Consider the following 233,475-nt stretch of genomic DNA (forward strand, 5'->3'; position numbering starts at 1 on the left):
TGACCACCATTTGCCTCATGCAGTTCAACACCTCCTTCACAGAGTTGATCATCAGGCTGTTGATTGTGGCCTGTGGAATGTTGTCCCACTCATGTAGCTTAAAGTTGATGTGGTTGTTACTGACAAGAAGCACATGGCTGAGCTCTTCAATCACCACTTCATTAAGTCAGGATTCCTATTTGACTCAGCCATGCCTCCCTGCCCGTCCAACATTTCCTCATCTCCCAACCCTTCTAATGCGACTATCCCTGATGCTTCTCCCTCTTTTTCCACTGCCACACTACAAAGTTTCTCCCTGCAGGAAGTCACTGAGTCTGAGGTGCTAGAAGAGCTCCTGAAACTTGACCCCCCAAAAACATCTGGGTCAGATGTCTTTAAGGTTGCTGCCCCTATCATTGCCAAGCCTATCTCCAACCTTTTTAACCTGTCTCTCCTTTCTGGGGAGGTTCCCATTGCTTGGAAGGAAGCCACGGTTCATCCTTTATTTAAAGGGGGAGATCAAGCTGATCCTAACTGTTACAGGCCTATTTCTATTTTGCCCTGTTTATCAAAAGGGGTTAAATTCAGATGGATGTTATCAAATGCAATTCAGTTCAAGTCCTTTTCTAAAAATAATTGACCGTGACCCTATCTCTGCAGTTGTTTTTATCATCTGACATACTTGTGGTAATAGGCTGTAGATTTTAATGTACACATTGACACCTCTTCTCTCATCACAGATACAGCAGCTATCCTGTATGATGAACGGACTAAGAAATCATGCAGGAGGTTTCTAAAGACTACAATTAAAGATACAAGGAACATGTGTGAATTAAAGACCCTTACGATTTATCTGTGTAATGCTTATATTTTTGTCCTTTGACAACAGGCCAGTGTGTGATTGGCAACAACTGCAGATTCTCTCACATGTCAGAGGGAGATAGAGATCAAGCTGATCCTAGCCGTTATAGGCCTATTTCTATTTTGCCCTGTTTATCAAAAGTGTTGGAAAAACAGGTCAATAATCAACGGACTAGCTTTCTTGATGTCTATAGTATTCTCTCGGGAATGCAATCTGGTTTCCGCTCAGGTTATGGATGTGTCACTGCAACCTCAAGGGTCCTCAATAATGTCACCATTGCCCTTGATTCTAAGCAATATTGTGTTGCTATTTTTATTGACTTGGCCAAAACTTTTGATACGGTAGACCATTCCATTCTTGTGTATTGATGTCTCTGAGGGATCTTTGGCCTGGTTTTCTAACTACCTCTCAAAGTGTGCAGTGTATAAAGTCAGAAAATCTGCTGTCTCAGCCACTGCCTGTCACCAAGGGAGTACCCCAAGGCTCAATCCTAGGCCCCACGCTCTTCTCAATTTACATCAACAACATAGCTCAGGCAGTAGGAAGGGCTCTCATCCATTTATAAGCAGATGATACAGTTTATACTCAGCTGGCCCCTCCCTGGATTTTGTGGTAAATGCTCTACAACAAAGCTTTCTTAGTGTCCAACAAGCTTTCTCTACCCTTAACCTTGTTCTGAACACCTCCAAAACAAAGGTCATGTGGTTTGGTAAGAATAATGCCCTTCTTCCCACAAGTGTTATTACTACCTCTGAGGGTTTACAACTTGAGGTAGTCACCTCATACAAGTACTTGGGAGTATGGCTAGATGGTGCACTGTCCTTCTCTCAGCACATATCAAAGCTGCAGGCTAAAGTTAAATCTAGACTTGGTTTCCTCTATCGTAATCGCTCCTCTTTCACCCCAGCTGCCAAACTAACCCTGATTCAGATGACCATCCTACCCATGCTAGATTACGGAGACATCATTTATAGATCGGCAGGTAAGGGAGCTCTCATGCGGTTAGATGTTCTTTACCATTCAGCCATCAGATTTGCCACTAATGCTTCTTATAGGACACATTCCTGCACTCTATACTCCTCTGTGATGAGATTTGAACACGCAACCTTCGGGTTGCTAGACGTTCCCAACCAACCACCCTATAAGTATCCTTCTGTCTTATGTAATCATACCAATTGTAACGTATTGTAGCGATCCGCACAGACAGCTGTGTGCTATGCTATTAGTTGGTTGTGTTGTACTTACCAGTACCCAGTGTTCGTGGGGTACGGCATGCCAATCAACCTGCTATCTGCCAATCACGGGAATTCCTGGAATGTTCTGATGCTGGGCATCTTGGTGGTTGGTGGAGTGGCATGGGGGATGGAGCATTGCAAAATGGCGCCAGAGGAGATGGCTGCCGTTTTACGGTCTCCTAACCAATTGTGCTATTATGTGTTTTTTTTTGCGATATTTGTCAATTATTTTGTACATAATGTTTCTGCAACCGTATCTTATGGAAGAAAAGAGCTTCTGGATATCAGGACAGCGATCACTCACCTCAGATTAGACAAAGATTTCTTCAACAACAACAGCAGCAAGCAGGACTCACACGATATTCTCCAAACACCCCACAGGGTAGACATCCCAATTATTCACAAAAGGAAGCGACGCAGAGGACAAAGTGCCGGATGCCTCGCCCGGACCCGCAGAAGACAACTAGGAAAGCTGCCGTTACCGTCAATATTACTCACCAATATGCAATCATTGGACAATAAACTAGACGTGGTAAGATCGCGAATATCCTACCAACGGAACATCAAAAACTGTAATATCCTATGCTTCACGGAATCGTGGCTGAATGACGACATGGATATTCAGCTAGCGGGATACACGCTGCACCGGCAGGATAGAACAGCACAGCTTTTGGTCACCTGAAGTAGAGAATATTGTGATAAACTGCAGGCCACACTACTTGCCTAGAGAGTTCTCAGCTATACTTTTCGTGGCTGTTTATTTACCACCACAGACAGATGCTGGCACTAAGACCACACTCAGTCAGCTGTATAAGGAAATAAGCAAACAGGAAACCACTCACCCAATACCAACATGCTTCAAGCAGACCACCATAGTTCCTGTGCCCAAGAACACAAAGGCAACCTGCCTAAATGACTACAGACCCGTAGCATTCACGTCCGTAGCCATGAAGTGCTTTGAAAGGCTGGTATTGGCTCGCATCAACACCATTAACCCAGAAACCCTAGACCCACTCCAATTTGCATACCGCCCAAACAGATCCACAGATGATGCAATCTCTATTGCACTCCACACTGCCCTTTCCCACCTGGACAAAAGGAACACCTTTTGTGAAAGCAGCTCAGCGTTCAACGGCTCAACGTTTCACAGCATAGTACCCTCAAAGCTCATCACCAAGCTAAGGATCCTGGGACTAAACACCTCTTCCCACCAACTGGATCCTGGACTTCCTGACAGGCCGCCCCCAGGTGGTGAGGGTAGGTAGCAACACATCTGTCACGCTGATCCTCAACACTGGAGCTCCCCAGGGGTGCGTGCTCAGTCCCCTCCTGTACTCCCTGTTCACCCACGACTGCATGGCCAGGCACGACTCCAACATGATCATTAAGTTTGCTGACGACACAACAGTGGTAGGCCTGATCACCGACAACGATGAGACATCCTATAGGGAGGAGGTCAGAGACCTGGCCGGGTGGTCCCAGAATAACAACCTATCCCTCAACGTAACCAAGACTAAGGAGATGATTGTTGACTACAGGAAAAGGAGGACCGAGCACATCCCCATTCTCATCGACGGGGCTGTAGTGGAGCAGGTTGAGAGCTTCAAATTCCGTGTTGTCAACATCAACAACAAACTAGATTGGTCCAAACACACCAAGACAGTCGTGAAGAGGGCACGACAAAGCCTATTCCCCCTCAGGAAACTAAAAAGATTTGGCATGGGTTCTGAGATCCTCAAGGTTCTACAGCTGCAACATCGAGAGCATCCTGACCGGTTGCATCATTGCCTGGTACGGCAATTGCTCGGCCTCCGACCGCAAGGCACTTCAGAGAGTAGTGCATTCGGCCCAGTACATCACTGGGGCAAAGCTGCCTGCCATCCAGGACCTCTACACCAGGCGGTGTCAGAGGAAGGCCCTAAAAATTGTCAAAGACCCCATTCACCCCAGTCATAGACTGTTCTCTCTACTACCACTTGGAAAGCGGTACCGGAGTGCCAAGTCTAGGACAAAAAGGCTTCTCTACAGTTTTTACCCCCAAGCCATAATACTCCTGAACAGGTAACCAAATGGTTACCCGGACTAGTTGCATTGTGTACCCCCAACCCCCCTTTTACGCTGCTGCTACTCTCTGTATGCATAGTCACTTTAACTATACATTATTTTACATACTACCTCATTTGGGCCGACCAACCAGTGCTCCCGCACATTGGCTAACCGGGCTATCTGCATTGTGTCCCACCACCCTCCAACCCCTCTTTTTACGTTTCTGCTACTCTCTGTTCATCATATATGCATAGTCACTTTAACGATACTTACATACTACCTCAATAAGCCTGACTAACAGGTGTCTGTATATAGCCTTGCTACTCTTTTTTCAAATGTATTTTTACTGTTTAATTTCTTTGGTTAGAGCCTGGAGGTAAGCATTTCACGGTTAGGTTTACACCTGTTGTATTCGGCGCGCGTGACAAATAAACTTTGATTTGATTGCAAGTTAAGACCATGATTAGCCATTGTTCTCTCTCTTATGTCTGGTCTTCACAAGAGAATGTCACGGTTGTTTTATAGGGTATCTCATTTATTTGGAGTGGGCTACGGCCAAACAGTAGCCTTTGTGGAGTTGGGTTAATAAACCATACATTCGTAAACTCAACCCTGTCTGGACAATTGTTTCTTTATGACCTAGCCAGGTCCTTACATTGGTGTCAGAAGTAAAAACGTAGGTAAAAGTTAGCCCACTCCGACGGAGTGGCTAGCTAATGTACGGGGGTTGAAAAGGCTTCGAGGGAATCCGAAAGTGAAGGTGGAGGTAGGGGACGATTATGGCCAAGAAGGAGCGTGTGCATGGACGTCGGAGGATCTGGCTGAGGCGATCGCCAGGGCATCGGAGCACAGATGCCGCTTGAGGGAGACCGCAAGAATGATGGCGGCTGAAGCGGACATGAGTGCTTCGTTGACTGTGCTTCGCACGGATAATTGTGGGCAAACCGAAGGGGTCACATCAACGCTGCGGGACATGGAATCTGGGGCTCAGGATGTAAACAAACACGGCGGCGCCCAGTTCCCGATTGTGTCCGTATCTGTTAAGACCCCCGAAGTACTCCGGTAAGGCGTATTGGGAAGTTTTTCATGCTCAGTTTGAACTGTTAGCTCATTTTGGGGGGTGGTTGAATGAAGATAGGGCACTACAGTTGGCAAATTATGCTCTGTCCTGTTTGATATTTATTAGCCCCGAGGACCGACGGGATTATGGGACTTTAGTGGGAGCACTGAGGAGGTGCTTTGGACCGTGTGTACAGCCCGGGCTGGTGCGCTCCGAACTGAGTAATAGACGCAGGATGCCTGGAGAGCCACTACGGGTGCAAACTAATGACATTAAGAGCCTCTCGGCGGGCATATGCTCACATGCCCCCTCCGTGCAGAGCGAACTAGTACGGGACCAGTTCATACAGGCGCTCTCTCCTACGGAGCTGCGCATACAGACCCAGCTGGCTCATCCTGAGTCATTACAGATAGCCTTGGAGATGGCTTTGGATGTGTGCATGGGTGGCTGAAATGACTGAACTCATTCGTGCTGTGTCCTACAGGCAGCACGAAACACACACCCTGGTCCCAAGGTCTGCTGGAGGTGTGGCCAGCCAGGCCATCTGCACCGGGATTCCACCATGTCCACCAGAGCTCAGGGAAATGGCTTGGGGTCCGCATAGACGGGGCAGTGCAGACCCCTGGCTCTCTTTCCCAACCACCACCACCTTCAGGAGGAGCCCACTGACACGGACAGGGGAGCAAGGCTTCAGGTCCCCCAGAAGTAGACGAGGTGGGTCGTTGTTGTGGTGGGTCAGACCTGTGTTGGGGACTTTTGTCATGTCCCTGTCACTGTGAAGGGGGTGCCCTGCTCTGCCCTGGTGGACACTGGGTCCACAGTAACCCTGGTGAGGCTGGATATTGTGCCAGGTTGGACTCAGTTTGAGCCCACAACTGTGCAGCTCCGCACAGTCATAGGTGAGCTGGCACCCATGAAAGGGAAGGGAATAATGACTCTGACAGTAGGGGGCAGGAATGTGCGTCATTCTGTGTGGGTGGCGGCTGTGCAGGACCCTTGTATCCTGGGGTTGGACTTTCTTAGGAGCACAGGCTGCCAGTTAGACCTAAATGGGGGCACACTGAGCTTCCAGGGAGGGCTGGCAGTCACTATGCCCCCCCCCCCCCCTAATATCACATTCACACAACCCAACAACCCCTTTACTCTAACAGTTAAAGCAGCAGAGACTCATGGCTGCCCTCCCCCCACATCTGTGTGTGACTTTTCCACAGCCCCTTTGTCACCTACGGCTGTGTGTTACATTCCCCCAGCTACCTCCATGACACATCCCTCTGTGAGCCTGGGCTGCGCCCCCCCCAGCCCAGCTACCCTAGATAGGAGAAGAGGACACTGTCTGCAGTGAGGAAGATATGGGGGAGGAACTGTGTTGGTCTTGACCCCGAGCAGCAGGAACAGTTGTGGCAGTTGCTGTTTGAATTCAGAGACAGCTTTGCACTGAGTGAGGAAGAGGTGGGTCAGATTCATCTGGTGCAGCATGAGATCGACACACGTGATGCTCGACCCATCAAGACACGCTGGCACGCCAGGAGGCAGCAGACAAGGCTGTTTAGGAGATGCAGCGGGCAGACTTTGTCGAGCCCTCAGACAGCCCCTGGGCGGTGCCAGTCGTCATGGTTCCTAAGAAGGGGGGCAAGCTGAGGTTCTGTATGGACTACAGGTGGCTGAATGAGGTAACCAGGAAAGACTCACACCCCATACCACGTATCGATGAGTCGCTGGACCTCTGCAGTAGCTACTGGCTGGCAGGTGCCCCTCTCTCCAGAGGCCAGAGACAAAACTGTGTTCTCCACTAACAGAGGACCCTGGCAGTTCAAGGTCCTGTGCTTCGGCCTGTGCAATGCTCCAGCTACTTTTGAGCGTTTGATGGACAGGGTGCTGGATAGCATCACCCGACAGCAGTGTCTGGTATACCTCAACGACATCCTGGCCTATGGCAGCTCCTTCCAATTAGCACTGGGGGCGCTACAGCATGTGCTGGAGAGGGTGGCTGCCGCAGACCTGAAGCTCCACCCCGAGAAGTGCCACTTCATGAGGAGAGAGGTGTCTTTTTTGGGTCACCGTGTGGGGAAGGAGGGTATCAGCACCATGGAGGACAAGGTGGGGGCTGTCCGAGGCTGGCCCACCCCCACCAACCAGCATCAGCTGAAGAGCTTCCTGGGCCTGGCCATCTACTACAGGAGGTTTGTGCGGGGCTTCTCAAGCCCCTGAACCGCCTGCTGCTGAAGGACAAGGCCTTCACTTTGACAGTGGAATGCGAGAAGGCCTTCAACACCCTCAAACGTGCACTGATCGAGGCCCACGTGCTCGCCCCCCCTGACCTCACCTTGCTCTTTATCCTGGACACAGATGCAAGCAATGTAGGCATGGGTGGGGTGCTGGCCCAGGTGGGGACTGGACACTTTGGGATCACAAAATCACTCAGCCGCCTCCATCAGTGCTTTTACTGGGGGCAACACAGAGGGATGTGGAGGACTTTTGGTGCCACTGTGACAACTGTACAGCGAGAAAGGGCCCTCCAGGCTGCTCTCATGCTCAGCTCCAACAGTTCCCAGTTGGGGCTCCCATGGAGGGGGTGGGAGTACTTGGGCCGTTCTCCACCACAGACAGTGGAAACCGCTGGGTGCTCACGGCCATGGACTATTTCCCAAAATGCTCTGCCTGACCAGGAGGCAGAGACCATCGATGACACCCTGACAGCGGGGATGTTCAGCAGGTTTGGCGCTGCGGAGTCCACCCACAGCGACCAAGGCAGAAACTTTGAGTCCCGTGTGTTCGACACCATGTGTGAGAGGCTGGGTATGCACAAGACCCGCACTACTCCTCTCCATCCTTAAAGTGATGGCCTTATGGAGTGCTTCAACAAAACACTTGGACAGCAGCTGGCCATTGTCTCTGCCAAACACCAGCGTGACTGGGGAAAGCACCTGCCTATGGTCCTCATGGCATGCTGTTCCGCTGTCCAAGACTCCACCTCCTGCACCATTGCCCCATACAGAGGGTACTCTGGGGAATGGAGCATTGCTAGTTAAGACCATGTTTAGCCATTGTTCTCTCTCTTGTGTCTGGTCTTCACAAGATAATGTCACGGTTATTTTATAGGGAAATTTTCATTTATTTGTCGTGGGCTACGGCCAAACAGTAGCCTGTGTGGAGTTGGCTTAATAAACCGTAAATTCGTAAACTCAATCGTCTGTCTGGACAATTGTTCCTTTATGATCTAGCCAGGCCATTACAATTTTATACAAATTTGAGTGGCACGTATTTACGTTTACTATGTTACGTCTAGTCTATGAGACCAGGCTACATGTATATGGTTCTCAGTATTTTGTATCATCAACAACAGTCTGTGTTATGTCCTATTAGTTTTGTATGAAAATGAGTTGCGGGCAAGTGTACTGTTCAATTTGACCGACAGGTGGTGCGCCATCGACGACACGAATCCATCGACAACAAACTGAGCCATGCTAGTTAGCTAGCTAGCAGAGAAAAATAATAGCCATAGCTCAGGAATCAGATTAACCAAATCTACATTTAAGAGAGTGGTAAATAGCCAATTATATATTTACAAATTAATAAACGTTCCAGCGAGACAATTTCAGAAACATCTGGATTATTTTGATGGTTGATTACAGTATTTCAGTCAAACAACGAGGTAAGCTGTAAAATGGCGGATAACATTCTGGGAGCTAGCTGTGTTGCTAGTCTTGTTGAATAAACTAGCAAGTTATTAGCAGGATGTAGCTAGGACAATTAATGTTAGCTAGATACAATAAGGAACTGGAATTTGAAATTGCGGTTTTGTCGCAAATTAACTAGCTTGCAGTTAACTTAATCATCAAACCATATTGACGTGTCCCTTGACTGTAACGTTATATATTAGCCCGCTAGTACATGGTAGCTAAGTTATTTAGCTAGTTAGCTCTTTCACCATGATGTGTGCAGGGACTTTGCCTGATTTAAGTCGGAATCGTTACCTAAATCGTCTTGCGATCATCATAACACATCATGCGAGTGTATGTTTATAGTTAACCCGTCTCTTAGTTAACCATAAGATAGCCAACTAGCGTTAGTTAACTACAGCAATGGTAGCCAGCTAGCTGGCAAAGATGGACGTCAAACATTGTTTACACGGAAGAGGATTGTACCCTATCAATAATAGCTTGTTTTTGGAGTAACGTTAGCTATGGTGAAAATGTATGTAGCTAACTGAATGACAGTTATTGCATACTTCTTGGTTTTGTTTTAACTGTTTTACAGTTACATTTACTACATTGTCTGACAGCCGCAGAATGCATAGCTACGTTACTAGCCAACCTTTCATTCGCCGACAACTAATGAGCAAAGATGGAGTAGTTTAAGAACGTCTGTTGCAGCCCTGGAGTAACGTTAGTCCTCATAATGTAGGGATTTTTGTTTGTTTGTTTGAAGCCGACGAGGTGTTATTTAGTTCGAGATTCTCATTCGTAAAGAAGTTTGCTGACGCAGCTTTCCGAATGGCCTAACGTTAGCTATCTCGTTTAGCTAGCTTTCTCGTGAATAATTGTTGCTGGCTTCATAACTGATTTTCTCCCCCTATTTCCATTTGTAAAGTCTGCTGTTGTCTTCTGGTTCTACGTCTAGTGTCATGTTATTTTATTTCCCCAGGTAACAGTAGCAAGCTACATCTGGAAGGTGTATTCATTTGTCTGTTGCAAAACGTTTTCCAACGTAAACCGTTTTACTAAAGGAACCTAACGAACACAAACGAAAATGAAAGGGACCTACCTACCTGCAGTTTTCCAATAAAAAACTATCGTTTTCGTTGCAAATAATTGTCTGTTTTGCGTGAACGGTTTCCGTTGCAAAACGGTTAGCAACAGACTAAACGTTTTGCAACGGAATCAGACTAATGAATACATCTCTGTCTTCAGCAGTCAATTGTGAACTGCCGAGTGTGCAAACGGAATTGGTTATCCTCACTTCTTATTTATACTGTTAATCCATTATACTTGTTACACATTAACCTACACACACGTTAAGTTATACATAGGCATAATACCATCTTTGGACTGCCTTTGTCCTTTTGAATGTTTGACCCTTCTTTTCATATGTTCTAGGTTGTATTAGTCTACATTTTGGTGGATCCTGAGAAGTCCATACTTACTAGAGTGTGTCCAGAAAATGTTAAAGAAATGATAGCAGCACAAGAGTTGCACACAGAGTTTCAGTTTCCTCAGTAAGTATAACTTAGATGTGTAAAGTAACATGCAAATTGTATTACCTTATTTTTTTGCAAACCGTGAAGATACAGAGGACATACGCTTTGTAATGCATAGATAGACCTTCAAACTAGTTCTGTGTGTATTGTTACAATAACTTATTTTTGTTTTCTGAACAGAGAGACCGATACACAGTTATCCTCTGACACAGACCTTGAGGACCCTGATGTCAAGAATGCAAAGCTTGGGAAAGGAAAGGTGAGACTTGCTTGTAAAATCCTCTATCAACACAAGACATCCATAATTAAATGGATATGGTCACCTCCTACTTTACATTTGTGCACACACAATATACACTAACACGGTATTCCTGTCTGTTGTAGGGTGGAAGGAAGGGGAAGAAAGCCCCTGGAGAGAAGGGGAAGGGTGGTGGAGCGAAGGGTACTGGCCTTGGCGGGGTGAATGGCCATCACCAGGAGAATGGGATGGAGAGCATGACCCTGTTCGAGGTGGTGAAGATGGGGAAGAGTGCCACACAGGTTGGTTCAAACTATTTTAATTAGAAGGATAGGGTAATAAAGTAGTAATTTTCAATGCATGTTGTTGATAGTAGTATTTTCATAATTAAGTGATGCCTAATTGGTGTTTTTTTTATTTTAGTCCATCGTTGATGACTGGATTGAGTCTTACAAGAGTGATCGAGACATTGCACTCCTGGACTTGATCAACTTTTTCATCCAGTGCTCCGGTTGTAAAGGTAGGCTCCCAGAGTGTATTGAATAGAATTGTTGAATAGAATACGATCTGCTGTGAAGGACTTTTCTAAATCATTTTGCATCCGTTACTTGTGATGATTAAACAAGGTAAGATTTTTTTGTTCTTGTTTTTTGTTTTGCTACAGGTGCTGTCAGTGCAGAGATGTTCAGACACATGCAAAACTCTGAGATCATCAGGAAGATGACAGAGGAATTTGACGAGGTACTTTTTGATTGTACACTTACTGTACATTGTTATTTATGCCTCTCTGTCTATAGCGTATATTTAAACATTATTCCCGCTTTCGCTCTGTTATCAAATAGGACAGCGGGGACTACCCGTTAACCATGGCAGGGCCACTGTGGAAGAAGTTCAAGTCGAGCTTCTGTGAGTTTATCGGGGTGCTGGTGCGGCAGTGTCAGTACAGCATCATCTATGACGAGTACATGATGGACACAGTCATCTCGCTGCTCACTGGCCTGTCTGACTCGCAGGTCCGAGCCTTCAGACACACCAGCACACTGGCAGGTCAGTACTAACACAATAGAGACTCTGGGCAGTTGAGGGAAGACTGTAGTTCAACCACTGTTAAACTATTAGCTTGATGTATTTTAGTGCTATCTTTTATGAGGGCTACACTGTGTCTATATGTAGGCCTATTGAATATACCTTGATTTGATGGCAGGTCTGCATAAATAGTGCCTTATTAATTAGTAGATGTCACTCAAGTGAGTCGTTGTCTCTACCAGCCATGAAATTGATGACAGCCTTGGTGAACGTGGCTCTGAACCTGAGCATCAACATGGACAACACTCAGAGGCAGTATGAGGCAGAGAGGAACAAGGTCATGGCCAAGAGGGCCAATGATAGGCTAGAGCTCCTGTTACAGAAGCGTAAAGAGGTGAGTGGGTTCTTCTGGTGTCTCTCAACCGTTTCTTCCCTACGGCTGTTGTAGGGAGGGGGAACCTTACCTGGTCCTAACAATTCAAAACGGACCATTTAGAAGTTACATTTTTGAAAAGGCACAGCGCTCGCTCACCATTTTAAATATTATTTTATTTAAACAACTAAAAGCTTGACAACCAATTTCTGAAGGCCATCAATGAAGTCCGAAACGTCAAACTTTTAATAGTTGTTTAAGTAAAATATGTTTTTAATGGTGAGTGAGCGTTGCGCCTTTTATAATTTAGTTTTTTGGTTGCACCTCGACTCACGTTGGTTGTGCGCCCTCCACTTCTTTCCATTAGATATGTAAAAAGCATTTTCAATTTGAAACGTCTCCTCTTTTCAGCTTCAAGAAAATCAAGACGAAATTGAAAACATGATGAATGCGATTTTTAAAGGAGTGTTTGTTCACAGATATCGGTATGTATTGCAATTTGTCATCTTTCTACATACAGAACAATGAATTAAATTACAACTGTAATGGATTATGTGTTATATTTTTTATTCTGGATTGTTTTAGGGTGGGTATTATGAATGGTGTTTTTGTAGTAGATTTTTAAAGAGGAGTCTATAAAGAGAACTGTGGGTGCATTCACTTGATGTCAGAGAGTTTGATCACTGTGTGAAAACCAACTTCAGGTACTGACATTGAGAGAGACTTCAGATGCATGGAAGGCTTACAGCAGTTCTGAGATGTGCAGGCTAGTCTTTCACTGAGCTGTTCCAAGGCTTTGGGGTGCCCTCTTGTGCTAAACAACAGGTAGCAACGGTTGCTAAGGCAGAACAGCTCATCATGGCACACCATGGTGCACTGATCTCTGATCTAAGTAGAACTGCCTCTGGCTTTACCACTTAAGCCTTTCTAATGAAATCAATGTTTACTGCCCTACTGTAAGATATCAAATAATTGATTTGATCATTGAGTGTAATGGGGGCTGTGAATAAGTCTGGACATTTCTCTGTTTATCAGCGATGCTATAGCTGAGGTCCGGGCAATCTGCATTGAGGAGATTGGGGTATGGATGAAGATGTACAGCGATGCTTTTCTCAATGACAGTTATCTGAAGTATGTTGGATGGACCATGCATGACAAGGTGAGCCATGCAATATGTCAAATCACATTTGTGGGAGTTGTATAGCATGTTGCGGGTAGTCATTTACTGTGTGTTTCAACAGTAGGTATATTATCAGAGTTGAAAAGCTACAGCATTGAGGTTTGAACATTGTGGTTTGGACATTGTCCTCCCTGTGATCACAGCAAGGAGAAGTGCGCCTCAGGTGTCTGACTGCGCTCCAGGGCCTGTACTATAACCGGGAGCTCAACACTCGACTGGAGCTTTTCACCAGCCGCTTCAAGGTAGGTCAGACGCCCATCACACCACTGACTGGGAAATCCTGTACATAACATACACACATCATGGTTGGCCAGATGTTGACTTTACTGTCATTGACAGGATCGCATTGTGTCGATGGCACTGGATAAGGAGTATGATGTTGCAGTGCAAGCCATAAAACTTCTGACTCTTGTCTTGCAGTGAGTAACCTTGTCTACAAATCATGTCTATAATTGCTCATCCTTCACAACGTTAGCCCACGTATTAGTGTCCAGCCCTCCATGCACTCCTGACCCTTCGCTGATGACGATGAGACCTTACAGACCTGTGTGTTGTTTTCTCCTTACAGTAGCAGTGATGAGGTCCTGACAGCAGAGGACTGTGAGAGTGTCTACCATCTGGTCTACTCTGCCCATCGACCTGTGGCTGTGGCTGCAGGAGAGTTCCTCTATAAGAAGTAGGTCTCACATTGGCTCTCTAAAGCTGTGGTGGAAGCTGAAAAATACTCTTATGAAATTGTGATTAAAGCCCCATTTGGGTTGGTAATGCCTTAAGGCTGAGAAACAGATCTATATTTTTGAGATTATCCAGCTGCATTTAACCTTACCTCAATGTTGCCATGTCCATAGGCTCTTCAGCCATCGAGGTCCAGAGGAGGAAGGGATGCCCAGGAGGGGCAGGCAGAGCCTCAACGGGAACCTCATCAAGACCACCGTCTTCTTCTTCCTGGAGAGTGAGGTGTGGTCAGGCTCAATGAAGAGTCTGTCTCTGTTTGAAGTGACCTACTTGGGGCACAAATCAAAATCACATTTTAAATTGCTATGTTTTGTAAACAACATGTGTAGACTAACTGTGAAATTATTACTTACGGGCCCTTTCCCAACAATGAAGAGTTAATGATAACAAAAATAGAGATACAGTAGTGACTCGACAAATAAATACACAGTGAATAACGTGGCTATATACAGGGAGCACCAGTATCATGTCAATGTGCAGGGGTACGAGGTAGTTGAAGTAGCTATGTACATATAGGTAGGGGTAAAGTGACTAGTGACGTGTTTCAGTTGTGATAACCTCTGAATGTTTGCAGCTCCATGAGCACGGGGCCTACCTGGTGGACAGCCTGTGGGAGTGTGCAGGGGAGCTGCTCAAAGACTGGGAGAGCATGATCAGCCTGCTGCTGGATGAGCCCATGCCAGGGGAGGAAGGTAAGGAGGAGCAACACACACACACACACACACACACACACACACACACACACACACACAGAGTCATGTCTCAACATGTTTTGTCCTGTCCAGCCCTGACTGACCACCAGGAGACTGCCCTGATCGAGATCATGCTGTGTGCCATCCGCCAGGCCTGTGAGTGCCACCCTCCAGTGGGCAGAGGCACTGGGAAGAGGGTGAGTGCTGCTTGGCATTTTCCAATGTAAGCCCCTCAACGGTCAACTCTAGTACTAGTGAGCTCTCAAGGCTTTATTCTCAGAAGGCATGTTTGAACATTCACTCAGATATGAGGTTTTATAAAAATCTTTCATATAACATTATTGTAATGTGAGTTCAGATGGGCCGTTGCGCTTTAGCAAAGGGAAGGAGGGGTGTTCAATGACAAAAATCACCAGAATGGCTTACCAAGAAAAACTTCCAAAAGTACTAATTTGAGGTAAAAAGGAGATGGAGCACTCAACAAAAAAAGCCAGCGAATGATTACTTTTTGCTCACTTTAATCCATTGTACAGGGAGCTAACAGGTGACTGACGGTTCTGCCTTTTTTTGTTGAGTGCTCTAACTCATTTTTTACCTTAAAATAGTCCTTTTGTAAGTTTTTCTGGGTAAGCCATTCTTATGATTGTGATGTGATTGTGCTCTTCTGAAAATTCTCCTAGGTCCTGACAGCGAAAGAAAAGAAAACCCAGCTGGATGACCGGACGAGAATCACTGAGATCTTTGCTGTGGCGTTGCCTCTGTTGTTGGCCAAGGTCAGTTATCAAGTTGTGTACATGACTGTCACTTTTTATAGTCTATACACGGCTTCTATATATAACTCAACCCCTGGGACTGCCAGGATGATGCAGTATTACTCAACGCTAGGTCTCTGGTTGTAGCTCCCCTCACCCTCTCCATCTTACCCTCACAGTACTCCGTTGATGCTGAGAAGGTGACCAACTTACTGCAGCTACCGCAGTTCTTTGACCTGGAAATCTACACCACTGGTCGATTGGAAAAGGTTTGTGAATCATCTGATATTCCTGGAGCATAACTAATCCTACCGCACCTTAGATTGTTAACAGGCAATTATTCACATGGCCATTGTGGCAGAATATAGTTTGAGACCTCGCCACAAACGGAGACTGTTGTCCTCTGTTTGTGTGCAGCACTTGGAGTCGTTGCTGCGTCAGATCAGGGAGGTGGTGGAGAAGCACACAGAGACCGACGTGCTGGAGGCGTGCTCCATGACCTACCACGCTCTCTGCAACGAGGAGTTCACCATCTTCAACAGGGTGGACATCGCCAGGTCCCAGCTACTGGACGAGTTGGTAGACAAGTTCAACAGACTCCTGGAGGACTTCCTGCTGGAGGTGGGCTCAGATGCATAGAGATACATAAAATGTCTATTTTATTCTATGTTTAGCTGGCTGAGTGGCTTAGAGACTGAGCTGTCTGTCAGATTGAAAACCTCTATGGCAGATTTGGCAATGCATAAGGACATTGCCTGTCTTTAATCTTTGTAGACTATTTGTCAAAGAAAAAAGAGTGTTCCAGGGTAGTACTCAGATTGGTGTTGATTGAAACTGGGACTGTAAATTGAGTGATACGTGGCTGTGTAGGATTTCACAACCTAGTTATCTGTTGTTTCAGGGTGAGGAACCAGATGAGGATGATGCCTACCAGGTCCTGTCCACACTAAAGAGGATCACTGCTTTCCACAAGTAAGGCCTTGAGCAAGATTAAACAAGAAATGTGTAATCCAAACATTTGCCAATGAATGGTAGATAAATCATAACTCCTTATCTGAAAAGATTCTGTGTTTCTCTCTCCTCTTCAGTGCACATGACCTCTCTAAATGGGACCTGTTCACCAGCAACTATAAGCTATTAAACACAGGACTTCAGAATGGAGATATGCCTGAGCAGGTACCTAAACCATAACCCTTTTATCCCCTCAAACCCACCTACCCCTGAAATGTTTGACATTCATCTCCACTGTTTACTATCACTTACCTTGTAATACTTTTTCCCAGATTGTCATTCATGCGATGCAGTGCACACACTACATCATTCTGTGGCACCTAGCCAAGGTCTCAGAGGGCAGCTCCACAAAGGTACACACACTGTTGTTATCAGTGACTAATAACTATCCAGTGTCTGCCAATGGTTGTGACTATACACCCCTGTGTGGCGGAGTTACAAGTTGTGTCTGTAAAATGGTTTCCAGGGGAACATGGTCACCCTGAGGAAGCAGATGAGGGCCTTCTGTCTGATGTGTCAACGCTACCTCACCAGTGTCAACACCACTGTCAAAGAGCAGGTGGGTTGTCCTACGTCATGTCAGTCTGTTGCCTGACTGTATAGCTGTGTGTTCACTGTTAAGTGAGGGCTGAGGAATTGCTGCTCTGTTGTATTTTCCTGGATTACTGCAAAGCACTGTGTGACAGCTGTTGACATGGACGGGTGTCGTGTGATTGATTGACTGTGTTCCAGGCCTTCACCATCCTGTGTGACGCCCTGATGATCTTCAGCCACCAGATTGTGTCGTCGGGCCGGGAGCAGCTGGAGGCTCTGATCTACACTCCAGACTCCCCCCTACAGGCAGAGCTGCTCAACTTCATCCTGGACCACGTCTTTATCGACCAGGACGATGACAACAACAGCACAGGTCAGACACAGCCCAATGCCCCCCCCCCCACACACACACACACACACACAGCACAGGCTGAACATCCACACAGCCCACCTGGCAGCTAGTCACAACACAAGGAGACGGCTGAGAATGGCTTTTAATGTGAATAGTGCACACACAAGTTAAAACACCAGAGCTGTTTCTGAGTTAAAGCGAACACATTATATGGAGACAGGAATGTTAAAGTTTTGCAAGGGGTTACCTCCGTGTTCTTCATTTTATCAGATGGGCAGCAAGATGATGAAGCCAGTAAAATTGAGGCTTTACACAAGAGACGTAACCTGCTGGCAGCGTACTGCAAACTGATAATTTACAATGTAGTGGAGATGAACACTGGAGCTGATATCTTCAAGCAGTACATGAGGGTATGTCTGGCCTCCAACCATATTTAGACCTTTTAAAATAAAAATGTAATGTTGTGCTATTCCTAGTCAATGAAATAATTAAATGTGTTTTTCTCTCTAGTACTACAATGACTATGGAGATATCATCAAGGAAACAATGAGTAAAACAAGACAAATTGACAAGATCCAGTGTGCCAAGACCCTCATTCTGAGTTTGCAGCAGGTAAGAGCTATGGTGAAATTAACATTCAGTTAAAGTATTGTCTTCATTTTGTGACAATGTGAGTGGTTTTGATCATTGTTTTTTTTAAAGTTGCAACACTTTTCTCTTTTTAGCTTTTCAATGAGATGTTATCTGACCTCGGCTGCAACTTTGACCGCTCGTCGTCGTCCTTCTGCGGCATTAAAGAACTGGCCCGACGTTTCTCGTTGACCTTTGGCCTGGATCAGCTGAAGACCAGAGAGGCTATCGCCATGTTACACAAGTAAGCCTGCTGCAAATGTGAAACTCATCCTCTGTGTAGGAATCAATACATAAAGGTTTAACAGCTCTGCAGGCATGCTTCTATTTGAGGCTTCTCAACCTCCCAGAACTGTTAAAGTATTTACAGCTCAATACTTCAATCCATTCCTTCCTAAACATGTTGTCTTGTGCTGCACTTGCTGCAGGGATGGAATCGAGTTTGCCTTCAAGGAGCCCAGTCCCCAGGGAGAGGGAAACCCTCCTCTCAACCTTGCCTTCCTGGACATTCTCAGCGAGTTTTCCTCCAAACTTCTCCGTCAGGACAAGAAGACTGTGTAAGTCAGAGGAAACTGTTATACTTAGTGCTATGTGCAGTCAAATCATTAGTGACTGTATTATCCTTAGCCAGACAGACCACAGCTACACTAGATCATGGATGTTGATTTGTGGTCCTCTGTCCTCTGCAGTCACCTCTACCTGGAGCGGTTCATGACCTTCCAGATGGCCCTGCAACGAGAGGACTGCTGGCTGCCCCTCATCTCCTACAGGAACTCCCTGCAGGCCGGAGGGGACGACGACACCATGTCTGTCATCAGCGGCTACAGCAGCCGAAGTTCCAGCATCAGGACCAAGAAGGCCAAGCCAGCCAGCACCGGAAAGAGGAAACTGCCTGAAGGTGAGGGGCCGACACCGAGCCACAGAATAGCATGGGCAACATACGCTGGTGTTAAACCTGAAAGCTCAATGTTTAGTGTTATGATATACACTGAGTATACAAAACATTACGAACACCTTCCTAATATTGAGTTGCATTCCCTTTTGCCCCCAGAACAGTCTCAATTTGTCTGAGCATGGACTACAAGGTGTTGAACGCATTCCACAGGGCTGCTGACCCATGTTAACTCCAATGCTTCCAACAGTTGTGACAAGGTGGCTGGATGTCCTTTGGGGGGGTGGACCATTCTTGATACACACAGGAAACTGTTGAGCGTGATAAACCTAGCAGAGTTGCAGTTCTTGACCCCGACCGGTGCGCCTGGCACCAACTACCATAACCCCGTTCAAGGGCACTTAAATATTTTGTCTTGCCCATTCACCCTCTGAATGGCACACACACAATCCATATCTAAATTGTCTCAAGTCTTAAAAATCCTTATTTTACCTGTCTCTTCTCCTTCATCTACATTGATTTGAAGTGGATTTAACAGGTGATATCAATAAGGGATCATAGCTTTCACCTGATCAGTCTATGACATGTAAAAAGCAGGTGTTCCTAATGTTTTGTACACTGTGTACACAACAAATTGTGTTCCAGAATATGCCACCTGCTTTGTGCGATTAGATTTTCACTTGGGGAAATAACTTGCCGAATGAAGTTTAGACATTAATGAATTGAGTGTTTGCTAGATGTTATCTAACGTTGGCTTTATAAAAAGCCAATACGCTAAGATGTCTCTACCTGAGCAGTGAGTGGTCTGCTCACTATATAACAACCCTATGAAACCCTTGCTATTGCAGCAGAGGAGAGTAGCAGCTGCAGCACAGACGCAGTGTGGATGAACCAGGAGCAGAACGTGCAGACGCCAGTGATGATGCCCTCGCCACATCTAACCTCCACTGTGCTGAGGGACCCCAAGAAAATGAGGCCAGAGGAGAGCTACATGGGTGTCTATGCTATGACATCAGAGCAGCAGCACCAACAGCTGCCCCCCCAACAGCACCACCATCAGACCCCCATGGACTACAAGTACGGAACACCTTTCTATGGCTCAACACCTTTTGATTTTCATGAGTATCTTTGGCCATCCATTGTAGGGCGGCAGGTAGCCTAGTGGTTAAGAGCGTTGGCCCAGTAAATGAAAACTTGCTGGTTCGAATCCCCGAGCCCACTAGGTGAAAAATCTGTCAATGCGTCCTTGAGCAAGGCACTCAACCCTAATTGCTCCTGTAAGGCACTCTGGAAAAGAGCGTCTGCTAAAGAACTAAAATGTAAAAATCTGTAATGTAATGTTACTTAGCTATGTATGCAATGTTATCAAAATGAATGATATCTTCAATGAAATGGCTGTAGTTCGCCTCTTGTTTGAATAAGTATGACTGTCTGTATTAATGTGTCTGACTCTGTTTTCAGTACCCAGGTGACCTGGATGCTAGCCCAGAGACAGCAGGCAGAGGCCCGGCAGCAGCAGCAGGAGCGAGCCAGCATGCAGTATGCCAAGATGAGGAGCCACATGCAGAATGCAATGTAAGACTGCATTTCTCTTCCAGACCACAGTGGTGTTTCAACCCCAGTGTAGTACTTACTTGTGTAATGTATATAGTAATTTGTGGCCATGTCTTTGACCATCTAGCCGCCGCGGTTCAGGACTCATGGAGGATGATGAGGAGCCAATAGTAGAGGATGTAATGATGTCATCAGAGGACCGTTTGGAAGATCTCAACGAGGGCATGGATTTTGACACTATGGATATTGATCTGGTAAAATACACTCATAAAGATGTTAATTTTCTCACAAGTTGTGCATTTATGAATATTACTGCCTTGGTGTCTCTTCTTTCTTACTTTGCTGTTTATTGTTTAGCCACCATCTAAAAATCGCCGAGAGAGATCAGAGCTGAAGCCAGACTACTTTGATCCTTCTTCCATCATGGATGATTCGGTGGGTATTGGTTTGTTATTGAGAGTACAGTGATATCTTCATTGTTAAAGATCACGTACAACAAACAATATGATCAACAATAACAGTGGCAGTACCGACGTGAAATCCAGATACTTAGTTAATGTCTTTGGTATGGAAAGGCTATACTCATTCTCTAATTCTTTTCCATATTATACAGCAAGTAACTAAACATTTAAATGCAGTATTTTCTTTCTTTTTAGGTCCTCAATGTTTCAATGTTCTAAGCTGATTATGGTAGATCTGCGTGAAGAGGACACTGTGTTGTTACCGAAAATGTTTTGATGACAAGAAGTATTCTCTGTAGAGAATTGTTTTAAAATAAGCTCATGGGACTATTTGCTTATGAGACATCAATGGTTGCACATTCGTCATGTTTGAATTTCACTTTTATTTTGTCGATCAATGGGCATGTTTTTGTCTCCTGTAAATACATAGTTGCTGACATACTTTTAAAATATAAAATCTGGCATGACATGTAGCCATATATTAAAACATATACAGTAGGAGAAAATGTGAAATGTCTTCATATTGTTGGAAGGCCTTACCGCAAATATGAAATACAGGGTTCTCAGAATTCTCTCTGTCATTATTTTTAGAGGTTTGTCTGTCCTGCTTTTATAACTTATAGAATACTTTGATTTATAGGTATTTTATAATGACAATCAGATGTAAATCAGTACTTTATAATCATGTTAATACTCGTATAGAGTACAGAAATGAACCTTTGTAATGGAATTTCTGGTGTGTAATAATGGATGTGGCCTGCAGTTTTTCTTTTTTCCAATGTTATAGGTGAGACCTCTTGGTGAACTGATAATGCCCAAATGCCATTTGACCCATTGACAAGCTTAGTTTAAATTCTGAATCACTTTTAAAAGTTTGATGATTTTGAATGCTTTTGAAGAGTGGTACAAAAGTATAGTGTGCAGAGGGTTTGTATAAAAGAGTGGTCAAAATATTCTCTGTTGTACCACTGTGTTGTGTCTGTAAGAGAGCTTGTTATAGAATGTTTCTAAAATACCACATTTAAGAGTTTGGGTTAGCTATTATGGTATCATAATATATAATTATATATTATACAATTATAAAAATGTGTAATATATTGTGAATCGGTGCTCATTTTATATTTGCTCAGTTTTAGTTCATTTGAAGTCTAATTTAGGAAAAGGTTCAATAGAATGTAAACTGGTTTAAATTAACCTAATTAATGTGCAGTTATGCATAAGAATTTACCTTTGAATTTGTATTTATATTTAAATGGTAAATGTTTTGTTTGTCTTTTCTAAGGATTTTTGTTTTAATAACTTTTCTTTACTTCTATGTACTTTGGTTTGCAGATTCCCAACAAGCTTTTCTGGAGGAATAAAATTGTAATCATGAATATTGTAAATTATAGTTTTATACAGCCACAACAGCTTAAAACACAGCCTCTCCATTTTCAAAAGTTAAAATGTTATATCTAAATACAAACTGGAGAATTGTATATTTTTCATTATTTACATTGTAGCAATGTTAGACAAATTAAAAAAATAATTTGAATGCATAGTTGTTTTGCTTAAATCTTATGTAGGCTTCATACTGTCGTTTTGATATTTACCTTTCTGTTGTCCTTGCATTGAACTGCTGAAAGTGTGTGCATATGTCTAAATATGTATACACATACATATATTATATATATTCAAATGTATATGAAACGTTTTTTTATTCTATTTACAAAGTCCACTGTTCCATTTATGGTTTGTATTTATGTCTCGAGACCAGTAACTTTTTGAACAAAATAAACCCCTGCAATTGTGTGATGATTTGAATGAAGTGTTACCAGTATTTAGTAGGCCTATTACACGGAAATGAAATGTCTACTGGACAGAGTGCAGTATAGTCACTGGTTGTGTGACTAGTTTGAATCACCTGTGTCAGGGGTTGTTACAATGGTGTCATTAATGGGATGGTGATCATGTAGGTCACTAAGGGGTGAATGTGGGTCTTTTTAAAGAATAAGGAAGCCACTGTTACAGTAATGGGGTTGTGGATAATGTGAGAATTCAATGTATGCACAAACGCCCACACACAAATCATCCCAAGACATGACAGGCAATGGGATAAATCGACAAGTGGGTAAACTGGAGTTTACCTTTAAATGCTTTGTGCTCACCTCTGCCATGAATTTGTCTGAATACTGTTCATAAACTGAAATTGAGAGGCTCCTAGCATCACATGACCATCATGAACTGAACACATGCTCTGACGACTTGAAGTGATAGAGACGCTTAAGCAAGCCACAAACCCAGTGGATCTGTTCAACATAATTTATTATCTTTACACTAATCTACATAAAATCTTACACGTTAATTATTGTAGCGTTGCAATTTTAGGCTTCCAACGTTTGTTTGTGGTAAACTGACTGGAAGACCTCAAATTGACTCGTCGTCCCACGATGCACTAGTCTTCATTATTGTGCATTCAGCTAAACATCCGGGCTATGTGTGGTATTGTGGGGGAAGATGGCGACACGTATCATCCCTGCTGATTGGATCAAAAACTGGGAAAAATCTGGAAAACACGAGTTGTAAGTTGTATTATATTGTTAAATTGTGAAGACGAATGTCTTGGTATTTCGTTTTCCATTAGGGTTGTTGAGCCATGCAACCGGTTCCCATAGTTATCCTGTACAAGACCGTGCTAACTCGCGACGTGAATTAGCCAACCTAGCGTGCTAACTATTTCATAATAACAAGATAAAGTTGGCTACAGTTCAATAATGTTGTTTGAAGTAATAATTTGGTAAAGCATTTGTGCAATCCATGTACTGCAACACTGGCCCGGGCCATTAGATGCTAACTAGCAAGCTAACTAACTTTTGAGTTCGTCTGTCCTCCGAGACAGCTAACTAGTTAGCTTAGCCCTGAAAGCCAGTGCAGTGGACGAACTAACTAGTCAGCTATTATTGATGCAGGCTAGCCTGACCCTGTGCGTTCTAACTAACCTACCTACTATAGTTCGCTAGCTACCTATATACCTATTCGGCAAGTTGACTTAGTGACCAGTGAGTTAGCTAACTAATACTAGTATTGCATGCATGTGCATCACAACATGCGGGTTTCGCTCACATGCACTACATGGCCAACATAATGTGGACAACGCTCCAAACTTGTCGATTCGGCTGTTTCAGCCACGCCCGTTGCTGACAGGTGTATAAAATCGAGCACACCGCCATGCAATCTCCATAGACGAACATTGTCATTAGAATTGCCTTACTGAAGAGCACATTGACTTTCAAAAGTCAGTTCCTCAAATGTCTGCCCTGCTAGAGCTGCCCTGGTCAACTGGAAGTGCTGATGTTGTGAAGTGGAAACGTCTAGGAGCAACAACGGCTCAGCCGCGAAGTGGTAGGCCACAACAGTGCAGAATGGGACCGCCGAGCGCTGAAGCTTGTAAAAAATTGTCTGTCCTCAGTTGCAACACTCACTACAGAGTTCCAAACAGCCTCTGGAAGCAATGTCAGCACAATAACTGTTCGTCGGGAGCTTCATGAAATGGGTTTTCATGGCCGTGTAGCCACACACAAGCCTAAGATCACCATGCGCAATGCCAAGGGTAGTGTGATGCTCGCCCGTCATAAGGATTCTGGAGCAATGGAAATGCTTTCTCTGGAGTGATGAATCACGCTTCACTATCTGGCAGTCCGATAGACGAATCTGGGTTTGGCGGAGGCCAGGAGAACTCTAGCTGAATGTCCGAATGTGTAGTGCCAACTGTAAAGTTTGGTGGAGGAGGAATAATGGTCTGGGGCTGTTTTCCATGGTTTGGGCTAGGCCCCTTAGTTCCAGTGAAGGGAAATCTTAATACTACAGCATACAATGACATTCTAGATGATTCTGTGCTTCCAACTTTCTGGCAACAGTTTGGGAAGGCCCTTTCCTTTTTCAGCATGATACTGCCCCCGTGCACAATTCGAGGTCCATAGAGAAATGGATTGTTGAGATCGGTGTTGAATAACTTGTCAGGAATCTGTCCAGGCCAGTCCTCGACTCCATCAAACCCTGTTAAGATAAAATGGAACGCAGACTGCAAGCGAGGCCTAATCGCCTAACATCAGTGCCTGACCTCACGTATGCTTTTGTGGCTGAATGGAAGGAAGTCCCTGCAGCAATTTCCAACATCTAGTGGAAAGCCTTCCCAGAAGAGTGGAGGCTGTTTATAGCAGCAAAGGGGGGACCAACTCTATATTAATGGCCATGATTTTAGAATGATATGTTCGACGAGCAGGTGTTCCCAGCAAGCTAATGGTACCACCACCTGACTCTTGCTACACGAAAACATTAGCTAGGTAGTTTACGTTAGCCACTTTGTCTAGAATAGCCATGCATGTATTGTCTTATGTTTTATTTTTACTTAATGCATGGTTCCCAGGCAGCTATCACAGTCTAGACATTTTCTATCAGGGACTAGTTAGCTACCCTAATAATTACCATAACTAGGCAGCTAGTGTTAACATTAGCTAGCTAGAATTGAAAACATGTCGTCATCTGAATTTGGTAGTATGGGTGTGATTTCTGCTGATTAAATAATTGGCAACAGTTGGCATTGATAATAATTTAGTCATCAAGCTCTAGTAACTGGATGTTACAGTTTTGGACTATGTTTTAAAGTGTCATAGCAAAAATGCTCAGAATGGTGTATTTAAACAGTTGCAGTGTAATATGCAAGCGTTAATATTGGGGGTTGACATAAGGCGGATTTTGCATGTCTGCAACACGTACTGTACAAATGATGTACACATACTACAGCACACTACTAACTGTTCTATGGTCATTTGGAAAACTATTTACAAGTCACTGAAAATAAACTAGATAATATATAGTAAATAATCACCTTTCCCCCTCCTTTTCAGTGTACAACTATGTAAGAATCTTGCATACAAAACAAATCATGACGGCACAATAAAAGGTAAGCTCAAAAATGAAAGTACCCATCTGTGCTCTTTGAAAGAACAGTATACATGTTAGTTTTGCAACAATTGAGTCTTTGCAAATTAAGTTAAGATATTATTCAAGGTAATTTAAGGTAATATTCATTCAATGATGGGGTCTCGCTATGTCGGGTGTCATTTATTGTTCATATAGCATCATAGTGAGCTTGTGCCTCAACAGCTCTTCGGTTGGCCGTTTGTGAAAAGGGGGTTATACTGATACATTGTATTGAGTCATTCTCTGCCTGTTTGCCTCTTCTCTTTATTCTCTAGATATACAGGCAGCTTTGTATGAACTCTGCTGGCATGTCATACAGGGGAACTTCAAGCTGGACCTTTCTGCTAGCGTCCTCTGTGACATGATGGTATGTATAGTCCTTTTGATTCCTCATTCTCTGCAATGTCTTTCATCACAGAAAATCTTCCATGCGTTAGTGCAATAATGAAATGAGGCTTTTGTGTCATAGGAGAGTCCTTTTTAGTGAAAACATTGACTAGTATCTGCCATTGAGGAGTGATGTGCATTTAGTTCTTGATTTCTGGTTATTTTTAAGAAGGAGAAAAATATACAATCCTAATCGGAGGTTCCTTTAGCAGCTGTTCAAATTGATAGAGTAATGTTACAACTCAATGAGTCTACAAGTTTTTCCTCTGTTCCCTGGAATGTGGGATTTCTGTAATGTTACGAATAGAGGCACAGACGCTATCATAAGGAACATGCAGAGAAGGTACACTTGCAGCTGCGCCATAATAAAACAGTCCTCTTCTGCCTATTCATTAATTTCAGACTGAAACAGTGTGCTTTGCTTGTGAAGAAAGCTAAACACCACTTCTGGAACATCTGTATCAGCAAACAAAAGTCAATTAGAATTTACCTTTTTTATGCCCGTTTTGAATGCGTCTGATTTCTTGTTTATTTCTAGGATCTGCGGGATGACATGCCATCCATTTTAGCAGATGTTTTCAGTATACTAGGTGGGTTTGACTTCAGTTTGGGCATATTGTGATAGTCATTTACAATTTAATGCCTAAATGTGTTGCCTAATTACAGTCATGATATTGTAATGTTTCAATTGTTATTTTGACAGACATAGAGACCAGCTCTTTAGAGGAAAAAAACAAACGTGACCATTACACCCAGCTAGTGGGAGCGTGTCTGGTAAGTGTGTTTCAAGTTACTGCGATGAGCAAAAATACATTCTCATGAGATGTCAGCTTTCACTAGGTGGCAGTATTGATCATAGAAAATTCAGCCATTGTCTGTATTTCCTACTGTAAGGCAAAAACAGTATTTGAGTGTCAAGCTTGAATTACAAACTTTTTTTTAATGCTATTGGCTCTTAATTTAGAATATTATAGTAACATTTGATTCTCTTCACAAATTATACATTTTCTGTCATTCATAACCAGGGGTGAAAGTAGGCTGGTCCGGTACGGCGTTCCGGCCAAATAAATAGTGGGGCTACACCGTACTGGTAAAACGTGAGCCTATCACAATTAACACAAAATGCCAAAAAACAATAGGCATTTACACGCATTCTGGGATATGTTTCGGGTAGCCTCTGAGAATAACATTGACTAATACACGGATACAGTGACTGAGTTCATCTGGAAGATTATAGGAGATGTTGTACCCATTGTGACTATTGAAATCTACCCAAACCAGAAACCATGGATAAATGGCAGACTGAAAGCGCGAACCACCGCATTTACCAATGGCAAGGTGACTGGGAATACACAAACGGTGTACTTCTTCCCTCCGTAAGGCAATCAAAGAGGCAAAACATCAGTACAGAGACAGTGGAGTCACAATTCAACAGCTCAGACACGAGACGTATGTGGCAGGGTCTACAGACGATCACGGACTACAAAGGGAAAACCAGCCACATTGACGACACCGTCTTGCTTCTGGACAAGCTAAACGCTCTTCGCACGCTTTGAGGATAATACAGTGCCACCGACGCGGCCCGCTACCAAGGACTGTGGACTCTCCTTCTACGTGGCCGACTTGAGTAAGACATTTAAACGTGTTAACCCTCACAAGGCTGCCGGCCCAGACTGCATCCATAGCCGCTTCCTCAGAGCATGCGCAGACCAGCTAGCTGGAGTGAATACCGACATATTCGATCTCTCCCTATCCCAGTCTGCTGTCCCCAGTTGCTTGAAGATGTCCAGCATTGTTCCTGTACCCAAGAAAGCAAAGGTAACGGAACTAAATTACTATTGCCCTGTAGCACTCACTTCTGTCATCATAAAGTGCTTTGAGAGGCTAGTTAAGGATCATATCACCTTCACCTTACCCGACACCCTAAACCCACTTCAATTTGCTTACCGCCCCAATAGATCCACAGATGATGCAATTGCCATCACACTGCACAATCCCATCTGGACAAGAGGAATACGTATGTAAGAATGATGTTCATTGACTATAGCTCAGCATTCAACACCATAGCTCGGGGCCCTGGGTCTGAACCCCGCCCTGTGCAACTTTTTGTAAAATGTATTTATCCAGGCAAGTCAGTTAAGAACAAATTCTTATTTACAATGATGGCCTAGGGACAGTGGGTTAACTACCTTGTTCTGGGGCAGAACGACAGATTTTTACCATGTCAGCTCGGGGATTCGATCCACCAACCTCTCGGTTACTGGCCCAATGCTCTTAACCACGAGGCTACCTGCCGCCCCATGTGGACTGGGTCCTGGACTTCCTGGCGGCCCGCACCCAGGTGGTGAAGGTAGGAAACAACACCTCCACTGATCCTCAACACAGGGCCCCACAAAGGTGTGTGCTTAGCCCCCTCCTGTACTCCCTGTTCACCCATGACTGCATGGCCACGCACGCCTCTCACTCAATCCTTAAGTTTACAGGTGACACAACAGTAGGAGGCCTGCTTTACCAACAATGATGAGACAGCCTACAGGGGAGGTGGTGAGGGCCCTGGGAGAGTGAGTGAGGTTATTTACCTGGCACCAATGTCAACAAAACAAAAGAGCTGATCATGGACTTCAGGAAACAGCAGAGTGAGCACCCCCCTATCCACATCGATGGGACCGCAGTGGAGAAGGTGGAAAGCTTCCAAGTTCTTCTGTGTACACATCACTGACAATCTGAAATGGTCCACCCACACAGACGGTGTGGTGAAGAAGGCTCAACAGTGCCTCTTCAACCTCAGGAAGCTAAAGAAATTTGTCTTGGCACACTGCCTGCCCTCCAGGACACCTACAGCACCCGATGTCACAGGAAGGCCAAAAAGATCATGAAGAACATCAACCACCTTAGCCACGGCCTGTTCACCCCGCTATCATCCAGAAGGCGACATCAGTACAGGTGCATCAAAGCTGGGACCGAGAGACTATCATAAAGCCACCAGACTGTTACATAGCCATCACTAGCCGGCTTCCACCCGGTTATGCATCTTGTCAATTCAGGCTACACGTGTAGGCCTTCACAGAATGTAATTACAGTACACGTAGGTGTTTTGTAACGGATGGCTCTTTCCATTCATTTGTGAGTGGATGAATGTGCGCGGGTAGCCTCCTGCGGCCCTTTGTTAAGTGATTGTCAAACAATCGGATGAAAACATCATTGACTGGTTGTTTACGCCGCATTAAAAGGCATAGACGACACGTCCATAAAGCTATGGGAAGCTTTCCCTAATGTAACTTGAATTCAATTGCCAAAATTATATAGGCTTATTAGCTTACTCCTGTCTATACAGAAATAAATAAAATCATTCAAAATGGGCAACTACACCAGAAAGTATGATTTGGCCACAGATTCGTTAGCATTGTTTATTTTTTAATTGCATAACGCACAGCAAGTACCAAATAGATGATTCAGTTGTGACTGTCAGTGAAAAGTGGAGACCCAGCCAGGCAAATTGCAATATTTAAATACAATTACAGAAAACAGTTTGGAAAGCAAATGGATGTTTCTGTAAAGAGATGGCAATGAAAAGACTCCAGTCTGTCTTTTAGATATCAAAATTCTTAACTTAAGTGAGCGAACAGTAAGTAGCCTATTTTATTGGCACCAGTGGAGAACATCAGCCATATTCCTGGGGAGTGAACATAGTGGATATCTTTATCATTGGGTCAGTAACACTTTTTTGGTTGTTTTTGGACAATAATTTCCTCCTCCAGGTTAGATAGATGTCATATTGTATTTGTGTCTCATCTTTTTTGTAGGCCTTTTTATATGGATCAGACAACATTGTTTTTATTGATCTGTCAGGTGTCAGCATTTGTCGTAATAAGATTCTGCTAATATAGTGAATTCAGAAAGTATTCCTATCCCTTGACTTTTTCCAAATGTTGTTACGTTACAGCCTTACTCTGAAATGTATTATAGTTTTTTTTTCTTTTTTCTCATCAATCTACACACTACCCCATAATAATTGCAAATTTATTTTTAAAAAATTATATATTTACTTAAGTATTGAGACCCTTTACTCAGTACTTTGTTGAAGCCCCTTTTGGCAGTGATTACAGCCTCCAGTCTTGGTTATGACACTACAAGCTTGGCACAACTTTGTGGAGTTTCTCCCATTCTTCTCTGCAGATCCTCAAGCTGTGTCAGGTTGGATGGGGAGTGTCGCTGCACAGCTATTTTCAAGTCTCTCCAAAGATGTTCGATTAGGTTAAAGTCGGGGCTCTGCCTGAACCGATGAAGGTCATTCAGAGACATGTCCCGAAGCCACTCCTGCGTTGTTTTGGCTGTGTGCTTAGGGACATTGTCCAGTTGGAAGGTGAACCTTCGCCCTAGTCTGAGGTCCTGAGCACTCTGGAGCAGGTCTCTATCAAGGATCTCTACTTTTATCCGTTCATCTTTCCCTCTGTCCTGACTGGTCTCCCAGTCCTTGCAACTGAAAAACATCCCCACAGCATGATACTGCCACCACCATGCTTCACCATGGGGATAGTGCCAGGTTTCTTCCAGACGTGACGCTTTGCATTCAGGCCAAAGTGTTCTTTCTTGGCTTCATTACGCCAGAGAATATTGTTTCTCATGGTCTGAGAGTCCTTTAGGTGACAAACGGGCTGCCTTTTACTGAGGAGTGGCTTCCATCTGGCCACTGCCATAAAGGCCTGATTGGCGGAGTGCTGCAGAGATGGTTGTCCTTCTGGACGTTTCTTCAATCTCCACAGAGGAACTCTGGAGCTCTGTCAGAGTGACCACCGGGTTCTTGGTCACCTCCCTGACCAAGGCCCTTCTCCCCCGATTGCTCAGTTTGGCCGAGGGGCCAGCTCTAGGAAGAGTCTTGGTGGTTCCAAAAGTCTTCCATTTAAGAATGAGGGGGTCCACTGTGTTTTTGGGGACTTTCAATGTTGCAGACAATTTTTGGTACCCTTCCCCAAATCTGTGCCTTGACACAATCCTGTCTACGGACAATTCCTTCGACCTCATGACTTGGTTTTTGCTCTGACATGCACTGTCAACTTTTGGACCTTTTTATATAGACAGGTGAGTGCCTTTCCAAATCATGCCCAATCAATTGAATTTACCACAGGTGGACTCCAAGTTGTAAAAACGTCTCAAGGATGATCAATGGAAACAGGATGTACCTGAGCTCTGTTTCGAGTCTCATAGCAAAGGGTCTGAATATTTATGCAAGTATGGTATTTCTGTTATTTTTAACACATTTACAAAAATGTGTAAACCTGTTTTCGCATTGTCATTATGGGGTATCGTGTGTAGATTGGATTTTTATTTAATCCATTTTAGAATAAGGCTGTAATGTTAACAAAATGTGGATAAGGGCAGGGGTCTGAATAATTTCCGGATGAATATAAAGTGTAGTAAAATTGAATGACCTGTGTTAATAAAAGGCCAACAAGACATGTATCTGATAGGCCTACTCTACACCCATTCGTGCTACATTGAAGTATATATTTTTTGACAACAGTGATGGAGTTAGTGTTAGCTTAAATAATGATTCCATTCTAATTCTCACATTCGGAATAGTAGACTAACTTACATAAGTCTGCAAATGCGAGGATGCATGGAATGCTTTATTATAAATGTGCATGTTTATGGTGAAGATGATCTTCCCCAAAGTTGAAACCCACGTGCCGTCTATGTTAAAAGGAACTGCATGTTAAGTGTTATGGCATATCTTTACTAGTCCGTGGCCCACTGAGATCATGTGAAATGAATAGGGATTCTATATGTAATTCTATGATTACACCTAGGCTATACAAAAATTAATGTGTGTGCACTTTGGTGTCCCGTACCGGTAAGAAATGTAATCTACTTTCACCCCTGTTCATAACCATATAAGATCTATTTACCTATCTTTATACAGTCTCTCCAGGAAAAATGCTTGATTTTGCTGTGGCAGTTCTGGCATTTTGCATGTCAATGTGCAGTGATTTTTGTCCAATTGTTGCAAAAATGCGCTGAGGAAAAAGGTTTGAGGCGTTGCTTGATTGAACCATATTTTCGATAAATGTGCGCTTATTGGTTTAAATTGAGCCCTGTTTTTGTACTGTGTTATGGGTCAGTTTGAGATAATGTTGCGTTAGACTTTTATGCGGGAATAGTGCAGTGATTGGTCATATTTGCAAGCCCTCCCACAATATGCTGGGAATTTTTGTGACCGTGGAATCCTGGAGGGACTGTTTATATAACACTTGTTTGTTTCATTCTGCCCTATCTTCAGTTCTTTGTGCCAGATGCCATCCTGAAGGAGAGGCTGGACCCAGAGACCCTGGAGTCCCTGGGACTCATAAAGCAAGCTCATCAGTTCAACCAGAAAATCGTTAAAATCAAGACCAAACTATTGTAAGTGGAGCGGTGACTCATTTTCATCTGTAAAAAAACAAAAATCCTGTAATGGTCAGTGTCAAAAGTCAACAATGTAATAAATTGAATGGTCTGACCAAGTAGCCAGAACTAGAGTAAGCTACTGTTATTCCCCGGTCAGGGCTGAATGTGCTGTTAACCCAAAGTTACATCTCCAACACTGGGCTATCCACCTCGCAGCCTGTGGCTGTAACATTTAATATGTGACCATTTACCCTATAGGATGTGAGCTTTGCCACGAATGCCAAATGTAATGTCAGCACAGAATGTAGAGAAATTACATCACTTTAGTTGTGTTTATATTCTGACTGTTCATGCACTACCTTGCTGCAAAACATGGTTATTCAGGCTGTATAGGGTTCTATTACCCTATAATACACCAGAAACACAATAAATGATCATTTCACTTGCATTCACGCTTGGGCCTAAAGTTTGAAGTTGTTTATCTAATGGTGAGTGGTTGGCCTCCTATGTATTGTTTTCCACTCTGCCCCCTTACAGTTACAAGCAGCAGAAATTCAACTTGCTCAGGGAAGAGAATGAGGGCTATGCCAAGCTGATCACTGAGCTGGGCCAAGACCTTTCAGGCAACATCACTAGCCACATCGTCCTAGAGAGCATCAAGTCCCTAATAGGTATGAAACCCCTAGTCTTTTTCGTCACGTTCTCCACCGCCAAGAAGCAGCGGATCCTTGTTGCACTCTTAGTCTCGCTGCATTTTCTGTGACGGGTATGTATAATTTCTGTGACCAACCAAGAAAGTAATGGAGATTCTAAGTTTGGCAGAAGTGCATTTTACAGTTTTTAAATTGAGGATTGAATTGTTGCATGGGACCTTAATATTTATATATTTTTTACTTTTAAAGACAACTCTCCATTTAGACTCCCAAATGGGGGTTACATTACATATGGCCTTATTTTGTACCCAAGTTACTCAATGTCATCTGTACACCCTTACCCCCTCTCCACCCTGCAGGATGCTTCAACCTGGACCCCAACCGCGTTCTGGACATCATCCTGGAGGTGTACGAGTGTCGCTCTGACCAAGACGAGTTCTTCCTGCCCCTCATTAAGTCCTACATGTGTGAACCCCTCACCCTCTGCCACATCCTGGGCTTCAAGTTCAAGTTCAACCAGGTGAGAGAGAGCAGACTCCCCACTGTGACTGTCTGCACTCTACAGCCTGTCTGAAACTGGCCGGATATAAACTGTACAAATTGGTGTTTGTGAGGAGCTGCCTGTCCAAGAAGCGGACAAATCCTTAACCAAATTAATAAAAAATACTTCAAGGTCTTATTGATGAACATAAGTCTTGCGCACATTCTCCCTTGACCTGCAAGAATGAGGGGAAATGGTGCAGTCAGACCTGATGTGAATATTAGTGCTGCCAGTAGGGATGTTAACGTTTAACCACAAAAAAAACGGTCATAATTTAGTGGAAATAAATTGGCTTATGTATTTCCGTTACTTGTCATGTATCTTATCACATGTGCACAGAATACAGAGCCTAGTTTGAAGACTGGAATGGTCTATCACCTGTCAGACAGCGCAAGAACAGCTCCTCAAAAAGTTGGTACTGGAGTGAATCATGCTTTTATAAGCCCAGTCAGTAAGCAACAAATAACAATTCTAAATGCAATCAGGTGCTAACTCTTTTAAAAATAGCTCTTTTTATTTTCTTAACTCGTAATTAAAGCGTGCCTCCGATTCGATGTGCGTAGAATTTAGTCAACGGTAGGTAGGGTATCAGCATGTCACCCACCACTTTACAATGTAAGCTTGTGGCAGTGTAGTTGTTATACCTTGCTTCAAAGTAGCCTAGCCAAAATCCAACCATAGAAATGGGGAGACAATTGTTCCATAAAGACTCATGCCATTAACCAGCAAGGACCCTTGTTCTATTGGTTTTCATATCCAGAGACAGAATCCTAGTCATATTAGCAACCTGTCTTAGTTGTTGCTATTAGATTCCCCTCTAAATTACTAGCTGAGATTTTCATCTCTGTCACATGTGACAGACCGCCTTGTTAGGTAGTGTCCCGCGACATACGCCTAGTTTCCTGCTCTGTTAAGAATGGTGTTTTCCCGTGAATTGCATTTTTGGAAATGTTTGAAAACAACTTTTTTTATTAGCTGCTTCATTACAGCAGTTGCATCTTCAGTAATGTGTATAGCCTTTTGACTATAAGACGATAGGCTTGCTATTCTTGCATGTTTTCATGAAGCTCTTAGGAAACATGTCCATTCCTTGTTTGTATACATAGTATTTTCTGTTGGTCGTGTCATTTTACTGTTTTGGGATTTTTTTAAAACCAAAACCGTTTAATGAGGGTTGGTCAGCCAGAAGCAAAATTGACTGAAATGTGCATCCCTAGCTGCCAGTCACTGAACTATACACTTTAGCTTCAAGTAGGGGATCAAAAGACAGCAGAGTGAATTCCCCCCCCCCCCCATATCCATTAGCTATTCCTCAGTATGTATTGAGTGTTCCTTGACTGTCCTCCTCCTCCCAGGAGCCAAATGAGGAGACCCCCACGTCACTCTACCACATCGCTGCCGCCCTCTTGCATCACAACCTTATAGAGCTGGAGGACATCTATGTGCACGTAAGCATCTCAACTCACACCTACAGAGCATTGTCTCACATAATACAGTTCCTTCTCAACTTCTTCCACATTTTGTTGTTAGAGCTGAAATTTAAAAAATAAATCACTGGCCTACACAGTACTCCATAATGTCAAAGTGGAATTGTTTTTTGAAATCTTTACAAATTAATTAAACATGAAAATCTGAAATGTCTTGAGTCAAATTACAAGTATCTGTGAGGTCCCTCATTCGAGCAGTGGATTTCAAACACCAATTCAACCACAAAGACCAGGGAGGTTTTTCAATGCCTTGCAAAGAAGGGCACCTATTAGTAGATGGTTAATAAAAAGAAGACAGTGAATTTCCCTTTGAGCATGGTGAAGTTATTAGTCTTTGGATGGTGTATCAATGCACTTGAGTAAAACAAGATACAGTCGTCCTTCCTAACTCAGTTGCCGGAGAAGAGGTAAACCGGTCAGGGATTCCACCATAAGGCTAATGGTGACTTTAAAACCGTTAGTTTAATGGCTGTGATATGAGAGAACTAAGGATGGATCAACAACATTGTAGTTAATCCACTATACTAAATATTCCAAAACATGCATCCTGTTTGCAACAAGGCATTAAAGTAAAACTGCAACAAGGCATTAAAGTAAAACTGCAAAGAAATGAACTTATGTCCTGAATACAAAGTGTTATGTTTGGTGCAACACATCACTGAGTACCAGTCTTCATCTTTTCAAGCATGGTGGTGGCTACATCATGTTATGGGTATGCTTGTCATTGACAAGAACTAGGGAGTTTTTTTATGATTAAAAATAAACAAAATAGAGCTAAGCGCTGGCAAAATCCTAGATGAAAACCTGGTTGTCTGCTTTCCAACAGCCACTGGGAGACATTAACCTTTAAGCAGAACAATAACTTAAAACACAAGGACAAATATACACTGGAGTTGCATACCAAGAAGACGGTGAATGTTCCGGAGTGGCCTATTTACTGTTTTGGCCTAGATCGGCTTGGAAATCTATGGCAAGACTTGAAAATGGCTGTCTAGCAATGATCAACAACCAATTTGACAGAGTTTGATGAATTAAAAAATAATGTGCATATATATTGTCCAGGCACGCAAAGCTCTTACACTTACCCATAAAGACTCACAGCTGTAATCACTGCCATTGACTCAGGGTATTGAATACTTATCTAATGAATGTATATTAGTTTTCTATAAATGTTTTGTTAGAATTCTTTAGCACATATTTTGTGTAGATCGTTGACAAAAAAATTACAATTAAACCCATTTTAATCCCACTTTGTAACACAACAAAATGTGGAAAAAGTAAAGGTGTGAATACTTTCTAAAGGCATATAACGCGTATGTGTATGTATGTATATAATTTTATATCAAAGATTTGACTAACATTGGTTGTCCTCAGTGCATGCCAGATTGTGCAACATGTGATCCAACAGAGAAATCTAAATGCCTGGTGCTATAAATTGTGACCTGATGTGTGACTGAGCCTGCGTTGCCCTCCCAGCTGATGCCACTGGATGCCAGCATTGTAGAGGAGCACAAGAGAGAAATCACAGAGGCCAAGCAGATCGCCCGCAAGCTCACCATGGTGGTGGTGCCCTCTGAGAAGACTGAGGACAAGGAGAGAGAGAAGGAGGAAGAGAAGAACGACAAGGTAAAGTAATCTCATGTTACACTCGCACACATTTCTACTATTTGAAATACGTCTCCACATTTGGGTAACTGTTCCACACTAAAGCACAGGTCTACTTCCACTAAGTGTCCTTCTTTAATCGCCTTGATGAAGCCCAGTCTTCCTCTGTGTGCTGTTGAAGGAAAGGGAATGTGTTAATGAGGTGTCAGTCAGTGTCTTGTCTGAGGCAGGGCTGTGCATACCACCACCGACAGACAGACAGACAGTGATTGATGGGCCAGAGGAGGTCTGTTAGAGTTAAAGCTGCAGCAGCAGCCCCCCCTCCCCCCCACACGTTAAAAGTAACGAAGAGCAACACTGAAGGCTTTTGTGAGCCATGTTTCTAAAATAAATTCCGCCTCCAGCCCAAGATCCAGATTGTCAGATTGCATCTGTCATCTGAGTGCCCGCGTCATGCTAATGCTAAATTTAGCAAATAACTGTTTCAATAATAGTTTTTCCAGTGGCTTGAACAAAAAAAAAAAATATTTCAATATTCCAGAACATGCAGCCTGTTTGCAATAAAGAACTAAAGTAAAACTGCAAAGAAATGAACTCTGTCCTCAATACATCATTGAGTACCACTCTTCATCTTTTGATGGTGGCTGCATCATCTTATGGGTATGCTTATGACTAGGGATTTTTTTAATGATAAAAATCAAACAGAGCTAAGTACAGGCAAATCCTAGAGGAGAACCTTTTTCCGTCTGTTTTCCAACACACTGGGAGACAAATTCACAAACATCTTTCAACATTAAGCTCATAGTTTGACGTAAGTGCTTTTAGTTTTTTATAAAATAGCGTGAAAAATGAGTGACATTGGATGAGCAGAATATCAGTTTGTCCTCTAGCTAGTTAACTCATCCCACACGCCGCCTCTCCCTGACAACAGTGCCTTGTTACTATGCTGTGTCAGTTGGTTGTGTCAGTCACACACATGAATTAAGTGCAGCGTCAGGTACGATGACAGATTTCTACAGTTCCTTGTTCCCATCCAGTGCTGCTGGAGAAAATTACGACTCATAGGGCCTCCCGGGTGGTGCAGTGGTCTAAGGCAGCTTTGCCACCAGAGATTCTGGGTTTGAGCCGGGCGGCGCACAATTGGCCCAGCGTCGTCCGGGTTAGGGAGAGTTTGGCCGGCAGGGATATCCTTGTCTCATCGCGCACTAGCGACTCCTGTGGCGGGCTGGGCACAGTGCACGCTGACCTGGCCTCTAGGTGTACGGTGTTTCCTCCGACACATTGGTGCTGCTGGCTTTTGGGTTGGATGTGCATTGTGTCAAGAAGCAGTGCGGCTTGGTTGTGTTGTGTTTCGGAGGACTCATGGCTCTCGACCTTCGCCTCTGCCGAGTCCGTACGGGAGTTGCAGCGATGAGACAAGACAGTAACTACTACCAATTGGATACCATGAAATTGGGAAGGAAAAGGGGGTAAAAATAATAATTTAAAAAACTATATATATATTTACAACTCATGATTTACTCACTAGTCTTTGTGTTTGCAAATCCTCCTTAACCTCTTTTTAATGGGCCTACTTTGTACTTTGTGAGATTCCTCCGTCATAAACCTAAGGACATAGCTGCTCTCAGACTAACTTCTGCTGCTGCTCCAAGCTCACCCACACACTCCGCATCTCCCCCTCTACCCTCAGGCTCCTGATAACCAGAAGCTGGGTCTGTTGGAAGCGCTGCTGAGGATCGGAGACTGGCACCATGCCCAAAGCATTATGGACCAGATGCCCTCCTTCTACGCCACCTCTCACAAGGCCATTGCTCTGGCGCTGTGCCAGCTGCTGCATCTGACTGTAGAGCCACTGTACCGCAGGTGCCCGCCTGCTCCCCTGGATTCACTTTGTGCTCTTTGCATATTAGCTGAAGAAATGTACACATTTACCTAAATACAACACGACATACACAGCCAGCCAGCCAAAATACTACAAACTCTGATGCCAGCTTTTCATTTAATTGTAGGCACACACACACAACAACAGTCACATGCAGAACCACCTAGTGTTAACACTAGAGCAGTGGAGGCTTTATGTTGCTGTTTGTAGTATGCCCTGTCTCACCTGTGTTTCCCTTTGCAGAGCCGGGGTCCCCAAAGGGGCCAAGGGATGTTTGTTGAGGCCCCTGAAGAACAAGCGGGCCCCCAGGCCTGCAGAGAGCTTTGAGGACCTGCGCAGGGATGTGTTCAGCATGCTCTGCTACCTGGGGCCCCACCTCTCCCATGACCCCATCCTCTTTGCCAAGATAGTACGCCTGGGCAAGGGCTTTATGAAAGAGGTACATGCCCTAAAGTCAATTGATGCTTTTTTGATCCCTGGCTTCATCTCACTAATTGTCCTCGTGTTTTCTTTTGTTCCTCCAGTACCAAAGTGAGGGTAGAAATGACAACATCAAGGACAAAATGGTGAGTTGTCAAAGTAAATGGGACCAAGAAGTGTCTTGAACAGTTTTGTTGTATTAATCAGCAAGAGGAATTCACAGAGAATAAATTCAGGTGTACAAGTGTAGACTTTACCGTGAAATGCTTGCTTTCAAGCCCTTCCCAAAGATGCAGAGTTAAAAAATATATTAAACAAATAAATAGTAACAAGGAATAAAATACACAACAATGGAGCTATATGCAGTGATTACCAGATCATTGTGTAGGATTACGAGGTATTTAAGGTGTTAAGTTCTGAACAAACTGAAACGGACGACTGGAAAAGCTAAAAGTATATTTACCCACTGGGTCATACCCCTGCAAAGACAAGATATGATTACACAAGCACATATATTTATAACCTCTTCATAGGCGGGGTCAACTCTTTACACATCTAGACAGCCAATACATCTCTGTTGCTAGGCAGGAACTTATTTGTTTCCTCTCACTGGCGTAGTCATGACCCTGCCTGATGCTAGAACCTATGTGGAAGTTTGCGTGCGATATGATTTTTGTGGTGGGCCCCTCTGGCCCCACCACCCAGAGGTTTCATCTCACTTCATCTGTTGACTTGACCTCAAGCCGAATTCCTCGATCCTCCCTAGTTACGCAGCTGGCCTGCCTTATCAGAGATTAACTATTGCTCTTCGCCTAACTCTTTAGAAACATGGAACAGAATATGAACTTTCTGAACTTCCCATTATCTCACTCAGTAACTTCCCATACAGCAAGTCCCTATCTACCCTTCATTGACCCCAACAAACACATTCCTTATATATCAACAGTAAGACTGTAGTTATATATATTTGTGTGTGCGTACACACACAGTTGAAGTCGGAAGTTTACATACACCTTAGCCAAATGCATTTAAACACAGTTTTTCACAATTCCTGACATTTAATCCTAGTAAAAATTCCCTGTTTTAGGTCAGTTAGGAATAATAGTAGAGAGAATGATTTATTTAAACTTTTATTTCTTTCATCACATTCCCAGTGGGTCAGAAGTTTAAATACACTCAATTAGTATTTGGTAGCATTGCCTTTAAATTGTTTAACTTCAGGCCAAACGTTTCGGGTAGCCTTCCACAAGCTTCCCACAATAAGTTGGGTGAATTATGGCCCATTCCTCCTGACAAAGCTGGTGTAACTGAGTCAGGTTTGTCGGCCTCCTTTGGTCGCACACACTTTTTCAGTTCTGCCCACAAATTTTCTATAGGATTGAGGTCAGAGCTTTGTGATGGCCACTCCAATACCTTGACTTTGTTGTCCTTAAGCCATTTTGCCACAACTTTGGAAGTATGCTTGGGGTCATTGTCCATTTGGAAGACCCATTTGCAACCAAGCTTTAACTTCCTGACTGATGTCTTGAGATGTTGCTTCAAAATATCCACAAAATTCTTTCTTCATGATGCCATCTATTTTGTGAAGTGCACCAGTCCCTCCTGCAGCAAAGCACCCCCACAACATGATGCTGCCACCCCTGTCCTTCACCGTTGGAATGGTGTTCTTCAGCTCGCAAGCCTCCCCCCTTTTCCTTCAAACATGATGATGGTCATTATGGCCAAACAGTTCTATTTTTGTTTTATCAGACCAGAGGACATTTCTCCAAAAAAGTAAAATCTTTGTCCCCATTTGCAGTTGCAAACCGTATGGCTTTTTTATGGTGGTTTTAGAGCACTGGCTTCTTCCTTGTTGAGCTGTCTTTCAGATTATGTTGATTATAGGACTCTTTTTACTGTGGATATAGATACTTTTTTACCTGTTTCCTCCAGCATCTTCACAAGATCCTTTGCTGTTCTGGGATTGATTTGCACTTTTCACACCAAAGCACGTTCATCTCTAGGAGACAGAAGGCATCTCCTTCCTGAGCGGTAATGACAGCTGAGTGGTCCCATGGTGTTTATACTTGCATACTATTGTTTGTACAGGTGAACGTGGTACCTTCAGGCGTTTGTAAATTGCTCCCAAGGATGAACCAGACTTGTGGAGGTCTACATTTTTTTTTGCTGAGGTCTTGGCTGATTTCTTTTGATTTTCCCATGATGTCAATCAGAGAGGCACTGAGTTTGAAGGTAGGCCTTGAAATACATCTACAGGTACACCTCCAATTGAATGAAATGATGTCAATTAGCCTATCAGAAGCTTCTAAATCCATGACATCCTTTTCTGTAATTTTCCAAGCTGTTTAAAGGCACAGTCAACTTAGTGTATGTAAACTTCTGACCCACTGGAATAGTGATACAGTGAAATAATATGTCTGTAAACAATTGTTGGAAAAATTACTTGCACAAAGTAGATTTCCTTACCGACTTGCCAAAACAATAGTTTAGCAAGAAATGTGTGGAGTGGTTGAAAAACGAGTTTTAATGACTCCGATGTAAGTGTATGTAATCTTCCGACTTCAACTGTATATATATTTTAATAAATACTGGAAGAGAAATTACCGTAAAAAAACAAGCATTGTAGATGAGAAATTATGGGAATTAACGGTAGGCCGCAGGGGTGGTGTGCAATCCCTGCGACCTCCAATGGATTAGTCCACTCAGATTGGCGTGAATCAGACACGTGTCTCGTGTGCCATACTTTTAAAAAAATATATATATATTTGCCACTGCTCGACTAAAGAAAATCCGTCGACCAACAGCCTATTAACGAAACAATCGACCAGTTGACTAAATGTGGTCAGCCCGAGAATGAAGGCAGGATAAAGTGACTAGGGATTAGGGATACAATTAGGATTAGGGATACAAATTTCGTCTGGGCTACTTTGAAGCAAGGTAAGACAATCTTCCTTATTTGGGGTGAAGTAAAACATTCAGGTATTCAGCGATTATACTACCTCAATCTCACTTTGTGAAGTGGTCAAGCACTTTGTCAAGCGTTGATGGCCTCCCTACCATTGATTATAGTTTATGCACTCGATTGTTGAATGGGAGGCATGCTTTAATTACGAGATGAGATTGAGTAATAAAAATAGTAGCTCTTTTAATCATGGCCATGAAAACAGTTAACACACGATTGCATTTAGAATTGTAATTTGTTGCTTACTGACTCGGCTTATAAAAGCACGTTTCACTGCAGTAACAGATTTTTGAGGAACTGTTCTCGCACTATCTGACAGGTGATAGGCCACTCGCACCTCAAACTAGGTTCTGTATTTTATGTGCGTGTGATAAATAAGATGCACGACGAGTAACAAATACACACGACAATTTAATTCCCCAAAATTATGCAAATGAATCTATAGATTGATAATCATGACCAGTCAAATGTATTTTCAGCAGCTAACCGATTTTAACGCTTAACCGTTAATATCCCTAATCAGGATGGATAGATGATGATGAGTAAAATAAAGAACAGATTAGCAGCTGTGTGTGAGCGCGTGGATGTGTGTGGGTTTTGTGTGAGTGTGCATAGAGCAGTGCAAGATAGTCCAGGTATCCATTTAATAAAACATTAATCAGTCTTATGGCTTGAGGGTACAAGCTGTCTCGGAGCCTGTTAATCCAACCGTTTGCTGGACGTGGCTTGGGTGGCTGGAGTCTTGGGCAATTCTTTGGGGCATCTTCTGACACCACCTGATATAGAGGTCCTGGGTGGCACTGAGCTCGGCCCCCTTGATATACTGAGCTGTCTGCACAACTCTCTGTAGAGCTGTGCGGTGCATTTTACATACCAAGCTGTGTCAAGATTCTTTGGTGCAGCTGTAGAACTTTTTGAGGATCCGAGGGCCTTTAAAAAAAAATGTAGTTTTTTTTATTTTTTATGCCTCCCGAGGGGGAGAGGCGATCTTTGTCCATATAATTTTGTAAGTATCCACTCACTGTGGTCTGTACTTCGGTGGTTGATGTGCTCCTGTTCCCTCCTAGGACACATTGCTGAGTTGTTTCCTGAGCATTGCAGACCAGGTGCTGCTGCCCTCGCTCTCTCTCATGGAGTGTAACGCCTGCATGTCAGAGGAGCTGTGGGGCCTCTTCAAACTCTTCCCCTACCAGCACAGGTGAGACACACACACACACACACACGATCATAGTGGTGTCCTTTTAGACTCGAACTGACATGTTTGGCCATCCATTTTGAATCCATCCAATGGAGATAGCAAAGCCCACACAGAGACTGGAGTATGTGGGTTTATGCAACTTGTTCTATTCTCCGACCCTGTTGTGTTCTGTTGGTATTTCTAGGTCCTAATTCCAGGCTGGTCCTGGTGTATGTATTATTAAATATGTCACTGTTAACCCGCTCACCTGTGTTGCTACCTGTGGTCGTCAGGTACCGGCTATACGGGCAGTGGAAGAATGAGACCTACACAAGCCACCCACTTCTGGTCAAGGTCAAAGCTCAGACTGTGGACAGAGCCAAATACATAATGAAGTAAGTCACGTTGCTACGCAAGCCTGGAATTTCTTGATTTTAGGGACAAGGCCATTTGCCTGTCAAGAGGTGCTCAATCTACCAGGGCACCAAGGCCATCAACCAAAATAGTCAATTTAAATTGATTTGAAAACCAAAAAACAGTAGCTCTTCTGTTAAGAAAACAACACGATTAGCCTACATGTCAAAGTGTAGGTTATAGACTGTGGATTTGCTACAGGCTCTAGTGTCCACACCGATGCTGACATGAGGTTGGCACCAGAAAATGTCAACTTTCTTTAATGAGACTTTTAATTATACAGTGCATTTGGAAAGTATCAAGACCCCTTCATTTTTTCCGCATTTTGTTATGTTAGTCTTATTCTAAAATTGATTAAACCTACACACAATTCCCCATAATGACAAAGCAAAAAAAAAATGTAAACATTTTTTGCTAATTTATAAAAAAAACTGATCACATTTGTCTCACCACCTGTATTCGGTCTTATGTAGCAAAATGTGAAATGGTGTTTGTTTTAACGTTGGATAAGTAGACTCTGAGCTATAAAATGGTATATCATACACTGCATTTCAAATCCAAATGTATTTATATAGCCCTTCGTACATCAGCTGATATCTCAAAGTGCTGTACAGAAACCCAGCCTAAAACCCCAAACAGCAAGCAATGCAGGTGTAGAAGCACGGTGGCTAGGAAAAACTCCCTAGAAAGGCCAAAACCTAGGAAGAAACCCAGAGCGGAACCAGGCTATGTGGGGTGGCCAGTCCTCTTCTGGCTGTGCCGGGTGTCGTTTATAACAGAACATGGCCAAGATGTATAAATGTTCATAAATGACCAGCATGGTCAAATAATAATAATCACAGGCAGAACAGTTGAAACTGGAGCAGCAGCACGGCCAGGTGGACTGGGGACTGAGTCATCATGTCAGGTAGTCCTGAGGCAAGGCCCCCCCGACACAAACTACTGCAGCATAAATACTGGAGGCTGAGACTGGAGGGGTCGGGAGACACTGTGGCCCCATCCGAAGATACCCCCGGACAGGGCCAAACAGCAAGGATATAACCCCACCCACTTTGCCAAAGCACAGCCCCCACACCACTAGAGGGATATCTTCAACCACCAACTTACCATCCTGAGACAAGGCCGAGTATAGCCCACAAAGATCTCCGCAACGGCACAACCCAAGGGGGGGCGCCAATCCAGACAGGAAGATAACATTAGTGACTCAACCCACTCAAGTGACGCACCCCTCCTAGGGACGGCATGAAAGAGCCCCAGTAAGCCAGTGACTCAGCCCCTGTGATAGGGTTAGGCAGAGAATCCCAGTGGAAAGAGGGGAACCAGCCAGGCAGAGACAGCAAGGGCGGTTCGTTGCTCCAGAGCCTCTGTTCACCTTCACACTCCTGGGCCAGACTACACTCAATCATATGACCCACTGAAGAGATGAGTCTTCAGTAAAGACTTAAAGGTTGAGACAGAGTTTGCGTCTCTTACATGGGTAGGCAGACCATTCCATAAAAATGGAGCTCTATAGGAGAAAGCCCTGCCTCCAGCTGTTTGCTTAGAAATTCTAGGGACAATTAGGAGGCCTGCGTCTTGTGACCGTAGCGTACGTGTAGGTATGTATGGCAGGACCAAATCAGAGAGATAGGTAGGAGCAAGCTCATGTAATGCTTTGTAGGTTAGCAGTAAAACCTTGAAATCAGCCCTTGCTTTGACAGGAAGCCAGTGTATAGAGGCTAGCACTGGAGTAATATGATCACATTTTTTGGTTCTAGTCAGGATTCTAGATAAAAGGATTCTAGATAAAAGCACATCCCTCTCAAGAAAAACACTCAATTTTCATATTACATGCACAACCCATAGTGTGGAAACTTCAGCTATGTAGTGTGTATGTACTTTCCAAGTTGAAGTATTTTCTTTTACAAAATGTTTAATGACATTAGTGTTCTATAGATCGCCTCCACCATACCGCACGTTCTACGCTCAGAATATTGTTCCTGTATTCGCTTTTGAATGTGTTAGTTTCAGCGGGAAAAGATCTGAGACAAAGTACATACTTTTAGTGAATTTGGAGAGTGCAAGCCTGGATCTTCTCCCTTGATTTACCACAGGACGTGTGTCAATCCCCACTAGTTATTTCCTCCCCCCTCTGGGTGAAAGGGGGTCTGATTGAAGTTATTTGTTGCAAATTTGATCTGACCTATTTGGATTCTCGCAGTCAGTCATGACACTGCATAATGAAACAATCCCTGTAAAGCTAGTGTTTTGAGGGTGGACTGACTTATTTAGTACACACACTGGTTTTACTCAAAACAACTTTCTATCAAAGCTGGGAGAGAGCACAGGCATGGCTCATGTCATGCAGGTTCAGATAACGGACAGTTTTATATTCCAAAAATCTGTAGCTGATTAGTATGTAAAATACATTTTTGTTGCAACAGCAATCTGCAATGTTTGAATTTCAAACTATTTTTAATGCACCCCCCAAAGCCAGTCAGTGGTTTACATACATTTCTCTAGGAGATTATGAGGAAAAGATTATGATTATTAGAAAGCAAATTACGGACTCCTCTTTAAATCTGCGTATTCCTTCAAAGCTCAGTTGTCCTGAGTCTGCACAACTCTGCCAGGACCTAGGATCAAGAGACGCTCAAGTGTTTTAGTACTATATCTCTTGACACAATGATGAAAATAATCATGGCCTCTAAACCTTCAAGCTGCATACTGGACCCTATTCCAACTAAACTACTGAAAGAGCTGCTTCCTGTGCTTGGCCCTCCTATGTTGAACATAATCAACGGCTCTCTATCCACCGGATGTGTACCAAACTCAGTCCCCAGTCCACCTGGCCGTGCTGCTGCTCCAGTTTCAACTGACCTGAGCCCTAGGACCATGCCCCAGGACTACCGGACATGACTCCTTGCTGTCCCCAGTCCACCTGACCGTGCTGCTGCTCCAGTTTCAACTGTTCTGCCTTATTATTATTCGACCATGCTGGTCATTTATGAACATTTTAACATCTTGGCCATGTTCTGTTATAATCTCCACCCGGCACAGCCAGAAGAGGACTGGCCACCCCACAGCCTGGTTCCTCTCTAGGTTTCTTCCTAGGTTTTGGCCTTTCTAGGGAGTTTTTCCTAGCCACCGTGCTTCTACACCTGCATTGCTTGCTGTTTGGGGTTTTAGGCTGGGTTTCTGTACAGCACTTTGAGATATCAGCTGATGTACGAAGGGCTATATAAATACATTTGTTTTGATTTAGGAGATAAACTCATGGTTACTGTTCTGCAACAAGTAATTATGTTATTACCACCAACCTGCAGTCTAAAAGTGGGAGCATTGAGACACCGTATATAGCTTTTGTGCAATGTTAGGCATAACATGAGAAAATTATGACCAAATGGACCTACCAATAAACATTTATCGATTTGTTAATGCGTAGTTAACATGCCTTGGCACCACAGAATTCCTATAATCGATTTGCTAGGCATGCAGCCGCATAGACATGCTGCAATTTCAGCAACATTGACCGTGATCGTTAGTCTATATTTTGAGTGGCTGTCTGGCTGACTCATTCAATTTTATTTTAGGGAGGGGTGCCCGAACACTGTCCTTGCGGGGGGGCTCCAGATAAACTGCGTTACGCCAGTGATGATGTGCAATGGCTAATAAGAATTGAGAGAGCCATGTGAGAGGTGCTTTGTAGCATGGTGATTGGCAGCCGAGCGAAGGGAATTATAATTATTATATTCAGCTCAGGGGCATTGCAACCACACACATTGGAGGCCTGTTGCTACGACTCCCCAACGTATCGCCTTAACAGTTAGATATAGTGCCCGTTGTTTTATCCATCGTGTGGTTGTGGCACTTAGAAGTCACATTTTATACACCCACTATTCGTATTTTCCTTTTTCTAGACTTTTCAGGCATCTAACGGAATTCGATCATCCAACTCATGCCCCTTGGGTACACTGTAGCAGCATCTCTATAGAAATGCACCCCCAAAGCCAGTCAGTGGTTTACATACATTTCTCTAGGAGATAAACTCAAGGTTACTGTGTCCATTGAATTCTTTATGGATATCAGTGGTTGGTATGGAAACATGTATTTTAAATAAATAAATAAGGAAGTGGGTGCTGAGAAGCACTAACATGTAGCCCTGGTTACCATAGTAATTATTTTGGTTGGCACAGATCTAGGACTGTTCTGCAACTTTCATGGCTTTATTTGATACAAGTGCTAACATCTACTAATGGCTTGCGTACCAAATGGGCCAGGAATATTTCATTTATCCAGCTCTCAACAAAATGCTCACTCGCACTGCCATAGAGAGAGAGAGAGACACACACACACACACACACACACACACACACACACACACACACACACACACACACACACACACACAGAGAGAGACAATAGCAGACGTGGGCTGGTGTGGGTGCCTACTTTGGAAAAGGCCTCAGGCTTGTTTTATTTCTGAACCACTGGGCTTTGTGGGGTCAGTGCTTAAGTACAGCCTCACTACTGCACATGATACACAAGGACTGGACTGCATGTTTTCTAGATTCCCCAAATGTCTTACTTCTATAATAGTTGGCGCAAAAAAATATATATTTTAGCACAGTGAAAATGTTTCACACAATTATCTCCTAAGAGGAACTGTCTTCATTCTATGTAGAATGATCAGCACTGGCTGTATAACGTTTACAGTGTATTTTAATTGGGCTTGATGGCCCCATTATGTTAATAATGGGGCCATCCAGGATTTGAAACAGTCACAACAAGGTCACCCAGTCACATGTTTTGATAAACAGCTGAGATATGCCAATTCCGGATTGCCCCTTTAAAGAGCAATTCAACAAAACAAAAAAAGTATCTAGTTGAGAAATACCTATGTGGCATTGATATTAGTCAAACATTTTTTCCAATGGTAACATTGTCTAAAAAGTGTAAGTAGGATAATTTTGGTCCTAAATTCAGTATATTCCAAAACAGTTTTGTGAGATTTGTATAACTGAGGTCTTCACAATTTACATACGGGATGAATTTGGATTCCATTCATGCCCACTTGCCAATTGTAATGCCTCAGGGTGTAACAGTTCACCAAACCCACGGTTCGGTACATATTGCGGTTTTGCGGTCACAGTTCAGGTACAGCGAGAAAATGAAATGCCAGTTATTTTTTGTTTAAGAAAATACAAAGTGTTGGTATTCCTGGTTCTCTATCATGAGTCATATAATGACTGATGGGATCGCAATCAGGAATAACAAAACTTTGTATTTTCTTAAATGAAAACACATGATTGCTCAATACTAAAATAAAGTGCAATATGAGTGTAAAATATGTAAACATGGCTCAGACATTGTTTAGGTCTATGCTACGTTTTCTTACAAAGAGAAACATGTTAAGTAGCCTTGGAGGTTCATCCATCTGTAGTAAGCACAACTCATGGTGCACTGGCCAATTCATTGTGAGAGGGCGAAGTTTGTAACGTTGCTCGAGCACTTTCACGTGGTGCTTATAAACTCCCCATTCTGAACCACTGAGAATGGGCGCATATCCACAGCTATAAACATACCTATCGCTCTTTTAATTTCTTTGGCTCGGTCAGAATCAGCTGCGAAGGGGTGCTTGAATACAGAGGGGGACAAATTATTATTATTTTTTTTTTTGCGTTTTCGTCTTGATCTGGTGGTAGGAATACTGGGGTTACGTCGGCGTACATGTGTTAACCTTTCTGATCTCCCCATCCCGGATCCGGGATCGTGAATACAGACTCAAGCTCATTACCATAACGCAACGTTAACTATTCATGAAAATCGCAAATGAAATGAAATAAATATGCTAGCTCTCAAGCTTAGCCTTTTGTTAACAACACTGTCATCTCAGATTTTCAAAATATGCTTCTCAACCATTGCAAAACAAGCATTTGTGTAACAGTATTGATGGCTAATGTAGCATTTAGCATTAGCATTCAGCTGGCAACATTTACACAAAAAAACAGAAAAGCATTCAAATAAAATCATTTACCTTTGAAGAACTTCAGATGTTTTCAATGAGGAGACTCTCAGATAGCAAATGTTCAGTTTTTCCTGAAAGATTATTTGTTTAGGACAAATCGCTCCGTTTTCTGCGTCACGTTTAGCTATGAAAAAACCCCTGTATCCAGGATTGTGTAAATCTATCAGCAAGCTCATTAGCATAACACAACGTTAACTATTTATGAAAATCGCAAATGAAATGAAATAAATATGCCATCTCTCAAGCTTAGCCTTTTGTAAACAACACTGTCATCTCAGATTTTCAAAATATGCTTCTCAACCATAGGAAAACAATAATTTGTGTAAAAGTAGCTAGCTAGAGTTAGCATTTCGCGTTAGCATTAGCGTTAGCATCCAGCATGCAACATTAACAAAAACATAAAAGCCTTCAAATAAAATCATTTACCTTTGAAGAACTTCTGATGTTTTCAATGAGGATACTCTCAGTTAGATAGCAGATGCTCAGTTTTTCCAAAAAGATTCCTTGTGTATTAGAAATAGCTCCGTTTTATACATCACATTTGGCTACCAAAAAAAATCCGAAAATTCAGTCCTCAAAACGCGAACTTTTTTCCAAATTAACTCCATAATATCGACTGAAAACATGGCAAACGTTGTTTACAATCAATCATCAAGGTGTTTTTCACATCTCTTCATTGATACATCGTTCTTGGACACATGCTTTCTCCCCTGAATCAAATGGTAAAGTAGAAGCAGCTGGCAATTGCGCACCGAATTCGACGCAGGACACCAGGCGGACACTTGGAAAATGTAGTCTCTTATGGTCAATCTTCCAATGATATGCCTACAAATACGTCACAATGCTGCTAAGACCTTGGGCGAACGACAGAAAGTGTAGGCTCATTCGTTGCGCAATCACAGCCATATAAGGAGAGAATGGAAAACAGAGCTTCAGAAATTCTGCTAATTCCTGGGTGATGCATCATCTTGGTTTCGCCTGTAGAATGAGTTCTGGGGCACTTACAGACAAAATCTTTGCAGATTCTGAAACTTCAGAGTGTTTTCTTTCCAAAACTGTCAATATGTCAATATGCAATATGCATAGTCGAGCATCTTTGTGACAAAATATCGCGCTTAAAACGGGAACGTTTTTTATCCAAAAATGAAATAGCACCCCTAGAGCTCTAACTGGTTAACTGGTTAACATGTTTGAGGTTTTGGCAGCTGCATACTGTAGGCTATTCTCTTGAGCAGTGGAGACGTACTCTCTGTCCATCGCTGTTGTAATCTACTGGGAAGCCAAAATGTTTCCAAACTGGAGATTTAAACGACAATGGTGAATCCTCCAGGTTTACCGACCCCCGTCACTGGCCATCGTACAGAATTAGTTCCCGGCTGCTTGTTTACATAAGACATTCAACTTATACAACTGGTGGGTCTAATTCTGAATGCTGATTGGTTAAAAAAATTTGACGTTAAAATGCCTGTTTACTCTGTTCCATCTGATTGCGCAATCCACGGTCTCATAAGCCCAGCCAGGCAATTTATAAACTTGATCTCCACTTTAAAAAGCATCGACATTATCTCACAATATCTTTTCAGATAAGATTGTTTTCTCAAGTGGAGATTTTAATAAACCTTACGGTCGGTCTCGCCGACCATTTGCAACGTTGTTTCAATATTTAAATTTGAGCTCCAACTGTCCCATAGTGATGGACAGGCGGGCAGTGTTTCTCAACCAGTCAATCATGAATCGGCTGGCATTTTTATGGCTATACACAGAAATGTCCTTTTGAAAAAAGTTACGAAACAAAGTGTAGCTATTTTGCATTCTTTCCAGCTTCAGTTTGAAGTGATTGTGTTAGCTGTGTTGTTGTGCTTACTCCTCCTCAGAGGAGCTCGACATTTTCTATGCCAGGTGAAATCATGCCTCATTTAAATCATTGTTATGGATGCATCCAAATGATTGTCACTAGAAAACAGCCTAACAAATGCAGCTACTGTTGTTATTCTGGCTGCACTGTTTGACGTGACTGTAAGATATCCGTAGTTGGCTGGCTAGCAAGCAAGGGAACTGAACGACTTAGTCGCGTCTCTGGCAACTGAACCGAACCGTTAGAATGGCTTGGGTAGCAACCCTAGATTTGTGTCCGGACGATGTCTTGTGGAAGGATGAAATAAATTAATCAAAAATAATGTTTTTAATGAAAACATGTCAATCTTTATTTGAATATGTTGGTACCACTCCTTTATTGGGGGTGTCTTGCTAATTGCCTATAATTTCCACCTGTGAAATGTATTGTCAATCAGTGTTGCTTCCTAAGTGGACAGTTTGATTTCACAGAAGTGTGATTGACTTGGAGTTACATTGTGTTGTTTAAGTGTTCCCTTTATTTTTTTGAGCAGTGTATAAAAGTGATAATTCCCTTGACCAGTGTTTGGAGGATATATTGGCACAGTTTGCCGGCTCTCGACTTTTGTCTCGGGCCTAACAACCATGCCAATATATCCTCCAAACACCAACTTCTCTGGCAATTTTCATTTAAATAACAACCACATCAAACCACACCCACAAGCATTCAAATCTTGTTTTTCTTAATGAGCAGCAGAAAAAAACATGCGTATCGGTGCATTCAGCCGCACCTTTTAAAACAATGGCACTTCTTGCTAGCCAGTAAATCATACGGCAGTAGTGTGAAAAGCAGTAAATGGTATATACAGTAGCATATATTACAGTACCAGTCAAAAGTTTGGACACACCTATTCATTCAAGGGTTTTTCTTTATTTTTACTATTTTCTACATTGTATAATAATAGTGATGACATTAAAACTATGAATTAACACACATGGAATTGTGTAGTAACTAAAGTGTTACTACACAAATCTAAATATATTTGAGATTTTTCAAAGTAGACAGCCTTTGCCTTGATGACAGTTTTGCACACTTTTGGTATTATCTTAACCAGCTTCATGAAGTAGTCACCTGGAATGCATTTCAATTAACAGGTGTGCCTTGTTAAAAGTACATTTTTGGAATTTCTTTCCATAATGTGTTTGAGCCAGTCATTGTTGTGTTGTGACAAGTTAGGGCTATCTTCTGTATACCACCCCTATTTGGTAAAATACCAAGTCCATATTATGTGAAGAACTGCTCAAATAAGCAAAGAGAGATGACAGTCCATTACTTTAAGACACGAAGGTCAGTCAATACAAAAACATTTCAAGGACTTTGAAAGTTTCTTCAAGGGCAGTCCCGAAACCCCATCAAGCTCTATGATGAAACTGGCTCTCATGAGGACCACCACAGGAAAGGAAGACCCAGAGTTACCTCTGCTGCAAAGAATAAGTTCATTAGCGTTACCTGCACATCAGATGCAGCCCAAATAAATGCTTCACATAGTTCAAGTAACCTACACATCTCAACTGTTCAGAGGAGACTGCGTGAATCAGGCATTCATGGGTGAATTGCTGCAAAGAAACAATGGGTGGGTGGGACGCCAATAAGAAGAGACTTGCTTTGGGCCTAGAAACACAAACAATGTACATTAGACCGGTGGAAATCTGTCCTTTTGGTGTGATGATGAATCCAAGTTTGAGATTTTTGGTTCCAACAGCCGTATCTTTGTGAAATGCAGAGTAGGTGAGCGGATGATCTCCACATGTGTGGTTCCCAACGTGATGCATGGAGGAGGAGGTGTGATGGTGTGGGGGTGCCCTGATGGTGACACAGTCAGTAATTTATTTGGAATTCAAGGCACACTTAACCAGCACGGCTACCACAGCATTCTGCAGCAATACGCCATCTCATCTGGTTTGCGCTTAGTCCCACTATCATTTGTTTTTCAACAGGACAATGACCCAACACACCTCCAGGCTGTGTAAGGGCTATTTGACCAAGAAGGAGAGGGATGGAGTGCTGCGTCAGCTGACCTGACCTCCACAATCCCCCGACCTCAACCCAATAGAGATGGTTTGGGATGAGTTGGACTGCAGAGTGAAGGAAAAGCAGCCAACAAGTGCTCAGCATATGTGGGAACTCCTTCAAGACTGTTGGAAAGCATTCACCATGAAGCTGGTTGAGAGAATGCCAAGAGTGTGCAGAGCTGTCAAGGCAATGGGTGGCTGGCTACTTTGAAAAATCTAAAATAATATATATTTTGATTTGCTTTACTTTTTTTGTTACTACATGATTCCATATGTGTTATTTCATAGTTTTGATGTCTTAGCTATTATTCTACAATGTAGAAAGAAAAACCCTTGAATGAGTAGTTACTGTAGTATATGCTATTGTATATCTCATTTACTGCTTTTCACACTAGTGCAGTATGATGCATACTTATTTTCAATGTGTGGAAGTACATGTAAGTGCCTGAGGCCATTCCCTGCTCCCTGTAGTGTACCAGTGGACATTGGCGTATTCCCATCATTGCTACCATACACAGAGCGAGCACCCCAGGGCTGCGTGATAATGTATTACAGAGCAGACACTCAGGGAAGCCATGGTTTTGTTTTGTACCCTAAGCCCAACCCCGCCATCCCGGAAGAAAATATGTTTTTTAATGGAAGCAGGCAGCTGGGAATGGAGCAGGCCTCTTACCGCGTTATCAATATTCTGCTGGATCCCACCCGGCAGGAACACTGCACGGCCAGCCATGGTGTGCTCTCCCCCCACACATGTTTTGTTAACACTCTGGCAACTGTGACGGTGTTTCCACTGATTTCTTGTGTTTGCGTGTGTAAGCGCCTTGACAAAAGGATACCCTGAGGATGTGTGGTGCTGGTGGTGTCTTTGGAGGGTGCGATGTAACCACACCAGCATGCATCGCTCTGAAGGCGGAAGGGACAGTTTAGTATGTGTGAAGGCTCCCCAACTCGGTGGGTGGGGAGACTAATGGATAAACTGGTGCTGCGGGGCTGAGATCCTGCAGCTCTGGTGCAGTGGAAGGCAGGGAGGGGTGGAGTGGAATTGAACGGCTACTATTCCCTCCACCGGGGGCATTATAGAAGATGGCTCCACAGTTGTACTCGAGTGGACTACTCCCATCCCATGTCAGATTTGAGGCTAGCATTGCAGCACGCCAACCCTGCTGCAAAGGCCTGCTCTCATAGCACCGTGACCCTATCACCAGCCCCTAGACTCATGTAATATAAACCATTTGTTAAGTTGCTGCTACTGAATGATTCAAATGGCCATTAGACATTTTGATTATTCATTCAATCCATCCCTTTCCCATCCCTGTATGCATCTTAGTCTCTTGTAGTTAGCTGAAGGATGTCAGTGCCTTCGGTCCAGTGTTTATTAATAATGTAAATGGGACATTGCCTGGACATTACCCGTGCCTCTTGATATGGATACAGCTCTGCTGAGTGACATGTCACAACTGCTCTGCGTCACTACAAGGTGGCTAATGCAGACGATAGGAAGTTAATTAATGTGTTGTGCCTGGCACCTGGCCTGCATCATTATGCGTGTGCAGTGTACTGTGCAGAACCACAGTAGGACATGAATCCCTGGTGGTGGTGGTGCTTTTAAACTACTTCTAAATCACCACCCCTCTTCCTCTCTCACGATTATGTATGTATTGCGATTGGATACTGTGTTCCGATGGCAATATTGGCAATGTTATTGTTTCGATGTTCCAAACATATTGCCAACCAAATGTCTCCTGCAGAGGGATGAGAGAGCAATGAGAAAAGCCACGAGTTTGATCAGTCAAAGAAACAAAAGTGCTGGAAACAACAGCCTTCTAGCGCAAAAATAATATTGCGATATTGTCAAAACGACACAATATATTGTCAAATAATATCCAGATTATGCAACTGTATTTCCCCCCACCCCCCCCCCACCCCATGAGTGGAAGACAACATTGCTGTGACAGAAGTAGAACATTTATTATAATGTATTCTGTCGCTATTGACCTTTAGACACGACTCACGGTAAGGGTAATTCCACCGAAATGTAGATTTTGCCTGAACTATCCCTTTACCAGCTTGGATTACTGCACACACACACATACTTTTTAGTTTTGTCAACATGAAATATATAATGTTGTCAATAATACTATGTATGAGTTAACAAGATAAAGGGAAAAGCATAATTTCGATAAATGGATATCAGCATTGTTGTTATTTTTCAGAGTAAATAACTCATGGAGCTTTAACCAAGTTTAATTCTTCCCAAAGGGTTGTTTAGTTTTAATTCAGACAAAAAAAATCACGTATGTGTGTGTGTGTATGTATGTATGTATGTATGTATGTATGTATGTATATGTGTGTGTGTGTGTGTGTATGTATATGTATATGTATGTATGTATGTATGTATGTGTATGTATGTGTATGTATATGTATGTATGTATGTATGTATGTATATGTATATGTATGTGTATATGTGTGTATATGTGTGTATATGTATGTGTATATATACACATACATATGTATATATATGTGTATGTATGTATGTATGCATGCATGCATGCATACAGTGCCTTGCGAAAGTATCAATCATGAAGTGGAACAACATTTATTGGATATTTCAAACTTTTTTAACAAATCAAAAACTGAAAAATTGGGCGTGCAAAATTATTCAGCCCCTTTACTTTCAGTGCAGCAAACTCTCTCCAGAAGTTCAGTGAGGATCTCTGAATGATCCAATGTTGACCTAAATGACTAATGATGATAAATACAATCCACCTGTGTGTAATCAAGTCTCCGTATAAATGCACCTGCACTGTGATAGTCTCAGAGGTCCGTTAAAAGCGCAGAGAGCATCATGAAGAACAAGGAACACACCAGGCAGGTCCGAGATACTGTTGTGAAGAAGTTTAAAGCCGGATTTGGATACAAAAAGATTTCCCAAGCTTTAAACATCCCAAGGAGCACTGTGCAAGCGATAATATTGAAATGGAAGGAGTATCAGACAACTGGAAATCTACCAAGACCTGGCCATCCCTCTAAACTCAGCTCATACAAGGAGAAGACTGATCAGAGATGCAGCCAAGAGGCCCATGATCACTCTGGATGAACTGCAGAGATCTACAGCTGAGGTGGGAGACTCTGTCCATAGGACAACAATCAGTCGTATATTGCACAAATCTGGCCTTTATGGAAGAGTGGCAAGAAGAAAGCCATTTCTTAAAGATATCCATAAAAAGTGTTGTTTAAAGTTTGCCACAAGCCACCTGGGAGACACACCAAACATGTGGAAGAAGGTGCTCTGGTCAGATGAAACCAAAATTGAACTTTTTGGCAACAATGCAAAACGTTATGTTTGGCGTAAAAGCAACACAGCTCATCACCCTGAACACACCATCCCCACTGTCAAACATGGTGGTTGGCAGCATCATGGTTTGGGCCTGCTTTTCTTCAGCAGGGACAGGGAAGATGGTTAAAATTGATGGGAAGATGGATGGAGCCAAATACAGGACCATTCTGGAAGAACCTGATGGAGTCTGCAAAAGACCTGAGACTGGGACGGCGATTTGTCTTCCAACAAGACAATGATCCAAAACATAAAGCAAAATCTACAATGGAATGGTTCAAAAATAAGCATATCCAGGTGTTAGAATGGCCAAGTCAAAGTCCAGACCTGAATCCAATCGAGAATCTGTGGAAAGAACTGAAAACTGCTGTTCACAAATGCTCTCCATCCAACCTCACTGAGCTCGAGCTGTTTTGCAAGGAGGAATGGGAAAAAATGTCAGTCTCTCGATGTGCAAAACTGATAGAGACATACCCCAAGCGACTTACAGCTGTAATCGCAGCAAAAGGTGGTGCTACAAAGTATTAACTTAAGGGGGCTGATTAATTTTGCACGCCCAATTTTTCAGTTTTTGATTTGTTAAAAAAGTTTGAAATATCCAATAAATGTCGTTCCACTTCATGATTGTGTCCCACTTGTTGTTGATTCTTCACAAAAAAATACAGTTTTATATCTATGTTTGAAGCCTGAAATGTGTCAAAAGGTTGCAAAGTTCAAGGGGGCCGAATACTTTCGCAAGGCACTATATATATATATATATGGGAACACTAAAATAAAATTAGATCTGAATGAATGAAATATTCTTATTAAATACTTTTTTCTTTACGTAGTTGAATGTGCTGACAACAAAATCACACAAATTATCAATGGAAATCAAATTTATCAGCCCATGGAGGTCTGGATTTGGAGTCGCACTCAAAATTAAAGTGGAAAACCACACTACAGGCTGATCCAACTTTTGATGTAATGTCATTAAAACAAGTCAAAATGAGGCTCAGTAGTGTGTGTGTCTTCCACGTGCCTGTATGACCTCCCTACAACACCTGGGCATGCTCCTGATGAGGTGGAGGATGGTCTGCTGAGGGATCTCCTCCCAGACTTGGACTAAAGCATCCGCCAACTCCTGGACAGTCTGTGGTGCAACGTGGCGTTGGTGGATAGAGCGAGACATGATGTCCCAGATGTGCTCAATTGGATTCAGGTCTGGGGAACGGGCCGGCCAGTCCATAGCATCAATGCCTTCCTCTTGCAGGAACTGCTGACACACTCCAGCCACATGAGGTCTAGCATTGTCTTGCATTAGGAGGAACCCAGGGCCAACCGCACCAGCATATGGTCTCACAAGGGGTCTGAGGATCTCATCTCGGTACCTAATGGCAGTCAGGCTACCTCTGGCGAGCACATGGAGGGCTGTGCGGCCCCCCAAAGAAATGCTGCCCCACACCATGACTGACCCACCTCCAAACCGGTCATGCTGGAGGATGTTGCAGGCAGCAGAACGTTCTCCACGGCGTCTCCAGACTGTCACATGTGCTCAGTGTGAACCTGCTTTCATCTGTGAAGAACACAGGGCGCCAGCGGCGAATTTGCCAATTTTGGTGTTCTCTGGCAAATGCCAAACGTCCTGCACAGTGTTGGACTGTAAGCACAACCCCCACCTGTGGACGTCGGGCCCTCATACCACCCTCATGGAGTCTGTTTCTGACCGTTTGAGCAGACACATGCACATTTGTGGCCTGCTGGAGGTCATTTTGCAGGGCTCTGGCAGTGCTCCTCCTGCTCCACCTTGCACAAAGGTGGAGGTAGCGGTCCTGCTGCTGGGTTGTTGCCCTCCTACGGCCTCCTCCGTCTCCTGATGTACTGGCCTGTCTCCTGGTAGCGCCTACATGCTCTGGACACTACGCTGACAGACACAGCAAACCTTCTTGCCACAGTCCGCATTGATGTGCCATCCTGGATGAGCTGCACTACCTGAGCCACTTGTGTGGGTTGTAGACTCCGTCACATGATACCACTAGAGTGAAAGCACCGCCAGCATTCAAAAGTGACCAAAACATCAGCCAGGAAGCATAGGAACTGAGAAGTGGTCTGTTGTCACCACCTGCAGAACCACTCCTTTATTGGGGGTGTCTTGCTAATTGCCTATAATTTCCACCTGTTGTCTATTCCATTTGCACAACAGCATGTGACATTTATTGTCAATCAGTGTTGCTTCCTAAGTGGATAGTTTGATTTCACAGAAGTGTGATTGACTTGGAGTTACATTGTGTTTAAGTGTTCCCTTAATTTTTTTGAGCAGTATATATGTGTGTGTGTCTAACGGTTTTGACTTGAGGTTATTATTTATAGGGGTGCCAGGTAGGTTGTGCCTACCAGAGAAAACATTGGTTTCTCCTTTTGGTTTGGGAGGGGATGAGTCCCATCTGGTCCGTCAAGTCTACACCAATACAAAGGACTTATGTAAAAGTCAGGATGGAAATAAACTTTTCATAAACCCTTAAAACATTGGAAAGAACTTCAAAAACAACTATATTATTTTGCGTGGGTTGTATTAGCAACATCAATGATTACACACACATATAATAATATCACAATGCGTTCTGGTTCTTCTAGCAATGTCCTGTACCCCGGGCCTAAAAAGAGTCCAGCCCGGTAAAGGAGTTCAGGGAACTCAAGTGACCTTTGTCACGCAATGTTTGTCCATTCATTCAAGTGTAGCGTAAACCCAGTATTAATCATACAATCAATATAACAATTATTTTACCACAGAACTTTAAAGCGTATCAACTCTTACTAAGTCCTCAACTACATCTAACTACATAAATCATCACCGTATACATCATATCAAAACAAATGAAATACCGTATACAAAAAGGTGGTAGTCAGTCGGTCAGTCAGACAATCCAATCCGCCAATAGATCTCCAGCGGAGAAAGGCCATGAAGAATGGAGAGGTGTAGTCCACGGACGCAAAGAGTGGATCCGATCCTGGGTAAATCTCTATTAGGCTACAAAACACACGTTTAACGGCAACAAAACAAACGGAATAGAGAAGCTTGGGAACTGAGGGTTGGACACATCCTCATTCACGTCTCCATCACAACCCCACTTTTGCGCAGCTGATGCTGGCTATTTAATTGGGAATTAAAGGGAAAGCGTCCTATTGGAAGGAGAAGCACTGAGACGGTTCAGAAAAAAATCAGGGCCGTCACAGTATGTGTATATACATATATATACATACACACACACACTTGTAATTCAGACAACAACAAAAAAATCACAACTAACATATCACTCCTCCTTCTCTCCAATCCTTACATCTTATGGTTTGACAGGAAGAGGGTAATAGGATAATATAACCATTATTTCTCCCTTCATGGGATCTGACTTGACCTCCTGACCTCAAACCCTCCTTCGCCTAATCCACAGATGTCCTCTCGTATCACCTATCGCACTCATGTGATTCTCTCCCGTCCACCCATCACATTCCTCAGCCACTCTGTCTTTCTATAGATCTCTCCTTTATATACTATGCGTCTGCTCTATCATGTCTTTAATATCTCAATGTTCAAAGTCTAGCCCCAATCCAACAGCATGAAGCAACCAAACATTGAGCACAAGTTCATTATTAGTTGCAAATTCTTCTACTAAATTATCTTCTTCAATCTAGGCCTAACCATCAAATCAGTCCCACAGCATTGACAGGGGTACATGTATTGGCTGCAAGATGCTTCAATAGATTGAATAAATTGCTCTCTTTTCTCTTTCTTTGCTTTTTTTCCAGGCGATTAACCAAAGAGAATGTGAAACCATCTGGGCGCCAGATAGGCAAGCTGAGCCATAGCAACCCCACCATCCTCTTTGACTATGTATGTATTCTCAAGGATTTTATGATATTTTATTCACATACTGTACAGTTGAAAGTAGTGTTTTGAGACTTACACTAATATTAGCCTTATTTTGAGTGATCTCCCTCCTACTTTAACTGAGTATTTAATCTTGACAGTGAAAGGGCTCTGTGTCCTCTACTATCTTCATGGGGCAGAGAGATCTTATTTTAAGGCCACTATCTTTATAATCTGCCTTTGTAACGACAGACTACTGCTGAAAAATGGGGGCTGAATGTAAATTGGATTCACTGCGACTGCTTACATTCTCTTTACCCTCACACCCCAATGAACATTTTATCATTGTCACAGATGTATGTATTTGTATCATTGTTTCTTTCACCTGTACTGTCGGAGCCTAAGAATTTCACATTACCCAGCAATTACATCTGTGTCCCTGTGCATGTGACTAATGAACTCACCTACTCCACATCACAGCCTGTCTTGTCTTGCTAGAACACCCCCATCCACTCCCCCTCCTGTCCATCTCCACAGCATAAGCCCTATCCCCTACCCCTCCCCTAAATATCTCACGTCTCAAAAAATGACCAGCAGAATGTCGGCCAAACGGAAAGAGGAGTGGGGAGGTAGTGGGGTTGTGTTTTGTGGTGCCTCAGCAGCAGGACATTAATGGATTGAAAAAGCTGTGCTGCTCCTCTCCCTTTTTAAAGCCTCCATCTCTTAATCTCTCAGCCTGCAGTCTGACTGAATGGCCTCTTCTCTGAGTGAATGAGGAGAGTCGGACCTCCCTTGAGACTCAACTCATCCTCCACCTTACTCGGCCTCAGCCCCCCCTCTCTTACCTTCCTCCCCCACCTCAACCCCTGTCCATCTGTCTTCACAAATAATATCAAGGTCATGGGAAGAGACCACTCCATTATTTATTCTAACACTGGGTCTTTTAAAGCCTCTGTGCACTCAGGTACGCTACAGTATGAGGACACCCCTTCAAACTTGTGGATTTGACTATTTCAGCCACACCCATTGCTGACAGGTGTATAAAATTGAGCACACAGCCATGTATTCTCCATAGACAAACATTAGCAGTAGAGTGGCCTTACTGAAGAGCTCAGTGACTTTCAATGTAGCACCGTCATAGTCAGTTCATCAAATTTCTGCCCTGTTCGAGCTGCCCCTGTCAACTGTAAGTGCTGTTATTGTGAATTGGAAACGTCTAGGAGCAACAACGGCACAGCCGAGAAGTGGTAGGCCACACAAGCTAAGAACGGGACCGCCGAGTGCTGAAGTGTATAGCGCATAAAAATTCTGACCTCTGTTGCAACACTCACTACCAAGTTCCAAACTGCCTCTGGAAGCAACGTCAGCACAAGAACTGTTCGTCGGGAGATAAATTAAATGGGTTTCCATGGCTGAGCAGCCGCACACAAGCCTAAGGTCACCATGCGCAATGCCAAGTGTCGGCTGGAGTGGTTTAAAGCTGGCCGCCATTCGACTCTGGAGCAGTGGAAACGTTCTCTGGAGTGACGATTCACGCTCCACCATCTGGCTGTCTGACGGACTAATCTGGGTTTGGCGGATGCAAGGAGAACGCTACCTGTCCGAATGAATTGTGCCAGCTGTAAAGTTTGGAAGAGGAATAATGGTCTGGGGCTGTTTTTCATGGTTCGGCCTCTGCCACTTAGTTCCGGAAAGGAATCTTAATGCTACAGCGTACAATGACACTCTAGACAATTCTGTACTTCCAGCTTTCTGGTAACAATTTGGGAAGGCCCTTTCCTGTTTCAGCACGATAATGCCCTTGTGCACAAAGCGAAGTCCATAGAGAAATGGTTTGTCGAGATCGGTGTAGAAGAACTTTGACTGGCCTGGACAGAGCCTTGACCTCAACCCCATTGAACACCTTTGGGATGAATTGGAACGCTGACTGTGAGCCAGGCCTAATCGCTCAACATCAGTGCCTGACCTCACTAATGCTCTTATGGCTGAATGGAAGCAGGTCCCCGCAGCAATGTTCCAACTGTTATAGCGGCAAAGGGACGACCAACTCCATATGAATGATTTTGAAAATAAATGTTTGACGAGCAGGTGTCCACATACCTTTGTGGAGGAACAGGAGAGTGATGGCATCCTGTCACAGTGGGAGTGTAGGGATGTAGTGTAACCGGTAATAAGGTGGCTTTACCAGGAGAGAGGATAATAAAGTTTAAGTGACCCTCAAAGGACACTGCAGAGCAATAGCCTTGTTTTCTCAGACCATTTAGAATGTTATTCTAGAATCTGACTCTAATGATCCATCTACACAGTCTACAAAACATTAGGAACACCTGCTCTTTCAATGACAGACTGACCAGGTGAACGCTATGAGCAGTGTAGATGAAGTGAAGGAGACAGGTTAAATAAAGATTTTTAAGTATTGAGACATGGATTGTGTGTGTGTGCCTTTCAGAGGGTGAATGGGCAAGACAAAATATTTAAGTGCCTTTTAAACTGGGTATAGTATTAGGTGCCAGGCGCACCGGTTTGAGTGTCAAGAACTGCTTAACAGTTTCCCTTGTGTGTAAACAATGGTGCGCCACCCAAAAGACATCCAGACAACTTGACACAACTGTGGGAAGTATTAGAGTCCACATGGGCCAGCATCCCTGTGAAACACTTTTGACAGCTTGTAGTTTCCATGCCTTTGTGAATTGAGGCTGTTCTGAGGGCAGAAGGGGGTGCAACTCAATATTAGGAAGTTGTTCTAAATGTTTTACACACTCCGTATGTATATAACAGCTGGGTGGATGTTTTTTTTAGATATCCTCTTTAATCATCATCGTGTGGCCTGTTGTCCCTGTATTGTATTAACCAGGTATTTTTGTCCCTCTCTCAGATCCTGTCTCAGATCCAGTGGTATGACAACCTCATCGGTCCAGTGGTAGACTCCCTTAAATACCTCACCTCACTAAACTATGACGTCATGGCTTGTATCCTTAATCTGACATTTTGTGACTTGCCGTTTTTGCCCATTTTATTTATACACTTTCAGAACTATGTTTAATCATGTATTTGAAACGCTACAGTCCAGCTGGCAGAATGTATTAAGCCGTGTTGTACCTCTTAACTCGTTGCCTGTAGATTGCATAATTGAAGCGTTGGCAAATCCAGAGAAAGAGAAGATGAAGCATGACGACACTACGATCTCCTCCTGGCTTCAGAGTGAGTTCCCTAACTGAATCCTACAGACAAAGAACCATATTTGTGCGTTTAATTATTATTGATTTTTTTATATAGACTTCATGAATCATTGTAAAAGAGGTATAATACAAAAAAATGCTAAATAATTGAGAGAAGTGTGATGTCTTTATCTTTAAAGATCTTTATCTTTTACTCTTAATGACGTATACACATTCCCCCAAAAATTATATATTTGACTCTCAGAATTTTTCTAAATGCACATAGTGCCTTTGGAAAGTATTCAGACCCCTACTATTTCCACATTTTGTTACGTTACAGCCTTATTCTAAAATGGATAAAATCAAATGCATTCTCAGCAATCTACACACAATACCCCATAATGATAAATCAAAAATAGGTTTTTAGACATTTTTGCACATTTGTTAAAAACAAAAAACAGACCTTATTGACCTAAGTTTTCAGGCGCTTTGCTATGAGACTTGAAATTGAGCTCAGGTGCATCCTGTTTCCATTGATCATCCTTGAGATGTTTCTACAACTTGATTGGAGTCCACCTGTGGTAAATTCACTTGATTGGACATGATTTGGAAATGCACACACCTGTCTATGTAAGGTGTGGGACCTTACATAGACAGTTGACAGTGCATGTCAGAGCAAAAACCAAGCCATGAGGTCGAAGGAATTGTCCGTAGAGCTCCGAGACAGATCTGAGGAATTGTACCAAAACATTTCTGCAGCGTTGAAGGTCCCCAAGAACAAAGTGACCTCCATCATTCTTAAATGGAAGAAGTTGTTTGGAACCACCAAGACTTCCTAGGGCTGGCTGGCCGCCCGTCCAAACTGCAATCGGGGGAGAAGGGCCTTGGTCAGGGTGACCACTCTGACTGACAGAGCTCCAGAGTTCCTTTGTGGCGATGAGAGAACCTTCCAGAAGGACAACCATCTCTGCAGCACTCCACTCAGCAGTAAAAGGCATATGACAGCCAGCTTGGAGTTTGCCAAAAGGTACCTTAAGGACTCTCAAGCCATGGGAAACAAGATTCTCTGGTCTGATGAAACCAACTCTGACCTGAATGCCAAGCGTCACGCCTGGAGGAAACCTGGCACCATCTCTACGGTGAAGCATGGTGGTAGCAGCATCATGCTGTAGGGATGTTTTTCAGTGGCTGGGACTGGGAGATTAGTCAGGATCAAGGCAAAGATGAACGGAGCAAAATACAGAGAGATCCTTGATGAAGAAAACCTGCTCAGGACCTCAGACTGGGGTGAAGGTTCACCTTCCAACAGGACAACGACCTTAAGCATACAGCCAAGACAACGCAGGAGTGACTACGGGACAAGTCTCTGAATGTCCTTGAGTGGCCCAGCCAGAGCCCGGACTTGAACCCAATCGAACATCTCTGGAGAGACCTGAAAATAGCTGTGCAGCAACACTCCCCATCCAACCTGGCAGATCTTTGGAGGATCTGCTGAAGAATGTTTGATCTGGGTTGTATTCAGTTTGGAGAAAATATTTCTAAATGTAGTGAAATGTGTGAGGGTACTACCTGAACTTGTCCAATTAGAACACAGATTTTTGTTTTCTGTTACAATGTACTTTGCTACAGTGTACCATACTAAACACAACCCTGATGTCACAAATCTGCTTTATTATCGAAGGGGCATTTGGGTGTACTTTTGTTCCATGTAGTTACAGCCCAGTGCAACTCTACTTTAGTTTACTGTATTTTATGCAACATATGTATGTCTGCTTGACAACTGATTGACTGCTGACCTTTTTCTCCTATCTCCAGGCCTGGCCAGTCTGTGTGGAGCGGTATTCAGGAAATACCCAATTGAGTTAGCTGGCCTCCTCCAGTATGTGACCAATACGCTGAAAGCAGGGAAGAGGTAACTATAACTTCTGAGCTGGCAGACGGGCGCCTCATTGACTTGCTGGCTCTGATGTGATTCATAGTGATGGAGTCTGTCGCTCATAGTCAATCAACTGGGTCCCCTGTCTCTGTCTGGCCTCTCCTGAATCAGAACAGGGACTGACGTACAGTCTCTTCCGCCTGTAGCAATACAAGGCGGGGAGGGGGAGAGGGGTCTTGGCCGTTGTTGTGCCACCCTTCAGGGCCCTGGTCTGGGCAAAGCTGCTGAGTAATGTTGTGTTGATGAGGAGGCTGCAGACTGTGTGGGGGTTTGGGCTTCCATAGAGGAGGAGGGAAGGATAATTATATCAGCGCTGGTCTCCCTGTGATGCCTGAAGTCAGCAGGTAGTAAATCACACTGGGCTCCATGGCCACTCTCTCATCTCTCTTTCTCTCTCTCCCATCAGTTCAAATCAGTCATTTCCAGGGCCAGGGATGCAGGGGAAGTAAATAGAGGTGGCACTCTGCCACAACGCCCTATGAAACGGCATGCTGAATTATGTTATTATTAGTGCCCTGTCCTTAGCTACTCCCACGGTTGTTTTTGCCCTCAACCTTGTTTTCTTTTTTTTACCCATGTTTATTTTTGTGTATGCGCACATATTATTTATGTCTGCATTCACAAATATGTATAGACTGATTGTTGTGTTCCCCCCACTGCAGTTTTGACCTGTTGATTCTGAAAGAGGTGGTGCAGAAGATGGCCGGGATCGAGATCACTGACGAGATGACATCAGAGCAGATGGAAGCTATGACTGGAGGGGAGCAGCTCAAAGCAGAGGTACAGGACCCTGTTTGGTCTGACTTGAAACTGTACACCATGACCAGGTCAAAGCAGAGGCACATTGCATTAGTCAGCTATTCCTCAGCATGACTTGAAACAATGCAGTTATATTTTCTGTCCCCAGGGTGGTTACTTTGGTCAGATCCGTAACACTAAGAAGTCGTCCCAGCGTCTAAAGGATGCCCTGTTGGACCATGATCTGGCCCTGCCCCTCTGTCTCCTCATGGCCCAGCAACGCAACGGGGTGGTCTTTCTGGAGGGGGGTGAGAAACACCTCAAACTGGTGGGCAAGCTGTACGACCAGGTACTTACTGACCCCCTTTACAGATTTACTTACACTAGTTTTACACCTTGGATAGTTCTCCTGTTTAGAGTTCATTAAATAGTCAATCTGTCATTGCTTTTCCTCTGCTTAAAATAGCATATTGATAAGCACAGAGGGTAACTAGAAGTCATGTCGATAAGCTACATCAGGGGAATGCAGATGAAGGGAGTTCTCCCCTTTTTCATTTCTTAAATATTACTCAGCTGACAATTATGTTTGGTTCAATTCCCCCATGTTGCCTGTAAGCTGTGAGCCTTCCTCAGCGATAATCCCCCCCAAAATTGCCTCTGTTTGCAGTATTGGGCCACATTGATGGATAGTTTGAATAAACCAGGTTGTGTCTTTTAAACAAATGACAAACTGTGGGACTAATAGCACACAAACATGGCTGTGCAATAAGGGAGAATGAACTGGCTGTGTCCAAAATAGATTGCTATATTGAGCAGATAGGAGACCGCTCCAGCCATTACCACGAGCCCGTTCTCAACAAATTAAGCTGCCACCAACCTTCTGTGATAGAAAACTACTTTTGACCAGGGGTTTGAACCGGTTCAGGGAACAGAGCATAAAACAACGTTTATCGAGGAACGTAAGTGATCAATAATGTTCCGGAACAGAACCGTTGTTTTCAAAGCATATGCAAAGCCCTCACTCAGTAACTCAAAATTATTCCGGTGTCTGTCTGCCAGTTGAAAGTCTTTGCCAGTGTGCGTGTCTGCAACCTGCCCCTCCCCTCTGAACCTTAGGCTACTGTAGGCTACTGTAGCCTACTGACGTTACAAGCATGATTCAGAAATAAGGGAGAGATTTTTCATTAGAGAAGAATCTCTTAACTTTTTCAATGCTAGTTACAGGTACTATAGTTATCACGTTTCACGTTGGCTTTATTAACTACAAAATGGCAAGACGTGTGTGCAGAGCGGCACCAGAATTAAACACAAGATTGTCAGCTAGCTCTGGTCCAACTTTAAGCCAACTCTCGGAAGTTCAAAGACATTCAATGTTCCTCCATAGAACTTGTTCCTCCGTAGGTATAATTCTGTGGGCCTAATTCATATAATGCATGTCCTAACAATGCCAGGCACTTCAAACCAAGCCTCCTCCACCCACTCCCCCGACCCGGGAATTGTCAGTTGCATCTCGCGCCCATCGCACATGTAAACAACTATAGCTTAGGCAGCCAATAGCGCCCATGCACGGATGCCTAGGCTAAAACGACTACAGCTTGCCCGCTCCATAGCAAGGTGCTCTATCCGCACTGATTGGTGAAGTAATTTAATGTCAAGCTAAGGTAACAAAACTTCTGATTTCAGAGGATTAAAAAGGAACGAAAAGGAATGATATAAACCAGTACTTTTTTTTGGTACGAACGGTTCAGAACATAATTTAGCAAGTCGGAACAGTGGAATAGAATGAAAAACACTATGATTCTGTTCAGAATGATACTATTGGAAAAGTATTTCGATTACATCCCCTGCTTTTGTCCAGAGGCCATAAGTAGTGCACTAAATAAGGATTAGGGTGCCATTCTCTGACTCCCTGTCCCTTGGCCATAGTGTCACGACACCCTGGTGCAGTTTGGTGGCTTCCTGGCCTCCAACCTGAGTACTGAGGACTACATCAAGCGTGTTCCCTCCATTGACATCCTCTGTAACCAGTTCCACACCCCCCACGATGCTGCCTTCTTCCTCTCACGCCCCATGTATGGACATCAGATCCTGGTGAGTAGTCTCTCCCTCCCTCTGGCACTTCACCTTTAGTCTGTACAGTATGACAATTGGATACAGTGAGTATAAATGATCTACAAATAAATTCAATACAAATAAGACTAACTTTGAATTGATGTGCACAGTAATGCTTTGAGAACACTGGCCATGTAGAATCCTGAAAGAATTGTTTCAGTTTGAGAGAGTGCTGTGTAACCTCATTTACGGTCCCCCTGGCCGGACTTGAAACATCCCGAGTTCCCCCTCTGCTGCCGTCCATCATGAGGAAATGGACTCGGTCAGGTTGTGTGTCTGGAACATACTGTATATCAATCCGTTTGTGAATCTTACCATGTAAAGGAGACAGTAACTGAGTGTCCCCTCCTCTCCCCAGTCTAAGTATGATGAGCTGAAGAAAGCTGAGAAGAGCAACCGGCAGCAGCAGAAGGTCCATAAGTACGTGGCTGCGTGCGAGCTGGTGATGTCGCCGGTGCACGAGGCCGTGGTGTCCCTGCACCCACCCCGTGTCTGGGACGACCTCCGACCCCAGTTCTACGCCACCTTCTGGTCGCTGACCATGTACGACCTGGCTGTGCCACACAACGCCTACGACCGCGAGGTGAAGAAGCTCCAGCTCCAGGTGCAGGTCATCGAGGAGAACCCTGATGTGGTGAGTCACATCGTCATGGTTGTGTCCATTAGAGCGCACAACAGACACCGCATTCAAACCAAAACAAGCTTTTATTATTAGTCCAGACCCAGTTCCCCTGTGTCCGTCTGTTTTCTTTCTTATGTTGCCGAATACTCTAAACACGACTCGGGCATCTAGCAGACCCCTTGATGACAACACTTGTATTATTTCTTCTTTTTTAATTTTTTTTTTTAAGCAGTGGTTGAAAAAGTACCCGATTTGTCATACTTGAGTAAGAGTAAAGATGCTTAAGTCATTTTCTATTAAGGTAAAAGTGAGTCACCCAGTAAAATACTACTTGTCTAAAAGTATTTGTTTTTAAATGTCTTAAGTAAAAGTATAAATGATTTCAAATGGCTTATTAAGTAAACCACACAGCGCAATTAGTTTTATTTAATTTACGGATAGCCAAGGGCACACTCCAACACTCAGGCATCATTTACAAATGAAGCATTTGTGTTTAATGGGTCCGCCAGATCAGAGGCAGTGGGGAGGGGTCATGAATTGGGTCATATTTCCTGTACTGCTAAGCATTCAAAAAGTAATGTAACTAGTACTTTTGGGTATCAGGGGAAAATGTACAGAATAAAAAGTACATTTTCTTTAGGAATGTAGTGAAGTAAAAGTTGTCAAATATAAGTAGTGAAGTACAGATAACGGAAAAAATGACATAAGTAGTACTTTACTCCACTGCATTTTAGTCATTTAGCAGACTCTTATCCAGAGAGACAATTAGTGCATTCATCTGAAGATGGGTGAGGCAAGTATTTTCCATCAAGTAGTTATCAGTGAAGTCAGTGCTAGTAGGAAAAGACAACACTGCAGCAGGAAGAGACTATTCTCATCTTCCAGTTCATCTAAATGCCTCCAAACACAGTTGTACACTTCATTGTGGCGCAATGTTCTCCAATTATCACTTGACTTGCAGTGTAATGGTAAAAGAGTACTGTAATTGTATTGTGCTTGAGCTCGAAGTTGTTATTAGTGTTTTCTCTCTGCATGTGTTCACCCTGTCTAAACAGCAGCCTGCTTGTCTGTCTATGGTGTCCGTCTGTAGCCAATGAACAAGAAGAAGAAGGAGAAGGAGCGCTGCACGGCCCTACAGGAGAAGCTGCAGGAGGAGGAGAAGAAGCAGCTGGAGCACGTCCAGAGGGTCCTGCACCGCCTCAAACTGGAGAAAGACAACTGGCTCCTCGCTAGTAAGATAACATTGCGCTCACACTCTTTTTCTCCTTCCCCCCCCCCCCCCCCCCCTCTCTCTGTCTCTCTCTCTGTCGCGCTCTCTCTCGGTCTCTCTCTCGGTCTCTCTCTCGGTCTCTCTCTCTCTCTGTCGCTCTCTCTGTCGCTCTGAAAAAGACACACACACACACACACTGCTGACTGCCCCCCACAACACTAATCCCAGCAGACCCTCCTGTACCCAGCTGCCTGTTCCCATTGGGGGACAATACTCTATTGGGACAGTAACACCACAGTCAAGCCCCCTCAGGTCCCATGAGGCTACTGAAAACCAGCCTCACCTTGTTTGTTTTAGCCCAGTTAACAGGCATGACAAGTTGTTTGATGTAATGGCGCCATAGTCTGTTTTAGAGGATCTGGGCTAACGGTAGATGTCAACTCTCCCATTTCATTAAAGCACACATCAGTCATATGAACAATTTCACTGTACAGCTCTATACAACCTACGCTACTGACATTTTAAGAGTGGGTTTAACCTCAAATCTTGTTTGAAGAATTACCTCTGAGTCACTCTAAAGATGAGTCATGCAAGTTAGTTGACGGTAAGTCTTAATTCACTGTTCTCACATCCTTTTTTTTTTAATCAATCCCTTCTCCCTCACACCTTTTTTTCCCCTCTCAGAATCCACCAAGAATGAGACCATCACTAAGTTCCTGCAGCTGTGTCTGTTTCCTCGCTGTATCTTCTCTGCCATCGACGCAGTGTACTGCGCCCGCTTTGTGGAGCTGGTGCACCAGCAGAAGACCCCCAACTTCTGCACCCTGCTCTGCTATGACCGGGTGAGACTTCTCCCTTTCTCTCTGTCTTTCTTGCTTTCTCCTTTCTGCCCTGTACTATCTCTGGTTGTCACAAGTCATTATACCATGGGATTTTCATCACTTAGTGACTCCGCCCTGACCTAACTGTGTTGCAGGTGTTCTCTGACATCATCTACACGGTGGCCAGCTGCACGGAGAACGAGTCGCGACGCTACGGCCGCTTCTTGTGCTGCATGTTGGAGACGGTGACCCGTTGGCACAGTGACCGAGCTGTCTACGAGAAGGTAAGGATTCCACCTCTAACTCACACACTACATCCTCTCAGATCAACAAATGTGTCGGGGCAAGGGGTTGATTTGAGGTTGGCCAACATTATCTACTGACATTACTAATATTCACTGAAGTGTGGAAGATGTAGAATGCACGTGTTAACACTTCATCTTGTCTATTTGTTGTTCCGTCTTTAAGGAGTGTGGTAACTACCCAGGCTTCCTGACCATTTTCAGAGCCACAGGCTTCGACGGAGGGAACAAAGCAGACCAGCTGGACTATGAGAACTTCAGACATGTAGTGCACAAATGGCACTACAAGCTGACTAAAGTGAGTTCTTCCCTTCGTTTCATTGCCTTCTGAAGAAGTCAATCTGGTATTTTTGTCTCATTAACACCCATTCATTTACTACCATTATTCAGAATGCAATAGTTTAAATGAAGAGAAACGTGACAGACAACTCTAACAGGAAATAGCAACCGCTCAAGCAGTTACAATACACTCCTCACTCTCCCCTCTGTACCCTCTAGGCATCAGTCCACTGCTTGGAGACGGGGGAATACACCCACATCCGGAACATCCTGATCGTGCTGACCAAAATCCTGCCCTGCTACCCCAAAGTGCTGAACCTGGGCCAGGCACTCGAGTGCCGTGTCCACAAGATCTGTCTGGAGGAGAAGGAGAAGAGGCCAGACCTCTATGCCTTGGCCATGGGGTAACACAGAGTCCACCAGCTGCATTGTGTGCAGCCCAGGCACAGTTCACTAGCATTGTGGGGGTTGTAGTTAAGTGGCAAGTGGTTACCTAACATATTGCTGTTAGGTTTGTCAGTTTGTTGCTAGTACCAACAACGGGTGGCGTTAAATGGAGTTGTGTACTTTCAATGCAAAAAGAACTGCAGAGGTATAGATGAAGTGGTATTGGATGAATTATCATTAGGGAAGGTTGAGTTGTATTTTTATCCAGATGTTATTTACATTGGGAAGCACTTGTTGGGGATTATCTAAACAGAGTTGTGAGAACAGATAAATGATCTTGGTACTTTGTCTGTCTTGTAGTGACTAGTAGAGGATGGGTCTTAAGGAGCTGGTGTGGTAATGAGGACTGATTTAATTAAGGTGTAGGCCTAGTCTAGCTGTTGACCTGTCTGCCTGGGATTCAGTCAGTCACCTGGTGCTGCTGCAAAGCACTTCAGACAGCTAAACAAACATAATCCTCTACAGAGCTTTACAGGATGTACCTGGCAAATCCTCACTTAGAGGCACTGATCCCGCGTGTGTGTTTGTGATGTAACGATTCACCGATACGCATCGGCCCCCAGTTCAAATGTTTAGGATGCGAGTGCATCGGTCCGCAGGCGTCCAAACTGATCCAAATGAAGCCTGCATTGGTAAGAGAAACTATTGAAACGTTGCCAAATCGCCGGTCCACTAACTTTTTTACTCGTAATATTTTATTCTGCCTTATTCCGAAAAATACTTCTATTCTGTTGGCTGAATTGATGTGTCCTTTCCTTCAGCCTATCAAACTTTTATGCATGTAACTGTGTATGACTACAAGTCAGATCACAACTGTCAAATCAAATTGTATTGGTCACATGCGCCGAATACAACAGGTAGACCTTACAGTGAACTGTTAACTTACAAGACCTTAACCAACAAAGGAGTTTTAAGAACCCCCCCCCAATGTAAGAGATAAGAATAACAAATAATTAAAGAGCAGCAGTAAATAACAATAGCAGGGCTATATACAGGGGGTACCGGTTAGTTGAGGTAATTATGTACGTGTAGGTAGAGTTATTAAAGTGTCTATGCATAGATAATAACAGAGTATCAGCAGCGTAGGGGGGCAGTGCGGGAGACACTACCAATGAGAGGTAGGTCTACCCTATCCTTGTTCTAATATTTGTAGGCTACGTCTGTGCGGCACCTTCAGCATTCAATGTTTGTAAAATGGCTTTCGCATGATTAAATCATAAGCTTTATTGCGAGACAACCAATGTAATTGGCTGGGTCATTGTTACTAAATTGTGTTTCACTGGTGGAGCTGTATAGGCTACCGAAGTGGTCACAAGTAACGTCGTGCTGGTTGCACATCCAGCTGCTGATTGGGGCTTTTCAATTACAATGTTCACCGTAATAAGTATTTTTGGTAGTTCTGCTTTAAACAGTCTGCAGTTGGTCCTTTTTACATGCACATGGTGAAGGTGTAATTTCATAACAAGGACAGCCATTTTTACTGGCTTCACTGGTCAGAACAGGAGAAGAGTATTTCTCCTCTGTAAAGTTCTATCTAAATCATTCTCTTTTGAGACGGTGGTGACATCCAAAGTTGTGTTATGTGAATTGGCTATGTATTTCATAGCTCATTTTTGAAGATGAATATTGACATATTACTAGCACAACACATTTCTATCTTCTATATGACAAGTTCATCAGTGGGTGATCAGGATTTCAGATAAAAAGTAAGGGGGGGAAACAAATTGCCAGCTCACACACTACATCATACCAACACACACACACACACACACACAGGGCTGCTCAGACCAATCCAGCTGAGCTCCATCCGTAACATATATTAATTTAGAATGGAAAATGAATTTGTTCATGCAACAGTTGTTTGTGCATTGAATTGAACCGAATCACATCGATTTGTTACACTAATGAAATCGAATCGCACCGAGCCATGAAAGTATCGTATCAGAGCCCAGTCAAAAGTTTAGACACACCTACTCATTCCAGGGTTGTTCTTTATTTTTTACTATTTTCTACATTGTAGAATAGTGAAGACATTAAAACTATCACATAACACATAGGGAGTCATGTAGTAACCAAAAAAGTGTTAAACAAATCTAAATATATTTCATAATGGACATTCTTCAAAGTAACCATCCTTTGCCTTGACAGCTTTGCACACTCTTGGCATTCTCTCAACCAGCTTCATGAGGTAGTCACCTGGAATGCATTTCATTAACAGGTGTGCCTTGTTAAAAGTTCATTTGTGGAATTTCTTTCCTTAATGCGTTTGAGCGAATCAGTTATGTTGTGACAACGTAGGGGTGTTATACAGAAGGGTGCCCTATTTGGTAAAAGACCAAGTCCACATTAACACCTCAAATAAGCAAAGAGAAATGACAGTCCAACATTACTTTAAGACATGAAGGTCAGTCAATGCGGAAAAACCATCAAGCGCTATGATGAAACCGGCTCTCATGAGGACTGCCACTGGAAAGGAAGACCCAGAGTTACCTCTGCTGCAGAGGATAAGTTCATTAGAGTTACCAGCCTCAGAATTTGCAGCCCAAATAAATGCTTCATAGAATTCAAGTAACAGACACATCTCAACATCAACTGTTCAGAGGACACTGTGATTCAGGCCTTCGTGGTCAAATTGCTGCAAAGAAACCACTACTAAAGGAAACCAATAATAAGAAATAACTTGCTTGGGCCAAGAAACGCGAGCAATGGACATTAGACCGGTGGAAATCTGTCCTTTGGTGTGATGAGTCAAAATTTGAGATTTTTTACACTTAACCAGCACGGCTACCACAGCATTCTGCAGCATTACGCCATCCCATCTGGTTTGCGCTTAGTGGGACTATCATTTGTTTTTCAACAGGACAAATGACCCAACACACCTCCAGGCTGAGAAAGGGCTATTTGACCAGTAAGGAAAGTGATGGAGTGCTGCATCAGTTGACCTGGCCTCCACAATTACCCGACCTCAACCAAATTGAGATGGTTTGGGTTGAGTTGGCCCGTAGAATGAAGGAAAAACAGCCAACAAGTGCTCAGCGTATGTGGGAACTCCTTCAAGACTGTTGGAAAAGCATTCAAGGTGAAGCTGGTTGATAGAATGCCAAGAGTGTGTAAAGCTGTTATCAAGGCAAAGGGTGGCTACTTTTAAACTAATCAAAATATATTTTTGATTCTTCACTCTTTTTTTGGGGTTAAAACATCATTCCATATGTGTCATTTTGATATTTTCGATATCTTCACTATTCTGCCCTACCAAACAAAAATGAGTTGCTGTTAGGTTTGTCAGTTTGTTGCTAGTACCAACAACGGGTGGCGTTAAATGGAGTTGTGTACTTTCAATGCAAAAAGAACTGCAGAGGTATAGATGAAGTGGTATTGGATGAATTATCATTAGGGAAGGTTGAGTTGTATTTTTATCCAGATGTTATTTACATTGGGAAGCACTTGTTGGGGATTATCTAAACAGAGTTGTGAGAACAGATAAATGATCTTGGTACTTTGTCTGTCTTGTAGTGACTAGTAGAGGATGAGTCTTAATACATGCTTAATCAGGTGGACAAGTATTCTGCCTTGTCCACAACATGGGGGTCATGTTACTGTGAAAGTAAGGTAAAAAAAAAAAGAGCAATTTTTCTCAGTTCTACGCTACAAGCAGTTACTACCTTTTTGCTTAGTAGGGCAGTATAATATTTACTACAATGTAGTAAATAGTACAAATAAAGAGAAACTCTTGAATGAGTAGCCGTGTCCAAACTTTTGACAGGTACTGCAGATGTGTATCGAATCGTGCTTGTAAGGATAGATGCACATCCTGTGTGTGTGAGTGGAAAGATATCATTATGTTATTGCGTCCCTATGTGGGAGTTCTGTTTCTGTGGTATGGGTATGTGTGTAAGCATGTGTATGGGGTGTAATGCTGTATGATTGCCCTGCTTGTACCTTGTACTCTCCATGTCTCTTGCAGCTATTCTGGCCAGTTGAAAGGCAGGAAGGCGCACATGGTTCCTGAGAATGAGTTCCACCACAAGGAGCAGCCGGTGAGGAGCGCCACCCCTGTCAGCCAGCAAAACGGCCCTGGCACCACGGCCAAGCCTGCCACCAACGCCAGCAAGACGGAGGAGGGCGTCGGTGAGGACGCCGGTGAGTGGGGAGATCCAACAAGTTTCCACTGAGATCTGACCTTCTATCATAACCACAAGTCTAACAGATCATTTTATGTGTCACACACAATATGACAGGTGTTCTTGTTTTAATTAGTATGGGGACAGTTGTTTTATTGAAAGGGCCATTGTGTTCATTCTGTTGCTGCTTCATGTTTTGATAGATCGAGCCAAGGATAAATCTCAGGGTGCAGCGAAGCCAGTGAACAAAGCCAACAGCACAGCGGCCAAAGTGACCACCAGCAACGGGAATGGGGCTCCTAACAGGTAGCCATGGAGGCCAGCCAATAGCAGCCCACAGCACTGGGGCTGGGAAACAACCAGATTTACTTATTTACTGTTCTCAACTATAGCTCATTAATACGTTAAAAAAAGGCTGAATAAAACAGGAAAGAGCTCGATCAGTTGTTTGAATATGTCAGTCAGTGAATGACCAGATTGGAATCTAACACTGTACTTTGAACTGGTGGATATTAAGACTAGGCATCTGAAGTTTGAATGTTTAAATACATTAATTAAAGATTGACTCTGTATGATTTCTATGAGCATGTTGAATCAGTCTTGCTTATCTGTGCATCTGTAGCATGTTGTCCATGTTGAACTCTGAACCATGTCCATTCTGTTTCTCTCGCAGCACCAAAACCATCAAAGAGAGGGATGACAAAGAAAAGAGCGGGAAGGAGAAAAAAGAGAAAAAGGAGAAGACTCCAGGCAGCACTCTAGAGACGAAGGGGGAGAGCCGGCGGGAGAAGCAGAGAGACGAGAGAGGAGCAGGCGGCAAGGAGGAGCGGGCGCCACGCGAGGGTAAGGAGAAGACGCCCAAGGCAGACCGGGACAAGCAGAAGGCGGAAGAGAAGAGCAACAAAGAGGACAACAAGGCCAAGACCGGCAACGGAGAGCCCAAGGAGCCATCCAGGGAACGCGACACCGGAGCCAAGGAGTCTAAGAGCAAAGAGAAGGGAGGAGACAGGAGTGCCATGTCCGGATCCCTCAAGTCTCCAGTTCCCCGATTGGAGTCTGCTGAATCTGAGAGGGGTAAGCAGCCTAACCTTCAACACGGGCTCTGCTCATATACTGTTTCTGATTTTCTCATTGTTGTCAACGGGTAATTGGAGCTATTAGTTTGAATGTGCCTGTTGAAATGAGAACTAACTGAATTTAATCCTCTTGTTTATTCCAGATCACAAAAGGCGAAAACTGGAGACCCACTCTTCACCATCCCATTCCTCCTCTGTTAAGGTTAGTATGGCCTGAGGAAGGCTATGCGCGTGTTTCTTCCCTTTCTGCCGGAGCGTTCCCAACTGTTGCGTGTTCCATCGTCCCTCAAGATCACCGAGGAGAGTTCTCACACACGGGAGCCCCGTCTGGAATCCCCTTCCTAAACCATGACCGTTTGGAAATAATTCCATGGACTTTTCCTTAATATTTTCCTGAGTGGGGAAAACCATCAAGGACTTAGCCAAGAGAAAAATGTATATATTGAAATATAAATTTATTTTCGTGTGAATGAAAGCAGTAAAAGTGCGAGAGGAGTTTTTATGCATTTCTATAGTCCCCACCCTTTTTTTCTCTTTTTGAGTGCACTATTTTTCCTCAAGTAAAATGCCTTCCAAGTCAGGAGCTTGCTCGTTTTTCGCTGAAAAGATGACCCCCCCCCCGCCTCTAAGACCGGTATTTTTCCGTTCTAAATAGAACCCAAGATGAAGAGCTTTTCTCCTGTTTTCCGGCAAGCTGAAAATATTTATTGTTTGAAGTGGCGTGAAGTGTTTTTCTTTTCCTCTGAATCTACGGGAATCCAGTGGGGGTTGAGCGGAGTCCACAGTGGCACAGTGTCTTCAGAGGAAGTCTATCTGCTACCGGAGGAGAGGCAGAGAGCCGTCCTGCTGCCGCCACGTCATCTGTCCCCACTGTTAGTTCTGTTCAATCAGCCTTCATGCAGCCTCAGTCTGTACCTTCGCTTCCACTCAAGATGTGTACGCAGTCAGTTGTTCCTTTGGCCTCCTCCCCACAACCCTTCCCCACCAACAACCAGCAACCCCCCCCCCCCCCCCCCCACCCCTCTCAACACCCCTACCACCCTGTCACACGCGCAGTGGGAACCCCAAGCACCACCAGCACCCAGGAGAGACGAGCGGGAGCTTCAGTTTTACACCAGCCAAAAGTACAGAAGGAAAATAAAGCCTGCCTTCTACTACAGAGAGCGCGAGAGGGAGAGAGAAAGTGTTGGCGAAGCCTTCTGGATCTGCTGGAGCGTTGCCTAAACCGCTGGAAGCTTGTGATAGGTCTTAATGTTTACTACCACCAGAGAGATAGGCTCCTCCCTGTGTCTTATCCATTCTCAACTGTAAGTGACAACAACAGTGTTAAAACGTAGGAGAGCAGAGCACATACGAAATGTAATTAATTTAGTCAGACACATACATACACAGTTCAGTTGTTTTGTTAGTTTACACCACATGCACTACAAACAAAGTAAAATACCAGCTGTTCTTCAAGCCTCAGAGGCTTCATTTAATTCCAGACAATTTTTTTTATACAAAGTAATCAGACACTATTTTTATCTCACAAGTCAGTGTTTTTCTGATTTAATGTAAAGTCTATGAGATGACCCTTGTTAAGGCTATTATGAACTCCCTTCTCTGTTAATAACCTTGTGAAAGCCTTAGTCCTTGAAGGTCAAAGGGAAAGAAGTGTGACGTCGCTCTGTCCAGCCCCCCCTCCACACACTTCTCCTCCTGTCCTGCTGTCTGACAACTCCCCAGCTCATCTGTCTCCATTCATTCCTACAGGACAATAGCAACGAACCCAAGGACTCTGCATCCAAGGTTTGGACTCCTAAACACTTCTCTATTATCATTCACCTTGACTGTTATCATCTTCACTCTCCTTTTACAAGTGCCATGAGGAGGGGTCAGTTAGAAGGACTTTAGTAGTTCACACGTATTGAATGGGCAAATTGACCATTTTGCAGACTGTCCGAATAAATCTGACTTAAATAAAAAGTCATTGCTGAATAGTATAACTTGAGATGTCACCTTAGGTCCAGTTTTTCTGTTTAAGTCCACTCTGTGCCAGGCAGCCAGACCCACACACTATGTTTTAATGAGCTCGGAGTCATGGGAAAGATTAAAGTCCTTGTCCAGTACAGCAGACTGTTGTGAAAAAGTGCTGATTGTGCCACCGGGGGGAAGAGAAGGCGAAAGGGCAGAATTTTAAGCAGGCGGCATTTCTTCCTCTTGTCTGTGATCACTTTCTGAGGCCGTCCCTGATGCCTGCCCGGCTGGAGACTCATTAGCTATGCATGTGATGTGCTGAGAAGAAGAGGGGTAATCCTCTATTGAGCCCACACTACAGACCTCTGTCTCGCAGTCAGACACACCTGTTCACCCACCCGCCTCTATTCCATATTGATTTCTGATATTAGTTTAAAGCAAAACACTTGAAGTCTTTATTAAGCTCTAGGTTTTTTAGGCTCGTTTTAAGACTGTAGCCTGCCATTCCTTTTCACCACCAAAACCCTTATAAGCCCTAGTCCATATTCATTGGGTTCCTCTCAAATCAGTAGCCAATGCCATAGTTCAGTTATTCCTCTGTCTAGATGCTCTCCTTGCAGACTGAGCTAGAGATGCTGTAGATGGCTACGCCAGGTGAATAATTCATACAGCAGGTACAAGGTTGGCTTGTTAAACTTTTATTGAGTTAGACAGCAGCACAGGTAGCATTGCCCTGCTGTCTGTGATATTTTGATCTCCCGCCTGCGGTCCCCATGGTCCAGTCTCATATCACCTACACTATACATGGTTCGCTGTGCAGTTATTGGGATGATATCTATGCTCTCTGGACTGAGCTACAGTCATTGGTGACTCAGTTGTTGTCGGGGAGGGAAATGTTTGGGGTCTGAATACTGAGGATGTTGGACCTTACTACACCTCTGACCACGTGGTTAGGGATAGTGTTCAACTTTGATACTACAATATTGAAAATGTTCCTGATGTTCTATTTTACTAGATAACTTCTGCAGTGGTAAGATGCACTGTGGATCTGCTCTTGAATCTCCTTTTCTTCCTATTTGTTTTTAGTCCCGTTTTATTTAGCCACTCTATATTCCTGTGTCTTTCTATGTTTTCAATGATTTTATCTTTGACTGTTTCCTAGTGATTTTCCTCCAGGAACTAACTGTCAGAGCCACTTAGTGGGCTCATTCATATGATCAGCAGCACGTAGTACAGTTTACAGGGTGTTCCTGGGAATATGGGCTTATATTATCAGGTTAATGGCTTGGTAATAGGCACACTGAGAGAACGGGCTGATTTCAGCACACACATGTCAAGGTATCCTCCTGTAAGTGGACAGAATGCCATGAAACGTAACAATAATCATCTATTTTGGTCTGTCTGTTGTATGCTAATTCCTTACAGCACCACATCAACTACAATTCGGTCGCGCGGTCCAAGAGCAGAGAGAGGGAGACGGACAAGAAAGAGTCAGAGAATACCCGGGGCCGTTCCAAAGAGAAGAAGACCGAAGACAAAGACCGAAAGGACAGGAAAAGAGTGAGTATTTTACAGGCCATGTTGCATTGAGAGATGTTAAAGCCCCACACTGGGCTCCATGTGGAACTGAATGTTCTGAACTGATTTTATACAGGTCCCATATCTATCTTGATTTGATAGCTATAGAACTTAACAGCCAAATACTTCAGAGGAATTCTGACATTAGTTTTGCATAGATTGTCAAGACTGGTGAGATTGATTCATTGTCCTTATTTATTTCCCATCTTTTTTTAGGATCATATGACCACTGACCGTGAGATGAGCCTAGAATCCAAACGCAGAAAAGATGAAAATGGAACCAGTAAGTTATCTCCATGTACATAATAAGCAAACCTCTGCCTAAGAATACAGAATAAAACATTATTTTCAACATGGATATGATCAATATTATTGGTTGGTTATTCTTCTGCTTCTCTCCCAGATTCCTCCAACAAACACAGCAAGAGCGCCAGTCCCTCCTCAGGCTCCCCAGTCTCGGCTGACAAAGAGAAGACCAAGAGGTCAAAGTCCTCTAGCAAGGAGAAGGGAGAGTCTGCTAAACCCGAGAGAAACTCCTCCGGGGGCAAGAAGGTAGGTAGAACACAACACAGTGAGACTCAGTCAGTTCACTCCCTGGGAGGGGCCATCGTCTCTCATCATAGTTTTGACCCCTTATGGGTTGTTGTTGGCCCAGCCATGACATGAATGGTGTTTTTCCATACAGCTTGTCTGGCCCTTTATAAATAAGTAAAGGGACTGGCATGCTGCTGCAGATAAATATTGGAATCAGCATATATCAGACCTGTCAACCTGCACACATTTTATTTGAGGTCAAATTACGCTGGTATGAAAAATGAAACGTTTAATTGGCACTTTGTGGTTTTTAACTCAACCATCTGAAGTTGGAGCTGAGCCAATCAGAGGACTTGGGCAAGGAGGAAAAATCTTTAGCTCTCCGCTTCGGCCCGCCCCCGTAGTCATAGTACTATATTCCTCCCTCGAGCTGGATGGCAGTGTGCCACTTCGGCCATTGATACCACTGATGTGAGAGAAAAAACACTTTCTTGCCTGCACATGCTGTGATATCCGCAATGGTAGTAGGCACAAGCGCATCGACAATTAAGGAAACATGTTGCGGTAGTTCAGTGCCGTCACTGTGTGGATGGAAACAGACATGGCAGAGCGCTATTCCGCTAATACCTTCCTTCACAAAGTTCTGTTGGGCCATTACAGACTAGTAGGCCTATGTTACTGAATCAGTTTCTGTCCTCTTCATATATGTCAACACTAGGCTCCTAATGGTAAGTCCGTTCACCAATGACAACAAGACATGTTGAATGAATGGTAGCTTAGTAGTCAGACCTAACTTGATGGATGAGGTCAGGGATAGAGATCTGAAACGAGCTCATATAGGCCTAGTTCAGTTGTAAATTTATTCCAAATAGCCTACAATAAGCTACACTACTACATTGCATCCAGTAATTGAACGAATAAGGCGGTTTACATTTTCATTAGACTAGTATCCACATCAAACATTGTTTGATATCAGTTAAGACTATTGGTTTCAGGAAATGGCAAAGGTTTTCAAAACTTCAAAATGCTTCAACTTCCGGAGGGGGAAGTTGTCTGACGCCCTCTGGACCTCCCCCTACCCAACTTTAGGCCTACATCAGCACCACTACCATCAGCACTACATCAGAAAATTCTAGGTAGAGCCCTAATTGTAAACTTAAACATATAATACATCTTCTTAGGGATAGCCCCCCAACCCCCCCCCCCTTTTTTTTCAATTTTCACCTAAAATGACATACCCAAATCTAACTGCCTGTAGCTCAGGCCCTGAAGCAAGGATATGCATATTATTGGTAACATTTGAAAGGAAACACTTTGAAGTTTGTGGAAATGCGAATTGAATGTAGGAGAATATAACACAATAGATCTGGTAGAAGAAAATGCAAAGAAAAAAAGCATTTTTTTTCCTAACACCATCTTTGAAATGCAACAGAAAGGTCCCAATTATAGCCATCACTCTGGTTGTAATTCCGACGGTGTCCACAAGTTTGCAGTAGTGTATGTGCAAAGTTTCAGACAGATAACTTGTAGTATGAGCGAACTACATGACATTTAGTGTGAAGTCACCCAGATACATTTGGGAAAATCGTGAAGGAGACATTTGCATTCATATGACATTTTTCTGCAACAATATTGTCACATCTGTATACTTGGACTTTGATTTAGCTTTTCCAGTATTAGTAGCCATATTATAAGTTTGCAAAACAAACAGTTTTCGTAACTCTAGATATACTATATATTTTTGTCCAAAATGATATGGCATGCTGTCGCGCAAGGTTCGTAGCTACATTTTACGACAGATACAGGGTTTCCGGATACTCTCGTAAAGCCCAGCTCACTGGCTATCTAGCTAGCGTTGTTTGACCCCCATTGGTGCTTATTTGACAAAGTTAGTCGTTCAAATGAAAGACCGCCCGCGACATCGGTGTGCCATGAAGGCGTCGCTCTCTGACCAAATATGCTGTCCTATAGGATATACTACACCCCTAATGATATAGTGAAGTCTGGTTACATTCTAGGATCTCTGAGGAATACATACGAATGCGATTTGACTGGTTGAAACAACATTTAGAGTTAGATTTTCACAGATTCCTTTCTTTGCAAATTGAAGGAGTGGAAATACAAAATCGATCGTGCATGCTATATGGACCTTTTTAGAATATGAAAAGGGATTTTATTTAACAAAATTACACTTCATGTTATCTCTGGGACCCTTTGGATGATACATTCTGAAATCTCGCTCTGATTTAAGTACACATTTCACCTTCAGAGATTAATTTATCAAACCTATCGCGGTGAAAGTGTTTTGTTAGGAGCTCTCCTCAAACAATAGCATGGCATTTTTCTTTTGCAGTAATAGCTACTGTAAATTGGACAGTACAGTTATATTAACAATTTAAGCTTTCAGCCAATATAAGACACTTATATATGTACCGACATTTGTTTCTCTAAAAATCTGTCATTGTGACAAGGCGCTGCATGACTCACAACTGTTGACGGGACACCTATCCCTAAAAAGGATTAAATACATTTTAAAAATCCTCATCAATCTACACACAATACCCCATGATGACAAGGCGAAAACAGGTTTTTAGAAATGTTTGAAAATGTGCTAAATATAAAAAGCATACCTTATTTACATACGTTTTCAGACTCTGTGCGATGAGACTTGAAATTGAGCTCAGGTGCTTCCGGTTTCGATTGATCATCCTTGAGATGTTTCTACAACTTGATTGGAGTCCACCTGTGGTAAATTCAATTGATTGGACATGATTTGGAAAGGCACACACCTTTCTATATAAGGTTCCACAGTTGATACTGCATGTCAGAGCAAAAACCAAGCCATGAGGTCGAAGGAATTGTCCGTAGAGCTCTGAGGCAGGATTGTGTCAAAGCACGGATCTGGGGAAGGGTACCAAAATATCTGCAGCATTGAAGGTCCCCAAGAACACAGTGGCCCCCATCATTCTTAAATGGAAGAAGTTTGGAACCACCAAGACTCTTCCAAGAGCTGCCCCCCTGGCCAAACTGTGCAATCGGAGGAGAAGGGCCTTGGTCAGGGAGGTGAACAAGAACCCAATGGTCACTCTGACAGTTCTCCTGAGTTCCTCTGTGGAAATGGGAGAACCTTCCAGAAGACAACCATCTCTGCAGCACTCCACCAATCAGGCCTTAATGGTAGAGTTCCCGACGGAAGCCACTCAGTAAAAGGCACACGACAGCCCGCTTGGAGTTTGCCAAAAGGCATCTAAAGGACACTCCGACCATGAGAAACCAGATTTTCTGGTCTGATGAAACCAAGATTACTCTTTGGCCTTAAATGTCATGTCTGGAGGAAATCTGGCAGCATCCTTACGGATGGCACGGTGGTGGCAGAATCATGCTGTGGGGATGTTTTTCAGCTGCAGGGACTGGGAGATGAGTCTGGACCGAGGGTAAGATGAACGGCGCAAAGTACAGAGATCCTTGATGGAGCAGTTTTTCAGAGCCCTCAGGACCTCAGACGGGGGGGAGGTTTACCTTCCCTAAGCACACAGCCAAGACAACGCAGGAGTGACTTTGGAATGAGTTTCTGAATGTCCTTCCTTGGCCTAGCCAGAGCCCGACTTGAACCCAATCGAATCTCTGAAAATAGCTGTGCAGCATTACTTCCCATCCAACCTAACAGAGCTTGAGAGGATCTGCAGAGAAGAATGGGATAAATTCCCCAAATACAGGTGTGCAAGCTTGTAGCGTCATACCCAAGAAGACTTCAGGCTGTAATCGCTGCCAAAGGTGCTTCAATAAAGTACTAAGTAAAGGGTCTGAATACTTGTGTACATTTATTTTTATTTATTTTTTGTAAATTTGCAAGTATTTCTACACTTTTTTCTTTGTCATTATGGGGTGTTGTGTGTGGATTGAGAAGAAAAAACAAACCATATTAATCCATTTTACAATAAGGCTGTAGCGTAACGAATTGTGGAAAAAGGTCTGAATACCATTCGAAGGCAATGTAAATTGGATGTTTCTGTATTTAATTTTCATTAAATTTGCCAACATTTCTAAAAACATGTTTTAATTTTGTCATTATAGGGTATTGTGTGTAGATGGGTAAGAATTTAGTTTTTAATCCATTTTGAATTCAGGCTGTAACACAAAATTTGGACTAAGGCAAGTATGAATACTTTCTCAAGGCCCACACATTGGTGGTCCAGGTGTACAGTTGTGGCCAAAAGTTTTGAGAATGACACAAATATTAATTTCCACAAAGTCTGCTGCCTCAGTGTCTAGATATTTTTGTCAGATGTTACTATGGAATAGTGAAGAATGATTACAAGCATTTCATAAGTGTCACAGGCTTTTATTGACAATTACATGAAGTTGATGCGAAGAGTCAGTATTTGCATTGCTGACCCTTTTTTTTCAAGACCTCTGCAATCTGCCCTGGCATGCTGTCAATTAACTTCTGGGCTACATTCTGACTGATGGCAGTCCATTCTTGCATAATCAATGCTTGGAGTTTGTCAGAATTTGTGGGGTTTTGTTTGTCCACCCGCCTCTTGAGGAATGACCACAAGTTCTCAATGGGATTAAGGTCTGGGGAGTTTCCTGGCCATGGACCCAAAATATCGATGTTTTGTTCCCCAAGCCACTTAGTTATCACTTTTGCCTTATGGCAAGGTGCTCGATCGTGCTGGAAAAGGCATTGTTCGTCACCAAACTGTTCCTGGATGGTTGGGAGAAGTTGCTGTCGGAGGATGTGTTGGTACCATTCTTTATTCATGGCTGTGTTCTTAGGCAAAATTGTGAGTGAGCCCACTCCCTTGACTGAGAAGCAACCCACACATGAATGGTCTCGGGATGCTTTACTGTTGGCATGACACAGGACTGATGGTAGCGCTCACCATGTCTTCTCCGGACAAGCTTTTTTCCGGATGCCCCAAACAATCGGAAAGAGGATTCATCAGAGAAATTGACTTTACCACAATCCTCAGCACTCCAACCCCTGTACCTTTTGCAGAATATCAGTCTGTCCCTGATGTTTTTCCTGGAGAGAAGTGGCTTCTTTGCTGCCCTTCTTGACACCAGGCCATCCTCCAAAAGTCTTCGCCTCACTGTGCGTGCAGATGCACTCTTCTACCTGCTGCCATTCCTGAGCAAGCTCTGTACTGGTGGTGCCCCAATCCCGCAGCTGAATCAACTTTGGGAGACAGTCCTGGTGCTTACTGGACTTTCTTGGGTGCCCTGAAGCCTTCTTCACAACAATTGAACCCCTCACCTTGAAGTTCTTGATGATCCGATAAATGGTTGATGTGGGTGCAATCTTACTGGCAGCAATATCCTTGCCTGTGAATCCCTTTTTGTGCAAAGCAATGATGATGGTGCGTGTTTCCTTGCAGGCAACCATGGTTGACAGAGGAAGAACAATGATTCCAAGCACCACCCTCCTTTTGAAGCTTCCAGTCTGTTATTCGAACTCAATCTGCATGACAGAGTGATCTCCAGCCTTGTCCTCGTCAACACTCACACCTGTGTTAACGAGAGAATCACTGACATGATGTCAGCTAGTCCTTTTGTGGCAGGGCTGAAATGCAGTGGAAATGTTTTGGGGGTATTCAGTTCATTTGCATGACAGAGGGACTTTGCAATTCATCTGATCACACTTCATAACATTCTGGAGTAGATGCAAATTGCCATCATACGAACTGAGGCAGCAGACTTTGAAAATTAATATTTGTGTCGTTCTCAATTTTTGGCCACGACTACTATGTACCACTGGTGGGCAGTAGTGATGTTTTGATTGACGTGTGTGTTTCCTGTCTGTTTGTTGAAGGAGTCTAGGCACGACAAAGAAAAATCTGACAAGAAGGAGAAGAGGGACAGCAGTGGTGGAAAGGATGAGAAAAAACAATATCCTTGAAAGTTCTGGGTAACACTTCAGAACTGAAATTATGGAATTAACTAACTTCTGGAGACCTAGTATTTGGTGTAATTATAATTGTATTACCTTGAGTACTGTATATATTTTAATTGTATTATTCAAGGCAACAACCAAATCAAAATATTGGGTCTAAATAAACATGACCCTGTGAGATGTTTCTAATCTCGCTACCTTGTGGTAGATTTTCTATTGATCTTTGTCATGTGTATCTAACGAATTGCAATGTTTTTACTGTTTGAAGTTTTTCCTTAATGGTGGTACTCATAAATCTTCTGACAAGCACAGATAATGTGTTACAGTTCAGTCAGTGAAGGTAAGTAGTAATGGAATAGTATATGAGAAGTTAATTTAATATTACGCTTGACTTTCAAGTGTTTGTATGATTTGGTCTTTGTCTAAAGCATGTCTTCATTCTTATTCTCCTTCCTCACCCTCCCCATCTGTGGGCTGCAGCAGACCTGGAGAAGCCGTGCTTTCCCCTAGACAGACAGACAGACGGAGAGACAGACAGTTACCCTCCCTCCTGTACCATGCTGTTAGCTAGTGCTCCGTTTTCTCTGCCTTGTGCAGTCTGAGATGAGGCATCTGAAATTTTACTCATTTCTGCCTGTTTCAGTTGTAACTGTCTGCAAGTGATGTTAGTTTTAGTGTTTGAAACTTGCAGATCTCCTTTGTTTTTTATTTCAATTTATTTCAGTAACCAACTGAAAGTGAGTTTCTTTTGTTTTGTTTTTTTACTTTTGAATATTGGCACAATGTGCTATTCAAATCACGAAATGTTATTCTATTCAGAAATTAAACTGGTAACTGTATGAAATGCTCTCAAGCATCAGGTCATACAGTCGATAATCACAAATGCCTGATGAAAAAAATGTACCTGTTTCTTGTTGTCAGGCTCCTCCCCTCTTTCTTGTTTTATTGGCATTAATAGACACGCTCCATATTTGCATTTACCTCATTTAGTTACATGTCTATTTTATTTATCCTCCTTTTAATCCAGGCAAGTCTTTAGGCATGTATTGAGTGAAATGATACAAATGACCAGTTTGTATATTATGTGTACAATAATAAAGGTAACATGTAAGTCATATCTGTTATGTTTATTTTTCGATGTCCCCTTGCTATGTCCATTATGCGATTGTGTGTTATCAGGTTTTTAAATCATTTGTAAAATGACAGTTCCTCCTTGAAGCCAATAAAAAAAAAATGTACAAATTTAGAAAGCTTTGTACTCCAAATACAAATGTTTCAGAAACAACCTTTTTTGGAGTTTTTATCTGCTGTACTCGACAAGTGTATGCTTTTTTTAAACTAATAAATGATAGTTTTCCTAGTGAGCCATTCGTATTCGGTGTCCACTTATTTGAACTTTTAGGGTTATTTGCCATCCCACTTCACTTCGTTGTTACAGTTAAGCTGAAGTAACACAGACCTTTCAGTTGGTCAGGCAAGTTATTAGAAAGTTCAAGTTCCCACACACAGGGTACACAGAGAATGCTCTAAACCGTGCCTTTCCTGATGTGAAACCTTGCACAGAGACATCCCCAGTGTTGGGCAATGCTATGCCTTATAGGACAAACTTTTGCAGTTTATTTTCTGATCTGTACAGAAACCTTTAAGAAAAAAGATTTCAGTCAGAGTGCAGTATAACTTCAGTACACTGCAGTTATTCTGCAATTACTGTGTCCAAAATACCACAGTTGACTGCAGTTACTGCACTTTTCCTGCCGTTTCAAAACTGCAATCTTTTTTTGTAAGTAAAGCTCTTAAATACCTTTAGACATGTATAGTCTAGTATTCGCCTATCAGATTTCCCACCAATGCTCCTTATCGGATATATCACTTCACTCTGTAAACTGTCCATATCTGGATACCTGTTGCAAGACCCATTTATTGATGCTTATTTATTAAAACCCTCTTAGGGGGAGTGAGGCCCTATCTTAGTGACCTACTGCAACCCTCATCCTCCATATACTGTACAACACCCGTTCTACCTTATTGCCCTTAGTGCTGTTACCTGTGGCTAAATGTTTCTACCATGTTTGTGCTGCGACTGTGTTGTTTCATGTTGTGTTGCTACCATTCTGTGTTTTAGGTCTCTATGTAGTGTTGTCTTTCTCGTGTGTTTTGTCCCAGCAGAATGCCTCTTGGTAGGCCGTCATTGTTTGTAAATTAGAATTTGTTCTTAATTTACTTGCCAAGTTAAAGGTTAAACAAATAGTGTTCAGACTAGACTCCTAGTCTTGTTATTTTACAGTTGAGAGCATTCTCCTGTTCCTCTCTGCCTCTGTTTTAGCTTGGTCGTAAATCACAAGTTCCCTGGCTTTACATCATTTATCACACGAAATCCCCAGACCAAGTCCTGTCCAGTCTGGCAATCCTGCTAGTTTATACATGTACATTGGAAATAACCCTCTCTCATTCCTTCTTTGAAATATAGTGCATTGTCATGAAAAAATTGCTTGCATATACCATTCAACCGTAATGGCATTCTACTCCAGGGCAAGCCTTATGGATTGTCCATATTGTGTCATTCTCTGACCAGTTCAAGATCATGCTTGCAGGATGAATAGTCGTCTGGATAAATGTTAATATTTCCTGGTTTCTTCCTGTCTATTATATGGTGCAGTATGATCACTGGAGATATTTGGATGATAAAATGTATTGTCCCTGTATGACAGAATAACATTCAATAGCTTAACCAATAATATTAGAAAATAACTGAATTTTAAATCCACTTTTATTTACAAAATGTAATAAAATTCTTTGTACAGGACCTCACAAGGTTCAGTATGTCCACACATGCAGTTCTTGTTATCACTACGCGGCTTGGCAATTTTCTCATTGCTGAGGTGCAATTACAAATTAAATAACTAAAAGGATCCGATTCGTTATAAAGTTGAGATTGTTTGCTAACTTCCTAGGGTCTGCTTTAGGTTGCAGTTTGGTAAAGTGATCACCAATTTCACATGCATTTTATTAGTTGAAAATTTCTTAAAAAAAAGGATATGAGAAGCCTTCATTAATAAAATCAATGTTTCTTAACATTTATGCTTCTCCATGGTTAAAGAATTATCTTATTCATCATCATCCGTTTTCTGCTTGGCATGTCTTCAAAGTGTAAGCTAGTGGATCACAGTTTTTGTAGAAACATAAAAACACAGAAATACTCTTGTATTCTTCTGATAGTTATTTTTTCTCAGAAACATAAAACAGAAGTACTCTAGTTGTATTCTTCTGATCTCTCCACTCTCATTGGGTTAATTACTGAATAATGATCAATCTAAACAGAAAACACAGGTACAAAGAAATGAATGTAAATTACAACTAGATATAGTGTGCTATTATTTACCAAACATGTTAAGATAGAGATTTAACTCCATTAGTATATATTATCATTGGATTGCATTGCAATTAGACTTACAATTTAATAACCTTTTTGTGAAAGATATGTAGCCGATTTTGATTAATATGAGTACTCAAACCTTTATGTTGTAAATTGGGGTGTACTGTTTAACAAAAAATCTATTATGCTCAGTAGGCCTATACTGTAAATATGCAAGTGTTCTCTACAACTTTAAATACTCTGTTCAATCAAAAACCTCAATCACAACATGGCCCCATATGGCTTTTAAAAACTGATCATGTCTTCATAAAATGTCATATTTAATATTAATATTTTTGTTTGGCAGTAGTGACAAGTGTGGGCCATTGCCCAAATTAAATATTGTATTTATTTTTAACCAGTCATGTTATGCTGCTACCATGGTGATAAAATGTCAGCTTGTCCATCAGGCTCTAAGATAACGGACTGCACTTGACATTTTAAATAACCAATGATTTCAAATTATTCATATTTTTTTTTAAATAAAAGATTAGGGTACAACATTGTCCTTTTCTTTTGATCCTACCCTATTGATTGAAGTTTGTCTTAGATTATTATATGACATTGAAAATAATTGTATAGTAAAATAGGCAGATGACTCTAGTACGTTCAATAAAACACAAAATTTTTTCAATAAACATTTTACCACTAAAATACACCTGTAAAGGCTTGAAATTCCTTAAAATGTTCTCTGGGATGAGTTTCTTAATGGTAAATAATGGCTTTTTTTTTGAAAATAATTGAACTAAAACTTTCCCCACTTATAGATTACAACCGTATAAATGTTTTCTTTCTTTCCTACCCTATATTCTTTTGCAATTCTTTGTATTTTCAAGTGAACCAAAATGGAGTTGCATTGCTGTGATGCTGAATGCTCCGTAAGGCACTAAGAGAGGCAAGTCCCATATTTGAAGAAGCACAAGTCCTATTGCGTCACCGTCGTCAATAATCGTGCCAGGCTTGGCAACACAGGATGGGCATTTGTTGACTGTGGGTTTGGGTCCAAGCTGATGACCAAGTCTGCCGCCTCGCCTCCAGGGTGCCAGCCAGTGGGTTGTGTTCCTACAGAGTGACTGTCCCTTCCTCCAGACACACCAGCGGAAGGGACAGACTTCAGATCTGTAAAACCGGAGTCGGATTTCAACAGAATTTTTGGTTGATACCATAAAATGTTATTTTTCAGTAATAGGCAAACTTACATAAAACATATAGACCATTCAGGACCCTTGAAGACTAGATTTCAACAGCATTCAAAATCAGTGTTTGTGGCCTATTCTTTAAAAATATTCTAGAACATACAATACATGCATTGCTTATGTTGAAAACATTATCAGCTTATAAAATTGTGTTGCAATGGCATTCAGTAACAGGGTGACATCAATTCTGAGAGACACTTAGTGCCCAAGACAGGACTCTCCAACCATGTTCCTGGTGAGCTACCCTCCTATAGGTTTTCACTCCAACCCCAGTTGTAAGCAACCTGATTCAGTGTATCCACCAGCTAATTATTAGAATCAGGTGCACTAGATTAGGGTTGGAGCAAAAACCTCCAAGTATCTCTCCAGGAACAGGGTTGAAGAGCCCTGGCCCAGACAACTGGGACAAAATGTGGGAGAGACATACCCCCTAGATTTTAACACTCTCTGTTCCATACACATTATAGCCTTCTCGGTACGTAGCAAAATTCTGGGTGTTTGCCGGAGGAGCTGGTTTAAAGTTTTGGGCATTCTTAGCCAGATTCAGTCGTTTGGTTTCAGCCCGTGACTTATAACAGAACTCTATCAAAGCCACGGTCATAGCCAGCCCTAGCCCTCCAACCAGAATATAGAAGACTCCCGCCACATTGCTCAAGCTTAGAGCACTTGTCTTGTCCTGGGGAAGGTAAAGAACAATGTTAAGAATTTTTTTTACAGACATTTTGGTTGTGACCTGATCAAACAAGACAAAGGCAAAATCTCCCCAAGTCAAATCCAGCTCTAATGAAGATGACACCCCCACTATTAGTGATCTAATGGATTACCCCAACAACTCTGTATGGTTCTATCAACTGTATAGGCAGTGAATCCCATGGAGACATATGCCTACTGTGGGGTAGTATTGAAGTAAACTACAGAGGTTGACCTGCTGAATGACTTCCCTACAACAGTGGGAAGCTGGGAGCAGCTTGGGACTGTCTTTAGGTCAGTCAATCCTCAACAATAGCAGGAGAGGTGGGTCAACTCTGCAGGTAGTTAATAACATAGATTGGTGAATGTCGAGAAAAAGGTTCCTTATACCCTACTCTGTGGCTCGTTTACGAGGCCACCCTAAAGGAAGGTGGTCAATGTCGTACAGGTCAAAAAACTCTTAATTGGCCCTGACTTCACTGTGATATTGTAGTTCTTCAAATGTACCATTAATAATCTGACTGAATCTCACAATTTCAATCAAAGTGGCAAGATGTTAGAACTGTGAATTGAACCATTTTGCTGCTACTAAGATCCAAACTTAGATATTGAAATTAATTTATAAGAGTTTTACCATTTGCATTTTAACCCTATAAGTGTGTCCTTTTAAATTGTGCTTCATATAGACTGTCATAGGAGAGCCCTGACATTGGCTACAGGGCCAGTACGTCCTGTCCTCTGAATTTCTCAGAGGGTTAAATAACTGGTTTATATTAAATCCTTTAACTTCATGAAGTGTGCAAACAAAATCTCCTTATTGTGACATTCCACAGTTCAAACATGACCGTCAGATTCCACATGATCACTGTATGACCAGGTGGAGTTTGAAAGTTATTTTGGAGTTTGTCAGAGTAAAGAAGCTTGTTCAGTAAGTCACACTGTATAATGTTAATAGATTCAATATACTCAATTAGCACGCAAATAAGTAAGGACACTAATAAACAATGTTTCAATAAAAGTTTGGTCAACAAAACAGTAGCATAATGGTTACAATTCAAGGGTTGTCATTTGTCTATGGTAAATATGAATACAAATGTCATTTTACATTTTCCAGGGCATGCTGCACCTTTTCAACTATCATTACATATGTCTAAGCTGTGTAATGAGATTTTAGGAATAATAATAATTCATAATTGAACAGTAATGTAAACATTCATAATGTGGATGCGGATGTGTAAGACAAACTATGCCATGAATATTGTTTAGAATGTTTTCACTGTGTTGCAGATATGTCATTCTTGGAACACAAAAACAAAAAGAACAAAAATGAAAGAAAAAATAGTCTATACATATATATGTTTTAAATGTATGGTATTTAGGTATTTGCATATGAACAGTTAAGTCAAAATGCAATTTGCAATCAGTACAAAAAGACCTGCAGCGACTGACCTTACTTCCAGAGTCCTTGGTTCCACATTCACCCTTATCGTACCACCATTTGTTTTTCAGCTTGTCTAAGATGCCTTGTTCACTGAGTTTCAATACGGCAAGGTTTACAGGAGTTCTTCACGTGGGAAATAACATAAATAACATTATATTATGTTATTTTATGTTATTCAAGCTTTAAACTACTTCATACTTTACAAAGCGATAGAGCAGGGTCCTGGCCAAGACAACACAGAGAGCAGGCAAAACTAACTGTCACCTTTCATACACCAGGACTAACCCCTACCGTACCAGACCCTACCTGTATCGCTTTGAGTAATCGGCACACACTGTTCAAAAAAGCACTTACGATTGGGACTAGCAGAATAGCTACTGTAATATAGCTCTGTATGTACATAAAATAGGTACAATTGTTATGGGCACATGTAGCTTTTTGACCAAGGGTTTAGCAAGGTGGATCTAACAGGAACCCTTTCCTGACTAACAGACAAACAAAAACTAGCAGCCCATTTTGGTTCTAGCTGAGGGTAGCCAACGCCTCACAAAATACAGCCCTTCACTGCACATGCATCCACAGAGCCACCTATAAATCTGACTTGCGTAGGCCTATACTGTGCAATTAACATCAATCAAATGTAACATTAGGAACTACAAGAGAGCGGTAGATCTAAATTGGAGTAATATGGAATTGTAGCCAATCTGGTTTTCTATCATATATCATATACACTGTATATATATATATATATATATACTGTATGTGTGTGTGTGTGTATATATATATATATATATATATATATATATATATATATATATATATATATATATACCAACATGTTGATTCTATTAAGATCTGTGGCTGCATGTTTAGTGTATATAGCTACTTTTTTAACTTCTAATTGCAATGAGATCAATAAAGTATACAGGTAGATTTGACTGAATAAGACTAAGGAATGTAAAAGCTAAACAGTTTCTATTGAGTCCTGAAGTAGGGCGTTTTGTTTGTAAGACATTATGCTATCTACATGACTGCTCGATTTCTGTATTTATTTTCTTCCTGAAAAATGATCAGGGTTTGTAATTTAACTTCATTAAATATATTGTATTCACCACTGTAGTCTGCTTCATACATAATAGCATAATATTTACATAAAAGAGGAGAGAATGGGAGGTTATTTGATCTTATCTGGCTAGACGGCTTATTTTCACAGCAATTTAGACAACATACTTCGACAACATTTATGGTTCACAGTAAGTCTCAGAAAAGAACTATGTGAATAGGAATGAGTTTAGTAACAGCAGCTTTGCACAATTAGTACTGTCTCCTGCTCATACTGAGCTGTTGCTATGGACATGGTAAGTCACATCGGGCAAGGTTCCAGTACTGGTATCAGTGGGAGAGAAGCAGCTAAACATTGGGCAGAATGGGCACAACATCAGGACAAACTGGGTGTACTGACATCTGTTTCCCTACTAAGTCCCCAAGCAAGAAGAATCTCTGGCAATGGCATGGCTATCTGGTTTGGAAGAGTTTTTAGACTATAGTAATGACAGACTAAATAAATAAAGCGCTATAACAGTGCCATAACATAACAGTGTTATAATGCATGATGTAGTCACGGGGACAAAGCAACAACAACAACAAAAAAACAGGTGATCATTTAGTTCCCTCTTGCGTGACCCGTATCCAGAGCTTGCAGGGTGTCCTATGAGGGCATGCAAACACATGAAGTGACTCACAATAGCCATGACCCAGCAACCTAGAGGTCAGTGGACTGAGAGCGCTGACAGGCTAACAGCGAGATAGAGGACAGTACTCTCCTAGCTAATGTGTCACAGAAGGTCTGTCTGTCTGTCCAGTAGCGGCTGACATGATAATGACACATGCTGATGTACGCGCTGTACTGAGCATGCCTGTCAGATGGCTATCCCCTTGTGCCTGTCACGTTCTGACCATCGTTCGTGTGTGTTTTCCTTGTTTTAGTGTTGGTCAGGACGTGAACTGGGTGGGCATTCTATGTTGGATGTCTTGTTTGTCTATTTCTATGTCCGGCCTGATATGGTTCTCAATCAGAGGCAGGTGTTAGTCATTGTCTCTGATTGGGAACCATATTTAGGTAGCCTGGGTTTCACTGTGTGTTTGTGGGTGATTGTCCTTAGTGTTACTTTGCACCAGTTTAGGCTGTTTCGGTTTTCATTACGTTTATTATTTTGCACTGTTTGTATTTGGATTCATGTTGCTATAGTCACAATAAACATGGATCGCAATCTACACGCCGCATTTTGGTCCGACTCTCCTTCACACCTAGAAGACCGTTACAGAATCACCCACCACCAACGGACCAAGCAGCGTGTCAACAGGCAGGAGCAGCGCGAGGAGACGCGCAATAAGGATTTCTGGACATGGGAGGAAATCCTCGACGGGAGAGGACCCTGGGCTAAACCAGGGGAGTGTAGCCGCCCAAAGGAGCAGCCCAAAGAGGAGGTATGGACATGGGAGGACGAATTAGAAGGAAGAGGACCCTGGGCTCAGCCAGGAGAATATCGCCGCCCCAAAGAAGAACTGGAGGCGGCGAAAGCGGAGAGGCGCAGATATGAGGAGGCAGCACGACGTAGCGGATGGAAGCCTGAGAAGCAGCCCCAAAAATTTCTTGGGGGGGGGCTAACGGGGAGTATGGCTACGCCAGGTAGGAGACCTGGGCAGACTCCCTGTGCTTACCGGGGGGCTAGAGAGACCGGACAGGCACCGTGTTATGCAGTGGTGCGCACGGTGTCTCCAGTGCGGGTGCATAGCCCGGTGCGGTATATTCCAGCTCCACGTGTTGGCCGGGCTAGATTGAGCGTCGAGCCTAATGCCATGAAGCCGGCTCTACGCAGCTGGTCCCCAGTGCGTCTCCTTGGGCCGGCTTACATGGCACCAGCCTTGCGCTCGGTGTCTCCGGTTCGCCTGCATAGCCCAGTGCGGGCTATTCCACCTCGCCGCACTGGCAGGGCGACCGTGAGCATTCAACCAGGTAAGGTTGGGCAGGCTCGGTGCTCAAGAGCTCCAGTGCGCCTGCACGGTCCGGTTTTTCCAGTACCACCTCCACACCCCAGCCCTCCGGTAGCAGCTCCCCGCACCAGGCTTCCTGTGCGTGTCCTCGGCCCAGTACCACCAGTGCCAGCACCACGCATCAGGCCTACAGTGCGCCTCGCCTGTCCAGCGCTGTCGGAGCCCTCCTCCTCTCCAGCGCTGTTGGAGTCTCCCGCCTGTCTAGCGCTGTTAGAGCCTTCCTCCTCTACAGCGCTGCCGGAGTCTCCCGCCTGTTCAGAACTGCCAGTCTGCAAGGAGCTGCCAGTCTGCAAGGAGCTGCCAGTCTGCAAGGAGCTGCCAGTCTGCAAGGAGCTGCCAGTCTGCATAGAGCTGCCAGTCTGCAAGGAGCTGCCAGTCTGCAAGGAGCCGCCAGAGCTGCCTGTCTGCAGGATGCCGCCAAAGCTGCCAGTCTGCAAGGAGCCGCCAGAGCTGCTAGTCTGCAAGGAGCTGCCAGTTAGCATGGAGCAGCCAGGGCCGCCAGTCAGCATGGAGCAGCCAGGGCCGCCAGTCAGCATGGAGCAGCCAGGGCCGCCAGTCAGCATGGAGCAGCCAGTCAGCATGGAGCAGCCAGAGCTGCCAGTCAGCATGGAGCAGCCTGTCAGCATGGAGCAGCCAGAGCTGCCAGTCAGCATGGAGCAGCCAGTCAGCATGGAGCAGCCAGAGCTGCCAGTCATCATGGAGCAGCCAGTCAGCATGGAGCAGCCAGATCTGCCAGTCGACCAGACTCTTCCAGATCTGCCAGTCGACCAGACTCTTCCAGATCTGCCAGTCGACCAGACTCTTCCAGATCTGCCAGTCGACCAGACTCTTCCAGATCTGCCAGTCGACCAGACTCTTCCAGATCTGCCAGTCGACCAGACTCTTCCAGATCTGCCAGTCGACCAGACTCTTCCAGATCTGCCAGTCGACCAGACTCTTCCAGATCTGCCAGTCGACCAGACTCTTCCAGATCTGCCAGTCGACCAGACTCTTCCAGATCTGCCAGTCGACCAGACTCTTCCAGATCTGCCAGTCGACCAGACTCTTCCAGATCTGCCAGTCGACCAGACTCTTCCAGATCTGCCAGTCAGCCAGACTCTTCCAGATCTGCCAGTCAGCCAGGATCTGCCAGAACCGCCAGCCAGCCAGGATCTGCCGGATCTAACTACCTGCCTGAGCTTCCTCTCAGTGCTGTGCTACCCATCAGTCCCGAGCTACTTCTGTCCCGAGCTGCCCCTCTGTCTCGAGCTGACCCTCTGTCCCGAGCTGTCATTAAGAAGGGTCACCTATCTAGGGACGCTAAGGAGGTGGACTAAAACTGTTATGGAGTGGGGTCCACGTCCAGCGCCAGAGCCGCCACCGCGGACAGATGCCCACCCACACCCTCCCCCATAGGTTTAAGTTGTGCGTCCGGAGTCCGCACCTTGGAGGGGGGGTACTGTCACGTTCTGACCATCGTTCGTGTGTGTTTTCCTTGTTTTAGTGTTGGTCAGGACGTGAACTGGGTGGGCATTCTATGTTGGATGTCTTGTTTGTCTATTTCTATGTCCGGCCTGATATGGTTCTCAATCAGAGGCAGGTGTTAGTCATTGTCTCTGATTGGGAACCATATTTAGGTAGCCTGGGTTTCACTGTGTGTTTGTGGGTGATTGTCCTTAGTGTTACTTTGCACCAGTTTAGGCTGTTTCGGTTTTCATTACGTTTATTATTTTGCACTGTTTGTATTTGGATTCATGTTGCTATAGTCACAATAAACATGGATCGCAATCTACACGCCGCATTTTGGTCCGACTCTCCTTCACACCTAGAAGACCGTTACAGTGCCTGTGATTGCTGCTAGGTAAACATGCGTTGCTTCGTCCCGTCTTGATCCAGTCCAACAACGAGGAGGAGCAATGTAAAAAAGCAACATTCAGTTATTTTTTGAGAGTATAAAATCAGTGTCTGTGGTGGGGGATGTCGAATGACTCTTTCACTGTTACCATCAAGTATGATTCAGGTGTCAAATGAATACATATGTTGAGGTGACAAAACAAAAACTGGAAAACAATACACACAGAACACTCCCAAAACAATACAAACAGAACACTCCCAAATCAACACACACAGAACACTCCCAAAACAATACAAACAGAACACTCCCAAAACAATACACACAGAACACTCCCAAAACAATACAAACAGAACACTCCCAAAACAATACAAACAGAACACTCCCAAAACAACACACACAGAACACTCCCAAAACAACACACACAGAACACTCCCAAAACAATACACACAGAACACTCCCAAAACAATACACACAGAACACTCCCAAAACAATACACACAGAACACTCCCAAAACAATACAAACAGAACACTCCCAAAACAATACAAACAGAACATTCCCAAAACAATACAAACAGAACACTCCCAAAACAATACAAACAGAACACTCCCAAAACAATACACACAGAACACTCCCAAAACAACACACACAGAACACTCCCAAAACAATACACACAGAACACTCCCAAAACAATACACACAGAACACTCCCAAAACAATACACACAGAACACTCCCAAAACAACACACACAGAACACTCCCAAAACAATACAAACAGAACACTCCCAAAACAATACACACAGAACACTCCCAAAACAACACACACAGAACACTCCCAAAACAATACAAACAGAACACTCCCAAAACAATACAAACAGAACACTCCCAAAACAATACACACAGAACACTCCCAAAACAATACACACAGAACATTCCCAAAACAATACACACAGAACACTCCTAAAACAATACAAACAGAACACTCCCAAAACAATACAAACAGAACACTCCCAAAACAATACACACAGAACACTCCCAAAACAATACACACAGAACACTCCCAAAACAATACACACAGAACACTCCCAAAACAATACACACAGAACACTCCCAAAACAATACAAACAGAACACTCCCAAAACAATACACACAGAACACTCCCAAAACAATACATACAGAACACTCCCAAAACAATACACACAGAACACTCCCAAAACAATACACACAGAACACTCCCAAAACAATACAAACAGAACACTCCCAAAACAATACAAACAGAACACTCCCAAAACAATACAAACAGAACACTCCCAAAACAATACACACAGAACACTCCCAAAACAATACAAACAGAACACTCCCAAAACAATACAAACAGAACACTCCCAAAACAATACAAACAGAACATTCCCAAAACAATACAAACAGAACACTCCCAAAACAATACACACAGAACACTCCCAAAACAATACAAACAGAACACTCCCAAAACAACACAAACAGAACACTCCCAAAACAATACAAACAGAACACTCCCAAAACAATACACACAGAACACTCCCAAAACAATACACACAGAACACTCCCAAAACAATACACACAGAACACTCCCAAAACAATACAAACAGAACACTCCCAAAACAATACACACAGAACACTCCCAAAACAATACAAACAGAACACTCCCAAAACAATACACACAGAACACTCCCAAAACAATACACACAGAACACTCCCAAAACAATACACACAGAACACTCCCAAAACAATACAAACAGAACACTCCCAAAACAATACACACAGAACACTCCCAAAACAATACAAACAGAACACTCCCAAAACAATACAAACAGAACACTCCCAAAACAATACAAACAGAACCCTCCCAAAACAATACAAACAGAACACTCCCAAAACAATACAAACAGAACACTCCCAAAACAATACAAACAGAACACTCCCAAAACAATACACACAGAACACTCCCAAAACAATACAAACAGAACACTCCTAAAACAATACAAACAGAACACTCCCAAAACAACACACACAGAACACTCCCAAAACAACACACACAGAACACTCCCAAAACAATACAAACAGAACATTCCCAAAACAATACACACAGAACACTCCCAAAACAACACACACAGAACACTCCCAAAACAACACACACAGAACACTCCCAAAACAATACAAACAGAACATTCCCAAAACAATACACACAGAACACTCCCAAAACAACACACACAGAACACTCCCAAAACAACACACACAGAACACTCCCAAAACAATACACACAGAACACTCCCAAAACAATACAAACAGAACACTCCCAAAACAATACAAACAGAACACTCCCAAAACAATACAAACAGAACACTCCCAAAACAATACACACAGAACACTCCCAAAACAATACAAACAGAACACTCCCAAAACAATACACACAGAACACTCCCAAAACAATACACACAGAACACTCCCAAAACAATACACACAGAACACTCCCAAAACAATACACACAGAACACTCCTAAAACAATACACACAGAACACTCCCAAAACATACAAAAGGACAAAACTATCAAATCAACCCACACAGTATTTGACAGTTCATTCAAGATATCAAGATACAATTTTAAAACAAAAGATGAACAACTGAGAAAACATGACACACAGAAGAAACACGATTTACTCACGTCTTTACACCATCCGATTCTCATACATCCAAATATCTATCAGAAATAGTTACTCATTCCAGTTCTTAACCTGCTGTGTGAACTTTCCTTATTGACTATATGTCTGTGATAAGCATGTCGTCCACTTTCATATTTGAGACAATTTCCCTGGGTATTTATGGTATATTTACAGTGTAATTTGCCAATGTCAGATCTAGTTTGTGTCTATAATATATTGGGTTTTGCTCTGTCAGTGGTTATTACATACAATATATTTGAAGCACATTGTTAAAGTACCAACACATGCATTTTTAAGAATAAAAGAATAAACAAGAAATGTGGCAGTCTGGTGCAATATCATAATATGGCTACCCTCTCTCTACCAAGGATTCAAGGCAGATTGCTTGCAGGACGAGGCAGCTGCTTTGTGTTGCTCTGCTATAGTTTTCATGTCCCGCTTACACTCAGGAATGAATGACTAGAGTCAACAACATCAAAGTCAGTCTGCCTGTTCTTCTACAATGTGCCAAGTGTACTGTGGTCAAGATGCAAGCAGAAGATTAAAGACAGGATCTTTAGACGGATCCACAGTCAGGCTGTCACTGTGCCCTCGTGTTCTGAAACACAAGATCAGGTCATATTTTCCACCCTCTTGCAGCGTTTCATTAGTCGGGATGGGGCCGGCCATGGGTAGACTGACTGGTCTTGGAGACTAAGACCAACCAAAGGAATCTGTCAGGGTCACAAGCTAAGACTGGTTTTCAGCGATGTTGTTGGTATCAGACAGAAGTTTGGATCATTTGGTGTCACTGTCATTAGAATTCTCACGTTTGCCTGCAATGCTTAGTCCCCTCAAGACTACGCTGTTCGCCTCGCCTGCCCTAGCACCCAAGGTTGAGGCAGTTTGGAGAGTGCTACAGTACACCTCAGTGCTAGGGTACATGGCCACTGCCATGTTATTCTCTTAATCAATACTTAATTCAGAATCAATTGCATTCACTGTCAGTTAAATAAGTGATGAAATGTGTTGTTCTCTTCAAATAGAAGCCCCCTGAAGTACATTTTAGTGAAACAGCATTATAATTCCACCATGTTTGTCCTGTGGATATAAAAAGCAGAGGAAATGTACATTCTGCCATTCTGTATGTTTTGCCTTTGACAACCACAGGGCAAAGCACTAAGCTAAAAAGCCTCTGGAGAAACGTAGGAAATATCTCACAGAGCAGCCCTGCTGCAGAGCAAAACACTAACTCCCCAAAGGAGGTCACACAATATGGCTTCTTACCAGAGTGGTGCTACTCTTCAACCATTGGGAATAATAATTCGTTTCAACACTTCTTTACCTGCAGTTAAAAAATAGCCATTTTTTTATCAGAAATATCTAAATTGTTACTGGTCTTTTTCCTCCATTAGCCAAGTAAAGGGTTCTCAGTTTGATCTCAGTTGCACAATAAAATAGAAAAAGCCACACGGTTTTCTGTTTCAGGGCCATTGTGGATGTGGTTGGGGCCTATAGGTTACAGTAGTGATATAACAGGCTTGCCGATTACTCTACTCTACGATACCCGATATTGGTGACATTGAGGCTGACCTTGGAGTCACCTCCCCCGCTGCCGCACTCTCCCTTGTCGTACCACCATTTGTTTTTCAATTTGTCCAAGAGGCCTTGCTCATTCAGTTTTAACACTGCCAGGTTAACAGCATTTCTTGAAACGATAAAACATGACTTGTAAGAAAACGAACAGGTCCGTGAGAAATCTAATATTAGAATATTGGTTAATAGTAATAATAATAATAATAATATCAAATGATTCATAAGGGGGATCACGAAAATGACAAATTGGTAAAGAATTTCAACGGTGTGTAGAGGTAAGAAGCGTTTTACAGCAAAGAAAGTGTTAAATATTAAAGAGGTGGTATGGAGGGTTACATTGCTCAGAACTGAAGTGTGCGGGATAGGGACACTTTGTCATAGAGAATAGAAGAATAACGACAACATACAGCATGCACGTTAACATTCATCATAAGTGACAGTGCAGCTTTTAGCAAGTTAAGTGAAAGAAACACATTGAACTGTTAAATTAGAAGCAATGCTGAACTGCCAGAGAGGGACACCACAGAGGACAGAGAGAGGAAAGGTTGAGGGAAGAGAAAAACAAACGAGGGGTGGGTGTGGGGGCACATCAACATTCAAATGGATTTAGTAAATATGACTAATATACCAATAAGTACTTTCCCTTTGAAGAGAAAGAAAAAGACAGAAACACAGAGAGAAAGAAACCATAGAGAGAACATGATAGAAATGGCTTCACGTCTACACGAGAGTTAAACACATAATACCGTTTACTTCCTGATGAACCTCAAAAAATGAAATATTGAGGAGTGAGGAAGAAGAGGAATGGGACAACAGGAGACATCAGGGTAGGTGGAATACTATAACAACATGGAGAATATTGTTATATTATCCCACCCACCTTAATGCTGAGCCTTTAGGTGTGGCCACACCGTATCCTTTAGAGTCGAGGTTGCCGCCCACTTTCATGGTGTCACAAGGTTTCCGCTGCTCGATGTACTCGTTCATTGTGGATTCGAGAAGAAAGGCAAATTTGCCTTTCGACTTTCGCACTCGGGCAACCCCTTCTGGAGTGGTCTTTGCGAACACTGACGGTTCAGCTGATTTCATGTAAGACCACATTTTTTCATAAACTGCTATTTTGGAGCGCTGCATTTGGGGAGAGAGGGAGAAAGAGAAGACAAAAATAGGTTAGTGGTGCATTAAAAAAAATGGAGACCTTAGCTCTCAGTGCTTAAATAACACATTTTACACACATACAGTGGGGCAAAAAAGTATTTAGTCAGCCATCAATTGTGCAAGTTCTCCCACTTAAAAAAGATGAGAGAGGCCTGTAATTTTCATCATAGGTACACTTCAACTATGACAGACAAAATGAGCAAAATAAATCCAGAAAATCACATTGTAGGATTTTTAATGAATTTATTTGTAAATGATGGTGGAAAATAAGTATTTGGTCACCGACAAACAAGCAAGATTTCTGGCTCTCACAGACCTGTAACTTCTTCTTTAAGAGGCTCCTCTGTCCTCCACTCGTTACCTGTATTAATGGCACCTGTTTGAACTTGTTATCGGTATAAAAGACACCTGTCCACAACCTCAAACAGTCACACACCAAACTCCACTATGGCCAAGACCAAAAGCTGTCAAAGGACACCAGAAACAAAATTGTAGACCTGCACCAGGCTGGGAAGACTGAATCTGCAATATGTAAGCAGCTTGGTTTGAAGAAATCAACTGTGGGAGCAATTATTAGGAAATGGAAGACATACAAGACCACTGATAATCTCCCTCGATCTGGGGCTCCACGCAAGGTATCACCCCGTGGGGTCAAAATGATCACAAGAACGGTGAGCAAAAATCCCAGAACCACACGGGGGGACCTAGTGAATGACCTGCAGAGAGCTGGGACCAAAGTAACAAAGCCTACCATCAGTAACACACTACGCCGCCAGGGACTCAAATCCTGCAGTGCCAGACGTGTCCCCCTACTTAAGCCAGTACATGTCCAGGCCCGTCTGAAGTTTGCTAGAGAGCATTTGGATGATCCAGAAGAAGATTGGGAGAATGTCATATGGTCAGATGAAACCAAAATAGACATTTTGGTAAAAACTCTACTCGTCGTGTTTGGAGGACAAAGAATGCTGATTTGCATCCAAAGAACACCATACCTACTGGGAAGCATGGGGGTGGAAACATCATGCTTTGGGGCTGTTTTTCTGCAAAGGGACCAGGACGACTGATCTGTGTAAAGGAAAGAATGAATGGGGCCATGTATCGTGAGATTTTGAGTGAAAACCTCCTTCCATCAGCAAGGGCATTGAAGATGAAACGTGGCTGGGTCTTTCAGCATGACAATGATCCCAAACACACCGCCCGGCAATGAAGGAGTGGCTTCGTAAGAAGCATTTCAAGGTCCTGGAGTGGCCTAGCCAGTCTCCAGATCTCAACCTCATAGAAAATCTTTGGAGGGAGTTGAAAGTCTGTGTTGCCCAGCAACAGCCCCAAAACATCACTGCTCTAGAGGAGATCTGCATGGAGGAATGGGCCAAAATACCAGCAACAGTGTGTGAAAACCTTGTGAAGACTTACAGAAAACATTTGACCTCTGTCATTGCCAACAAAGGGTATATGACAAAGTATTGAGATAAACTTTTGTTATTGACCAAATACTTATTTTCCACCATAGTTTGCAAATAAATTCATTAAAAATCCTACAATGTGATTTTCTGGATTTTTTTCTTCTAATTTTGTCTGTCATAGTTGAAGTGTACCTATAATGAAAATTATACTTTTTTGCCCCACTGTACATCTTCATATACAGTGTAGTCCTTTGCCATGAGTCAATAGAGTGCTCTCTGTGCTCCCAGAGAGCTGAGTAAAGGAGTAGTTGTAGTGGGCCTGTTGCCAACAGCAGATAGGGCCTAAGGTCCGACAAGCTGGCAGCACACTAAAAACAAAACTGCAGGGCCACGTTTCTCCTCGGCATCCATTGACAGGACGACCACCTGACTGACCACCTGCTCCCTTTCACCATCCCCCCTTAGTTCACAAGACAGGAAGTGAGTCAGCATGCCCTTTGACATTGGGGTTCTGGAGGTGTCACCTGGATTGGTCAGTGGGGCTGCTGCCACCTGGAGCAGCAATATGACGTGCTGAGAGGAGAACACAACCCTGCCATGCCCTGGCCTGCCTCCTGCCTCCTGTCTCCTGCACTTCCCTTACTGACACACACCCAGGGAGCTGCTGCTAAAAGTGGCCTTTGAGTGGCTGGCGTCGGGTCTCCATGGAGCTGGGGTATGCACACAGCAGTCGACAACAGAAGGACAAATAAGGAAGCTGCATTAAACTTGGTTTATGTGACCTTCCGCCGAGTGACCGAACAAGTGGGGAAAACTTTAGGATGGATGTTCTCACGACCAAAAAAGGCATGTGTATAAATAGCCTATAGATTGATTTAATTAGCAAGTGAATGCTTAATGTGGCAAAAACAGAGTCAACTTGGTGATTATATCTATGGCTATATTGCTCAGGGCCCCAAATAACATCATATATTGTTGATGAATAGATATTACAATTTAATCTGAGAGGGCCATTGGAAGTTCGTTTCTAGGAAAGCTTTGTTTTGTCATATCTTTTTCACATGGGCAATAGGCCCACCATAATAGCTGAATCAAGCTAAATCTAACATTACATATTAAACTGCAGATGGCTTGGCTACTGTGGACCATCGTGAAATTTAGTGTGAAATATATGACTGTACTAACCAGATAAACAGATTGATCTACGTTTTACGAGTGTGAGCACACGCATACAGTTGCAGACGCACACACACACACACACACACACACACACACACACACACACACACACACACACACACACACACACACACACACACACACACACACACACACACACACTATACGTTTTAGTATCCTTGTGGGGACCTAAAATGTATTTCCATTCAAAATCCTATTTTCCCTAACCCTAACTCTAACCCTAATTGTAACCCTAACCATAAACCTAACCCTAAGTCTAACCCTAACCCTAACCCTAACCCTAATTGTAACCCTAACCATAAACCTAACCCATAAGCCTAAAATAGCCTTTGTCTTCGTGGGAATTTTTCTTGTTTTACTATCCTTGTGGGGTCTTTTGGGGATTTCTGGTACCCACTAGAATAGTAATACACACACTGAGTAAAAAACAACTCATGAAATGGCAGGGACTGTGAGGGGACACACAGATGCACTCTAACACACATCATTTTGTTGTTGTATTGTTTGTATTATTCTTTTGTTGTTTTGTTTGTATATCATTGTATTTGAAATGTGTGTGACTGTCTATCAGTGTAACAGTGTTTTGTTACTTGTCATGTAATGGGGATCCAAATAAACATAAAAGGGTTCTACCTAGAACCAAATATGGTTCTTCAAAGGGTTCTCCTATGGGGACAGCCAAAGAATCCTTTAAGGTGTAAAAACACACACACACAAACACGTCCTTACAGACGAAGAAGGCCCACATTTACGTAGAGAAAAATTCCTCTCTGATTAATATTGTTTGTACATTAAGCACCAGTTCTGATGTGTTCTCTAAAATCAGTCTACAGGCTGTCTTATTGACTGACTTACTAAGTTTTGGGGATCAAATTTGCTGGACATTCAGCTGTTTCTTCTATCAGATGTTTGCACACCAGAGCAAAAAGGTGTATTGTCATCTTTATCTGGATTAAGTAAATCCTCATAGGAAGTGTCAATCTGTTTAACAGAGGTGGCTGTATACAGAAACTACAATGTCACTTCATTTCAGTTAGCTGATTATTAATATATTACATGACTCTGAATGTTATAATTTTGAAACAAGTGCGGCAGGGTAGCCTAGTGGTTAGAGCGTTGGACTAGTAACCGAAAGGTAACGGAGCTGACAAGGTACTAATCTGTCGTTCTGCCCCTGAACAGGCAGTTAACCCACTGTTCCTAGGCTGTCATTGTAAATAAGAATTTGTTCTTAACTGATCTTGCCTAGTTAAATAAAGGTAAAATAAATAAAAAAAGGTAGCCTAGTGATTAGACCATTGGGCCAGTAACCGAAAGGTTGCTAGATTGAATCCTTGAGCTGACAAGGTAAAAATCTGTTGTTTTGCCCCTGAAAAAGGCAGATAACCCACTCTCCCTGGGCTGTCATTGTAAATAAGAAGACAGAGTGCTGTGGTTCTGGGGAGGTGATTTGGGATGTCAATAGTTTACAGAACCTCTAACGGCCTCAGCTCCTCTGCTCTTTAATGGGAGTGATGAGCTTGACTCCTTATGAGCTTGATGATAACATCATTGGTCTGTAATGTAAACTGTAAATAGGGTTGTTGAACATAATGAACACATTGGTGTCACTCTAGTAGATTCTGTAGAGATGCCTGGTGTTCTCAGGACAACTGATATGACAGGGGGTAGGATCAGATCAGCGGGGATTCAATAAATGAGCTAAATATGAGTCAACATGTTAATTATTAAACTATAGAGAAACAACCAATGCTGCAGTCAAAATATTAGTCTCTGATCTGCACATACACCATCTGCTGCTATGTTGGCATCAGCATCACTGCTCAAATATTCACAAACGCCAATACTGTCATACAGTTCTCATCAGTGATGGTTGCGTTTACACTCACAGCACACCAAGGAATTGAATGAAATTGAGCTGACTAGTATGTAATCTTGAACAATGGGGAGTCAGGTTCCCCTACAAATGATTCCTCACATCACCCCCCACCCCCACCCCAGAGAGGTGGATTTTACCCCCTGCATCACACACTCATTTAAAGAGTACAGGGAGAGACCATATGGGAGGTGATTGAGGGGGTGGGGTTGCTCAGCGGGACATTCCTTGGAAGCGGTTGCTTCTTATGCACCAACAGATGTTAAAGCCTTATGGGTGTATCAATCAAGGGCAAATATGTTTCACTAACAAAATATTTTCAAATCTGCAGTACATTCAGTTCCTATTGCTGCTAGTTACACCTCCATGATCTTCAGGCAAAAGGAATATGGAAATCAGTGTGTCTTTTGGAAAAAGGGCCTTTTGTGCAGCAGGGCCTTCAGCCCAGGTTTTCAGAGAGAGAAGCTAGAATAGACTGGGCGGAGGGGGTGGGACCTGAGCTGTCGCCAGAGTGGAAAGGGCATTTACACAATACAGGTGACAAGAATGACTGTGGCCAGAAAATCCAGTAAATGTCACAGAAAGTGCTTTAAATGTCAATACTGAAACCCCTGTGAGAGCACTTTTGTTATCACTTGAAACATAACAAGACAAATGATTTTCGGTATCGATAGCGAAGTCAGCATTATATCAGATGAAGTACAAGAGCCAAGCTTAAGCACCTGGCTTGATCAGACTGATGTCATGGATGCTCTATATCAGGGATGGGCAACTTTGATGGGGGTGGGGGGTGGGGGGGGGTCACAAAAAATCTGAACGAATCATGATGGGCTGCAGTTGCTTATGTCTCCAGCTTCTTATGTTTTTACAGTAGTTGCATGATAATATCTGCTCAATGCGTTCTGCAAGATGGATGCATTTAACAGAATATCAGTATCAATGCATTGCTGAATAAAAAAATTAAGCTGTCTCCCCGCATTGTATCATGCAAATTTCAGCAGTAGTTGGATATGTAATGAATTCAGGGCCATGATTGAATCATGCTTGACATCTGCACAATTTCAATGGGAGGGACCGTTCATGTAAATTACAGTAATATTTTATGACAGGCTTGGCCATGCTGTGTAAACAGAGGGTCATTTCTGGGTCATGTAAAGATGCGTGCAGCTCTTCTGCTTGTGTTATTTGAATCAGCAATCATATGTGGGCTAAAGGTCTCCAGTGTTCAAACGCAAATCTATTTTCATCTAACATAGATAAGCACGTTGTAAGTTAGTTTTCGGCCTCAGTATCCATTTGCTAAATAAATAAATATTAATGAGAAGATGAGCTGACTCCCATAGTGCAACACAAACACCTCCAGCTGTCAGTCCATCTATCAACTCTCCATTTATGCACTCTGAATGCTTCATGGCTGTTTGCTCAGATCCACCCCACTGGCAATACAAAGTAGGGATGAGTCAGAAAATAAATCATTAGCATTCTGTCTGTATGCAGAGTGCTTGTCCACATGTCATTTTTGGATTCTCTTCTGGCCAGTTACACAAGTGCCAAAAGTATTCAAATGTACTCTGGAGACAACATAAGTAGCTCCAAAAAAAATCTGCAATTTCATTTCCTCAGGCGTTATAACATCAACCTGGACACATACACATAACATAGCAAATGTAAATCCAGGACACTCCAATTAGTATGATATGTTACATTTCGTATGGTATGTATTCATTTGTGGATTTCCATCATCCATTTTGTATGAGATGTTACGAATTACAATTTGTAGATGTTACCAACTGCAATTCATATAATATCTTACGAATTTGCGAAATTCTAGGTGGCTAATGCAAAAATTTGCTAGGTGTGTAGAGTTAGCCAGGCTAGATGTTAGGGTTATGGGTTAAGGTTAGGTTAAGGTTAGGGAAGGAAGTAGCTAACGTGGTAAGTATTTGCAAAGTAGCTAAAAAGTAGTAAGTAGTTGCAAAGTTGCTTATTAGCAAAACTACTAAAGTTGTCCGTGATGAGATTTGAACAAGCAACCTTTGAGTTGCAAGACGCTCGCATTTTACACCGAACCATCCACCCTGACCAACCACCCTACTTTAGTTTTTGCTTTATGTAAACTTTTGTCTTATGTAACCATACCAAATGTTACATATCATACTAATTTGAGTGTCCCGTATTTACATTTACTATGTTACGTTTAGTCTATGAGACCAGGCTGATAACATACACATGGCTGGTTTTGAAAATGAGATGCCTGAGCTAAGTTAATTTCTCTCCATGTATCACATACATGCTGCTGTGCCTAAGATACGTGAGGTGGAAATGGAGCTAAAAATGCAAGCACTTAAAATCTATTTGACGTGTCTGAATATTCTTCTTCTGACTCTTTGACAACAAAGGGGCTGTGTCATAAGTGAGGGAGGAGTTGGGGAAGCATGTGATGTACTAGGGTGCCGGTACGGTAAATCCTGAGAGAAGTGAGGGAATGCATGGAAAGTAAAGGTGAGCCATTTGAGGGATGACCTGCCAATGTGTCATCAGAGCAGATTTCTGTTTGCCTGGTGGCTATATGACTCTAATTAAGCAGCACATCTTTCCTGAAGAACATATTTAAAAATGTATCTGGAGCCTCTATTTTAATTAAAAGTCCCCCGGAATGGCTCCTCGGTCGTGACATTTGAAGTTTGAAGGCGAAGGGACAGGAAGTGGGTCACTCATTATGAAGTCCCTGAACACCTATCAATTATCTTCCCAGAAAGACCTGGGACGAATCACCAGGCCGTCAGCCAACCTGCCAAACAAATCATGAAAGAGAAGTACACTTGCATTACATCCAGTGGCTTGCACAGGTGGTTGTGTTTCACTGCACTGATTCACTAACTCTAAACACCAGGCTATAAATATACTTTTTTAAATATTCAGTGTGTTCAATTTTTAATGCTTTGTTTTATAAACACCACAAATTGAGAGAGAAACCACGCAAAATTGTCTTCTGTCACCACACAGTAGCATAGACTCTGATAGCCACTTGTTTCGTGTATAGTAGCTTGACTTTCTTCAATATTTATTATCATAGTTAACTACTTCCATATTTTCTGTCGGGTATCAAGCAAAACTAAATATCTATACCATTCCCCTGTGCTCCTTGCTTTGATGTCTTGTCTGCTTTTTTGTTGTTTTCTAACTGTCTGTAAAGAGACTAAAGTTGTGTCTGGTGAATAAACCCCCAGTTAGTTTAGTCACTCACCCTAAAAAACTCCTTGGTGGAGCCTGAGTCTAGGGTCCCGTAGGCAATCTCTGTCTGCTTGGCCAGGTCCTCAGCACTCTCTATGGGAGACACCATCCTCTCCACTGTGAGGAAGGCAGCCAGGTTGGCTGTGTAGGAGGAGATGATGATGAGGGTGAAGAACCACCACACCCCCCCCACGATTCTGCCCGACAGAGACCTGAGAGAAAGGGGAGGAGGAGGAGGACAGAGGGACATGAGAGCAGGGTGCTCATCCTACACACTGACAGCGGGATGGAGATCGCCATGCTTTTGGAGTCCACTGCTTCCTGTGTAGAGTCTGGGTATCACACACCATGTATTGACATAAATGCACAGCCTCAGAGCATTGATCTTGGATTTATGTCAAATCTCACCCACATACCTCAATGTTAATGCTCTTTACACAGAGAAAAACATGGTGTCCCAGCCTTGTTGCGCTATGATGCTTGCGTGGAGGGTTGTGTTGTGGCTGAATGATAGCACACACAAACACAGCAAGCAGAGATTAGTGTGCATCAGCTTCAATGAGGCTGACGATCCCCACTGGTACGGTAACTACTAACCTTAGGCTTACTGTAGTATATCACGAAAACGGATCCTCCAGGAGGGAGAGGGACATTTACTAAATCGTTTTCATCAAATTCATCAAATCAGTAGCATTGACTCTTTGGCATTCTATGGGCTTTTCAAATAGTACCTGACATCCTAAATTGCCATAGAATGTTTTGTGTTCTTTTCTGGTATTATGTTACAATGATTAAATGGCTTGTCTTTTATTTAGAGTTGACTTTCTTCACTGCACATGAGAAGCCATCACTCAGTTTTCAGCACGCAAACCCCTTCTTTTTCATGAGCAATGCTCAAAAAATAAATAATCTTATCATAGAGACAGTAAGGGAACAATTACTGAGGAATGAATCCGAACGATGCATGTTTAAATGTTGATCTCAGTGGACCATTACCCTATAGCGCTGTAGCCATCACTATTCAGGTGAGACTGATGCTCAGCTCTGATAGACATGTCCTGGAACACTCTCTCATTGATCTTCATTCAGATGCACTACAATGGCCCAACATCCCAGACAAGATGAGGAGGGATGGCTTGAACAATGACAGTCCCCCGAGAAGGAATGAGGGACACACCGGCACAACAGTGATGATGAGTGAAGAGATGGACTGAATTAATGAAAAGAGGGGGAAGAGGGCGTAACTTTTTGTCTATATGAAAATGCATGATATTAGTCATGAGGTAGAGGCCGAATTTAATGCCATTAAGGTGCTTCATTAGAGTGAAAATTGATAAAAATACATTATATGCACCAGGCTGATGACCGTAAAATGGGACACGCAGCAAAAACACGGTAGCCCTCCAAGAGTCATGGGGAATAGGGTAAACTACGGATGTAATGACCCTGTGCATTTTACAGTCCCCGGGATGCTGGACATAAGTTATTTTGTGGATGCAATGCATAACTGTTAGCATGCAGCCAGGAGAGAAAGAGTGGGAGAGTGAGGAATGGTGGTGGTGTGTTTAAAGAGCATGAGGGAAAGATGAAGTGGAGGTGAATGGGGTGGAGAGGAAAACAACCAAGACACAACCAAAAAATAACATATATGCACCATGACATGATGGGAGTTGTAGTGATTATGACCATAAAATGCAGAGAGATGGTACAGTATGTAGATGATAGGATGGCTGAGTTTGAGGTGATGGAACATGGAGTACAGTAACCAACCTTGGCGAGATATCGCATCCTTGCTGCATGAAGGCGCCCAGGGAGAACCACAGGCTATTAAAAATCCCAAAGTCGTTAGGTGGGTCTGGAGGGCTCTGGGGGTCTTTGGCCTCGTCGTTCTCATCCAGATGCCACTCATATGGGCTGAAGCGGCTGACCAGGAAGAGCACCACGCTCACGCCGATATAGGCAAACACTATGCACATCCAGATCTCATAGGCCAGCGGGTCCAGGAAGGAGAACACGCCCGGCTTTGACTTTTGAGGCTTCTTTATCATAATGGAGATCCCCAGGCTCATAAAAGGCTTAGAGAAGTCTATCACTTCCTCTCGTACCAATGTTATAGTTAGAGGAGCCACTGCTATATCAGCTCTCTGGAAACATAGGAACAGGAACAGGAGGAGTTAGAGGTTCAAAACAGAGCACAGACACATCACATCAAACTGCCTTGTGATCAAAGCCCGACTTATAACAATTTAAAATAGAATGCCCATCTAAAGAAATTATGAGATTTTACTGTTTCTTGATCAAATAAACTGGTCATCAGGCAATTTTCAATATCTCATTATGACTATAGTATATCTATAATGTATTGCTGAAACCAATGAGTAGAGATGGAGCACGGAAAAATGAAATGGATTAGAAAAATGAATGCATTAAATGTCAGATACGTTTAAGAAGAAAGTGAGACCTGCCAGCTTAAAATGGACCAATCTCAGTTAGCATTAGTAGTGGCTAATGTCTCTGCCTTAATCCAAAAGAGTGCATTACTCCGTCAGATCCATCTATGAAGTAGAAGGTATGGAAACAGGAGGTTGAAGAGCTTATGCAAACAGCCCATGATATTTGAATCAGCCTAGGAAATTCAACTCCTTTATCAGATTGTCTTTAAAGCCTCCTAGCCTTATTAGCGAATAGCTCAGATAGGTAATAAATGTTCCCATCGATAGCTTTTCAGGTCCCAGAGTTACAACCGGACCCGGCCTTGACTTATAAATATGTAAATGCCATGCGAGGGCTGGGATCATCTTAGTGAGGTTTAGGCAGGGACCCTGTGAAAAACACAGCTCCAAGCCACTCCTTGTCTCAATATATCACTGGCTCATTTGCATGTGAATGGCTAATTAATGGTTCGGCGGATTTACTGTTGATGCAGAGAGGTGTCTCAGGGCATGTACAAAGCCTGTCAATTATAGCAGGAGATCATCTCTCTCTCTTGCAGCTCTCTGAAGAGTTTGGGGTGTAATTTTACAGAATGGTTGGTAAAATGTTCATTACAAAAGGAATATGCTATTTCGTGTTAAATTCAAATGCATTCAGAGTATCACTGCTTGCATTCAAACTGACAAACAGATGTTTTTCATTTTCACTTTATAGTCTGGCTGTCATCTGTCCCTTAATGAAACATGAACCAGTTCACAGTTGGTGTTTTATGAAAGAAGAAAATGAGCTCATACTTACACATGTAGTGAGTGGTTCATAACATAAAGTAATCAATCTTTCAATTAAGATCTGATTTATGGAGATACATATGGAGAAAATCACACACCCAGTCAGTAGAGGATTGCGGGCCAGATCTGGTTGCTGGGTGGCACATATGGATCAGTGCTGCCACCGCAACAGTAAAAGGCCAGATCTGGTCCGAATGTGGGAGATGCGACCAGGGCGAGGGCAGGCACACTTTGCTTATGAGCCAGTTCTGGCTTGTGATATGTGACCGTAACAAATACCCATAGTTGCTGGGCCACTTTTGAATGAATGTGGACCACATTCACCCTGCTGGGCAAGGTCTGGCCTTTTCATGCCGAAGATCTGGTTTAGGTGTGTTAACCAGATCTGGGCCACATACCTCAAGCCAGAGCTGGCCAAGCCCCCGTCCCTGTGTTGGTGACAGTGCTTCAGTACGTCGAGACTGTCACTTACCCCATATACCAGCTCACCCACCATCCCGTTCCACGTCTTGGTCTCTGGATCCCTTGCACCATACTTCCCGTCCGCAACTACTGACAGTTTGTATCTTATCCCCACATGTTTTGCAATTTCAGCCGCTAAATCGACACAGTAGCCTTCATATCTGTCATTCCCATCCAGTGACAAGTAGTTTCGCTTGTACATCACATAAGGAGATTCCTGTTAATTAAACATAATGTTGAGTTTATAGTTGAACATGCACACATTCCATTCACAGAGGCCTTTCCTCTTGAGGCCAGTCCTCTTAAACCCACACCGTGATTGTTGCATGCACACATGCTTGGATTACACACACAGACATACACAGACACAGAGCACACAAACAGGAAATAATAACAGAACAGCATGGACAAGAAGCGACACACAGAGTTGGTCACATGGGGATGTTGGGGTGCTGACCCGATCCACAGCCAAATGCAGCCAGCCTCCATAGCAGCGGGCTAGATGCAGGGCCCGGCCCGGGTAACCAGTAGGGACAGTAAGGCCTCTGACAGACAGGCATGAAGGGGAAAGGGGGTGGGTCACTCAGCCAGATTCCTTCATGTTAAACCCAGACACAACTCTAAGGAGGTGGGGGCCGGGTGGAGGGTGCATTAGCTTTGCATCGGTTTGGTAGGACAGGGGCAGGTTGAACAGGGGTTTGTGATACTTTTCAGTTCATCATGTAAATGGTAGTGATTGGCAAGGGATTACAGTAATGCTCGTTTTTATTGCAACACCATCAAACACATCGATGAATGTGCAGGGAGGCTGCATCATTCAAGTCATCAAACCAACTCTGAGCTTATCTTTCATACAGAATACACTGGGTGGTGTTCATACAAATACTTGGCTCTTTAAACTCTGAGATGTGGTTGGTTTTCTTTTTGGCTCGGCTCAAAAATCACACAGAGTGATTGATCTTAAATCACATCCCAATCCGTGTCAGGTGTAGAAGAGATGCCAATGGGTAAAACAATGGTCAATTTCTTTCTTTCTGTGCTGAAGGTATCTTTTCACCTCTATGCTAGAAGAAATGGGTTCCTGAAACAATAAAGTCAAATATAGCTAATTCTGATGCATAATGAGATTTGGTCAATTTACAATGTGAATAGACAAATACATGATCACTAGATGAGTAGTGTAACACTATTGCTATCATAACATTACAATGGTCCTACCATTTCCCTGTGTCTATCAGAAGTATCCTAACTAATTATGACTATGAGCATGACATGCTTACATCTAGATGAGAATGTCTGACTTTCGTATTCTGAATTTGCCTAAGATGAACACATAATAGGCAGAGTCAGAAAGAAGGCCATCGTTTTAAATGTAAGATAAGGCTTACCTTATTTTACATTTAAAAATGACCAAGATCTTCTAACTAACCATATATACATCCAGCTGATTTATTTTTATCTCTCTGCTTGAGCTGGGGAATGCTTCATCTCTTGCTATCCCTGACCTTTGACCCCTAATATCGCTGGATAGTGGAAGAAGCCACAGAGGTTATACTTCAGTACAGAACTTGTAGTGGACGATCCAAAATAGATTTGAACAAGGGGATAAACAAACCAAAGCTTTAAAGCCTTGAGGTTTTTTATGTCCTCCTCAAATGGCAGTTATTTTGTGTCCCCAGTGAGAAACAATTGACATTAAAGGTTGTTTTGTTGTCTCTGTCCCTGTCATCATTGACCATTTACTTAATGAAAGAAACAGGTTTTTACTTACGTATGCACTGAATGTGTATTAGATTACGTCTATAGGCTCTAGCTAGTTATCATTACCAAAGCCGTTATTGTGATGTCACTGCTACAACAGGCCACCGTAATATGGAAAATCAAAATGCTTTAACACCCACACGGATACAGTTGAAACACTCTTTGTGAATCGACTGTTTCAACATGTAGTGAGTGGATGGAAAGCAACTCAAAAGAAAATAGTTCTACCCTCCCAGGACAGAATGTAACAATGGACACCTTGACCTTGAGTGGCAGAATTGTTTAGAGGTGGAACATTTAAAATCTGCTTGGAAAGTGTACCATAATAGTAGTGACCACAATCGTTCGGTTTTCCACAGAAGAGGACTCGTTGGTGACCTGCGCATCCACAATAAATACATATTTTTCGAATTCATTCCAGTACCCGGTCTGAAAGTGACAGAAACATCATAGTTATTACAAGAAACAGCCATTTAAAAGACATTTGTGAGTAAAGCCTCCAAGTGCAGTTGGCAGGCGAGCATGTCTGATGAGAGTCTTGGCCTGAATGGGGGTTGGGGGTGTCTAGTGATGCGCGAGATAAAAAGCCCTGTACTGGTGCTGTGCTTGGAGATGACCCTTTAACCTCTGCTACAAATCCAGTGGGGGAAAAGAGCATTCAACTTTCAGCTAATCTCCCTCTCAGCACCCTTACTACAGCTGCACTGTCACAGATCTTTTACATAACCATGAATTACTGCCCATGAAATGCTCCTCGCATGCAGCTTGGCAATACTAATACCAGCAAAAAAGAATGAGTCTTATTCAGCAATAAGCAATTTCAGTTGCCATTTACAGAGTGAGGGGCTTCTCTTAATGTACAAACATTAAGCATACTATATCTATGCTGCTACTAAAAATAGATATCTGACGTCTGTGAACCTTTTCAATAACTGCTGAGATTTAAGAAAACGTCAGCAGTTACATGTTATTTGTTCTGTTCTGTTTTGTTCTGTTCTGTTTTGTTCTGTTCTGTTGTTCTGTTCTGTTTCGTTCTGTCTGTTGTTCTCGTCTTTTCTGTCCGGTTGTATTCTGTACTTTTCTTTTCTGTTCTTTTTAATTCTACTTCTCTCCTCTTCTACTGTTCTATAGCTCAGCATGTTGTATAGGCTAGTATGTGTGGTAACTAGAGGGGTTACTGGCTAATATAGCACTACTCCTGACAGACTTGATGCGTCCCCTCTCCTACCCCCTGCCCCAGTTATGACTGTGCACAAAGGAAGCACGCAGGGAGAGGTCAGCCCACAGTACATAATCCGCTACAGGTGAAAGCTGTCCTACTGTAAGCACTCCAATAAATCTTCAAGCTCTGCCCTGGACCCTGCTCAGAGCTGTTCAATGATTACTGTTGCGCACGTATGGTGCAATGCATTTACAAGCACACTTATGTTATGGAGTCATGTTAATGTGTAATTACGTAAATATTGAATGTGTAATTACTTGAATATTCATATTTAAAGTCCAAACAACTGAACTATCTTCACATGTAATCTCAGTTATGAATAAAGGGAAAAAAAGAAGTGAACAGGTCTGACATCCTGCAACCTTTTCCCCATTACTCAGTTAATGACCCTCTGAACTCAAACAATGTGAGAAAGTGTTTTGTAATCTGCATGTTGAGCCACTGTGCTGCTTTCTACTTACCTTCTTGGGCCCCCCTATTTTCATTTCATACACATCGATGCTGTAGTTGGATCTCCGACCGAACGAGTCAAACTGGATATTCCCTGTCATACCTTGTACCTGGACCTGCCATGCACACCACGACACAAGGAACCGTAATAACCTTCACACAACAGCTCAATTCAGATTTAGTCAAAATATACTACCATATTTTAAAGACATGGTAACAGGGGTACACCTGGGCACCTGTGAAGACCCCTCCTACCAACCATTTTGAGGGCTCTCTCTATGTCAATGCCTTGGCTCCAGGGTACGGCCGGGTTGGCTAGGCAGTCCCCAGCGCTCCCCCTCCGGGACACGTCCACCCTCTGCCTCCGCAGGTACCGGAAGGCCTCTGCCAGGACCAGCACGGCATCATGGGTCAGTGCCGACGTGTACTGAAACACAACCACCACACCAGATCATGACACTAGGAGAGCAGTTCGAAGGGTACTCAGTGGTTTGTGTAAGGAGCACATGTAGATACAAAGCACAATGTGAAAAGGGAATAAATTGTGAAAATGAGTATCAATGATAAAGTCGGTACAGCAGTAGCTGAACAGCCCACTGCCACTCTGCCTCAAGGTTTATTTTATTCAAGAGTAATTGGTGATGTGCAGTCTGTTGTTGCCTGATATGCCAAAGCTAGTTCATACTGTTGTAGCTACTTTCAAACAGAAAACCAATTTTTGCCTCTTTTCTGAGTGACAAGCAGTAAACAAGCAGTATGATTTTACTATTGCCTCACTGACAGTTTATCTGGTTAAATTTGACAAAAGCCTTCCTTTTGTGAGTGAAAATGCTCTGTCTTTGATACTATTAGCGAGACGCAGATAACTGAACAGATAGTCAGAGAGAAAGGTAGAGAAGCAGATATGGGCAGGAGATGGAAGTTTCGTACTGTAAATAAAACATCCACACAACATTGACAGCTGTGTGGTACTGTACCTTCAGCGGTGTGCCCTTAGCCTCAGGAAACTCCCTCTCGTCTAGGCGTTCCCAGCGCTGGATGAACTGTGTGACTATTGGGTTCTCTGGGTTGATGATCTGGAAGCCTGTTATGTTGGCTCCTCCAGCAAACACTTTGTCCAGGGTCATGTTAGCGAAGCCCTGCAGTGAAACCAGAGGTACCCAACAACATGCAGGCATCAAACAATCTGTCCCCAACAACTGGGTTCATCTGTACTGAGAGCTTCACCTGTAATGCCTTTAAAGTAAAAAAAAAAAAAGAAAGCGTTTTCTGATGTATTGTTTTCTGAATAACATACAACTTTCTAGTTTGTGCTGATAATGTATGTTCGTATTTGTTCATAAAAGTACAGTTTGTTCAAATTTAGAAAACTAAAGTGATTGCACATCCCATTTTATAATACATGTTTGAGAGAGCCCCTGAAAGAGATAAGGATTGTTGTGTTGTCCTACTCTACTCACCAGGTTAGCCAGGATGTAGTGGTAGCCTCTGCTGTTCTTCCCCAGGGTCACCACCTGCAAGAGGGGGGAAAAACCTCACAATTAGACAAGGCATCAAAGGGCATCACATCACATACTCTATCAGTCTTCTGTTCTAAGAAGACACAATAGAACCTGAAAGCCTCTATCAGTTCTCAGAAGTAGCATAGATCCACTTGATCAAGGTTGTGGGTTTCCAGTCTCTGCACTAATGAGCAAATATAGTGCACCACCACCATCCCCATCAGTGACTTTTGTTGAGCAGCAGAAACCGCACAGATTCAACTGTCATCTTTCAGTTCAAAAACAAACTGAATAATTGAATTTCTTAAATAATGTTCCTTAGATAATATCTGATGTGTATATGAGTGTTTCTCTAACAGGGTCTGAGTGTGTGTTTGTGTGTGTGTGCGTGTGTGTGTGCGGGACTTTGTGTTCCTTTTGTATTAGCGTCAGTATGGAAAATAAGGTCAGGATTCAAGGCCCGCAGAAAAATTACCCTTTCATAACGCAGCTGCCTGCTGAAACAAAAAGTGCTCTCCGTCATTTTCTGCTGTAGCTCAATCTGCCACAGGGTTATATAGACTTAATTAGGACCAAAACTGTTCTCTCCTAGTGAGAGTGGGCAGGCAGGCATGGACAATCAACGCTAGCTGTTTTGTTTACTCTAATGACCAGTCCAGGCTTAGTTAACGCATCAAGGTTACTCAGAGATACTGTAAGTTACCATAGCTCTCATTCTTACTGCCTGGCAGAACAGAACAAGGCAGAACAGAAATGTGGTTTCATCATGGAGATACATACAGTGCCATACTGAGGGGGTGGAGAGAGAGGCTTTTTTCTCTCTATTTTCACTGTCTTTTTAGACTTCCTCCCCCACAGTTTTGACAAGGATGCTCTCTACGTGTCAGCCACTGCAACATCCAGTGTTATGTAGGACAGTTTCACGCATTGTAGTTGAGAGAATGCCTATGAATTCCAACAACAAACATGTGGTAAATGTGTGGTATGTTTCATTTTCATTTTACCTGAATAACCTCCAATATGGATCGTAATTATTGTAAGAGTATCAAAGCAAAGAATCAAGGACATGCAATATGTTGTGTTGCATCGCTTAATCAATTCTCATATCTCCTCCACCTCCCGCAATGTCACTGAGGGCTGTATTGTTAGATGTAACCAAGGAAACAATAGAAACAGCGTAGGAATAGGACTGTTTTATCACAGTTAAGGGCATCTTCATAAATTACCCACAAGTCTCCATCTGTAAAGGCATCCATCTGCACATTGTGACTTTCATTCAGACAGCATCCAGTCAGTCCTTTCCTTCACACTTCTACCTTTCAACCATCATCTGCTTAGTCCCTTTAATAGCTCCTAATTGTCTCTGGAGAGAGAACATTCTCAATCCTCCAAGGTTACAGCTCAGTCCCTCTCCCTATCCTCCCCATCCTCATGGCACTTTCCACTCTAAATCCTATTACCCTGGGAAGGTGTGCTCAACGATTTCATTATGTTTGACATTTTCCACCTCCACCAGTAACCCCCTCAGATCCTGCCTGCCTGGGACCCCAAACTTCCCATTTCTCAGAGGGAGGATAGTTACAGAACTAGAAGGTCCCAGTGTGTGGGATAGGGCCATACTACTGGTAATAGCACCTGTCATGACGTTCATTGCCCATTTCACTGTCATTTCAGAAGACACAGAGTGATACAGACAGACTCCTTGACAGTGGGACTCTGTCTCCAGTGAAGGATCTGATCTCCAGTGTTGGGGAGTAGTGAACTGCATGTAGTTGAACTAAATTCAAATCTAGGTAGTTCATTACTTTTTTTGCCATGTAGCGGTGTAGCTAACTACTAACACACTACTTTTTTTTGCAACAACAAAAAATAAGATAATTTGCTTTCTTTTTTGGCATCAGACTTGCCTGATTCTCACTTGAAATAAAAACAATTAGTTTAATAGGCAAAATTACATTGTGTTAACATGTGACCCCAAAGTTAACTGTTTTGCATTTCATAGTCATTGACATTTCAGATGTACATATTCAACTTTTTCAGTAGCTTGAATGTAGTGAATTTCTTTTTCAAAGTAACTGTTAAATTACTTTAATTAAATTACATTTACAATATCAAACAAGATAATATACATCATAAGACAGTTATATTTAAGTAAACTACGTATATTTTTCTTAAGGGTAGCTTTAGTCTAGCTTAACTTCTTCCAGTGTTAAGTACATGGTAGCTTGCTAAACTCTCTTTTCAGAGTAGATTCCCCAAAACTGCTGATCACACATGTTAAACCACCCTGTTCCTCAGCCCCTCGTCATCCCATCCCTCCCAGGCAGAAAGCATGCATAATCAAAAAGTTCAATTAAAAAAGAAGAGGGAACAAAAAGCCCTTCATCTGGGATTCATGTGAGAGGGAAGGAGCCACGGCGGACAAAGTGTGACAACACAGCAAGCACTTAATGAAGCTGCAGCGCCTGGAGCCAGCGGCTAATTCTCTCCTCTGACAAGTCACGGAACGAACGGAACAGGACCACTGCATCCTGCCTTAAAACATAGGCTATTCGCTTATATGAGGGCCTCTAAAAATTTGCCACTTGAAATTGTATTTTTGGCTCAAATATTGAAGTCTGTTTAATTCATCGTAATTAATGAGTAACTTAATATTGCGCTGTGATCTGAAATGCAGAAAGCGCTGAAACATCTCTGTGGTCCGCTGTGTGTTGGTTCTCTGTTGCAGAGACGTATGACTACGCAAATCCAATTTGAGTACTTAAGAGTCCTAAGCTAATCCGTCCCAGGGTGTGTATGTGTGTGTGTGCCCACGCGCACGCACTCATGCAAGTAGGGGGAGTTGAGGTATTTCAGTGACTCATACACATTACCATTCAAAGGAGGCCAGTTTCAATCTAGGGGACATAATTGTTGTATATGAAGACAGTATGCAGTATCCCCCCCCCCCCCCCTTGCCCTCAGAACAGCCTCAATTCGTCGGGGCATGGACTCTACAAGGTGTTTGAAGCGTTCCACAGGTACAAGTTGGCTGGATGTCCTTTGGATGGTGGACCATTCTTGATACACATTGGAAAGTTTTGAGCTTGAAAAATCCTGCAGCGTTAAAGTTTATTACGTTCCTAAAAGACACCCACCATGAGTGCCCACTACATTGGCCCATGAAGGCCAATATAAAATAAAGAAGAACCCACACCAAACTTAAAGACAGGAGGCAAATCAAAAAGTGGAGCAAAATGAAAATCGAGAAGAACAGATACAGGATTGTTTTTTTTAGAAATCAAATAGGGAGTGCCAACTAAAGGTGTTAACCCCACACATCTCTCAAGAGAACTGGGCCAACCACTCTTAAATATCACTTGGGCCAGCACATGTGAAACACCTTCCCGCTAACGAGATGATAAACCAGCACAGGTGTAACACATTCTGACTAACGAGGTGACACCAATTAGTGTGCCCCACGTGCTAACGTGCTAGAGTACAACCTCGAAATATAAATGGGCAAACAAAAGCATGTAACAAGTTCTTGACACAAACCAGTGTGCCTAGCACCTACTACCATACACCGTTCAAAGGCACTTGAATATGTTGTCTTGCCCATTCACCCTCTGAATGGCACACGTAAACAATCCATGTCTCAATTGTCTGAAGGCTGTCTCCTCCCCTTCATCTACACGGATTGAAGTAGATTTAACAAGTGACATCAATAAGGGACCATAGCTTTCACCTGGTCAGTCTATGTCATGGAAAGAGCAGGTGTTCTTAATGTTTTGTATACTCAGTGTATGTCTTGTTCTCTAGACCAGAAAAGTGGACTAAGATAAAAATAAAGCATGTGATGTGTGCATAATAAATATTTTTAGGATCCTAGCGCTCCAGTTTCCTGGTTCCCCTGGGATGATAATATTTCCAGCCTGCACCTAAAACAGATGGATGGGGACTTAGTGAGGTCATTCTCATTCCTCAGTCACATCAGTTCGCTTCCTGATCTGAACCAGTCTCTGTTGTTCTCTTTCGGTCAGAAACTAGGTGGGTCAGGCCATTGTGTTCCAGTCAAATAGAATGTCATTCTATTCTATTTATATGGTTCCATGTCCTTAGACAGGATGGACAGCTCACCATTATCCACTTTGTGGGTGGAAAAACTCTTCAAAGGCATAGCAATAAAGGAGAACTGTTAAAGAGTCTACACCCTATCCAACTATACACTGGGAGAGAGTGAGAGGGGAGCTCCAGTATCAACTGCATTGATGTACTCCTCAATTTTATTGAACATTGAATGGAATAGATAGCCTGAGTGCTATCATGGACTGCTCATAGTTAGTGTCTTCTTCACAAATCAGCCTCACATACGAGCCAGCAACATGTGGTCAATGTGTGATGCATCTTATCCATTTAGAATGAATCTTAGGGTTTGTGTAACGACAGGCTAACCAGAGGGAGCCACTCCCACACCGTGGACAGTGTGACCATACAGATGTAGGATCTTCATTTGAGTCAGTTTGCTACAGCAGGAAAATTATCCTGCAGCAACAGGAAACCTGAATTATTATGTGGATTATAATTAATTTACATTTTTGAAGGGGTTGCAAAAAAAAAATCAAGTCTGAAATGTCAAAGTGGAATCGACAAACTGCAGATTGTATTGGGCAGACAAAAAAAGCCTTTATTGAGAGGAGGGGAGGCTATGCTTGGTTTTTAATCAAATAAAACAGTTATTTTTTTAATTCTGTGTTTCTAAATGCGAAGTATACAGGCACCAAATGCACATTAGGCTACTCTTGTTCCATGCGCATACTGGCGCAGTGTGCATCACGGCTGGATAGGCTGCATTTCCGCTGACAAAATTCATGCCATAACCAACTGCGTTACTGCTAAAACCAACTTTTGGTTGGTCTTAAATATCCCTATCAGCACTGCATGAAATTAGCACTTTGGAACATGTTTTTAAGGACACACATCAAATATTTCCACCACACCAATCTGAGCGCAAGCTAGCTGATATAAGACAGGTAAGATGCCACTGCGGCATCTCTCTCTCTCTCTCTCTCTCTCGCTCTCTCTCTCTATTAAGGTTGGTGAGTGTAAACTTCACTATTGCAAAGTCAATATTAAACAAATCTCAGATTCATTTAAATTGACTTACTGAAATTCAGAAGACATGACTCTCAGAGGATCACGAATCAGGTATCTTGCCCCCGGGCAGCTCTCAGTAAAAGTCTGGTCTGGGCGTGTCTTTTGTCAGATGGGAAATTCCCTAATGCTTTCCCACTAGGGAATGCGGCACCGGTGTCTCCCTCGCAGACCTTCACTGATCCTATTTGTGATGCCAAATTATTGTGGAAATTACAGAGGGACACAGGGACACTCAAAGTCAATCTTAAATGAATCATTGTTTATTGTCAGCACACTGGAGAGGTTCCAACAAACATGATGCACCATAGTGAACGTCTGTCAGGAGCTCTAACGGGGCAGTCCCGTTTAGTTCCATTATATACTGGTTACAGACACGTTACATAGGCATAGTTCATAAGGTTGCTTCCGGCATGGGTCTGGCACCGTCTCCTTTCTTAACTTATAGAACATATTCCGGGCATTCTGCCAAATAGTCTAAAGGAGGTACAGTGAGGCAAAAAAGTATTTAGTCAGCCACCAATTGTGCAAGTTCTCCCACTTAAGAAGATGAGAGAGGCCTGCAATTTTCATCATAGGTACACTTCAACTATGACAGACAAAATGAGAAAGAAAATCCAGAAAATCACATTGTAGGATTTTTTTATGAATTTATTTGCAAATTATGGTGGAAAATAAGTATTTGGTCAATAACAAAAGTTTATCTCAATACTCAATACATTTGACAGAGGTCAAATGTTTTCTGTAAGTTTTCACAAGGTTTTCACACACTGTTGCTGGTATTTTGGCCCATTCCTGCATGCAGATCTCCTCTAGAGCAGTGATGTTTTGGGGCTGTTGCTGGGCAACACAGACTTTCAACTCCCTCCAAAGATTTTCTATGGGGTTGAGATCTGGAGACTGGCTAGGCCACTCCAGGACATTGAAATGCTTCTTACGAAGCCACTCCTGTGCTCCTGTGTTTGGGATCATTGTCATGCTGAAAGACCCAGCCACGTTTCATCTTCAATGCCCTTGCTGATGGAAGGAGGTTTTCACTCAAAATCTCACGATACATGGCCCCATTCATTCTTTCCTTTACACGGATCAGTCGTCCTGGTCCCTTTGCAGAAAAACAGCCCCAAAGCATGATGTTTCCACCCCCATGCTTCACAGTAGGTATGGTGTTCTTTGGATGCAACTCAGCATTCTTTGTCCTCCAAACACGACGAGTTGAGTTTTTACCAAAAAGTTATATTTTAGTTTCATCTGACCATATGACATTCTCCCAATCTTCTTCTGGATCATCCAAATGCTCTCTAGCAAACTTCAGACGGGCCTGGATATGTACTGGCTTAAGCAGGGGTCACGTCTGGCACTGCAGGATTTGAGTCCCTGGCGGCGTAGTGTGTCCCAGCTCTCTGCAGGTCATTCACTAGGTCCCCCCGTGTGGTTCTGGGATTTTTGCTCACCGTTCTTGTGATCATTTTGACCCCACGGGGTGAGATCTTGCGTAGAGCCCCAGACCGAGGGAGATTATCAGTGGTCTTGTATGTCTTCCATTTCCTAATAATTGCTCCCACAGTTGATTTCTTCAAACCAAGCTGCTTACCTATTGCAGATTCAGTCTTCCCAGCCTGGTGCAGGTCTACAATTTTGTTTCTGGTGTCCTTTGACAGCTCTTTGGTCTTGGCCATAGTGGAGTTTGGAGTGTGACTGTTTGAGGTTGTAGACAGGTGTCACTAAATACATAATCACTAAAAACCAATGTCACCCAAAAATAAATATTAGACATTGTTATAACATTCACACAAAGAAAAGCACCAGAAATGGATGGCTTTCCCAAAGAATTATATTTAACATTTTGGGACAAAGCAGCTCCCCTATTTATACAAATGACAGCACACATCACTCAATTCAGTTCTTCCTAGTGTATCAAACAGTTATTTCAGTTATATTAAAACAAGGAAAGTCCCCTTCTGATTACAGACCAATAAGTGTAATAATTTGTGACAATAACATTTTAAAAAAGCTCATAAGCAATAGAATGGCAAAACTCTTACCAGACTTGATACATATCAATCACCCAGGGTTTATTAAAACTCCATTTACGAACAAATACCATAACAAATTTCAGTTTAATACAATACGCTAAAAAACAAGATTTACATTTATCAATAATAGCCGTTGATGCCGAAAAGGTTTTTGACAGTCTTGAATGGCTTTTCTATTCAAAACTTTGGAAGTTTTCAACTTTCCAGCTGAAATAATAAATGTTATAAAGAATATTATATAAATGTCCTAAATTATGAAATTGCTGATGAGGAAATTGCTTTAGAAAGGGGCACAAGACAGGGATGTCCTCTCTCCCCCCTCCTGTTTGCACTGGCAATTGAACCACTTACAGAAATAATTAGACAGGACCATATCAGTATTGGTAAACATGAAGATAAACCAGAGCATGTGAGCGGAATTGAGCAATTGGAAATTGCTCTCATCGCTCATGGAGTGGTGCTTGGGCTGGAAATGTTTGATGTGAGTCTGGAAGGAGAGTTTACAGTCTAACCAGACACCTAGTTGTTTGTAGTTGTCCACATATCTAAGTCAGAACCATCCAGAGTAGTGATGTTGGACGGGCGGGCAGGTGCAGGCAGTGATCGGTTGAAGAGCATGCATTTAGTTTTACTTGTATTTAAGAGCAATTGGAGGCCACGGAAGGAGAGTTATATGGCATTGAAGCTCGTCTGGAGGGTTGTTAACACAGTGTCCAAAGAAAAGCCAGAAGTATACATAATGGTGTCATCTTAAATCATTATAGTCTATACATTGTGCATATAGGCTGTGATTTACTGAGAATGAAATACAAATTAAATGAAAAATGACTTATTAGTGCCTTTGAATACATTTTTAGAATAAATTTTTAGAAGCACTAGTTTGCCCAGTGTGTGGCTTCAGGGTCATGCAATGGTGTCTGGAGAACAGGCCAGCAGTGTATAATATCCTCTCCATACTTGCGGAGCCACTGGGGATCCTAAACACCCTTTTGGCCACTCTTCCCAGGCTGGGTAGAGCTCCAAAGTCGTTTTTTATTTTTCTATGGGGAGGCACCTCTGGTTTTTAGGCAAATTAACCCAATCAAAATGGAAAGCTTCTTGAACGTGGGAATATGCCAGGCCTATTGGGCCAAAATCAATTATGGCCTATTGGGCCAAAATTAATTATGGTCTATTGGGCCAAAATCAATTACGGCCTTTGGGCCAAAATCAATTATGGCCCATTGTATAGATAACAGAACAAAAATGAACAGAACGTTTAATAGCATGTGTACATAGTAAGCACACCAACATACTTTCGGGATACGTGTCTTTTAAGATTCCACAATGATTCTTTAGTTGTGGGCACTACATCACCACACTCCCTCTCCTGGTCTTGTTCCTCACCTTGATTTAGCGCCTGTGTGTTTGATCAGTTTCTTTATGAAAATATTTAGGAACTCCATGACAGTAGCTAAAGCAAGGGGCTATAACAGCACACAAGTAGACTACAAATGCATGCTGGGCTGGGCCTGCCCTAAGCTCATGAAGTGAGCGCTACTGGAACGAAATTGGAGCAAGCGAGAAGGCCGATGCTCCAGCCTCTGGGAATCTCGCTCTACGCTCCAGTCAAATTGGGCATGCTCCGCTCCTCGCTCCGCTCACATACTCTGATATAAACAAAATATATTTGCAGATGATCTCCTGTTATACCTGACCAATATAAAATACTTAATGGCCCCCTACCTAAAAATATTTTTCAGAATACTCTAAAATCTCAGGATATAATATGAATGTGGAAAAAAACGAAATAATGGCAATATAAAAATAAAATGAATAACTTATGAGTGAGACAACCCTCCCACTCAGTCTGCCCAATTCTTTCTCTTTGCTCTTGTTTTCCTTAACAGGATGTCGGTGGGCGGAGCCGAGCGGGTCGTCAGCGAAATGGGACACACCGGGGCTCGGGGATGAATACACCTTTCCCCCGTACATTGAAGAGACTCTCTCCATGCAGACACACTGTTGTTTTTTATTCTAGCATTTTGGGTCTTCTTTGTGTGCACTTGTTTTGGCACCTCTCATTATCACCATCTTTGCAAACATCCACTCACTACACTAGTGAATACACACACCATTGTTAATTGTATATAGTTTACTTGATTTAATAAATATGTTTGTTATTTCTTTATCTCCGCGTTGTCTCCCTCTTTGTTACGGGCTATGATCCAGTTCATAACATGAGCTACAGCAATCCTTCAAATGGACCACAAAAATATCAAACCCTTAGGATGTGTAATAAGTAACAACAAACATATAAAGATAACTTCCACACATCATTTAACAAGACGAAAGCAGATCTAATTAAATGGAACAATCTTCCCATAAACCTTACAGGTAGAATAAACGTCTTCAGAGTTGCAAGGCTCCCAAACTTTTTATATTATTTTCGGCGATAACAATTACCCCACCGAAGACATTCTTAAAAAAATTATTCTCGGTCATTACAGACTTGAAAACTCATAGAATAAAAAGTCGTGTTTTATATCTTCCTAAGTCTGAGGGTGGTTTTAACCTTCCATCAACTCGCTACCCAAGCTTTCACTAGGGACACTAAAGAGAAACAATGGGAACATATTGAATATGTGCACGCTCATTCCCAGAACCTTTTTCACATGTCTACTTTCAAAGGATAGAGCTAAGAACATGAACAACTGCATAGTTAAGAACACTATAACAATATGGAATAAAATGAAATGTATTCTACTAGAACTAATATCACTCCCTAAAAACACAACCCTCAGAATTCACAGATAAACTGAAGGCATAGAAAACGCAAAAGGCTTGGTAATAGGAAATACGTGTGTTTCTATTTCAGAATGAACAAGCTCTTTTGAATTGACCAATGTCCATATTTTCAAATGAAACAACATTTTGATTTGAAATCTTTTGGGCATTAGAGCAATCTTGAGGGAATCCTATTTGAGTCAGGAACGGATCTTCATATGATAGGTAAGATATGCAAAACCTTGCGAGAGCCTATCCAACTGATAATCTCTGACAACAACAAAAAATAAACTATTGTAATCAAGTAGTGATATTGGCACAAGACGGAAGGAATGTTGAAACTGAGAATCACTGAAGACAGGGGAGCATGAACATCTACCATCTACCATCTACCCCCCCCCCCCCCCCCACATGATTTGTTCTCTTTGAATAAGCCTATTTTCCCCCCTGATTTGCTTTGGGGTTTGTGTTATTGAAGAGTAACATCAACCGCCAACATTTGATGCCGTGACCAGAATGAATTGAGCTGAAAAACAACAAGAAAAAAGTAATCAACTGTGTGTTGATCCAGAAGAAAGAGAGAAGGCTGAGTGCAACCCACTTCGGGAGTCAACTCTTAATCTCCTGATTGTTGGCATAATTGCTGGGTGAGTCTAGACCAATATAATTTTAAAAGAACCAAATCAGGTAAAAATGTGTGCATGCAATGAGTTATACGTATCTGTGAGGTATAAGGGTTCAAGTCCTTTGTTCTACTACAGAGTTTAGTCCTTTGTTTGCTCGGTTAGTGGGTTGAGTCCTCTGTTACAGGTTTGTTAAATCTCTATTATAGGGGTTCAAGTCCTCTATTAAAAGGGAAACAACAGAAACAATTTGTGTTCTAGAAGATAATAGAGGTTTGAGTCCTCAAAAGAGTTTATACACACACACACACACACACACACACACACACACACACACACACATCATTTGGGGTTAAATAAATATATAAACATAGAGGTATATATTATACAGCTTTTGAAGTTAATGTAATGCCATTGTTAAGTGAGAAAACCACTCTGGAGAAGGGCAGAACAGCTCCTCCAGATGTGAGCATGAAAAATATTTTAAATTCACTGTCTAGTGATATGAAGAACCATTTCAAAGTAGAGAAGTGTAGGCAAGAGATAATAAAACATATTCTGTCATTGTTGACAAAGATGGAATATTGAATCTGTCTGATATACAAAAAGTTTGGGGAAAATACAGAGAATGTCTAACTCATTGATAAAAACAAGATGGACATACAGAATGGGGATGTGCTTGGTGGTCCTTTTCCTGTAGTCCACAATCATCTCCTTGGTCTTGGTTACGTTGAGGGATAGGTTGTTATTCTGGCACCACCCGGCCAGGTCTCTGACGTCCTCACTATAGGCTTGTCATAGGCTCGTCATTGTCGGTGATCAGGCCTACCACTGTTGTGTCGTCAGCAAACTTAATGATCATGTTGGAGTCGTGCCTGGCCATGCAGTCGTGGGTGAACAGGGAGTACAGGAGGGGACTGATTACGCACCCCTGGGGAGCTCCAGTGTTGAGATCAGCGTGGCAGATGTGTTGCTACCTACCCTCACCACCTGGGGGCGGCCTGTCAGGAAGTCCAGGATCCAGTTGCAGAGGGAGGTGTTTAGTCCCAGGATCCTTAGCTTGGTGATGAGCTTTGAGGGTACTATGGTGTTGAACGCGGAGCTGTAGTCAATGAACAGCATTCTCACATAGGTGTTCCTTTTGTCCAGGTGGGGAAGGGCAGCGTGGAGTGCAATAGAGATTGCATCATCTGTGGATCTGTTTGGGCGGTATGCAAATTGGAGTGGGTATAGGGTTTCTGGGATAATGGTGTTGATGTGAGCCATTCCCAGCCTTTCAAAGCACTTCATGGCTACAGACGTGAGTGCTACGGGTCTATAGTCATTTAGGCAGGTTGCCTTTGTGTTCTTGGGCACATGGACTATGGTGGTCTGCTTGAAGCATGTTGGTATTACAGACTCAATCAGGGACATGTTGAAAATGTCAGTGAAGACACCTGCCAGCAAAGGACCTTGTGAAGATGCTGGATGAAACAGGTACAAAAGTATCTATATCCACAGTAAAACGAGTCCTATATCGACATAACCTGAAAGGCCGCTCAGCAAGGATGAAGCCACTGCTCCAAATCTGCCATAAAAAAGCCAGACTATGGTTTGCAACTGCACACTTTTTGGAGAAATGTCCTCTGGTCTAATGAAGCAAAAATAGAACTGTTTGGCTATAATGACCATTGTTATGTTTGGAGGAAAAAGGGAGAGGCTTGCAAGCCGAAGAACAACATCCCAACCGTGAAGCACGGGGGTGGCAGCATCATGTTGTGGGGGTGCTTTGCTGCAGGAGGGACTGGTGCACTTCACAGAATAGATTGCATCATGAGGGGTGGACAATTATGTGGATATATTGAAGCAACATCTCAAGACATCAGTCAGGAAGTTAAAGCTTGGCCGTCATCTTCCAAACGGACAATGAGCCCAAGCATGCTTCCAAAGTTGTGGCAAAATGGCTTAAGGACAACAAAGTCAAGGTATTGGAGTGGCCATCACAAAGCCCTGACCTCAATCCGATAGAACATTTGTGGGCAGAACTGAAAAAGCGTGTGCGAGCAAAGAGGCCTACAAACCTGACTCAGTTACACCAGCTCTGTCAGGAGGAATGGGCCAAAATTCCCCCAACTTACTGTGGGAAGCTTGTGGAAGGCTACCAGAAATGTTTGACCCAAGTTAAACAATTTAAAGGCAATGCTACCAAATACTAATTGACTGTATGTAAACTTCTGACCCACTGGGAATGTGATAAAATAAATAAAAGCTGAAATAAATAATTCTCTCCACTATTATTCAGACATTTCACATTCTTAAAATAAAGTGGTGATCCTAACTGACCTAAGACAGGGAATTTTAACTAGGATTAAATGTCAGGAATTGTGAAAAACTGAGTTTAAATATATTTGACTAAGGGGGTGGGGGGCAGATATGAAGCAAACCAAACCATTATCAATTTCTATTGGTCCAATGAAGATTGATGCAGGGGTGTGGATAGGCTCATTTGAACAACCTATTTTAGGCCTTGATGTTATTATGCAACTTGACTCTACATTGAACATTTCTAAAGGGAAGGTGACAGTTCAGAACCATCCTATTTGGACTACGGAAAAAAATGGGTGTGTAACTTTGGATATGGAACCAGTGTACTTGACAGGTGCTGCCCCACCTTGCACAAAACAATATCCCATTAGCAAAGAAGCAATGGTCAATACTAAAGTAGTGGAGGCTCCTAACATCATCATACAACGTGGCACACCACGTAATCCAGCTACTCTGATGCTTCCTCCAGATACCACATTACTTGAACACAACTGTTGTGAGTTGGCTTTGGATCAGCTCTCTGATGGGTTTATGAAGAATATGTTGGAAAACCCGGAGTTTATCTTATACACAGACGGTTCAAGCATTGTGGGGGGGGGGGGGGGGGGGGTGTGAAGAAGGCAAGCTGGGCAGTTACTACAATGGACAATGTGATAGTGACAGGCACGTTACCTGCAGCAACATCAGCACATGTGGCGGAATTGGTGGCTTTGACAGAAGCATGTAAACAAGCTGAAAGAAAAACAGCAAATATCTACAGACTTGATGTATGCTTTTGGTGTTACCCATGATTTGGGAAAAATATGGAAAAACAGGATTCATGTCATCACTGGGAGCTCCTGTGAAGAATGGACCAGAGGTGATGGCTCTACTGAATGCTCTCCAGTTACCTGGACAAGTTGCAGTTTTGAAAATGAAAGCACATGGAAAAATCTTTACAGATGAGAGTAAAGGTAATGATCTGGCTGACAGAGCTGCCATGGCGGCTGCACCTCAGGCACCTAAACTGACTAGGAAATACATCTCAGATGCATTGCCTATGGTATTATGTAGTATACGGGCAACACATAATAAAATCACAGGATTGAGTCCGTTTGAGGTCGTCACAGGTCAACCCATGTCACTACCAGGCACGTTAGATTTGAGAAAAGCAGACGTTCACTTTATGAGTGACACAATGCTTAACTATTGCATACAAATCTCAAATGCAGTGTGGGAAGCAGACAGACAAGCAAAAGAGGTGAATAACTCCCGAGGGGAGACATGACGTAGTACCAGGACAGTGGGTGGTGGTAAAAACAATATGTAACAGAGACATTAGGGCCAAAACGGAAAGGTCCTTATCAAGTTTTGCTCATAACAAGGTCAGCAGGGAAAATCACGATGGATACATGTCACTCATTGCAAGGTTGTCCAAGTCATCATATTAGGGATTCTCTTCAAACCAGGACATGTTACTTTCACTTTTTTGTTTCCTTCGTTACAGGTTATGCTAATCTACCATCTGAAGCTGCAGCACTATCCCTTGACTGTACCTGAAACGATACAAGATCACCGGTGAAGTGTTCATTAGTGACGTCCTTATCAACCAGTGGAAAGGAAGAAGAATTCCTCACTAACAGGCAGACTGTTAGAACATCATTTCTAATAGTTATCTATGTGGGTCTGATAACAGTGTGGAAGAGCTGGTCACTTTTAAAGGACTTGGTGAATGATTACCTTGCCAATAGGAAGATTGAATATTATTGTCTTGAATATTATTGTTTGTGTAAGTTTCCTCCTAATACAGGATGTGGTTGGAATCGTAAGGGACATCACCATTACACCTGTTAATACTTTTGTTTGAAATCTATTTCTTATGGTAACAGCGAGTACAGTATGCCCTTTGTGTTTTATAGAAATGCAAGGTGTTTAATGTGAAGGATGTTTTTTTACTGTCTATTTTTTCATGTTTTTTATTGTTTTCTAAAAATACATTTTAAGTATATTTATTTTTTAAATGGTCTAGGGTGGAGTGCAAGAATATTTTAAAGATAATACACGACGCAGAGGACAAGAGGTCAATAGAGTACTAACGATCAATGGAAATAGTGTTTTTTCGATCATATCAATGGGTCAGAGACATGGGAGGAATTTCAGTCCGGAACTCAAAGCTACATGGCAAGTTATCATTGGTCCAAATTGTTTATACAATGAACCTGAAATATGATACTTGTTATTTGGCCATTGTCCCAGTTTTATTCCAAGGAATTCTAATTGGTCAACCACAGGCTAGGGCTGGGTTATAAAACTGCATCCTGTCCCTTTGTTCTGTGGAGAGAATCACAGGAGAGAATCACTGAAGAGAATCACAGGAGAGAATCACTGAGGACAGGGGACCATGAACATCTACCATCTACCTCCCCGCATGATTTGTTCTCTTTGAATAAACCTATTTTTCTCCCCCTGATTTGCTTTGGGGTTTGTGTTATTGAAGAGTAACATCAACTGCTAACACTATACAGTGCATTCTGAAAGTATTCAGACCCCTTGACTTTTTCCATGTTGTTACTAGAGTTCGAATGATTAGGATTTTTCAACGCCAATACTGATACCGATTATTGGAGGACCAAAAAAAGCTGATACAGATTAATCGGCCAATTAAAAAAAAAAAGCATTTGTAATGACAATTACAACAATACTGAATGACCACTTATTTTAACTTAATATAATACATCAATAAAATCAATTTAGCCTCAAATAAAATGAAACATGTTCAATTTGTTTTAAATAACGCAAAAACAAAGTGTTTGAGAAGAAAGTAAAAGTGCAATATGTGCCATGTAAAAAAGCTAACGTTTAAGTTCCTTGCTCAGAACATGAGAACATATGATAGCTGGTGGTTTCTTTTAACAGGAGTCTTCAATATTCCCAGGTAAGAAGTTTTAGGTTGTAGTTATTATAGGAATTATAGGACAATTTCTCTCTATACAATTTGTATTTCATATACCTTTGACTATTGGATGTTCTTATAGGCACTTTATATTGCCAGTGTAACAGTATAGCTTCCGTCCCTCTCCTCGCCCCTACCTGAGCTCTCCTCGCCCCTACCTGAGCTCGAACCAGGAACACATCGACAACAGCCACCCTCAAAGCACCGTTACCCATCGCTCCACAAAAGCCGCGGCCCTTGCAGAGCAAGGGGAACAACCACTCCAAGTCTCAGAGCGAGTGACGTTTGAAACGCTATTATCGCGCACCCCGCTAACTAGCTAGCCATTTCACATCGGTTACACCAGCCTAATCTCGGGAGTTGATAGGCTTGAAGTCATAAACAGCTCAATGCTTGAAGCAAAGCGACGAGCTGCTGGCAAAACGCACGAAGGTGCTGTTTGAATGAATGCTTATGAGCCTGCTGGTGCCTACCATCGCTCAGTCAGATTGCTCTATCAAATCATAGATTTAATTATAACATAATAACACACAGAAATACAAGCCATATGTCATTAATATGGTCGAATCCGGAAACTAGACGCTTATTCTTTCAGTGAAATACGGAACTGTTACGTATTTTATCTAACAGGTGGCATCCATAAGTCTAAATATTCCTGTTACATTGCACAACCTTCAATGTTATGTCATAATTACGTAAAATTCTGGCAAATTAGGTGGCCCAAACTGTTGCATATACACTGACTCTGTGTGCAATGAACACAAGAGAAGTGACACAATTTCACCTGGTTAATATTGCCTGCTAACCTGGATTTCTTTTAGCAAAATATGCAGGTTTAAAAATATATATGTCACGTTCTGACTTTTATTTCCTTTGTTTTGTCTTTATTTAGTATGGTCAGGGCGTGAGTTGGGGTGGGCAGTCTATGTTTGTTTTTCTATGTTTGGTTTCCGTTTCGGCCTAGTATGGTTCTCAATCAGAGGCAGGTGTCGTTAGTTGTCTCTGATTGAGAATCATACTTAGGTAGCCTGGGTTTCACTGTTGGTTTGTGGGTGTTTGTTTCCGTGTGAGTGTTTGTCGCCACACGGTACTGTTTCGTTCATGGTCACATTTATTGTTTTGTATTTTATAGTGTTCAGTTTATTTATTAAAGTAATCATCATGAACACTTACCACGCTGCATCTTGGTCCGATCCGTACTCCTCCTCAGACGAAGAGGAGATCTGCCGGTACAATATACTTCTGTGTATTCATTTTAAGAAAGGCATGGATGTTTATGGTTAGGTACAGTCATGCAACGATTGTGCTTTTTTCGCAAATGCGCTTTTGTTAAATCATCCCCCGTTTGGCGAAGTTGGCTGTCTTTGTTGGGAAGAAATAGTCTTCACAGAGTTCGCAATGAGCCAGGTTAGCAGGAAATATTAACTAAATATGCAGGTTTAAAAATATATACTTGTGTATTGATTTTAAGAAAGGCATTGATGTTTATGGTTAGGTACACATGGGAGCAAGACAGTCCTTTTTTGCGAATATGCACCGCATAGATTATATGCAACGCAGGAAACGCTAGATAAACTAGTAATATCATCAACCATGTGTAGTTAACTAGTGATTATGATTGATCTATTGTTTTTTTTTAATGCTAGGTAGCAACTTACCTTGGCTTACTGCATTCGTGTAACAGGCAGTCTCCTCGTGGAGTGCAATGTAATCAGGTGGTTAGAGCTTTGGACTAGTTAACTGTAAGGTTGCAAGATTGAATCCCCGAGCTGACAAGGTAAAAATCTGTCATTCTGCCCCTGAACAAGGCAGTTAACCCACCGTTCCTAGGCCGTCATTGAAAATAAGAATTTGTTCTTAACTGACTTGCCTAGTTAAATAAAGGATAAGTAAAGGTGTAAAAAAAAAAAATCTGCCAAATCGGTGTCCAAAAATACAGATTTCCGATTGTTATGAAAACTTGAAATCGGCCCTAATTAATCGGCCGACCTAGAGTTGTTACGTTACAGCCTTATTCTAAAATGCATTAAATAAATGTTTTTCCTCATCAATCTACACACAATACCCCATAATGACAAGGCAAAAAAAAAGGTTTTTAGAAATGTTAGCAAATGTATTACAAATAACAAACAGAAATACCTTATTTACAGTATTCATACCCTTGCTATGAGACTCGAAATTGAGCTTAGGTGCATCCTGTTTCCATTGATCATCCTTGAGATGTTTCTACAACTTGATTGGAGTCCACCTGGGGTAAATGCAATTGATTGGACATGATTTGGAAAGGCACACACCCGTCTATATAAGATCCCAAAGTTGACAGTGCATGTCAGAGCAAAAACCAAGCCATGAGGTTGAAGGAATTTTCCGTAGAGCTCTGAGACAGGATTGTGTCGAGGCACAGATCTGGGGAAGGGTACCAAAATATCTGCAGCATTGAAGGTCCCCAAGAACTTTGTGGCAACAGTTTGAGAAAGGCCCTTTCTTGTTTCAGCATGGCAATGTTCCCTGTTCACAAAGCGAGGTCCATGCAGAAATGGTTTGTCGAGATCAGTGTGGAAGAACTTGACTGGCCTGCACAGAGCCCTGACCTCAACCCCATTGAACACCTTTGGGAAGAATTGGAACGCCGACTTCGAGCTAGACCTAATCGCCCCAACATTAGGTCAGCACTGTCTGACCTCACTAATGCTCTTGTGGCTGAATGTAAGCAAGTCCCTGCAGCAATGTTCCAACATCTAGTGGAAAGCCTTCCCAGGGACCAACTTAATTTGAATGCCCATCATAGTGGTCTCTGAGAAATTTAAACTTGCGCCTTTTTTATGTAAACATAATTTCTGAATTTAAAAGTAAGCCAGTTGTTCAAAAGTATCTGAAATCGGATTTCAATATTCTGCTGGTAACATAACCGGTTACAGTTAGTTTTAGTCAGATTACATCTTAATCTTCAATTTGTTGGATTGAAAAGGGGCCAAACCTGAATGCGGTGATGTATTCTTTTGCAGTAAGAGTTATAAAACAGCCCATCAGTATGTTTGGGAGAGGGCTTTCTGTCTGCCCTGCCCATTGTGTAAGAGAGCACAGTTATCTTCATTTCCTCTCCTATCTTGGTTGCGCTGTGCTGGGCTGTGCTGTGCTGCTGCAGGACCATTAGCCTAAGTATTCCTTGGGGAATCTATTCTAATTAAGCAGACTGGAGCCGTGGCTCTGTGCAGGGCTCAATCTATACCCCGGTGTCTTCCAACAGATTTGGCTCCCTTTAAAAGCATTCCCACTGACAGAGCCTTGTCTTTGTTGATGTCGTATAAGAGTCATTTGTCATCCGACTCCTCAGAATGGAAACTGGCATCCTTAGGATTCCAATCCTTCCCTTTCGCTTTCCACTTAAACATCTGTGTAAAACAACTGAGCAGGAAAAGGTCAAATTAAAATGTGTACTAATGATAGTAATAGTAGTACTAATAGTAATACTGCTGCACCACCTCTAAAACTGCAGTACTACTACAAAGACAGCGTATCATGTCATACCTTTCAAATTGATATCTATTGTCGTGTCTTTGGCATCATTAAAACTGAAGACCTATTTATCAAATAACTCTCTGTAATTACTATTACGTGATTAAACTACTTAATCATGTAACTGTAATTAACTAGGAAGCCGGGGCACCAAGGAAAATATTCAGATTACAAAGTTATAATTTCCCTAATATAACTTTTCAGATATTTGAATATCTGATCAATTAGTCTTCTGATTAATTACTTATTCTTTATTTTACCTCATGTTAGTCTCATTCCAAACATTGTAAGTTGTTGGTTATCTGCACGAACCCAGTCTTCACTAGGAGTCATCCATACATCAATTGTCTTAAATCATTTATTTACTAACTAAGTAATTCACAGAAATGCATAAACAAACGGTAGATAGTTACAAGGAAATGATAGCGGATGTGCCCTAGTGGGCTAAACCGGCATCGCGGCTTGGTGTACAAAAAGGGAAGTGGGGGTCAACTGAGATGAGACACTACAAAGTTGATAATTATAACAATTGAAATGCTAATCCTTTGCACATGAACACTCATTCATTCGGGAACAATTGCAATCAATATATATATATTTACGCTCAGTGTGTCGTCGGGATCTCTGTTGAAAAGTTTGTTTCTGTTGGAGAGCCTGTGCGCCCTCTCTCTCTCTCTGTCGTGGTTAGGATAGATAGTTCAGAGTGACATTCATTCATGTCGTTTTGGAATAGATGTTTCGGCGGTTGTCGGTCTTCGCGTTCAATGATACCGAATTCCGAGCTGCAGACTAGTAATCAATATCAAAGACTTGTTCTTATTCTGTCGGTATCGATAGTCTAAGAGTTTAATCACGTGGTATGGTTAAAAGATTCAGCAATCATCTGCAACCTTTGTCCTCTCGTAATTGAGAGAAACATGGTCTGGTGATAGAAAACCCGGGTGGTGGTTTTATTCGGAAGAGCAGAAAAGGGCATGTCCCAGGATGCCCGACTATAACTGTGCTCATGGGAGGTCCTCTGATTTAGTTAAACTCCAAAGGAAATTGAAGTTTCCTTCATTAAACAGTCCAAAATCACATTACACAATTTCACAAACAGTATCATCCTCACTCATTCTTCTTATACAACAATTAGATGTAAGCCTCGTATCTGAGGCTATTTTATAAACAGCGTTATGGTAATGTGGCAGTATTGTCTCCCATGAGTTTCACAAAATTGTACCAAATGGACCCGTTCGTAGCTGGATTCTTCACCGATCTTTAATACCTTCTCCAGAACATAAATGTTGTTCAGTTCTCCAGTTCTGTGAGGTGGAAGAAATTCCTTTGTTCTCTCTATGAAACTTTACTCTTTCTCTATACTGTGGCCATGAGGAGATAACCTCCTCCAGGAATTTACAACCTCTCTCTGACCACAGCAGCCTGGGTGTAGGAGACAGGGGGGTAGGGGGATGGTGCATAGAAAAGGTCTGGTGCAGAGAGAGGGGTGCTCGCTGTACCCAAAGAGGGCAACATCATGACACTATGTAAAACAAACTATTTAGCAATACAGTAATTCACACACAGAGTTAGGTTCCCTCTCCCATTTCCCCCTACAGCAGAATCCAGCTCATCCACCCCCCTCTCCTCTGTGGGAGTGGAATTCCAATCCACCAGTGGGCATTATACCACTTCTGCTATTCCATCAACCAGCACAGAGCACTGCACAGCAGAGGGAAGCTACATGCATGGTTCCATTCCTACAAGCATTCTATTCTCTCTCCATCCACTCTCGTCTCTAGTCTCCCCACACTACCTCTCTTTTTTTCTCCTGTGGTAAACTGGTCCCGTCGCTTGATCATTTATGAGCAGGTTGTGGGAGTGAGGTCTCTCCAAAGGCCCATCCATTCAGGCCTGGGCCTATTCTTTACAGAGGAGATGAGCAGGTTGATAGCTTTAAGATGGTGAGAGCCTGCAGGGCAGGGCAAGCTCCCAGACCCCACAAATCAACACATACAGAGCCTCAGGCCAGCACACACTCTGGTCTGTCTAGCACCAAACTACCTCACTGAGAGAAATGATAACGAGTAACAACTATATGATTGAATAGGAGACACTCTGCTAGACATGCGTTTTGAATGACAAGTCATTGGGTTCATATTAGGAGAGAAAGACAGGGAGCCCTCCACTCTGTGCATCTCTCTCAGATATTGTGCCTTCAGTACTGCACACTACTCGAGGAATACAATCCAAAATGGGTGTATCGCTGAGTGATCTTGCATGTGTTCAGGCTCCTGCCTGCCTTTGTGTGAAATCTTCCCTCAGGCTAGGAGGCTAGGGCTATTTTTAGCAGGCTGATTGTATGCTGTTATGGGACAGCGTGTCCTACTTACACTGGGAGCTGCTGATATTAAAGCAAAGAGTTGATGTGACGACCCACATAATGAATCGTCCTTGAGAGACCCAGACGTGTCCTGCCAGTCTCAAACACCAAAGCCACCACTGTGTCTGTTAAGTGACTTCAAATGGCTTCAACATTCACACTGGGGTTGTGGGTGTCAGGGCTTGGAAAGCAGAGATATCACACTTATAATTGCCAGAAGTTAAACAGAATGACCATATTGGTATTCATAGGACAGCTCAGAATTAGTAAGCTGAATTCAGCTAATAAATGTCAAGATTTCAACCTCTCACATCAGTCAAGAGGACAGATATAAACCTCCTGACCTGAATGAGAAAGTAATATTCTGTCACTTTCAGATTCATCCTTCCATCAGGGTCAGAACCAAGTGGCAATAAACACAAATCTGTCTGAAAGGTCACAGTAAAACTCTTTAGCACAATCACAATGAAGGATCACCATAATGAAGAAGACCTGCTCATTCCATGACATAGTCTAACCAGGTGAATGCTATGCCGCTTGTTAAATCCACTTCAATCAGTGTAAAGGAAGCGGGGGAGACAGATTAAAGAAGGATTTTTAAGCCTTGAGACAATTGAGACATGGATTGTGTATGAGGGTGAATGGGCAAGACACAATAAGTGCCTTTGAATGGGGTATGGCAGTAGCTGCCATGCGCATTCGTTTGTGTTAAGAACTGCAATGGTGCTGGGTTTTTCATGCGCAACTGTTTCCTGTGTGTATCACGAATGGTCCACCATCCAAAGGACATCCAGCCAACTTGACACAACTGTGGGAAGCAATGGAGTCAACATTGGCCAGCGTCAATGTTCCCTCTAAACTGTGCGTGTGCACTTCCTCCAGGACTGCCGCCCAGAAGAAATGCCATGCCGCACAGAGACGCATGAGATTGAACTTCACTGAAGTTGTCCCATTAGTTTGCGCTATATAGATCAACGTTTTTCTGTGATCGAATCAACATTATATCACCCCCTTTTCAATGCAACAAACCAAAATAAATCTAACTTTGCAAGATCTATCTGTGATTTTGTTGTAACAGAGCCAGAGCACAACAGAGTAGAATTCTATTGTCGGGGGTAGCCCACGAGCGGTCTTTCAATCACCAGCTAGTGCACTTTTCAGATCAGTTCAGATCAGAGCGCAGAGTGTGTGTGTGCACATTTGTTTATATTCTTTGCTAGTTAGCAAGTTATTATCCCAGTTATAGATAAATATAGGTTGGCAATGGGGAGTTACTGCTTCCTACAAGAGGACAAAACACGTAGGCTACATTTCAAGCTGTCTTTGAAAGGCCAGTCAGGTAAAAAGCTTACTTCTTAATTAAATGGGCAGTGTTGTATTTTGAGACAGGCTTGAATATGCAAATAAACCAATAGGTAGAGGGGTAGCCTACATTATCTAATTCTCTGTATGGTAATAATAATACATTTTATTTCATATAGTGGTTTCTTGCATCATACAACACAATACAATGCAAGTTACAGTCAGCTTTTTGGCCCATGTTGTAAAAAATCATTAATTCATGTCAAGCCCTTCATAATGTAAAAAAACATTTTTAAAGTCTCATTGAATGTAGGCCTGCACTGAACACCACATATAGGCTATATCACAGAAATCCAAAGCTATTTCCATGTGTAAATGTTATAGGATTCGCTCCATTGGTTTTGTTGGTAGGCCTACAGTGCATTCAGAAAGTATTCAGACCCCTTGACTTTTTCCACAATTTGTTCAGTTACAGCCTTATTCTAAAATTGATTAAACCGTTTTTTTCCCTCATCAATCTACATACAATACACAATACTGAAAAAGAAAAAACAGGTTTTAGACATTTTTGCTATAATATATATATAAAAAAAACAGAAATATCACAATTTGCATAAGTATTCAGACTCTTTACTCGGTACTTTGTTGAAGCAGCTTTGGCAGCGATTACAACCTTGAGTCTTCTTGGGTATGACGCTACAAGAGTGGCACACCTGTATTTGGGGAATTTCACCCATTCTTCTCTGCAGATCTTCTCAAGCTCTGTCAGGTTGGATGGGGGAGCGTTGCTGCACAGCTATTTTCAGGTCTGTCCAAAGATGTTTGATCTATCTGGGCCACTCAAGGACATTCAGAGACTTGTCCAGAAGCCACTCCTGCATTGTCTTGGCTGTGTGCTTAGGGTCGTTGTCCTGTTAGAAGGTGAACCTTTGCCCCAGTCTGAGGTCCTGAGCGCTCTATAACAGGTTTTCATCAAGGATCTCACTGTATTTTGCTCCGTTCATCTTTGCTCCGTCCATGCCCCTGACTAGTCTCCCAGTCCCTGCCGCTGAAAAACATTCCCACTGCATGTTGCTGCCACCACCATGCATCACCGTAGGGATGGTGCCAGGTTTCCTCCAGATGTGATGCTTGGCATTCAGGCCAAAGAGTTCAATCTTGGTTTCATCAGACCAGAAAATCTTGGTTCTCGTGGTCTTAGAGTCCTTTAGGTGCCTTTTACTGAGGAATGGCTTCTGTCTGGTCACTCTACCATAAAGGCCTGATTGGTGGAGTGCTGCAGAGATGGTTGTCCTTCTGGAAGGTTCTCCCCTCCACAGAGGAACTCTAGGGCTCTGTCAGAGTGGCCATCGGGTTCTTGGTCACCTCCCTGACCAAGGCCCTTCTCCCCCGATTGCTCAGTTTGGCCATGCGGCCAGCTCTAGGAAGAGTTTTGGTGGTTCCACACTTCTTCCATTTAAGAATGATGGAAGCCACTGTGTTCTTGGGGACCTTCAATGCTGCCCAAAAATGTTTGGTACCCTTCTCTCGATCTGTGACTCAACACAATCCTGTCCCGGAGCTCTAAGGACAATTCCTTCGTCCTCATGTCTTGGTTTTTGCTCTGACATGCACTGTCAACTGTGGGGCCTTACATAGACAGGTGTGTGCCTTTCCAAAAATGTCCAATCAATTGAATTTACCACAGGTGGACTCCAATCAAGTTGTAGAAACATCAGGGATGATCAACGGAAACAGGGTGCACCTGAGCTCAATTTCGAGTCTCATAGCAAAGGGTCTGAATACTTATGTAAATCATGTTTTTTTTTCTAAAAATCTGTTTTTGCTGTGTCATTATGTGTAGATTGCTGAGATTTGTTTTATTTAATCCATTTTAGAATAAGGCTGAAACGTAACAAAATGTGGAAAAAGTCAAGGGGTCTGGGTACTTTCCAAAGGCACTGTACATTATGCTCAAATAGCCACAATAGCCTATTGGCAACTGTCTAAAACTGTAATGTTACAGCCTCAGTGTTGACTGTAACCGTGTGCAGGAAGTTGCACAAAATCCTCACAATGTTCAAGTGTCCCCTCACCTGACCAAAAGTTTGCTCAGTGCCCCCCAAACAATGTGAAGTAACTTTGGCCAGCATCCCTGTGGAATGCTTTCGATACCTTGTAGAGTCCATGCCCCAAAGAATTGAGGTTGTTCTGAGGGCAAAACTCAATATTAGGAAGGTGTTTGGACACAGATATACACACACACACACACACACCATGTGAACCCTGTAGGCTTGTGTATTTGTGTAAAAAATAAGAAGAAACATGACATGGGTGAAACAGACAGTGTAATTATGAGGAATGTTTTCCTGTGTGGACTGAAGGTCCTGGGAGTCAGTCAGTCAGTCCCATTCCTTTGAGCCCTGTGCCCCAGGTGGCACTCCTTCTCATTAGAGCTCTGTGACATCGTAAAGAAAACCTTTCAACACCGCTGACTAAAGAATTGTGGCATTACTTCAATTTCCATTGACAGATAGAATATAAGAAAAAGAGCCGCTCAGGGTTTTTTTTCCCCAAAAAATCCATTCAGTTTGAAAAACCCTATGGGAAACATGTTTTATGAAAAAAAAAAAAAACGCTAGATAATGTATTTAGTTATAGTCTATGAGTTGGGAATCACATCGCTAATTAATCAAACTCTATATATCAGATGAAATGCCATCCTAACAACAACAAAAAAAGCTAAACAACTGGCATAAAATTAGATTCTTCACAATACGATTAGTGAACCCATTCCAAGCTTGTGCAAGCAGACATAAACAAATCTAAATCAACAGTCATGTCTTATTCAGTGGCTGATCACCTAGGAAACAGGATGAGAGAGGAACCATGGTTAATAGTAGCTGCTATTCCTCAGTGAAAATGTAGCCTAGGAGCCAACCTCAAACCGTGGTTAGATCAACAATAAGAACCAACGACAAGTTTTAATTTATTTTTGTTATGTTGCACCATAACCCCCTTAAAGAGAGAATGTTCCCTCTGTTTGTGGTGTGTGAGGTTATTATGAGGCGCTAAGTAAGCGTTTCAGCCATACTTACTGCCCAGTTAAATGTCTTAGAGGGTAATGGAGAAGCCCTGTTAAATGGCTTAGAGGGTAATGGAAAAAGAATAAGAAGTACAAAGCTGGAGGAGCCAGGAGAGGTCTCTACTAATGGAGATGGTACTTTCAGAGGTATTGAAGGAATGGAGGCAGACTGAATGGCAGACTGAGGCTCATAAAATGCTTATTTGAAGGGATGGAACACTGACAGAGATCTATGTGGGTGAATCAGACTCTCTCGAAGAAGGTCCTCTTAGTATTTGAAAACAAACAAAGGGCACGGAGAAACTTTTAATAATCTTTTGTAGAATCAAGATTATTACTACAAAATACTCCATTCATGCACACACATAAAGGACAACTAAAGTGATTTTTAAACCTAAGAACCACAGCTCATTAAATGTTGCTTGAGTACGCGTAATAATTATATTTTTTTCCACAGGTATAAAAGTATAAATGGGGTACTGAACTCTGGTTGTTGATTCATTCAGTTGATAGACATCAACTGACTGATCCGATTCACACACACCAATATAACCGAACTTGAGTACTCTACAACTCAACCAAAAATCGGTGGTTCTGCCCCTGAGCAAGTGCCGAAGACGTGGATGTCGATTAAGGCAGCCTCCCGCACCTCTCTGATTCAGATGCAGAAGACACATTTCAGTTGAAGGCATTCTGTTGTACAACTGACTAGGTATCCTCCTTTCACCGCTCCCTTTCCCATATGAGAGCTAACACCAGTATTGAGGTTTCAGGTGAAGTTACTAATCTAAGTGTAGTTCAACGAATCCCCTCATTTTCTGCAGTAGCGAATGAGTCTTAAAGGGCCAATGCAGCCATTTGTATCTCAATTTCAAATCATTTCTGGGTAACAATGAAGTACCTTATTGTGATTGTTTTCAATTAAAATGGTCAAAAAGAAACAAAATAGCTTATTAGCATATAGCAATTTCTCAAGCAAGAATTTAACTACAGTAGGAATGTCAGGGAGTGGAGGGGGAATACTGAAAACTAGCTGTTATTGGCTGAGAGGTTGGTCTATTAACTAATTTACCGCCTAGTGATGTCACCAGACAGGCCAAAACGCCATCCCACCAAAACAGGCAGAAATTTCATGCAGTTTTTTCAAACAGCTCCTACACTAAAAAGGCATTATCATCATTTTCACAGTATTATTCCAACCTCATAGAGTGGAAATACAGTATATGAGGTTGGAATAAAAAATGTTTTACTGTCATGGTCAAAACATATTGATGCAATGGTTGTGAAGATGAGGAGAGGTCTGTCCGTGAAAAAAAAGATGCTCTGCTTTTTTAACATCACACTCTTGATTATTGTTGTCAAGTGCTGCAAAGACTAGATAAGCTGAAGTTATCCCAGAACAGAGCTGCATGTTTTGCTTTTCATTGTAAAACATGTATCATTGTAAACCATAACACTTAGGCTTCAACTTCCAGTTTATACAGTCATGGCCAAAAGTTTTGAGAATGATATAAACATTCATTTCGACAGAGTTTGCTGCTACGCTACAGTGTCTTTAGATATTTTTGTCAGATGTTACTATGGAATACGGAAGTATAATTACAAGCATTTCATAAGTGTCAAAGGCTTTTATTTACAATTACATGAAGTTGATGCAAAGAGTCAATATTTGCAGTGTTGACCCTTCTTTTTCAATTAACTTCTGGGCCACATCCTGACTGATGCCAGCCCATTCGTGCATAATCAATATTTGGGAGTTTGTCAGAATATGTGGGTTTTTGTTTGTCCACCCGCCTCTTGAGGAATGACCACAAGTTCTCAATGGGATTAAGGTCTGGGGAGTTTCCTGGCCATGGACCCAAAATATCGATGTTTTGTTCCCAGAGCCACTTTTGCCTTATGGCAAGGTGCTCCTTCATGCTGGAAAATTCATTGTTCGTCACCAAACTGTTGCTGGATGGTTGGGAGAAGTTGTTCTCGAAGGATGTGTTGGCACCATTCTTTATTCATGGCTGTGTTCTTAGGCAAAATTGTGAGTGAGCAACCCCACACATGAATGGTCTCGGATGCTTTACTGTTGGCATGACACAGGACTGATGGTAGCGCTCACCTTGTCTTCTTCGGACAAGCTTTTTCCGGATGCCCCAAAAAATCGGAAAGGGGATTCATCAGAGAAAATGACTTTATCCCAGTCCTCAGCAGTCCAATCCCTGTACCTTTTGCACAATATCAGTCTGTCCCTGATGTTTTTCCTGGAGAGAAGTGGCTTCTTTGCTGCCCTTCTTGACACCAGGCCATCCTCCAAAAGTCTTCGCCTCACTGTGTGTGCAGATGCACTCACACCTGCCTGCTGCCATTACTGAGCAAGCTCTGTACTGGTGGTGCCCCGATCCCGCAGCTGAATCAACTGTCCTTTCACTTGCTGGACTTTCTTGGGTGCCCTGAAGCCTTCTTCACAACAATTGAACCGCTCTCCTTGAAGTTATTGATGATCCGATAAATGGTTGATTTAGGTGCAACCTTACTGGCAGCAATAACCTTGCCTGAGAAGCCCTTTTTGTGCAAAGCAATGACGACGGCATGTGTTTCCTTGCAGGTAACCATGGCTGACAGAGGAAGAACAATGATTCCAAGCACCACCCTCCTTTTGAAGCTTCCAGTCTGTTATTCGAACTCAATCAGCATGACAGAGTGATCTCCAGCCATTTCAGCCCTGCCTTTTGTGGCAGGGCTGAAATGCAGTGGAAATGTTTTGGGGGATTCAGTTCATTTGCATGGCAAAGAGGGACTTTACAATTAATTGCAATTCATCTGATCACTCTTCATAACATTCTGAAGTATATGCAAATTACCATCATACAAACTGAGGCAGCAGACTTTGTGAAAATTAATATTTGTGTCATTCTCAAAACTTTTGGCCACGACTGTACATACTATACACATTTTACATACACAATCTATTTTACAATAGTTATATTTTGTTTCATTTTAGTCCTGGCCTTCCTCCATTTCTGATGTCCATCCAGTTTGATTTTTATTTGCCATATATTTGTAACTGTGCTATTTCACAAAAGTTCTGAACCTATATACATTTTAGAGACATTCTATTTAAATGTGTTATCTTGTTGTTATTAGTCCCACCCTTCAGCTCCATTCAACCCCTCCCATCAATCTCTTAACACCATCCATACTGGATTTCAAGTTGACATATATTCTTCAACTGTGCTGTGATGCTTCACAAAAGTACTGAACCTTTCTATTCTCATAGTTTCTAAAGATTGTAAATTAAAGACACACATTTTTACTAAAATAATTATTATATTATTGATCAATTGACTATGACTTTTCAAATCACCCAGTATTGCTGTCTGCAGTGTTAGCTCTAGGTAAATGTTACAATTATTCAGCCATTTCTGGACTGTGACCAAAAAACGAGCTACATATGGACAGTACCAAAATAAATGATCTAATGACTCTGCCTCCATGCAGCAAAATCTGCAGAGCTGGGAAGATTGTATGCCACATATATATAACATTCTATTGGTTGCAAGAATTGAGTATAATCCTTTATATTGAAAAATTAGAAATGTTGAATCCGTCGTCGTTTTGCATGTCAAATCATAAACCATGTGCCATGGAATCAGTACATCGTCAAATCTCACCTCATGGCACAATGCCTCTCCCTTATGTGCCCTACTTTTTGTGTGTATGTGTAAATTGTAAAGTCTTTTGTCTGTAATGTTATATTTCTCATTATGTGTCGGACCCCAGTAAGACTAGCTGTCGCCATGGTGCCGGCTAATGGGGATCCCAATAAAACAAAATTTAAAATATATACACTCACCGGACAGTTTATTAGGTACAACAATCGATCGCTCCTACACACAATGAGTCACGTGGCCGGGGCTTGCTATATAAAGCAGGCAGACAGGCAGGCATCAAGGCATTCAGTTACTGTTTGATTGAACGTTAAAATGAGCAAAACAAGTGACCTAAGCGACTTTGAGCATGGTATGATTGTCGTTGCCAGGTGCACCGGATCCAGTATCTCAGAAACGGCCGCCCTCCTGGGCTTTTCACACACAACATTGTCTAGGGTTTACCGAGAATGGTGCGACAAACAAAAAACATCCAGCCAGCGGCAGTCCTGTGGGAGAAAACAGCTCGTTCATGAGAGAGGTCAAAGGAGAATGGCAAGAATCCTGCAAGCTAACAGGCAGGACACAAGTAGGCAATTAACGGTGCAGCACAACAGTGGTGTGCAGAACGGTATCTCGGAACGCAAAACTCGTCGATCCTTGTCACGGATGAGATATTTCAATAGACGACCACACCGTGTTCCACTCCTGTCAGCTAAAAACAAGAAGCGGCTCCAATCTCCACGCAATCTCTCATAGCCTGGTTCCTCTATAGGTTTCGTCCTAGGTTTTGGATTTTCTAGGGAGTTTTTCCTAGCCAACGTGCTTCAACACCTGCATTGCTTGCTATTTGGGGTTTTAGGCTGGGTTTCTGTACAGCACTTTGAGATATCTGCTGATGTACGAAGGGCTGTATAAATAAATTTGATTTGATTTGATCACAAACAGACAATTGAGGAGTGGAAAAACATTGCCTGGAGTTCAGTTTACTTAAGCAGCCTGCACAGTCCCCAGACCTCAACCCAGTAGAGCATCTTTAGGATGAGATGGAACGGACTGTTCACAGCAGTAATGCACTGTCGTGATGCCATCGCATTAGCATGGACCAACCTCACTGCTGTGGAACGTTTCTGAATTGTAGAATTCACCCGAAGAATTCAGGTTTTCTGGAGGCAAAGGGGGGTCCGACCTGGTACTAGATGGGTGTAGCTAATAAACTGGCCAGTGAGTGTATATTTAAAACAGGAAAATCACATTTTTGACTGCACTGGGCCTTTAAGGCCCACAGTACTATACCTGTTCCAGGATGGTGTTGATTCTTCCAACCTCACAGTCGATGAGGAAGCGTTTCTCCTGCCTGCGGTCCATCTCCTCAATGATGCGTTTGTACTCTGTAGGGTCCACTATGCTGCCCACCGACCGGGCCGTCACCTGCCAGTTATTGGCCACTGCTGACTCCATGATGGCTTGAAGGATAGAGAAACCTGGAGAGGAGAGAGAGGGGATCAGTCACATACAGTAGAATGGGAAAGGTGGGTTTGTGGTCGTTTGCAGAGGAGAGCGGTGTACTTAATCACGTCATAGTTACTGTAAAGTCAAAATACAAAGCTCTTTGACAATAAAATCTGGGCACATGTTCTAGTCACGTGCACAAGTACAATGAAATGCATTTCTTGCGAGCTCTAAACCCAACAATGCAGTAATAACATAAGAAAACAAAAACACACAAGAAATAAAAAGAAGAAATCAGAAATAAAAGAACACGAGAAAGTAAGAAGCTACAGTTCCAATACCATATTTACAATGTGCAGAGATACTGGAGTGATAGAGGTAGATATGTATATTGGTATGGTGACTAGGCATCAGGATGTATTATAAACAGAGTAGCAGTGGCGTAAATAAAGATTGTATGTGCGTGTGTGTGTAGTCAGTATGAATCAGTGGAGGCTGCTGAGGGGAGGACGGCTCATAATAATGTCTGGAACGGAGCAAATGGAATGGCATCAAACACCTGGAAACCATGGAAACCATGTGTTTAATGTATTTGATACCATTCTACTGATTCCACTCCACTCATTAACACGAGCCCGTCCTCTCCAATTAAAGTGCCACCAACCTCCTGTGGTATAAATGTGTGCATGTTATGTGTGTGTTGGAGTGTCTGTGTGAGTGAGTGTGTAGAGTCCTGTGTGTGTGCATAGAGACAGTGCAAAAATACAAATAATGACAAGGGTCAACTCAGTCTGTGTAGCCATTATTTTAGCTATTTAGCATTTTAGCTATTTAACACCTCTTATGGTTTGGGGATAGAAACTGTTCAGAAGCCTGTTGGTGTCAGACTTGATGCACCGGTATTGCATGTCGTGCGGCAGCAGAGAGAACAGTCTATAACTTGGGTGACTGGAGTATTTAATGATTTTCCGGGCCTTCCTTTCACACCGGCTGATATAGAGGTCCTGGATGTCAGGGAGCTCGGCCCCAGTGATGTACTGGGCTGTCAGCACCACCCTCTGTAGCACAATGCGATCGAGGGCGGTGCTGTTGCCGTACAAGCAGTGATGCAGCCAGTCAAGATGCTCTCAATGGTGCCGCTGTTGAACGTTTTGTGGATTTGAAGGCCCATGCCAAACTTGTTCAACCTCCTGAGGGGGAAGAGGCACTGTCGCACCTTTTCACAACTGTGTGTGTGTGTGTGTGTGTGTGGACCATTTTAAGTCCTTAGTGATTTGGACCTTGATGGACTTGAAGCTCTCAAACCGCTCCACTGCCGCCCCATCGATGTGGATGGGGGCGTGCTCGCCCTCCCCCCTTTCACATTTCTCACTTTTTATCATCGTCAATTTAAAGGTTCTGTTTTGTACTGTTTGTTAACCAACTGGTGTAGGGTATGAATATTTTATGTTTTCTGTCCACTTGAATTGTATCATTCTGTCATAAAAACAACCACAATAGTCTTTGAGCCCATGAGAAAAAAAAAGACAGCCCTGTCAATATCACATTTCATGGGTGAAATAAATGGTACAGAAGGTAAAGTATGTCAAATGGAAAAGTAGCTTATAGCTTCCAGGACAGGCAACTAGAAATTCTAGTCTGGGCTTTTTATGATGGGGAACTGTTTCGCAGAAATACTACTTGCAATGCCAATAAGCTTTGGAGGAAAATTTCAATTGAATAGGTTTTCATTTCAGCTCCCAGTGTCTCGGCTGTCACAGTCTGTAATAACTGAATTAATGTGATTTAAAATTCAAATTGTGCGGTACATCATGTCAGTGTTACCAGTATCAGTGTTACCCCTCCAACGTATAGGTTATAATGGATATCACAGTGCTCTAGGTCTGACAAGCAGGCCTTAAAGGGGCGGAGTTACAAAAGGGGCGGAGTTACAACCCAGGACATGTTTTCTTTTCAGAAGATCAATGCATCGTCCATTATGTCAACACAAGGTCAAACTGCGGGCCTGAAATGGGGGTTATACAGCGAGAGCCGCACCCCTTTATGGGTAATAGCCTTATCAAAATATGAATGTTATTTAATAACACTCCTTACACCACAATGAATAATGCTACCACTGGATTATTCATGCATAGTAATATACAGACCTAGAATAGGGTAATGAAAGAAAACATATATACGTATCAGCGATGGTGGAAATGTGTGGTGGCAGTAGGTCATTATGTGGTAACTTGTAAGTAATAGACAGATAAAATGGTGCAGTTGAGGAAGGCTTTGTGCGAGAGCAAGCACGCTATAGTCGGCTTGGCTAAATGGGCAGAGGCAGCAACATGCGCTCGGCTATCTCTTCCTCTTAGAGCTTGGGATAAAATCGCTGATTCAATAAAATGATGAATATTATTACTGATGCTGAAGCAGTCAGTGTAGATTATGCTAATGCAGATGCGGTCTTTGCAGTGCACCCCTGCTGGGCCCATCCACATTAAGCATCCACACTGTTCCCTATATGCGCTACCGTCACTTTGTCCAACCTGCTACTGGCACGCCAGGGACCTCTGTATAAAAACACTTTGACAGCCCAGTCTAAAGACACTTGTAGCCCAAAACATCTCACAGTACCTCCACTAACAGCCAGCCATCACAGTTTCAGCATGTTACTTTCCATGTGAAAGGGGCATTTTAATTCACGTCAAATGGAGGAAACATGTTATGAGTGTTCATGGATACTTTAAACCGTCTAGAACGCTAGTTGTAGGCATAAATGGATCTACTGCTGTATATGTAGAGCTGTGAAGTGAAGAACTACCATAGACTAGCTAGCTAGAGCACATAAGAATTCTGCGCACAGCCAGAGACTCAGCCATCCACTCTCCTCTATATCCTCTCCTACGTTAGTGACCTTCACTCAAGAGACCACTGCAGAAGGTTGTCCAATCAGACATTGCTTTTTATAAGACAGGCGGCTGTGAAGGACTGAGCACGGCTACATCACCATCACCCACTCAGGTGGCGACTGGAAGAGCAGCGAGGAGCAGGGAGAGCCGTGTATGCACGTCTGATATTTCTAAAAGGTTGGGAGACTCAACAACGGTTTTCATGCGTCTGGCCGTATCCCAGCGCACTGTGAATGACAGCCAGATAAGATAAAACCCAGGAGCTGACCCCTGGTTGAAAGGACAGGGGCTTATTCTGTCATTGTAGAAGCACCATCAGGTCACATTGAAAAACACTGTGCTTTTATCATCCATCCCCACAGCATATTAAGAGAGAGAAAAGACTGCAATCTATGTCTGATAGCATAGCAGCACAGAGGAAATTAAAAAGCAAATGCTGAAATATGAGGTGTTTTTTCACCAGCTTCCCTGAGACTACATATTGTATAGAGTACACTGGGTAAAGCCTGACATTTTAAACATGTTACCAGCTGCTTATGAAGAAAAAGGATTTGGGAGGATTTAGAAATGATTCCCTCATGACTTATATTTTGTATCAATCTTCTGCCTCTAAGCTGATTTGGAAGTTTTGGGATTCAGACGTTATGATGTATTTCTCAATGTTAAACGTGTTGTGAAACATTGACAAGTTAAAATACTTGGAGATGAAAAATAAATTACCAATAATTCTGGCAGAAAATATAAACAGAGGATGTCATTTAACACACGTTGGCTTTCATTTTAATGTGATAGGTAAAGGTCATGGCATCACAATGCTAAAAGGAACAACAGTCTGGATATTGGCATAGCCTGTCTGCTGTGTGTGAGATGAACATAGTGTCACTCAGTGGTGCAAACACAAAGCGAGTGAATGTTGGTGCAATGTTTTTAGACGTAAACAGATGGTACATATCACAGAAGCCAGCAGGCAGGGCGACCATGAAGAGCATTTATAAACTGTCAATTGTTCAGCCCATAATAAAAAACACATGAAATATTCAGAAATCTGGGGCATATTGTCACAAGGCAATGTATAATTGGGTGAAAGTAAGACATTTTGTGAGGGAAATGTTTTAAAGATAGTATATAGTAGTACATTTCTTTAGAAACATTTGATACCGTAGAAACATTCACCTGAATGATTTTTCTACAGCCTGCTGACCAATTGGGAAACATCATTTGTGTGGAAATGAGTCCCAGCTACAGAGCGCAGGGTCAGGGTTGACACCTTTATTCACATCAAGTCCTCAACACTAGATGTCTATCATCTGAAGTCCGACTTGACAGACACTCCATTCAAGTGTAATATCTGACATCCTGTCAGATGATGCAGTAAAAAAATGCAGCAAACTAAAAAAAATCTCTCTCTGACGCTCGATACTCAATTGAACCAATTTTTGTCAGCAAGAAAAACATAAATGATTTTGTACTCAGTATCAAATCTTTGAAAACTAGACATGGTGAATGGATGAACGAGGAACATTCAAAATATAATTTTAATGGTGGGGACCTTGACTGGAATATAAACCTTCTTGGTTGTCATCACACTGGGTTCATTTACATTTCTTCACATGAACATAATTCCCTGCCTCAGCGTGGAGTGTGAAAGGTCAAAATGATTATGCAGAAAGCAGAGAAAATGTCTAGTTTCTTCAAAAGAACAATTACAACCCCTGATATTTGTCAGTGTCAATTATCATAATTGGGCTATTTGAGTAGAGTAAGACATTAACATTTTCCTGATTTGACAGTCAGTGAAAGCTATATATAGTATTTTTTTCATATGTAACAATTGAAGGGTATTAGTAACCATTCAAAATATACAGTTATAAACAAAGACTGACTACATCTGGGACAGCACCCAACTCCAAGCCCAAAGCAGTGTGATTTGCATATAGTCTTTGTATATGGGAAGGATTGATAAAGACAGGTTTTACTGTAGGTGGTGAGCAGTATGGATAATGTGTAGGGAGGTTCTGATAGTATTTGATTTCAGTTCGAGGATATAAGTGTAGATAAGGGTAGTGTGGATAGTATGCTGTGCCATTTGGAGGTTATGAGAGGTAGAGTGGACAATATGCTGTCTCAGGTGGTGGATAGCATCATGGTGGCTGCAGCATCATGGATGCTGTGTGCCCTCAACTCTGACTCAGTCTTCCCCTGCTGCCTCCCAGGAGATGGTGACCTCTTTTAATCTCTCTCTCGGGGCAGGCATCAGAGTTATTTGCTGTGATGGCTTGCCCAAAGCTGAGCAGTGCATCACCGAGGTGAAGTCACACAAAGCTTCTGAGACCACTTTTAGAGAAAGCTCCAAAAATCTCAAAGCTTAAGTCAGAGAGAAAAAAACAACAAGAGCTACTGCAGAGAGAGGCATTCCACTTCCCTGCACCAGATTTCACAAAATTGAGTTTGCTGGCTGGCTTTCTCCTTGAGAGTAAAGCTGCACGTACAGTCCCATGTTTCTGCTCAATTGCATACAGAACACCCATCTCTTAAACAAACAAAAATGGCCTTTCATCTTGGGCAAACCATGTACCGAACACAGCATATTAAGTCTTTCATAATGCAGAAAGACCACTGTTCAAATGGCCCATGCATTATCCTGAAAGCTTGTGTCCCAAAATAGATGAAAGGCTTTGGAGACCAGTGGCCAGAGACAAGTGAGCAGAGGACGGTATAAACAAAACAGTGTGTAATAAAGCAGGGGCAAGTTCTATTAGTCACCCAGTTCATTATTATGCCATTTTAAGTCACATGGTCAGGCCAGATTAGATGTGACAGACTGTGGATCTCCTTAGGAGATGTTTAGAATTCATAAAGTAAATCATATTTGGTTGAGCTGCAGAGGCACAAAGGGTTTGCTGACTCCTCCATTATTTTCCCCAGGCTACGCCTCCACAATGTTTTTTATGCTATTGAAATTTCTGCTATTTCTCCTGCGAGCAGCTGAGACTAGTGCAGTCAGCTGAGGAGAGAGAGAAAATGAGAGAGAGACTCATCCTGGCCATTATAAGCCTCTTGCTCCTGGGCTCCTCTCTTGCTTTTGTTTAGAATGGATGTGTGTACATTTGTCTCCTAATGTCAGTTTTTCCACATACTATGATAGCACAGAATACAAATACAAGGGACTTATTCTGTCAGAGATACAAAGGCTATATAACAATGGGGTTTAAATGCCAACACATTTTAAATATTGAACAATTACATACCTAGGATAATACTGAAATGAGTCACATTACATGTCGATGTTAATGGTATGCACACATGACATTTTAAGGTCAGTGACTGTGCTGGTTTTCTTTTCTCTCTGAAACACTATTTCTGTCTGCATCCTGTGTATTGATTTCTTTATTTTCCCCCAGCAGCAGCAGCAGCAGCCGTAGGGGCAGCCACAGCACCAACCAAGCAAGCAGTAGAGAGAAGAGAACTGTCCAGTGCTGAAATACTGGTTTCTGCAGTCAGAGCCAGTAGTATAGAGTGAAACTGTCCAAGGTTCTGAAATATTAGCAACTTAGAACAGGGAGCAGGGAAAAGCAGGGGGAAAAAAGATCTGAAAATGGCACTGAACCACACAAGGCTGCAGCATTGGAAGCAGTGTTAGTAGGAGCTGTTTCAGCCCAGTGCTGAAATACTAGCTGCTTAAAGAAAGATGAGTACAGACCAGTCGGAAATACTAGCTGCTTAAAGAAAGATGAGTACAGACCAGTCGGAAATAATAGCTGCTTAAAGAAAGATGAGTACAGACCAGTCGGAAATACTAGCTACTTAAAGAAAGATGAGTACAGACCAGTCGGAAATAATAGCTGCTTAAAGAAAGATGAGTACAGACCAGTCAGAAAGACTGATGCTTAAAGAAAGATGAGTACAGACCAGTCAGAAATACTAGCTGCTTAAAGAAAGATGAGTACAGACCAGTCGGAAATAATAGCTGCTTAAAGAAAGATGAGTACAGACCAGTCGGAAATAATAGCTGCTTAAAGAAAGATGAGTACAGACCAGTCAGAAATACTAGCTGCTTAAAGAAAGATGAGTACAGACCAGTCAGAAATAATAGCTGCTTAAAGAAAGATGAGTACAGACCAGTCGGAAATAATAGCTGCTTAAAGAAAGATGAGTACAGACCAGTCAGAAATAATAGCTGCTTAAAGAAAGATGAGTACAGAGCAGTCAGAAATAATAGCTGCTTAAAGAAAGATGAGTACAGACCAGTCAGAAATAATAGCTGCTTAAAGAAAGATGAGTACAGACCAGTCAGAAATAATAGCTGCTTAAAGAAAGATGAGTACAGACCAGTCAGAAAGACTAGCTACTTAAAGAAAGATGAGTACAGACCAGTCAGAAAGACTAGCTACTTAAAGAAAGATGAGTACAGACCAGTCGGAAATAATAGCTGCTTAAAGAAAGATAAGTACAGACCAGTCGGAAATACTAGCTACTTAAAGAAAGATGAGTACAGACCAGTCGGAAATACTAGCTACTTAAAGAAAGATGAGTACAGACCAGTCAGAAAGACTAGCTACTTAAAGAAAGATGAGTACAGACCAGTCGGAAACAATAGCTGCTTAAAGAAAGATGAGTACAGACCAGTCGGAAATACTAGCTACTTAAAGAAAGATGAGTACAGACCAGTCGGAAATACTAGCTACTTAAAGAAAGATGAGTACAGACCAGTCAGAAATAATAGCTGCTTAAAGAAAGATGAGTACAGACCAGTCGGAAATACTAGCTGCTTAAAGAAAGATGAGTACAGACCAGTCAGAAAGACTAGCTACTTAAAGAAAGATGAGTACAGACCAGTCGGAAATAATAGCTGCTTAAAGAAAGATGAGTACAGACCAGTCGGAAACAATAGCTGCTTAAAGAAAGATGAGTACAGACCAGTCAGAAATACTAGCTACTTAAAGAAAGATGAGTACAGACCAGTCGGAAATACTAGCTGCTTAAAGAAAGATGAGTACAGACCAGTCAGAAAGACTAGCTACTTAAAGAAAGATGAGTACAGACCAGTGCTGAAATACTAGCTGCTTAAAGAAAGATGAGTACAGACCAGTGCTGAAATACTAGCTGCTTAAAGAAAGATGAGTACAGACCAGTGCTGAAATACTAGCTGCTTAAAGAAAGATGAGTACAGACCAGTCAGAAATAATAGCTGCTTAAAGAAAGATGAGTACAGACCAGTCGGAAATACTAGCTACTTAAAGAAAGATGAGTACAGACCAGTCAGAAATAATAGCTGCTTAAAGAAAGATGAGTACAGACCAGTCGGAAATACTAGCTGCTTAAAGAAAGATGAGTACAGACCAGTCAGAAATAATAGCTGCTTAAAGAAAGATGAGTACAGACCAGTCAGAAAGACTAGCTACTTAAAGAAAGATGAGTACAGACCAGTCAGAAATAATAGCTGCTTAAAGAAAGATGAGTACAGACCAGTCAGAAATACTAGCTGCTTAAAGAAAGATGAGTACAGACCAGTCGGAAAGACTGATGCTTGTGATGATTTTTGCATTTGTATTAGTATTTATTATGAATCCAAGGCAGCAGCTACTCTTACTGGGGTCCAGAAAAATTAAGGCAGTTTATACAATTTTAAAAACCTTACAATCCATTCCCAGATTTCTCTTCCTGGGATTCAGCTAAATTAAGGCAGTTTATACAATTTTAAAAACATTACAATACATTCAGATTTCACAAAACACTGTGTGGCCTCAGGCACCTGCTCCACCACCACCATCTACGGTACTCCATCCATGTGCATGTGTGTGTATAGTGTGTATGTTATCGTGTGTGTGTATGCATGTGTCTGTGCCTGTTTGTGTTGCTTCACAGTCCCCGCTGTTCCATAAGGTGTTTTTTCATCTGTTTTATAAATCTAATTTTACTGTTTGCATCAGTTACTTGATGTGGAATAGAGTTCCATGTTGTCATGGCTCCATGTAGTACTGTGCACCTCCCATAGCCTGTTCTGGACTATGAAGAGACCTCTTGTGGCATGTGTTGTGGGGTATGCATGGGTGTCCGCGCTGTGTGCCAGTAGTTCAAACAGACAGCTCGGTGCATTCAACATGTTAATACCTCTCAATAATACAAGTAGTGAAGAAGTCAATCTCTCCTCCACTTTCAGCCAGGAGAGATTGACATGCATATTATTAATATTAGCTATCTGTGTACATCCAAGGGCCAGCCGTGCTGCCCTGTTCTGAGCCAATTGCAATTTCCCTAAGTCCTTTTTTGTGTCACCTGACCACACGACTGAACAATAGTCAAGGTGTGACAACACTAGGGCCTTTTGGATAGTGCCTTGTTACTGCCTTGTGATAGTGTATGATATTGTAGTGCAATTGTAATGGCTTAGCAGATAATAAGAAAAGACGATCAGTATTTATCTGGCTAAAAGAGAAGGAATATAATATCTATTGTTACAGGAAACTTATTCAACAATTTTAGATTACATTTTGTGGACTTTTCTAAGCTGTTTAAAGGCACAGTCAACTTAGTGTATGTAAACTTCGGACCCACTGGAATTGTGATACAGTGAATTATAATTGAAATAATCTGTCTGTAAACAATTGTTGGACAAATTACTTGTGTCATGCACAAAGTAGATGTCCTAACCGACTTGACAAAGCTATAGTTTGTGGTTGAAAAACGAGTTTTAATGACTCCAACCTAAAACTTTCGACTTCAACTGTATATATTACACATATAGTACCAGTCAAAAGTTTGGACACACCTACTCATTCCTGGATTTTACTTTATTTTTTAATATTTTCTACATTGAAGAATAATAGTGAAGATATCAAAACTATGAAATAACACATATGGAATCATGTACTGTAGTAACCAAAAATATATTTTATATTTGAGATTTTTCAAAGTAGCCACCCTTTGCCTTGACGACAGCTTTGCACACTCTTGGCAGGTAACTCTTGTATGTCTTGTTAAAAGTTCATTTGTGGAATTTATTTTCTTCTTAATGCATTTGATCCAATCAGTTGTGTTGTGACAAGGTAGTGGTGGTATACAGAAGATAGCCCTATAAAGACCAAGTCCATATTATGGCAAGACCACTCAAACAAGCAAAGAAAAATTATAGTCCATCATTACTTTAAGACATGAAAGTCAGTCAATGCGGAAAATTTCAAGAACTTTTCAAGTTTCTTCAAGTTCATTCGCAAAAACCATCAAACGCTATGATGAAACTGGCTCTCATGAGGACCGCCACAGGAAAGGAAGACCCAGAGTTACCTCTGCTGCAGAGGATGAGTTCATTAGAGTTACCAGCCTTAGAAATTGCAGGCCAAATAAATGCTTCACAGAGTTCAAGTAACAGACACATTTCAACTGTTCAGAGGAGACTGCGTGAATCAGGCCTTCATGGTCAAATTTCTTCAACGAAACCACTCCTAAAGGACACCAATAATAAGAAGAGACTTGCTTGGTCCAAGAAACACAAGAGTGTGCAAAGCTGTCATCAAGACAAAGGGTGGCTACTTTGAAGAATCTGAAATCTAAAATATATTTTAATTTGTTTAACAATTTTTTGGTTACTACATGATTCCATATGTGTTATTTCATAGTGTTGATGTCTTCACTATTATTATACAATGCAGATAATAGTAGAAATAAAGAAAAACATTTTCAAAAAATATATATGGGGGATTGGAAATTGTGCAGACAATTGTATTGATGGAAGCCATAATCTATCTGCAATATTAAAGTTGATCTACCCCCTAAAAAATAAATACAAATACACATATATAACACACTCTAAATGTGGTCCCAGATAAATAATGGGAATGTAGAATTGGTGTGTGTCACATTATGGAGGACTCTGATATATCTGGTGTAAATGCTATTATTATAGCAACACTATGGACTCCTGTGATTCTATATTTGACACTTAATTTTTACTGTTAGTTTCCTCTACATCCTTGTCATTTGTTTATCACTCCGAAACCACATGATAACTGTTCCTCATTTGTCTTTGTGCTTCATGATTGAGTTCAAAATGCATCAAGAGTGCAAAATAGTCAGCCTCAACATACATAAATCAATGTGATATCCAAACCAGAACAGCTTACTCCTAACAAGCTCCCTTTCTCCCTCTACTAACCTGCACCTCCTGATACTGTTTATTTATCCGTTATTTTACCAGGTAAGTTGACTGAGAACATGTTCTCATTTGCAGCAACGACCTGGCGAATAGTTACAGGGGAGAGGAGGGGGATGAATGAGCCAATTGTAAACTGGGGATTATTAGGTGACTGTGATGGTTTGAGGGCCAGATTGGGAATTTAGCCAGCACACCGGGGTTAACACCCCTACTCTTACGATAAGTGCCATGGGATCTTTAATGACCTCAGAGAGTCAGGACACCCATTTAACGTCCCACCCGAAATACAGCACCCTACACAGGGCAGTGTCCCCAATCGCTGCCATGGGGCATTGGGACATTTTTTTAGACCAGAGGAAAGAGTGCCTACTACTGGCCCTCCAACACCAATTACAGCAGCTTCTGGTCTCCCATCCAGGAACTGACCAGGACCAACCTTGCTTAGCTTCAGAAGCCAGCAGTGGTATGCAAGGTAGTATGCTGCTGGTATACCACCCTGCATACCTGCATACCATACTGCATTTCCTAAGAGGAAATGTCAAAGCTAGATTCAAAAGGAAGCTATAACACAGTCTATATTCATAATTAACGCATTTTAATCCTGAATATGCAGCACACCGCAACAGTGTGTTGTGGCACAATATTGTAGCCAAGTATTATACTATTCTATGTGGTCTGCAGTACAGCACAAACTACAGATTTTCCTCCCATTCCACTACCTCTACATGCTTGAATGTGCCTGGACACATGGTGACCATTTGGGGCCTCTGGCAGGAAGGTGGGCAGGCTTGGTTTTGTTCAGAGGGGAGAGCAGAGGCACTCGGGGAGAACAGATGCCCCAGCTACAGACTCTCTGCTGTGAATGCTCTATGAGTCATCGCTTTTCATCAATGAGGTCATTCCACAGTGCACGCACACACAGAGAGCCTTACAAAACACAAACAATAAGATCAACATACACCCATACAGTACACCCACCCACCCAGTATACCCATCCACACACTGCAACACACCACCCCACTTTTACCTTCATCTCATACTCTGACTGATAACTCTGACTGAGCATTCCTTGTTTAAAACACACTGTACAGTACTTCCATCAAGTTGCAGTTTATCTAAAGCTTTGCAGTCAACAGACCCAGTTTGTATCATCTATCTCTAAAGTTAATACAATTGGGGATTCAAAGCGGATTTGTTAGGCATCACAGAGCTCTCCAAGGATACAGAGCTCCAAATTGGACCGACCCAATGTTCTCCATGTTCCGCATCAGGTTGGGACCCCCAGAGAGAGACACACAGGTCCCATAGAGAATAAGGACTTGACTTAGAGACTTTAAAAGCCAACTGAAGTATTGGAGTCCCAAGACAGAGCTAATGAGTGCGGGAGAGAGGGACCACACAGACGGCAGGCAGAGCCAGTGATGGGGAAGAAGAGATAAACAGCGTTTAGCCACAGCAGGCTGCCTGTGCTCATTGATTTGTGCGGAGAGGCCCGGGCTGGGCTGGAAGCGAAGGTGGTGTAGAGAGCTCACGGAGATGGAGAGGAGAGGGAGTGGAGCAGCAGGTTTGTGCCACGTCCTCTCTCTCTCTCTCTCACCCACACTGTGTTAATGAGCCTGTGCCTGACTGCTGAACGCAACCATTTAGCACTGTGCAATTAATCAGATGTTTCCTTGCAGAGAGGAAGCCAGTGAGGCATATAGCAGGGGAGCTGTGATTTTACTCCATACAAATGCAATTTTCCACCTCAACCCCTACCTTCACCTAGTGTCAGGGGTAACATGGGGACCAGAGAAAAGCTTTTGCCTGTTAGTTTGTAGACCTTGGTTAAGATGATTTCATAAGATGAATCCAAAGCAGGGAAACAAAAGGTTTATTACAAAGCCCTATATCCTACAAGAAAGGGGGCAGTCAGTTAATATTACAGTATTTGTGCAGGCAGTAGAATATAAATACACTTTCTTTCCCGTTAATCACATAAAATGACTGACAAACAGAAAGTAGACCGCTCTCACAGGAGTGTGTGTGTGTCTGCTTGTGGATATTATATGAAAAGGATTTGATTTCTCATATTAAAAATAAATGCGCTCTATGGCATATTCAACAAGATACAGTTGAAGTCGGAAGTTTACATAAACTTAGGTTGGAGTCATTAAAACTCTTTTTTCTCAACCACTCCATACATTTCTTGTTAACAAACTATAGTTTTGGCAAGTGGGTTAGGACATCTACTTTGTGAGTGACACAAGTAATTTGTCCAACAATTGTTTACAGACAGATTATTTCACTTATATCACAATTCAACTGTATCACAATTCCAGTGGGTCAGAAGTTTACATACACTAAGTTGAATGTGCCTTTAAACAGCTTGGAAAAATCCAGAAAATTATGTAATGGCTTTAGAAGCTTCCGATAGGGTAACTGACACAATTGGAGTCAATTGGAGGTTTACATGTGGATGTATTTCAAGGCCTACCTTCAAATTCAGTGCCTCTTTGCTTGACATCAAGGGAAAATCCAAAGAAATCAGCCAAGACCTCAGAAATAAAATTGTAGACCTCCACAAGTCTGCTTCATCCTTGGGAGAAATTTCTAAATGCCTGAAGGTACCACGTTCATCTGTACAAACAATAGTACGCAAGTATAAACACCATGGGACCACGCAGCCGTCATACCACTCAGGAAGGAGACGTGTTCTGTCTCCTAGAGATGAACATGCTTTGGTGCGAAAAGTGCAAATCAATCCCAGAACAACAGCAAAGGACCTTGTGAAGATGCTGGAGGAAACAGGTACAAAAGTATCTATATCCACAGTAAAACGAGTCCTATGTCGGCATAACCTGAAAGGCCGCTCAGCAAGGAAGAAACCACTGCTCCAAAATCGCCATAAAATAGCCAGACTATGGTTTGCAACTGCACATGGGAACAAAGATCGTACTTTTTGGAGAACTGTCCTTTGGTATGATGAAACAAAAATAGAACTGTTTGGCCATAATGACCATCGTTATGTTTGGAGGAAAATGGGGGAGGCTTGCAAGCCAAAGAACACCATCCCAACCGTGAAGCACGGGGATGGCAGCATCATGTTCTGGGGGTTGCTTTGCTGCAGGAGGGACTGGTGCACTTCACAAAATAGATGGCATCATGAGACAGGAAAATTATGTGGATATATTGAAGCAACATCTCAAGACATCAGTCAGGAAGTTAAAGCTTGGTTGCAAATGAGTCTTCCAAATGGACAATGACCCCAAGCATACTTCCAAAGATGTGGCAAAATGGCTTAAGGACATCAAAGTCAAGGTATTGGAGTGGCCATCATGAAGCCCTGACCTCAATCCTATAGAAAATGTGTGGGCAGAACTGAAAAAGCGTGTGTGAGCAAGGAGGCCTACAAATCTGACTCAGTTACACCAGCTCTGTTAGGAGGAATGGGCCAGAATTCACCCAACTTACTGTGGGAAGCTTGTGGAAGGCTACCTGAAGCGTTTGACCCAAGTTAAACAATTTAAAGGCAATGCTACCAAATATTAATTCAAAATGCAAACACTAACAGGATCTAGCTATAAGTCAAAGGCACAAATGAATTCCATTCAAACACATTCTCCTTTATGAATTATTATTGTTAAAGGACTTGAGGTGTTCTTCAAGCAGAACAAGGGCAGGTATACTGACTGAACTCCCATTTCTGTTAACAGGAACTAGTGGTAAAGAACTCAAAACACTCTTCAATGATTCTTGGGTTGCCATGGCGCCGACAGAGATGGCCGCCTCGCTTCGTGTTCCTAGGAAACTATGCAGTTTTTTGTTTTTTTACGTGTTATTTCTTACATTAGTACCCCAGGTCATCTTAGGTTTCATTACATACAGTCGAGAAGAACTACTGAATATAAGATCAGCGTCAACTCACCATCAGTACAACCAAGAATATGATTTTCGCGAAGCGGATTCTGTGTTCTGCCTTTCAACCAGGACAACGGAATGGATCCCAGCCGGCGACCCAAAAAAACGACTCCGTAAAAGAGGGAAACGAGGCGGTCTTCTGGTCAGACTCCGGAGACGGGCACATCGTGCACCACTCCCTAGCATTCTTCTCGCCAATGTCCAGTCTCTTGACAACAAGGTTGATGAAATCCGAGCAAGGGTAGTATTCCAGAGGGACATCAGAGACTGTAACGTTCTTTGCTTCACGGAAACATGGCTCACTGGAGAGACGCTATCGGAGGTGGTGCAGCCAGCGGGTTTCTCTACGCATCGCGCCGTCAGAAACAAACATCTTTCTGGTAAGAAGAGGAGCGGGGGCGTATGCCTTATGGCTAACGAGACGTGGTGTGATCACAGAAACATACAGGAACTAAAATCCTTCTGTTCACCTGATTTAGAATTCCTCACAATCAAATGTCGACCGCATTATCTACCAAGAGAATTGTCTTCGATTATAATCACAGCCTTATATATTCCCCCCCAAGCAGACACATCGATGGCTCTGAACAAACTTTATTTGACTCTTTGCAAACTGGAATCCATACATCCTGAGGCTGCATTCATTATAGCTGGGGATTTTAACAAGGCTAGTCTGAAAACACGACTCCCTAAATTGTATCAGCATATCGATTGCGCAACCAGTGCTGGAAAAACCTTGGATCATTGTTATTCTAACTTCCGCGACGCATATAAGGCCCTGCCCCGCCCTCCTTTCGGAAAAGCTGACCATGACTCCATTTTGCTGATCCCTGCCTACAGACAGAAACTAAAACAAGAAGCTCCCATGCTGAGGTCTGTCCAACGCTGGTCCGACCAAGCTGATTCCACACTCCAAGACTGCTTCCATCACGTGGACTGGGATATGTTTCGTATTGCGTCAGATAACAACATTGACGAATACGCTGATTCGGTGTGCGAGTTCATTAGAACGTGCGTTGAAGATGTCGTTCCCATAGCAACGATTAAAACATTCCCTAACCAGAAACCGTGGATTGATGGCAGCATTTGCGTGAAACTGAAAGCGCGAACCACTGCTTTTAATCAGGTCAAGGTGACTGGTAACATGACCGAATACAAACAGTGCAGCTATTCCCTCCGCAAGGCTATCAAACAAGCTAAGCGTCAGTATAGAGACAAAGTAGAATCTCAATTCAACGGCTCAGACACAAGAGGTATGTGGCAGGGTCTACAGTCAATCACGGACTACAAGAAGAAAACCAGCCCAGTCACGGACCAGGATGTCTTGCTCCCAGGCAGACTAAATAACTTTTTTGCCCGCTTTGAGGACAATACAGTGCCACTGACACGGCCTGCAACGAAAACATGCGGACTCTCCTTCACTGCAGCCGAGGTGAGTAAAACATTTAAACGTGTTAACCCTCGCAAGGCTGCAGGCCCAGACGGCATCCCCAGCCGCGCCCTCAGAGCATGCGCAGACCAGCTGGCCGGTGTGTTTACGGACATATTCAATCAATCCCTATACCAGTCTGCTGTTCCCACATGCTTCAAGAGGGCCACCATTGTTCCTGTTCCCAAGAAAGCTAAGGTAACTGAGCTAAACGATTACCGCCCCGTAGCACTCACTTCCGTCATCATGAAGTGCTTTGAGAGACTAGTCAAGGACCATATCACCTCCACCCTACCTGACACCCTAGACCCACTCCAATTTGCTTACCGCCCAAATAGGTCCACAGACGATGCAATCTCAACCACACTGCACACTGCCCTAACCCATCTGGACAAGAGGAATACCTATGTGAGAATGCTGTTCATCGACTACAGCTCGGCATTCAACAACATAGTACCCTCCAAGCTCGTCATCAAGCTCGAGACCCTGGGTCTCGACCCCGCCCTGTGCAACTGGGTACTGGACTTCCTGACGGGCCGCCCCCAGGTGGTGAGGGTAGGCAACAACATCTCCACCCCGCTGATCCTCAACACTGGGGCCCCACAAGGGTGCGTTCTGAGCCCTCTCCTGTACTCCCTGTTCACCCACGACTGCGTGGCCACGCACGCCTCCAACTCAATCATCAAGTTTGCGGACGACACAACAGTGGTAGGCTTGATTACCAACAATGACGAGACGGCCTACAGGGAGGAGGTGAGGGCCCTCGGAGTGTGGTGTCAGGAAAATAACCTCACACTCAACGTCAACAAAACTAAGGAGATGATTGTGGACTTCAGGAAACAGCAGAGGGAACACCCCCCTATCCACATCGATGGAACAGTAGTGGAGAGGGTAGTAAGTTTTAAGTTCCTCGGCATACACATCACAGACAAACTGAATTGGTCCACTCACACAGACAGCATCGTGAAGCTGCAGCGCCTCTTCAACCTCAGGAGGCTGAAGAAATTCGGCTTGTCACCAAAAGCACTCACAAACTTCTACAGATGCACAATCGAGAGCATCCTGGCGGGCTGTATCACCGCCTGGTACGGCAACTGCTCCGCCCACAACCGTAAGGCTCTCCAGAGGGTAGTGAGGTCTGCACAACGCATCACCGGGGGCAAACTACCTGCCCTCCAGGACACCTACACCACCCGATGTTACAGGAAGGCCATAAAGATCATCAAGGACAACAACCACCGAGCCACTGCCTGTTCACCCCGCTATCATCCAGAAGGCGAGGTCAGTACAGGTGCATCAAAGCTGGGACCGAGAGACTGAAAAACAGCTTCTATCTCAAGGCCATCCAACTGTTAAACAGCCATCACTAACATTGAGTGGCTGCTGCCAACACACTGACTCAACTCCAGCCACTTTAATAATGGGAATTGATGGGAAATGATGTAAAATATATCACTAGCCAATTTAAACAATGCTACCTAATATAATGTTTACATACCCTACATTATTCATCTCATATGTATACGTACAGTGCCTTGCGAAAGTATTCGGCCCCTTTGAACTTTGCGACCTTTTGCCACATTTCAGGCTTCAAACATAAAGATATAAAACTTTATTTTTTTGTGAAGAATCAACAACAAGTGGGACACAATCATGAAGTGGAACGACATTTATTGGATATTTTAAACTTTTTTAACAAATCAAAAACTGAAAAATTGGGCGTGCAAAATTATTCAGCCCCTTTACTTTCAGTGCAGCAAACTCTCTCCAGAAGTTCAGTGAGGATCTCTGAATGATCCAATGTTGACCTAAATGACTAATGATGATAAATACAATCCACCTGTGTGTAATCAAGTCTCTGTATAAATGCACCTGCACTGTGATAGTCTCAGAGGTCCGTTAAAAGCGCAAAGAGCATCATGAAGAACAAGGAACACACCAGGCAGGTCCGAGATACTGTTGTGAAGAAGTTTAAAGCCGGATTTGGATACAAAAAGATTTCCCAAGCTTTAAACATCCCAAGGAGCACTGTGCAAGCGATAATATTGAAATGGAAGGAGTTTCAGACCACTGCAAATCTACCAAGACCTGGCCGTCCCTCTAAACTTTCAGCTCATACAAGGAGAAGACTGATCAGAGATGCAGCCAAGAGGCCCATGATCACTCTGGATGAACTGCAGAGATCTACAGCTGAGGTGGGAGACTCTGTCCATAGGACAACAATCAGTCGTATATTGCACAAATCTGGCCTTTATGGAAGAGTGGCAAGAAGAAAGCCATTTCTTAAAGATATCCATAAAAAGTGTTGTTTAAAGTTTGCCACAAGCCACCTGGGAGACACACCAAACATCTGGTCAGATGAAACCAAAATTAAACTTTTTGGCAACAATGCAAAACGTTATGTTTGGCGTAAAAGCAACACAGCTGAACACACCATCCCCACTGTCAAACATGGTGGTGGCAGCATCATGGTTTGGGCCTGCTTTTCTTCAGCAGGGACAGGGAAGATGGTTAAAATTGATGGGAAGATGGATGGAGCCAAATACAGGACCATTCTGGAAGAAAACCTGATGGAGTCTGCAAAAGACCTGAGACTGGGACGGAGATTTGTCTTCCAACAAGACAATGATCCAAAACATAAAGCAAAATCTACAATGGAATGGTTCAAAAATAAACATATTCAGGTGTTAGAATGGCCAAGTCAAAGTCCAGACCTGAATCCAATCGAGAATCTGTGGAAAGAACTGAAAACTGCTGTTCACAAATGCTCTCCATCCAACCTCACTGAGCTCGAGCTGTTTTGCAAGGAGGAATGGGAAAAAATGTCAGTCTCTCGATGTGCAAAACTGATAGAGACATACCCCAAGCGACTTACAGCTGTAATCGCAGCAAAAGGTGGCGCTACAAAGTATTAACTTAAGGGGGCTGAATAATTTTGCACGCCCAATTTTTCAGTTTTTGATTTGTTAAAAAAGTTTGAAATATCCAATAAATGTCGTTCCACTTCATGATTGTGTCCCACTTGTTGTTGATTCTTCACAAAAAAAATGGTCAAGGGGGCCGAATACTTCCGCAAGGCACTGTATATACTGTACTCTATCTCATCTACTGCATCCTTATGTAATACATGTATCACTGGCCACTATAACTATGCCACTTTGTTTACATACTCATCTCATATGTATATACTGTACTCGATACCATCTACTGTATCTTGCCTATGCTGCTCTGTACCATCACTCATCCATATATCTTTATGTACATATTCTTTATCCCCTTACACTGTGTATAAGACAGTAGTTTTGGAATTGTTAGTTAGATTACTTGTTGGTTATTACTGCATTGTCGGAACTAGAAGCACAAGCATTTCGCTACACTCGCATTAACATCTGCTAACCATGTGTATGTGACAAATAAAATTTGATTTGATTTAATAGGAAAATCCTATTCAATGTGATTCAGATTCAACACAACTATGGAGACAGGATATTCTAAGCATTTCCAGCATGATGGCGAGGTGTAATCGATGTGATACAGAGGTTGAAAGAGGAGAACATGACTGCCGGTGTGAGAGACTCTCACTAAGGGGCCAAATCACATTGTAAATCGAATGCTCCATGCACAGTGAAGGCAGGGGCGAAATCTTTGGTTGTTTATTTTGCAAGCAGGAGATTCCTACGTTATTGTACCTTGACACAGTAACAAATCTTCCTATTACAACACAGTGTCTCTGAACCTGAGCATGACATTCAGTCATGATAGGGTTCACCTCACTGCGATCCAGGAGACTGTAGTTTGCATCCATTACTATTCCCATTTTCATGCTTTTTGTGAAGAAAAATGGACTCATATATATTTCTCTGTCTCTTTTTTTGAGTGTCCAGGTGTATTTGGTGGCTTTGTCATCAGTGATGGAGAAATCATCCCACTGGAATTCTTCTCTGCTTTAGTGCCCTAATGCTATCGTACTCTGTCACGGGATGTCAATACAAGCAGACATTGCTCCTGCCTCCGAATTTAAGAGCCTTCCCAATTTCAAATGGCTCCCTCTTGTAGTTGTAACAGGGAGTCAATATCAGTGTACCTAATAGTAACATAGCATTTAGAATGTCCTTTTAAAACATGTGGAATTTAGATGGGTGGTGATCAATGTAAAGCCTAAACAACATCTCCCAATCCATGTGGGGAACAGAACAGTGAGGGGTGCTAGGAACAGGAGGAGCAGGAGGGCTCTCTAGCCTTTCTTGCCTCAGAGCAAACACAAGCTGTAGGTAAGGCATGCACAGCACAGCATGTGGGGTAAGACTCCAAACTACAGTGGCTAAAGTGCCAATGTTGCTGCAGGCCAAAGGCCCATTAGACCCCCAAAAAAGCTTAATCTATTGCTTTTCCAAATTTCCTATGACACAAAATACCACAGTGAGTTGATAGGGCTCTTCTCTCCTGTTATCCGTCTGGCGGGATGGAGTTTTTACCCATTTTTCTTTTCTTTACTGTTTCACGTCATTCTGTGGAAATGGGAGTATGTTACAGATGGTGGCGATCTGATCCAGACACAGTAGGCGGAAGGGCCTCCATAAGTCAAGGAGAGCTGTAGGGTGAATCAGGAGGCACATGGAGGAAGGTTGATTTTGCCCGGGAGAGACAATAAACCTCGTAATCACCTTTCCTCCACCACAGCAGCCAAGCAATTATCCGCTGGTACGGCCTGCCGCAGACACACAGACACTGAGACACATGGCCCGTGTCCATGCTTCTGACATGAGGCCCCCAATTTCAAAGCAATTGGCACTGTCTTAACATGGTTTAGGAAGGGATAAAACATCTGGAACAACATAAGGAAAGGGTGTTAGCTACTAACATCTCAATTAGGTTGGTGTGCTGTGCTGATGGAGAGGGAAGATTTAAAAAGACAAGCATTTTTTAAATAAACGTCTTAAACGTTTAAATGGGTTAGAAGTGAGCAGTCTTTTTCTAGTTGAACGATACACAACATGGTTTGATGAGATGATGGATAAAGCACCCAAGTTATACTGTATATCGTAAGGTAAGCCAGCAAGTAAACCTCTACAAAGCACTGTAATAAAGCTGTCTCAACGTAGGCTCAACAGCACTATGAATACACTCTGCTGTATATAAAACCAGTACACAATCACAATACAGTGAATATCTCTCACCATCGCCAGACCATTCAAAAATACATGTAAAAATTGGAAGAATGTATTTTAGCCCAAATGTGGTCTAATATTTCAGAACGCTAATTATTTCCTAAAAGCTCAACATTTGGTTATAGGAACCTCACATGGGCCAGAAAGGATAAAGGCAACTAAGATCTCCCTCGGCCAGAGGAAAAACTGGAAATGGTCGACAGAGGACATACACTATAGTTTTACACTATGATGAATAGTAAATGGTTGGTTTACACAAGTGAGAAACGTTGTGTAACTGTCAGCCTCTGCATTTTGTCCTATCCCCAGTTTCTAATTACAGCAAGAACATGGTATTGTAAACAAAATACCTGCTCCAGTACAGTAGCCTGGTCCAGTACCGTTTGTCTCTCCCTCTCTACAGCCAGCCTTACAGTACAGTTGCCTGGTCCAGTACAGTTTGTCTCTCCCTCTCTACAGCCAGCCTTACAGTACAGTAGCCTGGTCCAGTACAGTTTGTCTCTCCCTCTCTACAGCCAGCCTTACAGTACAGTAGCCTGGTCCAGTACCGTTTGTCTCTCCCTCTCTACAGCCAGCCTTACAGTACAGTAGCCTGGTCCAGTACAGTTTGTCTCTCCCTCTCTACAGCCAGCCTTACAGTACAGTAGCCTGGTCCAATACAGTATGTCTCTCTCTACAGCCAGCCTTACAGTACAGTAGCCTGGTCCAGTACAGTTTGTCTCTCCCTCTCTACAGCCAGCCTTACAGTACAGTAGCCTGGTCCAGTACAGTTTGTCTCTCCCTCTCTACAGCCAGCCTTACAGTACAGTAGCCTGGTCCAGTACAGTATACCTCTCTCTACAGCCAGCCTTACAGTACAGTAGCCTGGTCCAGTACAGTTTGTCTCTCCCTCTCTACAGCCAGCCTTACAGTACAGTAGCCTGGTCTAGTACAGTATGTCTCTCTCTACAGCCAGCCTTACAGTACAGTAGCCTGGTCCAGTACAGTTTGTCTCTCCTTCTCTACAGCCAGCCTTACAGTACAGTAGCCTGGTCCAGTACAGTATGTCTCTCTCTACAGCCAGCCTTACAGTACAGTAGCCTGGTCCAGTACAGTATGTATCTCTCTACAGCCAGCCTTACAGTACAGTAGCCTGGTCCAGTACAGTATGTCTCTCCCTCTCTACAGCCAGCCTTACAGTACAGTAGCCTGGTCCAGTACAGTTTGTCTCTCCCTCTCTACAGCCAGCTTTACAGTACAGTAGCCTGGTCCAGTACAGTATGTCTCTCTCTACAGCCAGCCTTACAGTACAGTAGCCTGGTCCAGTACAGTATGTCTCTCCCTCTCTACAGCCAGCCTTACAGTACAGTAGCCTGGTCCAGTACAGTATGTCTCTCTCTACAGCCAGCCTTACAGTACAGTAGCCTGTTCCAGTACAGTATGTCTCTCCCTCTCTACAGCCAGCCTTACAGTACAGTAGCCTGGTCCAGTACAGTTTGTCTCTCCCTCTCTACAGCCAGCCTTACAGTACAGTAGCCTGGTCCAGTACAGTATGTCTCTCTCTATGCAGCCAGCTTTACAGTACAGTAGCCTGGTCCAGTACAGTATGTCTCTCTCTCTACAGCCAGCCTTACAGTACAGTAGCCTGGTCCAGGACCAGGAATATCCCACTCTGACAGATTGGAGTGTCATTAGTGTTCTGTCTTAAAGCTGAACTCTCCAGATGTTGACCTTCACAGAGCAGGATGGAGACCTCCGCTAGCTCCCTCCGTCAGCCCACGGCTGCTGCTGGGGTACAGCGGAGAAGAGAGGAGGGGGGTGCATGAAGGACATGTAAAAGTCACGGTGTGTTGTGGCTCGTTCTTTATATAATCCAATTAGAGTGTAAATTCTATTCAGAGGATTAGAGGCTGGTACCGTACAAATGGAGGGATCTCCTCAGAGTTACACTACAGCACATCAACAGTCACAGCGACAAGAACACATAACAGTACCTGTCCTGGACTCATTTACGGAAGCAGACAGAGCCCTGTGGAAGCCAAGCAGCATTCAACCTCCTCCCAGACACTAAAGCACTTTGGCATCATTACAGGCCCAGATTTAAAGGTCTTAGATAGACCACTCTTGGAATGAGAACTGGGGAAAGGATTTCCACACTGAGGGGAAATAATGAAATACTTCATGGTTTAACGTGATGTGAGGAGAGAGGAGCACCTCTTCTTTTTCCTGTCAGTCAAACTGGATTATCACTTAGCACAGAACCTGAAATCAAAAATGAGCTCGTCTGATGGGTCTAACAATATCAAATAGACATATTTCTCTCATGATTTCCTGAACATAAAAGTAAGTCAGGCTATGGGTTAACCAGAGAGCATGTATACTGTATATAGTACAGTGTCTCATTTGTGTCAGGCTGTCAGTCCGTCAGTCTGTTAGGCGGCTGTCTCTTAGCTATCTCCAGGTGTCATAGAGGTAGACAAATAAAGAAGCCAGGCTAAGGGTTAACCACAGAGACCCTTTTCTATATGCAGCATTTCATTGTGTGTGGATGGAAGGCTGTCTGACTGTTAGACAGGCTGTCTCTTACCTCTCTCGGTGTCATAGAGGTAGACAAACTTCTCCCACTTGTAGTGGGCCAGCAGGCTGAGGACAACTCCCCGTAGAGGAGGCCTCATCTGGATGACAAACTGCACGTCGGCATCGGCGGGGAAGCTGGGTGTGATGAAGGAGGTGTGTAGAGCCCCACAGAACGAGGTCAGCGTGTTCATGGACTTCTGGTCGTAGAAGCCGAAGATGGCGTACACTCCTCTGGAGAACTGGGAGCAGACTGGAGAAACAGACAGACAGACAGACCGAACAGTCAGCTTTGGGTCAGAACATAGTCAGCCTAGAAATACAAACAGACAGGCAGTCTGTTTGAGGAAGCTCAGGTGAAGGTTAGAACACAGTCAACCTACCAGACAGACAGACAGCACCGTCAGTGCACAGCACTGGATATAAAATACAGACAGTACAGTTAGGTGAGGGTCAGAACACAGTCAACCTACCAGACAGACAGACAGCACCGTCAGTGCACAGCACTGGATATAAAATACAGACAGTACAGTTAGGTGAGGGTAAAATGAGGGCAAAATCAAAGTCAACCAAGCCTCCAGGAATTTTCTTCCCACATTCAGATATCCAGGTGAGGGTCAGAACACAGTCAACCACACACACAGTCCAACAGAACCAAATCTCTCCCGGCAGCCATAGAACATAACACCAAGCCTGACAGACATGGTCAGATCTCAAAATAATAGCTACCAATCAGAGAGAGAGAGAGAATGGATTATTCAGAATATTGTACAAAATAGTTGTCATGGTGGAGTAATTGAGAATTCAGGGGAAATCACATTTAATGTGTAGAAAATGAACTATTCTTTATTAATTTAAACAGGCATTAATCTAAATAGGGAAATAAATGGTGACCATTCAGAATAAAGGACAGCTGTGTGGGATGTGCGTTCCCATGGCAATGCTCTCTGCCTCTCTGTGCCCTTCACTTCTCCTTGGAGTCAACCTATCTGCTTGGTTAATCAACTAGAACTAATAGAACTAATGGGGGAAATCAGTGCACTGGTCACTGCTCTTAATAGACAAATACCTCCTTCCACCATGCAGAACGCAGACAGGCGTTGTTGCAGCATTAGATTGTGAATCACAGATCCCTCCGGAACTTTCATCACGCACACCTGTCCCCTATTCCCACTGATTAGTATTTGTATATGTGCCCTTTGGTTTCCATGGTCTTGTCGATTATTGTTACAGTGTCCGTTGGTGTGTGTGAGTACCTTTGCTGTGTGTTTTGGTCTTTCGTGCCCTTGTGGATTGTGTTTGTTTGGTCTTTGTCCTCTTGCCCTTACACGGCACGCCATAATTTGGGTAAAAGAAAAACCTCTGCCTGTCTCTCGAATCATTCATACCAGCGTGACACTGTGCTCACTGGTCGCAGCAGTATAAACTGATTCGTAACAAGCTGCTATCTAGAGCCATATGTGAGACTGATGAAAACCGCTCTGCCTATAAACACTATGAACACACTGGATACTTGGTCTAACAAGGTATAAATATTTGATTTTATTTGTACAAAACAAATGAGTGAACATTCCTCTCATGTGACTGTACAAAAGGTTTTAAACAAGCTCCCGTCTCTCTCTCTCTCTCTCTCTCTCTCTCTCTCTCTCTCTCTCTCTCTCTCTCTCTCTCTCTCTCTCTCTCTCTCTCTCTCTCTTATAGATGTTAGTTGTAAGTGGAATGGATGTTTGTGAACCCTGAATAACAACTCTACTGTGCCACACCATCTGGCTGATCCCTCAAGCGCTTTGCCCTCCGTGGAGTGTACTCCTCTCCTCTCTTCACCTGACTGACCGGCAAAAGTAGAAAATGAAAGAAATAATAATTGAAAAGGAATGCAGTGCTCTAAAGCTTATGGAATCAATAGGGGCCTAAACCTCAAGTAAATCTCTTGAAAACTTCAAACTACAGCATAGATACTGCATAAAACTATAAAGACCGACATTTGGAATGGATTGGTAAAAAGAGAACAGGCTTATTTCAAAGTCTGGAGGCACACCTGAATAATTTCGCGGTTCTGTAATCTTCAAGTATTATTTTCAAGTTCAATGCTGCATGTTATACAACACTGGTTTAAAGGCATCTCAGCGTCATTCCTCCATCAAGCTAACCATTCACTCAAACATCCACACATTTCTCTACCCATCTATCATGCTTCAATTCAACCATCTATCCATCCATCATCCTATCATCCATCCATTCATGGCCTTTTCCTTTGGTATGTGCACACATCAGATGAATGTGTATTTGTTCTGGGGCCAGGGGCAACACCAGACTAATGACTCTGCTACAGCAGGTGTCTTTGTGAAGCTAAAGCATTACATCTGCATGGTATAACTAGCGACAGATGAAGCTGAAACCACGGGACGTGGTAGGACTCAACATGAGGCTGTTGTGGCATTGTTTCATATTCAAATCATATTCTTTCCCCTGTTTTTTTCTGCAGACTTGAAGGACCTTTTTTAATTGAATGGGTTCTACTCCCTTTGTTGTGGCATTGGAGACAGGCAGATTCCCATGCACTGCTAGAACCATCATTTATCACAGCCTCTCTCAAAGCCAGCCCACCGTCTGCATAGAAACAACCATGTCGATACGACACACACTCACACACACACAGAAACTAACACACACACACACACACACACACTCAGCTCAGCTCAAAGACCTGATACACTACATGACCAAAAGTACACTACATGGCCAACAGTATGTCGACGCCTGCTCGTTGAACATCTCATTCTAAAATCATGGGCATTAATATGGAGTTGGTTCCCCCTTTGCTGCTGTAACAGCCTCCACTCTTCTGGGAAGGCTTTCCACTAGATATTGGAACATTGCTTCCATTCAGCCACTAGAGTATTAGTGAGGTCGGGCACTGATGTTGTGCGATTAGGCCTGGCTCACAGTCTGTGTTCCAATTCATCCCAAAGGTGTTCGATGGGGTTGAGATCAAGGCTCTGTGCAGGCCAGTCAAGTTCTTCCACATCGATGTCGATAAACCATTTCTGTATGGACCTCGCTCTGTGCACGGAGGCATTGCCATGCTGAAAGAGAAAAGGGCCTTCCCAAAACTGTTGCCACAAAGTTGGAAGCACAAAATCATCTAGAATGTCTTTGTATGATGTAGCATGTCTTTGTATGTCCCCCATCCCCAGTGAAAGTTGCGCTCCTGTACTGTACTATGGCCTAGCTGCAGGTTATTACACAAAATGATGGCAATCGCTCCTGAACTCACCATTATAATCGTTTGAATAAATAAATGTGGCCAAATAAATACCAAATAATATATTTTTTAAGACGCACATTTTCTCCTCTCATCCGCTCCTGACTACATATGCTTAGCGGTGGAGAGTAATCGATTCCTTGTCTCCTTGCCCTTCAAATCTCCTCCTCGACTGCAACGGAAGATACTGAGTAGTTGTTTTAACTTCCAAGACAACAAACTCACATCTTTCACAACAAAGAAAGAGCAAACTAGTGAGGGAAAGAGAGGGGAGGGGCACAGCCATACGTAGGTAGGCTAGCCCGACACCAGGCAGACAGAGTCAGAACTGTGCACCGGTAAACAAAAGCTGTGTCTTGCCATTTCATGGCTTACAATTTCAATAAGTAGAGGCTACCAATGTGTAGTAGGCTATCGTAAACTATTCTATACGCAACAGACCGAAGACTGAACACACACTCGCGAAGAGAAAGAACAGGCGACCCAGCGAGGGAGAGACAGGCAGGCAGACAGTCGTAACAGTGCGCATAGGCAATATAACCTGTATCTCGCAATGTCTTGTCTAGCAATGGCTCATAAACTCACCAAAAGTATATTAAAGTATAGATTAGGGTATCAATGTGTATGGCTAAACTATTATCCATTGTGCCAGTGAATTGAAGTTGAACATCGCCAAATGCGTCAGTTTAATTAGGCCTAAATGTGCAATAAAAAGTATTGTGCCTATAGCTTATTTAATGAAACCCTGGCTGTTGATGTCCTAGGCAATAGATCGCAAAGCAGGGAATCCCCGATTCCCCAATGAGCAAAACTTTTTGGGGAAATGGCAGGTTCACTTTCTCATCCATAGGGTGATTTCCCGTTTGTAAATTCAAAGCGTTGTTGTCAGATTTCCCGTTTGTAAATTCAGAGCGTTGTTGTCAGATTTCCCGTTTGTAAATTCAGAGCGTTGTTGTCAGATTTCCCGTTTGTAAATTCAGAGCGTTGTTGTCAGATTGCCCGTTTGTAAATTCAGAGCGTTGTTGTCAGATTGCCCGTTTGTAAATTCAGAGCGTTGTTGTCAGCTTTCCCGTTTGTAAATTCAAAGAGTTTCGTTCTTGGAGCGTTCAGAGCGCATACGCACATTGGACGCTCTGGCCGAGGAGTAGAGATGATCCGAGCGTTCTGACCAAACAACGACAGTCAATCACCCAAGATAACTGCCAAACGTTGGCTTGCTTGCTATCTACTTCCAGACACAAATGACACCTCACTCTGACCAATTTACTCGCCCTGGCAGAGCTGGTTAGACTGTTTTCATGTCATCCAGAGCGTGCTGGCAACAATTTAACTACGCTTTTTTTAATGACCCCGGATATATTCAACTAGTGTTGAGCGTTCGTAAATTCATCAGTTATTCTGCGCTCTGGCACACTCAGACTAGAGTGCTCTGAAATCGGAATAGATAGCCAGAGCGAATTTATAAAGCACCCATAACCTCAAGCCCAAATACTGTTCATCAGCTCAAATCAGAAGGATGGGGGGCATTTTTATTAGGAGGGTCTTCTACCACGGATTGCTAAAATAATAATAATGATAACACTTCCTCAATTTAAATATTATGGGGGCACCTATACATTAGGCAGCCATGCACGAGTTATCAGTGTAGTCTAACATCGTCTAGGCATGCCTCTAGGTTTAGGGCATTTCAGACATTTGTTAAGAGGACCTTTTTTGCTGAATAATGTGACAGTTTTTTATAATTGTGTTTTGCCTTTTGTGTATTGTTGTGTGTAATAAAGTGTATTTTAATGTGTAGTTTAATGTGTTTATTGTATTTTGATCTCCATTGACTCCCTGTCAATATAAAGGTTAAATAATTGAAATATGAAATATCTTCACGCCTAGAATAAAAACCACAGGCACTGTTATACTGTTCTATTTTCACTCACAGCTCTGTTCTATTCGCTCACAGCTCTGTTCTATACGCTCACAGCTCTGTTCTATACGCTCACAGCTCTGTTCTATACGCTCACAGCTCTGTTCTATACGCTCACAGCTCTGTTCTATACGCTCACAGCTCTGTTCTATACGCTCACAGCTCTGTTCTATACGCTCACAGCTCTGTTCTATACGCTCACAGCTCTGTTCTATACGCTCACAGCTCTGTTCTATACGCTCACAGCTCTGTTCTATACGCTCACAGCTCTGTTCTATACGCTCACAGCTCTGTTCTATACGCTCACAGCTCTGTTCTATACGCTCACAGCTCTGTTCTATACACTCACAGCTCTGTTCTATACGCTCACAGCTCTGTTCTATACGCTCACAGCTCTGTTCTATACGCTCACAGCTCTGTTCTATACGCTCACAGCTCTGTTCTATACGCTCACAGCTCTGTTCTATACGCTCACAGCTCTGTTCTATACGCTCACAGCTCTGTTCTATACGCTCACAGCTCTGTTCTATACGCTCACAGCTCTGTTCTATACGCTCACAGCTCTGTTCTATACGCTCACAGCTCTGTTCTATACGCTCACAGCTCTGTTCTATACGCTCACAGCTCTGTGCACCTCTGCTCAAAATAACACCACAGAGGTGCATGATTAACACAGACATGAATGAAAAATCCCTTCACTTCTTTTCTCTTTACTTTCTCTAAGTATTCTCTGACATACTTTCTTCCCCCTCTCTCCTCTCTTCTATTTAGCCTCCTCACTGTCTGAGACTGTCGTTCCTTACTAAATGACAGACAGTGTCTCTCTCTATATCCCTCTCCATCTCTCCATCCCTCTGTTGCTCCCCCTCTCGACAACTCATTACACGTAATGGGTGGTTGGCGCGGTCCCAGTGGCCCCAGTGTTCAATCATGTTTTCCAGAAACCTGGTGATTTGCACTTCAGAAGGTCTCCCCTACAGGCAGCTGGTGGATCTACTGTGAGTCTCACATACCACTCAGTGAGGTGAGGACGAAGCTGTATCAACGCTATGCACTGCAAAGCCCAGGCAACCTGCCTGCAAAGTGATTTCTTTAAGTGCTAGCTAGCTGCTATCACTGAAGGCAGGGGAGGAGAGGAGAGGCTAACAGAACAGAACCAACAGGCTTTCTCTTCAAGTTGCTGCTGCTGTCCTTGCCCAGCTACAGTAACACCAGATGCATCAGTAAGGCAGCCAGAAAATCAATCCCCCATTTATGTGACTGAATAGAGCAGTAAGAGGGAGATACGGGCTAATTAAGGCATACCAAGGCTCTATGACATTGCTGAGGCCGCCCTCCTGGGTCTGAGGGCCAACAGACAGTGGATGTGGGCTTACTATGGACAACTAAATCACCCTCTGGAACAATGGCCGATTAGACATGTTGTTGCCTGATGGTGAGGTTATTCTAAAGCTGCCTAAGACCAACAACTTCAGTGTTGGCACTGGGCTGGCTGTATTCTACTGTAGGTGTTGGGAGCCAGCAAGGGGGAGAGTGTTGACTGCTGACTGGAGGTACCTCACCCTCCTTCAGAGAGGCATCCTGGGTGAGAGACAGGCCAGGGGCCTGGGGTTAGGCTCTAATCACCATGGGAATACCTGTCCAAGGGCCACATGTTCAGGGACAAGATAGAGTAGAGCACAGCGCACAACAGCTGCTGAACACACATGCGGACACACACACACAGATGCATGGACACGCTGACACACACGTACACTACACACACTATTTGAAGTTAGGCAAAGCAATATAAAATAACAGAAAAACAACTCCCAACAGCTCAAAACATGCCCCAAGAATACAAATAGATGAAAGACATAATACTCTTATGGTATACTTATTGAGAAAGATAAACAACTTGTATATTTTCAAAGACAGCCTTATTAACTACTGCATGTGGAATTATTTTGGAGGTGGAACCTATTTACGCTACTGTAATGTGGGAATCACTGTTTGGCAGACAACAGAACCAATGGTACATTATGTTGCTGTTATGCTTCAAAGGGATTTCACCACTCTCAAGACAAGCTTACAGCATGCCAGTACCCCTGTGTTACACAATAAATACATACTTCTTCCTCTTATCCCAGAAGAGGCCACTTTCAAATAATGATTGTGTTTTTGGAAAAAGAAATATTTTAGAAGAAGAGAAATTCTCTTGGACCTTTATTTTTACTGGTTGTCCAATGAAGAGAAATGTATTAGATGAGATTGTGTCCATTTCCACTTTATATAATTTATTTGTATTTTATATAGTACAATCATTTCTGGTGTAAATTTGGAAAAAGACTGCAATGAAATTACAACAATTCGTTAAATCCATAGCAAAGTTTCAAGGAAAGTCTCTCACAAATCGTGCTAAGAAACAGGACCTACCTTGGTTCAATGGCACCCTTTGGCACCTGATAAAGAAGAGAGATGCTGCTCTGAAGAAATCACAAACATCTGGCTTAGTTGTTGACTGACCAGTTAACAAGGGACTTAGAAATGAAGGGACTAAGAGTTTTAGGAAAGCCAAAGCTGATTTCTTTCTTAAAACCATCAAGGAGGCCAAAGGCAACGGCAAACTCACATAGAAAAACCTTGATAAATTGACTGAAAAAGGCCATGTCAAGACTGGTGACCTACAACTGAAGGTAGATGGGAGTCTCCAAGACAAAAACTGTCATCGCTACCACTTTCAATAAACGCTTAATTGATTCAGTTTTAAATTGAGCCAACAATTTACCATCAGAGACCAGACTATCAACCCTTGCAACGAATGTCACCAGGGACAAGAAAAAAGAAGAAACCTGGACACTGCTCTTGCTAGTACCACTGCTCTTTATTAAGCTTTACGTATCTAGCAAGAGCAGTGTGCGGGTTTCTTATTTTTTCTCATCTTATCCAATTGTTATCATGTACCTGCAAAAAAGATTGCTCAGATGTGCGAGTGCCTTTTGAATTTTGAACCTGGTGACGACAAATTAAGGGAAGGTGCATCCTCTCATATCTTCTGTGTCAAACTCTAAAGCCAAGGATTAAGAGTTTATTAAGTACTGTACACTACCCCGTTCACAAAAATGGATCACTCATACAGACAGTCACGGGGCATGCTACAGTGCCTTGCGAAAGTATTCGGCCCCCTTGAACTTTGCGACCTTTTGCCACATTTCAGGCTTCAAACATAAAGATATAAAACTGTATTTTTGTGTGAAGAATCAACAACAAGTGGGACACAATCATGAAGTGGAACGACATTTATTGGATATTTCAAACTTTTTTAACAAATCAAAAACTGAAAAATTGGGCGTGCAAAATTATTCAGCCCCTTTACTTTCAGTACAGCAAACTCTCTCCAGAAGTTCAGTGAGGATCTCTGAATGATCCAATGTTGACCTAAATGACTAATGATGATAAATACAATCCACCTGTGTGTAATCAAGTCTCCGTATAAATGCACCTGCACTGTGATAGTCTCAGAGGTCCGTTAAAAGCGCAGAGAGCATCATGAAGAACAAGGAACACACCAGGCAGGTCCGAGATACTGTTGTGAAGAAGTTTAAAGCCGGATTTGGATACAAAAAGATTTCCCAAGCTTTAAACATCCCAAGGAGCACTGTGCAAGCGATAATATTGAAATGGAAGGAGTATCAGACCACTGCAAATCTACAAAGACCTGGCCGTCCCTCTAAACTTTCAGCTCATACAAGGAGAAGACTGATCAGAGATGCAGCCAAGAGGCCCATGATCACTCTGGATGAACTGCAGAGATCTACAGCTGAGGTGGGAGACTCTGTCCATAGGACAACAATCAGTTGTATATTGCACAAATCTGGCCTTTATGGAAGAGTGGCAAGAAGAAAGCCATTTCTTAAAGATATCCATAAAAAGTGTAGTTTAAAGTTTGCCACAAGCCACCTGGGAGACACACCAAACATGTGGAAGAAGGTGCTCTGGTCAGATGAAACCAAAATTGAACTTTTTGGCAACAATGCAAAACGTTATGTTTGGCGTAAAAGCAACACAGCTCATCACCCTGAACACACCATCCCCACTGTCAAACATGGTGGTGGCAGCATCATGGTTTGGGCCTGCTTTTCTTCAGCAGGGACAGGGAAGATGGTTAAAATTGATGGGAAGATGGATGGAGCCAAATACAGGACCATTCTGGAAGAAAACCTGATGGAGTCTGCAAAAGACCTGAGACTGGGACGGAGATTTGTCTTCCAACAAGACAATGATCCAAAACATAAAGCAAAATCTACAATGGAATGGTTCAAAAATAAACATATCCAGGTGTTAGAATGGCCAAGTCATAGTCCAGACCTGAATCCAATCGAGAATCTGTGGAAAGAACTGAAAACTGCTGTTCACAAATGCTCTCCATCCAACCTCACTGAGCTCGAGCTGTTTTGCAAGGAGGAATGGGAAAAAATGTCAGTCTCTCGATGTGCAAAACTGATAGAGACATACCCCAAGCGACTTACAGCTGTAATCGCAGCAAAAGGTGGCGCTACAAAGTATTAACTTAAGGGGGCTGAATAATTTTGCACGCCCAATTTTTCAGTTTTTGATTTGTTAAAAAAGTTTGAAATATCCAATAAATGTCGTTCCACTTCATGATTGTGTCCCACTTGTTGTTGATTCTTCACAAAAAAAATACAGTTTTATATCTTTATGTTTGAAGCCTGAAATGTGGCAAAAGGTCGCAAAGTTCAAGGGGGCCGAATACTTTCGCAAGGCACTGTATATAAAGCAGGCAGACAGGCAATCAGTTATTGTTCAATTGAACATTAAAATTAGCAAAACGAGTGACCTAAGCGACTTTGAGCATGGTATGATTGTCGGTGCCAAATGCACCGGATCCAGTATCTCAGAAACGGCCGCCCTCCTAGGCTTTTCACACACAGCAGTGTCTAGGGTTTACAGAGAATGGTGCGACAAACAAAAAACATCCAGTCAGCGACAGTCCTGTGGGCGAAAAAAGCTTGTTGACGAGAGAGGTCAAAGGAGAATGGCAAGAATGGTGCAAGCTAACAAGCAGGTCACAAACAGGCAAATAATGGAGCTGTACAACAGTGGTAATGGAACAGCTAACAGCCCACCTGAAAATGGGTAGCTTTCCCCTTCACCCCATGCAGTTTAGGTTTAGGGTCAACCACTCTCCAGAAACAGCATGTTGGTATTTCCTAGAGATGATCAATGCCAAGCTGGATAAAAGCGGGTGTTGAAGATTCTGTTCTCCTCGACCGCAGAAAAGCCTCTGACACTGTTAACCACAATGTCCTCTTCTCCAAGCTATTTAACTTCAACATCTCATCAAGTTCTTTAAAATGGATTGAGTCTTATCTGGCAGAACAGATGCAATGTGCTCAAATAAATGGTGAACTATCATCACAAAGGGATTGCACTATGGGAGTGCCACAGGGGTCAATCCTGGGCCCTTTGTTTTTCGGTCTCTATATTAATGACCTTCTATCTGTGTGCCAAGGTGTGGATAAACAAATGTACATGGATGATACAGTTTTTTATACCCATGGGAAGGATGCTGATGAAGTGGCAAGCAAACTAACAGCATCATTGGAGAAAGTGGCTGAAGGGCTCAAACATTCCTGTCTCACCCTCAATGTGGAAAAAACAGGAATAGTACATCCGGCTTACCCGGACATAATCCTCCATGGAGGATTATCCAATCGAGAATCTGTGGAAAGAACTGAAAACTGCTGTTCACAAATGCTCTCCATCCAACCTCACTGAGCTCGAGCTGTTTTGCAAGGAGGAATGGGAAAAAATGTCAGTCTCTCGATGTGCAAAACTGATAGAGACATACCCCAAGCGACTTACAGCTGTAATCGCAGCAAAAGGTGGCGCTACAAAGTATTAACTTAAGGGGGCTGAATAATTTTGCACGCCCAATTTTTCAGTTTTTGATTTGTTAAAAAAGTTTGAAATATCCAATAAATGTCGTTCCACTTCATGATTGTGTCCCACTTGTTGTTGATTCTTCACAAAAAAAATACAGTTTTATATCTTTATGTTTGAAGCCTGAAATGTGGCAAAAGGTCGCAAAGTTCAAGGGGGCCGAATACTTTCGCAAGGCACTGTATATAAAGCAGGCAGACAGGCAATCAGTTATTGTTCAATTGAACATTAAAATTAGCAAAACGAGTGACCTAAGCGACTTTGAGCATGGTATGATTGTCGGTGCCAAATGCACCGGATCCAGTATCTCAGAAACGGCCGCCCTCCTAGGCTTTTCACACACAGCAGTGTCTAGGGTTTACAGAGAATGGTGCGACAAACAAAAAACATCCAGTCAGCGACAGTCCTGTGGGCGAAAAAAGCTTGTTGACGAGAGAGGTCAAAGGAGAATGGCAAGAATGGTGCAAGCTAACAAGCAGGTCACAAACAGGCAAATAATGGAGCTGTACAACAGTGGTAATGGAACAGCTAACAGCCCACCTGAAAATGGGTAGCTTTCCCCTTCACCCCATGCAGTTTAGGTTTAGGGTCAACCACTCTCCAGAAACAGCATGTTGGTATTTCCTAGAGATGATCAATGCCAAGCTGGATAAAAGCGGGTGTTGAAGATTCTGTTCTCCTCGACCGCAGAAAAGCCTCTGACACTGTTAACCACAATGTCCTCTTCTCCAAGCTATTTAACTTCAACATCTCATCAAGTTCTTTAAAATGGATTGAGTCTTATCTGGCAGAACAGATGCAATGTGCTCAAATAAATGGTGAACTATCATCACAAAGGGATTGCACTATGGGAGTGCCACAGGGGTCAATCCTGGGCCCTTTGTTTTTCGGTCTCTATATTAATGACCTTCTATCTGTGTGCCAAGGTGTGGATAAACAAATGTACATGGATGATACAGTTTTTTATACCCATGGGAAGGATGCTGATGAAGTGGCAAGCAAACTAACAGCATCATTGGAGAAAGTGGCTGAAGGGCTCAAACATTCCTGTCTCACCCTCAATGTGGAAAAAACAGGAATAGTACATCCGGCTTACCCGGACATAATCCTCCATGGACAATAAAATGTACAGTTTAAATATCTGGCCAAAATCCTAGACCCTACTTTGAACTTAAAAAAACACATTAAAAGGATGTCCATCAAAATCATATATAGTCTTTAAAATGTCCAATACATCAGGAACTCATGCTCTACAGAGGCAGCCAAAATGTATTTACATGCAATGATCTTTTCTCACCTGTCCTATTTTAACACCAGCCAGTCTCAAGCCAATGAAACATAAATGATACCCGTTAGATCTCTATATAAAGAAGCACTGAAGATCCTGGACAGGAAATCACATTATTACCACCACTATAAAATTCTCCACATGTACAATCTGTTACATTTTGACAACTTTATTTTTTTCTCAGATGTCTTTCTAGTTTATAAGATGATCAAAAATCCTACACCCCCACATCGGAAAGATGTTGTAATATTAAGCTCTGAACAAAACAGCAGTCACGCAGAACTCCACAAGAGTAGACCAGTGTTTCCCCTATATGCATTTAGCAGCAGCTTATATATATTTTTTCGGGATGGTAAAACGTTTTCAGTGTAAACTTGAACAACTAAAACCAGATATAAAGTATGTAGAAAAGATAATGGAGCAATATCGTTTTTTATAAAATCATATTTGAGAACTAACAATCACCAAAATAAAAACTAGACAGTCAGAGAGAATCTAAAATTCCCAAAATAGCATGGCATGGGGCCCCCATTGATATTGTTCTAAAGTTTGAGTCACTCAGACAGCATAAGAACAAGGCATAAGCCATGGCAAAATGTGTATAATTGAAGGAAATCTGTTTTAACATGAAAATGTTCACTCAATCCCATGTCAAAATGTGGAGAATTAGAGGTAATTAGCTTTGAAATTGCAATTTTTCCTTCTCCATGGAGGTCAAAGCAGGATCAAGGCGCACCAACCCTGAACACATTGACTAATTCTTAATGCACCCAAGTATCAATGTGTTTCATGTACTGTGTCCTGTACTTATTATATTATTTGTTCTATTTTATGTGAATGTATATTTAGCTATGTTTATAATATATGCCATTTAGCAGTCGCTTTTAGCCAAAGCCACTTACAGTCATGCGTGCATACACTTTAAGTATTGGTCATCCCAGGATTCAAACCTTCTATCCTGTAGTTGCAAGCACCATGTTCTAACAACTGAGCCACAGAGGATTACATATTTAGTTACGTTTAGTTAGGGACTGAGTATGAACAATAGCTGTGTTTAGCTAACTCTGGTGCAAACATCATATTTCACTGTCGGAAATGTATGTTTTTACTTCCACATGGTCCCTTTAAATAAACAACTACTACCACATACATTAAACCAAATTCAATTGTGCATCAGATCTATCTGTAATGCCATAATGAGCAGTGAGAGGATGTATCATGAGGGAATGTGAGTGTTTTTGTGGTTGTAACCAGCTGTAACTCCATATGGACCTGACTTGAACATCCTAATCCAGTTCAACTAACAGATGTGTGAAGTGGAAGCAGTGTGTGGGGTCTCACGTCTCAGCCTTATGACGATTTTATGTTTGAAGATGTCAGGTACTCTGAAATCCGCTCCCCCATGACAATTATGTCTCTTTCCAGGGAGAGGGAATGAACTGGTTCCACTGAATAATGAACTAGTTTCTCATGGCTGCCTCTTCTCATGGTCTTTTTGTGTCAACATGTTTAACTGTTTCGTAACACTCATGTCTTGTAAGTTTCCGTGCTGTCATGTGCTCCCGAAAAGTAGTGTGATAGAAAAATGTAAAAGGAACAGTTCAATTCCCCAGGTCCACGCGCTGATATGGTTATTCATCAGATACAGCTGAAAAGCAGAGACACATTTTGTGAGGCATTTGCTGTGCGTTGGACTTAATCCACCCGGAGGCAAGATGTCATCGCTAGTCCAATCTTATTATAAAGTCGCAAAAGACCAAAGTTATTATCAGGCTGTAAAAAGTGTCTGAATGCAAACAAAATAAAACATGACATACTATACAAATACACAGAACGTGCTTCCACTTGTGTAATACCCATGTTTAGAGACGTGGAATAGTACTGTAACAAAACTGTATGTTAGAAAAATGAGTTTTCTGTTTATATTATTGAAAACAGGCATTATGCAGGCCTCAGGCACCAATGTGAGATGTTGGTTGGGATACATCTCTCAGCAGAATATGTAAATAACATGAAGTTGCACCAATGGTCTGCCTGTGTTTCCACTCGTATCCTCAGACCACATCTGAGGTGGATTATGCCTAATCTCAGGCCTACTGGTGTATTTATGCAGCCCACAAGTAAAACGATCAGACTGAGCGAGCAACAAACAGCACTGCCGGCTACTGTGGTTCTGTATGACATAATTATGCTTTAATATTCCAGCATGGAGGAACAGCAACACAGCTAACCCCCAACCCACACACACTTTGCATATTGCAGGAACAACAGGACCAGACTGTTTATGAAGAGCAAGGGAAGGAGATGCTTGATACATGTTCTTTAAAGTCCTTGCTTTTTGAAACGCTGCTAGATCTGCACCAAAGCCCTTGATTGTAGAGTTGGAAGAAATCACAAGGGAGACTCACAAGATAAATGTTGCACTCTGATGATTTACAATGTGTTGTACATTGTACATGTGTAAGGGATTCAATAATTGTGCATGTGAAGCAGCACTGTAGTAACACAACCACTGACACTCGTTCAGACGCGTGAAATATTGCAATTTCAATGGGAGGAATTCCATCATGACTCCAGAGGGCTGTGCATCAGCACCATGAAACCCAGTATGAAAAGTCAACTTGGAATATTGCCTGCTACTCACAGGATCAAATACTTTCCTTAATCTCCTTAAAATCCACCAACACACACACTACAATAGACATTATGAAATGCATATCATGCTACTGTACTGTATGTTAAATATGATATGACACAAGTGTCAGTTTGGACAACTAATTTCAAAAGGATGCATATTCTAAAAATGTACTAAAATATTTAATAAACTAACAAACTGCCATGGGGGGTTATGAATGAACATGAGCTGATTCTAGTAAGATTACATTTTCATCAAGCATATGATCACATTTTTATACTTTGTGGTTTCAAAGTTCATTATCATTTCATTTGTATTTGAGGCCATAACGTGATGCTCTTCATGTATCAAGTAATTGCTTCTGCAAACCCAGTACAAATGCCAAGTGGAATTAAGAACGAGGTACATGTGAGTCCTTGAAAGCTATAAAAACAGCCCCGCTAAATTATTCACTTGCCCAATGGTGTGTTTCATTTATTTTTCATTAGGCTACTCAATGTGAAGCACATAGCTTGTTGTCCTAAAATAATCTCAGATAATAGTGAATCACAGCACAGCGCAACCTTCAGAGCTTTATTGTGTGCTGCTGTAGATAGCTTTCTGTGGGCCTGTGATAAAGTGTGTTGTGTAAGAGTGAAAAATCTTTCAGCGAAGAAGGGGGCCATTGTGACCTGTCAGTAGAGATCCCTTTCGCTTGGTTGCCACACTGACATTCATGCACATTCTGAAGCACAGGATGAAAGGGGCACTGCACAACCCAATGACTCGCCCTCAGGATCACCCAACACTGATGCCATTTTACAACCTCACCATTTCCACCATGTGCATTGTGGGCAGAACATACTGCTGCATGTGTTAAAACTCGGTGTACAGGACTGTGGACGGGTTAAGCACAAAATGAAATAGAACACTACTGTGTCTTGTATCTGTATGGGGCTACGTCTTTCATTTTGAGATGGGCAAGGTGACATTCTTTCATAAGTATATGTTATGGTCTCTGTTTATCAATCACCGTGATTCAATGCACTGATGCCAAAATCCATGATCTGCCACTTCACTTTCTATATGGGCTTAATCCACCACATGCTGAGGAGAATATGTTTGTCTAGTCAGGTGTGAGATGTGTCCTCCTACTGTGGTCCAAACTGGGGATGTTAAAACTGGTCACGATATCAGCCACTAACTTTGTAGTGCTCCAAATGCATAATCCCCCGATGCAGACGTCCTTTGCAACTTTTATCTGTCTTAAAGACTGACAAAGGAATTGATGGAGGACACTCAGATAAATTCCTATATACTGTTCTTGTGAACAAAATCATTGTAATTATGCAAATTGTCACGTCTACTCCTGCTCCCCCTCTCTGGCGCTCATTGTCGCCAGTTTACTAATAATTACGCACACCTGTCACCATCGTTACGCGCACCTGCGCCTCATGAGACTCACCTGGACTCCATCACTTCTATGATTACCTCCCCTATATCTATCACTCCCTTTGGTTCTGTCCCCAGGCAGTATTAGTTATGTTTCTCATGTCCAGACACTACTTTTGTTTTGCATTGTTCTATGTATTATGAAATTCACCCCCTGTACTTGCTTCCTGACTCCCAGCATTTGCGTTACACAAATCCCTGTCATTAATGGTGCTAGATCTACCTCTGGTATGGGTGTGGTTGGGTGTATGTATTGGTAGCCAGCATCAATATTTCCTTTCTCCAACAACCCCTAGGCGTAGACGACGGAGTACTGCAACTTATGGTTACTGATAAACACAGAGTCTAATGTCAAGGAGAGGTCAATGGACTCACTAATGAACAGGAAATGTTGTTTTAGCAAAACAAAGGGGAGAAAATATTACATAACACAATATTTATGCTGCAGTCTCTAAGTGAAGGTCACATCAAAAGCATACAGTATCAAATCAAATACATTTTTATTTGTCACTAGACTTTATGGTGAAATGTTTACTTAACAGCCCTTTCCCAACAATGCAGAGTTAAAAGGTCAAAAATATTAGCAAATCAGAAAAAAAAGGAAATAATAAAACAATAAAATAACAATGACAAGACTATATACCAGTACTGAGTTAATGTGCCGGGGTACGAGGTAGAGTTCATTTGTACATGTAGATAGGGATAAAAGTGACTAGGACATCAGGATAGATACTAAACAGAGTAGCAGCAGCCTATGCGAAGAGTGAAAGTGTTTCTATGTGTGAGTGTGTGGCGTCAATTTGAGTGAGTGTGTTTGTGTGTGTGTGTGGGTTTTGTGTGTGCATGTACTGTATTTGTGTCTTGGAGTGTCTGTGTAGTATGTGTGAGTGTGTGGGTAGAGTCCAGTGAGTGTGCAATAATGTCAGTGCAAAAAAATACATCAAAAAGAGGGTCAATGCAAATAGTCTGGGTAACTATTTGATTAACTGTTTGGGTAGAAGCTGTTAAAGAGCCCTTTGGTCCCAGACTTAGGTCGCTGGTACCGCTTGCCGTGTGGTAGCAGAGAGAACAGTCTATGACATGAGTGGCTGGATTCTTTGACAATTTTTAGGGCCTTCCTCTGACTCCGCCTGGTACAGAGGTCCTGGATGGCAGGGAGCTCGGCCCCAGTGATGTACTGGGCCGTATGCACTACCCTCTGTAGCGTCGCATGCCAAGCAGTTGCCATACCAAGTGGTAATGCAGCCAGTCAAGATGCTGTCAATGGTGCAGCTGAATAACGTTTTGAGGATCAGAGGGCCCATGCCAAATCTTTTCACCCTTGTGAAGGGAAAGAAGTGTTGTCGTGCCCTCTTTACAACTGTGTCGGTGTGTTTGGACCATGATAGGTCGTTAGTGATGTGGACACAGAGGGAACTTGGAGCTCTCGACCCATTCCACTACACCCCAGTCCATGTGAATGTGGGTGTGCTCAGCCCTCCGTATTCTTGAATGCACGATCAGCTCCTTTGTCTTGATGACGTTGAGGGAGAGGTTGTTGTCCTGGCACCACACTGCCAAGTCTCTGACCTCCTCCCTGTAGGCTGTCTCATCTCAGTCGGTGATCAGGCTTACCACAGTCATGTAGTCTGCAAACTTAATGATGGCGTTGGAGTTGTGTGCGGCCACACAGTCGTGGGTGAACAAGGAGTACAGGAGGGGACCAAGCACGAACACCTGAGGGGCCTCCGTGTTGAGCGTCAGCATGGCGGACATGACGGTATGCGAATTGGAGTGGTTCCAGGGTGTCTGGGATGATGGTGTTGATGAGCTTGGAGTGCATGACCAGCCTTTCAAAGCATTTCATGGCTACAGATGTGAGTGCTATGGGGCGATAGTCATTTAGACTGGTTACCCTGGTGTTCTTGGGCACATGGACTATGGTGGTTTGCTTGAAACATGTAGGTATTACAGACTAGGTCAGGGAAAGGTTTAAAATGGCATTGAAGACACTTGCCAGCTGGTCAGCACACACTCTGAATATTCGTCCTGGTAATCCGTATGGCCCTGCGGCCATGTGAACGTTAACCTGTTTAAAGGACTTACTCACATCGGCTATGGAGAGCGCGATTACACAGTCATCCGGAACAGCTGGTGTTCTCATGCATGGTTCAATTATTGCTTGCTTCGAAGCGAGCATAGAAGCTATTTAGCTTGTCTGGTAGGCTCACATCACTGGACAGCTCGGGATGGGTTTCCCTTTCTAATCTGTGATAGTTTGCAAGCCCTCTCACATCCAATGAGTATCAGAGCCGGTGTAGGAGGATTCGATCTTGGTCCTGTATTGAAGCTTTGCCTGTTTGATGGTTTGTCTGTGTAGAGGGATTTCTTATAAAAGTCTGGATTAGTGTCCCGCTCCTTGAAAGCGGCAGCTCTAGCCATTAGCTCAGTGTGGATGTTGCCTGTAATCCATGGCTTCTGGTTGGGATATGTACGCACGGTCACTGTGAGGATGATGTCGTTGATGCACTTATTAATGAAGCCCGTGACTGATGTGGTAAATTCCTCAATGCCATCGGATGAATACCAGAATATATTTCAGTCTGTGCTAGCGAAACAGTTCTGTAGTTTAGCATCTGCTTCATCGTGCCACTTCCGTATTGAGCGCATCACTGGTACTTCCTGTTTGAGTTTTTTCTTGAAAGCATGAATCAGGAGGATAAAGTTATGGTCAGATTTGCCAAATTGAGGGCAAGCAACAGTATTGTATGCATCTCTGTGTGTGGAGTAAAGGTGATCTAGAGTTTTTCTGCCTCTAGTTGCACAGCTGGCATGCTGGTAGAAAGGATTTCAGTTTTCCTGCATTAAAATCACCAGACACTAGGAGTGCCGTATCTGGGTGAGCATTTTCTTGTTTCCTTATGGCCCTATACAACTTTTTGAGTGCGGTCTTAGTGCCAGCATCGGTTTGTGGTGGTAAATAGACAGCTACGAAAAATATAGATGAAAACTCTCTTGGTAAATAGTATGGTCTATAGCTTATCATAAGGAAACTCAGGCAAGCAGAACCTCAAGTCTTCCTTAATATCAGAGATTGCGCACCAGCTGTTGTTAACAAAGTGACACCCCCCCCCCCCCCCGAGCTTGCCCGACGCTGCCGTTCTGTCCTGCCGATGTATAGAAAGAAACAGCTAGATATATATTTTCCATGTCCTTGTTCAGCCACGACTCAGATCACATTGATGGGATTGTCTCGAACAGAGCTCGTTCAGTTTATTCTCCAGTGATTGCACGTTCGCCAATAGAACAGAAGGTAGAGGAGGTTTATCCACTCTCCGACGTGCTTCTACACCTGCATTAATTGCTGTTTGGGGTTTTAGGCTGGGTTTCTGTACAGCACTTTGTGACATCAGCTGATGTAAAGAAGGGCTTTATAAATAAATTTGATTGATTGATAGTCTCGTTGACCTCTATAGCGCTGTATCCTCCATCTATGAGTGTCCAGTATGTGGGCCTGGTCCGGGATAATCAATATGTCCTTCACCTCCGACTCATTGAAATAGTCCTCATCCTATCGAGGTTAGTGATAGCTGTTTTGATGTGCAGAAGCTTTTTGGTCATAGGAAACAAAGGCGGAAACGTTATGTACAAAAACAGTTAAGATCTGCATAAAAAATATACAAAATAGCACAATTGGTCAGGAGCCCGTAAAGCAGCTGCTATTCCCTCCAGCGCCATGTTTTTACCATGTGTCCATGGTAAAGTTTGAACAAACTGTGGACATCAATTTGGATTGGCTTGCAAGGCATTCATGGAAGGACTCAAAATCATTCAAATATGCTCACCGTTGTCAAGTAAACACCTTAGGGTATACATATAGCATGTGTTGACTGGTGTTTGCTCACACACAATTGTGCTATAGAGAAATCCGTGTTCCACTTGAGGATTTTCAGTCAGAACAGATTCTTTAGTATTTTTTTAAGCTCCTGTATTTTTTTAAGCTATCAAATGATAACCCCATGACAAACTTTGAGAGGAATGCTTGCCAACCTGAGGCAAGGCATCCAGACTAACAAAGCTCTGGCTTTAGTGGCTGGAAATTCAGACATTTTTGTCAGTACATCATAAAAAAAGGACACATTTTGGGAAAGATTCTCAGTCCGTCCGAGTGATCCCCAAATTCAGAGGGTACTCTTTCAACTTTCAAATGAAACAGAGGTAAAAAAAAATAAGAAAAAAAGAGAGACATACTGTCACATTACTCTCCACTTGATACCCCTGTGCCTCAAGGGAATTGTCGTTTATCCATCTTCATTCTATCTGGGTCAAGGACTGTCACTGTGAACTGGTCCAGACCATTGAAAATCATCTCTATTTTTACATCTCAAAACGCAATCATTCCACAAGGACAAATTCTTGACCATTACTAATTCAAGCATGCTCTACTTATTTGTTTGCTAAAAATATCATTACAGTGTTTCTCACTGAGCAGATTGAAAGTCAATGAGCATGGCATACTGTGGAAGGAAGGTTCTATCTATATAAATAATTACATCTTACAGTAGGTTCCACCACTCTGACCTGGTTCTGATTAAATGAATTAATTATATATTCTAAGATTATTATCTGCGGTCTGTAAATACACTTCCTACTCTGCCACCAAATCAGATCCTAAATGAGTCTGGTTCCAGGTGAGAGAGCCAGACATTCTATGGAGGCTGCAATTCTCTGGGGTCAACCTATTTGACGACACTGGTCCCAGTGCTGGTCCATCATTCATGAGGTTGTCTGCAAAAATGAGCAGCACTCAGAGAAGCAATGGGACTTAAATCCCCTATCTGGGAAACCCCTGCTCTCACAGAGCTGGGAGAATAATTGACATTAGATTGAAGACATCCAATTTTCCTCCAAACCATTCTATTGGATAAAAAAGGCACAGCGGCTGCTGTGCTCCCTCTGCCATATTGAAAAAAGGAATTTGAATGCAGTTGACCCATCGTGACTCCTGGTATGTCTGATCTATATCTTATATAGGGCATGCTGTTGCAGGGAATGAGTGTTTCCATGGGTTCCTGTTTTTCTGGGCCAAAACAGCAATTGCTGGAACGGGAGATCCAAGCGATAGATAAATAATCAAACTAGAATAACTCTTGAGAGGAGACATAAGATCGTCTCTGGTCAAGAGTATACCAAGGCTGGAGGTAAGATGTTTTAAATAGAATAACAAGACCACCAAATTACTGTTTAAAAAAACATTATATATTTCAAAAGACAAATATGTCTTTGACAGCAACCTCCATGCTCAGGTTCACTCTAAGTGTGTCTTTTGATATTGGTATTAAATATGCAGTTTGTTGAATTTGCCCTCCAGTGAACAGAATGGATTAAGCTGTATCTCATTACCATCTATTCTCCACTAGATGTAGACTGCAGATTGGCCACCATCCTCTATGAACCAAGATGAAATATCACACAGATCCAGGCAGTAAAGGATTATAAACAAAAGACACATTCCTCTGAATGAACAAAATGTACAGAACATTCCTTCTTCCTCCCAATGGGTTGTAGTGTTAACAGCACCAAAGATCTTTTCTATTAGTATGTCAATTGGAATCCCCACTATTCTCTCTCTCTCTCTCATCCCCAATCTCTCAACCCTTATAACCCTCTAAATAACTCCACATGTAGCTAGTATTTTGTTGTGTTTAATCTCATGGCACAAACTCCCTCTCACAGGTACCCAGGGCAGTTAAAGAGGAGGAGATGGTGTGGTACTGGCATTGTGTTGTCCCTGTGCTGCTAAACCGCAATGCTGCCTCTATAAAGCTGAAGCCAGGTGGAGTTCAAACATGACCCTTGAGCTATGTTATTGTCCTTGAGCTATGCCCATGGCCATGCTCAGCTTGTGACAAACACCTCCATATTGGCCATGGAGATACAGTATTCGGAAAGTATTCAGTCCCCTTGACTTTTTCCAAATTTTGGCTAAAGTTACAGCCTTACTCTAAAATGGATGACAAAAAAATCCTCATCATTCTACACATGATACTCCATAATGACAAAGCAAAAACAGGTTTTTAGAAATGTTTGCAAATTTATAACATTTAAAAAACTGAAATACCTTATTTACATAAGTATTCAGACCCTTTGCTATGAGACACGAAATTCAGCTCAGGTGCATTCTGTTTCCATTGATCATCCTTGAGATGTTTCTACAACTTGATTAGAGTCCATTTGTGGTAAATGCAATTGATTGGACATGATTTGGAAAGGCACACACCTGTCTATATAAGGTCCCACCATTGACAGTGTATGTCAGAGCAAATATCAAGCCATGGAATTGTCTGTAGAGCTCCGAGACAGGATTTTGTCGAGGCACAGATCTGGGTAAGGGTACCAAAACATTTCTGCAGCATTGAAGGTCACCAAGAACACAGCGGCCTCCATCATTCTTAAATGGAAGTTTGGAACCACCAAGACACTTCTTAGAGCTGGCCACCCAGCCAAACTGAGCAATTGGGAGAAGTGCCTTGGTCAGGGAGGTGACCAAGAACCCGATGGTCACTCTGACAGCTCCAGAGTTCCTCTGTGGAGATGGGAGAACCTTCCATCTCCAGGAGAGACAAGATGGAAGCCAATCCTCAGTAAAAGGCACATGACAGCCTGATTGGAGTTTGCCAAAAGGCACCTAAAGGACCATGAAAACAAGATTCCCTGGTATGATGAAACCAAGATTGAACTCTTTGGCCTGAATGCCAAGCATAATTTCTGGAGGAAATGACTAGTCAGGATCGAGGGAAAGATGTACATAGCAAAGTACAGAGAGATCCTTGATGAAAACATGCTCCAGAGCTCTCAGGACCTCAGTCTGGGGCAAAGGTTCACCTTCCAACAGGACAACTACCCTAAGCACACAGCCAAGAAAATGCAGGAGTGGCTTCAGGACAAGTCTCAATGTCCTTGAGTGGACCAGCCAGAGCCTGGACTTGAACCAGATCGAGACCTGAAAATAGCTGTGCAGCAACGCTCCCCATCCAACCTGACAAAGCTTGAGAGGATCTGCAGAGAAGAATGGCAGAAACTCCAGAAATACAGGTTTGCCAAGCTTGTAGCCTCATACCCAAGAAGATTCAAGGCTGTAATCACTGCCAAAGGTGCTTCAACAAAGTACTGAGTAAAGGGTCTGAATACTTATGTAACTGTGATATTTAATACATTTTTTAAAAATCTAAAAACCTGCTTTTGCTTTGTCATTATTGGTTTCTGGGTGTAGATAAATGAGGGGGGAAAAACTATTGTATCAATTTTAGAATAAGTCTGTAATATGGAAAAAGTAAAGGGGTCTCAATACTTTCTGAATGCACTGTACGTGCTTTACAGATCAGAGAAAGGTGTGCTCAAAGAATGTCATTGCATGCCTTTGATTTTAGCTGAAAAATGACTCAATGAATGTTATTTCTGAGTGGATGGGTACCACAGATACTCCATTGGTATTGTCTATTTCGGAATTGTCCAATGTCAGGCCTAAGGGTGGTTTAGCATCAGTGCTCTAATTCCAGAGGATGTCACACTGTGATCAGATCTCTCTCTGCGCTCCGTCCAACACCCCAGCTGACTGATAATCAAATCACTGATGTTGTTTCAGCCATTAATCATCAGTCTGATGTAATGTTATTGATAACACCTCGAGCAATCAGATGGTACTGCTGGTATTGGTGCTTCAGTGGGACTGCTCAGTGCTGTATGTCCTCTATGATAGCGCGTTAAGGTGCTTTAACAGCACTGTGCTGGTTGAGTCATATGCAGGGCAGGGAGAGATTAGGAGCTGCTTTCCGACACTATATAAATAATATACTGCTATAATAACATGATCAAATAGAAGCGTAACTCAGAAGAAATTGTGGTGCATGAAAACCCTGCAGCTTTTACTTTAGATATTGGGTATAGAGTAAGTTCTAAAAGATAAGTGATGTGGCTTTTTACTGTGTTTATAGTATATATTCACAGAGCAGCTTGGGACTATTCCTCCTTTTAGTGCCATGAGCCTGTAAAGTGTTTGTACATTATACCAAGACAATAGCTTTGGTTTGTCTCTACTTATTTCAATCTAACTGACAAAGTGGTGTGATTATAATAAAAACTTGCTTATGTAAATGTATGGTGGCTACTAACCCAGTTCCACTAGTGCTAACCTAGAATTCCACATAGACTTGCCACTTTCCAGATAGACTTGATTCATGTCCACTCTCACTACAGCACATCTAAACTTCCATTCCACTGTGACTCAGTGTCTCCCTCTCCCTCCTCCCTGTCTTGACCTCAGCCTAAAAGTGGAATTGACAGCGTTTTAACTACTTTCTATTAAAAAAAATAATTAATTCCCAGTTTATGCTTCAAAACCAACTTCATAAGAGGTTTTTATAAAATTGTATATTTGACTCAATTTTGATTCCATGACGTACAGTAAGGCATTGTGGGACGGCTTTCCTCTTCCTCTTCTGAGGAGGAGTAGCAAGGATTGGACCAATACGCAGCGTGGTAAGTGTCCATGATACTTTAATAATAACTGAACACGACTCAATACAAAAATAACAAAGTGAATGGAAACGAAAACCGAAACAGTCCTGAATGGTGACACAAACAACAAAACAGGAAACAATCACCCACGAAACACAGGTGGGAAAAGGCTACCTAAGTATGATTCTCAATCAGAGACAACTACCGACACCTGCCTCTGATTGAGAACCATACCAGGCCAAACATAAAACACAACATAGAAAAACGAACATAGACAACCCACCCCAACTCACGCCCTGACCAACCTAAAACAAAGACATAACAAAATAACTAAGGTCAGAACGTGACACATTGTTGGCAGAATAGATGAATGCAGTTCAATGTATGATTAATATAATTCACCAATACATTTCTTGGTTGTCTCCAAAATATTGCAAAATATTGTTTGCTGCCTCCACCCATTCAGGATGCACTGTTTCAGTTTCAATGACTCAATATTTTGAACAAAAACAGACAACAGTAACTAAGGCTGGGAATGACAATACAATCAAACTAGCTAGGGCAATGATCAAAAACCAATCATAACGTGGCTAATAGGCTAGCGCACATATCAAACACCGGGCCCGTGGGCCGAACAGGTCACACAAGTGAGTATAAATTAGTCAACAGTTTTACAGCCAAATCAAATCAAATCAAATATTATTGGGCACATACACATACAGTACTTAGCAGATGTTGTTGCGGGTATAGTGAAGGCTTGTGCTCCTAGCTCCAACAGTGCAGTAGTATCTAACAATTCACAACAATACACACAAATCTGCCGCGCCTTCTTCACCACACTGTCTGTGTGGGTGGACCATTTCAGATTCTAAGTGATGTGTATGCCGAGGAATTGAAGTTTTACACCTTCTCAACTGCGGTCCAGTAGATGTGAATAGTGGTGTGCTCTCTCTGTTGTGTCCTGAAGTCCACGATCAGCTCCTTCGTTTTGTTGACGTTGAGGGAGAGGTTATTTTTCTGGCACCACTCCGCCATGGCCCTCACCTCCTCCCTGTAGGCTGTCTCGTCTGCAAACTTGATGATTGAGTTGGAGGTGTGCGCGGCCATGGAGTCATGGGTGAGCAGGGAGTACATGAGGGGGCTGAGCACGCACCCTTGTCAAATCAAATAACATTTTATTGGTCACATACACATATTTAGCAGATGTTATTGCGGGTGTAATGAAATGCTTGTGTTTCTAGCTCCAACAGTGGAGTAGTATCTAACAATTCACAACAATAAACACAAATCTAAAAGTAAAAGAATGGAATTAAGAAGTATCTAAATATTAGGACAAACAATGTCGGAGTGGCATTGACTAAAGTACAGTAGTATTTGGGCCACTGTGTTGAGGAACAGTGAAGTGAAGGTGTTGTTTCCTACCCTCACCACCTGGGGGGCGGCCCGTCAGAAAGTCCAGGACCCAGTTGAACAGGGCAAAGTTCAGACCCAAGCTTAATGATGAGCTTGGAGGGTACTATGGTGTTGAAGATTGAGCTATAGTCAATGAACAGCATTCTTACAGAGGTATTCCTCTTGTCCAGATGGGATAAAGCAGTGTGCAGTGCAATGGTGATTGCATCATCTGTGCATCTATTGGGGCGCTATGCTAATTGAAGTGGATCTAGGGTGTCAGGTAAGGTGGAGGTGATATGATCCTTAACTAGTCTCTCAAAGCACTTCATGATGACAGAAGTAAGTGCTATAGTCATTTAGTTCAGTTACTTTTGCTTTCTTGGGTACAGGAACAATGCTGGACATATTGAAGCCAATGGGGACAGCAGACTGGGATAGGGAGATATTGAATATGTCCATAAACACTCCAGCCAGCTGGTTTGCGCATGCTCTGAGGACGCGGCTAGGAATATCGTCTGGTCCGTCAGCCGTCAACACGCTTAAATGTCTTACTCATGTCGGCCATGGAGAACGACAGCCCACAGTTATTGGGAGCTGACCACGTCGGTGGCACTGCAAAGAAGGTGTTTAGCTTGTCCGGGAACAAGATGTTGATGTCCGCGATGTGGCTGGTTTTCCCTTTGTAATCCGTGATGGTCTGTAGACCTGGCCACATTTGTTTTGTGTCTGAGCCGTTGAATTGCGACTCCACTTCGTCTCTATACTTACATTTTAATGTTTGATTGACTTACGGAGGGAATAATTACACTGTTTGTATTCAACATATTCCCAGTCACCTTGCTGTGGTTAAATGCGGTGATTCGCACTTTCAGTTACGAACAAAGGTACGGGTACGAACAAAGGATCCAATTCAGGGAAGTCGTATTTCTGCTTGTAATGTTGGTGAGTTACCGCCGCTCTGAATTCCAAAAGTTATTTGCGGCTGTATGTAATAACATTAAGAAATGTTCTAGACTAATAATGTAGGAAATAACACACAAAAAAACAAAATACAACAAAGTTCCTTAGGAGCTAGAAGCAGAGCTGCCATGTCTGTCGGTGCTATGTTTTACTGCTTGTATAGGTGAATTCAACTTCAATTGCGCTGCCTTCGTGTGTCTTGTTTACAGCGCGCAGCAGAGGGGAAGTGTACAGACAGGCACATGCTATAGTCCTAGCTAGGCTACTAAAATGTTGCAGTCTGGCTTCGGTTTTTAAAGCTTGACAATGAATAACCAAAAAACAAAACACCATGCAAAGGAGAAACATGTAGGCCTATTACAGCGACATTTGAGCAGTAACCTGGGCTGGCAACTCAACTACAATACATTTTGAGTGCACCATTCAGCAATGCCTCATTCAACAGCACCTGTGATCCATGCAGTGCAACAACAAAAAATTAAATAAGCTGGCTACTATTCCCCATCGTTTATCAGTGCAATTTTGATGGCCAACTAGCTGAAAAGGTTTGAGAGGGTTTATCTAACGTTCCCTAGTTAGAGTTTAGCTTATCTCACACTGGCTAGCATTACATGTTGTGCATAGGCAACTAAGGGAGAGAACCTACCATTTCAAGGCTGTTTGATCTATAGGAATGTGAAGTTCCCAAATGTAAGAGGACTCCCGGGGTATTTACATATTTGCAGAAATCCATTCAGGTGTATTTTGTAGCTTTTGGCGAATACGATCTAAAATAGGTCTAGTGTAGCTCTGATTGGCTATGGCACACCAGTCTGTGTAGACTCTGGTCCTGCACAAGACAGATGTTGTTATTAGGTTTTATTTACTGCAATATCGATGAATTGTCCAAATGCATGGCTGCTTTCTCACTCTATTGCTATAGAATCTTCACAAATGCTTTACTGTACGTCATTCCCAAACATTCTATGAATTAATGAAGGCGTGAAAATGACCATATATACAGTGCCTTGCGAAAGTATTCGGCCCCCTTGAACTTTGCGACCTTTTGCCACATTTCAGGCTTCAAACATAAAGATATAAAACTGTATTTTTTGTGAAGAATCAACAACAAGTGGGACACAATCATGAAGTGGAACGACATTTATTGGATATTTCAAACTTTTTTAACAAATCAAAAACTGAAAAATTGGGCGTGCAAAATTATTCAGCCCCTTTACTTTCAGTGCAGCAAACTCTCTCCAGAAGTTCAGTGAGGATCTCTGAATGATCCAATATTGACCTAAATGACTAATGATGATAAATACAATCCACCTGTGTGTAATCAAGTCTCCGTATAAATGCACCTGCACTGTGATAGTCTCAGAGGTCCGTTAAAAGCGCAGAGAGCATCATGAAGAACAAGGAACACACCAGGCAGGTCCGAGATACTGTTGTGAAGAAGCTTAAAGCCGGATTTGGATACAAAAAGATTTCCCAAGCTTTAAACATCCCAAGGAGCACTGTGCAAGCGATAATATTGAAATGGAAGGAGTATCAGACCACTGCAAATCTACCAAGACCTGGTCGTCCCTCTAAACTTTCAGCTCATACAAGGAGAAGACTGATCAGAGATGCAGCCAAGAGGCCCATGATCACTCTGGATGAACTGCAGAGATCTACAGCTGAGGTGGGAGACTCTGTCCATAGGACAACAATCAGTCGTATATTGCACAAATCTGGCCTTTATGGGAGAGTGGCAAGAAGAAAACCATTTCTTAAAGATATCCATAAAAAGTGTTGTTTAAAGTTTGCCACAAGCCACCTGGGAGACACACCAAACATGTGGAAGAAGGTCCTCTGGTCAGATGAAACCAAAATTGAACTTTTTGGCAACGTTATGTTTGGCGTAAAAGCAACACAGCTGAACACACCATCCCCACTGTCAAACATGGTGGTGGCAGCATCATGGTTTGGGCCTGCTTTTCTTCAGCAGGGACAGGGAAGATGGTTAAAATTGATGGGAAGATGGATGGAGCCAAATACAGGACCATTCTGGAAGAAAACCTGATGGAGTCTGCAAAAGACCTGAGACTGGGACGGAGATTTGTCTTCCAACAAGACAATGATCCAAAACATAAAGCTAAATCTACAATGGAATGGTTCAAAAATAAACATATCTAGGTGTTAGAATGGCCAAGTCATAGTCCAGACCTGAATCCAATCGAGAATCTGTGGAAAGAACTGAAAACTGCTGTTCACAAATGCTCTCCATCCAACCTCACTGAGCTCGAGCTGTTTTGCAAGGAGGAATGGGAAAAAATGTCAGTCTCTCGATGTGCAAAACTGATAGAGACATACCCCAAGCGACTTACAGCTGTAATCGCAGCAAAAGGTGGCGCTACAAAGTATTAACTTAAGGGGGCTGAATAATTTTGCACGCCCAATTTTTCAGTTTTTGATTTGTTAAAAAAGTTTGAAATATCCAATAAATGTCGTTCCACTTCATGATTGTGTCCCACTTGTTGTTGATTCTTCACAAAAAAATACAGTTTTATATCTTTATGTTTGAAGCCTGAAATGTGGCAAAAGGTTGCAAAGTTCAAGGGGGCCGAATACTTTCGCAAGGCACTGTAAGTGCTCGCTTGTCCGAAAAAAAAACTGTCGTATTCTTCCTCGGGTGAATATGAACAGATTTGTATAAGATTCATGTAATGAATACTCAGGGAGAAAAAGGTGTAGTTGCAAACTGTAGTCTGTCTTTTTTATGGCGGTTTTGGAGCAGTGGCTTCTTCCTTGCTGAGCGGCCTTTCAGGTTATGTCGATATAGGACTCGTTTTACTGTGGATATAGATACTTTGGACCTGTTTCCTCCAGCATCTTCACAAGGTCCTTTGCTGTTGTTCTGGGATTGATTTGCACTTTTTGCACCAAAGTACGTTCATCTCTAGGAGACAGAATGCGTCTCCTTCCTGAGCGGTATGACGGCTGCGCGGTCTCATTGTGTTTATACTTAAGTACTCTTGTTTGTACAGATGAACGTGGTACCTTCAGCCGTTTGGAAATTGCTCCCAAGTATGAACCAGACTTGTGGAGGTCTTGGCTGATTTCCTTTGATTTTCCCATTATGTCAAGCAAAGAGGCACTGAGTGTGAAGGTAGGCCTTGAAATACATCCACAGGTACACCTCCAATTGACTCAAATTATGTCAATTAGCCTATCAGAAGCTTCTAAAGCCATGACATCATTTTATGGAATTTTTCCAAGCTGTTTAAAGGCACAGTCAACTTAGTGTATGTAAACGTCTGACCCACTGGAATTGTGATACAGTGAAATATAAGTGCAATAATCTGTCTGTAAACAATTGTTGGAAAAATTACTTGTCATGCACAAAGTAGACGACCTAACCGACTTGCCAAAATGATAGTTTGTTAACAAGAAATTTGTGGAGTAGTTGAATAACGCGTTTTAATGACTCCAACCTAAGAGTATGTAAACGTCCGACTTCAACTGTATATGTTTATCTGTGTACATTTGTCTGTAGGTTGGTGTTGTACCATACAGCAATATGGGTCAAACTCTCTGGGGCTCATATTTTTCTTTGAGAACTGTAGCCTACACTCTGAGATAATAAAAAGCTCTAGTGAAATTAATTCTGTTCTGTCACATATCCGGAGATGTTGAGAGAATGATATGGGCAGTGAGAGCTGATCTCCTCACACCAACACAGTGTAGCACAACACACTACACCAAACAATGCTGTCTTGTCCTGTGGCCTTCAGCCTATTGATCTTCTCAGCCAATAACACAGTAATGGCCGATGGGGATTTGTGACTATCATTACATCCTGACCCAACCAGGGTAATGGACGTTTTTCTAATCACAGCCCATGTCTGACTGCCACTTCTAACAAATGGCTCCTAATCGAGAAGTCTTTACACGTTATGACTCTTTTTTATTTTGTATCTATACGTACATCGCCTGACTCGGTCATGTGATTCAAAGACATTGATTTAACCCTTTGTAGATGGATGTGCCTTTTTTAAGATACACAGTCTCCACAGACAACCACAAATCCCAAAAATTGCAATTGACAAAATAATATCTAACATCAAGACATTATAGCACCCTCTATACACACTAAAAACATATAGTTCTACAGTATATAGTGCAAAATAAAGGTTATTTGACTTGTAACCATAATGGAACCCTTTGTGGTGCTTTATGGAACCTTTTTTTGAAGGTTCTATTAAGAACAATACTAAATTGGTTCGAAATGGAACCTGTATGGTGCTATAAATAACCCTTTCCTAAAGTTCTATAAATAACCATTAAAAAAGGTTCTATATAGAACCAAAAAAGGGTTCCACTAAGGTAAGAACACTTTTTGGGGCTACTGCAAATAGAGCCCTTTTTTATGATTATTTTATAACCTTTATGGAGAATGGTTCTAGAGAGAAAGTAATTTTTTAGAACCATACAGTTTTTTTTATTCTGGTTTAATAGCCATATTATACTCTATTGTTAAAATTCCATAGGTTTTATTATTGTGTTTATTAAGAAGTTGAATCAGGTGTGCTAGCTCTGGAACGGCTATGGGTCCCCGGGGAGAGAATTGAGAACTACTCACTTTGTCAACGGTTCTCAAGTCTTTCGAAATACATTGTCACTGGCCATGTAATAGCATAACACATCAGATTAGATCACCGGGAATAACACTCTTACAATTGAACAAAAAGAGCTGTATGCAATCTACGCCCTAAAATATTTGAATGAGCCACCGCCACTACATTTTATCGTTCACTAAAATAGGAGATAACCTTTTTGAACTGAAAATAACCATTAAAGGGCTCAAAGGGTTCTTTGGGTCAGTATGGTTCCACATAGAACCATCCCCCTTCCCAAAGAACCCTTGAGGACCCCTCATTTTTGTGTGTGTAGTGAGACACCACATAACATTTCTCACTAGAGAAAATCCTTTGAAAATAATTTGAATAATGCAACTCGTTTTCCACCAACTGAGATGGTTATTTTGTTAGCATTGTCCCACTTTTAACATGATGCATACAATCCGGTCTTACATGTTCCAGGTCTCTTGAATAGAAAAAAACATTTTCTATTTTCGTTAAGTAGGAGACATCTGCTATGTTCAATCTTCAAACTGAATATCCATCTGTTATGCAGATGTTTTGAGGAAGCATGAGAATGCATTAAAGAATGAGTAGCAGCAGATCCACATACCATCCCACATTATTATCAAGTGAGGCTGAGGTGAGAGAATAAAGAGTATATTCTGCGATGAAAGAACATACAGTACATTCGGAAAGTATTCAGACCCCTTCACTTTTCCCACATTTTGTTACGTTACATCCTTATTCTAAAATCGATTAAAAATAAATAAATCCTCATCAATCTCATCAATCTACACTACAAAGGGAAGCACAGCCGCGAGCTGCCCAGTGACACGAGCCTACCAGACGAGCTAAATCACTTCTATGCTCGCTTCGAGGCAAGCAACACTGAGGCATGCATGAGAGCATCAGCTGTTCCGGATGACTGTGTGATCACGCTCTCCGTAGCCGACGTGAGTAAGACCTTTAAAGAGGTCAACATACACAAGGCTGCGGGGACAGAAGGATTACCAGGACGTGTGCTCCGGGCATGTGCTGACCAACTGGCAGGTGTCTTCACTGACATTTTCAACATGTCCCTGACTGAGTCTGTAAAACCAACATGTTTCAAGCAGACCACCATAGTCCCTGTGCCCAAGAACGCGGCAGGGTAGCCTAGTGTTTAGCGTTGGACTAGTAACCGAAAGGTTGCAAGTTCAAATCCCCGAGCTGACAAGGTACAAATCTGTTGTTCTGCCCCTGAACAAGGCAGTTTACCCACTGTTCCTAGGCCGTCATTGAAAATAAGAATTTGTTCTTAACTGACTTGCCTAGTTAAATAAAAGGTACAATTAAAATGACTACAGACCCATAGCACTCATGCCTGTAGCCATGAAGTGCTTTGAAAGGCTGGGAATGGCTCACATCAACACCATTATCCCAGAAACCCTAGACCTACTCCAATTTGTATACTGCCCAAACAGATCCACAGATGATGCAATCTCTATTGCACTCCACACTTCCCTTTCCCACCTGGACAAAAGGAAGACTTATGTGAGAATGCTATTCATTGACTACAGCTCAGCATTCAACACCATAGTACCTTCAAAGCTCATCACTAAGCTAAGGATCCTGGGACTAAACACCTCCCTCTGCAACTGCATCCTAGACTTCCTGACGGGCCGCCCCCAGGTGGTGAAGGTAGGTAGCAACACATCTGCCACGCTGATCCTCAACACTGGAGCTCCACAGGGGTGCATGCTCAGTCCCCTCCTGTACTCCCTGTTCACCCACGACTGCATGGCCAATCACGACTCCAACACCATCATTAAGTTTGCAAAAGACACAACAGTAGTAGGCCTGATCACCGACGACGACGAGACAGCCTATAGGGAGGAGGTCAGAGACCTGGCCGTATGGTGCCAGAATAACAACCTATCCCTCAACGTAACCAAGACTAAGGAGATGATTATGGACTACAGGAAAAGAGGGCAGAGCACGCCCCCATTCTCATCAACGGGGCTGTAGTGGAGCAGGTTGAGAGCTTCAAGTTCCTCGGTGTCCACATCAACAACAAACTAGAATGGTCCAAACCCACCAAGACAGTTGTGAAGAGGGCACGACAAAGCCTATTCCCCCTCAGGAGACTAAAGAGATTTGGCATGGGTCCTGAGATCCTCAAAAGGTTCTACAGCTGCAACATCGAGAGCATCCTGTCTGACTGGTTGCATCACTGCCTGAAACGGCAATTACTTGGCCTCTGAACGCGAGGCACTACAGAGGGTAGTGCGTATGGCCCAGTACATCACTGGGATTAAGCTGCCTGCCATCCAGGACCTCTACACCAGGAGGTGTCAGAGGAAGACCCTAAACATTGTCAAAGACCCCAGACACCCCAGTCATAGACTGTTCTCTCTACTACCGCATGGCAAGCGGTCTTGGACAAAAAGGCTTCTCAACAGTTTTTACCCCCAAGCCCTAAGACTCCTGAACAGGTAATCAAATGGCTACCTGGACTATTTGCATTGTGTGCCCCCCCCCAACCCCTCTTTAATGCTACGGCTACTCTCTGTTCATCATATATGCATAGTCACTTTAACCATATCTACATGTACATACTACCTCAATCAGCCTGACTAACCAGTGTCTGTATGTAGCCTCGCTACTTTTATAGCCTCTGTATTGTTCACCTAACACCTTTTTTGCACTATTGGTTAGAGCATATAAGTAAGCATTTCACTGTAAGGTCTACTACACCTGTTGTTTTCGGCGCACGTGACAAATAAACTTTGATTTGATTGTTTTGATTTGAATACCCCATAATGACAAAGCAAAAACCATTTTTTTTACATTTTTGCAAATGTATTAATAATAAAAAACAGAAATACCTTATTTACATAAGTATTCAGTCCCTTTGCTATGGGACAAGAAATTGAGCTCAGGTGCATCTTGTTTCCATTGATCACGCTTTAGATGTTTCTACAACTTTATTGGAGTCCACCTGTGGTAAAATCACTTGATTGGACATGATTTGGAAAGGCACACACCTGTCTATCTATAAGGTCCCGCAGTTGACAGTGCATGTCAGAGCATAAACCAAACCATGAGGTCGAAGGAATTGTTCATAGAGCTCCGAGACAAGATTGTGTAGAGGCACAGATCTGGGGAAGGGTACCAAAACATTTATGCAGCATTGAAGGTCACCAAGAACACAGTGGCCTCCATCATTCTTAAATGGAAGAAGTTTGGAACCACCAAGACTCTTCCTAGAGCTGGTCACCTGGCCAAACTGAGCAATCGGGAGAGAAGGGACTTGGTCAGGGAGGTGACCAAGAACCCGATGGTCACTCTTACAGAGCTCCAGAGTTCCTCTGTGGAGATGGGAGAATCTTCCAGAAGATCAACCATCTCTGTATCACTCCACCAATCAAGCCTTTATGGTAGAGTGGCCAGACGGTAACCACTCCTCAGTAAAAGGCACATGATAGCCCGCTTGGAGTTTGCAAAAACGCACCTAAAGGACTCTGCCCATGAGGAACTCTTTGGCCTGAAAGCCAAGCATCACGTCTGGAGGAAACCTGGCACCATCCCTACGGTGAAGCATGGTGGTGGCAGCATCATGCTGTGGAGATGTTTTTCAGTGGCAGGGACTGGGAGACAAGTCAGGATCGAAGGAAAGATGAACAGAGAAAAGTACTGAGAGACCCTTGATGAAAACATGCTCCAGAGCGCTCAGGACCTCAGACTGGGGCGAAGGTTCAATTTCCAACAGGACAATGACTCTAAGCACACAGCCAAGACAATGCAGGAGTGGCTTCGGGACAACTCTCTGAATGTCCTTGAGTGGCCAAGCTAGAGCCTGGACTTGAACACGATCTAACATCTCTGGAGAGACCAGAAAATAGCTGTGCAGTGACGGTCCCCATCTGACAGAGCTCGAGAGGATCTGCAGAGAATAATGGGAGAAACTCCCCAAATACAGGTGTGCCAAGCTTGTAGTGTAATACCCAAGAAGACACGAGGATGTAATCGCTGCCAAAGGTGCTTCAACAAAGTACTGAGTAAAGGGTTTGAATACTTATGTAAATGTGATATCAGTTTTTTATTTTTAATGCCTTTGCAAACATTTCTAAAACACAGTTTTTGTTTTGGCATGAAGGGGTATTGTTTGTAGATTGATGAGAGAGAAAAAATGATTTAATCAATTTTAGAATAAGTCTTTAACGTAACAAAATGTGGAAAAGTGAAGGGCTCTGAATACATTCTGAATGCACTGTATATACATATCATCCATTTGATCATTTCATCTGACATTAAAAAGTGTGACTAATAAATAATAGTAACTGTGTTATTGTCCAACAATGTTAGTGTCTGATGAGGTAACTTTTCTCCATATCTGCCCTCTAATGCTAAATAGATTGAAAAATTACAGTAAGACGCAAAAGTTGGAAAAGTGAAAAAACGAATCATCATTATGCGCAATTGTAATCCAATTAGAAATTAAAATATAGAAATACAGTTCAAAGCACTGTATGTAAAATAAATGTATTCTAATCTTCAATTGGCCAGTAATTTAGAAATACATACATGAAGGCTCGAATTGAATAAATGTGAAAAACATGAATATTATTAAAGTGCTACACAGTGAAATGTCAGGCTTTGTAGCCTCTCTGGTCAAAGTCAAAGGTTATCCAAGTTGGCTACTCATCTATTTTCTCCCTCTTCTTCTTCGGATGTCAATTTCAAAGGGAAAGTGACATAAACAGATTTGTATTATATCATGGCACTGGTGGTGTTATGAGTGCTTTATGAAGGCTTCATGGAAGTCCGACTTATAATGTTCCCTTCTGATTTTCTGTTGTGTCATGCCATTAACAGACATGGTTTTTAACAAATGGAAATACCACAATACACAAAAACCACACAGAAGGACAAATGTCAATTTGTAACTACAAAATCATCGCAACGAGAGATGGTTTTGCACTTTAATAGATGAGCCCGCAAAGGCATCAAACAAGCTCCAGATTCCCTCATATTTTTTCTCTTTATTGAGTTACACTACCATCTGAGTGGCTAATTCTGTTTGCTGACACGTTTGAATAGTCTGCCTCATCCTTAGAGAAGTACAGTTAGTGAAAAGTTAACACGCCAAAAGAGTGCTTCTGACAGTCCCTGTGGCTCCCAGACACATCCAATGCTGCCAGAGGAAGTCAGTACGATTTTGGAAGCCCACTCTCTGTCCACAACCATTCTCATCTAGAATGAACCAGAGGGTCCCATCGCATGCCATTCGACAAAAACAAATGCAAAGACCTGACATCAGAATACACTCCAACATGTTGAATATTAGATAAGCAAACAGATAAATATAGTTATTTAAGTTAAAAAATAAAGAAAAGCAAACTATAGGTTATTGTCTTCAATAAACACTGCAATACAATACTGAAGCAAAACACGTTTTTTCTTGGGATAGCTAGCTAGCATCAAACTGAGGTTGGCATTGGCTCCTCTTTGAATTTAAAACATTACATTTACTCAAACTAGAAACAGCAAATACTGCATTTAATCACAATGGATGTGCAACTGAAATGTGCACAGAGCACATGTTTACTTTACTTAGCTTTGCTTGGCAGAAAGGCTCATACCTGCGTGTCAATCATGTGGCAGATATCCATATTCTGTCATATTGATCACTATAGCAACTGGAGGCATTTCATGAATCCTGAAATATCTAAAAGCCATCCATCCGCTCCAATTATAGGTCAATTTCTCCACCCCGGCAATCAAATTAAGTAGTCAGTTCCAGAAATGAATGAGAATTCATTCGACAAATCTAAGAGAGGAAAATTATTTTACCAAAGCTATCCTCACAGTCACAGTAAAGGGAATTGGTACAAAGTAAATTCAACAACTTACAGCGTAGGCTATAGCAAAATGATGCAACCGGAGATAGGGGGGTTAAATAAAGCCCAACAGTGGGATACACTGCAGGCTTATTCTTGTGCACCCACATTACAAGCCTATCGCTGTGACCTTACAATAGTGCCCCAAGTGAACAGCAACTAAGAGAGGAGATATAACACTGTCAAGTGCCATTCATTAACTTGTTTTTATACCACAGCTACAACACAAGGTAGAGAGAAGCATCCTTGCCAGAGGAATGTGGAATTTTCATTTCAGAGAAATATTAACATACAGTTTTCCAACAGGACAACAGCAACCTCTGTTGAATAGTATCCAAAGGATCGATAAGCATTTCCTACAGATGATAACTGTGATATTCTCAATGACATTATCTCAAGTCTTTTGTGAAATATCCCAGCTATAGACAGACATAACAAGTTTACTGCGTGTCTTCGTATACATTAAACATTTGTACCTGTGTACCATTGTGCTTCATGTGTCAAGATAACTGCTATGCAGTTTAGACATAATGTTTCTCTATTTAGTGTAGACTTGGCTGACCCTACGCTCTTTTTTTAAATGCTCCTAACGTACACACTTGACTAGTGTACTGTGCATGACAAAACAAAATATCATTTATATATGCAACTCACAAAAAAAGTGATATAACAGAGAACTGAATCTGTCATTTTGATTATTAGGCTATACAGCAATTGCTGCAACAACCACCTCTTTGGAATATCCACGGCTTCATCTGAAAGGAACTGGGGCTTGTATAATAGTCCAACTTTCTTTGACAATCATAGTGGTGTGAAAAAAGTTTTTTTGCATACAAAAGATAGTATATCCGGACAGGAAAGAATTAACAGATAAACTATAAAAGATCAACCATATTTTGAATCTTTAACAATTACTCCAGCTTAAAATAAGCTGTATATCCTCAGGCTCTGAAATAACTACGCCACTTAAAAGCTCATAAAGCTGACATTGACACACAACAGTAATGTAATGTTTTCATGCGGTTTTCATTCAGTGTTTTTCTGGAATTGTTCTCATCAATTTGACCCAACCCTATACCCTACCATCAGCAAAGCGATGTGCAGTGACAGCTCAGAAGACGTGTGGGATGATTGTCTTCTAATGCTATAGCAATTCGCCTACAATCAATGTAATAAATTACATAGGCGTCAAGCCAATGCCACTGTGGATATAGCCCCCAAGTCGGTGCAGTAGCCGCTCATAATACATTGAGGGGGGGGGGGGGGGGGGGGGGGCAGTGCCCTCCATATGTGTCGTTAATTAAATGAAATACATTGCCATCATTTAGTGTCGTGGTACTCACACGCATGTGTGACGGAGAAGCTGTTGGAGGATTCGAGGTTGTCTACATTATAATTGAGATGGAAAGGTTTCTCCGTCACATTCTGATTGGTATTATACAGCTGAACAGCGAACCTGAAGGCGCTGTGCTCCTGCACTGTAGAGCGCATAAAAAGCCCACCTATAAACGAAAGAGGAGAGGAGAATGGGAAGAATTGCATAGGTTAGTTCCTCTTATTCCGTTTCATTAAAACATAGTATGACATCAATATCAGCCCTTATCATTTATTTTCTATCACTGACGACAAATGATCAGTCCTATTTTACGCACCAAGGTATTTCACATTACTAAATGGATGAACATCGCTTAATCTAGAATAAACATCAACCAATTAATTCTACTGTGATTCATTTATTAATGTATAATCTATACTGGCCAGTGAAGTGGTGGAAAGTTCTGCATGAAGATACTTAAATAGGCAAGTATGTGAAACTTTTGGTAATTTATTTTACCCTCCCCCCACTCTTAAACGCATTGTTTCTCATAGCTAGTCTGCTACCTCTCCTTAGGGTATGACTGATGAACTTGACAATGAATTATGCAAATAATAATCAGTGCAAATGAAGTCAACACCACACAAGCTTTTAATGTACATTTATCTCGTTTTCTTTTTAGGCTAAAGAAAAAACATCTTAGTAATTTCAAATATAACTTACCTATATTTATCTGGTTTGGAAACGCTCCATGCGATTTACCAAAAAGCCACACACAAAAAAGGACAGTCGCTATTATGCGATGGCCCATTTTATCAGACCTCAGAATTTAACTCCTCAAACGAATCTGATATAGGGAAACCATGTAGGTACACAAGCCTATTCGCAGAGAAAATCCGTCAGATGTGCAAGGAGCTCTCAGCCTCTCACTGTGGACTACGAGTGACATACATTGAACTGCGAGCCGAACTGCAGCAGAGCGAATCTTCTTCCGTTGAGAAAAAAGGCACAGACTTTCTCAAAGATGGTTGCGGAGCGAGAAGATTATATTTTTGTGAATAAGGATCCAATTGAGCCAGCAGGGGGACGTTGATTATACTTGATCTGACGTTGAATTATAACAGCATCCTCGCCATGCCGCCACTGCAGACATGTGGGCTGGGAAGAATCAGCGCGGACACAGCTATACAGTGTTTGTCTGCATGGTGCACAGACAAAGCGAGTCCAGATATGATGGTATCTACTCTGTAGTCAAGTGGGCTAGTTGAGGGAAAGTGACATTTTTGGTATTCTTTAGTGCATGTTCTATAGCCTATCTGGTGAAGATGTAATGATTCTATATGAAAAAATAAGCATTAGGCTAGGTGATTTTCCTAAATATATGACAGTTAAATTAAATGGATGCCAGGCAAATTGGTGACCATTTATTTAATCTCCTGTGTAATTGGTCTCTGGAGATATTCCTGAAGACATGACAAGTTTTTTTTATCTCCTGAACTAAACCTGTAAGTAACCCAGGCCCAGCCCAGGTGTTAGGTAGACTTCAAGTCCTATGAGTAAGTCAAATATATTTTCCATCAAAATAGTTCCTATGACAATGAAAGTGAATGAGTGCCACTTCAGGTTTTCATTAAAATAATTCCTCCCATGATTGCAGTCGTCTGCGCTGCCTGCCTGTCAGTATCTTTGGAGCGAATGTGATTGAGTCTGTCAGTTATTCATTCTGGGGTTACTGTGTAATGTGAAACAGGTGCTGCTGCAGGGCCCTATCAGACCCACGCCATCCGACCCCTTTTCATCAAGCCAAACTATGCCTCCAGTCACAGGCAGGCACCAAGAGAAAAGGGATGTGATGTTCCATCCTGGGGAGTGAAATCCCTCCCAGCGCTGGAGAGCTCTCGCCTCCAGCAGGTTGGAAATGTTCATTAGTATTGCAGAGGAGTTTCACACTGATGCTTGCTGAGGGACTTAGTGCAGTTATAAAGGTATCAGTCATCTTCTATAACCTCTATACAGTACATACTGTAGCATACAACCACTCACTACACTAAGTATACAAAACATGAAGAACACCTGCTCTTTCCATGACATACACAGACCAGGTGAATCCAGGTGAAAGCTATGATCCCTTATTGATGTGTAGATGAAGGGAAGGAGACAGGTTAAAGAAAGGGGGGGGGGGGGTGCAACTAAATATTAGGAATGTTTGTATGTTGGTATACTCAGTGTATACTGGGGTTCATGTGATCCTTCAAAACAATGATAATTCACACTCTAGCACAGCTACATCAACCCACTGTAGCCTGGCTATGAATAAGGAGATATAGATTACATTATTGAAGCTCTTTGTTCAGAGAGTCCGTGTGTACTGTTGGAGAGCCAAGGGCAAGTCAGCTAATCATTACCGCTTTCTGTTAGGAAGAGGCTGATGCAGACCCAGCCTAGCAGAACAGGTCAGACTGTATTGACCCAGATTAATCAGAGGGATTTAATGCTTGGCATTACAACTCTGATGTTAATTTACAGTTAACTCACTGTAGTAGGGCCAGAGCAGTGGTGCTGTGCTGCACAAATGTTGGGTGATTTCCTTCCAGGAGCAAAAGTGATTTGGGTGTACAAAACATTAGGAACACCACCCAAATGACATCCAGCCAACTTGACACAACTGTGGGAAGCATTGGAGTCAACATGGGCTAGCATCCCTGTGGAATGCTTTTGAAACCTTGTAGAGTCCATGCCCCAACGAAGTGAGGCTGTTCTGACGGGAAAAGTGTGTGTAACTCAATATTAGGAAGGTGTTCCTAATGTTTTGTACACTCTGCTTCTGTAAGACCTCATAGATTTGGTGAACTACACATTCTACTTTCGGCTCGGCTGTGTAAAATTATTAAATTTGTTCCTGTGCGCTCAAAAACAAACTCAGACTTAATTTGACTGAGCTTGTGGCAAAGCTGGCGCTTCACGTTCACTGAGGTGTGTATGTCATCAGGATGAGAGCCATCAGAGACAAACTTATCCAGATATAATATACAGGACCCCTCTGAAATGAACCGTTGAAAGGAGAATGGTGAGGTGATGAGGATGCTACTACGTCTGAAACATCTCAGCAGGGAAGAATAGGGAGAACAAGGAAACCATGGTCAAGCTAAATAGAATGGGTAGGGAAAGGAGAAGAGTGGAGCAAGAGGAGATGAGACAGGCAGTCAGGGGGAGATGCAGCATGACACTAAGGCCTGTCTGTGCTCACACACTCTCTGAAGACATGAAAATGTGCTTTAGCTTTTTAAACAATGAGCAGCCAGCTGAGTATTCTTTCCATGCAATAGTGAATTCACGATCTAAATCAGGGATGGGCAACTTTTATTGGGGTTAGGGCCACAAAAAACTTGAACTCATCATGGTGGGCTGCATCGTGCCATCCTACACATTTTGTCATGGGGTGTAGAGAAAATGTTGAAGCTAGTTTGCTTCAATTATACACATTTTGCCATGGGGCGGAGAGAAGATTTGGCAATTTTATAACTAATTTCATGCACATTTTTACATTTAAAAGTTCATTTTGTGCAATCTTACTCCTTTTGCCATGCGGCGGAGAGGAAAAGTAGCAGTTTTACAGCTAATTTCATGCAATTCTACTAATTTTGCCATAGGGTGGAGAGAAATGTTAACAGTTTTGAAAATGATATCTGAGTGAGACTGACTAACAAAATCAGTGGGGGCACCTGGGGCTCTAATTCGACCTTGATTACTACAAGTTTAGAAAGCTGATCTCTAGACTAATTTACTAATCTAAAACATTTTAGCTGACATGGGCAAATTGAGTGGCTATCAGCGACTGACATACTGTAACAAGAGAAAAACTGTTGAAGCACAACCAAATTTCAAATTGCATCTTGTGTATTCTACTATTCTACTTCGCAACAGTAAGTTGAAAGCCTGACTGAGTTCCAAGGGGGGCCTTCTTAAGCCCCCCAACACTGATCTAAATGTGTGTACTGTTGGTGTTTCATTATTTGCTGCTATGTACTTTTATTATGTGCTACATTTAAAAAGAGATTCGGTGCAGACAAGGGCCTATTATGCTAGCCTGAGACATTTTCTTCAAACTATCCTAAGCATGCAAAGAAGGCTGCATATCTCTGGCGAAGCTAGCTTTTCATCATATTATAATGAAACACACACACACAAGTATGCGCGAGCACACACACACAATCTGTGTGTGTATTCAACAAGACCCCACTGAGTGTAAATGCTAGTCGGCCATTCCAGCACCTCCTAAGGAATTTAAGTGAACATGCCATTCAGACACTGTAGACCATATGGCTAGTACAATTAATGACACAGTCTAATTTTGGCATCTCCCCAAAGATAGCTTTATTCAGCTCTGTGATGACATCACACAAACTAACCATATCCCCAGGCTACATACTGTCGCGGGAACTATTTTATTTTCTTTAAATGTTCATATGTTTTATTTAATCCCAGTTTACCAACAGAAGAGACACACACATGTCATCATCCATAGAGATGCAGTAAGAACGTCCCCACTATTTAACAGATCTCTACCACCATGTTTGTCTGGTAACCTTATTTCTGCCTGCTGGGGGCCTGACTGGTTGGTGGAGACATTAGTAGATTTGTAATCATCAGAAGTTATATATATATATATATATATATATATATATATATATATATATATACAGTGCCTTGCGAAAGTATTCGGCCCCCTTGAACTTTGCGACCTTTTGCCACATTTCAGGCTTCAAACATAAAGATATAAAACTGTATTTTTTTGTGAAGAATCAACAACAAGTGGGACACAATCATGAAGTGGAACGACATTTATTGGATATTTCAAACTTTTTTAACGAATCAAAAACTGAAAAATTGGGCGTGCAAAATTATTCAGCCCCCTTAAGTTAATACTTTGTAGCGCCACCTTTTGCTGCGATTACAGCTGTAAGTCGCTTGGGGTATGTCTCTATCAGTTTTGTACATCAAGAGACTGACATTTTTTCCCATTCCTCCTTGCAAAACAGCTCGAGCTCAGTGAGGTTGGATGGAGAGCATTTGTGAACAGCAGTTTTCAGTTCTTTCCACAGATTCTCGATTGGATTCAGGTCTGGACTTTGACTTGGCCATTCTAACACCTGGATATGCTTATTTTTGAACCATTCCATTGTAGATTTTGCTTTATGTTTTGGATCATTGTCTTGTTGGAAGACAAATCTCCGTCCCAGTCTCAGGTCTTTTGCAGACTCCATCAGGTTTTCTTCCAGAATGGTCCTGTATTTGGCTCCATCCATCTTCCCATCAATTTTAACCATCTTCCCTGTCCCTGCTGAAGAAAAACAGGCCCAAACCATGATGCTGCCACCACCATGTTTGACAGTGGGTATGGTGTGTTCAGGGTGATGAGCTGTGTTGCTTTTACGCCAAACATAACGTTTTGCATTGTTGCCAAAAAGTTCAATTTTGGTTTCATCTGACCAGAGCACCTTCTTCCACATGTTTGGTGTGTCTCCCAGGTGGCTTGTGGCAAACTTTAAACAACACTTTTTATGGATATCTTTAAGAAATGGCTTTCTTCTTGCCACTCTTCCATAAAGGCCAGATTTGTGCAATATACGACTGATTGTTGTCCTATGGACAGAGTCTCCCACCTCAGCTGTAGATCTCTGCAGTTCATCCAGAGTGATCATGGGCCTCTTGGCTGCATCTCTGATCAGTCTTCTCCTTGTATGAGCTGAAAGTTTAGAGGGACGGCCAGGTCTTGGTATATTTGCAGTGGTCTGATACTCCTTCCATTTCAATATTATCGCTTGCACAGTGCTCCTTGGGATGTTTAAAGCTTGGGAAATATTTTTGTATCCAAATCCAGCTTTAAACTTCTTCACAACAGTATCTCGGACCTGCCTGGTGTGTTCCTTGTTCTTCATGATGCTCTCTGCGCTTTTAACGGACCTCTGAGACTATCACAGTGCAGGTGCATTTATACGGAGACTTGATTACACACAGGTGGATTGTATTTATCATCATTAGTCATTTAGGTCAACATTGGATCATTCAGAGATCCTCACTGAACTTCTGGAGAGAGTTTGCTGCACTGAAAGTAAAGGGGCTGAATAATTTTGCACGCCCACTTTTTCAGTTTTTGATTTGTTAAAAAAGTTTGAAATATCCAATAAATGTCGTTCCACTTCATGATTGTGTCCCACTTGTTGTTGATTCTTCACAAAAAAATACAGTTTTATATATTTATGTTTGAAGCCTGAAATGTGGCAAAAGGTCTCAAAGTTCAAGGGGGCCGAGTACTTTCGCAAGGCACTGTATATTTTACCCCCTTTTTCTCCCCGATTTCATGATATCCAATTGCGATACACTTACGATCTTGTCTCATCGCTGCAACTCCCAACAGGCTCGGGAGAGGCGAAGGTCGAGTCATGCGTCCTCCGGAACATGACCCGCCAAACCACGCTCCTTAACACCCGCACCAATGTGTCGGAGGAAACACTGTTCAACTGACGACCGAAGTCAGCCTGCAGGCGCCCGGCCCGCCATAAAGAGTTAGTAGATGGGGCAGTGGCGCAGTACTGCCGGGTGGCGCAGTGGTTAAGGGCGCTGTACTGCAGCACCAGTTGCACCACCGGAGACTCTGGGTTCGCGCCCAGGCTCTGTCGTAACCGGCCGCGACCAGGAGGTCCGTTGCGCGACGCACAATTAGCCTAGCGTCGTCCGGGTTAGGGAAGGTTTGGCCGGTAGGGAAATCCTTGTCTCATCGTGCACCAGCAACTCCTGTGGCGGGCCGGGCACAGTGTGCGCTAACGAAGGTTGCCAGGTGCATGGTGTTTCCTCCGACACATTGGTGCGGCTGTCTTCCGGGTTAGATGGCGCTGTGTAAAGAAGCAGTGCGGCTTGGTTGGGTTGTGTATCGGAGGACGCATGACTTTCAACCTTCGTCTCTCCCGAGCCCGTACAGGAGTTGTAGCGATGAGACAAGATAGTAGCTACTAAAACAATTGAATACCACAAAATTGGGGAGAAAAAGGGGTACAATTTTAGAATATATATATTTTTTAAAGAGTCAGTAGAACGCGATGAGCCAAGTAAAGCCCCCCCTGTCAAACTCTCCCCTAACCCAGACAATGCTGGGCCAATTGTGCGCCACCCTATGGGACTCCTGGTCACGGCCAGTTATGAACCACAGCCTGGGATCAAACCCCGGTCTGTGATGACACTGCAATGCAGTGCCTTAGACTACTGCGCCACTCGGGAGGCAATCATCAGGAGTTTATTCATAAACTGTCTCCATGGTAAGACTTTGTGTGCAGGGTAGTATTTTATTTAGGGATATGTGATTCTTAAAAGCAGTGGCCACCTTTCATCTCTTCAGTGAGTGCTTCGGATCTCCAACACATAGTCAAATCCCTGTTCCAGGAAATTACATCAAATATGTCATTGACTCAGCTTGTCAATATAAAGCTGTCAATATAGATTAAGTGAGATGTTGTTTTCCTTTGGTAATGGTTTGTTAGAACCCATGGAATTACACACGAGTTGTAAGCTTGAAAAAGTGGACTGGCCTATACAGCCAGCCAGGCAAATGCATTGTTCCATATTTGCACTGTGACCAGAGTGCAAACCATTACAGTCAGACTGAGACCCATCTGGAATCTATAGCAATTAAATCCAGATAAAGTAATTTTACTTCCTACTTGTTTCTCCAGCGGGTTTCTTCTAAATCATTTGCCCTTTCATTTAATGGATTATGTCATGTAATGGAATGAGATTGTAGATTAGGGGCGGACATACAGTATGTTTGCTATTTTTGTCAACTTGTTTAACCATTGTTGAAGCAACTGTTTGAGATAAGATAAGGCTCACAGAAAAGCAGTTGACATAAGGAAAACATACAAATCTTTTTTCTGTCTGCATTCTTAGCTTGGAGGTGCTGCCTGTGTGTCTGAGGATGAAGGCTTGCTTATTTCACATGGCGTGTTTTGCCTTTCATTACCCTGTGAAATTGGATGTGGGCCTTGCTAGGCATGTGACTGTTCGCAGCGGTTCAACGTTTTACATTCAAGTCCACATTAGGGCCAAAGCCTGCCAGAGAAACTGGCAAGTGCACGGCAGAAGTGCTCTGATGCATGAGCAGCCTCATTTTCCTCAGGCAAATTAGGGTTGGCGTTGGCTAATTAAAGATGGAAAATCCACTGGTAAACAATGTCTCTCTATTTAAACAGTGCACAGTGGATCGATCTCCTGTCATACAGTTTAGCTTCGGTATTAGAGATTAAGTGAAGAGAGCATGTGGTGTAGTCTGAAGGCGGGCTGTCCAGCAGAGTAGAATATGACCCACGTAGTTTTATTTTTTATGCCCCTTTTGTTTGGTTGGTTTCAGAGAGAAATACATGCTAAGATGGGAAAGTCATAGTAGTAGCCTACTGCATCTTAAAAACGCCTTAAATGAATAGAATCAACAAATACTGTCATAGATGTCCTAATGCTGAGTTCATGTGCCTAATAGTCAATTGTACAGTTTGTTGCATGTACCTACTACGGGGAAGGATTTATTTTTCTGTTCACCTGATACCTCAGTCAAATGTATTTCAATCAATCAAATGTATTTATAAAGCCCTTTTTACATCAGTATGAGTTTAACATTAACATTATGGTGTATTATGTATTTGACAATATAACAAGAGGAGCAAAAACAAGTTATGTCCAGACTTATGTTATGTCCTCTGTTTAGGGTACTGTAGTGAAAGGTCAGAGAATAAAATAACACATTGAAGCAGATGAAGGGCTGCGGTTTGGATTCCTCTCAGTGTCTGAAACTCCTATAAACTCCTCTGGTAAATGATCTGGACTCAGTTATGTTCCTTCACTAAAGTGCTCTGAAAAAAATATCACATTTTCACTTTCCACAAAATATCCACATTTTTTGTGCCAATAAGATGATAGAGCTGTCCACCAGGTTGTTATTGACAAAATGTGTTTCCTTTTCGCCATTTATCTCATCGCTGGCAATGCCCGGATTTCAGGAGTGAAGGCCTCAGGCTTATGCACTAATGTTCAGTGTCATGTATTCCACCCCAGGACTTGACCGACTGAGACTGAGAAAATTGGGGAGGATTCTGAAAAATACTTTTCACAAGTATCCTGGCTCGTCTGTACAGCCTACCGGTATTTGATTTGGAATACTCGCTCGCAACATAGCACAAATGAAAGTCAAATGTCAAGGCATATTCCATTGCCAAGAATATATTCTATATTTTATCAGTAGTGCTGCCAGGAAATGTGCTGGTAATGTTCTGAAAATGTCAAAACTGTGGGGTAAGCTAAGTGCATGCATATTGTCACAGCTATGTATGCTATAGTATGTATAAGAGGGCAAAGAGCAGGGGAAGTACTCTCTCTCTCTCAATAATTCAATAGAAACAACAGAGCAAATTTGTCTTGTGAGATGCTGCCTCACACTCTTTTGATTAGGACATCAGCATGAGAGATTGGCTATACCGTTGCATGCAGATAGTGCTGCGTTTCAGCAGGGCCAGAAACGGGGTGGCAGCTTGCCAACATGTTTCTCAGCATCCAGCCAAGTGGAGAATAGCCAGCCACAGGTGTGCCCTATCAGGACACTTTGGTTACACAGCTCAAAGTAATCACTATGTTACACCTGGTCTTCAGAAGAGCTGTGGAGCAGCTCTCACATCTGTGCTGGGGAGACAACAGAGAGCTTAATGAAGGAGTCCCGGAGTAGTCCTTCATGGAAGCAATGGAATCAACCTAAGGGATTTTATACCAGCCTAATGACATGGCACTGTTATAACCATTGACGGATAGCTTATGTCAATCTTGCTTAAAGGTAGTTTGTTACATAATTTGACATCACAGTAGGCATGGGCTGATATCGTAGCTGTACTATTATGGTTATTTTAGAGTTGTAAAGGCTGATGATGGCCAGGTGGATCAAGCAAAGTGTTACCTAGATGTCAAATGGGGCTGAATTAAATGCCAGCCCTGGAATCTGCCTGGATGTCTTATGACAAGCACTGTTGTATTCCTGTTATTGAGTCATTTACAGTACCAGTTGAAATGTTTGGACACACCTACTCATTCAAGGGTTTTTGTTTATTTTTTATATTTTCTACACTGTAGAAAAGTTGTGAAGACATCAAAACACATGTGGAATCATATAGTAATCAAAAATGTGTTAAACAAATCTAAATATACAGTGAGGGAAAAAAGTATTCGATCCCCTGCGGATTTTGTACGTTTGCCCACTGACAAAGAAATGATCAGTCTATAATTTTAATGGTGGGTTTATTTGAACAGTGAGAGACAGAATAACAACAACAAAATCCAGAAAAACACATATCAAAAATGTTATAAATTGATTTGCATTTTAATGAGGGAAATAAGTAATTTGCACCCTCTCAAGTGCTCCTAATCTCAGCTTGTTACCTGTATGAAAGACACCTGTCCACAGAAGCAATCAATCAATCAGATTCCAAACTCTCCACCATGGCCAAGACCAAAGAGCTCTCCAAGGATGTCAGGGACAAGATTGTAGACCTATACAAGGCTGGAATGGGCTACAAGACCATCGCCAAGCAGCTTGGTGGGAAGGTGACAACAGTTGGTGCGATTATTTGCAAATGGAAGAAACACAAAAGAACTGTCAATCTCCCTCGGCCTGGGGCTCCATGCAAGATCTCACCTCGTGGAGTTGCAATGATCATGAGAACGGTGAGGAATCAGCCAAGAACTACATGGGAGGATCTTGTCAATGATCTCAAGGCAGCTGGGACCATAGTCACCAAGAAAACAATTGGTAACACACTGCGCTGTGAAGGACTGAAATCCTGGGTCCCCCTGCTCAAGCAAGGTCCCCCTGCTCAAGAAAGCACATATACATGCCCGTCTGAAGTTTGCCAATGAACATCTGAATGATTCAGAGGACAACTGGGTGAAAGTGTTGTGGTCAGATGAGACCAAAATTGAGCTCTTTGGCATCAACTCAACTCTCTGTGTTTGGAGGAGGAGGAATGCTGCCTATGACCGCAAGAACACCATCCCCACCATCAACCATGGAGGTGGAAACATTATGCTTTGGGGGTGTTTTTCTGCTAAGGGGACAGGACAACTTCACCACATCAAAGGGACAATGGATGGGGCCATGTACCGTCAAATCTTGAGTCAGAACCTCCTTCCCTCAGCCAAAGCATTGAAAATGGGTCGTGGATGGGTATTCCAGCATGACAATGACCCAAAACACACGGCCAAGGCAACAAAGGAGTGGCTCAAGAAGAAGCACATTAAGGTCCTGGAGTGGCCTAGCCAATGTCCAGACCTTAATCCCATAGAAAATCTGTGGAGGGAGCTGAAGGTTCAAGTTGCCAAACATCAGCCTCGAAACCTTAATGACTTGAAGAAGATCTGCAAAGAGGAGTGGGACAAAATCCCTCCTGAGATGTGTGCAAACCTGGGGGCCAACTACGAGAAACGTCTGACCTCTGTGATTGCCAACAAGGGTTTTGCCACCAAGTACTAAGTCATGTTTTGCAGAGGGGTCAAATACTTATTTCCCAATACCTTGACTTTGTTATCCTTAAGCCCTTTTGACACAACTTTGGAAGTATGCTTTGGGTCATTGTTCATTTGGAAGACCCATTTGCGACCAAGCTTTAACTTCCTGACTGATGTCTTGAGATGTTTCTTCAATATATCCAATATATAATTTTCTTTCCTCCTGATGCCATCTATTTTGTGATGTGCACTAGTCCCTCCTGCAGCAAAGTATCCCCACAACATGATGCTGCCACCCCTGTGCTTCACAGTTGGAATGGTGTTCTTCGGCTTGCAAGCCTCCCCCTTTTTCCTCCAAACATAACGATGGTCTGGTGTAACTGAGTCAGGTTTGGCGCCCCCCTTGGGTTGTGCCGTGGGGGAGATCTTCGTGGGCTATACTAGGCCTTGTCTCAGGATGGTAAGGATGGTAAGTTGGTGGTTGGAGATATCCCTCTAGTGTTGTGGGGGCTGTGCTTTGGCAAAGGGAGGTGGGGTTATATCCTGCCTGTTTGGCCCTGGCAGGGGGTATCGTCGGACAGGGCCACAGTGTCTTCCGACCCCTCCTGTCTCAGCCTCCAGTATTTATGCTGCAATAGTTTATGTGTCGGCGGGCTAGGGTCAGTCTGTTATATCTGGAGTATTTATCCTGTCTTATCCGGTGTCCTGTGTGAATTTAATTATTCTCTCTCTCTCTCTCTCTCTCTCTCTCTCTCTCGGCGGACCTGAGCCCTAGGACCATGCCTCAGGACTACCTGGCCTGATGACACCTTGCTGTCCCCAGTCCACCTGGTCGTGCTGCTGCTCGAGTTTCAACTGTTCTGCCTGCGGCTATGGAACCCTGACCTGTTCACCGGACGTGCTACCTGTCCCAAACCTGCTGTTTTCAACTCCATCTTGAGACAGCAGAAGTGGTAGAGATACTTTGAATGATCGACTATGAAAAGCCAACTGACATTTACTCCTGACCTGTGCTGACCTGTTGCACCCTCGACAACCACTGTGATTATTATTATTTGACCCTGCTGGTCATCTATGAACATTTGAACATTTTGGCCATGTTCTGTCATAATCTCCACCCGGCACAGCCAGAAGAGGACTGGCCACCCATCATAGCCTGGTTCCTCTCTAGGTTTCTTCCTAGGTTCTGGCCTTTCTAGGGAGTTTTTTATAGCCACCGTGCTGCTACACCTGCATTGCTTGCTGTTTGGGGTTTTAACATGGGTTTCTCTACAGCACTTTGTGACATCAGCTGATGTAAGAAGGGCTTTATAAATACATTTGATTGATTGATTGATGGTCGTTATGACCAAACAGTTCTATTTTTGTTTCATCAGACCAGAGGACATTTCTTCAAAATGCAGTTCATAATGCAGTTGCAAACCGTAGTCTGGCTTTTTTATGGCGGTTTTAGAGCAGTGGTTTCTTCCTTGCTGAGCGGCCTTTCAGGTTATGTGGATATAGGACTTGTTTTACTGTGGATAATACTTTTGTACCTGTTTCCTCCAGCATCTTCACAAGGTCCTTTGCTGTTGTTCTGGGATTGATTTGCACTTTTTGCACCAAAGTACGTTAATCTCTAAGAGACAGAACACATCTCCTTCCTGAGCGGTATGACGGCTGTGTGATCCCATGGTGTTTATACTTGCGTACTATTGTTTGTACAGATGAACGTGGTACCTTCAGGTGTTTGGAAATTGCTCCCAAGGATGAACCAGACTTGGAGGTCTACAAGTTTTTTCTGAGGTCTTGGCTGATTTCTCTTGATTTTCACATAATGTCAAGCAAAGAAGCACTGAGTTTGAAGGTAGGCCTTGAAATACATCCACATGTACACCTCCAATTGACTCAAATGATGTCAGTTAGCCTATCAGAAGCTTCTAAGGCCATGACATCATTTTCTGGAATTTTCCAAGCCGTTTAAAAGGCACAGTCAACTTAGTGTATGTAAACTTCTGACCCACTGGAATAGTGATACAGTGAATTACAAGTGAAATAATCTGTCTGTAAACAATTGTAAACAATTACTTGTGTCATGCACAAAGTAGATGTCCTAACCGACTTGCCAAAACTATAGTTTGTTAACAAGAAATTTGTGGAGTGGTTGAAAAACAAGTTTTAATGATTCCAACTTGAGTGTACGTAAACTTCTGACTTCAACTGTATATAATAGGCGGTGTCAGAGGAAAGCCCATAAAATTGTCATAGACTCCAGTCACCCAAGCCATAGACTGTTTTCTCTGCTACCGCACTGCAAGCGGTACTGGAGCATCAAGTCTAGGACCAAAAGGCTCCTCAACAGCTTCTACCCCCATGCCATAAGACTGGTGAACAATTAATCAAATGGCTACCTGGACTATTACATTGACCCCCCCCCCCCCCCCCCCCTCAATTTGTTTTGTACACTGCTGCTACTCACTGTTTATTATCTATGCATAGTCACTTCACCCTTACCTACATGTACAAATTACCTCTAACCTATACCCCCTCACACTAACTCGGTCCTGGTACTGCCTGTATATAGCCTCGTTACTGTTATGTTATTGTGTTACTTTTTGACATTTATTTGTAACTTTATTTTATTTGGTAAATATTTTTTCAACTCTTCTTGAACTGCACTGTTGGTTAAGGGCTTGTAAATAAGCATTTCACGGTAAGGACTACACTTGTTGTATTTGGCGTGTATGACAAATAATTTTGATTTGATATGAATCGACAGTTTGTTACTTCCTGGCAGAAGGAAGGCACTGATTATCCTCCGCACCATTTCTCAGAATTTTTTAATAGAGGGGCAATTGGAAGGATGCAATAATTGTCTTGAACAACATCAACTCCCTCTTTAATTCATACATCATCCTCTAATGGAAGAGAAACTGCCACTACATGGTACAGTTACATTTGACAGCAAGATATACTGGCAATTTAGCTCTAATTGCATATGAATAGGAATGTCTACAGTAATGCAGTAGAACTACCACTGTGTCTTTTAAAGTAATGAGAATAGCTCAGAATATCACATACGTTGGAGAGCTATTTTATCCTGTACTAGCATGCTGGTAACTACAAAGAGCTAAGGTGCTGCAGCACAGCTTAATATTAACGGTAATTTGATTCTAACATCTCTGTCTTCAGCTGGAGAATATCCCACCGGCCAAGTGTCAGTGCTTAGAGAGTGGAGCAAATTAGCCTGGCAATTTTAATTAGCGATGCTCTGCTTCTAAAGCATCCCACCGTCTCTCTCTTCCTCTTGATGAGATATCCACTGTGCACATACTGTAGAAAAACTGCAAAAGAAGAAAAACCGTGAGCCACAAAAGGAGGAGCTGTATACATGGGAGAGGTGGTAAAGGGTGTTGTTCCCAATTTCCGGGTGAATCTAAGAAACATTTTGTTGGGGTCATTAAACTGAGCAAGCTTCACAAGACTCCTGATAAGAGGACGTACTGTAGCCTTATAGCTGGGAGATAAAACTAGGTATGGTTGTACTGCTGCTTATTACAGCTCAGAGGTTACCATGACCACGATTCAGTGTAGTGTTAAATGGCTATGTTTTGAACAGGGTATACAATACCTGTCAAAAGTATGAACACACCTACTCATTCAAGGGTTTTTCTTTATTTTTACTATTTTCTACATGGTACAATAATAATGAATACATCAAAACTATGAAACAACACATACTGTATGGAATCATGCAGGAACCAAAAAAGTGTTAAACAAATCAAAATCCAGGCTACATCTCATCCGGCCGTGATTGTTTGTGGTCACTTAGAAATGTGTCACGACTTCCGCCGAAGTTGGTCCCTCTCCTTGTTCGGGGCGGCGTTCAGTGGTCGAAGTCACCGACTTTCTAGCCATCGCTGATCCTCTTTTCATTTTCCTTCGGTTTTGTCTTGTCTTTTATCACACCTGGTTTCTATCCCATCAATTACATGTTGTGTATTTAACCCTCTGTTCCCCCTCATGTGTTTGTCGGTGATTGTTATTTGTAAGTGTTTGTGCACGTTTGTCCTGGCGTGCGTAGGGTATTGTACCCAGTTGTTATATTTGTAATGTTTCCCGGTGAGTTTTTGTTTAATAAACTGCGCCGTTGGAAACACCGTTTTCTCTCCTGCGTCTGACTTCTCTGCCGCCAGTATGTTTTTGAAAGAAAATCACATTTTTTGTCCATCAAAATAACATCAAGTTGATCAGAAATACAGTGTAGACATTGCTAATGTTGTAAATGACTGTTGTAGCTGTAAACAGCAGGATTTTTAATAGAATATCTACATAGGTGTACAGAGGCCCATTATCAGCAACCATCACCCCTGTGTTATGAAAAGTCAAGTGACATTTACTCCTGAGGGGCTGACCTGTTGCACCCTCTACAACCACTGTGATTATTATTATAATCTCCACCCGGCACAGCCAGAGGACTGGCTACCCCTCAGAGCGTGGTTCCTCTCTAGGTTTCTTCCTAGGTTCCTGCCTTTCTAGGGAGTTTTTCCTAGCCACCGTGCTTCTACATCTGCATTGCTTGCTGTTTGGGGTTTTAGGCTGGGTTTCTGTATAGCACTTTGTGACACCGGCTGATGTAAAAAGGGCTTCATAAATACATTTGAATGATTGATAGATTGTTCCAATGGCACGTTGTGTTAGCTAATCCAAGTTTAACATTTTAAAAGGCTAATTGATAATTAGAAAACCCTTTTGTAATTATGTTATCACAGCTAATTATGTTATCACAGCTGTTCTGATTAAAGACTAGTTGAGCATCAGCATTTGTGGGTTCGATTACAGGCTCAAAATGGCCAGAAACAAAGAACTTTCTTATGAAACTCGTCAGTCTATTCTTGTTCTGAGAAATGAAGGCTATTCCATGCGAGAAATTGCCAAGAAACTGAAGATCTCGTACAACACTGTGTACACTGTGTTCTCGTACAACACTGTGTACACTGTGTCCCTTCACAGAACAGAGCAAACTGGCCCTAACTAGAATAGAAAGAGGAGTGGGAGGTCCCGGTGCACAACTGAGCAAGAGGACAGGTACATTAGCGTGTCTCGTTTGAGAAACAGACGCCTCACAAGTCCTCAACTGGCAGCTTCATTAAATAGTACCCACAAAAAAACAGTCTCAACGTCAACAGTGGAGAGGCGGCTCCGGGATGCTGGCCTTCTGGGTGGAGTTGCAAAGAATAAGCCGTATCTCAGACTGGTCAATAAAAATAAAATAATAAGATGGGCAAAATAACACAGACACTGGACAGAGGAACTCAGAATGCTGACACTGACAGTGTCACCAGCAAAGCACCCCCACACCATCACACCTCCTCCTCCTTGCTTCATGGTGGGAATCAAACATGTGGAAATCATCCATTTACCTACTCTGCGTCTCACAAAGACACGGCGGTTGGAAATGAAAGTCTCAAATTTGGACTCATCAGACCAAAGGACAGATTTCCACTGCTCTAATGTCCACTGCTCGTGTTTCTTGGTCCAAGCAAGTCTGTTCTTCTTATTGGTGTCCTTTAGTGGTGGTTTCTTTGCAGCAATTCAGTCATGAAGGCCTGATTCACACAGTCTCCTTTGAACAGTTGATGTTGAGATGTGTCTGTTACTTGAACTCTGTGAACCATTTATTTGGGATGCATTTTCTGAGGCTGGTAACTCTAATGAACTTATCCTCTGCAGCAGAGGTAACTCTGGGTCTTCCTTTCCTGTGGCGGTCCTCATGAGAGCCAGTTTCATCATAGCGTTTGATGGTTTTTGCGACTGCACTTGAATAAACTTTAAAAGTTCTTGACATTTTCCGGATTGACTGACCTTCATGTCTTAAAGTAAGATGGACTGTCATATTTTCAAAAAATGGCACAATACAACTGATTGGCTCAAATGCATGAATATGATTCCATATGTGTTATTTCATAATTATGATGTCTTCAATATTATTCTACAATGATGAAAATAGTCAAAATAAAGAAACACCCTGGAATGAGTAGGTGTGTCCAAACTGTTGACTGGTACTGTGCATGCGTGACTATCTAAATAACTATTTGTGAAAGAGAGGCATAGCTGAACAACTGATCATGGTCAGTGAAACCAGAAATAACAAAATCATGATAAAAACATTTTGAAAGCATCAATTATAATGTAGTATTAAACTGTAGTGTGACAAGGATTTTTCTGCCAGATTAGAGTCTAATGATATATTCAGTGAACTGATTCAACCCCCTTGGGGACTACAGGTTCCTAGTTGACCTTCAGGACCTTTAGGTTGGACGCCCTTGATGTTCTCTCAATCTGGGGTCCACATAGACCGACATGATAAGAATCATTTGGCTGAGGTCAACGTGACTTGACTGATAAGTCTGACAACACAAAGGCCATGAGAACCAACCTCAATACTGCTTCTCTACCTACAGTGCTGTGTAGGATACTGCAGACCTGGGTCATTACTGCTTCTCTACCTACAGTGCTGTGTACAATACTGCAGACCTGGGTCATTACTGCTTCTCTACCTACAGTGCTGTGTAGGATACTGCAGACCTGGGTCATTACTGCTTCTCTACCTACAGTGCTGTGTACAATACTGCAGACCTGGGTCATTACTGCTTCTCTA

General features: G+C 42.6%; 3 protein-coding genes and 1 long non-coding RNA gene across 11 annotated transcripts; 2 read left to right on the forward strand and 2 right to left on the reverse strand.

The window, feature by feature from the left end:
* The first annotated feature begins 8,465 nt into the window (after positions 1-8,465).
* LOC110537360 (cohesin subunit SA-2) lies at positions 8,466-22,612 on the forward strand. Of its 4 annotated transcripts, none has more exons than XM_021623334.3 (34): positions 8,466-8,834; positions 10,279-10,397; positions 10,560-10,638; positions 10,764-10,919; positions 11,041-11,137; positions 11,282-11,358; positions 11,460-11,664; positions 11,886-12,037; positions 12,428-12,501; positions 13,052-13,175; positions 13,340-13,438; positions 13,536-13,615; positions 13,765-13,872; positions 14,045-14,153; positions 14,506-14,623; positions 14,717-14,820; positions 15,304-15,396; positions 15,555-15,644; positions 15,793-15,996; positions 16,277-16,347; positions 16,464-16,551; positions 16,659-16,739; positions 16,853-16,945; positions 17,119-17,293; positions 17,543-17,682; positions 17,783-17,884; positions 17,998-18,146; positions 18,331-18,459; positions 18,592-18,800; positions 19,643-19,871; positions 20,256-20,369; positions 20,476-20,602; positions 20,706-20,783; positions 21,005-22,612. In XM_021623334.3, the coding sequence occupies exons 2-34, from the start codon at positions 10,354-10,356 to the stop codon at positions 21,026-21,028; spliced, it is 3,822 nt and encodes a 1,273-aa protein (XP_021479009.1). In that variant the 5' UTR covers positions 8,466-8,834; positions 10,279-10,353; the 3' UTR covers positions 21,029-22,612. The 4 variants fall into 4 exon arrangements, with proteins under 4 accessions (XP_021479009.1, XP_090048299.1, XP_021479010.1 ...); XM_090192173.1 differs by having other exon boundaries at positions 8,614-8,834; positions 14,717-14,846; XM_021623335.3 differs by having other exon boundaries at positions 8,829-9,826.
* Positions 22,613-23,036: 424 nt separating this feature from the next.
* LOC110537361 (THO complex subunit 2) lies at positions 23,037-88,924 on the forward strand. 3 transcript variants are annotated; one of them, XM_021623337.3, is made up of 39 exons: positions 23,037-23,370; positions 25,696-25,751; positions 26,047-26,138; positions 26,697-26,748; positions 26,862-26,932; positions 32,436-32,557; positions 33,080-33,213; positions 33,555-33,715; positions 35,092-35,184; positions 36,700-36,849; positions 38,519-38,691; positions 38,954-39,149; positions 39,235-39,276; positions 43,160-43,290; positions 43,563-43,664; positions 60,714-60,798; positions 63,650-63,743; positions 63,895-63,975; positions 65,748-65,844; positions 66,531-66,648; positions 66,776-66,955; positions 68,533-68,697; positions 69,077-69,352; positions 70,431-70,572; positions 71,235-71,392; positions 71,527-71,655; positions 71,840-71,971; positions 72,172-72,356; positions 76,364-76,539; positions 76,724-76,826; positions 77,194-77,594; positions 77,740-77,798; positions 79,349-79,384; positions 80,978-81,112; positions 81,347-81,413; positions 81,534-81,682; positions 87,480-87,556; positions 87,849-87,900; positions 88,041-88,924. In XM_021623337.3, the coding sequence occupies exons 1-38, from the start codon at positions 23,306-23,308 to the stop codon at positions 87,874-87,876; spliced, it is 4,713 nt and encodes a 1,570-aa protein (XP_021479012.2). In that variant the 5' UTR covers positions 23,037-23,305; the 3' UTR covers positions 87,877-87,900; positions 88,041-88,924. The 3 variants fall into 3 exon arrangements, with proteins under 3 accessions (XP_021479012.2, XP_021479013.2, XP_090048302.1); XM_021623338.3 differs by having other exon boundaries at positions 88,044-88,924; XM_090192176.1 differs by lacking the exons at positions 23,037-23,370; positions 25,696-25,751; positions 26,047-26,138; ... (3 more) ...; positions 33,080-33,213; positions 33,555-33,715 and having other exon boundaries at positions 35,112-35,184; positions 36,632-36,849.
* Positions 44,883-50,240, reverse strand: LOC149979131 (uncharacterized). The gene is made up of 3 exons (XR_016485000.1): positions 50,117-50,240; positions 49,700-49,761; positions 44,883-44,914 (listed from the first exon to the last, which is right to left on the reverse strand). It is a non-coding gene; the product is annotated as an uncharacterized LOC149979131 (long non-coding RNA).
* Positions 88,925-90,309: 1,385 nt separating the features above from the next.
* Positions 90,310-217,037, reverse strand: LOC110537362 (glutamate receptor 3). 3 transcript variants are annotated; one of them, XM_090192178.1, is made up of 16 exons: positions 216,027-217,037; positions 215,332-215,490; positions 176,182-176,421; positions 151,917-152,104; positions 120,910-120,959; positions 120,423-120,600; positions 119,705-119,872; positions 119,457-119,561; positions 118,095-118,202; positions 116,023-116,229; positions 114,100-114,473; positions 112,343-112,541; positions 104,339-104,586; positions 103,456-103,570; positions 92,596-92,844; positions 90,310-92,091 (listed from the first exon to the last, which is right to left on the reverse strand). In XM_090192178.1, the coding sequence occupies exons 1-15, from the start codon at positions 216,112-216,114 to the stop codon at positions 92,599-92,601; spliced, it is 2,673 nt and encodes an 890-aa protein (XP_090048304.1). In that variant the 5' UTR covers positions 216,115-217,037; the 3' UTR covers positions 90,310-92,091; positions 92,596-92,598. The 3 variants fall into 3 exon arrangements, 2 of the variants coding, with proteins under 2 accessions (XP_090048304.1, XP_036793241.2); XR_016484999.1 differs by lacking the exons at positions 120,910-120,959; positions 151,917-152,104; positions 176,182-176,421; positions 215,332-215,490; positions 216,027-217,037 and adding an exon at positions 94,308-94,422 and having other exon boundaries at positions 120,423-120,659; XM_036937346.2 differs by lacking the exons at positions 90,310-92,091; positions 92,596-92,844; positions 103,456-103,570; ... (3 more) ...; positions 215,332-215,490; positions 216,027-217,037 and adding an exon at positions 93,928-94,422 and having other exon boundaries at positions 120,423-120,659.
* Positions 217,038-233,475: the final 16,438 nt, after the last annotated feature.

The sequence above is a fragment of the Oncorhynchus mykiss genome, chromosome 12 (genome assembly GCF_057628025.1).
Source record: "Oncorhynchus mykiss isolate SJ-2025 chromosome 12, ASM5762802v1, whole genome shotgun sequence".
NCBI lineage: Eukaryota > Metazoa > Chordata > Actinopteri > Salmoniformes > Salmonidae > Oncorhynchus > Oncorhynchus mykiss.

What these genes read in the sequence shown, in the direction of transcription:
- LOC110537360 (XM_021623334.3), top strand. Translation starts at nt 10,354, where the DNA reads ATGATAGCAGCACAAGAGTTGCACACAGAGTTTCAGTTTCCTCA. An exon ending in TGTTACAGAAGCGTAAAGAG is followed by an intron (nt 12,038 to 12,427) that starts GTGAGTGGGTTC and finishes TCCTCTTTTCAG; the next exon opens with CTTCAAGAAAATCAAGACGA. An exon ending in GTGTTTGTTCACAGATATCG is followed by an intron (nt 12,502 to 13,051) that starts GTATGTATTGCA and finishes TCTGTTTATCAG; the next exon opens with CGATGCTATAGCTGAGGTCC.
- LOC110537361 (XM_021623337.3), top strand. Translation starts at nt 23,306, where the DNA reads ATGGCGACACGTATCATCCCTGCTGATTGGATCAAAAACTGGGAAAAA. An exon ending in AGCTAGTGGGAGCGTGTCTG is followed by an intron (nt 26,933 to 32,435) that starts GTAAGTGTGTTT and finishes CCCTATCTTCAG; the next exon opens with TTCTTTGTGCCAGATGCCAT. An exon ending in CCCTGCTCTGCTATGACCGG is followed by an intron (nt 71,393 to 71,526) that starts GTGAGACTTCTC and finishes ACTGTGTTGCAG; the next exon opens with GTGTTCTCTGACATCATCTA.
- LOC110537362 (XM_090192178.1), bottom strand. Translation starts at nt 216,114, where the DNA reads ATGGGCCATCGCATAATAGCGACTGTCCTTTTTTGTGTGTGGCTTTTT. An exon ending in TAGAGAGAGCCCTCAAAATG is followed by an intron (nt 119,562 to 119,704) that starts GTTGGTAGGAGG and finishes TGTGCATGGCAG; the next exon opens with GTCCAGGTACAAGGTATGAC. An exon ending in CCTAAAGGCTCAGCATTAAG is followed by an intron (nt 103,571 to 104,338) that starts GTGGGTGGGATA and finishes TATCGTTTCAAG; the next exon opens with AAATGCTGTTAACCTGGCAG.